Source organism: Scyliorhinus torazame, chromosome 10 (genome assembly GCF_047496885.1).
Source record: "Scyliorhinus torazame isolate Kashiwa2021f chromosome 10, sScyTor2.1, whole genome shotgun sequence".
NCBI lineage: Eukaryota > Metazoa > Chordata > Chondrichthyes > Carcharhiniformes > Scyliorhinidae > Scyliorhinus > Scyliorhinus torazame.
The window spans coordinates 43,026,449-43,300,202 of record NC_092716.1 but is presented as its reverse complement, the minus strand read 5'-3'; the positions used below and the strand labels follow the sequence as shown (position 1 = coordinate 43,300,202).

Below are 273,754 nucleotides of genomic sequence, written 5' to 3'. Positions count from 1 at the left end.
AATGCTGGAGTGATTCCTTGATTGATGGGCGGTCTTGAGGTGGTCGTTCACCTCCCTTTGTGTAGGCTTCTGCTGGCGCCGACGAGTCTGGGTTGGCTTTATGTATCTAAATGTTGCTCATTGTTCCCGGGGATTGCTCATTACTATGCAGATGGCTGGTGTTTTGTTATGCTGATGGTTGCCGGTATCGATCTTGTCTGGCCTTTCCAGAGGTAAATGCACACTCCACCCGCAGCTGCTTGTTTGTGTCCTGTTGGCTGACTTTCCCATCAGCCTTTGCCGTTCACCATTTTAAATCGGGAGTTAGCCATTCTAAATCGGGAGTTAGCCATTTTAACTGGCTACATTCCCTCCTTGTGATCCTAATGTGAAGCGTGAAGGATCACATAACTATGTTGCTTTCTATTCCCTGACCTGGGGGGGGCACTTCCTTCATGGCCTCTGCACTGACCATAGCTATGCAAAAAGATTTTAACTAACAATTCTGAGGGCGCTATGTCAAACAGGGACATGCATTGCAAAACAATAAACTGGGAACCTCTAACTATTCTTAATACACTACACTCACTTAAACATTTCATTATCCTACCTTCCTCAATCATACAACAAAATCATTGCATTTCATACACAGTCTTTCCTGGCTTGGCAGTCAAGCTCAGGATCATACAATTTGCTCATGACAAGTTCATGACAAGGACACAGCACACTTCCCAATAATGAACCAGTGCTGATTTACCATCCAAACGTTTCAGGATGTAAATAGCATTTGGTTGGCAATCTAAAGGATACCTAAACAAAACAAAACTTTTTGAACTAAAAGTGCCAAAATGAGGTGCGTATGGGCTGCGACGGGTAAGAGTTGGATGGAGTCCCCGCGTAGGATGGCTACCAATGCCGTGTCTCTCCTACCCGAGCGTAGTTGACCAGAGGGGTGGTTCCCAGGCAGGGCGGGTCCCAAGCCATTTCTCCACTACCTGAGCAACCGACAAGAACGGGCAAAAATTGTAGTCATCGTGGTGGGGCTGTCGTAGTGGTTCTATCCTTCGAACCAGAAGGGCAGTTACGAACGGGCGTCTGGTTCCTTAACCAGTCCCTGCAGACAAGCTAGTTCCGCTGAACTAGTGTCCGGCAATAGTGAGTCTCTGTAGGCAAGTCCTCAGAGGTTTCGGCCGAATAGGCGTGGGGCAGTGAGAAAAAAAAATTCTCCTGTCGGACATACAACATTTAACAGACTTACAAACAACATGAAACATTCTGCAGGTTCCATCAGAAAGGACAACACTTCTCCCAAGCGGTTCCTTTTAAAACATCATCTGGATACCTCAGTTCTCGGTTGCGAACAGGGTCGCAAAGGGGTTCTCGGTTTGGGAGTCAGACCCAAGGTCGTCCTCTTCTCCCGGGTGCCAAACTCTTGAGTATATGAAGGCTGAAAGGGCTGCATGGTGTGAGGTGGGGTTGCTCTCGTCGTTGCCGACGAGTCTGAATGAGTTGTCTCGGTGCCAATAACTGGTGTCTAGTTGTGTGGGGACAAAATCGGGGTCGTCCGTGTGGTTCGGTGGTGGGGTCTGTTCAGGAAAGTGATCATGAAGGAATTACTTGGATCGGAGTCGGAGTCGCAGGGTGTGGGTCCTGTTGCATGGGATAGTAGGGAGGCGTGCTGTGGCTATCGTCCGAGTCACAGTCGCTGTCTCTGCTGCTGCAGTCTGGGCATTCCGGGGCGGAGTGTATATTTCGGGGGTGGAGTCGAGTCGGGGCTGGGCTGGACGTGGTGGGGGTTGGTAGGGTTACGTTGGCTGTGGGCGGGGTGTGGTGTGCTGCGTCAAGCATGACGTGGTGTGCGTGGTTCGACTGTGTTCCATATGCCTTCAGCTGGTTAACATGAAAACATGCAGTCTTACCATTGGGGTACTTTATTTTATAAACGGAAGGGCTTACTTTGTCTGTAATAGAATATGGACCCGAGTATTTTGGTGACAGGAATGTGCTGGGGTTATATACAGAGAGCATCACTTACTGTCCGATACTGCACTCAGTCGCATGCACTGTCTTGTCGAAACAAGCCTTGCTCTGTTTCTTTCTGGTGCCCAATTTTACTGCGGCTGTCAGCTGAGCCGTTTTAACATTTTCCACTAATTGATGTACTGCTTTCTCGTGTGTGAGGGCCGTCACTTCGGGGCTGGTCAAATCCAAACCTAACAAATATTCTGTGCCTTTCATGGGGCGTCCGGTCATGAGGGTGTGTGGGGTGTAACATGTGGAGGTCGAAATTGTGTTACGTATAAACATCAGCGCAAAAGGGAGGACTGAGTCCCAAGTGGTGTTGTTCTGCTGGACTATTTTTCTGAGGGTGGATTTTAGGGTCCGATTCATGCGCTCCACGATACCACTCGACTGTGGGTGGTATGCTATGTGGAATTTTTGGGTGATGCCAAATATCGTGAGGATGTTCTGCATGACACGTCCCATAAAATGGGAGCCTTGGTCGGATTCAATGCTGCGGGGGAGTCCCCATCTTGTAAAGATGTGGTGGGTCAAAATCTTGGCTGTGGTTTTTGCAGTGTTTGTGCGGGCTGGGAATGCTTCCACCCATTTTGTAAATGTCAATTACCACAAGTACATATAGCCATTCCTACAAGGGGGCAATGGTCCTATAAAATCGATCTGGAGGTTAGTCCAGGGGCCATTAAGGGGTCGGGTGTGGCTGAGTTGGGCCTTTTTGGCATATCTGTCCGGATTATTCTGGGCGCAGATAAGACAATTTTCTATGTAATGGTTTACATCTTCCTTTAAATTCGGCCACCAACAAAGCTGCTTGAGATGGGCTGTAGTGGGATCGATTCCCTGATGTCCATGACCGTCATGGAACAAGCAAATCAATTGATTCCTGTCCTGTTCAGGAACCACATAAAGGGTGTCTTTTAACACCACACCGTCATGTGTGGCCAGTGCATTTCTAAATCTCTCATAGGGAGCTGGATATTTCCCTTTTACAATCTCCCTGAGATTGGTGTCCTGCTTCTGGGCCTCCACTAGATCCTCGATCTTTGTCTGTGAGACCTGAACTGCACTCACTGGTGCGCCTTCGGGGGGTGTCCAAAAGTATCCATATCTGGAACCTGCTTTGGCCAGTGCGTCGGCTTTCACATTTCCAGGGGGGGAGGAACAATGGTGGCTGCGGACTTTGATTCTCCCATAAGTCCTGTTCTGGGCTCTTTCTAAAATATGACGGAGCAATGGGGCTGAGGGGAGGGGTTTTCCGTCTGTGGAAACAAATCCTCTTGCTTTCCACAGGGGTAGAAATTCCGTGAGGTTGTTGCAGACACAGAGGCTGTCTGAGTATATGTCTGCTGGGTTGGGGAAGGAATCTGGGTGCTCCACTATATACGCGATGGCCGCGAGCTCTGCTGCCTGCGTGCCTAAGTGTCCGGGTAGTCTTAACGATATTTCCTCGAGGGCACGTCCCTGTGCGTCCTCGACATATATACCGCAACCTGTTATGCGCTTCCCATCCAAGACTGGAAGATCCATCCACATAGATCTTTATGGGCTCACACGTGTCCGTGTGCGGAGGGCTCTGGGTTGAACTATCTATCTTTCTGGGGGTGTCTTAGTGATAAAGGGGCCTGTGTTGTGGTGTGGAGAGATAATTTCGCATTCATGGGGGGTTCCGGGGTACTGTAAGTTGTCGGCTAAATAGGTGTGTGTCTTTGTCCTTTTAGCAGTGATGTCCCCTCCCTGCAAGAGAAGGGTCCATCTCGCTGCTCTTATTTGACTGACTGTACCGTCCTTGAGTCGTCCGTCCAGTAAAAGTTGGGTGGGGGGTGTGTTCGGTGAGAATTGTGATGGGGTTCAGTCCGGTAATATATGAAAAATACTGGACTGCCCAGAATACTGCGAGCAGGTGCCACTCACAGGCTGAAAATCCCTGCTCCACAGCATCTAAAAGTCTGGAGGTGTAAGCTACGGGCCTTAACTGGTCGTGCCGTTCCTGGAGGAGCAAGGCTGAAAGGGTGCGGTCTGTGGTCGCTACCTCTATGGCGTAAGGGGAAAGCGGGTCTGGAACTTGTAGTGCGGAGGCTGCTATGAGTGACTGTTTTAAAGAGTCTACAGCATCCGTATGCTGCGGAAGCCATTCCCAGAGGGGGCTCCTTTTAGGAGGTCTGAGAGGGGTGCTGCCTTGCTGGCGAAACCGTCAATGTGGTTTCGGCAGTAGCCAACTAGTCTTAAAAACGACCGGAGGGCTGAAACGTCTGGGGAAGGGGCAATTTAGCGATCGAGTCAATCCTTTTATGCTCGATCTCGCGTTTACTGTGCGTGATAATTATTCCCAAATATATCACCTTTTCTTCCAAAATCTGGGCCTTTTTGGGGTTGACTTTACAACCGATTGAGTGTAATAGTTCCAGGAGTTCGGACAGAAGCTCAATGTGCTCTGTCCTTGGTGTCTGTCTGCAGTAGTAGGTCGTCTACATACTGTACCAGACATTCGGGGCGAGAGAATTTCGCTAATCCATTTGCCAGCTGTCGGTGGAAAATGGAGGGGGAGTTGTGGAATCCTTGTGGCAGGCATGTCCACGTGTACTGCTGTGCTTTAAAGGTGAAGGCAAATTTGTACTGGCACGCCTTTGCCAATGGAATGGACCAGAATCCATTACTGACGTCCAAAACCGTAAAGAATCGGGAATTGAGTCCCTGTTTGAGCATGGTCTTGGGACTTGTGGCTACTGTGGGGGCTGCTGCGGGGGTGACTTTGTTGAGTTCCCGGTAATCGATGGTCAGTTGCGATGATCCATCGGGCTTTCTCACTGGCCAAATTGGGGCATTATTAGTTGAGGCTACTGATCTAAGTACGCCCTGCTCTAATAAGCTTTCTATTACCTTGGAGATTTCTCCCTCTGCCTTTTGGGGAAATCCATACTGTTTTTGGGGTCTGGGTCAGGTCCTGTTACTTGCACGGAGCCAGTCATCCGTCCACAGTCGTGCTTGTGGGTCACGAATGCTGCCCTGTTCTTTTGCAGAACTGCCCTAACCTGCTTGTCCGTACTAAGCGTGGTCGGGTTGAACCAAAATTCGCCTACGGCGCTAATTTTGTTCACGTACTCTCCTATGTTGAGCGTTGCGGGGGCTCTTGCGGATTTTGCCATCTTCCAGACACACTGGTTGACTGGATCGAATGAAAGGTGGTGGGAATTGATGAAATCGATTCCCAGAATGTGTTCTGCTGTGTGGGACAGGTCAACTAAAACCACTGGGTGCTTGGTGGTGATGGTGCCAATTTGAATGGGTACAGGGGCTGTGATGTGTCCCTGCTGTGAGTGGCCTGTGAAGCTGCTGAGGGTGATAGTGGCTGTAGTGGGCCACGTGTCCTTTTGGAACAGGGTGGAGGAATTTATTGTGGCGCGGGACCCTCCTGTGTCCCAGAGAAATTCAATGGGCTGTCCCCGAATTTTCGCTGCAACTACCGGTCATCTGGACCTATCCCAAAGGGTGTCGCAGACCCAACTGGGGGAGCCCGTACACCGTCAGTCCGTTCCGGTCAAGTCCGTCTGATCTGAACGGGCACTAACTGTATGAATGGGCTCTGTCTTTTTCTTAATCAGAGTGCCCGTCTGCTGGACTCTCTGTGGCTTTTTAGGGGCATTGCACTCTCTTGCAAAGTGTCCCAACTGTCTGCAGTTGTAACACTCCTGTGACTTGGGTGGGGGGCTGTTCTTTCCCTCAATCACCCATGCAGGGTTCTGGTGTGTTTTTACTGCCTGCATATCTGCGCCGGCCTGCTTTTCCTCGGTATTCTTAACTGCGGGCTTACTTTGTATAGATTGCTCCCAAGCGCGGGACAATCTTTTCACTACCCACTTCTCGCTATGGGCCTCCTCTGAGGGATCATAACTCGTACAGGCTTTCTGTCCTGTTTCTGTGGCATGGGAGATAAGGGTGCGGGTCCATTTGGCCATGTTGTCTGGGGACAAATGGGCACGGTCTACGCCTCCAAAGACTGCTGCAAAGTGAATCCACAGGCGCCAGCAAACGCTGTGGGGCGCTCGGATTTCTTTTGCCTACATTTGTTGAGGCCATCTACGGGGTCACCCCGGTTATACCCGATCGCATCCAGGATCGCGGTATGCATTTCTGCAAGGGTGCCTCCTCCTACATTCTGTGGGGCGGGAAGGGCTGCTGCTACCGACGGGTCTAAACTTAAAACGGTGAGCTTTACATGCTCTCGCTCATCCAGGCCGTACATGGTCGCCTGATGCTTAACTGTGGCAAAGAAATGATGGGGGTCTGAGGTGGGGAGGAAAAGTGTGATCTTATCGCACGCGTCCCGTAATTGGGTCACTGTTAAGGGGGTGGAATATAGAAATTCCGCATCGTCCGATGTGGCTGTGCGGTGGGTGGTTACTGGGTTCATTGGAGCTTGAACTATCTGCTGTGTGGGGGGTTGGGGTGCTTTTCTCTTTTGTGGCTTTCCCTGCGCACATGTTCCCTGAAGCGCTGTTTCATTCAGTTCTTCCCAATCAGGGACGTCTTCCTGATCTAATCTTTCTCCAAAGGTTTCCAGAAAACCTTTTTGAACAGAAAGCAGTGATTGCAGCTCTGCAATCTGCTTCCGGCACTTTGCGTGGTCTAATGTGCTTTGTCTTTGTTCTGTGGTGGCAGCATGGAGTGCTCTTAGCGCTGCCTTGAGGTCACTACACTGTTTTTGTAATGCCTCTACCTGTTTTTCCGTTTCTTCTCGTACCAGGACTGCACGTTGCGTGTCCTGATAGGCCTTTTCGTATTGAGACTGGAAGCTGCTTAAGTGTGGCAGACAAGACTGGTGAGCCCTTTTGGCGTCATCCACCAGTCCATCTTTTGCTGCCAATTTCCTTCTCAAGTCTAAATTCTCCTTTTCCACCTCGCTTACATCGACCTTACTCATCCGATGTATGCCTTCTACTTCTTTCCGGAGCGTCCTAACGACCTCCTCTGTGCTTTGCAATTGTGCCAAGCAAGACACGATTGCCATCGGCTTGCGAGCTTTCCCTAAGCTCTTTTTGTGGATCTCGCTCAGGTTCTCCCATCAAGTATGTCCTATACTCCCGGGACCTGATTCCTCGTTGTCACAGAATTCATTCCAAAGGGGCCATCCTTTCCCTTTGAGATATTTCCTGATCTCTTCCTCCCAAATGGGACAATGTCCCACTCTACTGCTGCTGGTCGCTGCGACCGCAAATTCCTCAGGATTCATTAGGCGCTGCATTGCCTGCATTGCCATCTTTCCTATCCGAATGCTTCTTTTAAATTTGGAACAGGGGAGCTAAGGCGGTGCTGTAAATATGGGTACGGCTTTCGCCTCTTTCCGATATACAAACTTCCGACAGTTTTGATGCAACAAAAATCTATCAGTTTTAAATTATAGCCCTGTTAGTTACGCATGCATACACACACTTCCGAATTATGACTAATGATCAGAACTGCTTGAACACTTGTGGTTTTCTGTTTCCAATTGGATCTTTAATTCAAATTCTGGGTTCTCCCGGAGTGGTTTTCCACTTCTAGATCGGGTCCCGTCAGGATGTCGCCAAATAAATGTTGCTAACTTTTACCTTAGTTTAATTGCTCTGTTTTATCACTTTGCTCTTGAGTCGCCAGGTATCTTGCTGATACCGCCACGTGGTTCAAGTCCGAGTAATGGTCAATAATCCAATACACCGCTTAGTAAGATTTAAATCAAAGCACATTTATTATGCACAGCAATCACTACTCATGTATAAATTCTACGTCTAAGCTACTTCTACGACTAACAGGCCAATACTTAACTCTGAACTGGCCGACCAGGTCAGGGAAACGAATGGCCTTTCGTTCGGGTTCTGAGCCTGCAGGATTCGAAGTTGGTACAGATTGGTAGCTAGGAGCGCCTATCTCGTAGCGAGCATTGATGTAAGACTTACTCGATTTTAGCGATGGCTGGACCGGTCACTGTCAAGGGTTGGTTCGGTTTGCTGAGTGACCTGGTCAAGAAGAACGATTTGAACTTGGACTCTATTCTTATAGTCCCCAGGGGCTTCCCGCCTTTCGGGGCGGACTCTGTACCTGGTTCCAAGTGATTGGACTTTGTCTCATCAGCCTTTGCCGTTCGCCATTTTAAATCGGGAGTTAGCCATTCTAAATCGGGAGTTAGCCATTTTAAAAGCTACAGTGGCATGAGGCAGTAGTGCTAACCACTGTGCCACCCCGCATTAACATTTCTGCAGCTGATCATTTGATGTGCGGTTGAGATGGGTATTGTTACAAAGGTGGAAGGAGGCAGTTTCGGTGCTGCTGTGGGTATGAGATTGGAATCCTGACTCTGGGTCAAATAGGACGTATGGTTCATCTTCAGATCGTGGCACATAGAGGGCGGTTGTTTGTGGCGAGGGTAAAGTCAATGGGCAGAATTTTCCCCTAATTGCACAGAGTGCTGTGAGTCAGGTGCGAAAAGCTGTGTGAAACCCGCAGGCTTCACAGATGTGTTTTCTCACCTCATTAAACAGCACACTGCAATTTTAAAGTGCTGCCGAGGATCTATCAGCCAACTGGGGATTGGGCTAAACATGTCAGGATTCTAAGATCGGTGCAGCTCCGATCTCAGAGTTACAGGCTCCCCTCTTTCCACCACCCACCCTCCCAAACCCCCAATCCACAGCAGGGCCACACCTTCACCACACAAAGATTAGGACACTCACCCATACAATCATTGGGGCAAGCCCCCAACCCACCCCCTCACCAGCATTGAAGCACCCCCAATTCTCCTCTCCCCCCCCCCCCCTCCCCTTCACTGGTACCACCACAATCAAACCTGATGAGTAGATGTAGAAACCTTTATGGAAATCCGGTTCTGGGCTTCAACCTGATCATGTTGCCAGTGGGGAAGGGGAACGGATCTTGCCAGTGCAAATCCCGTTTTGGTCCTCTCACATGATTTAATGGCCATAAGGGGGTTTGCGCTCTCGATGAACGAGCCTGCTAAATCCTGCCCTGTGCCAGGAATTTGTGCTCCTGTTCGCATTGGGCATGAATGGCGACGCACGCGCAAATTTTTGAGAGGCAAGATTACACATCCTGTAGCGTTTCTCCTCACCCCCACCAGTGATGTAATGGGGTTACTGTCCTTCAATGTTCGGTGCCCCACTCGAACAAATTTAAATCTAAGTATCACACCTCTGCACCTGACAATACCGTTACATACCTACGCAAATTATAATGGGTCTCCTACGGCGTGTGCCTGTCGGAGGAGTGCATTGTTCTGGGGGAAGAGTGCGGGGGCGGGGGGGGGGGGGGGGGGGGTGCAATACCAGAGGGGATTGTTGCACTTTTATTTCTTTTATGGGGGTGCCCCGATCTTTAATAAAAAAAAGTTGCTGGTGAGGTGGCCTCTGATTCGCGGGACCCGCCCCTTCTAAAAAGATGTCCCAAGTTGCGAACAATACAATGGAGAAAGCCACCTTTGGGGCTGGTGGCTTCAACACCACTTTCCTCATCCGCTGGAACATACTGCAGAAACATGGAAAAATTCCACCTGGGAGCTTTAGTTCGAAGAGCATCAGGCCCTCCTGATTTTGAACAACATTTTGTATTGTTTGCGATATCCAGGTAATGAAAGTCTCAACATTTTCATTGGATTAAACATGATTTGGGTGACGTTTTTATCATTTAATTCACAAATTGGTTTTTTTAATATAGATTTGAAGTACCCAATTATTTTTTTTCCAATTAAGGAACTATTTCGCGTGGCCAATCCAGCTACCCTGCACATCTTTGGGTTGTTGGGGTGAGACCCATGCAGACATGGAGAGAATGTACAAACTCCACATGGGCAGTGATCCGGGGCCAGGATCAAACCTGGGTTCTTGGTGGCATGAGGCAGCAGTGCTAACCACTGCGCCACCTTTAGTTCACAAATTTATGGTTAATTTAAAAACTTAGGCAAAAATGGATATTACAGAAAGGTCTGAAAATTAACGTTATAGTCAAGCTACAGCTTCACAAATTTTTAACAATATATAGTGAATGTTACAAATATAATTTGGGAGACGCAAAGTTGATTTTGCAAGAGACTAGCAAACAATATCTAATATATTAAAAACATTGTGTATGCTTGCCTACATTTTCATCGTAGGTTCCTGTGTCCATGTTTATAATGCAAACTTCCTATGTAAACTTGTTAAGCTGTAATTGTACACTCTTCAAATAAAGGGGTTGCTGCAAACCACTAGCTAGATTTGTGCATAATTAAAAGCTTTAGGCAGTTTCCATTATAAATGTGGGCTTGGAAGTTTGTACTGCAAATATGAAAGTATGATTTTAAAATGAGGACTGAACTGCTCTTGTAGTGTGCCATGTCCAATCATCATCAACTTTTAAATCCTGCTCATCCTGAAGGCTACACTTGGCACCCCATGCACAGTGCAATTTAGAAATCAACCACAGCAGGAAATTACTCATGGGGGAAAAAAAAACATGACATTATAAATGGTTCAGGATTTAAACATCATCAGCCAAGTAGAAAAGTGTTGAGCTCGGAATGGGTCATTTTAATTGGCAAGTGCCTGGCTCATTGTGCCCCTGACTCATTGCAATTCCATTATTTGCCTTGTGCAAAACAGTCCTAAATTAGACATACAAATGATTCAACCTATGGAAGTGCTCCGGTTAATATCTGGGTAAAATTTGAGCTGGCTACATGTGTATGTAAACATCATATTAGTTAACATTTTTTTTTTTTAAATGCCGTCATTGTGGTTAGCGTAGTAGAATACAGCTGCCACTATATATGGGAAAGAAAAGTCATTTGGAATCCCACTTAACCTGTGCTGATGATGCTCTGTGTTTGAAGGCCAGGGGGTGGGATTCTCCCAGCCCCGCGCCGGAGAATCCCCGCAACCGCGCAATGGAGAATTGGCGCCAGTCACGGGCCACTCTACGCGGCCGGGCAGCTGATTCTCTGGGCCGAGCGGCCGCTCTAAAAAGGCAGAGTCCCGCCGGCGCCGTCCACACCTGGCCACAGCCGGCGGGAACTCTGCGGCCTGTGGGGGTGGGGGGCTCCGACCCCGGGGGCCCACCGATCGGCGGGCCAGCCTCCCGCTCCCCGGACCTATTTTCTTACACGCCGGCTCCTGAACTCCTGCGCCATGTTGCATCGGGGCCGGCACGTTGAGGGAGGCCACCGCGCATGCGCGGGTTGATGCGGCGCACAGTTCACACTGGGATGGGAGGCTGGAGCGGCATGAACCGCTCCAGCGCCGTGCTGGCCCCCTGTAGGGGCCAGAATCAGTACTCCCTGCAGCCTGTTCACGCCGTCGTGAAACGCAATGGCGTCTCCAATGGCGTGGACACTCTGCCGCCGAATGGGAGAATCCCACCCCGGGGATTTGGGGGTACTAGCGGATATATTTTTCCCCCCTAAAGATGGACAGATTTTCTACATGGTAATGTATCTTAAGCGTCCTGTCACCTGATTTAGATTTCCCAACGGAGGTCGGCAGATTTAATGACTGCCCTGGGAATGTAGCTTCTCCCTTTTTGGGAAGCATGTGGTCTCCTGATCTCCTTAATGACCCATTTATGTCTACGTGGTTCAATTATTTTTATATTGAGGACCTTAATTAGCAATACAATGGAGGGTTTCTGAGAACCAAGCATTCTAGTTATCAATATGATCTATCAATGTTGCATTTCTCATTGGTATGATCCAAGTCAATCTGTTCTAGGATCACAAAGCTATGAATCTCTACCTCTTTTCACCTTTTCTTTGCTCTTTAAAATATGAACACAGCATCATTGATCATTACCTCATACTGTATCTTCTCCATGTATCTTGGTCCTTACTAATAATAGCCAAGTTTTAGCTGACACTGGTATTTAAAGTTTGTTCCATCTCCTAATTATTTTGCTTTCTAGGTATTAAGTGGGAGAAGAGACATTGAATAGTGTTTATATGGAGAACAAATGTGCTAACTCTACATGTGTTAACTTTTCATGTTTAGAACCACAAATACATTTTGGCACGTTTGTATGAAAATGTGGGGACAAATGTAACATGAATAATGAGATTACACATTTTAACCAAGAAGTCTTCCATTTTATTTTTTTACATTCAGGTTACTGTATGATAAATGGCTAAAGCTGATTTGCTACCAAAGTATTATAGTACAACGTTAAACCATTATACAGGATGTCTAGAATTTGAGGGTTATTTGAGGCCAGTCTGAAAAGGTTAATTTAAAATTTGCACATAACATTGGAAAGAGGTGATGAACTAAGGCAGCAAATCACTGTGTTTCATGACATGTATCATTGAATGTTATCATATGCTTTAAAATAATCTTCATTTGATACAACACCTAGTCTATCTACAACATTCAAATTATATCTTCAGCATCAAGGGTGGGGGGGGAAGCTGGTATCCTTTTTGAGAGAAAATAAATGCTGCTTTCTGGTCACAAAGATAAACCTCAGGTTAACTAAGATTTGGCATCAAATTTATATCATTCAATTTAACTGTTAGTTTCAGGTAGTGCAATATTTTAGTTTTTAGAGGTAATGGCTTTTGTACAACAGGAATTAAAGCTGCACTCAGTTTCTTTCTCCATGTGTGTAAATCATGTGGAATCAGATTTAGTATCTTGGCTCAGCTGAATCTTTTTCTCCTTGAATATGTGTTTCGCAAGTTTAGACATGTAGGATGATGCATTTAAATCAGGGGAAAGGATAAACATCCGGAAAGAAAATGCTGCTTCCTTACAAATTGAGTTTTGGAACTGAAGAAGAAAATTAGTGATTTTATTTATGATGCTTTGATTCCATATAATTTCAGTGCTAATAAAAAGCAAAAAGGATTTATAGGAACTATGTATGGTGTAGAAATTCTGCTTCGATCCGCTGTCTGAGAAATACAGGCTGTCTCTCGGTGTCTCACTCCAGAAAATATAATGGACGCTCATCTTTCTTCCCTTGGAAGATTTCCTCCACATCCATATTTGCTTCCATTGATTTTATTTTATTCACTACTTGCACTTCACTTTCTCCCACTGGTTTTACTGTGAAGAGCATGTTGCAGACTGTTAGACCTTAGCCCGATGTGAGGTGAAATGGATCACATGATAAGACTTTTTCACTATAGCAGCTGACTTAGAACAAGCATTCCCAGTTGAACAAGGATCAACTGCAATTGCCTAGAAATCTCTAAAACCACAATATGGCTGTTTGTTTCAAAGTGACAAAGGCATCTGTCTGAGTTAACTCGAGGCTATAAAAAGTTCCTGTACTTAATATATTTCAATATAATGTCTTAAGAGGGTCACAGCACAGGCCACCAAAAGCATGAGAATGGACTATGATTGGTACTTTGATTTTCATAGCTTTCATGGCCTAGGGTAAAAATCCCTTCACTGACAGCATGAATGTTATGTAATTAATTCACTGCAGCGACAGTTGGTGAAAATCTACTGAATTACAAATTGAGAATGAGGGAGAAAAACAATTATGAATGGTGCAGCAGAACTATTCAGCACTGTACATTTACTGAAGCAAGGTCCAATTTTGTCCTAGGGTTTTTTGTGTGTTTCAACTGTGTGAAAATGATCTGACATTTCCAATGGAACATCTGGATCGCTTGGGTGCTTCCTCTCCCTGCTCTGTTCACTCTTGGCTCTTGTCCATGAAGGGGATTTTAAATGTGTTCCACATGAGATAATCGGGTACATCAATGGTTGGTTCAATTCTATAAAATAAAATGTTAACAATCAGCTGTGTGATAAATCTTTAGACTTCAAGACATAAAATATAGCTTGATGATTTGCTAATATCAGGATGTTTTATTTACTGATTTGTTTATAGATTTTTTAAAGTTATTTTTGGATGTTTTAGTAAAGTTCAACAGGGCTGAAAACGTGTGCTCAACTACAAGGGACCCATCCTTTTATAAAGTGAATGCACCCAATTCATTTTTTTCAATTAAGGGGCAATTTAGTGTGGCCAATCCACCTAGCCTGCACATCTTTGGATTGTGGGGGTGAAACCCACGCAAAAACATGAAGAATGTACAAACTCGGGCAGCACAGCTGCCTCACGGCGCTGAGGTCCCAGGTTCGATCCCGGCTCTGGGTCACTGTCCGTGTGGAGTTTGCACATTCTCCCCGTGTCTGCATGGGTTTCGTCCCCACAATCCAAAAATGTGCAGAGTAGGTGGATTGGCCATGCTAAATTGTCCCTTAATTGGAAAAAATAATTGGGTAATCTAAATTTTAAAAAAAGAATGTACAAACTCCACACGGCCAGTGCCCCAGAGCCGGGATCGAACCTGGGACCTCGGCACTGTGCGACAACAGTGCTAACCACTGCACCACCGTCCTGCCCCAGGGCCCATCCTTTATGAAGTAAATGTGTAATGTTTGTTTATTTCATGTGATCAGTGTCACCTGCTCAGATTACAGATGATCAGAATGTCAACAATCCGAGGTGGTAAACCCGGATCATCCACCAGACCATGCCCCTGCCTTAAACCATTTTGTACACTATTGATGTTTGCTGATTTATGGGGCAGAATTTTCCCAAGTAATAGGTTATCCCAATTAAGAGGCTGCTGCAGGGCCCAGCGTCCGATTGGGGATAGCGGCCTACTTCTCAGAGCTACCAGCCCAAGAGGGCTAAACCAACAATGCCACCAACAGAAATGGCTGCTACCGAAGCTGCAGAAAGAAGGCAACTTCATATTCAGCTTTTCTTGAGGGCCAGATAAGTTTCTTTTCACTGCGCTGGGGCCAGGTACGCAGACCCCAGTGTTCAGAGAGGTGAATGCTTCAGCCATAGCATCAGAGCCATGGGGCCTGGCATTGCTGTCAGAAGGCCCCTCCATGGGTCACACCGTGGCCATAAAAGGAGGCTTCCCTCTCTCTCTTCACAAACCCCCCGCCCCCCGGGAACCCACTGAAAGAGTCACGGTTTACTCCCAAAGGGGCCCGTCCCAACACTGGTAAAATGCTGCAGGATGTGGCTGTTAACTGATCGATTATTGATTACTTAATTAATTGGCCACATGCTAAGTAGAGGCATGTAGCTGTACTGCTACCATTCCTGCCCTTGAGAATATCCCATGGCGACTGGAAGACAATGGCCGCCATCAGTGTATCAGATCTAGGTTCTCCATTCCTGACACATTCAACTATGAATGGTGGTGGACAATTAAACAGCTAAGTGGAGAAGGTGGCTCTGCAAATATCCCCATCCTCAATTATAGGGGAGCCCAGCACATCAGCACAAAAGACAAGGCTCATCATTTGCAGCCATCTTCAACTAAAATGCTGAATGGATTTTTCATTTTTCGGCCTCCAGCAACATAAATGGCAACCTTCAATACATTTGATTCACTCCACATGATATCAACAAACAGCTGAACGCACTGGATACTGCAACGGCTGTGGGCCCTGACAACATACTGGCAATAGTACTGAACAAGTTTTATGCTCTAGAACTAGCCGTGCCCCTAGCCAAGCTGTTCCAATACAGCTACAGCACTGGCATTAACTCTGCAGTGTAGAAAATTGCCCAGGTACATCCTATACACACAAAGTGGACAAATCGAAGTGGACCAACTGACAGTCAGTCTAATCTTGATCATCAGCAAAGTGATGGAAGGTGTCACTGATAGCGCTATTAAGCAACACTTATTCAGCAATAAATAACCTGCTTGTTGACCCCCAGTTTGGGTACCACCCGGGTTTCACGGCCCCTGACTCATTACAGCTTTGGTTCAAACATGGAAAAAAGAGCGGAACTTCACAGAGGTGAGGGGAGTGTGACTGCTTTCGAAATCAAGGCAGCACAAGGTGGCATAGGTGGCATCAAGGAAACATAGCAAAACTGAAGTAATGAGGAAGTAAGAAAAAAACTCCACTGGTTGGAATCATACCCAGCACAAAGTAAGATGGTTGTGGGTGTTGGAGGTTAAGCATCTCTGTCCCAGGACAGCACAGTGCTGCAGGTCTCCCTCAGGGTAGTGTCCTAGGCCCAACCATCTTCAGCTATTTCAGTAATGACCTTTCCCTCATAATGGCAGTAGGGATGTTCACTAATTGCACAATATTCAGCACAGTTCATGTCTCCTCAGATACTGAAACAGTCTGTGTCCAAATACAACAAGGCCTGGACAATATCCAGTCTTGGGCTCATAAGTGGCAAGTAACATTTGCGCCACACAAAATGTCAGACAATGGCTATCTCCCACAAGAGAACAACTATTTCCCTTTAACATTCAATGGCATTACTATAGCTGAATCGTCCACTATCAAGATCCTGGGGTTACCACTGACCAGGAACTGAACTGGACTAGCCATATAAATACTATGGCTATAGGAGCAGGTCAGAGGCTGGGAATTCTTCAGAGAGTAACTAACCTCCCGACTCCCCAAAGCCAGTCCACCATCCACAAGGCGCAAGCCAGGAGTGTGACGGAATACTCTCCACTTCTTGCCTGGATGAGTGCAGCTCCAACAATACGCAAGAAGTTCAGCACCATCCAGGACAAAGCAGCCCGCTTGATTGCCATCCCATCCACCACAGTCAACATTCACTCCCTCCAGCCCTTGGCACAGTAGCAGCCATGTGTACCATCTACAGATTCACTGCAGAAATTCACCAAGGCTCCCTTAACAGCACCTTCCAAACCCACAAACTCCAACACCTGGAAGTAAAAGAACAGATGTCACGTGGGAAAACCCTTAACTGTAAGCTTTCCTCACAGCCACACAACATTCTGACTTGGAACTATATCCCTAACCCTTCACTGTCGCTGGATCAAAATCCTGGAATTCTGGAACCCCCCTCCCTAACAGCACTGTGGGTGTACCTACACCTCAAGAACTGCAGCTGTGCAAAAGTGAAGGGCAGCACGGTAGCATTGTGGATAGCACAATTGCTTCACAGCTCCAGGGTCCCAGGTTCCATTCCGGCTTGGGTCACTGTCTGTGCGGAGTCTGCACATTCTCCCCGTGTCTGCTTGGATTTATCCGGGGGCTCCGGTTTCCTCCCACAATACAAAGATGTGCATGTTAGGTGGATTGACCGTGATAAATTGCCCTTAGTGTCCAAAATTGCCCTTAGTGTTGGGTGGGGTTACTGGGTTATGGGGATAGGGTGGAGGTGTTGACCTTGGGTAGGTTGCTCTTTCCAAGAGCCGGTGCAGACTCGATGGGCCGAATGGCCTCCTTCTGCACTGTAAATTCTATGATAAAAGGCAGCTCACCACCACCTTAGAAGCCAATTGGTGATTGGCTAATGCTGACCCAGCCAGTGAGGCCCACAGTCCATGAAAGAATAAAACCAGAGGCTTCTCACCTCTCTGCCCATCTCCAGTGAGTGAGTAAAACCCAGCCCATGTTGTCCATTTTCAAAAATGTCCTCATAACATACTTACCATTTACACAGCTGCTAAGCTTTCCTCCAAAAAAAATACATTTAGTTCAAAAATGGATTGGTGCCCGATAAGTTTAACATTTCTTAAACTGAATTTTAGCTAAATTAAGAGAGGAAGGGCTGGCCATGAACAGAATGGGCAATGGCCAATCAGAACAAATAGAATCATTCAAATTCCTCTTTCAGCTACATTTAATCACTTAGAAAAACAAAATGATATCCTTTTCACCTGAAGGCCTCCCTTAGGGGCTTCCTGTCAACAGTTTGTAAATAAGTGATTACTGCATTCAGTTGGGAATGGTTTTCAAAAAATGAAATGGTTGAAATCTTGTTTTAAAATTTTTCTTCCTCTGCTCTTTATTTATTTATTTGCCGTTAGCTTAACCTGGATTTCCATATCAGCACCGTCACCACAATTGCTCATAAAAACTGAGTTATATATTATCTATTTTTATATATACATATATACTGAGGAAACCAGACAGATTTCCCTGGAACAACAGTGAAGGACCCAGAAAACGTGTCCAGCAGATGCATTGTCAACCATTGTCAAATGAAAATTAATTTTTTTTCTTTCATTTCATTTTCATTCCTGTTAGGAAGCCTGAGAAGGATACAGCTGACTGATTAGAACATTCCTACCAGCAGCCACACAAGAGGCTGAACGGAATCTGACAAGCACAAAAACAGGCGAAGATTGTGCTAAGATTAGGGAACGCTGCTAAAATGGATGTCCGGAATATGTTCCAAACAACCTCATCCGAAACAATACTTACAGCAATCTGATGTCCTGCCAACGACTAATTAACTTATGATGAGAGATTTGTCATCCCTCAGTCCTTCAGAAAATACATCAGGGACACCTAAGCATCATTAAGTGTCACTCAAAATGTGAAATTCATTCTTGTGGCCAGGAATCTCAGAAATCGTTAGAGGAAATGACTTTGAGCTGCAGCATCTGTGCCATACATCACCCAAGAGCAAAAACAACCATCAATGGTATCCTTATTCCCAGTCAGGCAATGGGGATATTTCAGAATGGACCTTCAGAACTCAATGGGAAGACATTCTTCATAGCTGTTGACTGTTATCCCAGAAGTTAAACATCTTTATGGTACAACCTCAGAAGTAGTCATTAATTCACTAAAATATTTTGCTTTTGCCACACATGGCATTCCAGATCTGGTCATTTCAGGCAACGGCCCACAGTTTATGAATTAAGGGTTCAAGCATTTTACAAAAGACTGGGTACTTTAAAAAAATATATATATTTTATTAAAGTTTTCAAACACAATTTTTTCCCTTACAAATCAAAAAAATAAAGGTAACATGATAACTGCAATATAACATTGTTTAACTAACATGGTAAACTAACCGAATAACACAAAGTAATACTCCCCCCCCCGCCCCCTCTCCCCCTCCAAAAACCCAAACAATTTACCCCCCCCTCCCCCTGGGTTGCTGCTGCTGGCCATCTATCTTCCCTCTAACGTTCCGCCAGGTAGTCGAGGAACGGTTGCCACTGTCTGGTGAACCCTTGAGCCGATCCTCTCAGCGCAAACTTCATCTGCTCTAGTTTTATGAACCCCGCCATATCATTTATCCAGGCCTCCAGTCCGGGGGGTTTCGCTTCCTTCCACATGAGTAAAATCCTACGCCGGGCTACTAGGGACGCAAAGGTCACGACATCGGCCTCTTTCGCCTCCTGCACTCCCGGCTCATCCGCTACTCCAAATATAGCTAACCCCCAGCCTGGCTTGACCCGGACCTTCACCACCTTCGAGATCACTCCCGTCACTCCCCTCCAATACCCTTCCAGTGCCGGACACAACCAAAACATGTGTGTGGTTCGCCGGGCTTCCCCCGCACCTCCCACACTTGTCCTCCACTCCGAAGAACCTGCTCAACCTTGCCCCCGTTATGTGTGCTCTATGCAGCACCTTAAATTGGATCAGGCTAAGCCTGGCACACGAGGAAGAGGAATTTACCTTGCTTAGGGCATCAGCCCACAAACCCTCCTCAATCTCCTCCCCGAGCTCTTCTTCCCATTTTCCCTTCAGTTCGCCCATCAGCTCCTCCCCCTCTTCTCTCATCTCCCGGCATATCTCTGACACTTTGCCCTCCCCGACCCACACCCCCGAAAGCAACCTGTCCTGGATCCCTTGTGTCGGGAGCAGTGGAAATTCCCTCACCAGTTGTTTCGTGAACGCTCTCACCTGCATATATCTAAAGAAATTTCCCCGGAGAAGCTCATACTTTTCCTCAAGCGCTCCCAAGCTCGCAAACGTCCCGTCTATAAATAAATCTCTCACTCTCCTGATTCCTACCCGGTGTCAGCTCTGGAATCCTCCATCCAGCCTCCCTGGGGCAAACCTATGGCTGTTCCTGATCGGGGACCACACCGAGGCTCCCAGCACACCCCTCTGTCGCCTCCATTGCCCCCAGATACTTAATGTTGCCGCCACCACTGGGTTTGTGGTAGATTTTTTGGGAGAGAGCGGTAGTGGCGCCGTCACCAGCGCTTTTAAACTCGTCCCTTTGCAGGACTTCATCTCCAACCTTTTCCACGCCGCTCCCTCTCCCTCTATCATCTATTTACGAATCATCGCCACGTTGGCGGCCCAGTAGTAGTCGCCCAAATTCGGCAACGCCAGTCCCCCTCTGTCTCTGCTACGTTGTAGGAACCCCCTCCTTACCCTCGGGGCCTTCCCTGCCCACACGAAGCTCGTGATGCTCCGGTCTATTTTTTTAAAGAAGGCTTTAGTGATCAGTATAGGGAGACATTGGAACACAAATAGAAACCTCGGGAGGACCATCATCTTAATTGCCTGCACTCTGCCCGCCAGTGACAGCGGCTGCATGTCCCACCTTTTGAAAACCTCTTCCATTTGTTCCACCAGCCGTGTCAGATTGAGTCTGTGTAAGGTTCCCCAGCTCCTGGCTATCTGAATCCCCAGGTATCGAATGTTTCTTTCCACTCTCCTTAGCGGTAGGCCATCTATCCCTCTACTCTGGTCCCCAGGGTGTATCACAAAAAGCTCACTCTTTCCCATGTTAAGCCTATATCCCGAAAAATCTCCAAACTCCCTCAATATCTGCATGACCTCTGTCATCCCCCCCACTGGGTCCGTCATATACAGCAGTAGGTCATCCGCGTAGAGTGACACTCGGTGTTCCTCTCCCCTCTAATCACCCCTCTCCATTTTCTGGAGTCTCTCAGCGCTATGGCCAGTGGTTCAATTGCCAACGCGAACAGTAATGGGGACAATGGGCATCCCTGTCTTGTTCCCCTGTGTAGTCGAAAATACTCCGACCTTTGCCGACCTGTGACCACACTTGCCGTTGGGGCCCCTTGGAGGAGTTTAACCCAGCTGACAAACCCGTCCCCGAACCCGAACCTCCTCAGCACCTAAAAGACTGGGTACTTGACCACACAATCAGTTCATCCAGGGTCTCACAGGCCAGCGGAGAGGCTGAGAGAAGAGTAAAAATGGTAAAAGCTTTGTCGAAAAACAATGACATCAACAGAACACTGTGCAAAATTTACCAGAACGCCAAACAGGGGCTGGTTTAGCACAGTGGACTAAACAGCTGGCTTGTAATGCAGAACAATGCCAGCAGCGCGAGTTCAATTCCCGTACCAGCATCCCCAAACAGGCGCCGGAATATGGCGACTAGGGGCTTTTCACAGTAACTTCATTGAAGCCTACTATTATTATTATAAACAGGTGAATCAACCTGGATTAGAGACCAGAATAGAGTGGCCACATACTAGAAAATACACAAAGTCTGAGATCTTGTAGAGACTGAGAATGGGATAGTGAGAAGAAACAGAAGTGCACTCATATCTACAAGAAGATGACCATCAACTGAATAGACTAATCACCCATGTGATCAGAAAGACAACCTGAAAGGAGCATCAATAGTTAAGATTCATCTGCTACTCTACTAAGTTCCAGAGAGACATGGAGAACTTCAATCCTATGCAACCTTCAAGGGAGATCTGAACAAGGTGCTGCGTGGGCAATGGCTAACACTGTGCCGTAAGGCATGATGGGAAAAGAGGATATTGACTAACATTAAACAGGCAAACAAGAGAAAACTGCAGCTCTTTGCAGAATGACTTTCATGGGAACCATAGAACAACTACATCACTGATAACACCTTAGTTTTTGGAACGCTCGAATGGCGTCAAGAAGCTGAACATTTTGTTTAACTGAAACTGTATAAAATACAGTATCACTGAGATTTCACCATCGATAACCCAGGGGATCAACCATCGTACAGTCAGACTAGAGTTTCAAGGCTCAGCAGCATGCACCCTTCAAAGCGAACCTGGCCAAGTTTTCTCCAATCGCGTAGCATATCTTATGATTCAAGTAGTGAGTTTTAAAACGTATGTAACTGTTTAAATGAACACATAGCTTTAATAAACTTGTATTAATTCAACAGACAGCGAATATTCAAATCTGACTGCATTCGTCAGCTGAGGCCAGCAGAGGCACCAACAAGGGTCAGGGAGATTGATGAAGCCACCACAACGCTTACCTCAGTGGCCCAGAGACTTTGGGCTGGGGGAAGATGGTGTTTAAAGAGTTAATGTTAATATGTAAAATGTCAAAAACCCCCGTGAGAACCACAGGGAAACAATTGATCTCCCCATGGGACTTCCCAGATAGGGATGGAGGTCAACCAACTGGGTCTCGGATTGAGCAAGGTATAAAAGCAGGCCCAACATAGGGCCTGGCGGGCCTGGCCTGGTGAGACAAGTCCTCCCAGCTTGAGATGCTGCATAATGCAGACTAATGTAAATGTAAATAAATCCATCTTCATTTACAGCAGCTTTCCTCGTTATACTGGCGACGAGGATTCACGGCAGCTCCGGGATCGCCAGTTGATTCGCACAGCTGCCGGAAGTTTGTTTACTGGGAGCGTTACGTCGTATTGCTTAAAATGCCGTTCTTTAAGTGGTGTTCTAGGGTTCCGGCGCACCATACGCACATGTCCTGGTCTTGGTCTAAGCTTAAGAGCTTTTGAGTCTCCTTCTTCAGCACCATGTCAAGAATTCTCGGGGTTGATTGGAGCCTCTCCGGAGCCTTTCCCTTTGGTGGCGAGCTGTGGAGTTCAAGATTTACTGGAGCTGCAGGCAGGGCGAAGGCAGATGCTCTGACCTTCGCCTCGCTAATGGCTCCAAGGCAACTGTTGTTTGGATGGAAGTCTTCAGATACTGCCCAATACCACGGCGTGGTTGAGCGACCTGATGGGAGTTCTTACACTTCAAAAAAATGAAGTATTTTTGGACAGGGTCGACGGAAGTGTTGTGCGATGACAGCCATTCATTTCCCATTTCAGGGAGCTGGCCACCATCATATCAGGGAGATTGGTTTCCTTTTGAGTTTGGGGATGGGTTGAAATATTGTAATTGTTGTTTGAATATGGTTGTGATGGTGTTATATCTGAAAAACTTTTGATAAATCTTTTTTCTAAATACCATTGTTTGGAAAATTGGATGCCTTTGATGCAGGTCTGGAGGATTGGAATCTGTATGCAGAATGCAGGAGGTAATTCTTCCAAGCGAATGGAATATTGAGGGAAGACCGACAAAAGGTTCTCCTCCAGGCCACCTGCAGGGTCCAGGCATTTGGGATCATCAAACGTTTGATGTACCCGGCTACACTGGATTCCAGATAATTCGATGAACTGGTAGCTATGGTTTTGGACCACTACGACCCCAAGCCATCTGTGATTATGCAAAGGTACCAGTTTAACAGGGCGGTACGTTCTCCTGGTGAGTCAGTTATGGACCTTCGAAACTCGCCTGCAGTGCTTGGCTGAGCACTGCGATTTTGGGCCGCCTCTCCGATGTGTTGAGGGACCGGATCATGGTATCAGTAATATGGGCACACAAAGGAAGCTGTTAACAGAGGCGATGTTGGATTTAAGGCAGACCATCAAGCTTTCCCTCTCTCGCGAAGGGTGTTCAGAAACTGCAGGGGTCCGTTGATTATGGTGAGCATAGTTTGGGCCACCCTCCGTTTCGCACTCCATATCGGTCATGGATCGGTGTGGTTCCGGCCAGAATTCCTCCGATAGAGCAGCTCCCGAGGGAAGTCCATGGCAGAGAGATCGGTTTCTGCAGCTCAGTGGTATACATCGCCCGAGGAGGATGGTGAGAGCCAGCTGCCGTGCCACCATTGTGGCAGACGGTCTCATGAGGATCAGTGTCACCTGGTGCAGCGTGGGGCACATTGTTCGCGACGGCCGCCAAGGTTGCCCCGACCAGGATCGTGCAGTGCACGTGAACACCCTGGAAGACGGTGACTGTTTGAAGCAATTGCACAGTCTCGGCTCGGAGGTTCACGCCAAGCCAGATTACTTTGCAGGTTAATCGATACCCAGTGCTGATGGAGATGGACACTAGGGCTGCCATCTCCATTCTAAATCCCCGCACGTTTTAACAGCTTCAAACGGGGATCATGCTGCTGACCTGGTGGGATATCAAGGGATGGTTGGCCACCAATACGGGGAACAGTTGAAAATCGTGGGGGTCCGTGATGACGGTGACGTATGGACAGCAGTCTGTCCGCCTTCCCTTGGTGGTAGTACATGGTCTGGGTCCCAACTTACTCGGTTGGGTCTGGGTCCTTAGATTCGATTAGCAACAGGTCTTCCGAACGGGCTCTGGAAATCTTTCCGATGTGTTCAATAATTATCCAAAGGTGTTCCTGGAGGCTCTGGCCAGCATAAAGGGTACCAGAGCCCACATCTCTGTGGATTCTGCTGCTCAGCCCCAGTACTTCAGGTCAAGACCTGTCCCCGATGCACTGCTGCCAAAAGTGGAAGCCGAGCTACAACAAGATCTGAGCGCTCATACGACCCATACCGTTTGCGGAATGGGCCACGCCAGTGATGAAGCCTGATAAAACTTTCCGGCTTTGTGGGGACTTCAAGCTTGCCGTCAAAAGGACTTTGCAGCTGGACCGCTACCCAATGCCCTGGGTCGAGGATTTATACGCTCCGTTGGCCGGGGACTGATCTTTTACAATTACCTGCAGGTGCAGCTCATCTGGAGTCTAGGAATTTTGCCACTATTAACACGCATTGGGGATTGCTTGAATACGCCTGCCTTTCATTTGGGGTTTCATTGGCCTTCATGATATTTCAGCATGTGATAGAAAACCTCTTACAGGGCCTGCCGAAAAGGCAGTCTATTTGGACAATATCCTTATCACTGGCTCCACGGAGCAGGAACACATGGCAAATCTCCAGGAGGTACTCTGCCCATGTGGGCACCGTGTCCATGTGGGCACCAGACTGAAGCGCAGTAAGTGTGTTTTCTGTGCCAAAGCAGTGGCATACCTCAGTTACCAGTTGGACTCACCCCACAGAACTCTGGTCATTTTTGGGTCTGGTTAATTATTATGATGTATAACCATCCAACCTGGTCTCTCTGTTGGCTCCGCTTTGTGTGTTGTTGCGCAAGGACCAGGGGTGGTGATGGGGCGCTTCTCAGGACAAGACATTCGCAGCCGTAAAGAGGCATCTATCCTCAAAACAACTTCTGTGGCACTATGAGCCGACTAGGCCCCTGATTTTAACATGTAATGCTTCTCCTTACAGCACTGGCATGGTGCTGGCCCATGAGTAGGACGGCGGCACAGAACACCCCATTGCGTTCGCCTGGAGGACCCTGGCAAATGACGTTTTGTGCAGAAGGAAGAGCTGGCTGTGATCTTCGGAATTAAGAAATTCTATCAGTATGTGTATGGATGACCTTATGTTATCGTGATGGACCACAAGCCATTGCTCAGCCTCTTCTGGGAGGACAAGAGCATCCCATCGGCCAGCATTCAGCATTGGGTGCTGGTGCTTACCGCTTATGAATACACTTTTCAACACCGCTCGGGTTCCAAGATTGCTCATATGGACAGTCTGTCTTTGCCCCTGAACGCCCCTCCCCACCTATTGTAGATGAGGTGATTGCGGCGTTGACTTTTATGGCCACCTTACTGTTGCTGGCTGCTCAGGTGCGTGCGTGTACACAGCGTGACCCGGTGTTGGTGAAGCTTAGTCTTGTATTACCCGAAGGCAGTTAAAAAAAAAAGCCCTTGCCACGACTCTTTGGCCCTTTGCTCAAAGGTTCTCCGAGCTGCGTTTGGAGGATGGTGTAATATTGTGGGGTGCTCGAGCAGTCATTCCCCCACAGGGTCAAGAAGCCCTGTTCCAGGGCTTGCCCGCTGGTCTTCTGGGGGCATTGAAAATGAAAATGTTGGCCCAGAGCAACATTTGGAGGCCAGGTATCAATGGGGACATTGAGAGAGTTGTAAAAAGCTGACCGATGTGCCGGAATTTCAGAATCTTCCACCAGCAACTCCTTTCCACCCTTGAGAATGGCCGGGTCATCCATGGATTAGTCTTCATATGGATTTTGTTCATGAGGTCTATGCTCCTAGTAATCGTGGACGCCCACTCCAAGTGGCTGGAAGTGTACAGGATGACTTCCACAACATCCAGGACCATGATCAAGGAGCGCATGTAATCCTACTGCATCCATGGGATCCCAGATGTACTGGTAACGGACACTTCTTTCACCAGTGAAGGGTTATGTGGTGGAGTGGCATTCGACACATCCTGATCGCACTGTATCATCCTTCCTCAAATGGACTAGCAGAGCGGGTAGTAAATGGGGACTGAAGAAGCAGTTGACTGGTTCTATAGATACGCAGTTGGTGCACTTCCTATTACCGTACAGTGCTACATGTGACCACCAGAATCACGTCAGCAGAGATTTGGATGGGTCAACGGCTCAGGACTTGACTGAGTCAGACCTTTCCCAACCTGGGTGCCAAGGTCGAGCAGCATCAAGAGTCGCAGAAGAGACACTGTGGTGCTGTGTCTGTATTGTACATAGCTAGTACAATGTTCAATAAAAGCTAGAGTTTATTAACAGCCTTGCCTCCAGCACATCTGTAAGTCCAGACCCATGACTACCAAGCCGAAGACCCACGGCTATAATAACAGAGCACTCAAAGTGCAAAATGCTGGTTGGTCCTCAGTTGGATCTTGAAACGGACAGGAACACTCTAAGACCGAACTATGGCTTTCGGACATGTCAAGTTTTCTGGGTATGGAAAAAAATCAAGTTCGCCTTGAGGGGATTTGTATTGGGGTTCGCCCGAAGGTGGCAACCATTCATCGACTTCTTCGCGGGAGAGTAAACATCAGCAGGGGGGGGGGGAGAGAGAGAGAGAGAGAGAGAGAGAGAGAGAGAGAGAGAGAGAGAGAGAGAGAGAGAGAGAGAGAGAAGAGTAGGAGGGATAAATAGTGTCTATGGGAGAGGAGCGGGTATGAGCATTATGGTTTGGTTGAAGTGTTAGTTTTCCGTTAATGTTTGCATATTTCTGTAATCTGTAACTGTTTACAATGCCAAAAAATACCTCAATAAAATTGTTTGCTAAAAAAAAAACTGAATGACATCAGACTTTATCTAGAATTGGGGGAAGGGTGTGTGTGTGTGTGTGGGGGGGGGGGGGGGGGGGGGGATATATTATGTGAGATGTTGTTTCTACTAACTTCTGGGCTATTTTCAAATAGGTTATGTTTACAAATAAACTGTTGAAGTCTATGATTTCCCTTCCTCCCCCTCCCAACTACAAGGGAATATTTAACATCGTGAAACCATGAGAAAAGACTACAGCTGTTTCCTCTGAAGGCGAAACATTTCCCATATACCATTTAAGCCTGTGATGCAAAGTGGAATTTTATAGTATTAGTCATTCATAGAAGTAGATACAAATTGCCCCACAGAAAAAGGTTGTCAGACCCAGTTTTGGTGTTCATTTCCTAACTGAGCAGTCATCCTCATTCTCATGCCTTTCTGTTCTCTAGTCCAACTTTCCTTCAACCAGCAATCTTTGCCCTATTCTTAAATGTTGTGCTGATTTGTGTTTCAATCCAAAATAGAGTCTTCAATCCTCTTTTGGAAAAAAACATTTCCTTGCTGTCATAAATTATTTACACATTCAGTTTGTACACCAGTGTTTATTAGACTCTGTAAAGTTGAAGAAAACTGCTTTAACTAAACCCGATACATTTTACCAAATGATCAAAGTAAAATACAAACAATCCAAATGGGACTGTATCAAATTTGTACTGATCTTTAAAATCTTATTGTATAACAATTTGGAAACGACAATCATAAAGTGATGTATTAAATTACTACAAGGAAGGATTAACAATGCGGTGAGCTATTTTTAAGCATTTCTTCCGTTAAATCCTCATTAAATCCCATAATATGTGTAACTCTGAACAGCAACAAATCCCAATGAGATTAAGAGGGTTGTATTCAGAGAAAAGATATATAGTGAGCCAAAAAAGGAGATGTTGGAAATTAAGGAGTGTCTAGGAGGAGCAGAGGCAAGTAAATTAGAGAGGGAACTGCAGAACATGGGGTCTAAAGAGCTGAAGCAAATCCATCAATGTTGGGGACTAAACAAATGGGGGATGCACAAAAGGCCAGAGCTGGAGAAGTATAGAATTCTTGGAGAGATGCACGCCTGGAGAAGATCAGAGATGGGGAGACCGAAAGGGAATGTAGGTCAGCAAGCTGGCTGCTAAAATCAAACAGATGGAGCAGATGCAATCCCACCTGAAGCTCTGAAACACAGCAGAGATACACTCCTGGTACAGCTGCACAACCTCATTCTTCAGCTATGAAGAAAAGCGCAGGTATGTTGTGACCGTGACTATACTCAAGGAGGGAGACAGGTTCGATAGGGGCAAGTACAGAGGAGTTTCCCTGCCGTCTGCCACAGGGAGAAGCCTTGCAAAGATCCTCCTCGACTGCCTCCTCCCAGTGATCAAGGAATCCCTTCCAAAGTAATAATGCAGTTTTAACCCATTGAGGGGCACCAAAGTCACGGGGCGGGATTCTCTGTCCCGCCGGCAGCGGGATCCTCCGTCCCGGCAGCCGTCCAATGGGGTTTCTCATTGTGGGCACCCGCACACCGTTGGGAAATCCGCAGGTGAGTACGCTGCCGGTGAAGCGGAGGATCCCGCCGACGGAGAATCCAGCCCATGGTGTTCACTGTGCGGCAAATTCCCGAAAAGTGCAAGGAACAGCACCAGCTGCTGAACATGACGGGCTGGATTCTCTGATCCCAGCCGCCAAAATCGCATTTGGCGACGGGGCGGAGAATCCCCGATGACGCCGAAACCGGGGGGGGGGGGGGGGGGGGGCGGTGTCGCTTTTGCGATGCTCCACCCCCTGAAAAGCGGTGTACTCGCAGAGAATGCCGCACGCCGTATCCACGGCCTCCGTACGTTGGCTGAGACCCGTCCGCGATGCTCTGTCTCCGACCGGCCGAGTTCCTGACGGCGTGGGACACGTGTGGTCCCACCTGTCAGGAACTCAGAGTGACAGCTGTGGACTCAGTCCAGCACCGCCACAGTCGGGGGAGGGCCAATCCGTGGGCAGGAGTGGCCATATTCGGGGCTGGGGGCACTGTGGTGGGGTGGTCTGGGGCGCGCAAGCCGGCCGAAGGGGGGGGGGGGGGGGACTATTTCACGCGCCGGATCCGCGAGCGGCATCGGCCATGAAGGATGGCACGGCCGTTGCAGGCTGCCGCGTGCGCATGCGCGGCCACAGACTTGGCAAATCTCCACGCCGTATCGGCAGATCGAGCTCTACGCTGCCTCCCTGCTATCCCCAGCAAAACGGGGATTTGGTGGCCGTTTTGCGCCAGATTTCCTGGTGTAAAACGCCACCGTTTTCACGCCGGCATGGGGACTCCAGAAGAGAATCCAGCCCGTCATTTCCAGGCCTCACACAGCCTTTGACTCAACTGTGAAGGTCCTCCTTGAAATTGGCTGCCCTCAGAAATTTGTCACCATTCTTCCCCCCTACTCCATTGTGTTATGCAAGCAACGTAACCACCACAAACCCTGTCTCAGTGAAAATTGGGGTCCAACAGGCTGTGTCATTGCACCAATACTCTTTGCCATTTTCCTTGTTTCAATACTGCACCTGACCTCCAGTAAATTGCCAACAGGGGTGGAGATAATCTACAGAACGGACAAGGATATGTTCAATCTATGCCACAGTAGGGGTGCAACAGAATGCATTTATATTCCGGCATATACCTTGCTGTTCCTTACTTTTCTTTCATTTCAAAGTTCACTTGAACTGGTCTATTTTCGCACTATCGATTCTGTGGAATGTTTTCTTCAAACATTTTAATTTCCAACATCTGTTTTAAAATATACGGATCGCTGGCCATGTTATTTAAATCCTACAAATAAGTTTAATTTTAATCGCATCTATTTATCTCAAATCTTTTCCTTTTGAGTTTTACAAATTTCATACAAATTTAGTTCCACGTTTAATTCAGTCATCAAATATGCAACTATTATGCTTCACACCCATTTCCGGAATGGGAGCAGGGCTCTGAGCAGAGCTCATCTTCTCCTCAGCCTGTGCTCAGTGACACTGACCTGTACATGAATCGTGCAGTGGATCCTCATCATCAGAATCAGCAAAAACTTCTGCAAGTTCCTGGTCGGACATGTCTGTGAGTTCAGTCAGATCCAGGAGGTCAAAGTGTACCTCAAGAGACGAGACGCTGCTGAGAGGCTCTGTGAAAACAAAACACAAAGGAAAATGCTTGGAGGACCTTAGCAGCCAAGCTCACAAGTTACTGGCATCTATAAAATATTATATAAAATGCATATTTAGTGAGTGTAACGTTGCTCACAGTTGATGTCTGTGCAGAGTGCCGTGTGACAACATGTCATAGAAACATGATTTCCAAACAGAATCGGCTTATTTTTTGGAATTATCTTGCCCATTCCACTTTCTGTTTGTGGGTTTATGCTGCTCTTCACTGTGATGGGAGACGAGAGAGGAAATTTACCTTCTTGCAGCAAAGTTGCACTATTGTGGGACAGAGATGTGCTCTTCAGTGGGTAGTCCCAGGTCGGCAGGAGAAATACAGCATCTCAGACTACTGCCCAAAATGGTTCATAGAGGAAGTATGCGTACAGCTGCGTTCCCTTCTGACTGCTCCTCTAATGGTCATTCATGGTGAGGCACCTTTGGGGTGCAGTATACCAAGTGTGTGACGGTGAGCTGGTCCTCTGCTGCATGGTAGTTGTGAGGGTCTGCCCCTGTGCCACTCTTTCCATTTCTCCTCTATCTCATCACCCTACGTCTTGCTGCCAGCCGCTTTCAGACTTTATACACCGCCTTTTGATTGAAGACCGGCATAGTGCAAAAGGTGGAGATGTATTTTCCGGATTTGTTCGCAAAGTTGCAACTCCAGAGGAGGTTGGATAGATCAGTGTATTAGCAGTGCTGGTGGACAAAGTGTTTAATTTGAAAGTAGCAGTATCTGTCATGCTGGGTGAGGTATAATCTACCTGTCAGCTATTGGAAGAGCATAATGGTCTGTAACTTCCTCAGAGCGACAATCTCCAGCCGACTGCCACTCTCGACAGACTTTCCGTCATTGCGATTCTCTCAAAATAATAAATGCCAAAATAATAAGTGTGACCTGAGCATTACCAAGTTATAAAATATATACAGGAAATTGACTGAGTGGGGTTCCCCAATGGTCAGTGTGAGGATCCCTGCCTTTCTAGATATATATTAATGATCCAGACTGGTGTGCGTAATTTCAAAATTTGTGAATGACACTAAACTTCAAAGTATTGTGAATTAGAAGGAGAATGGTGAGAAACCTTAAGAGCACATAGATGGTGAAATGGGAGGACAAGTGGCAGATTAAATCTAATGCAAAGGGCGATATGAAATGAAATGAAAATGAAATGAAATGAAAGTCGCTTATTGTCACAAGTAGGCTTCAATGAAGTTACTGTGAAAAGCCCCTAGTCGCCACATTCCGGCGCCTGTTTGGGGAGGCTGTTACGGGAAATGAACCGTGCTGCTGGCCTGCCTTGGTCTGCTTTTAAAGCCAGTGATTTAGCCCAGTGTGAGAGGCAATATAAAATAACGGGTACAATTCTAATGTGAGTGCAAGAACAGAGGGGCCTGGGGATATTTCCACAAAATATCAAAGCTGTCAGGGCAGGTTGAGAACGCAGTTAATAAAGCAAATGGGATCCTGGGCTCTGTAAGCAGGGATATGGGAACCTGGGCTCTGTAAGCAGGGATATGGGATCCTGGGCTTTGTGAGCAGGGATATGGGATCCTGGGCTTTGTGAGCAGGGATATGGGATCCTGGGCTTTGTAAGCAGGGATATGGGAACCTGGGCTCTGTAAGCAGGGATATGGGAACCTGGGCTCTGTAAGCAGGGATATGGGATCCTGGGCTTTGTAAGCAGGGATATGGGATCCTGGGCTTTGTAAACAGGGATATGGGATCCTGGGCTTTGTAAGCAGGGATATGGGAACCTGGGCTCTGTAAGCAGGGATATGGGATCCTGGGCTTTGTAAGCAGGGATATGGGATCCTGGGCTTTGTAAACAGGGATATGGGATCCTGGGCTTTGTAAGCAGGGATATGGGAACCTGGGCTCTGTAAGCAGGGATATGGGATCCTGGGCTTTGTGAGCAGGGATATGGGATCCTGGGCTTTGTAAGCAGGGATATGGGAACCTGGGCTCTGTAAGCAGGGATATGGGATCCTGGGCTTTGTAAGCAGGGATATGGGATCCTGGGCTTTGTAAACAGGGATATGGGAACCTGGGCTTTGTAAGCAGGGATATGGGAACCTGGGCTCTGTAAGCAGGGATATGGGATCCTGGGCTTTGTGAGCAGGGATATGGGATCCTGGGCTTTGTAAGCAGGGATATGGGAACCTGGGCTTTGTAAGCAGGGATATGGGAACCTGGGCTTTGTAAGCAGGGATATGGGATCCTGGGCTTTGTAAGCAGGAGTATGGGATCCTGGGCTTTGTAAGCAGGGATATGGGATCCTGGGCTTTGTAAGCAGGGATATGGGATCCTGGGCTTTGTGAGCAGGGATATGGGATCCTGGGCTTTGTGAGCAGGGATATGGGATCCTGGGCTTTGGTGAGCAGGGATATGGAATCCTGGGCTTTGTGAGCAGGGATATGGGATCCTGGGCTTTGTAAGCAGGGATATGGGATCCTGGGCTTTGTAAGCAGGGATATGGGATCCTGGGCTTTGCAAGCAGGGATATGGGAACCTGGGCTTTGTAAGCAGGGATATGAAACACCAAAGTAAGGAAGCTAGGATAAACCTGTAGAGAACACTGGGTCGGCCTCAACTAGAGTATTATGTCCAGTCCTGGGAACCACACTTTAGGAAGGATAAAGGTATTGGAGAGAGTGCAGAAAAGGTTCACAAGAATGGTTCCAGGGATAAGGACCTTCAGTTGCATGGAACCGGCGGAGAAACTGGGGATGTTCTTCTTGGAGAGCAGGTTGAGGGGTGATTTGATAAAGGTGTTCAAAATCGTGAGGGGTCTAGACTGATTAAATCGGGAAAAACTGTTCCCATTGGAAGGAACAGGAACCAGAGGATACTGATTTATGGTGATTGGCGAAAGAAGTAATGGTGACAGGAGGAAATCTTTTATTACGGAATGAGTGGTTAGGATCTGGAATGAGTCACCTGAGAGTGTGGTGGAGGCAGGTTCAATCGAGGCATTCAAGAGGAATTTGGGTAATTATCTGAAGAGAAAGAAAATTACCGGGTTACGGGGCAAAGGCAGGGGAGTGAGCCTAAGTAAGTTGCATGTGCAGAGTCAGCATGGGCACGATGGGCCGCGTGGCCTCCTTCTGCACTGTAATTCTACCTATAAGTCATGTGTTGCAGAATAATATAGTAATTCTTCTTCGAGTTCTTGGCCTGAAGGCAGATTTGATGTACACTGCCATGACCTCCACCGTGCGTAGGGCAAGGGGGCAGATCCTAAATCCACCCGTCGGAACGGGGATCAAACTCTGTGCCGTTGGTACCAATCTGATCCACATCCAGCCAATTGAGCTGGCTGGTCCCCCAAGGAGTCGGAGGTGCTGTGGCGACATACAGTACTCGTGTTGTAAAACTGGAGCTACGGCTCGTGATGGTAGAGGCTCCAATTCTCTTTCCATCTCGCAGCTGCCCTGGAACCTCTCCCGCTTTTATTGCCTGCCATAGGCAAGTGTTGGAACCGGTTTGGCCACATGACAAATACACCTTCCTTGACCATCAAGCCCTGGAACCTCTGACTCAGAGACAAGGACGCCACCCACTGCGTGACAAGACATCCTCACAGTAAGTATCCAAAAATTTATATATCTGAACGCCAAAAATTCTAAAGAATTTGGCCTGAATAATTTACTTTTAAAAGCATTAATTAGACCTCAGTTGGAATATTATGTTCAATTCTCGGCACCACACTTTAGGAAAGATTTCAAGGCCTTAAGAGAGGGAGCAGAAGGTATTTACTTGGATAATAAAATAAAAGCAGAATACTGCAGATGCTGGAAATCTCAAGTGAAAATGGAAAATGCTGGGAAACCGCAGGAGGTCTGGCAGCATCTGTGGAGAGAGAAGCCAAAGTCAATGCTTCAAAACCCTATGGCTCTAAATACCTGCTGCATTTTCCCGGCATTTCCGATTTTACTCGAACAAGGTCAGGACTTCAGTCATGTGGATGGACTGGAAAAGCTGGGGTTGTTCTCTTTGGAGCACGGAAGGTCAAGGGGAGGTTAGATAGAGGAGTTCAAAATCGTGAATGCTATCGATAGAGTAAGTAAAGAGGCTGTTTCCAGTGGGAAGAAGGGTTGGTAACCAGAGGACATTGATTTAAGGTGATTAACAAAAAGGGCCAAAGGTGACTTGAGGAAGTTATTTTCACACAATGAGTTGCTGTGATCTGGAAAGCACGGCCTAAAAGGATGGTGGAAGTAGATTCAATGGTAACTTTGAAAAATGATTGAATTGATACTTGAAGGGAAAAGTATTTGCAGGGCTACGGGAAAGGAGCGGAGGAGTAGGACGGGTTGGATCGCTCTATCAGAGTCAGCATGGGCACGTTATGCTGAGTGGCCTCCTTCTCTGATGTACCATTCAATGGTTCCATAATCGAACAAGATATAAACCGTTTGGAGTTTGCACATTCTCCCAGTGTCTACATGGGTCTCACTCCCACAACCCAAAGACATGCTGGGTAGGTGGATTGGCCATGCTAAATTGCCCCTTAATTGGAAAAAAAAGATATAAAAATGTTTCTTTTTATGTTTCCTACAATATGCAACCAATGGGCAGGCAGATCAACTATTCCCAAACATTTGTCAAAATTGCTTCCCAAACATTTGTCAAAATTGCTTTCAATCCAAGGCTGGATTGGATTAATCTGCCTGCCAATTTTCCCTGGTTTCTGGTTTGATAGCACAGCACATAATTTTCCACGTGGTGAATTAGATTATACACCCACTGCTTGAAAAATTGGATGTAAAAGCCTACACTGCACCAACTCATGGTACAATATACAAAAATGTTAATGGATTTATTGGACACTGGAACATTACTGAAAATGTTTATAAACCAGAAGAATTTTGCTAATTTTACAGTTAACTGTATAATCAGATTCAGGATGTTATGGATGCATTTCTGGTAATAGAAAAGCAAGTTATTTATTATTGTAGTTAATACATACGCCTTCTCTCCACCACCTGCAGTAATCCTGATGTGGAAATTGGGATTCCGTCCTCATCTGCAGGGGCAATGAGAGATTCTGAATTAGCGGACTCCTCTTGACCCGTTGCTTTCTTTGGACTCGGTTTGCTTTTATCAAATTCTCCTAGATCAGGAGAATGTGAGAGAAAGAAAAATACATTACTTTAAAATTGCAGAAAGCATTTTCCCGCCACTCCTCCCCTCTTTGTCGTAAAGTGCGTCTTGGTTCTCCAAAACATCATTTAAAATTCCTCATCCATGTCAATAATCCCTGTGTGAAAAGATTACACTGTGTCCATCTATATTAAATATGTAAGGTGCTTACATAATCAATATATTATATGTATAATTGTGCGTGTGTGTTCAGTGAAATCTGAGTGTATTTGTTGTGGAGTGTCTGAAAGTGAGCAAGAACACAGGCATATTTGATTATGTCTGGCACTGTCTGTGAAGAGAATTCCATAAAATATAGTGTGGTTCTTGGTAGCATGGACTGAATTGATAATATGTGTGCACATGTAGAGGGTAAGTGCGTGTATGTGTATATATTAAATATATGCATGTTTCAAGCTGTGTATGTGCTTAAAGATCTGAGCTTGTATGGAGGGGCTAAATTGTATCCATTTTCAAAAAGGAGTGTTTTTAATTTAGGTTTATACTTTAATTGTGCAGGAAGAATATGTCTGTCCATGTTAATATAGAATGTCCATATGGAGAGATTTCACTGTACAAACCATTTGTGTAAAGCAATTGCTGTTTAACTTGCCTCCATGTGGTAGGGGTGGTAACTATTTAATTTCTCAGCTCATACCTCATTAAATATTGACAGTTGCTTTGGCAGAAAGAGCACAATGGTGTGTTGCCAATAAATATCTGTACTACATGGCATGAGGAACAAGACCAAATAGAATCCTCTGACATTTCAGTAATGGTGCGTTTTATAAGACAATTCAAATAAACCACAGTAACGAGTATTCAATTATATTAAAGTCAAAAAGAAAAACCACGCTGAATAGATGATAAATGCAGCAGCAAATAAGGCCAAATAAAACCTCCTTTTCTTCTGTTCAATTTTTAAAAAATTTAAAAACAAAAATCAATCAGACATTATTAACGTACAGCTCCACTACCTTGGGCAGAAATTACCTAGAAAACTGACTAAAAACAATCTCTCCTGTTTTGTCATAATGTCAGAGATGGAACTTCAAATGTGCTTCAGAGTTTAATTAACCTAATATCACAGATGTAGAATTATAATCCTTTAGGAGTGCCTCATCTAAAGTCATGACAGGTATTTAATAGTACTTTACTGTCAGTGTATTCGTAGTGAAAGAAAATAAATTGAATATTCTAAAATTGTGAAATTCTGGACAAACACCCAAGGTTTGACAACATCTGTGAAGAGAAAATACAGGTATAGGTCCTTGTCAGCAAGTGTCTGAAATGCGCAAAAACCCATCGCCATACATGGTTGTCCCACAGTGCATGGGTAGAATTCTGTTTGCTGGATATAGAATGAACTCGCTCTCACAAGACATACCGTACTTATTTGCCTAAAATGTTCGCAAGTTGGAGTATTGCTGTAATCTAATTATGGGAAGATTTTTAACCCCCAGCAATGAGTATTGTCTCTCCAGATCACATTGGCTGATCAATCATCAACAGTGTCCTGGGGAACTGCAATTCACCTAATCCAGCCACCAGATTATCAAAGGTTTACCAGTAAGGGTTGACATGCTTTTTTACTTCCTTCTCTAGATCTGTTATTTTGGAGCATTCTTGACCCCAAATAGAGCCCCCTTAAATCCTGTCCCCAAGAAAGACATGGTTATTTGGTCATCAAATAACTTGGAAGTATGGATTTTTGATCCCTTGCTAGTTGTTATGTGGTATTCCTGCTATCTGCCTGAGTGCATGGTGAGTTGTACAACTCACCATAAAACATGAGGGATTTATCTTCACCCTCAGCATGGATGTGCAATAAATCCCTTTGTACTGGGAAGCTTCAACGGCCTCTCTAAAGCCCATGGTAATCACAATCTCCAATGCTGACAAATGGGTCTACGCCCAAAGTGTTAACTCATAGAAAAAACTACCAAGTTACAACATGGAAACAGGCCATTCAGCCCACACAGCGCGTGACAACATTTATCCTCCATACCAAGTTATTTCTTTTTTTTTTTAAATAATATTTTATTGAAAATTTTTGGTCAACCAACACAGTACATTGTGCATCCTTTACACAACATTGTAACAATACAGATAATAATGACCTTTTTAAATTTAAACAAGAACAACAACAAATAAATAAATATTAAATAACAAAAAATAAAAACTAGCCCTAATTGGCAACTGCCTTGTTTCAGGCCACACCCCCCCCCCATCCCTCCCCCCCTCCCCCCCCACCCCCATCCCTCCCCCCAAGTCCTGGGCCGCCGCTGCTGCCTTCTTTGTTCTCCCCTATCTATCTTTCCGCAAGATATTCGACGAACGGTTGCCACCGCCTAGTAAACCCTTGAGCCGACCCCCTTAGGACGAACTTAATCCGCTCTAACTTTATGAACCCCGCCATATCATTTATCCAGGTCTCCACCCCCGGGGTCTTGGCTTCTTTCCACATTAGCAATATTCTGCGCCGGGATACTAGGGACGCAAAGGCCAAAACATCGGCCTCTTTCGCCTCCTGCACTCCCGGCTCTTGTGCAACCCCAAATATAGCCAACCCCCAGCTTGGTTCGACCCGGACTCCTACTACTTTCGAAAGCACCTTTGTCACCCCCATCCAAAACCCCTGTAGTGCCGGGCATGACCAAAACATATGGGTATGATTCGCTGGGCTTCTCGAGCACCTCGCACACCTATCCTCCACCCCAAAAAATTTACTGAGCCGTGTTCCAGTCATATGTGCCCTGTGTAATACCTTAAACTGAATCAGGCTTAGCCTGGCGCACGAGGACGACGAGTTTACCCTGTTTAGGGCATCTGCCCACATCCCCTCCTCAATCTCCTCCCCTAGCTCTTCTTCCCATTTCCCTTTTAGTTCGTCCATCATAGTCTCCCCTTCGTCTCTCATTTCCCTATATATATCCGACACCTTACCATCCCCCACCCATTTCTTTGAGATGACTCTGTCCTGCACCTCTTGTGTCGGGGGCTGCGGGAATTCCCTCACCTGTTGCCTCGCAAAAGCCCTCAATTGCATGTACCTGAATGCATTCCCTTGGGGCAACCCATATTTCTCGGTCAGCGCTCCCAGACTCGCAAACTTCCCATCCACAAATAGATCTTTCAATTGCGTTATACCTGCTCTTTGCCACATTCCATATCCCCCATCCATTCCCCCCGGGGCAAACCTATGGTTGTTTCTTATCGGGGACCCCCCCAGTGCTCCGGTCTTTCCCCTATGTCGTCTCCACTGTCCCCAAATCTTCAGTGTAGCTACCACCACCGGACTCGTGGTATAGTTCCTTGGTGAGAATGGCAATGGGGCTGTCACCATAGCCTGCAGGCTGGTCCCCCTACAGGGCGCCCTCTCTAATCTCTTCCACGCCGCTCCTTCCTCCTCTCCCATCCACTTACTCACCATTGAAATATTAGCGGCCCAATAATACTCACTTAGGCTCGGTAGTGCCAGCCCCCCCCTATCCCTACTACGCTGTAAGAATCCCTTCCTCACTCTCGGAGTCTTCCCGGCCCAAACAAAACCCATGATACTCTTTTCTATCCTTTTGAAAAAAGCCTTCGTGATCACCACCGGGAGACACTGAAACACAAAAAGGAATCTCGGGAGGACCACCATCTTAACCGCCTGCACCCTCCCTGCCATTGACAATGCTACCATATCCCATCTCTTGAAATCTTCCTCCATCTGTTCCACCAACCGCGTCAAATTTAGCCTGTGCAATGTGCCCCAATTCTTAGCTATCTGGATCCCCAGGTAACGAAAGTCTCTTGTTACCTTCCTCAACGGTAGGTCTTCTATTTCTCTACTCTGCTCCCCTGGATGCACCACAAACAGCTCACTCTTCCCCATGTTCAATTTATACCCTGAAAAATCCCCAAACTCCCCAAGTATCCGCATTATTTCTGGCATCCCTTCCGCTGGATCCGCCACATATAGTAGCAGATCATCCGCATATAAAGATACCCGGTGTTCTTCTCCTCCCCTAAGTATTCCCCTCCATCCCTTGGAACCTCTCAGCGCTATCGCCAGGGGCTCAATCGCCAGTGCAAACAGTAATGGGGACAGAGGACATCCCTGCCTTGTCCCTCTATGGAGCCGAAAATATGCCGATCCCCGTCCATTCGTGACCACACTCGCCACTGGGGCCCTATACAACAGCTGCACCCATCTAACATACCCCTCTCCGAACCCAAATCTCCTCAACACCTCCCACAGATAATCCCACTCCACTCTATCAAATGCTTTCTCGGCATCCATCGCCACTACTATCTCCGTTTCACCCTCTGGTGGGGCCATCATCATTACCCCTAACAACCTCCGTATATTCGTGTTCAACTGTCTCCCCTTCACAAACCCAGTTTGGTCCTCATGAACCACCCCCGGGACACATTCCTCTATTCTCATTGCCATTACCTTGGCCAATACCTTGGCATCTACATTGAGGAGGGAGATTGGTCTGTAGGACCCGCATTGTAGCGGATCCTTTTCCTTCTTTAAAAGAAGCGATATCGTTGCTTCTGACATAGTCGGGGGCAGTTGTCCCCTTTCCTTTGCCTCGTTAAAGGTCCTCGTCAGTAGCGGGGCGAGCAAGTCCAAATATTTTCTTTCTACCGTGATCTGTGCTCCCAATCCCATCCTTTCCTGCTCTTCCACCTTGGGAATTTCCAGCCGATCCAAAAACTCCATCATTCTCTCCCTCCCATCCGGGAGTTGAGCTTCATACAATTTTTTATAAAATGTCTTAAACACTTCATTCACTCTCTCCGCTCCCCGCTCCGTCTCTCCATCTTCGTCTCTCACCCCCCCTATTTCCCTCGCTGCTCCCCTTTTCCTCGATTGGTGTGCCAGCAATCTGCTCGCCTTCTCTCCATATTCATACTGTACACCCTGTGCCTTCCTCCATTGTGCCTCTGCAGTGCCTGTGGTCAGCAAGTCAAATTCCACATGCAGCCTTTGCCTTTCCCTATACAGTCCCTCCTCCGGTGCTTCCGCATACTGTCTGTCCACCCTCAAAAGTTCTTGCAACAACCGCTCCCGTTCCTTACTCTCCTGCTTCCCTTTATGTGTCCTTATTGATATCAGCTCCCCCCTAACCACCGCCTTCAACGCCTCCCAGACCACTCCCACCTGAACCTCCCCATTATCATTGAGTTCCAAGTACTTTTCAATGCATCCCCTCACCCTTAAGCACACCCCCTCATCCGCCATTAGTCCCATGTCCATTCTCCAGGGTGGACGCCCTCTTGTTTCCTCCCCTATCTCCAAGTCTACCCAGTGTGGGGCATGATCCGAAATGGCTATAGCCGTATATTCCGTTCCCCTCACCCTCGGGATCAATGCCCTACCCAACACAAAAAAGTCTATGCGTGAATAGACTTTATGGACATAGGAGAAAAACGAGAACTCCTTACTCCTAGGTCTACTGAATCTCCACGGGTCCACCCCTCCCATCTGCTCCATAAAATCCTTAAGCACCTTGGCTGCTGCCGGCCTCCTACCAGTCCTGGACTTCGACCTATCCAGCCTTGGTTCCAACACCGTGTTAAAGTCTCCCCCCATTATCAGCTTTCCGGTCTCTAGGTCTGGGATGCGTCCTAGCATTCGCCTCATAAAATTGGCATCGTCACAATTCGGGGCATACACGTTTACCAACACCACCATCTCTCCCTGTAATTTGCCACTCACCATCACGTATCTGCCCCCGTTATCCGCCACTATAGTCTTTGCCTCGAACATTACCCGCTTCCCCACTAATATAGCCACCCCCCTGTTTTTCGCATCCAGCCCCGAATGGAACACCTGCCCTACCCATCCTTTGCGCAACCTAACCTGATCTATCAGTTTCAGGTGCGTTTCCTGTAACATGACCACATCTGCTTTAAGTTTCTTAAGGTGTGCGAGTACTCGTGCCCTCTTTATCGGCCCGTTAAGCCCCCTCACGTTCCACGTGATCAGCCGAGTTGGGGGGCTTCCCACCCCCCCCCCCTTGCCGGTTAGCCATCATCTTTTTCCAGCTTCTCGCCCAGTTCCCACGCAGCTGTATTTCTCCCAGACGGTGCCCCCCCGCCCATCCTTTCCCGTACCCACTCCCCCCTTTCCCCAGCAGCAGCAACCCAGTAATTCCCCCTCCCCCCCCCCCCCCGCTAGACCCCCCGCTAGCGTAATTACTCCCCCCATGTTGCTCCCAGAAGTCAGCAAACTCTGGCTGACCTCGGCTTCCCCCCGTGATCACGGCTCGCCCCGTGCGGCGCCCCCTCCTTCCTGCTTCTCTATTCCCGCCATAATTATCATAGCGCGGGAACCAAGCCCGCGCCTCTCCCTCGGCCCCGCCTCCCATGGCCAACGCCCCATCTCCTCTCCCTCCCCACCTCCCCCCATCACCACCTGTGGGAGAAAGAAAAGTTATCATACCGCAGGATTAATCATACAATCCCTCTTCGCGCCCCCCCCCACTCGTCCCACCACTTTGTCCAAACGTTCATTTTCGTAGTCCAATCATTCCAATTTTTCTTCTACAATAAAAGTCCACGCTTCATCCGCCGTCTCAAAGTAGTGGTGCCTCCCTTGATATGTGACCCACAGTCTTGCCGGTTGCAGCATTCCAAACTTTATCTTTTTTTTGTGAAGTACCGCTTCGGCCCGATTAAAGCTCGCCCTCCTTCTCGCCACCTCCGCACTCCAATCTTGATAGACGCGGATCACCGCGTTCTCCCATTTACTACACCGAGTTTTCTTCGCCCATCTAAGGACCATTTCTCTATCCTTAAAACGGAGAAATCTCACCACTATGGCTCTGGGAGCTTCTCCTGCTCTCGATCCTCGCACCATAACTCGGTATGCTCCCTCCACCTCCAACGGACCCGTCGGGGCCTCCACTCCCATTAACGAGTGCAGCATCGTGCTCACATATGCCCCGACGTCCGCCCCCTCCACACCTTCAGGAAGGCCAAGAATCCTCAAGTTGTTCCTCCTTGCGTTATTTTCCAGTGCCTCCAACCTCTCCACAGATCGTTTCTGGTGTGCCTCCTGTACCTCCGACTTCACCACCAGACCCTGTATATCGTTTTCATTCTCTGCTGCTTTCGCCTTCACGACCCGAAGCTCCTGCTCCTGGGTCTTTTGTTCCTCTTTCAGCCCTTCAATCGCCTGTAATATCGGGGCCAACAACTCTTTCTTCATTTACTTTTTTATCTCCTCCACGCAGCGTTTCAAAAACTCTTGTTGTTCAGGGCCCCATATGAAACTGCCACCTTCCGACCCCATCTTGGTTTCTGCTTGCCTTCCTTGCCGTTGTTCCAAAGGATCCGCTGCAATCCGGCCACTTTCCTCTCCTTTTTCCATCCGTGTCCAGGGGGAACACCCTTCTGGTTTACCGCACGGTGTTTTCAGCCGTTAAAATTGCCGTTGGGGCTCCTATCAAGAGCCCAAAAGTCCGTTTCACAGGGAGCTGCCGAAACGTGCGACTCAGCTGGTCATCGCCGCACCCGGAAGTCCATACCAAGTTATTTCTTCTGGAAAATATTTTTATTGAGTTTAACATTTTATATCACAAATTTACAGGGTAAACAAGACCAACACATATCAGCAAAAGAAGAGGTTCCAACTGACAACTGTAACAATAGTTCCCCTCAACAAAAATATTTCTCTTGCAGACTTTACATTGCCAGGCTTGGCCAAAACATATATTTTCAGCGGTTTATGTACATTGTGGTTCAGGCATTAATTTGCCAGCAAACTGGTCTCTTATTGTTTTCTTCCCCTCTGCTGGTCTTCAGGGGTTCTCGAGTGCATTCGTCCCCATCCTCCCCCCCCACCCCCCCAACCTCGTGCCTTTCCTCTCCCTCCAATAAGTAATTCTAATCACATTTATCTTTCTTGTTCCCATATCCCTTCATCCAGCAATCAGATTTAATCTTGAATGTTGACCTGGTTTCCATATCAACTGTTAATGCTGGACTGGAATTTCACAGCCTCACAACTCTACTTAGTGAATTCTCTTGCTCTCGGTTCCAAATCTTTTACATTTAATCTTACATCCTTGGCCCTTCTCTCCAGACCACCCAAATTCCGGAAATAGTACTGGAAGTAGCTCTGAGTGCACTTCCATTTAGAGTATGATGTTTGCTCTTTCACCAAAATTTATCCTCACACATCCAGACACTGAATTCTATCGCATTATTTAACTCCTTCCTCATCTCATCACTATCTCTTTGCAGCTTCCATTGTTCGCACAACGACTGGACTGTTCCTCACAGGGTTGTACACCGTTCCTCACATTATACCAAACCCATATATACTATGAACTAGTTCCCAGTTACCCTTCTGGGTTTTGGGTGTGGCTACCCCCATGTTTAACATCACCTGTATCCACGTTGACATTGTCATTTTAAAAAAATTCATTGTATGGGATGTAGGCATCTCTGGCTGGACCAGCATGTATTGTCCATCCCTAACTGCCCTCCATTTCATAAGGTGTTTGAAAGTCAACCACATTGCTGTGGGTCTGGAGTCACATGTAGGCCAGACCAAGTAAGGGCGGCAGATTTCCTTCCCTAAAGGACATAAGTGCTGAAGGGGTTGGATTACGAGGAGAGGTTGAGTAGACTGGGACTGTACTCGTTGGAATTTAGAAGGATGCGGAGGGATCTTATAGAAACATATTGTGGTAATCACCACTAGTGGTATGTTATATGTACTACGGCACTGCCCATATATTAGAGGTATAATGATAAGGAGCCAGCAGGCGGCGTATAAATGTGTGTGCTCTTCTGTGCTGCAGTCATTCTGGTTCCAGCTACAGGAGGCACAACATCTTGTTCAATAAAGCCTCGAATGTTCCACCATTCTAGTCTTGTGGTAATTGACGGTGCATCAATTTATTGAACAAGATTTTTAAACAATGGATCTCTGCATTAAGCCTGAACGCCTGCAGCTGAGCCCTTAAGCAGCCAACGCCACGTCCACCTTTGACCACTGGCTAGCCTGCTTCGAAGGCTACCTCAAGAGCAGCCGCTGAAGAACCCTCGGATGCGCAGAAGCTCCAAGTCCTCTATTCACGGGTGAGCCCTGACATTTTTCCCCTCATCCGGGATGCGCCCACCTACTTCGAAGCGATGGCGCTCCTGAAGGGACATTACGTTCGACCGGTGAACCGATTGTACACCAGGCACCTCCTGGCCACGAGACAACAACTGTCCAGGGGAGACTCTGGACGATTTCTTGCATACCCTGCAGATCCTAGGTAGGAACTGTGACTGCCAGACAGTTTCGGCAGTCCAGTACACTGAACGTTTAATTAGAGATGCTTACGTCACAGGCATGAAGTCTGCGTACGTCCGCCAGCGGCTACTGGAAGGGGGTACGCTCGATCTTGCGGGGCTAGGCAGCTCTCTAATTCGTTAGAAGTGGCCTCCCGTAACGTTCGGTCCTACGTCCCTGACTGCGCGGCACCCTCGTGGGCATCGTGGGCCCCACCAGCTGCCAGCTCCAGCTCACCGCAAGCCTGCGCCGCGCGGCAGCCGGCCAACTCTGGGGGGCCCCCCCAAGTGTTATTTTTTTGGACAAAACAAACACCCCAGGCAGCGCTGCCCAGTGCGGAGCGCGACCTGCAATGGGTGGGGGAAGAAGGGACACTTTGTTTCTGTTTGCCAGGCCCGGTCGGTCGCCGGTGTTTCCAGGCCCGGCGTTTCTACACCCCCCACGTGCGATCAAGGGGCGCCGCCATTTTCCCCTTCGCAAGCCATGTGCGGCCCGTGGGCGCCATCATCTTCCTCACCACAAGCCATGTGCGGCCCGTGGGCGTCGCCATCTTCGGCACCATTTTGGACTGCGTCTCAGGACCCCTGCTTGTCTGGCCGTTCGCCACCTACTGCTAACTCCGCCACCGCTGACCAGCCCGGGACCTCCCAGCACCTTCCGCAGCTTGCCTCTATCACCCTGGATCAGTCCCTGCCCCGCAACCTTGCGACCACAACGACGCGGTGAAGATCAATGGGCATGAAATGACCTGCCTCTTTTACTCCGGGAGCACAAAGAGCTTCATCTACCCCACTAAAGTAAGGCGCTGCTCCCTCCTGGTACACCCAGTCACCCAGAAAATCTCCCTGGCCTCCGGATCCCATTCCGTTGAAATCCAGGGGTACTGTATCGCGACCCTCACCGTCCAAGGCGTAGAGTTCAGCAACCTCCGGCTCTACGTCCTCCCCCACCGCTGCGCTGCCCTGTTACTCGGCCTCGATTTTCAGTGCCATCCCCAAAGCCGGACTTTTAAATTTAGCGGACCCCTGCCCCCCCTCACCGTCTGCAGCCTCATGACCCTTAAGGTCGATCCACCTTCACTGTTTGCGAACCTCACCCCGGACTGCAAACCCGTCGCCACTAGGAGCAGACGGTACAGTGCCCAGGACAGGAACATCATCAGGTGGGAGGTCCAACGGCTTCTGCGGGAGGGGATCATTGAGGCCAGCAAAAGCCCCTGGAGACCTCAAATATTGGTAGTGAAGACTGGGGAGAAGCACAGGATGGTCACTGACTACAGTCAGACCATCAATCGGCACACGCAGCTCAACGCGTACCCCCTCCCACGCATATCTGACATGGTCAATCAGATTGCACAGTATAGAGTCTTTTCCACAGTGGACTTGAAGTCCGCCTACACCAGCTCCCCATCCACCCGGAGGACCATCAATACACTGCGTTCGAAGCAGATGGCCGCCTTTATCACTTACTTAGGGTTCCTTTCGGCGTCAATAATGGGGTCTCGGTCTTCCAGCGAGAGATGGGCCGAATGGATGACCGGTATGGATTGCGGGCCACCTTCCTGTACCTAGAAAACGTCACTATCTGCAGCCACAATCAGCAGGACCACGGCGCAAGCCTCCAAAAATTCCTCCATACCGGCAAACTCCTTAATCTCACATACAATAAGGAGAAATGCGTGTTCCGCACTAACCGCTTAGCCATTCTTGGCTCTGTCGTGGAAAATGGAGTCCTAGGGCCCGACCCCGACCGCATGCGCCCCTCCTGGAACACCCTCTCCCCCACTGCCCGAAGGCCCTGAAACGATGCCTGGGGTTTTTCTCCTATTATGCCCAGTGGGTCCCTAATTATGCGGACAAGGCCCGCCCACTAATTCAGTCCACAGTTTTTCCCCAGACGGCTGAGGCCTGCCAAGCCTTCAACCACATCAAGGCGGACATCGCCAAGGCCACGATGCATGCGGTCAACGAGTCCCTCCCCTTTCAGGTGGAGAGCGATGCATCGGACGTAGCTCTGGCCGCCACCCTCAACAAGGCGGGCAGGCCCGTGGCCTTCTTTTCCCGCACCCTCCATGCCTCTGAAATTCGGCACTCCTCTGTCGAAAAGGAGGCCCAAGCCATTGTGGAAGCTGTGTGACATTGGAGGCATTACCTGGCCGGCAGGAGATTCACTCTCCTCACTGACCAACGGTCGGTTGCCTTTATGTTTAATAATACACAGCGGGACAAGATCAAAAATGACAAGATCTTGAGGTGGAGGATCGAGCTCTCCACCTATAATTATGAGATCTTGTATCGCCCGGAGCCCCCTGATGCCCTATCCTGCGGTACATGTGCCAGCGCACAAGTGGGACTCCAGGCCCTCCACTATGACCTCTGCCACCCAGGGGTCACCCGGCTCTTCCATTTTATCAAGGCCCGTAACCTGCCCTACTCCATTGAGGAGGTCAGGACCGTCACCAGAGACTGCCAAGTCTGCGCAGAGTGCAAGCCGCACTTCTACCGGCCAGATAGAGCGCACCTGGTGAAGGCCTCCCGCCCCTTCGAACGCCTCAGCATGGACTTCAAAGGGCCCCTCCCTCCACCAAACGCAAGACGTATTTCCTGAACATGATTGATGAGTACTCCCGGTTCCCTTTCGCCATCCCATGCCCCGATATGGCTTCTGCCACAGTAATTAAAGTTCTGCACAGCATCTTCACTCTGTTTGGTTTCCCCACCTATATCCACAACGATTGGGGATCCTCTTTCATGAGCGATGAGCTGCGTCAGTTCCTGCTCAGCAAGGTCATTGCCTCGAGCAGGACGACCAGCTACAACCCCCGGGGAAACGGGCAGGTCGTGAGGGCGAACGGGACGGTCTGGAAGGCCGTCCTGCTGGCCCTGCGGTCTAAAACTCTCCCGGTCACCCGCTGGCAGGAGGTCCTCCCCAACTTGCTCCACTCCATCTGATCGCTCCTCTGCACCGCGACTAATGAGACCCCTCACGAACGTGTGTTTGCCTTCCCCAGGAAGTCCACCTCCGGGGTCTCGCTCCCAACATGGCTGACAGTTCCTGGCCCCGTCCTCCTCCGGAAGTATGTGCGGACCAATAAGACGGACACCTTGGTCAAAAAAGTCCACCTCTTACACGCAAACCCGCAGTACGCCTACGTGGCACACCCCGACAGGCGCCAGGACACAGTCTCCCTCCGGGACCTGGCACCCACAACCCCTGACCTGACACCGCGCCCCCCCCCCCCCCCCACCCGTGCCTCATTCACCCCTGCGCCACTCACCCTCCCTCCAGCGAACCTCACCGCAGCCCCCACCCCAGCAGGATCCGTCCTCCCACTGGTTCCACTCAGGGGTGACAAAGACGAGGACAACACGATCCCGGAGTCACAGGTGACCAAGTCGGCGCCCACATCACCACCAGGACTGAGGCGATCGCAGAGGAGCGTCAAGGTCCCCGACAGATTTAACTTGTAATGTTTTCCACCACCCCCGCCGGACTCTTTTTTAACAGGGGGTGAATGTGGTAGTCACCACTAGTGGCATATTATATGTATTACCCGTATATTAGAGGTTCATTGGTAAATCCCTGCCTGCTGGCTCCACCCAGCAGGTGGCGTATAAATGTGTGCGCTCTTCTGTGCTGCAGTCATTCTGGTTCCAGCTACAGGGGGCACAACATCTTGTTTAATAAAGCATCAATTGTTCCACCATTCTCGTCTTGTGGTAATTGACGGTGCATCACATATAAAATTATGAAAGGAATAGATAGGATAGATGCGGGCAGGTTGTTTCCACTGACGGGTGAAAGCAGAACGAGGGGGCATAGCCTCAAAATAAGGGGAAGTAGATTTAGGACTGAGCTTAGGAGGAATTTCTTCACCCAGAGGGTTGTGAATCTATGGAATTCCCTGCCCAGTGAAGCAGTTGAGGTTCCTTCATTAAATGTTTTTAAGATAAAGATAGATAGTTTTTTGAAGAATAAAGGGATTAAGGGTTATAGTGTTCGGGCTGGAAAGTGGAGCTGAGTCCACAAAAGATCAGCCATGATATCATTGAATGGCGGAGCAGGCTCGAGGGGCCAGATGGCCTACTCCTGCTCCTAGTTCTTATGTTCTTAAGTGGGTTAGATGGGTTTTTACAAAAATTGACACCAGTTGCATGGTCATCATTAAACTTTTAATTCCAGATTCTGCTGTAGTGAGATTTGAATCCAGGACCCCAGGGGAGGGATTCTCCATCCCGCCGTTGTGCCCCCGCGATTCTCCATCTCGCCAGCCAGCCAATGGGGCTTCCCATTGTGGACACCCCACACGGTAAAAACTGACCAAGGGGAAATTGCCCATGTGCCTTTCTCATCATTGAGCCTTCCGTATGCTATGATTGTTAAACAGGCTTCTCGATGGGCAGCTATGCAAATTAGTATTAATTCCATCAACTGGTCCCGACTGCAGTTTCAATTCCAACCTTTTTCTCTTTTTTAAATTTAGAGTATCCAATTCTTTTTTTCCTATTAAGGGGTAATTTAGCACAGTCAATCCACCTACCCTGCACATCTTTTGGGATTTTGGGGTGAGACCCACACAGACATGGGGAGAATGTGCAAATTCCACATGTACAGTGACCCGGAGCCGGGTCCTCAGCGCCGTGAGGCAACAATGCTAACCACTGTGGTGAATGGAACTACTGTTAATTCACCAGTGCACGGTGATATCATGTTACTGCTGTATCGTGTTATGTTATGTGTTTAACCCTGTGGACTCCATCTATGGGCCATTGTACGGCTTCACCCACAGGGGGATATGTTGGGGCATGTACGGGCTCGCCCATGGCTCCATCCCGTACAGGAAGTATAAAGGCAGCTGACCTGTGGGGCCGCATTCATTGTTGGACTGGTCACAGGCAGGCTCAGTTGTAAGCTGATTAAAACCACGGTTTACTTCTCAACGTGTCTCTCAGTGAATTGATGGTCCCATCAATTTAATCAGCTTAAAATACTACTATGGAATCAGCCCTCAAACCTGATAGACTGGAACTCGATCCACAGGCCGCGGAGGCGAGATAAATTTTTCGCACTGGCTTCGATGCTTCAAGGCCTATCTCGCCGCGTCGTCTACGCCATCCGTCACTGATGAACAGAAGCGGAGTCTTCTCCACGCACTGGTGAGCCATCGTATTTCTGTCCAGCTCGACGGCGCCGCGTCCTATACAGAGGCCCTTGCATACTCGAACGTATATATGTACGGCCCGTGAACGAGGTCTACACGAGACACATCTTCACCACTCGCCACCAGCGTCCCGGGGAGTCTCGCTAGATGACTACCTACGCGACCTCAAAGCCCTCGCGCGCAACTGTAACTACCAGGCCGTTACGGCCCCTCAGCATATGGAGCTCGCTATCCGAGACGTTTACGTGGCGGGGGTCCGATCGAACTATGTAACACAGCGCCTGCTCGAAAAAGGGGCCCAGGACCTGGAGGACACGGTAACACTAGCTACCACTCTGGAGGTCGCGTTTCAGATCCTTACTGCGTTCCCTGCCGACCACGCGACCCCCTCGTGGGCCCCCGACCAGAGACTACCCCAGGCTTGTGCCGCGTGGCCGCACGGCCTTTATGGGGGCTGCCCTGTTATTTTTGCGGCCAATCCCAACACCCCCGACAGCACTGCCCGGCCCGCAACGCGAACTGTAGTAACTGCGGGCGAAAAGGACACTTCGCCAAGGTCTGCCTGGCCAGGTCTAAAAACTCGAACTCACCGACCCGATCCACAGATTCACAGGCCCGCAGACCCCGCAAAGTAGCAGCGTGTCTGCCGACTCCGCCTCCGCACAACACGTGCGACTCATGGGGGCCGCCATCTTGGCCATGCTCCCCGACACGGCCGGACACGTGCGATCCATGGGGGGCCGCCACCTTGGACGCCATCGTCCTCACCGCCCACCACGCCTGACCAATGGGGGCCGCCATCTGCTACACTGCCCGAGATGTACGAACGACATGGACAGCAGCCATCGCGGGGCGCCCCAGCACCTCCAATCACGCCGCCGGCTACCCCCAGCTCAGCGCGGTCACCCTGGACCAGTCGCGACCGAAGCACCTCCGGAGCTCCATGATGGCCGTCCGGGTAAATGGGCACGAGACACCTTGCCGTTTCGACTCCGGGAGCACAGAGAGCTTCATTCACCCGGACATGGTAAGACGTTGTTCGCTCCCAATATTCCCGACGCAACAAATATGTCCCTCGCCTCTGTGTCGCACTCGGTGCAAATCCAAGGGTTCACTACTGCAACCCTAACGATCCAGGGCGCTGAGTACGCTAATTTTAAACTATTTGTGCTCCCAGACCTCTGCGCTCCTCTCCTCTTAGGACTCGATTTTCAGTGCAACCTCAGGAGCCTAACTCTTAAATTCGGGGGGGCCCCTGCCCCCGCTCACCATATGCAGCCTCGCGACCCTAAAAATCGACCCTCCCCCCTCTTTGCGAACCTCACCGCCAATTGTAAGCCAATAGCCACCAGAAGCAGGCGGTATAGTATGCAGGACAGGACGTTCATTAGGTCAGAGGTCCAGCGTCTCTTGTGGGAAGGGGTTATAGAAGCCAGCAATAGCCCCTGGAGAGCTCAGGTGGGGGTCGTCAAGACCGGGGAAAAGTTCCGGATGGTGGTTGATTACAGCCAGACCATTAACCGCTTTACGCAACTCGATGCGTACCCCCTTCCCCGGATTGCAGACATGGTAAATCAGATCGCGCACTACCGCGTGTTCTCCATGGTGGATCTGAAGTCGGCATACCACCAGCTCCCAATCCGCCCGGAGGATCGCCACTACATGGCGTTTGAGGCAGATGGCCGCCTTTTCCATTTCCTCCGGGTCCCCTTTGGCATCACAAACGGGGTTTTGGTGTTCCAACGAGCAATGGACTGAATGGTGGACCAGTACGGGCTGCGGGCCACGTTTCCGTACTTGGACAATGTAACCATCTGCGGCCATGATCAGCAGGACCACGACGCCAACCTCCACCGATTTCTCCAAACCGCCCAAAAACTCAACCTCACCTACAACAAGGAGTTTTCCGCACAACCAGGCTAGCCATCCTCAGCTACATCATGGAAAACGGGGTCCTAGGGCCCAACCCTGACCGTATGCACCCCGTCCTCCAATTCCCTCTCCCTCACTGCCCCAAGGCCCTGAAGAGGTGACTTGGATTTTTCTATTACGCCCAGTGGGTCCCCCAGTATGCGGACAAAGCCCGCCCACTATTTTAAGGCCACCATTTTTCCACTGGCAGCCGAGGCTCGCCAGGCCTTCAACTGCATCAAGGCAGACATCGCCAAAGCCGCGATGCGCGCAGTGGACGAGTCCGTCCCCTTCCAGGTGGAGAGCGATGCCTCAGAGGTCCCTCTCGCCGCCACTCTTTACAAAGCAGGCAGACCGGTAGCGTTCTTTTCCTGCACCCTCACCACCTCGGAAATTCAACACTCCTCGGTCGAAAAAGAAGCCCAAGCCATCGTGGAAGCCGTACGGCACTGGAGGCACTACCTCGCTGGTAGGAGGTTTACCCTCATCACCGACCAACGATCGGTTGCCTTTATGTTTGACAATATGCAGCGGGGCAAGATCAAGAATGACAAGATCTTGAGGTGGAGGATCGAACTCTCCACCTATAACTACGATATAGTATATCGTCCTGGGAAGCTCAACGAGCCCCCAGATGCCCTGTCCCGCGGCACGTGCGCCAGCGCGCAAGATGACCGATTACATGCTATCCACGATGACCTCTGCCACCCGGCTCGCCCACTACATCAACCTGCCCTACTCCATCGAGGAGGTCAAAGCTGTAACCAGAGACTGCCAAATCTGCGCGGAGTGTAAACCGCACTTCTATCGACCAGATAAGGCCCACCTGGTAAAGGCGTCCCGGCCCTTTGAACACCTTAGTATCGATTTCAAAGGGCCCCTCCCCTCCAATAATCGCAACACGTACTTCCTGAACATCATAGACGAGTTCTCCCGTTTTCCGTTCGCCATTCCCTACCCCGATATGACCACTCCCACAGTCATCAAAGCCCTGCATAGTGTCCTCACCCTGTTCGGTTCCCCCAGCTATGTCCACAGTGACCGAGGCTCGTTGTTCATGAGCGACGAACCGCGTCAGTACCTGCTCAGTAAGGGCATCGCCTTGAGCAGGACTACCAGCTATAACCCCAGGGGAAACGGGCAGGTGGAGAGGGAGAACGCGACGGTCTGGAAGACCGTCCTACTGACCCTACGGTCCAGGTATCTCCCGGTTTCTCACTGGCAGGAGACCCTCCCCGATGCACTCCACTCTATTAGGTCCCTCCTTTGCACGGCCACAAACCAGACCCCTCATGACCGCTTGTTTGTTTTCCCTAGGGGAGCTACCTCAGCGGCCTCGCTTCCGCCCTGGCTGATGACACCGTGTCCAGTCCTCCTCCGAAAACATGTTCGGAGCCATAAGACCGAGTTAGGAAGCCACTGCGGTTTCCCCACCTGGCTGAACCAGATCAGTAGAGCATCAGGGCATGAAGATGTCTAGAAAAGTATACTTTTCTTTGCAAAGCTGCTAAAGACCCATGGGGAAAGTTTCAGACTCTCTTTCCCTCCTCCCTGCTGGGAGTCAAAATCAGGGTCTTACTCTCTGTTCTCTCCCTTCTCACTAATTGTAATCCCGTTTTCTATCCTCCCTCTAATTCCATACCCTTTACTTAATTTTCTCTTATGCTTCTCCATGTGATGCCTTGTCAAGGGTTTTTCAAAAGATCAGGTACAGTACATCTACCACATTTCTCCCAGTTAACACATGCTACTACCACAAACAAAGAATGGGTGAGGCTTATCATTCCTGACTGTTCATTTTGACAACTGTTCCGTCTACTTCTTTTCTCTTTACACATGGACTACAATGGCTTACCAATATTTACTGGTTTTATCTCGCTGTGATAGTGAACCGTCCATTGTGTTCCGCAATTACGGACACCTTGCGGCATTCTTACCTGGTCTGGCCGACATGTGACTCCAGATCCACAGCAACGTGGTTGACTCTTAACTGCTGCTCTCTGAATAGCCTAGCAACCCACTCAATTCAAAGGGCAGTCAGGGACAGGCAACAAATATTGGCCTAGACAGTGACGTCCCCATCCCATTCAAAACCTTTTTTTTTTTTAAATGTAAAATTGGGGAAGCTGTCCTTTGTAATGACATCCTACACCAAGTAAGGAAATCAAGATTTTCTTAAATTAAATCATGGAACATATAATTTGTCTGAAGTAATATCTTAAAATATTACCCAGTTAATTGCCACATTGTGTCAGCTGTGGCGCAGTTGGTAGCACTCTCACCATTGAATTACAAGGTTCTGCGTTCATGTCCCACACCTGAGCTGGAGCACAAACAAATCAAGTCTGACACTTGAGTGCAGTACCAAGGGAGCACTGCACTGTTGCAGGTGCCACCTTTAAGATCAGATATTAAATCTTCATTTTTGTTTTATAAATTTAGAGTACCCAATTCATTTGATATTTGTCAGCTAGGAGACAAGAAGATATCTTTTGTTTGTTAGACAGATTAATTGTCAATTCCAGCCCCCATCCGATTGCTTTTATTAATTTTTTAAAATTAATTTTACGGGATGTGGGCATCGCTGGTTAGGCCAGCATTTATTGCCCATCCCTGGTTGCCCTACAGAAGGCGATGGCGAGTTGCCTTCTTGAACTGCTGCAGCCCCTGAGGTGTAGGTACACCCACAGTGCTGTTAGGGAGGGAGTTCCAGGATGTTGCCCCAGTGACAGTGAAGGAACGGTGATATATTTCCAAATCTGGGTGGTCGGTGACTTGGAGGGGAACCTCCAACTGGCGGGGTTCCCAGGTATCTGCTGCTCTTGTCTTTCTCGATGCTAGTGGGCGTGGGTTTGGAAGGTGCTGTCTAAGGAACTTTGGTGAGTTACTGCAGTGCATCTGGAGAGCAACCAAGCGGGCTGCTTTGTCCTGGATGGTGTCGAGCTTCTTGAGTGTTGCTGGATCAGCACTTATCCAGGCAAGTGGGAGTATTCCATTACACTCTTTTTTTTTTTTTTTTTAAACCCTCCCCCGAACCTACGCAGCACTTCCCAGAGGTACTCCCACTCTACTCGGTCAAAGGCCTTCTCCGCGTCCATAGCTGCCACTATCTCCGCCTCTCCCTCCACCGATGGCATCATTATCACGTTTAAGAGCCGCCGCACATTGGTGTTTAGTTGCCTGCCCTTTACAAATCCCATCTGGTCCTCGTGAATCACCCCCGGGACACAGTCCTCGATCCTCGTAGCCAGCACTTTTGCCAGCAACTTAGCATCCACGTTGAGGAGCGAGATCGGCCTGTACGATCCACATTGCAGTGGGTCCTTGTCCCGCTTTAGGATCAAAGAAATTGTCGCATCTGACATTGTCGGGGGCAGGGTCTCTTCCTCCCTTGCCTCATTAAAGGTCCTCACTAGTAGCAGGGCCAACAGGTCTGCGTACTTCCTGTAGAACTCCACCGAGAACCCGTCTGGTCCCAGGACCTTCCCTGCCTGCATACTCCCCGACCCTTGCACAGCTCCTCCAACCCAATTGGTGCCCCCAAACCAGCCACCTCTTGCTCCTCCACCCTCGGGAATCTCAATTGGTCTAGGAATCGTCTCATCCCCTCTTCCCCCACTGGGGGCTGGGATCTGTACAGCTCCTCATAGAAGGCCTTGAATGCCTCGTTTATTTTTGTCGCACTCCGCACCGTGGCTCCCCTTCCATCCTTGACTCCCCTTATTTCCCTCGCTGCCATCCTCTTACGGAGCTGGTGTGCCAGCATCCGACTCGCCTTCTCCCCATCTTCGTAGGTCGCCCCCTGCACCTTCCTCCACTGTGCCTCTGCCTTTCCTGTGGTCAACAGATCAAACTCCGTCTGGAGACGTCGCCTTTCCCCCAAGTAATCCCTCCTCAGGGGCCTCCGCATATCTCCTGTCCATTCTTAAAATTTCCCCCACTAACCTCTCCCTTTCCATGCCCTCTATCTTCTCCCTATGAGCCCTAATGGAGATTAGCTCTCCCCTGATCACCGCCTCCCATACCACCCCCACCCGCACCTCCCCGTTGTCGTTGACCTCCAAGTACCTTTCGATGTATCCCCTCACCCTCCCACACACCACCTCATCTGCCAGCAGTCCCACATCCAACCGCCACAGCGGGCGTTGGTCCCTCTCCTCTCCCAACTCCAGTTCCACCCAGTGCGGAGCGTGATCTGAAACGGCTATGGCCGAATACTCCGTTCCCTCCACTTTCAGGATCAGCACCCTGCCCAGAACAAAAAAAATCTATCCAGGAGTAGGCTTTGTGCACGTGGGAGAAAAAAGAAAATTCCCTGGCCTGCGGGAATCCCCACCCATTATCAGGCCTCCTACCTCCAGGTCCGGAATGCTCCCCAACATGCGCTTCATGATTCCGGCATCATCCCAGCTCGGGGCGTATACATTTACCAATACCACCCACGTCCCCTGCAACTTACCATTCACCATCACATATCGCCCTCCGTTGTCCACTACGATATTCTTGGCCTCAAACGACATCCGCTTCCCCACCAATATTGCCACCCCTCCATTCTTTGCGTCCAGCCCTACCCACCTCTTTCTTAACCTGACCTGATCCGCCACCTTCAAATGTGTCTCTTGGAGCATGACCACGTCTGCCTTCAGTCCCTTTAAGTGTACGAACACTCGGGCCCTCTTTACCGGCCCATTCAGGCCCCTCACATTCCACGTTAACAGCCGGATTGGGAGGGCTCCCACACGTTATCAGCCGGATTGGGGGGGGGGGCTCCCACACATTATCAGCCGGATTGGGGGGGCTCCCATCCACCCCCCCCCCCCCCCACGCCGACTAGCCATCTTCCTTTCTAGGCCAGTCCCGTGTCCGCGCCGCCCTCACCCTCCCCCAGCCGGGAGACCCCCGCCCCGACCACCTCTTCTGTGTCCCATTCCCCTTCGGCCAGTGCAGCAGCAACCCTTTTTTCCTCCCTGCCACCCCCCCCCCCCACCCGCCCCCCCCCCTCCCCCCCGCTAGACCCGTGTCTAGCTTTTTTGCTCCCCCCCACATCACTCCCGTAAGTCAGCTGACACCGGCTTCCCCCGCCGTCCCATTGACCTCCCCGTGTGGGAATCTCCCAATCAGTATGCGTTCCTCCATTCCCCCTCCCGCCTTTCTTCCCTAGCGCGGGAAAAACCCTCGCTTTCCTAAGCCTACCCCACCCCCTCTGGCGCAGCTCCTGTCGCGGCCTTGTCTCTTTCCCCCCCCATCGCCATCCCCCCCTCTCCCCCAGTCCATGTAACATTTCCTGCGCGTGATTAACACCCTATATACAACAACCATCAAACATCAAACACCCCCCCACCCTCACAAACCCTCAGTTTGAGTTCAACTTTTCGGTTTGAATAAAAGGTCCACACCTCTTCAGGCGTTTCGAAATAATGGTGCTGATCCTTGTATGTGACCCACAATCGCGCTGGCTGCAGCATTCCGAATCTCACTCCTTTCCGGTGCAACACCGCCTTGGCCCGGTTGAAACCCGCTCTCCTCTTTGCAACCTCCGTGCTCCAGTCCGGGTATATTCGTATCTCTGCATTGTCCCACCTGCTGCTCCGCTCCTTCTTGGCCCATTTCAGGACCCTCTCTCTGTCCGTGAAACGGTGAAACCTCACCACAATCGCCCTTGGCGGCTCGTTAGCCTTGGGCCTCCTCGCCAGCACCCGGTGTGCCCCATCCAGCTCCAGAGGCCTCGAAGGGGCCTCCGCGCCCACCATCGCCTCGAGCATCGTGCTCACATATGCCCCAGCATCGGCCCCCTCGACTCCTTCAGGGAGACCCAGGATCCGCAGGTTCTTTCTCCTCGACCTGTTCTCCAGGTCTTCGAATCTTCCCGCCCACCTCTTGTGCAGCGCCTCGTGCTCCTCCACTCTCACCGCCAGGCCCAAGATCTCGTCCTCATTCTCACTGACTTTTTTCTGCACCTCCTGGATCTTGACCTCGTGGGCCTTCTGGGTCATCCCTAGTCCTTCAATCGCCGACAGCTTAGGCGCCAGCATCTCCTTGCGCAGCTCCTCGAAGCAGCGCTTGATGAACTCCTGCAGCTCCGGCCCGCACTCCGCTTTGTCCCCGGCCGCCGCCATTTTGCTTTTCTTCCCTCGCTTCTCCCGCTGCTCCAATGCCGCTTTTTTGGCCGTTTCACTTCTGGTCTGGTCCATAAAAGGTGAAGGGGGACCTCACTCTTCCCTTCCCCATGGGTCGTCTTCAAAAGAATTCCCGTTGGGGCTCCTCTAAAGAGCCCGAAAGTCCGTGAGCGGGAGCTGCCGAATCGTGCGGCTTAGCTCCGCATAGTCGCAACCGGAAGTCATTCCATTACACTCTTAACTTGCATCTTGTAGATGGTGGGTCAGGAGGTGAGCTACCTGCCGTAGGATTCCCAGTCTTTGATTTGCTCTGGGATCCACAGTATTAATGTGGCTAGTCCAGTTCAGTTTCTGATCAATGGTAACCCCAGGATGTTGATTGTGGGGATTCAGCAATGGTAATGCCACTGAATGTCAAGGGGCAATGATTAGATCCTCTCTGTAGGAGATGGTCATTACCTGGCACTTGTGTGGCATGAACATAACACTTCTCAGCCCAAGCCTGGATATTGTCCAGGTCTTGCTGTATATGGACATGGACTGCTTCATTATCTGAGGAGTCGCAAATGGTGCTGAACATTGTGCAGTCATCCACAAACATCCCCATTTCTGACCTTATGATGGAAGGGAGGTCATTGATAAAGCAGCTGAAGATGATTTTACCTAGGACACTACCCTGAGGAACTCCTGCTATGGTATGCTGGAGCTGAGATGATTGACCTCCTAACTACCACAACCATCTTCCTTTGTGGCAGGTTTGACTCCAGCCAGCAGAGAGTTTTCCTCCTGATTCCCATTGACTCCAGTTTTGCTAGGGCTCCTTGATGCCATACTTGGTTGCAGATGGATATAGATAGGTCGAGTCAAAAACTGGCAGATGGAGTATAATATGGGAAAATGTGAAGTTGTTCACTTTGGCAGGAAGAATAAAAAAGCATTACTTAAAATGGAGAAGGACTGCAGAATTCCACGGTGTGGATGGATCTAGGTGTCCTAGTGCACGAGTCACAAAAGGTTAGTCTACAGGTATAGCAAACAATTAAGAAGGTTAATGGAATACTATCCTTTATTACAAGAAGAATTGAACATAAAAGTAAGGATATGCTTCAGTTATATAGGGCATTGGTGAGACCACACCTTGAATACCCTGTGCAGTTTGGGTCTCCTCATTTAAGGAAGGATGTGAATGCGTGGGAGGCGGTTCGGAGAGGATTTACGAGATCAATATCTGGAATGAGCGGGTTGTCTTGTGAGGAAAGGTTGGACAGACTGGACTTGCATCCAATGGAGTTTAGAAGCGTGAGGGGTGACTGTATTGAAGTAAATAAATCTTAAGGTGGATGGTGGAAAGGATGTTTCCTCATGGGTAAGCCCAGAACTAGGGGGCATGGTTTAAAAATTAAGGGTCACCCTTTTCGGACAGAGATAGGGAGATTTTTTTCCTCAGACTTGTTGGACTTTGAAAGCGGTGGAGATGTGGTTCACTGAAAATTTTAAGGTGGAGGTAGATAATTCCAGTTAGGCAAGGGGTGGGGCGGGGACTAGTTGGAAATGTGGAACTGGAGACACAAACAGATCGGCCATGATATCATTGAATGGTGGAGCAGGCTCGAGGGGCTGAATGGTCTAATCTTTTCCTCTTTTGTATGTTCATAATTTAACCCTAGATATTTCCACACATATCTTCACATCCAGCCCTTGGATGCGGTAACTCCAGAGAGAAAAAGGTCCCGTGGATTGCAACACACTATTTGACCGGGCCTGTTGCTTCAGATGCAGCCAACACACTTACTTCATGCTGCCGACTTATTTAAATGTTTGTAGCAAGTGCTACCTTGCCAGAGCAGGGAGAACAAAATAGCAAGGGGACTGGTGCCAGTTCAAACTAGCCTGACCTACTTAAAGCTAGCCTACAATTCTTAAAGGGGGTGGTGCACTCTGGCTGGAGCAGGTGCCAGTACATTTAAAAGCTAGTTTATTAGAATAGAAAACATTACTGCTAGATAAGGATTTGTTTAATTGAACTGTGGTGTAGTGAATAAGGCAGACTTGAGATTTCCAGGAAGAGGCTTTTGGCTGTAAACGATTGAAAGATAAAAGATGTAGTGCTGCTTCGCCATTTAGAGAGCAGGCAGATAGGAAGGTGAGAAGACACAGATAAGAGCAAAGATTATGTGCAGAATAACCTGGGCTTTAGTCCGGAATGGAAATTACTGAAGGGGAAATATTATGTAAGGTTAGATAGTAAAGGGAGCCGGTCAAGAGAAAGAAGGCAGACTCAAGCCTGCTGAAGAGAGAAGAATGGTACAAAAGGAAACATCTTGTGCTTTGAAACTAAATCGGTGCAGCCAGAACTCGAGTGCTTACATGTCTTGGACGTTGATCTGTTGAACCTGCTTTGTCTGTAAATTGCTTCATTTCCTGAAGTAAGAAATGAAGGTATTAAACCTCTCCGAATTCTTTTGGCACTTAAATAAAAAGAAAATATCCAGGCAGCACGGTAGCGCAGTGGTTAGCCACTGCTGCCTCACTGCGCCGATGACCTGGGTTCGGTCCCGGCCCGTCTTGAGTTTGCACATTCTCCCAGTGTCTGCGAGGGTCTCACCCCCCAACAATATGCCTGGTAGGCGAATTGGCCACGCTAAATTGCCCCTTCATTGTAAAGAAAAGAAAACATCCATCTTTTTACCAACATGGCCAGGAGGCCCTCCAGACAATCCATTCAAAGGCACTAGACCATATTGTTGTGACGGCAAACGCCAGGAGTCTAGCCGTCAGGACCTGGATGCAGTGCCACAGAAGTTCAATGAGTGGCCAAGGTCAGTGAAATGGGTTTACAAATGCCACATCCAACTAACCGCACCACTAGCCTCACACATTGCTCAATGTACCAAGCCACTATCACTCCCCCTTCCAGCAGGTTGCCCTGCTATGTTGCCACTGCTCATTCTTCCTGTCGTGCTGTGGCAAACTACTGCACCCATGGCTGCAAGCAAGTGGCTTGTTCAGAAATGTTGATGTCAGGACAAAGTTCTTCATCATGTTGCCAGGCCAGTTCCTGTAGACTTCAGCAACTTTAAATGACTCTGGAACCACAAAACACTTCTCTATTCACAGCAAAAGCAAGTAGAAATAAATCAGCAATGAACTAGCAAAGGGGCTGGTTTAGCACTGGGCTAAAGAGCTGGCTTTTAAAGCAGACCAAGGCAGGCCAGCAGCATGGTTCAATTCCCGTAACAGCCTCCCTAAACAGGCGCCGGAATGTGGCGACTAGGGGCTTTTCACAGTAACTTCATTTGAAGCTTACTTGTGACAATAAGCAATTTTCATTTCATTTCTTTTGAATGTGTGTTGAGTTGTGCAAAGTTACGAGAGAGTGTTGGCTGGATGGCTGGATTCTAAAATGGCAGTGGTGGCATCAAATTGGTTACAATTTGCACATTTCCAACAGACATTCCCTGTCCTCTCACCAAAACGCCTTTTGTTGCTGCTAGCACCAGACGTGTGTGCGTATTATGAATGCAAAACACTCATGGCATTGAAAAAACAGGTGTTCAGTCACCACACATTGTGGTCAATAACTCCCAAGAGCTGTAGTTCAAGTCTCAGCACAATAAACATCTGCCTTTAGCGTGTTTAAAGGACCTGCACAGAACAGCTTGTGATTTACCAGCCATTTCAATGTTCCAGGTGTCCAAGTCCAACATCTTGTACCAGGCATGCTCATCTCCAACTGCTTAATCCCTTAAGTGAGAGATTTTAGCAAAAAGGCATTACTTGTGAACAAAAGTAAATCACTGCGGGTGCTGATAATCGGAAACAAGAACAGAAATGCTAGAAAAACTCAACAAGTTTGGCAGTCTCTGTGGAGAGAGAAGCAGAGTTAATGTTTTTGAGTCCATGCGACTCTTCTTCAGAACTGAAGAGAGGTAGAAATGTGGTGGGTTTGGTGCTGAAGAGATGGGTGGACCAGGTGGCACAAAACAGAAGGTTAGGGAGATTGACAGAGATGCCATGGACACCAAGACAATGCGAATGGGAATGGGAGCGTTAAAGATTGAGGCATTTGTTAATAGTGAGTATAAAGGTCAGATAGCAGACTGTGTTAATAGCAGAACAAGAGTTAGCACTCGCTGAAAGAAAAACTGAGGAACAAGTTATAGACTGGCACCTGTGGTAGGGAGAAAAAGGAAGTTGGGCAACATTGCAGCAAGTCGGGGACAGACATTTGGGCAGGAGACCAAGATGGTGAATTGAAATGGCAAGCAACAGGGAGGTCAGGGCTGTGATTGGGGACAGAGCAGTCCCAGCCTAAATTTTGTCTCCCCAATGTAGAGGAGATAGCATTGTGAGCAGTGAAGGCAGTAGACTAAATTGAAAGAAGTGCCTCTTGTGAATCTGGCTTTTATCCAGGATACTCACTGAAAGCTTGGGGTGGGCTGCAGGCCTCCATCTGTACAACTGTGTTGCCTTTTTGCCTGAAACCTAGGGTTGGATTTGGATATAAATACTGCACGTGTACCCAGTGTCAATGTCTTATCAATAACACAATGGCAATCACTTTGTCAAATGACCATTAGGGTATTGGTCCACCTAATTGAGAGATTGCTCTTCCAATTTGTTCCTAATTTTATTTGATTTAGTTTAATTGGTTGTTCATTTTGCTCCTAAAGAGTATAAATGGGGGCATTTCTGTTCTCAGAAACAAACACCAAAAATATAAATGGGGGACAGGTCCTGTAAAATCATAGGATGCTCTGGTTCTCAGACTTCCAAGATGCTTGAGTTTCTTTGAGGTTTCGTAGTTGCCTGAAGAATTTGTTGCTTAATCTTTGGATGCACTTCAGTCCCACGCTCCTGATCTTCGGGTACCCGGCAGAGAGGGAGGAGAGCCTCTTTGTGAACCTGAGCCTGGCCAAATTGACCATCAAAAGGTCAAGCAGTGGGCAATCAAAGGGTTCATCCATCCTGACTGTCTGCCTCTCTTTCATGACCACATTTGAAGCTGGGTGTCCCTGGAGAGGGAGTGGGCACCATGGGGGCTGGAGTGTTTTATCAACCCCTGTTAACACATTTTGATTTCTGATTCTGTTTTTTTGTTGCAGTTCCTCTTTAAGGAGCTGCCTCTTTAAATTGACTGATTTGATCTTTAGTTAATTTGTCCCTTTTATTTGTTAATTTGATGCCCAAAAGGGTATAAATGGGGACAGCTGGAACACTAAAGGGGAGGAGGAAGAACTGGGAGAGTTTATTATTGTGTTGGCGTGGAAATTAGTGTAGTTTAAGGCACAGGCTTTCTTCAGATGCGTTCTTCCTTTGTGTAAAATCATTGGAGCTAAGAGGCAGGACTTATTCATTTGTGCTGTGTTGAAATTCTTTGCCTACTCTTCAATTAAACATTCAAGGATCAGAGTAGTCCATTCAGCTTGCTAAAGCTAGTTCCTCTCTTATTCTTCTACCTCAGTCAACTGCATTCTAAACACCCAAGTTATGTTTTTTAAACAATTCAAATATGTCTTCCTGTTTTAACTAGCTGGATTGACTTTGAATTTTGGGCAAAAAGGCAGGTACAGATGGAGGTCCCCAGTCCATCCCAACCTGAATAAAAGCCAGTCTCAGGTACTCCCAATTGCTACTCCCAATGCAGAATGCTTGACTGTTTTGTGGAACACATTTTCCCTGTCTGCAAGCATAACCCTGACCTTACTATCACTTGCTGTTTCAATTCACCATCTTGCTCTTATGTACATTTCTGTCCTTGGCCACTGGCCCCCCTGTAACTTGTTCCTATGTTGGTGCTATCAGAGTGCACTGACCCTTGCTCTGCTATTAACACATGTTGCCATCTATCCTTTATGCCACTGTTAACACTCCCTTTGTCTTGTGTCCATAACATCTTTGTCAAATTCTTTCTGAGCTCCCACTTATCCCTGACCTATTTAACTCCAGCCCCTCTCTTCAGTATAAACCCTATCATGTTTCTACCTCCTTCAGCTCAGAGGAAGAGTCCTATTGGACTCAAAACGCTAACTGTTTCTCTCTTTGCAGATGCTGCCTGACCTGCAGAATTTTTCTGTTTTTATTTGATTTCCAGCATCTGCAGTATTTTGCTTTTGTTTGTGTTTAATTCACTGATGACTTTGAAGTGATTTGCTAAGTTTAGCTTGTACGTGTTCAATGAATATAGCTGATACCTTGTAATATTTTATGTACTTTGAAAAAGCCAACTTATTTAAAATGAAATGTTCATAAATTATACAAAGCAGAATTCCAGTGACCATTAGATATGAAGCTAGCAATAATCTTGCAAAGGGCCTATTTGAGTGAATGTATGTTGATTTCTTTGCTATGATCAATGACCATAACAAAACTTTGCCTGTTAGGCCTGTAATCTTTCACAACCTCCTGTCCCAACACTTCATAACAATTCACCTGTTGGGTGAATTGGACATTCTGAATTCTCCCTCCCTGTACCCGAACAGGTGCTGGAATGTGGCGACTGGGGGATTTTCACAGTAACTTCATTGCAGTGTAATGTAAGCCTACTTGTGACAATAAAGATTATTATTACTCTATCAGCAACAAAGATTTAATGAGCTGAAGTTTAGAGGATGGGTGGCTGATGTGATTTTGTTTCTTTGTTCTAGGGGCATGAATAGTGTTTGCAGTGTCAGCATTTATTGCTCACCCCTAACTGTGCTTGACTGGGTGCGGTGGTGAACTGCCTTGAACCACTGCAACCCACCTTCTGTAGGTAAACCCAAAGTACTGTTACGAAGGAGTTTCAGATATTTGACCCAGTGACCGTGAAGGAATACTGACATACTTCCAATTTAGGATGGTGTGTGACTTGGAGCAGAACTTGCAGGTGGTGGTATTCCCAGTTTGTCTCTGCCTTTGGCCTTCGAGGTGCTGGGAGGGCATGAATTTGGAAGGTGCTGTCAAACAAACCTCGCAGACTGTAACCCGTAGATGGTGCACGCTGCTGCCACTGTGCACCAGTGGTGGAGGAAGTGAATATTTAAGATTATGGATAGGGTGCCAATGAAGGGGACTGCTTCTTGAATGTTGTTGGAACTGCACTCTTCCAGGCAAGCAGAGTATTCCATCACACTCCTGACTTGTGCCTTGTAGATGACTACAGGCATTTGGGAGTCAGAAGGTGTTTCTCTTCTGGGAGAGTCTTGAAACAGAGGGCATAATCCCAGAATAAGGGGTTGCCCATTCAAGACAGGAGATGAATTTCTTCTTTGAGGGTAGTGAATTTGTGGAATTGTTTGCCACAGAGAGCTGTACAGGCTGGGTCGTTAAATGTGATCTGTGATCAAGGATAAATTAGAAAGATCTTTTAATCAGTAAGGAAATTGAGGATTATGGGAATAAGGCGGGAAAGTGGAGTTGTAAATTATCATATAATAATCTTTATTACTGTCACAAATAGGCTTACATTAACAGTGCAATGAAGTTAGAAGATCCCCTAGTCGCCACACTCCAGCACCTGTTCGAGTACACGGAGGGAGAATTTAGTCTTTCGGGACATGTACTCCGCACAGACAGTGACCCAGGCCAGGAATCGAACCTGCGACCCTGGCGCTGTGAAGCAACAGTGCTAACCACTGTGCTACTGTGCCACCCTAAATCAGTTAAGATCTCATGGAATGGCAGATCAGACTCGATGGGCCCATAGGCCTACTACACCTTATGATCTTACTCACCACAGGGTTGCTAGCCTCTGACCTACTCTTGTAACCACAGTGTTTATATGGCTAGACCAGTTACGTTTCTGATCAATGGCAATTCCCAGGATGTTGATAGTGGGGGATTTAGTGATGCTGTTGACTGTCAAGGGAGATCGTTTGAATCTTAATTTTAGAAAATGGTCATTGCCTGACACTTGTGTGACGTGAATGTAACTTGCCATTTAAGCCCAGACTGAATGTGTCCAGATCCTGTTGATATGGGCCTGGACTGCTTCAGTATCTGAGGAAATGCTGAATATTGTGCAATCAACAGTGAGCAACCCCACATCTGACATTATGAAGGTGAAGGTAGTTGTGTATAGGACACTATCCTAGTCAAAAGATGTGCAGATTAGGTGGATTGGCCATGCTAAATTGCCCCTTAGTGTGCAAGATGTACAAGTAAGGTGGGGTTATGGGGATAGGGTAAGGATGTGGGGATAGGGTAGTGTTGTGGGCCTAGGTAGGGTCGGTGTAGACCTGAGGGGCCGAATGCGCTCCTGCACAGTAGGAATTCTATTCTTACCTGAGGGACTACTGCAGTGATATCCTGGAATGATGAAAGTATGGGTGAGGCTTTCAATGCCAGAGGTAGGGGTGGAGACGAGTGATACAGAGTTAAAACGTCTTTGTAATGGAAAAGGCATCGGGAAACTCAGCTCAAGAGTCAAACTGGAATTGCCTCTAGTCTAATTCAACCTGATACAATTGCAAAAGAGGGGGAGTGGAGTTGATGTATGGAGTGTATGGAATTTGTGCAGTCGGCTGAATCCAATGGTTTCAATCTTCCTAATGTGTGGCTAGAGGAAACCACAATTTCTTGAAGACTGCCTGCCTGGCCACAACTCTAGCAGGCGTGGACAGTGCATTGGTTCACAGGTGTGCACATGCATGAACTCGGGGCATAGGGGGAAGTAAAACTGTTATATGGAAAAAGGGCATTTTCTCCCTGCATTCACTTATACAAGCAGAGATCAATGCTTGCATACCGCTATGGAGAATTCCATCTATTTGTGGCACTTTAGGCTGGATTCTCTGATTTGGAGACTATGTCCTGACGCCAGCGTGGGAACAATGGGGTTTTACGACCCAAATAACGGCGCAAAACGACCACCGATTCCCCCATCTGGTGGGGGGCTAGCAAGCACGCAGCTTACAGCACCCGGCTCTAGCTGCCGATACGGCTGGAGAATTGCCGGATCCGTGACCGTGCATGCGCACGGCGGTGGCCTGCAGCAGCCGCGCTGTGCAACATGGCGGCAGCCGCGCGCAGACCCGGCCTGCTGAATAGTGCCCCCCTTTGGCCTGGTTCGCCAGCCCTGGACCACCCCCCACCAGTGCCCCCAGCCCCTACCAAAGCCCCCCTGCCCGCGGATCGGCTCTCCCCCGACTGTGGCGGCGCTCGACTCAGTCCGCAGCCGCCACGCCGAATTCCCGACAAAAAATAGCATGAGAGACCCACGCCGTCGGGAACTCGGCCCGTCGAGGACAGAGCATCGTGGAGTGGGCCTCAGGTAACATCCGGCGTGCACCTAGAGTACACGTTTTCGAGGGGGTGGCGCATCGCAAAAGCAGCGCCGCCCCCGATTTCGGCACCAATGTGGATTCTCCAGCCGATCGCCGAATGCGATTTCGGTGTCGGAGACAGGTGAATCCCGCCCCTTGTCTCTTGCATAGCTAGATCCATATGTTATTCTTTTGTAATAGAATGTGTAGCTACCGATTTGTAATACTTTGTTAAAAGCTCTGTATAAATCAACTTGTAATATTCCCATGTCTCTCCTAATCTACCCCCTCCCCTGACACACACACACACACACACGAACTGGTGGCCCCAGCGTACAGTTCCACAGACACTAGTCAGGCAGCCAAGAAGGTGAGTAAGCAACAGATTACATTGCTTGTGATAAAGTTTGGCAGGTTGTGGGGAGGGCGGGTGCAGCTATAGTTAAATCCACTCTTCTAATTCTGCCTCCAACTTCCACATATGGATCTTCCAGCAAGAGGGGGGGGTTGTGGTGATATGCATCACTGTAAATACACAAGGGGTTAATGCAAATACACTAAGGCTAAGTAAACACTAGAGGGAGCACCAGAGACATCATTACATGCAGACATACAGCTAATGAACACACAGAATAGGACACGACCAATGGGCAGTCAAGACACCCAGAGGTGACACTACCACAAGGGGGCATTTACACAACCCATATATAAGGACAGGGCACACATGCTCTTTCTCTTTCCACAGGCGACACTCAGAGAGAAGGACAGGGGCAGATCAGAAGCATCACACCCACCACGTGGCTTAGAGCAGACTGGTTAGTTAGACTGAGTTACTATAGCAAGATTAGCAGGAGAGTCGAACTCAAGTAGGAGAATTGTTAACTATTCAATAAATGTGTTTAACCTATCTCCAAGTCTGAACCTTCCTTTGTCAGAGCATACATCAAGGAAGCAGCTTATGCTACATGAAGCATAACACAACATGGTTCCAGGAGTGCCTGTTGAATCTATATAGTTAAACTCAACATATCCATGACAACCAGCAACAGGACCCAGGCAAGATGATCGAGATTCCGGTTCCACAGCAGCTCAGGTACCACGGCAATCTCAGTGCAAACTGGCGTGCATTCAGGCAGAGATTTGAGATTTACCTGGTAGCGTCCGACCTAGATGGCATGGCGGATGCAGAGAAAATAAAGCTTCTGCTCACCATTGCGGGTGCAAGTGCAGCAGAAATCTTCAAGACCTTCAAGTACTCCAAAGGGAAAGACAAGAGAGACTTCCAGACCGTCTTGGATAAGTTTGAAAAATACTGCGAGGAAAACACAAAAGAGATCGGTAAAAGAGGCGGCAATACTCACCACGCGGCAAAGGTAGGCCTGCAACAGCAGCAAACAGCGATTTTGATTGGCGGCCATCTTGCGAAAGGAGCCGCACATGTGCAGTTCCCCAAAAGACGCGAATCGGCAAAACGGTGTTCTGTGCATGCGCAGTTGCGGAAAAGGCACAATGTAAAGGAAAAGCAATCTGTGCATGTGCAATCCATTTCTACGCTCTACGTCACAAGCGTCATGATGTCAGAGGCCCCGGACCACGCCCACTTAAAGGGGAAATGCCCGAAATTAAGGAAAAAAAATTTTAAGCCGTAAAACACAATTCTTTCACCTGGAACAACAGCACAATGCCTGAATTTTGACCAGTAGCTGAAAGTAACCTCCGCATAACCCTGCAACAAGCAGTTAGCACCGCCCAAAGAAATGATTTGGTCCTTGAAGACTACGACTTAGGCGTTGATTTCTTCTTTGGACATCGCAAGCACAATGACAGCTCCGACACAAAAAGTGATGATATGGTCCTTGAAGGCTACGATTCGGAATATGATTTCATCATTGGACGTGGCGACCTCAGTACCAAATCCGAACCGCAATGAGATTAGTTGTACAGTGAAGAATCCGACACAGACATGGACGAGTTGTTCGGATTTGAGGATGTACAGGATTTTGCTGCGGCCTGACGCCAAGTGAGAGAGCGGTACAAGCCCACAGAGAGCGGCCTGAAGCCAAGACACAGAGAGAGGTCCAAGCCCACAGAGAGCGGCCTGAAGCCAAGACACAGAGAGAGGTCCAAGCCCACAGAGAGCGGCCTGACGCCAAACCTGATGCACCACGAAGAGTGGTCCACGCACCACGAAGAGTCCCCGACTCCACACAGACAGCGGTCCACGCACCACGAAGAGTCCCCGACTCCGCGCAGAAAGCGATGACAGACTCCACAGCGAGACCACTGCACACCTCCACACAGAGAACACAGAAAGACTCCACAGTGAGACCACTGCACGACTCCGTTGAGAGCGCACAGATCGAGTCCACAGCGAGACCACTGCATGACTCCACACAGGGAACGATGCCAGATGCCACAGAGAGAGCGGTACAAGCCTCCACAGCGAGCTCGTTGACAGACTCCATGATGGAAGCAACGCAAGGCTCCAGTGCACAGTCCTTGCATGAACAAGACCATGAAGGTCTAGCAACCTATGAAAACAACAACAAAGACAACAGCAAGAAGCATACCAAAGGTGACGAATGTGATATAAAATAGTTACTTTAGAGATATTAGTTACTGTAATGTAGAGATAGGCCAGTCACATTCTGGTGAGTTCACAGACAAAGGATTTCAGACCGCATGGCAAAGCAAGGAGGAGGTGTGTCCACCAAAGGAGGAGAAAAGGATGCTGGGTAATAGGGGCCAGAGGAAGGGATTGGAAGTGAGCCAATCAGAATGTATGACCAGGTCAGGAGGGATATAGGATGACCTATGGGAATCATGTATGTGAAACTTGATACCATTTGAATTGATTTGCAGAGATCCCTTTGTCTCTTTGTTCATTCGCTTTCCGGGGTGTAGGAGACTGGATGTGTCTTATACCTCTGAGATGAATCAGGCTTGCAAGCCAAATAAAATAACTAATGCCGTACCTGCAAATCCATCTCGACTTTTATTGAGGCCAGACTGACGGGTAAAGAAATTTGGGATTTGTCAAAGGCACCAACGTCAACAACAAGCACAACAAAAACAACAACATTGGAACAACGACTGGTACGACATGGTACAACTCTGCAAATGCAGGACAATGTAACAGCACAGCTCCTAACACTGGCAAGAGTACAGCCATACCATGGCATGACAGCAAATCTCACCGATCCAAGTTTGCTCCACTACAAACAAGCAAACCAGCTTTCAAGGCAGATGACATACTGCATCAATATCACAATCACAAGAAACAGCCCAGGTCGGACAACACAGATGCCATACTGCATTGCTACCACAAGCGCAGAAAAAAAGAGTCCTAATCAGACAACAAAGTGATTTGACCATTTGCTCACATCCTGATGACTTCTTGGTTCTTTACGCACAGGGACACTGATGGCGTTTGCAAGGACATGACAATATCAACATCAACACTTCAATAACAAAACAAGAAAGCCACTTGACCATATAAATTCATGAACTTTGGACTCATACATATCATTTGGTATTGTATAATCATCACTGTCATCATAACTTGTACATGTCATCACTTATCTACCTATTTTGTTCAATTTTCTTTAACACAGTACAGAAAATATGGAACATGAAAAAAGGGGGCCTGTGGTGATATGCATCACTGTAAATACACAAGGGGTTAATGCAAATACATTAAGATTAAGTAAACACTAGAGGGAGCACCACAGACATCATTACCTGCATACAGCTAATGAACACACAGAATAGGACACGACCAGTGGGCAGTCAAGGCACCCAGAGGTGACACTACCACAAGGGGGCATTTACACAACCCATATAAAAGGACAGGGCACACATACTCTTTCTCTTTCCACAGGCGACACTCAAGAGAGAAGGACAGGGCCAGATCAGAAGCATCACACCCACCACGTGGCTTAGAGCAGACTGGTTAGTTAGACTGAGTTACTATAGCAAGATTAGCAGGAGAGTCAAACACAAGTAGGAGAATTGTTAACTATTCAATAAATGTGTTAAACCTATCTCCAAGTCTGAACCTTCCTCATCAAGGAAGCAGCTTATGCTACATGAAGAAGCATAACACAACAGGGGTCACAGGACAGTCATTGGAAATACAACCCAGAACTAATCTCCCTCCTGCCTATAATGTATTGTAATATTACTGATGTCTAGCATTCCGCTAATCATTTACTGGCTCAGTGAGTTTTGTCAGTGAGTATCTGAACCGCACAGAAAATGAATCCTAGAATTGGACTGGGTTTAATTAGTTGGGTATAGCTTGAATGGTTCCAAACTGCCTCAGTAGCCGTGGGTTAAAGGAGGAGAAAATCAGCCAACATTCCTCTTGGGTCTTGCCATGTACCTGTCTGGAAATGCGGTGAGGATGGGATTTGGTCCCGCTACGGTGGCCCATGTCTCTACCCTTAATCAAAGTTCAGAAAAATAAGGGCAGAGTACTCGAGGCTGATAGTGGCGTTTATGGAACCATAACCCGAGCAAGGAATCAGGAAAGAGAATATTGATCGAGATAACACGTCCCTTCTCCCCGCCCCCACACACCCCGCCCCTACCATGGTTTCCTGATTAACTTGTTCAGTCCATATATTGTAGTCAACATGGTAGTTACAAAAAAAAACGCGCTGAATTAAACATTTTTAAGAAGTGAACGCCGCAAAGAGTAGGATTAAAGTTGCAGATGCTGTAATGCCGTGTAAGGTATAATATTCCCTCAGTAGTGTGTTATTTGTAAATTGTCAGTGATGCACTCACTGAATTATAAAGAGTAGTTTTTGGGATTAAATCTTGGCAATTATTGTTTGAAATTGTAAAAAAAAACATTATATATGGATAATATTTAAATATTTAAACAAGCCATTGAACATTAAATACACAGCTCAATGTTAGGCTATCATTAGGAATAAGTTTATGTTAGTAGTAGTTTTGTAATAAGTGAACATTGAAAGATGCAATGTAACTGGTTAGATGAACAATACTCTCGTTTTGGCCGCTCGCGAAACCGATAAGATAAATTGTTTCTGTGTTAAAAATATTCTTGACTTTAGTCCCAATCAGTGCAAAAATCGCAATTTCAATCACGGTGATGTGCAACATGTTCACCCACCTCTGCAGGTTACAAAGAATTTCCAGTAAAGGGTTAACTCTTTTTGTGTGTGTGTGTGTGTGCAAGATGTTTCTTACCCTGAGCCACTGCCCCTCCTTGTTTCTCCATCCAGACAGTCTGACTCGATCCCACCTTCTTGCAAGACACCATTGAGGGGAAAAGAGAAAAAGGCGAGCCCGTAAGAACACAGCTGTAGTGCCAACGATCAACAGCACCCGGAGCTCAAAGGCAGCATCTCATTTCAAAATCTGAGCATTGCGCCAGCACACACACACGAAACAATGCAATGCAAGCATATCAGATTGCAAATTGGGAGATTACAGTGCAAAGTAAGCATTGCATTGCAAATGAGGACGAGAGACTGCAGACAGTCTCTGGCTGTCAGCCCAGAGAAACTGACTGGGGTGTACCATTCAACACGCCAGCTAGCTCACTCAGTGAATCACATAATTCCTCACCGGTATTGGCAACAAAAACTGAATGAATTTAGTGACACATCGCGGTGTCGTACAGAAATGGGGGAAATGCTTGCAGATTTTCAACATTAAAAAAGAAACGGATCTCAATAATTCATATGGACTACACCATCTTTTGTTGCAACGTCCCACGGGGATTTTTCTTTTTTGCCCTCTTCAGCTTTTTCTGACTTTCTCTTCTCCCTCTCTTCTCCCGTTAAAGATATTAAGGTGTGATCAGCGGAGCGTATGATCAGAGGTCATCCCATATCGCAATTAGAGCTGAAAGTCATGCACACTGTTTTCAATTGCCAGTGAAACATTTTATTTAAAATGCTCAATTTATTTCAGGGCTAGTGCTATATTATAAAGTAGTGCCCTGGAGGAATGAGCATCACCATTCTACAAATAGCACTTTGGATAGATTGTATGTGAACTCTGAACTATCCAGTGAGCAGGTATAGTTATAATTGATTGTATAAGGTCTATTGAGGAGGAGGTTTGGAAACCTGTTAGAACATGAAGTGTCTTGGAACATGTAATGTCAATCTCTACCCCCATTTCATCCTTTTCTCCTACAAAAGAATTACTGTAAAGACTGTTTTATATTGCTGCACTTGTATTAAATGCAAATATCGCTAGAGGACCATAGGCTGCTCTCCCCTTTGGGAACTCTGCGCAAAGGGTGGGGGTGGGAGGGCCTCCGTTCCCAGGGGGGCCGCCGATGGGGGGCCAGAATCGGTCGTCCCCGTGCCCGTTTCGCGCCATCGTGAAACGCAACAAGTTCACGACGGCACAAACACTTGGGGTCCATTTTGGAGAATTGCCCCCCACATGTAGGCCAGACCAGGTAAGGATGGCAGATTTCCTTCCCTAAAGGAGACTTAATAGAGGCATACAAAATGATCAGGGGGTTGGATAAGGTGGACAGTGAGAGCCTTCTCCCGCGGATGGATATGGCTGGCACGAGGGGACATAACTTTAAACTGAGGGGTAATAGATATAGGACAGAGGTCAGAGGTAGGTTCTTTACGCAAAGAGTAGTGAGGCCGTGGAATGCCCTACCTGCTACAGTGGTGAACTCGCCAACATTGAGGGCATTTAAAAGTTTATTGGATAAACATATGGATGATAATGGCATAGTGTAGGTTAGATGGCTTTTGTTTCGGTGCAACATCGTGGGCCGAAGAGCCTGTACTGCGCTGTATTGTTCTATGTTCTATGTTCTATTTAGCTCATATTGGATGTTGTGTAACCTTTCATTCCTTGACTGTTCAAAAATCTATCTATCTTTACCTTAAAAACATTTAACGAGGTAGCCTCAGCTGCTTCACTGGGCAGGGAATTCCACAGATTCACCACCCTATGGGTGAAGAAGTTACTCCTCAACTCAGTCCCAAATCTGCTCCCCCTTATTTTGAGGCTATGCCCCCTAATTCTAATATCACCCGCCAGTGGAAACAACCTCCCTGCTTCTATCCTATCTATTCCCTTCATAATTTTAGATGTTTCTATAGGATCCCCCTCATTCTTCTAAATTCCAATGAGTATAGTCCCAGTTTACTTAGTCTCTCCTCATAAGCCAATCATCTCAACTCCAGAATCAACCTCATGAATCTCCTCTGCACACCCTCCAGTGGCAGTACATCCTTTCTCAAGTAAGGAGACCAAAATTGTACACAGTCCAGGTGCAACATAACCTCCCTGCTTTTAAACTTCATCCCTCTAGCAATGCAAGATAGAATTCAATTTGCCTTCTTAATTACTTGCTCACCTGCAAACCAACTTTTTACGATTCATGCACAAGGACACCCAGGTCCCTCTGCACAGCAGCAGGCTACAATGTTTTACCATTTAAATGTTATTCCTACCAAAATGGATGATCTCACATTTATCAACATTGAACTCCATCTGCCAGACCCTTGCCCACTCAGTAAACTATCTACATCCCTCTGCAGACTTTCAGTCTCCTCTGCACACTTGGCTCTACCACTGATCCTAGTCTCACTAACAAACTTTGACACATTACACTTGGTCCCCAACTCCTGATCATCTATGTAAATTGTAAACAATTAGTACATACATAGAACATACAGTGAGAAAGAGGCCAGTTGGCCCATTGAGTCTGCACCAACCCACTTAAGCCCTCACTTCCACCCTATTCCCATAACCCAATAAGCCCTCCTAACTTTTCTGGTCCCTAAGGGCAATTTATCATGGCCAATCTACCTAACCTGCAGGTCTTTGGACTGTGGGAGGAAACGGAGCACTCGGAGGAAACCCACGCAGATACGGGGAGAATGTGCACCCTCCGCACAGACAGTGACCCAGTGGGGAATTGAACCTGGGACCCTGGCGCTGTGAAGCCACAGTGCCTAGCCACGTGTCCTGCCCACGGACAGCAATACTGATCCTTGAAGCACACCACTAGTCACTGATAGCCAAACAGAAAAACACCCATTTATCCCCGCTCTTTGCTTTCCAGCAGTTAACCAATCCTCTACCAATGCTAATATATTACCCGTAACACCATGTGCCTTGATCTTATGCAGCAGCCTTTTGTGCGGCACCTTGTCGAATGCTTCTGGAAATCCAGGTACACCACTTCCATTGGTTCCCGTTGTCCACCGCGCTCCTAATGTCCTCAAAGAATTCCACTAAATTAATCAAACATGACCTGCCTTTCATGAACCCATGCTGCGTCTGCCCAATGGGACAATTTCTATCAGATGTCTCACTATATCCTCCTAAACGATAGATTCAAGCATTTCCCCCACTACAGAAGTTAAGCCAACCAGTGTTCCAAGTCACCCTTCTGTAGTTTTAATATTTAATCCTCATATCAGCAGGGTTCTTAACACTCATCGACGCACATTTGAGATAAATGAAGAAAAAAACAATATGATCACAGGTAGTAATTATTTCAGTCTTTTTCGTAGCAGGCCTATAGTTTCTTTGATGAATTAATGCTTTGGCTGGAGTAGAGGGTCCTCAGTAAACTGCAAGGCTCTTTCTAGTTGAATTGCCATGAAGTTTGCTCTCAGGTGAACTTGAAGATGGAATAATGCTTTGTCAAAGCATTGACGAAGAGTCATCCAGACTCAACGTTAGCTCTGTTCTTTCTCCACAGAAGCTGTCAGACCCACTGAGATTTTCCAGCATTTTCTGTTTTTGTTTCATAGTCCAGCATCTGCAGTAATTTGCTTTCATATTATTGAAGTTGGAATAGATTGGGGGGTGGGGGGACAGTCTCCCACTTTCAATGTTTACCGTTGCTACACGGTTGTTTTGCAATTAGTTTGATGGCTTTTCATACGGTGCTTCTGATCTGCGCAGCTATTTTTTTTTTAAAACAGGTAACAAATATGGCTGCCTTAATCATGTGACCAATTATGAACTCAAAGTCCTTCGTCCATAAAGGTAGCAGGTTGTTTTCACATCACTGGCCTTTTCCACAATTTTGCGACAGCCACAGCCGTAATTGAATGACCCCATTTAAGTTAAATTACCCTTTTGTAGACCTTTCAGATAAGGCATTGAGTTTTGTTGTTTTTATGGCCAAGGGTGAAGTAGAAAGAGTGAGTCAGCTGGTGTGTGATAGTCTTGTTCTGTTGATAGTTAATTCTTAACAAAGGAACTTGTGAATTTCACAGCTGGCAGTAATTGTCCATATTTTAATGAGGTAAACACTTGAATTTCAGATCTTTCTGTCTTCCAAAATCTATGGTATGTTTGTTGCCAACCATCTGCAAAGCTGTTGTGTCCGTTTTAAAAATATAGTTGTAAAACTTGTAAATCGTCATGTCTATATTGGGCATTGCAGTGAATTGTGGGTATCGAGTGAATTGCAGGATTTTAGCCAAGCCCCAGTGAAAGTGCAGCAATATATTTACAGATCAGACTGTGTAATTTGAAGATGTTGGTGTTCCCATACGCTGCTGCTCTCGGCCTACTTGCAGATAAAAATTGGAAGAGTTGTTGAAAAAGCATGGAGAGTTGCTGCAGTGAATCTTGCACTCTGCAACCTCTGCACTGTTGGTGGAGGAAGTAATGTTTATCTGGCAGGTGGAGTGCTGATCAAGCGAACTGCTTCCTCCTGGATGATGTTGGACTTCTTGAGCATTGATGAAGCAGAATTCATCCAGGCAAGTGGACAGTATTCAATCACAATTCTGACTTGTGCTTTGTGGATGGTGGAATGACTTTGGGGGAGTCATGAGGTGAATGACTCACTGCAGAATACACAGCCTCTGATGTGCTCTCTTAGCATAGTGGGCGGGATTCTCTCATTCCGGGACCGGGCCGGTGAATCCCCGCAACCGGCGCGCGTTGCGCCACGCCGCCGGGACGCGATTCTCCGTAGACCGGAGAATTGGCGCAATTGGCACCGGCGGGGTTGGCGCGGCACTGGTCGGAGGCCGCTATACGGGGCCTCCCCGCCGATTCTCGGCCCAGGATGGGCCGAGCGGCCATCGTAAAAAAACCGTGTCTCGCCGGCGCCGTTCACACCTGCTCTCAGCTGGTGGGACCTTGGCGTTGAATGGTCCGGGTGGCAGCCTGGGGGGGGGGGGGGGGGAGGGTGATCCAACCCTGGGGGGAGCCTCCGATGTGGCCTGGCCCGCGATCAAGGCCCACCGATTAGCAGGCCGGCCTCTTTGGCTGGGGGCCTCCTATTTTCCGCGCGGCCCCTGTAGCCCTGTGCCATGTTGTGTCGGGGCTGGCGTGTTGAAGGGAGCCACTGCCCTTGCGCGGATCCCGCGGCGTCCAGTTCACGCCAGGATGAGCAGCTGTCGTGGCGTGGATCGCTCCAGTGCCATGCTGGCCCCCTGTAGGGGCCAGAATTGTTGATCCTGAGGCCGTGTTGACGCCGTTGTGAAACGCAACAGCGTTTCCAACAGCGTCAACACTTAACCTCAGGATCACAGAATCCCCCCCCAGTATTTATGTGGCTAGTTCAATTAAGTTTCTGGTCAATGATGATCCCCATGATATTGATGGTGAGAGATTCAGCAATGATAAATCTGTGGCAAGTCAAGGTTAGGTGGCTGGACTCTCTTGTTGGAGATATTCATTGTTTGAAACCTATATGCTGCAAATGTTACTTGCCATTTATTAGCCCGAGGCCAAAGGCCAGCTCCTTCTGCTGCAGGCAGATTGTCTAGCCATGAATGGATCTTAACACTGTCACATCAACCACAAACATTCTCACTTCCGACTTTTTGATGGGGCAAAAGTCATTGATGATATCAGCTGAATATATTTTTTTAAATATAAATTTAGAGTACCCAATTTTTTTCTCCCAATTATGGGGCAATTTGGTATGGGCAATACACATTTTTGGGTTGTGGGGGTGAGACCCACGCTGACACGGGGAGAATAAGCAAGCTCCACACCGACAGTGACCCAGGGCCAGGATCAAACCCGGGACCTCAGTGCTGTGAAGCAGCAGTGCTAACCACTGCCCCACCGTGCCGCCCCTGGCTGAACATAGTTGAGCTAAGGGCACAGTACGGAGGAACTCCTTCAGCGATGTTCTGAGGCTGTGATAATTGGTCTCCAACAACCAAAACTATCTTCCTTCCTTCCGTTATAACTCCAGCCATTGGAAAGCTTTCCCTCAATTTTACTGGAGCTCCTTCATGTCACACTCGGTCAACTGCTGCCTTGATGTCAAGGGCAGTCAATTCCATATCACCTCTGGAATTCAGCTCTTATTTCTATGGTTGGACCAAGGTCAGTCTGAAACGGAGTTGTAGGGAACACAAACTGAACATCAGTGAGTACATTATTGGTAAGTAAGTGTTGCTTGACACCATGTTCAAAGATACCTTCCATCACTTTGCTGTTAATTGAGGGCAGACTGATGGGACAGTAAATTGCCATATTGGATTTATACTGCTTTTTGTGGACAGAACATATCTGGGCAATTTTACACTTTTTTGGATGGATGCCAGTCTTGTAGTTCTATTGGAACAACTTTGTTAAAGATGCAGCAAAGTCGTGGAGCACATGTCAACACGTCAGGTGTAATGTTGTTGGGGTTTAGTGCCATATCCAGTGTGCTCAAATTTCTTGGTGTCAGCTGAAATTAATCAAATTGGCTGAAAACAGGCTTCTGTGAGAGTGAGGCGCTCAAGAATGAAGCCGAGATGGATCACCCACTCAGCACTTTTGTTGAAGGTGGTTGCAAATATTCAGTCTTGTCTTTTGCAGTGACGTGCTGGGCTCTGTTGTATCTTTAGACTAAAAATGTACAAAAGAAATAGAATTGCAGAAGCATGTGGGTTTTATGCAAGATTAACAAGATGTTTATTGAATAAGTCTTCACTGTACAAGGTGTGGCACTAGACTCCCCAAAAGCCCGCAAAATAGTTGATGACATCACGCATGTCATGTGACTCTGATCTTAAAGAGTCATTGCACACAGTTACAATAACCCACATTTATTACAGGCTCCACTGTCATTGAGTATGGACATGTGCATGGAACCTCTTCCCATTAGTTGTTTTAATTGTCCACCATTCATGATTGGATGTAGCAGGACTACACAGCTTTTCTAATTGTGGGATTTCTTAGCTTCACCAGAGTGGTAATGTATTTGTAGGGAATGACTGCTGCTGCTCCTTGCATGATCTTCCACACTCCTATTGAACCAGGACTGGTCACCTGGTTGATGTTAATGGTAGACTACGGGATATGCCAGACCATAAGTTACAGATAGTGGAAAAATACAATTCAACCGCTCATAGTTAACAGTGCCTCATGGATGCCTAGTTTTAGCTGTTAAATCTATCTATCCCGTTTAACACAGGGATAGTGTTACACAGCATGATGGACTGTATTCTCAATGTGGGGATGGAGCTTTGTCTTCTCTGCTAAAGAAAGTAGGTTATTTCTATCTACTGTATCTAGACCCCTCATACTTTATACACTTGAATTAAATATCCCCTCAACCTCCTCTTTTACAAAGAGAACAATTGCAACTTTCTTCATTGCTAACATTTTCCTTAAAGTTACAAAAGCCAATACACAGAGCAAGATCTGAATCTATCTCCTTACTTGCTCCAAAAATCAATTCAAATTCAAACTGAATCCAATTCATGGTCCCTACAAGAGAGACAAACTAAAAGTAAAGAAATCTTTATTGTCACAAGTAGGTTTACATTAACACTGCAATGAAGTTACTAGTTGCAATGAAAAGCCCCGAGTCACCACATTCCGGCGCCTGTTCAGGTACACAGAGTGAGAATTCAGAATGTCCAAATTACCTAACAGCACGTCTTTCGGGGCGTGTGGGAGGAATCTGGAGCACCCGGGGGAAACCCACACAGACACGGGGAGAATGTCTGTGTGGAGTCTGCACAGTGACCCAAGCCGGGAATCGAACTTGGGACGCTGGAGCTGTGAAGCAACAGTGCTACCCACTGTGCTACCGTGATGCCCAGTTCCAGGCTGACATGAGAAGGCATTGACCCTGATATTGGGCTTAATCTGATGCTTGATCTTAGCTGGCAACATTCTCATAATACTTCTCTGTACCTTCTCCAGTGCAATCATATCCTCCTTGTTTTGCGGTGGATACAATATATTGTAGCCTAACTAAATAGTTTTTGTATGGCTCCGGCATAATCTACCTGCTCCTATATTCTATACCTTAGTTAATAAAGAGAAGGGCCCCTTACATTTTCTGAACCACCTTATCTTCCTGTCCTGCTACCTTCAAGGATCTATGATAATGTTCTCCAAGATCCCTCTGTTCTCTGCACTTCTCAGTATCCTATCATGTATTGTGTATTCCTTTTGTCTTTTTTGTCCTCCCTCAATGCATTACATCATAGCTCTCCGGATTGAATTCTATTTGCCATTTTTCTGCGTACCTATCCAGCCCATTGATACCTTCTTGCAGTCTACAGCTTTTTTTTAATCACTATCATCCATATCATCAATTTTTGTATCATCTGCATACTTTTTATAAAATATTTTTATTCAAAGTATTTAACAAAAAAACACAGAATATCAGAAGAACACATCGACCCAATAAACACCCACAATCCTCCAACTCCCCTGACACCAACACCCCACCATGTCCCGCATTCCTTATTTTAACCCCCTAACAACCCCCTGCCCCTCCCGCGAAAAGACCCCCCCTTCACCTTGCTGATCCCTCAATTCTCCTAGAAAAATCGGTGAACCGTTTCCACCTACAGGCGAGCGCCTACCGACCCCGCAGAGCGAACTTAACCTTCTCCAATCTCAGGAATTCTGCCAGGTCGCTCACCCACACCCCTGCCTTCAGTGGCTCCGGATCCCGCCAACCCAACAAAATCCATCTCCGGGTTATCAGTGAAGCAAAGACCAATACATGGGTCTCTCTCCCCCCCGCCCCCACCCCCACCCCCTGGACTCCCGGTTCTTCTAACACACCAAATATCGTCACCTCCAGACTCGGAATCACCCCCACACCCAGCACCTCAGACATCACATCTGAGAACCCCTGCCAGAACCCCCTCGGTCTTGGACACACCCAGAATATGTGCATGTGATTCGCGTGCTCCCCTGCGCACCGCCTTCTCCTATCCACCCCTGCAAAGAACCTGGTCATCCTCGCCACCGTCATGTGCACCCTACACACCACTTTAAACTGGATGAGGCTTAACCTCACACACAAGGATGCATCCACCCTCCGCAAGGCCTCCGCCCACGTCCTGGCCACCACCTCCCCTCCCAGCTCCTCCTCCCATTTGCGCTTAATATCCACCACCATAGTGCCCTCCCTCTCCATCAGTTCCTTATAAATATCTGATATCTTCCCTTCCCCAATTTCATCCTCCGATAACAGCTTGTCTTGCAACACCGGAGGTGGCAGCTCCGGGAAGCACAGCACCTCTCTCCTCACGAAAACCTGAACCTTCAGATACCTAAATCCATTCCCCTTGGGCAACTCATACAATTCCTCCAACTCCTCCAGCCCCGCAAATTTGCCCCCTATAAACAAGTCTCTGAAATACTCATACCCGACTTGCCGCCTCCCCCGCACCCTCGCGTCCAGCCTCTCCGGCACAAACCTATGGTTGTCGCAGATCGGCACCCACAACGTATCCTCCCAGCCTAAAATGCTGCCTTCCCTGCTCCCAAACCTTTAACACAACCACTGAGCTCATGGAGTACCTGGCTGGCGAGAACGGCAAAGGCACCAACAACAATGCCCTCAAACCTATTATCCTACACAACACTGCCTCCATCCGTCCCCAGACCAATCTCACCTCCACAGCCAATTTCCTCACCTTCATAATATTTGGCCAATAATAATTTATTAAACTCAGCAATGCCAGCAACCCCCCTCCTCCCTGCACCGGTCCCATCCCTCGCCCCCGTTCCAGAAAGATCCTCCGCACCCATGGGGCCTTCCATGCCCACAAAACCCTGATATCAGCCCATTGACTTTCCTAAAAAAGACGTAGGTACAAAGACAGGGAGGTCCTGAAACACAAACAGAAACTTTTTTTTAAAATTTAGAGTACCCATTTATTTATTTATTTTCCAATTAAGGGGCAATTTTAGCGTGGCCAATCCACCTAACCTGCACATTTTTGGGTTGTGGGGACGAAACCCACGCAGACATGGGGAGAATGTACAAACTCCACACGGACAGTGACCCAGGGCCGGGATTCGAACCCGGGTCCTCAGCGCCGCAGTCCCAGTGCTATCCACTGAGCCACATGCCGCTCCTACAAACAGAAACTTAGGCACCACCGTCCATTTCACTGTCTGCACCCGCCCAGCCAGCGATAGCAGCAAAACATCCCACCTCTTAAAATCCACCTTCATCCCCTCCACCAATCGAGCCAAGTTCAATCCATGCAGTTGGGCCTGGTCCGCAGCACTTGAAAGCCTAGGTAAATGAAGCTCGTCCCCACCACCCTATGCGGGAACTCCCCTAATCTCCTTTCCTGTCCTCTATCATTGATCGGGAACACCTCACTCTTTGCCATATTCAATGTATAGCCCAAAACTGGCCAAATTCCAATATCTCCATAATCATCCAAATGCTGCCTATTGGGTCTGAAATATATAATAACAAGTCATCCGCATATGGCGAAACCCTAAGCTCGGCACTCCCCACCGACCCCCACCCCAATCAATCCCTCAATGCCCTAAGCGCCATTGCCAACGACACTATCGCCAGGGCGAAAAGCATCAGGGAGAGTGGGCAACTCTGCTTCGTCCCACACAGTTCATCCGCACACTCACCTCCGGCGCCATGCACAGTTTTGTCCTTCATTGCGTGAGAGATGGAGTTTAAGACCAGGCAGGTTATGCTGCAACTGTATAAGGTGAGGCCACACCTGGAGTATTGTGTTCGGTTTTGGTCTCCTTACTTGAGAACGGACGTACTGGCACTGGAGGGTGTGCAGAGGAGATTCACTAGGTTAATCCCAGAGCTGAAGGGGTTGGATTACGAGGAGAGGTTGAGTAGACTGGGATTGTACTCGTTGGAGTTTAGAAGGATGAGGGGGGATCTTATAGAATCATATAAGATTATGAAGAGAATAGATAGGATAGATGCGGGCAGGTTGTTTCCACTGGCGGGTGAAAGCAGAACTAGGGAGCATAGCCTCAAAATAAGGGGAAGTAGATTAAGGACTGAGTTTAGGAGGAACTTCTTCACCCAAAGGGTTGTGAATCTATGGAATTCCTTGCCCAGTGAAGCAGTTGAGGCTCCTTCATTAAATGTTTTTAAGATAAAGATAGATAATTTTTTGAAGAATAAAGGGATTAAGGGTTATGGTGTTCGGGCTGGAAAGTGGAGCTGAGTCCACAAAAGATCAGACATGATCTCACTGAATGGTGGAGCAGGCTCGAGGGGCCAGATGGCCTACTCCTGCTCCTAGTTCTTATGTATCGCCGATATCATTATTGAATGTCGATGCCAAGCTATTGACGAAGGTGCTTGCATCACGGATTGAGGATTGTGTGCCGAAGGTGATAGGGTAGGACCAGGCGGGTTTGGTGAAGGGAAAGTAGGTGTCAGCGAATGTGCAGACGTTACCTAACGTGATTATGAAACCCTCGGGGGGGGGGCAGGAGTTGGAGGTAGTGGTGGTGATGGGCACGGAGAAGGCTTTTGATTGGGTGGAGTGAGCATATTTGTTTGAGGTGCTGGGGTGCTTTGGGTTCGGGTGGGGTTTTGTGGATTGCGGCCAGCTGCTGTGCATGGCGCCGGAGGTGAGTGTGCGGATGAACTGTGTGGGATACTTTGGGCTACAGCGTGGGACGAAGCAGGGTTGCCCACTCTCCCTGATGCTTTTCGCCCTGGCGATAGTGTCGTTGGCAATGGCGCTTAGGGCATTGAGGGATTGATTGGGGTGGGGGTCGGTGAGCAGTGTGGGCATAAACATTTACCAGGACCACCGGCATCCCCTCCAGCTTCCCACTGAGCATCACTTACCTAACCCCCCCCGGATCGGCTACAATGCTCCCTAACTCAAATGCCACTCTCTTATTAACCAACATCGCCAACCCCCCCTTGTCTTCATATCCAGTCCCGAGCGAAAACACCTGCCCCACCCATCCCTTCCTCAGCCTTGGCCGATCCCACAACTTCAGGTGTGCCTCCTGTAAAAACACCACATCCTCCTTCAGACTCCTCAGATGCCTGAACACATGCGACCATTTAACCGGCCCATTCAGCCCTCTGACATTCCACGTGACCAGCCTGATCAGGGTGCTCTCCCCGGCACTCTCCCCTGCCGATCAGCCATACCCCTGTTTGAGACAGCCCCCAGCCTTCACCACACACTCCTCCGGGCCTGCCCTCGGACCTGTCCACTGCCATCTCTCCCTTCCCAACTGCGCCACACCCATGTCAGCAATCCACCCCCCTCCCCTCCCTCCCCCCTTAAACAAAAAGCTTGGAGGGCAGCAGGGTGGCGCAGTGGGTTAGCCCTGCAGCCTCACGGCGCCGAGGTCCCAGGTTCGATCCCGGCTCTGGGTCACTGTCCGTGTTGCACATTCTCCCCGTGTTTGCGTGGGTTTCGCCCCCACAACCCAAAGATGTGCAGGCTAGGGGGATTGGCCATGCTAAATTGCTCCTTAATTGGAAAAAATGAATTGGGTACTCTGAATTTATTTTTAAAAAAGCTAACATCATTCTCCCCACCACGCCTTCCTCCTGATAACCCCCAACTTCACTCCCATTAACTAGCCCACCCAGCTAGCATGGTGGCCCCCATCCAAGCCATGTGACTCCCTCTCACCCCTCCAGCCCACACACCCCATCATACCACCCCACCACCGAAAAACAAAGAAAAACAAAAGGCACACTCACCATCGCCACTCCCCTGTCGAAACCCACCTAAACTACCCACCCACCCATACACTATACAATGAACACAAAGCTCCTCTCCCATGTCTTCAGACTCCTCCCAGCCCATGGTTCCTCATAAAGTCCATTGTCTCCTCTGGCGAGTCAAAATAAAACTTCTGTTTCTGATGTGTCACCCACAAGCGGGCAGGGTATAAAACCCCAACCTTCACACCCTTCTTAAAGAGGGCAGCCTGTATCCATTTGAACCCAGCCCTCCGCTTTGCCAACTCCGCACCCAGGTCCTGGTAGACCCAAAGCGCACTCCCTTCCCAGGCGCATTTTCTGGTCTGCCTCGCCCATTTCAAGATCTTTTCTTTGTCCAAGAATCGATGCAGCCAGACCACGATCACCTTTGGCAGCTCCCTCGCCTGCAACCTCCTCCTCAGCACCCTGTGCACCTGATCCACGTCGAGTGACCGGTTGAATGCCCCCTCACCCATCAACGCCGCCAGCACCCTCGCCACATACTTGGCGGCCTCCACTCCCTCGGTGCCCTCAGGCATCCCGATAATCTTCAGGTTGTCTCCTGGAGCAGTTCTCCAGGTCCTTTAACGTCTCTCTCAGCCTCTTCTGGCTGTTCAAAACCATCCCCAACTCCGTCTCCAACGAGGCCACCCACTCCTCATGCTCCTCCACCGCCTCCTCCACCATCTGAATCGCCAGGCCCCAAGCCTCCGGCCTCTGCTCCACTCTCTCAATCACAGCTCTGTGCAGCTCCACTATGTTAGCCAGATCTTCCAAAGCCTCTTTCCTCTGCTGCTGGAATTTTCTGCTCCTTCGACCACTGGGCGGGCAGCGTGCCCCCTTACCCTCCACCATCTTCACCTGTGGCGCAGCACAAAAACCTTCCTGCTCCAACTGCCTTCTCGTCCTCTGATCCATACACCAGACTCACCAGAGTACTACCTTCTCTGGGTTTCACACACCTTTTGCCCTAAAAAAAAACCCATAGGGGTGGGGAAGGACCAACAAAATCCAACTTGAGGGGGCGCCACCAAATGTGCGACCACTCACTCCATGGCCACATAATTCTTAATCATGCTCCCTAATTTAAGTCTACATCATTGCTGTACAATGAAAAGCATGGGACGTAGTACTGTGCACTGTGGAACCCCACAGGAAATAGTCTGGCTTGTTGACTGGAAGGTGTGGTTCTGATTGATTGTCAGAGTCCCTTCAACATTTAATTTAGCAAATGTGATTACATGAATTCATGGTTAGAAAAATCTGTCTCTTGAAGCACCAATCCATACTGACTTCAGTGCTATATTTAATGCTATTCTTTGTGGCATGCATCACTTGCTGGTAATTTATTTTTGTTCTCCCTACAGTGCTTCTAGGTTTGAACCTTTGGACAAAAGCATATTTCCCACCTAACTATTTCCAAACACGAGGTGGTATTTTCACCATAGTTGCATAGATGAATCATTATAGCAGCACCTTAGCACAGACTAAGCTGTTACCAATAGTAACAACACCTTCCAGAATGTGGCAGACTGCAAATCTGTCGGAGTCAAGGACGCTATTTGTGAAGAATTTGCCCAGTGTGGTTACCGTTGTCAGACTTTGTGTGAAGATTTAAATGCTTCAGAAATGAAAATGTCTGTGCGAAAGTGGCGAAGAGTTATTTTTGCTATCAGCTAGTCACAAGCGAAGGATGTGACTTAGCCCTAAGGCTAATGATTTTCCAAATTGCCCAATAGCCAGAGTTCAATTTCAAGCGAGTCTGAGGGAGTTAAAAACAAAAGGACAAAATCATTTACCAGAACAGGAAAGTGAACACTTAAAATAAAAATGTATCCAAAGTTAGGGGGTGTAGTAATTATATTTAAGCAACATTGTGCACCCAGTGCCATGAAGCAGGAAGACATCTAATTGTTGCAATGATTTTCCACCACCTGTTTGACAAATTCCTGTGTGAAGGGCAAAGAATAAAAGTGACAGGAACAGTCTCTCACGCCTGCAGAGGTGTAACAGCAGCCTTACTGTTGCGGTGATGGCTGATTATATCTCTATGGTAACAATAGATTGGGGAAGCATTTGGAAATACTCAAAAGACGAAGCTGCAATCAGCAGTATTGTGCTTATTTATTTTTAAAATTCTGCTATATTACCATTGGGAAGACTTTGCTTTTTTTTGGTTTATAAAAGTAAGAGCAATATTACATGGCAAGCAATATTTATTATTATTTACTTACAACCTGCTTAATAGTCATAATTAGTGAATCCTGGGCGACACGGTGGTGCAGTGGTTAGCACTGCTGCCCCCGGGTTCGATCCTGGCCCCGGGTCACTGTCCGTGTGGAGTTTGCACATTCTCCCATGTCTGCGTGGGTCTCGTCCCACAACCCAAAGATGTGCAGGGTAGGTGGATTGGCCACGCTAAATGAATGAAATGAATGAATGAATTGCCCCTTAATTCGGGAAAACAATGACTGGGGAAACCCTCATTAATCCATGTGCCAAATCATCCAATGTAATTTTTTTCAGAACCAGCAGCAACAGTTCTTGGTGATAATTCAACTAGCATTGAGATTGATCATCTCAAATATCACATATTATAATTGGTATGCAAGATATAGTTGTTCCTCTTGAGATCAGGATCCACATCATTTACCAACCATTAATTTTCAATGTGTACCCTGAATTTGTTGTGTTGACTGCCAAATCCAAATTCCTGATTTGCACCTCGTCTACGCCAACTCTGCGCTACGTGCACTGATCTGTTAAATTGAAACCTGTGATGTGAAGGATACCCACAGTTTATGCTTAAGAATATAGTACCTTGGGGGCAGCACGGTGGCACAGTGGTTTACATTCCTGCCTCAGGGCGTCGAGGCCCCGGGGTCGATCCCGGCCTCGGGTCACTGTCCTTGTGGAGTTTGCACATTCTCCCTATGTCTGCGTGGGTCTCACTCCCACAACCCAAAAAGATGTGCAGAGTAGATGGTTTGCCCACGCTAAATTGCCCCTTGATTGGAAAAAAAAATAATTGAGTACTCTAAATTTATATTTAAAAAAATATAGTACTCCGCATGTCCAACCTATCTGTGGCACGTTATAGGAAGATATTGTGTGTGTTTCTTTGGCTGTGTCATTGATTTATTTGTTTTGTATTTTGTAATCTGGAGGTTTATTTTAATCCAGAACCAATAAATAACTCTGGGTTAACTAATTAGACAGGGGGCGCGATTTGGAGAATCGCCTGGCACGCCATTTTTCCCCGCGACGCCGGGTTCTGCGTGGCGCAGGCCGGAGAATCGCCCGGCACACCCAAAATGGCGATTCTCCGCTACACACGCTATTCTCCGGCCCGGATGGGCCGAGTGGCCAACCCAAAACGCCGGCTTCCCGCCGGTGCCATCCACACCTGGTCGCTGCCGGTGGGAACAGTGCGGGAACACTGGGGGGGGTCGGCCTGTGGGGGGGCGAGGGGGGTTCTTTCACCGGGGTTGCACTCAAAAGGGGTCTGGCCTGCGATTGGTGCCCACCGATCGGCGGGCCGGTCTCTCTGAAGGAGGACCTCATTTCCCCCGCACCCCGCAAGATCCATCCGACATCTTCTTGCGGGGCGGCCTCGGGGAGGACGGCAACCACGCATGCACGGGATGGCGCTGGCTTGTGCCGGCCATCCCACGCATGCGCGAGTGACGGCAGTTAGGCAGCAGATGACGCGGCGCCGCTTTTATGCGGCGCCAATGCCCGGCGCGCGCTGACAACGCTGCTTTAGCGATACGCCCCCCGAGTTTCTCGCGGCCCCGATCCTAGCCCATTTTTGGGCCCTGAATCGGTCGAGATGGGGGCCGTTTCGCGCCATCGTGAACCTCGACGGCGTTCACGACGGCGTGGGCACTTAGTCGCGGGAGTGGAGAATCACGCCCAGGGTATGCAAATTGCACCCTAATTAAAGTTTAAAATGTTTGCAGATACTATGAATCAGAAGGTAGCTTTCTGCTGCAGATTAAGATGTTATAGATGTGCATGTGTATGTACATGTATAGACAATTGTATTTCCTGAATAAATGTTCTGCATAAATATAAAATGTACAAAAGTCCTATTGATACAGCTAAAACTTTTAATGGTTTAGACATCAATGTAATGCATTGAGAATAACTCAGCCATTAGCATTGGACACACAGACTCTTTTGTAACTAAAATATCCACATCACTTGTGTTTAGCATTGGAGTCAAACCTGACTCAATGGTATCGCTCTTGTCTTTGAGAAAGAAGGTTCCAGGCCCCCAGAACTTAAGTGCAAAATCTTGTTGGCACGTCAGTGCAATAGTAAAGGTGTGGTGCTTTTCAAATGCAATGATAACCCTCTAATGTGTGCCCCTCAGGTGGGACTAATTGGATAGCTCTTTCAAAGAACCAACACAGACTTAATGGGCCAAACAGCCTCCTTTTGCACTGTATGATAATTATTTTATTAAAAAAAATATTATTTGGGCTATTCTGAGGATATTTATAAAGAATCATGGAATCACTACAGTGCAGAAGGAGGCCATTCGGCCCATCACATCTGCAACGACCCTCTGAAAGAGCACCCTATGTAGGCCCCCCCCCCTATCCCGTAACCCAGTAACCCCACCTAACCTTTTGGACACTAAGGGGCAATTTAGCATGGCCAATTCACCTAACCTGCACACCTCTGGACTGTATCAAGCTCTATAAATGCGTTCCCCTTGTAGGAAATGTTAAATTAAAAGCAGTTAAAATCAAAACTGAAGTTACATTGAATGAAGTCTATGAGATTTACATGTTCCATGCAAATATTAAAATAAATGGGTTAACTATCTTGGCTCAAGAGTTGATTGTGATCACATCAGGGCAGAATAGCCCAAATAATTTTATTTTACTTACAGAGTAATATCAGATTATTTACATGGTGGCATCATTTTTTGCAGCTGTAAAAAATATTATCACTCAGACCCATCACAGACTAGATTTGGAATCAGAAAGGCTCGTGTTGATCCTCCTGTTCTGAATTGAACCTTCTTTCAAGCAGTTGTCCCTTTTTCAATCTGAGTGATGGACAGACACATTTAATAGCACACACATTATAATACATATGAGCTCTTTGTTACATCACAAAAATATTTCAGATTCTTAAATTAACTCAGGAATGCTTGAAAAGATTCTATAAATTATAACAGGATTTAGTACTGGCTTTAATTAGAAATCTGGTTTAAGAGAAACCTTTGTTGCCTACACATGGGATACATATTCCAGCTGCTCCAGAATCGGAATTGCATGCTGACAATTTAAGCTGTCTGCTGGCACTGGCAGCTGATACCCCAGGCCTGCTCAGAAAAGAAAGGAGACATTGCACAGCTTCCTCTTCCCACAGTGTACATCCTTAAAGAGGTGGAGTTTTGTCATTTCTCCAGCTCCCTAATCTTGGCTAGATCATCAGAAGACAGAGTAAAGTAGGTATTTAAACATTCCTGCTGAGAAAATCAGAGGGCAGATCACCTCACGTCGCTCTGGATAGTCACTGATGGGTACAGTCATCTGGGTATCCATCCAATAGAGAAATAATGCATGACCCAGGGAAATCTAAGTATGAAATGGAAACAATCAAAAGGCTACATTCTGCACTATCAGTCATACGAATGCTGTTCTTCACAGTTTTAAAGACATTTAGGTTTTTTGCAGAAGAGATTAATACCAGTAATATGCTGTTTTATGCTTACAGGACTTATTTTACAATCTGGCCCAAGGGTACACTTCTGTGATTGGCATGAGTAGATAAATCCAGTATCGTCTGTTCGATAGTGGGCAGCACGGTAGCACAGTGGGTAGCACTGCTGCTTCACAGCTCCAGGGTCCCAGGTTCGATTTCCGGCTTGGATCACTGTCTGTGTGGAGTGTGCACGTTCTCCCTATGTCTGCATGGGTTTCCTCTGGGTGCTCCGGTTTCCTCCCACAAGTCCCGAAAGATGTGCTGTTAGGTAATTTGGACATTCTGAGTTCTCCCTCAGTGTACCCGAACAGGCGCCGGAATGTGGCGACAAAGGCTTTTCACAGTAACTTAATTGCCGTATTAATGTAAGCCTACTTGTGACAATCAAATGTTAACATTTTTACAGTTAACACATAAGACCATAAGACAAAGGAGCAGAATTAGGCCACTTGGCCCATCGAGTCTGCTCCGCCATTCAATCATGGCTGATATTTTCTCATCCTCATTCTCCTGCCTTCTCCCCATAACCCCTGATCCCCTTATAACATATAACATTACAAAACAAAATAAACCCAACACCAACACGTAAACCCACCCCCACCAACCTTCAGCCCCCCCAAGACGTTGATGGTAACCAGCTCCCCGAGATGTAGTATGAGCAAACCCCATCTTTTATGGAAGCCCTCACTCACTCCTCTTAAAGCGAATTTCACCTTTTCTAAGTACAACGAGCTCCATTAAATCCCTCACCCGCACCGAGGCACAGGGTGGAGAAGCTGACCTCCACCCCATCACAACCATTCTGCAAGGGACCTATGAGGCGAAGGCTAAAACATCTGCCCCCACTCCCGTCTGCAACTCCGGCAAGTCCAACACCCCAAATATGGCCCCCAAGGGACTGGGCCCCAAGTCCACATGCAAGATTGCCGACATGGTGCTGAAGATCGACTTCCAAAGTTTCTCCAACTTCGGGCAGGACCCGAACATATGTACGTGATTGGCTAGGCCACTCCCACACCGCTTACAAATGTCCTCCATCCCCTCAGACAGCCGGCTCATCCTCGACTTTGTCAGGTAAACTCTGTGTAGCACCATTAGTTGTATCAACCTCAGCCTTGCACACCAGGTCGAGGCATTCACCCTCCGCAGTACTTCACACCAGAATCCATCCTCCAGTGTCATCCCCAACTCCTCCTCCTTTTTAGCCTTCACCCCCTCCCTTATCCTCCTCCAAAGTCCTCCCAGTGCAAACCGCTTTTCCAAAAACAAGTCCTTCATCTCCATCATCCCTCGTTCCTCCCATCCTGAGTGTAACACCTGACTCACCCAGCCCTTCCGAAACCTGGTCCTTCACCCTCAGGTGGGTCTGTTGCAGCAGCACCACATCGGCTTTCAAGCTCTTCAACTGCGAGAAAACTCTCGCTTACTTTACCAGTCCACCAGCCCCCGCATGTTCCACGTCACCACCTGGACCTGGGGTCTCTCACCCCCCTCCTCCTATCAGTCATAGCCACTACTCCTGGCCCTGTCCAGCAGGTGAGACCCAACCCTGCCCCTAGTCACCGTCAACCCCCTTCCCCTCCCCCTTACCAGAAACCCCCAGCCACTTCATCTTGAAACCAGTATTGTCCCCAACCCCACAACTCCCAGGCCCATTGTATCCTGTCCATATTTTCCAATGACCACAACCCCTCCCCCCACCTCGCTCCCATTTAGAAACATAGAATTTACAGTGCAGAAGTAGGCAGGCATTCAGCCCATTAAGTCTGCACTGGCCATTGGAAAGAGCTCCCTACTTAAGCCCGCATCTCCAACCATATCCCCATAACCCAGTAACCCCACCGTACCATTTTGAACACTAAAGGCAATTTAGCATGGCCAATCCACCTAACTTTCATATCTTTGGACTTGCTAGCCAACTCATGTTTGCCAGCGAGGTAGCCCCCGCCAGAGCCCCCTCCTCACATAGAAAAAACAGCATCCATCAAGGTGAACTGTCGCTGTGCTGCGATGAGGTCTCTTCCAATCCCTTCAACGCCTCTCCTTGATCCCACACCTCCATCAATGTCTTTGCCAGAGCCTCCTTCATCGGGGCAAGAGTCTCATCCAACCACTCCTTCAGCGATATCATCATCTCTTTGCGATGCTTATCAAAGTGCTTAGAAAACACCCGCTCAAACCTCCCCGCCATCACTTCGGCCAGCTTATCCACCGTAATGGACGCGCTCCCACTCGACAAGCCTACACCCACCATCTTCCCTCATGATCGACTCCCCTCTGAACTCGCTGGCAGACTTTCGCTCGCCCCCTTTTTAACCTGATTCTTTTTCTGGATTTTCGACATCCTTTGGCTGCCTTAGACTTTCCTACAATAAATCATATCAAAATCTCTCAAAATAAACTGGGTGCAAAGGGCCCAAAACCAAAAACTGTAGCAGGAGCCACCCAATGTGCGACCTCTACCTACATGTTGCCACCAGATGTTCCCAGTATCGTCCATTCTATTAATGGTGAAGAGTGGGGGAAGACGTTTTATTACAATTTCTGAGTCTTCCAGCTTGCACTATACACCACCTCTTCTGACTCAAGTTCACTATAAAAAAATGTTGTTTAATATAAAAGGTAAAATGGATGCAGAAATAGTCAGGCCAGAGGTGGGCACTTGTGAAAACATTCAGAGGGAGAATCAATCTGTGAGTACTTGTGATGCTAGCATAAAACCCAACCATAAATTTGGAAGGGGCATTAATTGTTTTATTGGATTATACCCCAGAGCTGAGTATAATCAATTGATAGATCTACCATAATGAGTAGAGAACTTACTTTTGTTTTAATTTCTTTACCGAGCAAGTGATGGAACTTGTTACCACATGGAATAGTTGGCAAGAGTAGAGTAGATATGTTTAAGGGTAAGCTAGATAAATAGATTAGGTAAAAGGAAATAGAAGCGTTTGTCAGTCTGTGGAATTCTCATTCCCAGAGAGCAGTGGAGACAGGCAAGACCATTACATTTTTCTAAAGCTAAATTCGCTAAGATTCTTGATTGACAAAGGAGTTGAGGGTTTCATAGAATTTACAGTGCAGAAGAAGGCCATTCGGCCCATCGAGTCTGCACCGGCTCTCGGAAAGAGCACGCTACTCAAGGTCCACACCTCCACCCTATCCCCATAACCCAGTAACCCCACCCAACACTAAGGGCAATTTTTGGACACTAAGGGCAATTTATCATGGCCAATCCACCTAACCTGCACATCTTTGGACTGTGGGAGGAAACCAGAGCACCCGGAGGAAACCCACGCAGACACGGCGAGGATGTGCAGACTCCGCACAGACAGTGACCCAAGCCGGAATCAAACCTGGGACCCTGGAGCTGTGAAGCAATTGTGCTAACCACTATGCCACCGTGCTGGGTTATAGGAGTAGAGTTGAAATAGAGTTGAATCCACAAACAGATCAGCCATGATCTCACCAAATAGCAGAAGAAGCTTGAGGGGCTGAATGACCTACTCATGTTCTTAATTGTTATTTATTTTCTTGTGATATGCTGATGCACTTTTGGTAATAGCAAAGAAGGCATCTGTCATCTCCATTCATTAGCCTATTCTAAGGCCTGTTCAAGGCGAACAGCGGCTAGGAAGACGGGGGGAGGGGGTGAGGGGGGGTGGAAGACAAGGGAAGACACACATAAGAGAAGGAGGCAGAAGGGGAAGGGGAGGGAAGGGAAGCACAAAACAAAGCATGGGGATAAAGGGACGGGCCATGCATCAAACTAAAAGCCCCAGCAGAAAGAAGCGGAGCGCAATACAGGGTGCCCAGGGCAGACAGCAACACTAAGAGGAGAACTAAACTACAAATGAAGGGAAGGGAGTGAAGGGGGACCTCATGTACAGAACGGTGTAAATAAGACCCAAACTTGTTTGTAAAACCAGATACACAAGAGCTGTTTGCTACTCTGTAAAAACTGCTAAACAACAATAAAAATATATATTTTTAAAGTATAACTGAATTGCCGACTGAAACAAGATACAGCCCTTTCTAGCAGATTGAAAGGCTTCTATGGGGCAAACATTAAGGGCTGTAGTGACTTTGAGGGACACCACTGCGACCCCCTCCCGTCAGATCCAGGGAGAACCTTGTGCAAATTGCCATTGTGTAAATTATAGATGGTTGTGATGCATTTTGGATGAGAGGCTTTGAGACCATGATAAATAAAATAAATAACCTATATTGTCTCAAGTAGGTTTACATTAACACTGCAATGAAGTTACTGTGAAAAGCCCCTAGTCGCCACATTCCAGCATCTGTTCGGGTACACAGGTTTGGGGACGGTTTAATGGTCACACTCTGCCCGAAAAGTAGCTCGCCAAGGTGCAGCGTGGCTGATAAAAGCCGGGAGACCCCGCTCCCGGGATCTAACGGCGGCATTGCGATGTGAATCCTATCACTTTTTAGCAAATCTGCATTTTAAAGCGAGGCAGCCAGATTCCAGAGTTACCCGAGGCGTGGGATCAATCTCTTTCGCCTCGGAGACCTCGGGCGAGTGCCATTCAGTACTGGTCTCCACAAATTGGGATCAGATGGGACGGCGCTCGGGGTCTCCCAGGCGATCGGAGGCCCCCATGTGCAGCCCTTTTGGGCAGGTTGGCATCCTGGCACTGCTAGTGCCACATGGGCACCCAGGCACCGGCACCCTGGTACCCAGGTAATGCCATGTGGGTGCCAGCCTGTCACTGCCAAGGTGTCCCAAGTGGCACTGCCAGGGTGCCAAACTGGCATTTTTTTGCACAGATGTGATCGGGCCGGAGGTGCCCTGGTTGGCGGGTACGGGGGGGGGGGGGGGGGGTAGGGTGCAGCTGGGCATCCTCCCATAGAGCATTGGGGTTGGGGGATGTCAGGTTGGGGAGGGTCAGAGGTTGTACTATACTGAGGAGTTCCAGCGAGCGGAGCTTCGCCCTATACAAAACGGGGCTCCGTCGAAGCCCCTTATCAAACGTGAGTCGTGTTCCATAGCCTGGTGTTTGTTTCTCAGCGAACAGGTGGCTAAATGCGCTTGCTTTGGGATTTTGTTACCATTTAGTTGAATCACGCCCTCTATTTTTCAATCTCCTCTGACTAATTGGCTCCATATACACTACCTAGAATGCAAGAGGCACTGAGGTGATTTCACCCAAATGAAGGACAAGCGAGCCACATGGGATCGATCAATGGTTTTTCCACTGCCTTTTTCTCAGTGTGGATGTGGCTGCTTTCTTCCTTTGACACCTCTTAAATATTGTAGAAACCAAGTGGTCATTCTAGCTGCAGTTAACCCATAATTTAAAAAAAAATTTAGAGTACCCAATTCATTTTTTCCAATTAAGGGGCAATTTAGCGTGGCCAAATCCACCTACCCTGCACATCTTTGGGTTGTGGGGGTGAAACCCACGCAGACACGGGGGAGAATGTGCAAACTCCACACGGACAGCCACCCAGAACCAGCGGATCGAACCTGGGACCTCGGTGCTGTGAGGCAGCAGTGCTAACCACTGCGCCACTGTGCTGCCCTCAGTTAACCCACAAATGTCAGATCCATGGTGCTGCAGCTCCCACAAATGTTGGGCTACAATGTCGCCCTAGTTCACTTTTTTGTAAATGCTGGGATTTTCAGTGGAAACATCCACTGAAACTATGATTTTCCTTTAAAATGTACGTTACATTAAACAATAAATATCATAGATCGGAGGCACCTTCTCCCTTTAGCATTCAGAATAGTTTGGTAATCTTTCTCTTCCTCTGCCTGAAAGGAAATAAGTCCCTATTAAATAAATTATTCTGATCTAACCAGTTACCAGAAGGTTAGTTATAAATTGATATTGCTGCAATGTCTCTTTTGCAATTGTGCAAATATTACTGACTGGATGTAAATCCTGTATATTTGCTCTAATGCTTTAAGGCAGCATTTAACTACTGAAATGCTGTGCCTCTTCCACTGTCGGCCTCCAGTTCCAGAGAGCAACTGGACATTACCATGGTAACTGTCCTTATTTATGAATAGAGTTTGTTTAAACTCGGCTCTGTGGACCGCTGAGTGCGGCGAGCGCCCCGGCCCATTGACGTCAGGCACCGGCCCCTCCCCCCGGCCTCGGCCCCTCCCCCCGGGGGCCGCTGGGTGCCGCGCGCGCCCCGTGACAAAGACGTCAGGCTCAGGCCCCTCCCTCCAGCTCAGGCCCCTCCCTCCAGCTCAGGCCCCTCCCTCTGGGCGGGGGCGGGGCCGCTGAGTGGCCCGCGCGCAGCCTCGCGGGACTGTCGTCGCCCTGCCTCGGGCGCGGTTTCCATGGTGCTGTGGGTAAACAGACGCTTCCAGTCGATCGGCCCGGAGCAGCAGCCCTGCCGCCAAGATGGTGAGTGTCAGTGTGGAGCCGCGTCAAACAAAAACGCTCAGAGTTAGGCGGAGGAGCTGGAGTCGGCCCAGAGCTCAGAAACCGGCCTGGACAACACATCCTGCTCCCCGCCCCCCCCATCAACTTTCCCCCGACATCCACTTCCCTTCCCCCGACCCCCCCATACATAGAAAAACTGACTAAACAAATTAAGAAGGAATGAACTTGTATTTTATCACATCTTTCTGGGATCCCAAAAGATTTTGACCTATGCACCAACATGTCGCTATATTTTGGATGTTACACGATTCCCACAAACAGCAAAGGGATAAATGACTTGATAATCCGTTTAGTGATGTTTGTTGAATTATACCAGGCAACCGCATTCCCCAGCACTACACTCATTTATCAGCTAGGTTATGACTTCAAGCCTCAAAGTTGAACTTGAACTTTCAACCTTCTGGTGCAAAGGCAAAGACTGCCACCAATGGAGTCAAGATGACACTTGCTATTGCATTTTGGTAGCAATCCTCCCTGTAAAGTGAAAATCTCAGGGGGGAATGGCGGCAAGGTGGCTAGCACTGCTGCCTCACAGCGCCATGGACCCGGGTTCAATTCCAGCCTTGGGTGACTGTGGTGTTTGCACTTTCTCCCTGTGTCTGCGCGGGTTTCCTCTGAATGCTCCGGTTTCCTCCCACAGTCCAAAGATATGTAGGTTAGGTGGATTAGCCCCGCCAATTGCCCCTTAGTCTCATGGCGCCGAGGACTTGGGTTCGATCCCGGCCCCAGGTCACTGTCCGTGTGCAGTTTGCACATTCTCCCTGTGTCTGCGTGGGTCTCACCCCCACAACCCAAAAAGATGTGCAGGGGAGATGGCCATGCTAAATTGCCTCTTAATTGGAAAAAAATAGCTGGGTACTCAAAATTAAAAAATAACTAAATAAATTGTCCCCTAGTGTCTAAAGGGTTAGGTGGGTTTGCGGAGGAGTGGACCTAGGTAGAGTGCTCTTTCGGAGGATCAGTGCAGAATGGCCTGCACTGCAGTGATTCTATGAATTAGTACATTTTTTAAAAAGGTGTACAATTCTTAAATGTTACAATAAATGACATGCCTATGAATGTTAGAAGTTTAAATGTGTATTGAGATGTGTAAAATGTTCAAACGCTGGAATTTACACGATTTTAATGAGGAAAAGATTTGAACGCCATAATATTTTCTGTGCCTTAATTCCTCTTAGACTTTGTTTATTTGTATCTCTAATAAAAATAATGGGCCCGATCCTCTGGCCATGCTGCGCCGCTGCGCCAGAAAAACAGCTCCCGGCAGCCAGTGAAAGCTGGGAGATCCCGCTCCAGGGACCTACCCGGCTTGCAATGCCTCATGAGATTCGACGCAATCTCACAAATCATTGCAAGGGGAATCAAAGAAAAGTACAGTACAGGAACAGGCCCTTCGCCCCTCCAAGCCTGCGCCGACCATGCTGCCCATCTAAACTAAAATCTACACTTCTGGGGTCCATATCCCTCTATTCCCACCCTATTCATGTATTTGTCAAGATGCCCTTAAACGTCACTATCGTCCCTGCGTCCACCACCTCCTCCAGCAGCGAGTTCCAGGCACCCACTACCCTCTGTGTAAAAAAACTTACCTCGTACATCTCCTCTAAACCTTGCCCCTCGCACATTACACCTATGCCCCCTAGAAATTGACCCCTCTACCCTGGGAAAAAGTCCCTGACTATCCACTCTGTCTATGCCCCTCAGAATTTCGTAGACCTCTATCAGGTCACCCCTCAACCTCCTTTGTTCCAGTGAGAACAAACCAAGTTTATTCAACCTCGCCTCAGAGCTAATGCCCTCCATACCAGGCAACATCTTGGTAAATCTCTTCTGCACCCTCTCTAAAGGCTCCACATCCTTCTGGTAGTGTGGCGACCAGAATTGAATACTATACTCCAAGTGTGGCCTAACTAAGGTTCTATACAGCTGCAACATGACTTGCCAATTTTTATACTCAATGCCCCGGCTAATGAAGGCAAGCATGCCTTATGCCTTCTTGACTACCTTCTCCACCTGTGTTGCCCAAAATGGCCGGGATCAGTTTTTGGCAAATTTGCATATTAGGGTGAGGCCATAAGCCATACTCTAATGTGCAGATTTTGCCTGGGGAACCTCGGGCAAGCGCTGTTTCGCACTGGCCCCTACAAACGGGGACCAGATGAAAGGGCACTCGTGAGGGTCTCCAAGGGGATCAGCGGTCCCAAGCTGCATTCCCTTTGGGCAGGATGGTGCCCTGGCACTGGTGTCACCTGAGCACCCTGGCAGTGCCAGCTGGGCACACTGGCAATGCCACCTGGGTGCCAGCCTGGCAATGCCAAGGTGCCTGGGTGGCACTGCCAGCAGCATTGACAGGGTGCCAGGTTGGCACCACCAGGGGTGTTTTGGGGGGCCGTGGGGGACAGCCCATGTTGCGTCCTGGCTGAGGGAAGGTTGTTTTTTTTTTTTTTAGTGCCTCGGAGATTGGGCCGCCATTTAAAAATCGTGTCCCGATCTCTTGTTACAATGGGGAGTTGCGGCGAGCATAGCTCTCCATTGTAAAAAACGGGGCTATGTGCAGCCTCAGCTGCCCGTTCCCTGTTTAGGTCCTTCATTCAAAACGAGTCGCGTTGAATAGCCATGTGTTTCTCGACACTGTGACTGCCAGGAAACACATGGCTAAACGTGCTCGCTCGGGAACTTTGGTCCCTTTTGGGAAGACCGGGCCCAATATCTTGAAGCTGCCTTTTTATCTGTAATTTTCATGCATACATACAAACATACGAATTAGGAGTAGGTTATTCAGATCATTGAGCCTGCTCCGCCATTCAATAAGATATGGCTGATCTGTTTGTGGCCTCTTCATGCCTTAGTGAGATTTAAAAACATTTCTTTAAGATGTTGAGATCTTGTTACTGTAACTCTGGGGGAATGATAGGTCATTCTGGTGCCTGTTTGTTGGGGTTTAAAAAAAAGGCTGTCGTCGAAGTTCGTAGACGAGAGTCGCTCATGGCCGCCACCGGAAGTCTTTGTCACTGTAACTCCATTCCACCTGTATCTTAATCTTTAGGTAGAGATACAGAGGCATAAGTGAGCCGATTGTATGCATCATGGTACCACATAGAATAGAGTACCAACAATGCAGAAGGAGGCCACTCGGCCCATTGAATCTTCACTGACCCTCTGTAAGAGCACCCTACCTAGGCCCACTCGCCCGCTCCATCCCCGTAACTACACCCAACATCTTTGGACACCTAAGGGACAATTTAGCTTGACCAATCCACCAAACATTTTTTTAAATACCCAATTATTTTTTTCCAATTAAGGGGCAATTTAGCATGGTCAATTCACCTACCCTGCACATCTTTTGGCTTGTGGGGGTGAGACCCATGCAGACAATCCACCTAACCTACACATCTTTTGGACTGTGGGAGGAAACCGGAGCACAAGGGGGAAACCCATGCAGACAGTCACCCAAGACAGGATTGAACCCGGTCCCTGTTGCTGTGAGGTAGCAGTGCTAACCACTGCTGCCCGAAAAATCTACACATGTCTAGAAGCATTCATGTTTAGAATGTGATAGTTCTGCTACAGTACACATTGTAAGTAAAGTCCCCACAGTCTCTGATGACCATAGGCTGTGTTCCCCTTTGAGCAGGAGAGTTGACTGGTGGTGATTTAACCTGAAGATCACCACACTTTGGGCGAGGGAAAGATATAGGAGCAGAATTAGGCCATTTGGCCCATCGAGTTTGCTCTGCCATTCTACCATGGCTGATATGTTCCTCATCTGTTACCTTCAGACTAGAGCTGGATTGCAAAATTAGCCTGAGCATATCCTCCCCAGAACACATGACCTAGGAGCAGGAGTAGGCAATTTAGCCTCCCGAGCCTAAACACCTTGAATGTGATCATGGCTGATCTCATCCTGGCCTCAACTCTCTTGTCTTGCCTGTTCTCCAACCCATTGCCAATCATGAATAACCTCTGAACAGTACAGGAATTGAACCCACACTTTTGGCCTCACTCTGCATCACAACTGAGCTAAACTGACCCTATTGATTGATTGATCAAAAATCAGGGTCAGCTTGCAAATGGGATGTACCTTAAGCAGATTGAAAACTATGAACTTTGTGGAGTAAGGGAATTTGCGGCTCCATTTGTTGTAAAAAATATTTACCCACTATTATTTTGTAAAATTATTGGCAGCATTAACCAACCTGTTGCCAAAAGTATGAAAAGAAGCAAAACTGCTCAATCTAAATAGTAAGAGTGGTGATCTCAGAAAACAGTATATTCTTGGTCTTAGAGTAAACATTACCAATCCTACTGAGAGTTTTTATTTGCTTTAATTATGTATAGCAAAAAAAACATGATACTAACAAAAGTTTTCATTTAACAGGCGCCCAAAAAGAAGAAAGGGAAAGGAAGCAAGAAGGCAAAAACACCAACTGTGATCGATGGCCTTTCTACAGATGCAATGTCCAAGGAACAGGTAAAGTTCTTCTATTCCATGAAAATGAAGATTATGCATGATCTATATCTGTGGTGCATTTAGTCAGCATGTTGCAAAAGGTTGGTGGTTTGAGCTCATCTAGGGATGGGTCCTTTGAATTTATTTTAAGTTAATTTTCTAAAGAGCCAGAGGGGGGGATGAGACATTGTTTTACAATTCAGTAGTAACTTCCAAAAGGGAATTGGATAAATACTTGAGGAAAAAACTGCAGTGTGGTGAGAAAAGAGCATTAATGGGATAGTTTGTTTTCATCTTTGAGCCAAATAGCTTCCTGTTCTCTATGATTCTATATCTGTAGAGTGCTTCATGGTTCGCAGGTTTCAGCTGAAAAACTAATTATTCTTTTGTACACAGTTGGAGGAACACATTGTTCGGCTGCGTGAAGAACTTGACAGAGAACGAGAAGAGCGGAACTACTTTCAGCTTGAACGTGACAAAATCCACACTTTCTGGGAGATTACAAAGCGGCAGCTGGAGGAGAGAAAGTCAGAATTAAGAAACAAAGACCGAGAAATGGAGGATGCAGAGGAACGACACCAGGTGGAAATTAAGGTAATAGGCCTAATTTGGCAATATTACTGCAGATAGGTTCTTAAACCTGTTCCGCTACTCAGTTAGATAATAGTTGTGAAGTAAACATGCAGGGCATTCAGTTGGCTTCATGACAGGTTTGCGTCGTTGGCCAGTGTGGGGAATGAACCCACGACCTTGGCGTTATTAGCACCTTGCTCTAACCGTGCGAGCTAACTGACCAGAGTTAGATCATAGTTGACCCTGCATAACCTGCTGGTGTTCCACAACCTTCATCATCTTTACCCAACAAAAATCTATCCTAGTATGGTTATAAAACGGAAATAGGCTATTTGTGCTGGCTTTCTGCAAGAGTAACTCAGCTTGCCCCACTCCCCGCTCTTGTGTCATGCCCTGCAATTTCTTTCTCTTCAGGTGCTTACTCAATTTTACTTTGAAAGCTCTGATTGTCACTGCTTCTCTCACCCTCTCAGGTAATACACTCTGGATCCTAATCACTCCTGCGTAAAAAGATTTTTCTTCATGTCACTGTTGGTTTGCTGTCTTCAGATTTTCTTCTGTCAGTGGGAAGTTTCCCCCTATCTACTTGTCCAAACGCCTCATGATTTTGAACATCTCTAAAAAAACTTCTTTCAACTTCTCTTCTCGAAGGTAAACAATCCCAGCTTCTCCAATCTGTCCATTTTACTGAAACTCCTCAAAACTGAAACTATTGTAAATCTTTGCACTCATTCTAAAGTCTTCACATCTTTTCTGAAATGTGGTGACCAAAATTGGACACAGAACTCCAGTTGAAGCTAAACCAGTGCTTTATAAAGGTTCATTGTAACCTCCTTGCTCAATCTCAATCTTTAGTTATGAAAATCCAATTGACCAAAGATCCACAGCCTAGAGCAAGATCTAGATTTCCACCAAAGATGATGCAAAAAAAGTTTCCTGATTTCACATCTACTTAGCTTGGCTCTCTTAGAACTATAGAAAAGTTATGGTGCAGAAAGAAGCTATTCAGCCCATCGTGGCTGTGCCAGCCAAAAAAAAGACTCATTTTAATCCCACTTCATGCCCCTGGTCTGTAACCTTGCAGGTTACAGCACTTTAGATGCAGATCCAGGTACCTTTTGTTTTGGTACCGTGGTACCTTTTAAATGAATTGATCAGTTCAGCCTCAGCCACCATCTTAGATAGTGAATTCCAGATGCCCACCATCCCTGGGTGTAAACGTTTTTCCTCATGTCCCCTCTAATTCTTCTACCAATCACTTTAAATCTTGCTGCCTGGTAATTGACCCCTCTCAGCTAGTGGAAACAAGCCTTTTCGTCTCGCCCCATCTAGGCCCTTCATAATCCCGAACACTTCTTGTTCTGAATTCCTCCATTAGTTGCTTTTGTCATTTATAATTTTAAACATCACAATTTAATCATCGGTCAGCCCTCTAAATTCAAGGAAGTGCAAACTAATTGTATGCATCCTGTTTAAATCCTGCTGTAATTCTAGTGAATCTGTAGAGCACCTCTTCCAAAAAGCCAATATATCTTTCCTAAGAGTTGGTGCCCAACACTCGAACCAGAATTCCAACTCTCTTAAGATAAAGGCTACTTTTTGTTTTATAAAGGCTTCTGTTAAATTAATCAGTTGAATTACTTTTTGTAGTCCATGCACATGTGTTATGTGATTGGTGTACATGGGCATTTAAATTCCTTTCGCTCCTCCACTGTTCCTATCGTCTCACCATTGAAAATGGTTTGAATTTGATTTTCTCAGATTGAAAATGAATAGTCTAATTGAAAATAGATAATCTCTCACTTTCGCTCTTTGAACTCCATCTGCTATAGGTTTACCCACTCACTAATTCGGCCAATGTCGTTTTGCAACATCCTGTTCCATCTACACATCTTATTGTGCCTTCTAACTTAAGAGTTGTCTGAAAATTTGGACATAAGCTCTCTCTTCCATTATCCAAGTCATTAATCTTTATAAAGCTTGTATTCTTTCTAAGGGCCGGTGCGGACTCGATGGGCCGAAAGACCTCTTCCTGCACTGTAAATTCTACGATTCTATGAAAAGCGGATGCACAGTACAAATCCCTGGTCATCAACATTTGCCACATCCTGTCAAACATCTATTTTTAAGCCATGTCACAAGGTTGCAAACTAGATTAACCAGACACGACCTATCCATTACAAATCCATGTTGAATTTCTTTGATCAGTGGACTTGTTCAGTTGTTCTGTCACTGATGATAGATTTGAGTAACTTTGCACAATTGATGTTAAATGGGCAGGTCTGTTATTACCAAGAATCTCATTCGCTGCCTTCCTTCTTAAGTAATGGAATGGGTTGTACAATATTCCAATCCAATGGTGCATTTCTTGAATCTCAAGACCATTGCAAAGTGACAGCTAATACATCTGAAATTCTTCGCCTATTGTTTTTAATGGGGTGCAAACCAACCTCACCTGGAAATTTGTAGACGTTTAGTCTCATTATTTTCTCCATTACCATTTTGTTTACTTGCGGGACTGTCATATGAGGAGAGATTGACTAGGTTGGGATTGTTCTCGCTGGAGTTCAGAAGAATGAGGGGGGGAACTCATAGAGACTTATAAAATGTTAACGGGACTAGACAGGGTAGATGCAGGGAAGATGTGACCAATGATGGGTATGTCCAGAACCAGGGGTCACAGTCTGAGGATTCAGGGTAAACCATTTCGGACAGAGATAAGGAGGCATTTCTTCACACAAAGAGTGGTGAGCCTGTGGAATTCATTACCACAGGAAGTAGTTGATGCTAAAACTTTGAATATATTCAAGAGGCGGCTGGATATAGCACTTGGGGAGAATGGGATCAAAGGCTATGGGGAGAAAGCAGGATTAGGCGATTGAGTTGGATGATCAGCCATGATCGTGATGAATGGTGGGGCAGGCTCAAAGGGCCAAAAGGCCTCCTCCTGCTCCTATCTTCTATGTATCTATGTATTCAATCCACTAAATTCCTCCTTTTGACTTAGTATTTTGGTACTCTTGTACTGTCAATATTTTGCCTTCTTCCTCCACTGTGAAAATGATACTGTACCCATTTAACAAGTCTGCTATCTCCTTATTATCTGCAATAGTCTCACTTCCTTCTGTTTCTTTTTTAAAAATATTTTTCTATTCTCCTTTTTTACATTTTCTCCCAAATTTACACTCAACAATAAAAAATAATCAGTAACGAATGTAATGTCAATCCCCATATCAATAACAACGATCCCATCCTCCCACCAAACCCCCAGACATTAGCCCGCATGTTAACATAAACAAATGACAAAGAGGAATCAGGAATCACCCTTAGTCATCATTAATACATACAGTCCCCCCCCTCCCAACCGCCTCCCCCCTAATGTTCGATGTGATCCAATTCTCGAAAGTGCACAATGAATAATGCCCATGAATTGTAGAATCCGTCCATCCTTCCCCTCAGTTCAAATTTGACCTTTTCAAGAGTCAAGAATTCCAGCAGGTCCCCCCGCCACACCAGGGCAGAGAGGTTGATCTCCACCCTAACAGGATCCGCCTTCGGGCGATCAACGAGGCGAAGGCTACAACAGCTGCCTCCATGCCCGTTTCCAACACCGGCTGGTCCGACACCCCGAATATGATCACTCGAGGGCCCGGGTCCAGTTTCACGTGCACCACTTTAGAGATTACCCTAAACACCTCCTTCCAGTAATCCTCCAGCTTTGGACAGGACCAAAACATATGCACGTGGTTTGCTGGGCCCCCTCCGCAACGTTCACATACATCTTCTACCCCCTCAAAGAGCCGGCTCATCCTCGCCATTGTAAGGTGCGTTCTATACACCACCTTCAGCTGTATCAGCCCCAACCTCGCACACGAGATGGAGGCGTTCACCTTCCGGAGCACCTCACACCAGAACCCCTCCTCCATACCCTCTCCCAACTCTTCCTCCCACTTTGCCTTGATCCTTTCTAGCGGCGCCTTCTCCTCCTCCAAAATAACTCCGTAAACCGCCGATACTACCCCCTTCTCCAGTCCCCCTGTCGTCAGCACCTTCTCCAGCAATGTGGAAGTCGGCTCTACTGGGAAGCTCTGTATCTCCCTTTCTGGCAAAGTCTCGAACCTGCATGTATCTAAATATTTCCCCTGCTCCAGCCCATACTTCGCTCCCAGCTCCTTCAATCCTGCAAAACGACCCCCAAGAAACAAATCTTTTAGTGTCCTAATTCCTTTCGCCTCCAATCTCCGAAAATTTCCATCCCGCTTCCCTGGCTCAAATCTATGGTTCCCCTGAATCGGCATTTCACTTGACCCTGGCCCCAACCCGAAGTGCTGTCGAAACTGCCGCCAAATTTTCAACAAAGCTATTACTATCGGACTCCCTGAGTATCTCCCCGGGGCTGTCGGGAGCGGTGCTGTCGCTAGCGTCCTCAATCCCCACCCCCTACCCAAACTCTCCTCCATTCTGACCCATTGGGAATCAACCCCTCTGACCCAGCTCCGTACCTTCTCCACATTCGCCGGTCAGAATAATACATCAGGGGCGGGATTCTCCGACCCCCCGCTGGGTCGGAGAATCGCCGGGGGCTGGCGTGAATTCCGCCCCCGCCGGTTGCCGAATTCTCCGGCACTGCATATTCCCGCTGGTCGGCGAAACCCCCCCCCCCCCCCCGGCAATTCTCCGGTCCGCGATGGGCCGAAGTCCCGCTGCTGGAATGCCAGTCCCGCCGGCGAGAATCAAACCACCTCTCTTACCGGCTGGACCAGGCGGCGCGGGCGGGGTCCTGGGGGGGGGGGGGGGGGGGGGCGGGTGCGGGTGATCTGGCCCCGGGGGGGGTGCCCCACGGTGGCCTGGCCCGCGATCGGGGCCCACCGATCTGTGGGCGGGCCTGTGCCGTGAGGGCACTCTTTTCCCTCCGCCTCGGCCACAGCCTTCACCATGGCTGACGCGGAAGAGACAACCCCCCCTGCGCATGCGCGGGGATGACGTCAGCAGCCGCTAACGCTCCTGTGCATGTGCGGACTTCCGCCGGCCGGCGAAGTCCTTTTGGCCCCTACTGGCATGGCGCCAAAGGCCTTTCCCGCCGGCCGGCGGCACGCCAAGCACTCCGGCGCAGACCTAGCCTCTCAAGGTGAGGGTTTGGCCCCGAAATCCGCACCTTTGGGGCGGCCAGATGCCGGAGTGGCTCCCGCCACTCCATCCCGCCGGGAGCCCCCCCCCCGCCAGGTAGGGGAGAATCCCGGCCCAGGTTCGGAAGACCCAAACCCCATGCCTGCCTTCCTCTCTGTAGCACCTTTTAAATTTTGGCCACCTTCCCTCCCCATGTGAACGAGACCGCCTTCTGTTTCTAATAGGTTCATATTCCAATTCACCACTTTTTAAAAATTTGGTTAAAAAAACATTCATGTCCTTTGCAAATTGTCTTAGTTTTGTGCTAGTTTTGTATCATTATAAAAATACTTCTTTGAATTACTCCCACAGTTTTTTAATGGCTAAACCTAAAGATAGACCAGCCCAGTTTAGTACGGTAAATTTATTTCTTCTTTATTTGTGGTTTGTCATACTTGAACTGAAAACCTTTTGCTTGTGATTCTTCTTTCTCCTTCTTGAACCAAGCGTCAAATTCAATCATATCATGGCCACTATTTGCAAGATGCTTTCTTCACACCACCACATTGTTCACTACTTCTGGTTTCATTACTGTTCACTAAATCCAGCATGGTCTTCTTTCCTCTTTGCTCTAAGATAGATTATTACAGAAAACTGTCCCAAACACATTCTAGAAATTAAGTGCTTACTTAATTTTTATTTTAAAAAAAAGTTTTTTTCCAATTAAGGGGCCATTTAGCATGGCCAATCCACCTACCCTGTACATCTTTGGGTTGTGGGGGCGCGACCCATGCAGACACGGGGAGAATGTGCAAACTCCACACGGACAGTGACCTGGGGCCAGGATCGAATCCAGGTCCTCAGCGCCGTGAGGCAGCAGTGCTAACCACTGCACCACTGTGTCGCCCTAATTCAATGCTTACTTCAGATGCTGAGGGCGGGATTCTCCGAAATGGAGACAGTGTCCGCGCCATTGTGAACGCCGTCACATTTCATGACGGTGCGAAACTGGCGTGGGCACTACCGAATCTGGCCCCTACAGGGTGCCAGCACGGTGCTGGAGCGGTTCACGCCGCTCCAGCTTCCTTTCCCGGCGCCAACTGGGCGCCGTGCCAACCCGTGCATGTGCAGTGGCGCCGCACCAACTCGTGCATGTGCAGTGGCGCCGCGCCAACTCGTGCATGTGCAGTGGCGCCGCACCAACCCGTGCATGTGCAGTGGCACCGTGCCAACCTGTGCATGCGCAGTGGCGCCGCGCCAACCTGTGCATGAGCAGTGGCGCCGTGCCAACCCGCGCATGCACAGGGGACTTCCTCAACGCGCCGTCCCCAACCCAATATAGCGCGGGGGTTCAGGGGCCGGTCGCGTAACAAAATAGGGCCGGGACTGGAGAGGCCGGTCCGCCAATCGCTGGGCCCCGATCGCGGGCCAGACCCCATCGGAGGCCCCCCCCGGTGAAGGAGCCCCACTCCCCCCAACCCCCCCCCACAGGCTGCCCCTCGACCCTGCATGCAGAGTTCCCGCCGGCTGCGGGCTGGTGTGGACAGTGGAGGTGGGACTCTGCCGTTTCCGCGCGGACAGTCGGCCCATCAAGGCCGGAGAATCGGTGGCCTGGCTGCGGACAGCGGCCCGGCCCGGCACTGCGTCAAACGCGCCAACGCAAATGGCGCCGCATCTCCGCTCCTCGGAGAATCACTGCCGGCATCGCGGCGTGGTTGCGGCAATTCTCCGGCCAGGCGCGGGTCTCGGAGAATCCCACCCTATTTCTCCCACATCAGGGAAATTATCTCTTATTCCAAAAACACATTCAATATTCCGGGTTATAGGACTTGTCAGGCGAGACAGGGAAGAGAGTAAAAGAGGAGACAATGGGCTCGATCCAACTAAATGGGAACAAAGTCCCATAGCGAGTGCATTTAGCCATGTGTTTCCTGACGCTTGCAGTGCCAAGAAACACATGGCTAAATAACACGAGCCATATTGTATAAGGTGCCTCAGTGGGGAATGCATGGCCGAGACCGCAAATAGCCCCATTTTGTTTACTGAGGAGCTCTACTTGCCGAAACTGCACAGTGTAACGAGAGGACGGGACGCCATTTTTAAATGCCTTTTTTGAAGCAGTGCCAGGGCACCACCCTGCCCAAAGGGCATGCAGCTTGGGGCCTCCGATCACCAGGGAGACCCCAGATGCTCCACCCCAGGCAACATCCCGGTGAATCACCTCTGCACCCTCTCCAGTGAAATCACATCCTTCCTATAGTGAGGTGACCAGAACTGCACACAGTACTCCAGCTGTGGCCTAACCAAGGTTTTGTACAGCTCCGACATAACCTCCGTGCTCTTATAATCTATGCCATGACTGATAAAGACAAATGTCTCGTATGCCTTCTTAACTACCCTATTAACCTGCCCTGCTGCCTTCAAGGATCTGTGGACAAGCACCCAAAGACCCCTCTGCAAGGATCTGTGGATAAGCACCCAAAGACCCCTCTGCAAGGATCTGTGGACAAGCACCCGAAGACCCCTCTGTTCCTCTGAGCTCCCTCATGTCCTGTCATTCAATGAGTACTCCCTTGTCTTGTTACTCCTTCCAAAGTGCATCACCTCCATTTATCCAGGTTAAATTCCATCTGCCACTGACCTCCCAATCTGATCAACCTGTCTATATCTTCCTGCAAACTGAGATCTTCTTCCTCACTGTTAACCACCCTGCCAATCTTTGGAACCCCTGAAAGGACGATGGAAACAGAGGTAAATAGATTTTCGGTAAACAAGGAGGAAATGAGTTATCAGGGGTAGGCTGGATGCAGATTTGATGTTACTATCAGATCAACCATGATCTTATTATATGGTGGAGCAGGCTCGAGGGGCCAAATGGCCTACTCCTGCTCCTTGTTTGTATGTTCGCAAGACACTAAAGAGTCACCCTATCTGCAGTTTGCATTGGTATATCTTTCTTTGAAAATTGCAAATATTTTTACAAGTTCTGGATCAATTTTGATGAGTATCTTTCCACATATCCCAATGTGCATTCTTGAGAATAAATAACTCACTAGTTGGGTAGTGGTGGCCTGAGTTGTGAATCGTTTACGAGAAAATTTTCATAACAAGGTACAAGCTTTTGACATGAAGTGGTTCATAATGCATGGGTGAATTTTTAGAGACGGATCTAATAGACTAAAAGCAAATAGTTTCTTAGAAATATCAATTTTTCCTTTATTTTGCATTTTGTCCCAAGATGTTGGACACTGTCAGAACTACCTATTTATAACCCATCAGAGATGGGGCAAAAATACACTGCTGATCAAGTAGGTTCATCAGGAAGAAAATATTTTCACCAAATAGGAGTTTTTTCAAAATTGGAAATTACGATAGTTTGTATTTTCTTCTTTCCACAGGTCTACAAGCAGAAAGTGAAACATTTGTTGTATGAACATCAGAATAACCTTGCTGAATTGAAGGCAGAAAATACAGTAGCCATGAAACTGGACCAAAAAGAGCATCGTGACCAGGAGAATGATATTCATAATGATATCAGAAACCTGAAGGTGCAACTGAAGGAACAAGAGCTTTCCAATGAAAACATAGTGAAAACCTTGAAACTGGTACGTTTATGTAGGGGCAAAGATGAAGTCAGGTTAACAGAAGGTGCTTGTCTTTACAATTGGGCGAACACACTAACGTAGGAAAGCGATAGCCCATTGGAATGGCAAAAACTTCAATGTGCACTATCCTTGAAAATGGCACGGTAATCTCCAGTGGCCGAAGCTGCTTCGAGCCCGCTTCAAAATAGTTCCTGCAGGCCTCAGCGTAGTCAAACAGCATCAGATTCAGGGAGGCCTCACCCCCAGTTTTACTGCACAAGCTGCCATAAAGCATGTACGATTGAAGGGCTCGGTGAAACTGACAAGCCAGGGGATGGTAAGGATCCAACGTAAGTGGATGGGATTTGGGTGATCTGGAGGGTGGGGTCCGGGGATGCTGAATATCGTGGCAAAAGTTAGAAGAGGTTTCATTTCTTGTAACTTTATCTGAGTAACTAATAGCATAACCCTGGCAGAGCCACCCATAGTTGCGATTTAAATTGCTTTGTTAGATGGTTCCCAGCATAGCGCAATTGTGTCCCGGGAGGGATTCCCCAGCACATCTTTGGGGTATTCCCCAAATCTGATGCTGGGGAGCCAGGAAGTTATGGGCCATTACCAACATCGATTTCAGAAAGATATGGGGCGAAATTCTCCCCAAACGGCGCGATGTCCGCCGACTGGCGCCCAAAACGGCGCCAATCAGACGGGCATCGCACCGCCCCAAAGGTGCGGAATGCTCCGCATCTTTGGGAGCCGAGCCCCGACATTGAGGGGCTAGGCCTGCGCCGGAGGGATTTCCGCTGGCGCGGAAATGACATTCGGGGCGGCGCATGCGCGGGAGTGTCAGCGGCCGCTGACAGTTTCCCGCGCATGCGCAGTGGGGAGAGTCTCTTCCGCCTCCGCCATGGTGGAGACCGTGGCGAAGGCGGAAGGGAAAGAGTGCCCCCACGGGCACAGGCCCGCCCGCGGATCGGTGGGCCCCAATCGCGGGCCAGGCCACCGTGGGGGCACTCCCCGGGGTCAGATCGCCCCGCGCCCCCCCCAGGACCCCGGAGCCCGCCCGCGCCGCCTTGTCCCGCTGGTAAATACCTACTTTAATTTACGCCGGCGGGACAGGCAATTTCTCGGCGGGACTTCGGCCCATCCGGGCCGGAGGATTGAGCGGGCCCGCCAACCGGCGCGGCCTGATTCCCACCCCCGCCCAATCTCCGGTACCGGAGACTTCGGCAACCAGCGGGGGCGGGATTCACGGCGGCCAACGGCCATTCTCCGACCCGCTGGGGGGTCGGAGAATGACGCCCCTGGTCCCGCACATCAGCCTAATTTCTTTTTTGGCATGTGTGTATTGCTGGTAAGGCTAGCATTTAATGCCCATCTCTAATTACCCTTGAAATGGTGGGAAAAAAATTTGTGCCAAAAGACAGATGGCAGACTATTGGGCTGGAGTGGGGGAGGTATCAGAGTGTGATTCACTTGCCTTTCGAGTTCCATAAGTGACAATTTTGGGGTCACTGTACTTTTGATTTTTCAAAATGATTTTGACAAAATATTGTCATGGTGTGTAAGATTAAAATTTTGCTATGTATTGTGGAACTAAATTCTGAAAGTTATTTTGCTGAGCAAAGTATTTGAGAACCAGGAACCCAGTTTAAGTTCAAGGGTGTGAAAAGAAAAGAAATAGGAAATATTTGTTTTGCAGAAAAAATATTTGATTCATTAGGAAGTTGATAGAAAAATGGAATGCATTACCAACGGGATGGTGGAACAGAAGACACAGCAGGTTTAAAGATGGACTGGATTAATCTCTGCTCGCAGTTAAGATTCAGAGCTATTAGTTCTAGCATCACAGTTAGGAAAGTAATGGAAGGTTTGGACAAGTAGCTATAATGGACCAATAATCGCCTGCCCAAAACGTTTCTGTTACACTGTTTATTTTGATGGTGGGTGGTGGGGGATCTTCCTCCCATATTTTAATTCTGTGCTAAGTACCATTCCTTCAGTAAGCTACAGGAGTTCATATGCTTTCTATTTTAATAATACTCCAGTATACTGTCCCACAAGTTTATTGGATGTCGAAAGATCAAGTGAAGATAGTTGCATTAAATAGATTAACTGAAATCTATTTACACTGATGCAATTCGTAGATAAAATGAGAATATTGAAAATTCAGGAAATCCGAATTAGAAGGAGAAAATGCTGGAACCCCCCACAAGAAGTCCATTAGTAAGTGTAGACCCTTTACCCGAATCCATAGCAAGACTATCGATGTGTGTAGGCCCATCATCAAGGTTCCCATGAGTTTTTAATTAAGACCTCTTTTTTTCATATTCACTAACAGAAAAATGATGAAGAGATTACAAGATTGTGGAATGACTTTGAGAGACAAACACAAGGTTAGTCTGGCTTTTGTCAGCAGGAAGATTTTGAAATTAAAACTGCTCTAATCAAAGCTTTCAATCATGACTCTCACTAAACCCAAAGACTTATTTGAAAAACTGAGGCATGTGTTTTAAATTGCCAGTGGAAGAGGAGGACTTTTGTTAGTATAATTGAAAGCTGCCAAGGCAAAAGACTAGAATATGTAAGGAATATCCAAAAATAGATTGATGAGCACATTTTGGCGTATTCAATACTAATTGGGCCAGATGATAAACAGTTTAGGACTTAATTGGGTGTAGCGTACATCATGCTTGCTGCACAAAGTTTCAGCTGTAGTGTAGCCCAGAACATTAGCTTTCATTTATTTTTTGTGAATTTGTGAGGAGCAGGAGTGATTCTTTGGGCTCCACAAAAACTAGTGACATTGCAGCTAGGTCATTCCCATCTGAGAAGAGATCCACCTTAAACCAACATGAATCCTACTATTCAGACTTCCTTTGAATAGAATCCATAAAAAGGAGAAAAGCATGAAATTTGATAAACCTTTCTGTGCTTTCTAGCCTTTTCTAATTAATGTTTTTAGAATTTTTAGGACCACACTGCTGTTGGAAACATGACATGGCAAGACTTCACTCTGCCAACATGTCAGATAATCAGACCCTGTCCCAAATTTCAAGAATGGGGTCATTGAGATGGGTGGAGTGCGATTGTGGAGGTGCCTTCCTCGAGGAGGAGACAGAAAATTAGAGCGACAACTTTCTCCCTCTGATAGAGGGAGCTTGGGGCGTCTCATTTTTCACTCATCTCTTCAGCCTCTTTATCAATGTTTCCCATAAGAAAACCAATGCTAACTTTCTAAGAAAATGAATTCCTAACATGTTCAGAAGGATCTGCCCAAGTTTCCAAGTTTAATTCTTTCCTACCTACCTCTCACCAACCCCCGAACAAAGCATCCAGGGAATTTCACGTTCTATTGTCTGAAGTCATGTAGCAATTTTTAAAACTGAATTATTCAATTTCAAAAGTGAAAACTAGGGGTTATTTCCTTTTGCTCTATGTGGAGTTTGCACATTTCCCACCGTGTTTGCGTAGGTTTCAACCCCCCCCCACACATACACAACCTGAAGATGCGTAGGGTAGGTGGATTGGCCACGCTAAACTGCCCCTTAATTGGGGAAAAAGAATAATTGGGTATTCTAAAAACAAAAAAATGTTTTAATACCTTTTGCTCTGAATAATGCAGTGTGTGCTTGACTGATTAGTTTCATTTTCTGTGAGAAAATCTTCTAATTGGACCTTCACCATCCTCAGATATCGAAGCCAAGTATCAAAAGAAGATGGATGTGCTGCGAGATGAAATGGAATTGAAAAGAAAAACAGAAATTCATGAAATTGAAGAAAGAAAGAATGGTCAGATCAACGCATTAATGAAAAACCATGAAAAAGCGTTCAGCGATATTAAAAATTACTACAATGACATTACTCTTAACAACCTTGCACTCATTAACTCATTGAAGGTTAGGGTATTCCATGTTATTAAACGGATATGCTTTAGATGTTGGTGTATAGGTGCAAGTAAAATCACATGTTTCACAACTGCTGAGTGAAATAATCGCTGAGTTTCTACAAGGGGACTTAACACTATGGTGGGTTACTATACTGTTGTGTCAGCTCTGCAATTTGAGTTTAACTCAAACTCAGTTGGTTCTTCATTGTGGTAGTTTTCAGCATCTGCAAGAAATAGATTTAGACAGTTTGGGCTCACTTTGTAGGGATCTGGGGCGGGATTCTCCACCGTCGGGATTCTCCATTTAGCCGGCGCCCGGGGGGTTCCCGACGGCGTGGGGCTGCCCCACAATAGGAAACCCCATTGAGCAGCCGGCGTAACGGAGAATCCCGCCGGCAGGTCGAGGCTGAAAAGTGATGTGGCGGGGCAGAGAATCCGGCCCCTGATTTCTGGGGCTTGCGGTTGCTCGCCATTGTCAGAGAATTTTCAATCTTGCACAGGGAGGGGGTAAAATATACGAATCAAAATTATTCTCTGTGTGGCTGCTTCCAGACTTTTCTATCCTGCATTCCTTTCATGCCACCCTTAGACCCCGTAGAAGCTTTGGCCGTTGAGACCATTTAGCTATACTATAACTTGAGCTGGACATGTTTGAATCTTTTATTTTCCAGCACTGACATTTAAAAATATATATATTTATTTGATTGAAAGATTTTCATTTTAAAGCAAACATATCACCCGCATAATCCAAATCCAACTATACTGTTACTTCTACCACAATAACAGAAATAGATAAATATTATACATCTTCAACATAGACACTATGCGATTAAACTATACACTTGTGGTAAGCATCTTGCCAGAGTGATTAATATTTACAGTTTTTGACAGGTATGGTAGATTTATGGTTAAGTAAAGAAAGAGAGGGCGACATTTGGTGCACTGGGCCTGCGGCGCTGAGGACCCGGGTTCGAATCCCGGCCCTGGGTCACTGTCCGAGTGGAGTTTGCACATTCTCCCCATTGTCTACGTGGGTTTCACCCCCACAACCCAAAGGTGTGCAGGTTAGGTGAATTGGCCAAGCTAAATTGCCCCTTAATTGGAAAAAAATAATAATTCGGTACTCTAAATTTATTTTTTTTAAAGTAAAGAAAGAGAGAAAAAGAAAAAAAACAGGAAAAAAACCCAGATGCCACCTGAACAGTATGGCCAATTCCCTTGCCCTTGTGTTGAAGCACACCTGATATGTCTGACCAACCCAGCTTTTCATAACGCTCAGTCAGACCTTCTCTCTTGGGTGTGTCTCCTGAAGAAAGTCTATGTCGACCCTCAGGTTTTTTAGATGGGTGAAGACTCTGGATATTTTCACTAATCAGTTGAGTCCCCTCATGTTCCAGGGGACCACCCTTCTGCCTTCGTCCCCCTCCTGCAGGGTCAGCCATACTTACCTCGTGGATGTGCCCTTGCACGCCCGGTTTCCCTTTGTTCATGGCCCATCCATGGTGGCCGCCATCTCCTTCCCCTTTCTAACCAACTGAAATGCGACCCGCTGTGACCAGCTTTCTACGCTTTTTCCTCCCACAACCCCCCTGAGCCCCTCTGCTCCTGCACACCACCTGATGGGGGTTTCCACCCCACCCCCCCCATCTCCTGTGGGGTCGGCCATACTTACTTAGAGGATTGGATAGGGTGGACAGTGAGAGCCTTTTTCCTCAGATGGTGATATCTAGCACGAGGGGACATAGCTTTAAGTTGAGGGGAGATAGATATAAGACAGATGTCAGAGGTAGGTTCTTTACTCAGAGAGTAGTAAGGGCGTGGAGTGCCCTGCCTGCAACAGTAGTGGACTCGCCAACACTAAGGACATTCAAATGGTCATTGGATAGACATATGGACGATAAGGGAATAGTGTAGCTGGGCTTATGAGTGGTTTCACAGGTCGGCGCAACATTGAGGGCTGACGGGCCTGTACTGCGCTGTTATGTTCTATGTTCTACTTTGTGGATGCACCCTTGCATACCTGGTTTTCCTTTCATCATGGCCCACCCATGATGGCCACTGTCTCCTTCCTCTTTCCAACTAACTTCACGGGCTACCCGTTGTAACCAGCTTTCTATCCTTTTCCCTCCCCTAAACACCCCCCTGAACTGCTCCTGCAATTTCCCCTTCCTTTTCCCCGCTTCCCCTTTGCACCCCCCCCCCTCCCCCGATTCCTTTCCCTTGCCTCTCGCTCCTTGCCCACTCAACCTTCTGCTCTACTTCTGCCAGGCGTTCCCTCCCTCTCGGGAGATATGCCAACCCCGCCACCTCCTTTTACACCTGTGCACAGCTTCTTGCTAGTGTGGTGGTTCCCCCCTGGAAAAAGGATCCTTTTGTTCCCTACCTGTCTGGTTCCTCCCCAGCCTCCACTTTCTTGTATCGTGTAGGTCCATATTGTCTCTTGTCGCCCCACACTATTTCTTTCTGAGTCCGTTCTAATGTATGAACTCGTTTGCTTCCATCGGCGTGTTAAAATTGCGTTCTCTGTCATTATATGTGACTCATGGTCTTGCTGGGTACAACATGCCAAATCGTACCTTGTTTTGGAACAGTGCGGTTTTGGCCTCGTTAAACTCTGCCTGGTGCTTGACCAGGTCAGCTCCAATGTCCTGATAAATGCGGATGGGTGTGTCCTTCCCATTTACGTGATTGCATGCTCCTCACCCATTTCAGAACGTGTTCCTTGTTCTGGAATTGTGGAGTTTCGCTATTATTGACTGAGGTTTATGTCTGAGCGACCTGTGGGCCCTGTCTGCCTCTGGGGGCTCGGTAAAGCCATCCTCCCTAACCAGATTTCCAAGCATCCTCAATACAAATTCTGTTGGGTTCTTACCCTGTGTCCTCCCGTAGCCCAATGATTCACAGGTTCATTCGACGGGATCTGTTTTCTTGGTTGTCTACCTTCCCCTTTAGCGCCTTCTGGGTCATCGCCAACCGTGCAAACTTGGCTTCAAGCGAGGCGATTTGCTTGTCCTGGTCAGAGGCTGCTTTTTCCAGATCCTGTACCATCGCCTCTAGGGCCTCCAGTCTCTGCTCCGCTCTGTCCACTGCTCCCTTTAGGGGGGTCAGCGGTTTATCGCCTCTGTTTTTTTTTAAAGAGTACCCAATTCATTTTTTCCAATTAAGGGGCAATGTAGCGTGGCCAATCCACCTAGCTTGCACATTTTTGGGTTGTGGGGGCGAAACCCACGCAAACACTGGGAGAATGTGCAAGCTCCACACGGACAGTGACCCAGAGCCGGGATCGAACCTGGGACCTCGGCGCCGTGAGGTCACAGTGCTAACCCACTGCACCACCGTGCTGCCCTATCGCCTCTGTTTTTGAAGCTCTGTGGAGATAAACTCCATCAACTTCTCCGTCGCGATTGGTTTGGCGTTGGTGGTGTTGATAGGTCCGCCATGTTCAGATCCGGTTCGCCTGGCAGGTCTCCCTGTTCTGGAGTTGGAGTTTTCCTGCTGGTTCGTCGGATCTCAATCGGTTGGGTATTAAGTGGGGGATTCAGTTGGGGAACGTTTCCATACTCTTGGTACCTGTTTGATGGGTTGAAAAGATCTAACGCGAAGTTACCAGGAGAGTGCCACCTTGCATGTGACCGCTCCGCTCGCGGCCACACCCGGAAGTCCAGCACTGACATTCTTACATTCTGACATTATTCTTACATGTTTATTATGGAAACAAGATAGCTGATATCTTTTGCGTGTGTGAAGATGTTGGTTTTGCGAATCCTTACTGCCAACAATATTAACAATAATCTTTGTGTTGGTGCTGAGTAAAATAATTCAGTGGTTACTGAACTTTTTACAGTGCACAAAATGTTCGCACCTTGTATTCCTTCACATAATAGATATTAATAAGTACATGAAGATGTATAATACAGTTCTTCTTGTGGTTGATTTACTCCATATTTACTCTTGAACTTTGTGGACAGAGTTTCTAATGGCTAGCTATGATTTTCAGATTTTGCTCTCTTTCTCAGGAACAAGTGGAAGACATGAAGTTAAAAGAAGAACGAGTGGAAAAAGAAATGAGTGAGGTTCAGTTTCATAATAAGCGTCTGACAGAACCACTGGAGAAGGCACGGGAAGAGGTGGCAAAACTTACTAAACATTTGGCCAACTATGAACAGGATAAAGGTTTTCTTTCAGTAAGTATCTTACTGAAGTAGGTATCTTAGCAGTTAAATCATGCGTACACCAGCTGGAATTTACTTTCCTTTATTGGTTTCAGCCCTGTTTTGGTTATGTGAACAATAGATTTATTGATTTATGTTGGTTGTAACTTTCATTTGTATGTATGCTGACATAAGCCGTGTTACGATAAGGTGAAGTGGAGTAGAATGGCTCCCCTCTTTTCCCACTCCTTACCAATATGCTTACCAATTTGGGAAGTGTTTAACTGAGTGCTGTGACTGTAAAGTTTCCTCGCAAGTTGATAAAAGAAAAAAAAAGATTATTTATTGTATTTGACACCCAATCTAAGTAAAAATAATATCAATATGTTCTGAGGCATGCTCTCACATGTAGTCAAGGGTTCATACATACTTGTGCAGGTTACAAAGTGGGAGAACAGGTAAAGTGGTTTTAAAAGCCTGTGGCGCACCATTTTGTAGATTGATGGCTTGGTGGTTTCATTTTATTTTTGTTTTAAAAAAAATAAATTTAGAGTTCCCAATTATTTTTTTCCAATTAAGGGGCAATTTAGCATGGCCAATTCACCCTACCCTGCACATCTTTTTTGGGTTGTGAGGTTGAGACCCACGCAGACATGAAGAGAATGTGCAAACTCCGCATGGACAGTGACCCAGGTCCGGGACCGAACCCGGGTCCTCGGCGCCATGAGGCAGCAGTGCTGACCACTGCACTACCATGCTGCCCCTTTCATCGGTGGTCTCAGAGTGGGCTTGGTGTTCTCTTGATTCAGCATCAATATAATTTAACAATGTTGACAGACTATTTATCTTCTAGAGACAGCAGCTGCTGGCTTGATTCATAAAACATTGTCTGTGACATGTGTGGATGGCCATATAACAGGCAAGGCTTGAGCTTTCAGGATGGATAAAGCAAGAGAATGTACCCACCCATGGGTCAAGCTCCTTCAGTGTCTCTCCTTCTGTTCAATGGCCTGGGGAAAAGAAGTTTCTTACACAAAAAGAGGGGCTGTTAGTCGGTTCATTACATGATCCCTATTCACAATGGACCAGTTACCCAAAAATGGTCAGAGCAAGTTAATTCCAAGTCCATGGTTTAGGCACGATTAGATTGTGACTGAGTGAGTTCCTTTCTCAGCCACAGTCCTATTGTCCAAAGTAATTTTGTCTAATGATTTGCTCTCCTAGTTGAATGCATGGATGATTGTCTGGTTTGGTGAGTGGGTCAGGAGATGACCATTCATACTCCTTTTCTTTTCGTAACAATATTTTAGCTGCAGGATAATTTTAGTAACCACTGTATAATTAATTTATACATGTAGTATTACTAGTAGCTGCTGTATCAATTATAGCAACCATCGTAATAGTTTAACAACTGCAGTATCATTAATAACAATGGCTTTATAACAGCAGTAAATCATAAAGTTTCTCCAACTGCTCTGACAAAACTAGAGATTTTTTTGTAAAATGCCTGGAGAAAGTCCATGGGCGGGATTCTCCGACCCCACGCCGGGTCGGAGAATTGCCGGGGGCAGGCGTGAATCTCGCCCCCGCCGGCTGCCAAATTCTCCGGCGCCGGGGATTTGGCGGGGGCAGGAATCGCGCCGGTCGGCGGCCGCTGGCAGCGGCCACCCCGGCGATTCTCCGGCCCGCGATGGGCCGAGTGGCCGCCTATTTTTTGCAGTCCTGCCGGTGTAAATTAGAGTAGGTCCTTACCAGCGGGACCTGGCGGCGCAGGCGGCCTCCGGGGCAGGGGGGGGGCACGGGGACATCTGGCCCTGGGAGGTGCCCCCACAGTGGCCTGGCCCGCGATTGGGGCCCACTGATCCGCGGGCGGGCCTGTGCCGTGGGGGGCACTCTATTCCGCGTCGGCCGCTGTGGTCCTCCGCGATGGCCAACGCGGAGAAGATTCCCCCCTGAGCATGCGCTGGGATGACGCCAGCACACACTGGCACTTCCGCGCATGCGCCAACTCGCGCCGGCTGCGGAGGTCCTTCGGCGCCGGTTGGCGTGGTGCCAAGACCCTTCCCCGCCGATCGCGTTGCGCAAACCACTCCGGGACCGGCCTAGCACCTTTGGGGCGCGCGACGCCTGAGTGGTTCACGCCACACCTCGGCGCTGGGACCCCCCGCCCCGCCGGGGAGGGGAGAATCCCGCCCATGTCTGTTTAAACCAAAAACATGTACAAATTTTTAATTTTCAACTAATTATGGGATTTGGTTGTCGACAATGTTAGCAAGGCTGACGTTTATTGCATATCCTTGTTTGGCCCGAGAAGGTGGTGATAGGCTATCTTCTTGAAACACTGCAGTGTACATGATGAAGGCACTCCTACAAAGGGATTTTTACCTCACAATGAAGGAATTGTGATACCTCTCCAGTAATAAGTGAGGAGATTATAGACATCATTGCCACTTACTGAGCGCATCTGTTCAGTTCCCTTTCCCAGTAAGTCAATATATTCCCCCAATACTCCTGTTTTAACCACAAAGCTGTATCTTTAGTTCCACTCTTATTACCCCTGTGGCCTCACCGAGGTCAACTTGTTCATTAGCCCCCCTCTGGCTTGCTTGATCCTAGATCTACTAAATTGTTGCCCACCCAATTTCTCTTCTTGATTCGTTGCTAGCTGACATTGTAAATGCTTTCCCATTCGCAGGAACGGTCGATCCCCATCTCAAAATTTGCCATCATCATCCTCCTCAAAAAAACCTTCCCTTGGCCCCATTGTAGAACTTATTATCCAAAACCAATTCCTGTCTTCTGTACGGCCCTTAAGCATATTGTTGTCTACCATATCTGTGTCCATTATTCCTACAACACCATATTTGATCCCCTCAAATCAGCATTCCTTCCTGCTACAACACCAAATCTAATCAGTCATCTGATTTGTACTTTTGACCATGGTTCACTGCCCCTCATTCTTCTTGGTCTGTCTGCAACCTTTGACATGGTTAAATACACCATCACTCTTGTCTATCCACCATTGTGCAGCTAAGCATATCTGGTTCCATTGTTTTCTTTTTGGTCAGAGCCCCATCCCTTCCAGTCCTGCACTACTTTCTCTGGAGTCATCCAAGTATTTAAACTTGATTCCCGCCAATGCCTCATGTGCGTACTGCCCCTCAGTGGCAGTATCTGAAGCCAAGACATTTTTTAAATGTATTTTATTACAAATGTATATAAAAAGTTACAACACATAAACAATTCTGGAAACAGGCTTCCCAACAAACAACTATACAGTTTGTACAAATATTTCTCCTTTTTCACCAACTCCCCCCCCGCCCAGCAACGAACAACTCAAACAAGGTCATGAACACCCCCCACCTTACCTCAAAGCTCTCCTCCGAACCCCTTAACTCGCATTTTATCTTTTCCAGCTGAAGGAAATCATACAGGTCAACCAGCCACGCCGCTAACCCCAGTGGCGTTGCTGACCGCCACTCCAATAAGATTTGTCGCCGGGCAGTCAGAGAGGCGAAGGCCACAACATCGGCCTTCCTCCCCTCCATGAGCTCCGGCTTCTCTGAAACCACAAATATCGACACCAAAGGATCCGGCTCCACCTCCTCCCCCACTATCCTTGCTACGGCCGCGAACAATTACAGCCAGAATCTTTCCAACTTTTTGCAGCCCCAGAACCTCTCACACTCATCTGCCACCCCCTGGAAGAACCCACTCATTCTTGCTCAAGTCATATGTATCCTATGTACGATCCTGTGTATGATCTTGAACTGTATCAGCTATCTGAAGCCAAGACTTAGGTTGCACGTGTACTGACACGGATCATTACATCATCACCACCCCTCTTGACCCCTCCCCTCTTCTGTGCTGTTACTGTCTCAGGCTGAACCACACTGTTCATAATCTCGATGTCCTAATAGACCTTATTGCGTGGTTCGGTTGTTAGCCTCTCACCTCCCAAGTAAGAAGATAGTGGGTTCCAGTACCACTCTTATGCTTGAACACAAAAGTTAAGGCTGATATTTCATTGCAGTACTGAGGGGGCACTGCACTGTCAGAGGAGCTGTCGTTCAGCTGAGATGACAGACTTTGGCCCTGTCTGATCAGGTTGATGCACGATCAATTGCACAAAGACTAAAGTTGGGTACAATTGTGGCTTTATTACAGTCAGATACGTGGCCTCCTGCTGCAGCTGACGAAATGGCAGGGAACTGGAGGTCATGCATATTTATACAGTTCTCCGTGGGCGGAGCCAGCCGGCAGGAGCTACCGGCGAACCTGTAGTGCAGGTCCTACTTTACATCTCCTATTACAGTGGTTCACCACATTCACCCCCTGTTACAAATGAGTCCGGAAGGGTTGACGTGATACTATATACAATTAGTGCAATTCTGTACAGTGGTAGGGAAAGAAAAGTCCATGTTGATAGTCCGGAGTCCGTCAAAGGTTCAGCCGGTCCGGTGCTTTGGTGCTTCGTTGGGAGCGGCGTAACGGTGGCGGCGAAGTCGGTGCTGGTGATGGTGGAGGTGGCACCGATGGCGGTGGTGGCGGTGCTGATGCTGGCCAGTCATCGGGGAACTCCGGAAGCGTGCAGAAGTCCTCTTCGTCCTCTTGTGCGGGAAAGGGGGGGGGGGGGGGGGGTCTGGTGGGGTCAATATTGGCGGCGGGGAACTCAACGTAGGCATATTGAGGGTTGCCGTGGAGTAGGTGAAACCTGTCCACCAAGGGGTCCGCCTTGTGGAGTCGGGCGTGCCTATGGCGAAGGACCGGTCCTAGAGCTGCGAGCCAAGTCGGGAGCAACACCCCGGATGTGGACTTCCTGGGGAAGGTAAAAACACGTTCATGGGGTGTGTTATTAGTGGCGGTGCACAATAGTGACCAGATGGAGTGTAGAGCGTCAGGAAGGACGTCCGGCCAACGAGAGGCTGGGAGGTCCCTGGACCGTAGGGCCAGCTGGACGGCCCTCCAAACCGTCCCATTCTCCCGTTCTACTTGCCCGTTTCCCCGGGGGTTGTAGCTGGTCGTCCTGCTGGAGGCTATACCCCTACTGAGCAGGAACTGACGCAGCTCATCGCTCATGAATGAGGATCCCCTGTCACTGTGGATGTAGGCGGGGAAACTGAACAGAGCGAAGATGGTGCTGAGGGCCTTGATGACGGTGGCAGACGTCATATCGTGGCATGGGATGGCTAAGGGTAATCTGGAGTACTCATCGACCACACGGTTGGTGGAGGGGAGGGGCCCTTTGAAATCCACGCTGAGGCATTCAAAGGGGTGGGAAGCCTTCACCAGGTGCGCACGGTCCGGCTGGTAGAAGTGTGGCTTGCACTCCGCACAGAACTGGCAGTCCCTGGTGACTGTCCTTACTTCCTCGACAGAATAGGGCAGATTGCGAGCTTTGACCAGGTGGTACAATCGAGTGACCCCCGGGTGACAAAGGCTGTCGTGTAGGGCCCGGAGTTGGTCCAATTGTGCGCTGGCACATGTACCTCGGGAGAGGGCGTCTGGGGGCTCGTTGAGTTTACCGGGGCGATACAAGATCTCGTAATTATAGGTGGAGAGCTCGATTCTCCACCGCAAGATTTTATCATTTTTGATCTTGCCCCGCTGTCTGTTATTGAACACGAAGGCTACCGTTGGTCCGTAAGGAGAGTGGATCTCTTACCGGCCAGATAATGCCTCCAATGCCGCACAGCTTCAACGATAGCTTGGGCCTCCTTTTCGACGGATGTGTGTCGAATTCCCGAGGCATGAAGGGTGCGGGAAAAGAAAGCCACGGGTCTGCCTGCCTGGTTTAGTGGCGGCAAGGGCGACGTCTGAAGCGTCGCTTACTACTTAGAAAGGCAGTGACTCACCCACTGCGCGCATCCCGGCCTTGGCGATGTCTGCTCTGATGCAGGCGAAAGCATGTTGTGCCTCAGCCACAAGGGGGAATTGGGTGGACTGAATGAGTGGGCGGGCCTTGTCAGCATAGTTTGGGACCCACTGAGCGGAGTAGGAAAAGAACCCCAGGCAGTGTTTGAGGGCCTTGGGGCAGTGGGGGAGGGGACGTTCCATGAGGGGGCGCATGCGGTCGGGGGTCGGGCCCAAGAACTCCGTTTTGGAATATGTAGCCGAGAATGGCTAACCGGGTCATGCTGAACACACAATTCCCTTTGTTGTAGGTCAGGTTGAGAAGAGTGGCAGTGCGGAGGAATTTATCGAGGTTGGCATCGTTGTCCTGCTGCTCATGGCCGCAGATGGTGACATTATCTAAGTACGGAAAGGTGGCCCGCAAACCTTACTGGTCAACCATTCGGTCCATCTCTCTTTGGAAGACCGAGACCCCATTTGTGACACCAAAAGGGACCCTAAGGAAGTGGTAGAGGCGACCGTCCGCCTCGAAGGCAGTGTATGGCCGGTCCGACTTCCGGATGGGGAGCTGGTGGTAGGCGGATTTCAGGTCAATTGTTGAGAAGACCCGGTACTGCGCAATCTGATTGACCATACCAGATATGCGTGGGAGGGGGTAGGCGTCGAGCTGCATGTACCGATTGATGGTCTGGCTGTCGTCCACGACCATCCTGTTTCTCTTACCAGTTTGAACCACTACCACTTGGGCTCTCCAGTGGCTGTTGCTGGCCTCGATAATACCCTCCTTAAGCAGTCGCTGGACTTCGGACCTGATGAAGGTCTTGTCCCGGCGAACCTGTAGTGCAGGTCCTACCTTACATCTCCTATTACAGTGGTTCACCACACAGGTGAAGTTAAAAGATCCCATGGCAAAATTTTGAAGAAAAGCAGGAATAATCCATGTCCTGGACATTATTTATCCATCAATAAACATCACAAAAACAGATTAACTGCTCATTATCAAATAGCTATTTGTGGGAACTTGCTGCAGATAAATTGGCTGCTGCATTTCCTGCATTGCAACTGTGGCTAAATTTCATTGACTGTAAAGTGTTTTGAGACATTGTGGTCATGAAAGGCACCACGTAAATTAAAGTATTTTCAATTTTTTTGGAGCTGTATTTCCAACTTTGGGAGCTGTATTTCCAACTTTGTATCCTCTGCAGCGCAGACCTCAAACTCCCTTCAACTGTAATAATCCCAGTCTCGGCACAGTGCTAAAACCACTAATTCATGTTTCTGTTGCTACCATCCTTGACTAATCCAATGGTTTTCTCATTGGCCTCCAATCTTCCATTCTCTGCTCCCTATATCCATACGTACATTAAATCCTCCTCACCCTTTACCCTGTGCTCGAAAATCTGTATTAGACCCAGTCTACTAAATTTAAAATAGTCATTCTTGTATTCAAGTTCACCTCACAATCTTTTGCTCTTCCTATCCCTTTAAGTTCCTTATGTGCAACATCCCTAAACTCTCACCTTTCGTGCGTTCCATAAGACGTGGGAGCAGAAGTAGGCCACTTGGTCCATCGACTCTACTCCACCATTCAATGAGATCATGACTAGTCTGATAATCCTCAACTCCTCTTTCCTGCTTTATCCCCATAATCCTTGGTTCCCTTATTGATTAAAAATCTGTCTATCTCAACCTTGAACATACCTAATGGCCCTGCCTCCACGACTCTGCAGTAAAGAATTCCACAGATTTACTACGCTCTGAGAGAAGAAATTCCTCCTCATCCCTGTTTTAAATGGACAATCCCTTACCCTGAGATTATGTCCTCTGGTCATAGGCTTGCCCACAAGAGGAAACATCCTCTCAGCATCTGCCCTGTCAAGCCCCCTGAGAATCCTATATGTCTCAATAAGGTCACATTCTGGAGAGACTGGCCCCGGTGTGCTGCACGTGGGGGAGGAGTGGGGATCGCAACAAGAAACAGCCTGAAAGTCAGAATACGGAGAGGAGAAGACAAAAAAAAATTTTTTTTATTCAACTTTTTTTTCTCTCATGAAAATTTTAAAAACTTTTTTTAAAAAATAACTTTCTAAAAAAAAAAAAAATTCCTTTTTAAAAAAAAAAAATCGTTTATAAAAGGAGAAAAAACCCTTGGGGTTTTTTTTCTTTGGGGGGAAAAAAGAATTTCTTTTTTGCACCAAAACCCAGGAAAAAAAGAGAAAGGCACATAACAGAAATATGCCTGCAAATAATAATAAATCGGGGGGACGGCGAGACGCAAGAAGGAGCAGCAGCGAAGGCGAAGGAAAAAGGCAGGAGCTGCGGCCGCGCAGGCAGACGACCCCACGAGGCGAGACGGAGGTTCAGGCGAACCAGGAAGCGAAAAAGCTGGCGAGCCGAGCAGCGGAGCAGGACCAGGACACGCCCCCCCCCCCCCCGCACAGGAGGAGGAATGGAGATGCATGCTGAAAACGGAAATAAACACCGTAAAGGAGGAGATTAAAACGGAGATAAACGCCATGAGGGTGGCACTCAGGACGGAGCTCCACACAATGATGAAGGAGATGCTGGCGGAGACAACGGACAAAATGCAGCGAATTATCGATGGCCTGGAAAGGAAGGTGGAGGCACAGGAGAAAGCGATTCAGGATTTTGGAGAGGGCCGCCTCGGATCAGAGCATCAGGATGGTAACTCAGGAAACCGAGGTGAAAAGGCTGGTAACGACCATGGGGAGGGGGGCCACCGTGCTAGCGAGGAGGGCCAACACCGGGAGGGCAGGAAGAAAGGAGGGCCGCGGCGCACCTCTCAGGGGAGAGGGAGCGCCTGGCACAAAGAGGGGGAGGGAACATGGCAGAAGGGGGGAAGAACACAGGAGGGGGGGGGGGAGACGGAGGGCCAGAGACTAAGGAGGGGGAGAGGAGTCGGGGGGGGGGGGGGGGTGTGGGTGTGGGGGGAGCGCAGAACAAAAGAGAAGCAAAGAGAAGGGTGAGGAAGATAAGCAGCACGAACAGAAGACCTCGGCGGGCATGGAGCAGGGCGAGGAACCAAGATGGCGCCACAAACAGCCACTCAGGAGGTCTTCAGGTCGAAGGGAGACCCTGGAGTGCAGGGGAGCAGCCACGTGGCATACACATAGCTGGCGGCCATGTTGGGTGCCCCCTGGGCAAAAGGAAACCCCGGAACCCTGGGGCCCGACCTCATGGTGAGAGTGGCGACCGTGGCCATTTTGGATGGCCCCCTAACAAAGGGAAACCCTGGAGGGCAGGGGCGCGTCCACCAGGTAAGTATGGTTAATCCCACAGGGCTCCGGGGGGTCGAAAATCCCCCACCAGGATTATTACCTGGAACGTAAGGGGACTTAACGGCCCGGTGAAAAGATCCAGAGTCTTCACCCACCTAAGAAGCTAAAAGCAGACATAATGGGCGGGATTCTCCACTCCCACGCCGAAGTGGCCGCGCCGTCGTGAACGCCGTCGAGGTTCACGACGGCGCGGAACGGCCCCGGTCCCGACCGATTCAGGCCCTGACAACGGGCCAGTATCGGGGCCGCGTCATCTATACGCGCCAGGCCTTGTCGCCCGCGTAAAAGTGGCGCCACATAGATGACGCGGCCGGCGCCGCATAACGGACGTCATCCGCGCATGCGTGGTTGCCGTCCTCTCTATGTCCGCCCCGCAAGAAGATGGGGGACGGATCTTGCGGGGCCGCGGAAGGAAGGAGGTCCTCCTTCAGAGAGGATGGCCCGACGATTGGTGGGCACCGATCGCGGGCCACCCCACATTCCAGATGAAGCCCGGTGCAGGATCCCCCCTCGCCCCCCCACAGGCTGCCCTCCCAGCGTTCACGCACCACCCATGACTGCAGCGACCAGGTGTGGACGGCGCCGGGGGGAACCCGCCGTTTTGGCCTGGCCGCTCGGCCCATCCGGTCCTCAGAATAGCGGGGGTGCCGGAGAATCGCCATTTTGGGTGTCTCCGGCGATTCTCCGGCCTGTGGCCCGCGAAACTCAACCGGGCCGTTCCCGCCGCTTGGGAGAATCGCGGGAGGGCGTCGGACCGGCGTCCCCGGAAATCTTGGCGGCCCAGGCGATTCTCCCAACCAGCGTGGGAGTGGAGAATCGCGCCCAAGCTACCTACAAGAGACACATCTGAGGGAGAAGGACCGACTGTTGGTAAGAAAGGGCTGGATGGGACAGATGTACCACTCATGCTACGGGACGAGGGCTAGGGGGGGTAGCAATATTAATTAGCAAGAGGACGAGGTTTACGGAAACCAAGACAGTTATGGACCCAGGGGGACGGTACGTCATGGTCAGCAGTGTCCTGGAAGGGGCACCGGTCGTACTGGTAAATGTGTATGCTCCCAACTGGGACGACACAGAATTCATAAAGAAGACCATGGCAGAAATCCCCGACCTTGACACACACCGATTGATAATGGGGGGCGACTTCAACTGTGTACAGGACCCATTGACCGACCGATCAAACCCCAGAGCAGGGAAAAAGACTGGCATGGCTAGGGAACTAGGAGCATTTATGGAGCAGATGGGGACAGTGGACCTAGTGAGGTTCCTGCACCCGGGAGAGAAGACATTTTCATACTTCTCACAAGTACACAAGGTATACACCCGTATCGACTTCTTTGCAGTGGGGAAATAGGTGCTTCCAGGGATCACAGGAACGGAGTACTCCGCGATCGTTATCTCTGACCACGCTCCATACTATATGGATGTGAGGTTGGAGACGGGCCGGGCCCAGGACCCCACGTGGAGGCTGGACACGGACCTCCTGGCTGACACGGCCTTCTGTCAAGAAACATCACGGGCCATAGGCGACTACGTTAGTATCAACCAAAACGGGGCGGTCTCACCCTCCACGTTCTAGGAGGCACTGAAGGCTGTGATTAGAGGAGAGATCATAGCCTACAAGGCAAGCAGAGATGGGGAAGAGAGGGTGGCCAAGCAACAACTGGTGGACTCCATCTTGGAAGTCGACAGAAAATACTCCGAGGCCCTGACTGTAGAGCTGCTGACGGAGAGAAAAAAAGCTGCAAATGGACTTTAACCTGCTATCCACTAGGAAAGCAGTGTACCAACTCCGCCAGACACGGGGGATCTTCTACGAACACAAAGACAAGACTGGCGCCTATTGGCTCACCAGCTGAGAAAGCAGGCAGCCACAAGGGAAATAGCGCAGGTAAAGGATAGCAGAGGCAGACTGGTAACAGAACCAAAGGAGGTCAATCGGGCGTTTGAGACCTTCTACCGGGGACTGTACACCTCCGAGCCCCCCAACGGGGCGCGGTGATGAAACAGTTCCTAGACGGACTGGAACTACCAGTTGTGCGGGAAGACAGAAGGGGGGAGCTGGAAGCACCAATAGATCTGGGAGAAATCATGGAGAGCATCAGCTCCATGCAGGCGGGGAAGACACCGGGACCCGACGGGTTCCCGGCGGACTTCCACAAAAACTTTTCACCAATCCTGGCCCCACACTTAAGGGACATGTTCGCGGACTCACTGGCAAGGTGCACCCTGCCCCCCACACTAGCGCAGGCCACAATTTCACTGATACCCAAAAAAGATAAAGACCTGACGGAATGCGGATCATACAGACCCATTTCACTGCTGAACGTGGATATGAAAATACTCGCAACGGTCCTGGCCAAAAGGCTGGAGGGCTGTGTACCAGAGGTGGTTGCAGAGGATCAAATGGGGTTTGTCAAGCGTAAGCAGCTCACAGCGAACATCAGGCAGCTGCTGAATGTAATAATGACCCTCCCCCAGGAGAGAACACCAGAAGTGATCGTCTCCCTGGATGCAGAAAAGGCCTTTGACAGAGTCGAATGGAAATACCTCCTCAAGGAACGGTTTGGGCTAGGAGCGGGTTTCACCGCCTGGGTGAGGCTCCTGTACCACGCTCCCAAAGCGAGCGTCCGAATTAACACCACCAGCTCTGAATACTTCAGCTGCAGAGAGGAACAAGACAGGGCTGCCCCCTGTCCCCAATCTTGTTTGCGCTAGCGATCGGACCCCTGGCGATAGCCCTGCGGGACGCGAAAAGCTGGAAGGGAGTCAGGAGAGGAGACAGAGAACACAGAGTCTCACTCTATGCAGATGGCCTGCTCCTCTGTGTCTCGAAGCCACAGGAGGGACTGAAGGCAATACTGCAAATACTGAAAGAGTTTGGAACCTTCTCGGGCTACAAACCTAACCTGGGCAAAAGCGAGGCATTCCCAGGGAGAGAGCTGGAGGGGCTCCCGTTCAAAACAGCCCAGAACAGATTCCGCTACCTGGGATCCAGATAGTCAGAGACTGGACACAGATCCACAAGTGGAACCTGACCAGCCTGGTGGAGGAAGTAAGAAGAGACCTTCAAAAGTGCGGCCCACTCCCACTCTCCCTGGCGGGGAGAGTGCAGACGATCAAGATGAACGTACTGCCAAGGTTCCTCTTCCTGTTTAGATCCATTCCGATCTTCATCCCCAATGCCTTTTTCCAAAACGTAGACAGTCTAATCATGGCGTTTGTGTGTGTTGGGGGGGGGGGGGAATTCCCAAACAGACACTGCAACAAAGGAAAATCAAAGGGGGCTTGGCCTTACCAGACCTACAATACTACCACTGGGCAGCAAAGGCAGAAAGAGTGAGGGGATAGGTACAAGAACCTGACACAGATTGGGTACAAATGGAGGAGGTATCCTGTAAAGGAACGACCCTCCGGGCCCTGGCCACAACAGCACTCCCATCCTCCTCAACAAGATACACAACGAGCCCAGTGGTAGCGGCCACGCTGAGAACGTGAACCCAGCTGAGACAACACTTTGGGATAGCCAAAATGTCCCCCATGGCTCCCATATGCAGCAATCACAGATTCCCCCCCGCCATGCTGGATACCACCTTCAAAAGATGGAGGCGGGACGGGGCGGCACATTGACGGTCGGGGACTTCTACGTAGGTCACAGACTGGCGACACTAGACGAACTAACGAGGAAGTGGAGGCTAGCAAAAGGAAATGAGACACCTCCAAATAAAACACTTCTTCCGCAAAGAGACAGTAGGGTACCCTGGGGCCCCAGAAACCACACTACTGGAGGTCCTGATAGTCACAAGCAACGAGAAGGGGGGGGGGCTATGTGGGAAAATATATGGACAGTTACTGGACAGAGCCCGGACTCCACTGGATGAGACCAGACAAAAATGGGAGGACGAACTGGGGACAGAGGTAGGATGGGGACTCTGGAGCGAAGCACTGAGCAGGGTGAACTCCATCTCCTCCTGCGCAAGGCTACGCCTAATGCAGCTCAAAGTGGTGCACAGAGCGCACCTGACCCGAACCCGAATGAGCAGGTTCTTCCCGGAGGTGGAGGACAAATGTGAGCAGTGCCAGAAGGGCCTGGCCAACCACACCCACATGTTTTGGGCTTGCCCCAAGCTTGCTGGGTTCTGGACAGCCTTCTCCGAGGCAATGTCCAAAGGTATAGGGGTGATGATGGCCATGCCCAATAGTGGCAATCTTCGGGGTATCGGAGCAGCCAGAGTTAAAAATTGGGAAGTGGGCCAACACCCTCGATTTCACTTCCCTAATCGCACACCGGAGAATCCTGCTCGGCTGGCGATCAGCAGCACCACCCACAGCTGCAAACTTGCTCACTGACCTTTCGGAATTTCTCCACCTGGAGAAGATTAAGTACGCCACCCGAAGGTCAGAGGAAGGCTTCCTGGATACTTGGGGGCAGTTTGTCGGTCTGTTCCAAAACCTGTTCGAGGCCAGCAACGAGGAGTAACCTGATAAGAATTTAGAAAAAAACCCACCAAGATAGGTGAGGTACCAAAAGCAACCCGGGGGGGGGGGGGGGGGGGGGGGGGCGGAAGGAAGGAAGGTGGGGAAACCATGACCCCCCTTTTCTTTTCATTCTGTCCGGAAAAGAAAAAAGCACAGTCGAAGCCGGGGGACGGTGTGGGTGGGGTGGGGGTTGGAGGAACCATAGACCGATCCAGAGGGCAACGAAATGCACATAGGGTCAGTTAAACGAAGGACAAACTAAACTAAACCTCTCTGTATAATAAAGGAAATTAGCGTGGGCGAGAAAGATGTGATGTGTATATCTACAACTGTGTATAAATATGGGAAATGCCAATAAAAAGATTTTTTTTTAAAATAAGGTCACATTCTTCTAGACTACAATGAGTACAGGCCCAATCTACTCAACCTCTTCTCATAAAAAAATCCCTCCGTACCCAGGATCAACTTCGTGAACCTGCTTTGACTGCCACTAATGGCAGTATATCTTTCCTTAGACCAAAACTGTTCACAGTATTCTACGTGTGGTCTAACTATAGTTTTAGCAGGACGTCCCTACTTTTATACTCCATTCCTTTTGAAATAAAGGCCAGCATTCCATTTGCCTTCAAAATTACCTGCTGAACGTGTATGTCAGTCTTTTGAGATTTAGCACAAAGACCCCCAAATCCCTCTATGCTGCAGTTATCTGCAGTCTTTAGACATTTAAATAATATTCAGCTCTTTTATTCTTTCTGCCAAAGTGCATAACTTCACATTTCCGGCATTAAATTCCATCTGCCAAGTTTTTTCCCACTCGCCTCACCTGCCTATATCCCTCTGTAGACTATTTGAGCGCAATCCAATGGCCACGCTGCTCTGGAAAAGCAGCTCACCATGGCGCAGCGTGGGCAGGATCACTTTTTGGCAAATCGGCACATTCGAGCGTGACAGCCAGTCTCACTCTAATGTGTAGATTCCCGAAGGACTTGAGGCTTTGCGTTTCATCCCCTTTGCCTCAGAGATCTCGGGCGTGTGCTGTTCCTCACAAATGGGGACCAGACGGAACAGTACTCGTGGGGGTCTCCCAGGGCATCGTAGGCCCCATCTGCATACCCTTTGAACAGGGTGCTGCCCTGCCCTGCCGGTCGTTTTAGTGTTGTTGTAGCTTTATTTATCGATACAAAGGGAGTATATTCAATCACACACCTCTTGACTTGTTCCTTGTAGATAGTGGAGAGATTTTAAGGCATTGGAAGGTAAGTCACTCGCAGCAGAACACCGAGCCTCTCACCTGCTGTTGTGTAGTAGCCACAACACGTACATGGCTCACCCAGTTTAATTTCTGTTCAATGGATGAACCCCCAGGATGTTGATGGAGAGGACTTGACGATGATAATGCCACTGAAGTCAGGGGGAGGTGGTTATAAGTTGTTTCTCACTATTGACTATCATTTTCTGCCACTGGGTACATAGGTGAGGTGGTATTGTTTTTTGAATATGACATCGGGGGCGTCATTCTCCGACCCCCCCGCCGGGTCGGAGAATGGCCGTAGGCCGCCGTGAATCCCGCCCCCGCCGAAGTCTCCGGTACCGGAGATTGGGCAGGGGCGGGAATCGGGCAGCGCCGGTTGGCAGTACTTCCCGCTGGATTCTCCGGCCCGGATGGGCCGAAGTCCCGCCCAGAAATTGCCTGTCCCGCCGGCGTAAATCAAACCTGGTATTTACCGGCGGGACCAGGCGGCGTGGGCGGGCTCCGGGGTCCTGCTGGGGGGGGGCGCGGGGCGATCTGACCCCGGGGGGTGCCCCCACGGTGGCCTGGTACGCGATCGGGGCCCACCGATCCGCGGGCGTGCCTGTGCCGTGGGGGCACTTTTTTCCGCCTCCGCTACGGCCTCCACCATGGCGGAGGCGGAAGTGATTCTCCCCACTGCGCATGCGCGGGAAACTGACAGCGGCCGCTCCCGCGCATGCGCCGGGAAACTGTCAGCGGCCGCTGACGCTCCCGCGCATGCGCCGCATTTCCGCGCCAGCTGGCGGGGCAACAAACGCCATTTCCGCCAGCTGGCGGGGCGGAAATCCCTCCGGCGTCGGCCTAGCCCCTCAATGTTGGGGCTAGGCCGCCAAAGATGCGGAGCATTCCACACCTTTGGGCCGGCGCGATGCCCGTCTGATTGGCGCCAGTCGGCGGACATCGCGCCGTTGGGGGAGAATTTCGCCCGATGATTCTCAAATCTGTAAAAAGAAAAGTTAGTTATACTATTTATATGCTATAGAATAGATATCAGTTTTAATATTAAATGTTCTTGTTGCATTTTTATTTGCTTTAGGGGAGAAAAATATACCTGATAGCCACTAGAGAAGGATCAGTAGTTAGAGGCCTGACAAACTTCCAGAGGGAACACAACCCCATCTTGTGGAGGAAAAGCCATGTACACTCCAGTCAGCGAAAAATGAAAATATATTAAAGTGCCTTCCTTACTTTGTATGATGCACAAGTTCTTGTTAAATTTAAAGTACCAAATTCTTTTTTTTTTCCAATTAAGGGGCAATTTAGCGTGGCCAATCCACCTACCCTGCACATCTTTGGGTTTTGGGGGGGGGGAGGGGGGTGGGCGGGGAAGAGACCCACGCAGTCATGGGGAGAATGTACTAAATTATCTGTTTGAGCTGCACGCAGAAAAATACTTTTCACTGTACCTCTGTACACGTGACATTAAACAATTCCAATCCAATGTGCAAACTCCACACAGAGAGTGACCCGGGATCGAACCTGTGTCCTCAGGGCCGTGAGGCACCACCCACAGTGCCACCGTACCGCCCTGAATGATGCACGAATTAATGGGAAAAGTGGGAGGCAACAGGCTTTTGGAAAATAATGCAACATTAACAGTTGAAGCCATTATGGTGACATGCCATTTGATTTTCCTTTTCACAGCGAGCTAGAGCAAAGCTTAAACTTATGGACAAAGAAATGAAGCAGTTCAGGTGGGAGCACGAAGTACTTGAGCAACGTTTTTGCAAGGTAGGTTACAGTAAAACATATTTACTAAATTGCAGCAGATGGACACAGTTGTGACCTGCACGGAAGGAGGTGCTTCGCAAAAATACGCAAGTTATTCTGGTTGGTTAAAGATGTGTTCTAATGCTGTGGTGGGAAATTACAAAGGCAGTTCTTGTGACACAAGTCATGAACTGAAATCAGGCTGTAGGGACAGAAGTAAGCCATTCAGTCTTGAGCTTGCTCTACCATGGCTGATCTGTACCTCAAATGCAATTTACCCACTTTTGCTCCATTCCCATTGACACCTTTACCTAAAGAATCAATCTCAGTCTTGAAAGGTCAGTTTGTTCAAGGGTCCATAGCCTTTCGGGAGAGAATTCCAGATTTCTAGCTAAAACAGCTTAAAAATAGAGAGATTAAAATATTGGTGCTGATTAGGAATTTTAGGTAGGGGCCATACTATGAGAGAAACAAGGCCTAGACTAATAATAGTGGTGTAGAGCTCAGATCCCACCATAATAGTTGTGGAATTTAAGTTCAGTTAATTCAATTCAAAAGCTAGTATCAACAATGGTGACTGTAACTACTGGATTACCATCTGGTTTGCTCGAGTCCTTTTCAGAGAAGGAAGTCTGTAGAGCTTGCCTTGTCTGCCCTAATTGTTTCTCCAGACCCACAGCAATCTGACTGACTGACTCTTTACTGCTCTCTGAAAGGACCTAACAAGGCATTCAGCTGCACCCAACCACTATGACAACTGCTATAATAGGAAAATTGGTTGCGCCACCTGACATTGATCCAGGTGTTGGATTTGGATACAACACCCAGCCCAGTCAATGCTGAAAGGTCCTCCTAACATCTGGGGACGTGCCAAAATTAGGGTTGGCCCACATATTAATAAACAGCCACCTGACATTGTTTGAAAGATATCATTCTGATTATGACAATGTCCTGGACTCCTCCATCATCATCCCTGAGTATGTCCCACTGGTGGCATAGTGGTATAAAGTCAGAAGAGAGCTGCCATGGGAGTTCTCATTGTTGGCTCTGGATGCCATTGTGGCCTCAGATCAAACATGGACAAGGAAAGGTCCTACTAATGAAGGCAGCAAGAGCACAGAATATCCATACCAAGAAAGCCTTGGTAGCACCACCAGTAGACCACGTCGGAGGAGAGCTCCAAGGATGCCACCGTTATAGTCACGCCATAGCTGTCATCCCCACCCTCCACCAGTGCAGATACATACACCTCGGTGGGACATGTTAGTGGACAGGCATCGGAGGCACAATCTGGTGAGCACCACACTGCTGCTGATGTACATCAGGTGGAAGCAGGAACCCAAGGCGAGACAGCAGTCAGAGGTCTGCTGGATCCCAGGACCCAGCCTGACGCTGAGCCTGTGGAACAGAGTTACCCGGAGCTGTTAGAAACGATAGGGAGCAGAGGGGGATCTCAGCGTCACTCGAACAGAACCATGGCCGCTTGGAGCTGTCCCAGAGGCAACAGGCGCAGATGTCGCTGGCAGTACGTGGCACCAAGGCCAACACTGCTAGGGTGGTGACCGTAGTGGGTAGCCTGGTGCACGACGTCAGAACCATGAGTGAAGGTGTTCAAGGCTTCGCGCAGTCGGTGATGGCCGTGGCTGAGGGTCTCGGCAGAATGTCTGCCTCGCTGGGGGGCGTCACCCAGTACCAGGCCGACCTTGATAAGGTTCTGTGGGATATGTCCTGCTCTCAGATGAAAATGGCTGAGGCGATGCGGAGCTTGGCCCAGTCACTGGTGGGCATGGCTGAAGCATTGCAGAGCATGTCCCAGTCATTGAGGAGCATCACCGATCGAGTTGACATCATGGTGCGGACCCTGGAGAGCCAGATGATGCAGGGCAGCCGGGGCTCCAACCAGCTGTCCCTCCGTCCCAACGTGAACCCCAGGGCCATCTGGGCACCAGCCGGGAGGAGGGGGCGCTCGGTGCCAACCCGGGCCTGTCCCTTGGAGTGGCGACAGTGGCCACCGACTCTCCCAAGTTCCACCCCTCTGATGAGGCTGCATCTCAGTCAGGATACGGGACAGGGTGGCACGGCTGTACATGAGCCACCATCGGGAGAGTGGGGACTTGTATTGCACATTAAACACTCTTTTACACAGTAACTTCATTGCAGAGTTATTGCAAGCCTACCAGTGACACTAATAATGATTATTATTATTATTGCGCACAACCAGTATGATGCCTCTGTCACTTTCTTCCACAATGCGGGACGACCTCTGAACCCTGGCCCATCTCTCCTGACATGTCCCTTGTGACACTCACCCACCCTGCAGCCGTGTACATGTCCCTGGAGCAGTGTCCCATCCCTGGGTGTTCGGATGTTGGCTATTGCGTGTGTGGTGTTGCCTCCTGCAATGTTCAGGCACAGTGTCCAGGTGTGATTGGGATGCGAGGCAATGACTCACATGCTACATGGCCCACCGACCCACGGGAATCAACTTGGGATGTGTGAAGTGCTCACTTAACAACGATTGCCAATTCCCTATTAGCAATAGCCTTCAGCCGCAAGACCAGAGGCCTCGGCAGTCGGTGGGGGTTACAATTGGTTATTGGGGCAGACAGGCAGGGACACGGGTTGCCCCAGGAACGGATGCACACAATCTAGGGGTTGGCATGGTGGTGCCTCAGCGCCTCCCCACCACCCTCCAATGGCGGCCCACCCCATGGAGGGTCCCCACACCCTGCTGAGCACTGGTGATCATTAGTTTCTCACCACGCTACGGCGAGATTCCGATTTTGCCTATGGGAGTAGGCTGGTTGCATCGCAAACTGTTTGGCACCTGGCGCGGTGCTTGTTTTTGGCCCCGCCCGCTATTCACTGGTCTCATTTTGCTTGAGTGAGAGTGTAACGAGGCCGGAGAATTCATTGCTCTAAGTGTTGATGCTAGGACCGAATTGCGTGCGGTTCACGTTCCTATTGGGGGTGCTATTTGTCGAGCAATTCAGGACATGCTAATAGGCCAACACTCTGCTGCCGCGAATCAATTCCTGGCTCAGTGGGCATTTTAATCGATGGGGCCGGAGTTTCCACAAAAGAGCCTGTCAGCTGAAGTTGTTTTCTTTTGTAAGCGCTCCACCTACCACACGTGAACTGCAGCCACCAAGATGGCTCAGAGAAGACCTGCCTCGGGAGTCCGAGGTAGACCCATAGCTCCATGCCAGTGAGGAATAGAGGGAACACCCTCTATCCCTGTGTGCGCTGCAAACTCAAGCCTGCACACCTGAACATTGCCTGGGAGATGGTGGCAGAGGCAGTCAATGCTGCCAGTCTGATCAGGAGGAGACAGCTGGTGATCCGGAGGGGTGGGGGGTCACTGGTGAATCCTCTGCCCTGAGAGGGTCAGAGAACCAGGAAGGGTTGCAAAGGCTATACTGCAGGTATCGTCTGGTGGGAGTGAGTTTTGCTGGTCTCCTGCTTCCTTTGCAATGGAGCAGCGCTGCTGAGGAGCGCCAAGACCTATTGTGCTCCTGATTAAGCTTGACCCTTGATGATACAGCTGGGGTATGAGGGTGTCCAGAGGAGTGACCTGGGTGGGCTCCCAGATGTCCAGAGGCCTTCTGAGTATTTAAAGGCCACAAGCAGCACTCAGCTGTGTGAGCAGCCAGGAGCCTGTAAGTAGCACCAAAGGGGTGCATTTAAACGACAGACTGTAGCAATGGCAATCTGAGCCAGGCCACCCTGATCCTGAGTCCACAGACTTGGCACCAAGTCACTCCGGAGCACAAACCTCATTATTGCCATCAGCGTGGGGCCCGGAGCATAGCGCCCAAACCGGTGGCTGGCGTAGACCTCGATCCGGACGCCTGATGCTCCACCCATTCACATTTGCAGCGTCGCGAGGTGGAGAATTTCGCCCAGTATTTCAAAACTGGGCTTCCATAACCATTGACCATAAATTTAACTGTAACTGCTACACATGTATATACTGTGGCTACAGGACAGAAGCTGAGTATTCTGTGCCAAGCAATCTTTGAAAATAGATCACCATTCCTTCATCATTGCTGGGTAAAAATCCAAGAATTCCCTAAGTAATTGCATTATGGAAAAGCCTTCACCATTTGAACTTCAGTGGTTCAAGAATGTGGCTCACTACCACCATCTTAAGGGCATTGAAAAATGGGCAATGAATACTCCGGCCTTGCCAGCAACATTCACATCTGTGAATGAATTTTTAAAAAAGAGAATGTCGGTATCAGGAAATCCAAGATAAAGTGAAGAAAGAGATAGCAAGGCAAATGCAAAGGATAACTTTAATAAAGAGCATGGAATTAGGACAGATAAAGTAAGTTGAAGAATAACAGACAAAAGAGGAAGAAAAATTGACTCGTCAATTATATGTGATAAATGATAACCAACTTATTAGCTTTCCCAAAAATATGAACAAGTCATATGGCCAATTATAGGGGTTAGAGTAGTTAACACATATCCATCCCTATGATTTTTATAAACCACATAGTTAACAGCTGACTAGGTGTAATACATATAACACTCAGTATGATATTTTTACAGGAAATAATTCAATTTGTATTCCGAATAGTGAAGAAAGTATTTTGTCTTTATAATAATTTCAAATAATGCCATATCAACGTAAATTACTTTTAATGGAATTGACATGGATGATTTTTTTTTATCTCTGCCTAACTTTACGTATTTGCCTAACTTTACGCATTTCTAATGTCTTGTGTTTTTTAATTGAGGTTCAAGAAGAGCGAGATGATCTGTATAACAAATTTGACAAAGCCATTCAGGAGGTTCAGCAGAAGACTGGCTTGAAAAATATTATCCTTGAGCAGAAACTTTGTGCACTATCTGACTGCCTGGAGAAAAAAGAAGCGCAACTGAATGAGGTCCTCGCTGCTTCCAACCTTGACCCAACTGCACTTAGTATGATCACTCGCAAACTGGAGGTTTGTGTTCCCTATCTCTCCATGTCATGGTGTGTTGACTCCTTATAATTTGGAGGTTGGGTACAATTAGAAAACGCTAAAGTGTATCCTTACAGGAGCTATAAAATACAAAATTATAAGGCTCTATATGTCTACATATAAGTTAAGAGGATAGATAAAATAATTTGTGAGATGACAACATATTACAATCGTACTATTTTGGTGTATATTTATTACCCTTATTAAAAAAAACTATTTTCAAAAAAGGCAGAGCGCTGACATTCTAAATCTCAAACATTGTACTGGCGGACTGGAGTATTGGTGACATAGTCAAAGAAAAGTCAGCGTCCATCACTTGCATTGATGGGCTAAGAATACAAATCCGAGGCGGAGCAATGTGAATCCCCCCTGAAACAAGCATAAAGAAGGCTGAGCAACTGCAGTGCCCACCCATCTTTGCCAGCACAGGTTCCAAACCAAATTCAGGCACTGAATATGCACCATGTTGTTTTTCTGACTGTGAGAATAGGAAATCCGTCTGCTCTGTTTGGTGGGAGGAAGTGATGCCAATGGGAAATGGGGATACCCAAACAAGTGTCATGGTCAAAATGTTTTGGTGAACGCTGGAGGACCACACTTACTTCTCCCAAGCACACAAAAATAAAAACTCAAAATCTCCCGGGCTGTTTTTTGAGTAGTCTCCAGTGGGCCCTTTAAGGAATGCCTATTAGACTGCTCAACATCTGTTACAACTGGCAGCAGCTGCTTGCAACTACTCCTACCATGAGATCTGCTGTCATTGTATATCATGATCGTCTGTCTTGTGCCATCCTCACACATCTTGTATGAAATATGTAAATTACTTTTCTTTCAATGTCAAATATATTTTCGGTCTTACATGTGTATCTCTTTTTCAGGATGTCCTGGACTCCAAGAACAATGTTATAAAGGACTTGCAGTACGAACTGGCTCGGGTTTGTAAGGTATGGGTGAAATGTGAATCGATGAGTTCTACTGCTTCGTTATATCTGCTCCACCCCGATTTGGAAATATATTGCCATTCCTTCACTGTTGCTGGGTCAAAATCCTGGAACTCCTTTCCTAACAACACTGTTGGTGCAGACTCGATGGGCCGAATTGCCTCCTTTTGTACTGTAGGGAACAATGAAATTCTGTGAAAATATGAGTATCCTCCACTCCACATCCCCATAACCCTTGACGCCCTTACTGATTAAAAATCTGTCTATCTCAGCCTTGAACATACTTAACCACCCAGCCTCTAAAGCCCTCAGTGGTAAAGAATTCCATAATTTCCCTATCCTCTGAGAGACAAAATTCCTCCTCATCTGTGTTAAATGGGTGAGCCCTTATTCTGAGATTATGCCCTCTGGTCCTAGACTCTCGCACAGGGGGAACAACCTCTCAACATCTACCTTATCAAGCCCTCTTATGTCTCCATAGGGTTGCCTCTTGTTCTTATAAACTCCAGTGAGTGCAGGCCAAACCTACTCAACCTCTCTTCATAAGAAAATCCTTCCATATATGGGATCAACCAAGTGAACCATCTTTGGACTGTATATCTTTCCTTGGCTAAGGGGACCGAAATTATACGTTTTATCTTAAAGAGCCAGTGCAGACTCAATGATCTAATTGACCGCATTCTGTTCTATGCACAAATGTGGTCAACAGTGTGCTGCACTGTTCTGTATAACAAATCTGGTATTGTGACTGGGGTTTTCCTTCCTTTCTCCTTTTGACCCAATATCCCCCCCCCACAAACCCAACACCCACACATGGCACTCTTGGCCCGATTGTGTGTGCCCGTATGCAGAAAATGGCAGCATAGCATCTTAGCAGTGCTAGGCTGGCACTGCCAGGGTGCCTGGGAGGCACCAGCAATGCCAGGGCACCAACCTGCCCAAGGGGCATGCAGCTGGAGGCCTCCAATTCCCTGGGAGACCCCCATGTGTGCCGTTCCGTCTGGTCCCCTATTCCCGAGGTACCTGAGGCTTTGGCATTCATCCCTTTCGCCTCGGAGACCTCAGGCGAGCATCATTAAGCACTGGTCCCCTATTGTGGGAACCAGTGCTGAATGATGCTTGCCTGAGGTCTCCGAGGCAAAAGGGACGAATGCCAAAGCCTCAGGTACCTCGGGAATCTGCGCAGTAGAGTGAGACTAGTTGTCTCGCTCTAATATACAGATTTGCCAGAAAGTTGGATCCCGTGAGGCGTTGCGAGTCAGCTAGATTCCGGGAGCGGGGTCTCCAGGCTTTTATTGGCCACATTGCGCTGCAGTAAGTTGCTTTTCTGGCACAGTGTGGTCATTAGATTGCGCCCTAAGTATTTATTTTTAACAGAACTCTAGGATTTACAAGTGGAAGCTCAGTATTCCTCTAACTGGTAGGAAAACAATTGCTATGCATATGCTACAAAACTATCATAGGGATTAATTATTCCCAGTTACAAAAGCCAGTTAACAATAATGACCAGTACCTCTGTTGTCTAATTTGTTGATAGCTAAAGCCTAAAGTAAAGGGGTGGTACTTCTTATAAATTTAAAAATCCGTCTGCATGGGTCTCACCCCCACAACCCAAAAGATGTGCAGGGTAGGTGGATTTGCCACGCTAAATTGCCCCTTAATTGGAAAAAAAAATGAATTGGGTACTTTAAATTTATTTTAAAATAATTAGAAATCCTTGATAAATTCAAGAATTACACATTTTTTTGGCAGATCATATTTACAAACAAATGACTTAGCTGGCAATAATCTCACCTAGGTGTCATCAAGGGTCTGAGTTTTATACACTAGGCTAATGTGCAATAGCTACACAACCAAGTGCGTGCTATACTGGTGGAAGTGCCAGTTTTTGGATCATGATAAAATCTGTGACACATTCTGTTAATTCAGGTAAATGTTAAAAGTCCACAGTAGGATTTGAAGAAGAGCAGGTGCCATGGCCAACATTCCTCTTTCAACAAGCATTACCCAAAACAAATTAATGGTCATTCATCTCGCTCCTATTTGTGGGAGTCTGCTATTATCAAAATAACAGTTGCTGCATTTCAAAGCCATTCATCATATTAGCATGATTTTACACATTAATTAGAAATCTGAGACAGCACCATATGAATACGAGTCTGTCTGTTTACCACCTTTTCATAAAGTAAATATATGGTTGCAAAAGAAAAGATACTTTTAATGTAAAGCTATTATAAGCAGATGTTTTCTGTTCGGATTATAGAATAAGATTTGCTTTTTAATTAGGCTCACAACGATTTGCTGCGAACATATGAGGCAAAACTCACTGCATTTGGAATTCCAGTGGATGAGCTCGGATTCAAACCACTGGAGACTGCCTTTTGTGGACAGAAGATTGGACAGGGCACAGCTGGGCTAGTTGCTGCATCGACATAGGTCTAGGCTGTAAATTACACTTCCTAATGATATGTAGAACACTTGGTTACCAATAAAGTAGATTGGAAATGTTTCTAATAATGATGTGATACAAAGTTCTCTGAAAACATGTTCAGGAGATTATTTTTTAATACTAAAAATGAATGAAGTTTGTAAATATTCCATGGCTTTGAGATTTTGCAATGTTTTTAAACTAAGAATAAATATTTAAAATATACATTTCAGGAAAAATCACTTGCTTCATCAGAGGATGGGATTAGATTCCGGTGTACCTCAATAAATATTATTTTAATTTTTAAAAACACGACTTTTTGCTGTTAACATGTAGATTATGCTGGTGACTGAACACCAGCGGTCACAAAATTGTGTTTGTAGATATGCTATCATCTCCCTCTGCTTCACTCTATGTAACCAACATTTAAAAATGTCCTAATATTCTTTGCATACTAATCAAACTAAGAAGAATACAGTGTGAGGATTAAACTCACCTTCAGTTACAGGTTTCTTGAATACGCAGTCGTTAGCACTGCTGTCTCACAATGCCAGGGACCCGGTTCAATTCCAGCTGTGAGTGACTGTGTGCAGTTTGCACATTCTCCCCATGTCTGTGTGGGTTTCCTCCGGGTGCTCCAGTTTCTTCCCACAGTCCAAAGATGTGCAGGCTAGGTGGACTGGCCATGCTAAATTGTCCCTTGGTGTCCAGGGTTGTGCAGGTTACAGGGTTAGGGCAGGTTGGCTGGGGGAATGGACCTGGGTAGAGTGTCCTTTCAGAGAGTCGGTGCAGACTCGATGGACCAAATAGCCACATCCTGCACTGTAGGGATTCTGAACTTATTTAAACTTGCAAATTACAACTAATACCAGTGTAGGACAATACAAGTTTACAGCACAACAGAATGTATTTGGGCTAGCACTTTTGCCAGCACTTTGTTGGGGACAGGGTTAAGGGAAATGCCGATTCGGGGGAACCAGAGATTTTGAGCCAGGGAAGTGGGATGGAAATTTTCGGAGATGGGAGGAGAAAGGAATTAAGACACTAAAAGATTTGTTTCTTGGGGGTCGTTTTGCAGGATTGAAGGAGCTGGGAGTGAAGTATGGGATGGAGCAGGTGGAAATATTTAATAAACATTTTATTGAGGTATTTCTGGCATTGTAGCAGCAACAAAATCAACAATGTACATAAGAAAACCTCCCTCTCCCACAGGTCCTACCATTGCTTACCCCCCAAAACTACGCTAACCTAACCCCCCCCCCTAACCCCCCCTTCTGCTGACGATTAATTCTCTGTGAGGAAGTCGACGAATGGTTGCCACCTCCGGGCGAAACCTAACAGAAACCCTCTCATGGTGAACTTAATTTTCTCCAGGCAGAGGAAGCCAGCCATGTCCGAAAGCCAGGTCTCCGCTTTCGGGGGCTTTGAGTCCCTCCATGCTAGTAATTTGCTCCTCTGGGCTACCAGGGAAGCAAAGGCCAGAACGTCCGCCTCTTTCTCCTCCTGGATTCCCGATCCTGCGATACCCCAAAAAATCGCCACCTCTGGACTCATTGCCACCCTCGTATTTAATACTGTGGACAATGCGTTTGCAAACCCCTGCCAAAACCCTCTCAGTTTTGGATATGCCCAGAACATGTGGACATGATTCTCTGCCCCCCCCCCGCACTTCGTACATCTGTCCTCCACCCCAAAGAATCTGCTCATCTGGGCCACTGTCATGTGAGCCCGGTGAACAACCTTAAATTGGATCAGGCTGAGCCTGGCACACGTAGTCGCCCACAGGCCCTCCTCTATCTCTCTCCCCCCCCACCCCCCAGCTCCTCCTCCCACTTTTGCTTCAGCTCCTCGGTCTGCAACTCCTCCGAACCCATAAGCTCTCTATATATGTCTGAGACGCTCCCCTCCCCTATCCATCCTCTAGAAACCACCCTATCCTGAATTCCCCTCAGCGGCAGGAGTGGGAAGGTTGGTACCTGCTTCCGCAAAAAGTCCCGTACCTGTAAATATCAGAATTCATTTCCCCGCCAATGCAAACTTCTCCAGTGCCCTCAAACTCTGGAAACTTCCTTCTATGAACAAGTCCCCCAATCCCCGCTCTCCGCCAAATTCGGAACTCCCGTCCATCCTCCCTGGGGCAAACCGGTGGTTATCGCAAATGGGGGACCACACCGACGCCCCCTCTGCTCCCACATGTCTCCTCCACTGACCCCAAACTCAGGACGCCACCACCATTGGACTGGTGGAGTACCGCGCCAGCGGGAATGGCAGAGGCGCCGTTACCAACGCCCCCAGACTTGTACCCTTACAAGAAGCCACCTCCATGCGCACCCACGCCGGCTCACCCCCCACCAGCCACTTCCTCACCATGGCTATGTTAGCTGCCCAGTAGTAATTGCTGAAATTCGGCAGCACCAGCCCTCCATCCCCCGACTCCGCTCGAGCATTGCCCGCTTCACACGTGGGGACTTGCCCCCCCCCCCCCCTCCCCACACACACACACAAAGCCCACAATAATCTTATTGATCCGCTTTAAAAAGAACCGCGGGATGAAGATGGGGAAGCATTGGAAGACGAAAAGGAATCTCAGGAGGACCGTCATTTTTACCGGGTGACTCAAAATAGTGATGCTGGTCCTCATGCTTAACCCAAAGACGCGCCGGATACAGCAAACCGAACTTCACCTGCTTCTTAAAGAAAATAGCCTTGACTTGGTTGAAGCCAGCCTCTTCCTCGTCACCTCCACGCTCAGGTCCTGGTACATCCGCAGGATGCTGTTATCCCACTTGCAACTCCGCATACGCTTGGCCCACCGCAGAATACATTCCTTATCCAGGAACCTGTGGAATCTCACCACCATTGCCCTCGGAGGGTCCCCCGCCCGCGGCTCCGAGCAAGCGCCCGGTACGCCCTGTCCACCTCCAACGGTCGGGGGAATGCCCACTCCCCCAGCAGCTTTTCGAACATACCCGCAACGTATGCCCCAGCATCTGCTCCCTCCGGGAGCCCGACAATTCTTAGGTTCTGCCGGCGGGACCGGTTCTCAAGGTCCTCCACCTTCTCCAGGAGCCTTTTATGCTGCTCTCGAAGCATCCCCACCTCCAGCTCCACCGCTGTTTGATGCTCCTCTTGTTCAAGCAGCGCCTTCTCCACCTTCTGAATCGCCCGGTCCTGGGCGTCCAGTCTGCTCCCTAGCTGATCAATTGATCCTTTGATCGGGTCCAAGCATTCTCGCTTCTGCCTGGCAAAGCCATCCTGAATGGCCTGCATCACTGGGTCCATTGGTAGCTGCGCTGCCACCCCAGGGGTCCGTCCCTCGGCCATACTGTCTCCCGTTGCAGTTTCAACACAGCTCGTTACTGACTTCTTGTTTCTGCCCTTTCGTACACTTCTGGTCCTTTTCTCCATACACCGATACGTGGAAACAGTGCCCAATTGCCTCAGCCTTCAAATTTGCCATTTAAAACCGGAAACTAGTCCAGGGGAAAGGTCCAAAAGTCCGACCAGAGCGGGAGCCACCAAATAAAGAACAAAGAAAAATTACAGCATAGGAACAGGCCCTTCGGCCCTCCAAGCCTGCGCCGATCCAGATCCTCTATCTAAAACTGTCGCCTATTTTCTAAGGATCTGTATCCCTCTGCTCCCTGCCCATTCATGTATCTGTCTAGATACATCTTAAACGACGCTATCGTGCCTGCCTCTACCACCTCTGCCGGCAAAGCATTCCAGGCACCCACCACCCTCTGCATAAAGAACTTTCCACGTATATCTCCCTGAAACTTTTCCCCTCTCACCTTGAACTCGTGACCCCTAGTAATTGAGTCCCCCACTCTGGGAAAAAGCTTCTTGCTATCCACCCTGTCTATACCTCTCATGATTTTGTAGACCTCAATGAGGTCCCCCCTCAGCCTCCGTCTTTCTAATGAAAATAATCCTAATCTACTCAACCTCTCTTCATAGCTAGCGCCCTCCATACCAGGCAACATCCTGGTGAACCTCCTCTGCACCCTCCAAAGCATCCACATCCTTTTGGTAATGTGGCGACCAGAACTGTACGCAGTATTCCAAATGTGGCTGAACCAAAGTCTTATACAACTGTAACATGACCTGCCAACTCTTGTACTCAATACCCCTTCCGATGAAGGAAAGCATGCCGTATACCTTCTTGACCACTCTTATCGACCTGCGCAGGGTACAATGGACCTGAACACCCAGATCTCTCTGTCCATCAATTTTCCCCAGGGCTTTTTCATTTACCGTATAGTTCGCTCTTGAATTGGATCTTCCAAAATGCATCACCTCGCATTTGCCCGGATTGAACACCATCTGCCATTTAGTCCGCCCAACTCTCCAAGCTCTCTATATTCTGCTGTATTCTCTGACAGTCCCTTTCACTATCTGCTACTCCACCAGTCTTAGTGTCATCTGCAAACTTGCTAATCAGACCACCTATACCTTCCTCCAGATCATTTATGTATCTCACAAACAACAGTGGTCCCAGCACGGATCCCTGTGGAACACCACTGGTCACAGTTCTCCATTTTGAGAAACTCCCTTCCACTACTACTCTCTGTCTCCTGTTGCCCAGCCAGTTATTTATCCATCTAACTAGTACACCATGGACCCCATGAGACTCCACTTTCTCCATCAGCCTACCATGGGTAACCTTATCAAATGCCTTACTGAAGTCCATGTATATGACATCTACAGCCCTTCCATCATCAATCAACTTTGTCACTTCCTCAAAGAATTCTATTAGTTGGTAAGACATGATCTTCCCTGCACAAAACCATGTTGCCTATCACTGATAAGCCCATTTTCTTCCAAATGGGAATAGATCCTATCCCTCAGTATCTTTTCCAGCAGCTTCCCTACCACTGACGTTTGGCTCACCGGCCTATAATGACCTGGATTATCCCTGCTACCCTTCTTAAACAAGGGGACAACATTAGCAATTCTCCAGTCCTCCGGTACCTCATCCGTGTTCAAGGATGCAGTAAAGATATCTGTTAAGGCCCCAGCTATTTCCTCTCTCACTTCCCTCAGTGACCTGGGATAGATCCCATCCGGACCCGAGGACTTGTCCACCTTAATGCCTTTTAGAATACCCAACACATCCTCCCTCCTTATGCCGACTTGACCTAGAGTAATCAAAAATCTATCCCTAACCTCAACATCCGTCATGTCCCTCTCCTCGGTGAATACCGATGCAAAGTACTCGTTAAGAATCTCACCCATTTTTTCTGACTCCACACATAACCTTCCTCCTTTGTCCTTGAGTGGGCCAACCCTTTCTCTAGTTACCCTCTTGCTCCTTATATATGAATAAAAGGCTTTGGGATTTTCCTTAACCCTGTTTGCTAAAGATATTTCATGACCCCTTTTAGCACTCTTGATTCCTCATTTCAGATTGGTCCTACATTCCCGATATTCTTCCAAAGCTTCGTCTGTCTTCAGTCGCCGAGACTTTATGTATGCTTCCTTTTTCCTCTTAGCTACTCTCACAATTTCACCTGTCCTCCATGGTTCCCTAATCTTGCCATTTCTATCCCTCATTTTCCCAGGGACATGTCTGTCCTGCACTCTAATCAACCTCTCTTTAAAAGCCTCTCACATATCAAATGTGGATTTACCTTCAAACAGCTGCTCCCAATCCACATTCCCCAGCTCCTGCCAAATTTTGGTATAGTTGGCCTTCCCCCAATTTAGCACTTACTCCTCCATAGCCATCACCAGAAGTTCACGGGGAAATATTTAGATACATGCAGGTTCGAGTCTTTGCCAGAAAAGAAAAACAGAGCTTCCCGGTAGAGCCAGCCTCCACATTGCTGGAGGAGGTGCTGACGACAGGGGGAGTGGAGAAGGGGTTAGTAACGGCAGTTTACGGGGCTATTTTGGAAGAGGAGGAAGCACCGCTGGAAGGGATCAAGACAACGTGGAGGAAGAGTTGGGAGAGGGTATGGAGGAGGGGTTCTGGTGTGAGGTGCTCTGGAGGGTGAACGCCTCCACCTTGTGTGCGAGGTTGGGGCTTGTCATGATATTCAGGTAAACATCATGGTACATACATACATACATACATACTGACGGACAGATCAACAGACCAATCAACACACACAACACCACAGACAAGAGCATACACACTATAAAACGGGGAACACGACACTTCCCGGGCATTCCAGCAGGAGACAACTCAGGGCACAGACATTCACCATGTGCTGAGTGCTTCTCCTAGTTAGTGGTAGGGTTAGGTCCACAGATACAAGGGTAATGAACGAACCACAGTAACCAGTTAATCAATGTATATGTAGTTAGTAATAAAACTGAGTTGTACCATTCGCCACCGTGTTGGTTCATCTATGTAGCAGAGCACCCAACACGACATAGTACCAGGATTGGAACCCGGTAACTGTGAGACCTATCTACGCATCCTAACAAATCTGCCATCCTGCGCCATGGACACCATCAGCCCGCCGCAGCCGCTCCAAATCGCTGGAAACCTCGGCGTCAACTGGAAGCTGTTCAAACAGCGCTTCCAGCTCTTCCTGGAAGCCACTGAACGGGAAGGCGCTTCAGACACCAGGAAAATCGCCCTCCTCCTCTCCACGGCAGGGCAACACACCATCCATGTCTACAACTCCCTGGTAATCGCTGAAGGTGAGGACAAGACCAAGTACAAGACGGTCCTTCTCAAACTCGACCAACACTTCAGCGTCGAGGTAAATGAGAGTTTCGAGAGGTATCTCTTCCAGCAGCGCCTGCAGGGTAAGGATGAGCCCTTTCAATCTTTCATTACACACCTCCGTATCCTCGCGCAGTCCTGCGGTTACGACGCCACCTCCGATTCAATGATCCGGGACAAGATTGCTTTTGGGGTCACCTCGGGCACCCTACGCCAGCAGCTCCTCAAAATAAAAGGCCTCACTCTAGCCTCCGCCATCGAAGCTTGCGTCCTTCACGAAAAAGCGACCAGCCGCTACTCCCAATTTAAAGCGGCCGAATCGGCACGGCAGGGGTCCTACGCGGCCGAATGGGCAAGGCAGGGGTCCTACGCGGCCGAATGGGCAAGGCAGGGGTCCTACGAGGCCGAGCGGCTCCAGGCGATCGGATGCCTCCCGGCCCGCGACCCGGATGAGGGCGGCCATTTTGCGTGCTTTTCGCGCCCTCCCACGTTTGTGTGCGCCAAAAAAGACATCGACGCAGAGGGACGCGATGCGCAGGTGTGCTCAATGCAAGACCGAACTGCGCATGCGCGGTGGCGTAACGAACGCCATGGCTTCACGACGTGCGGCAACTGGTGTCGCGCATTTAAAGCGGCAATGTCCGGCAAAGAACAGACAATGCCTACGCTGTGGCAAGATGGGCCACTACACTGCCTGCTGTCGAGCACCTCAACCGGCCAACGCTCCCAATTCCGACAACTTCGCAGGGACGTGCGGACCATTCAGCCTCCGGACTATGAGTCATTCCCAGATGATTTCCAAAACAGTGACACAGACGACCGGGACACCTTCCGTGTTGCGGTCATCGATAGGAACCAGGTGTCTCCAAGCAGGACCCACCAGCCGATGCCAGTGAACAGTATCAATCCGGGTGATGAAAGGTGTGCCACCCTGATGGTCAACCGATCACCGATAACATTCCGTTTGGACACTCCGCCAACCTGATAGTGTGGTCAGCCTTCTACGCATTGAAGGTCAGACCACCAATTCGGCCATCCCTTTGCAAGATGGTCGACTACAACGGCAACGTTATCCCGGCCATGGGATCCTGCCAGCTCCAGGTGACACACAACACACACACGGCCACACTGTCCTTCAAAATTGTCGGATCATCAAAGGACTCCCTGCTAGGTGCTCAGGCATGCAAGGTTCTTCACCTCGTGCAGCGGGTCCACGTTCTGTCTCCTGAAGGCACATCAGACTTCCCGGAAGCGGACTTCAGGGCACAGCTCCACTCGCTCCTCGCCCACAACCAGGAGGCATTCGAGGGCATGGGCACACTGCCCTATACCTACAGAATACGACTCAAACCGGACGCCACCCCGATCATTCACGCACCTCGCAGGGTCCCAGCGCCACTCAAAGACCGCCTCAAGCAGCAGCTGCAGGATCTCCAGGACCACGGAGCCCACGCATGGGTCAGCTCCATGGTGTGTGTTAAGAAGCCCTCGGGCGAGCTCCGGATCTGCATTGACCCAAAGGACCTGAACAACAACATAATGAGGGAACACTACTCCAAACCCAAACGGGAGGAGATCATGAGCGAAATGGCCCGGGCTAAAATCTTCACAAAGCTGGATGCCTCGAAGGGTTTCTGGCAGATCCAACTGGACCAGTCCAGCCGAAAGCTGTGCACCTTCAACACTCCCTTTGGCAGGTTCTGCTATAACAGAATGCCGTTTGGCATCATCTCGGCGTCCGAGGTCTTTCACAGGATCATGGAACAGATGATGGAGGGCACTGAAGGGGTGCGCGTCTACGTCGACGACGACATCATCTGGTCCACCACACCACAGGAGCACATCAGTCGCCTCCAGCGCGTCTTTGCGCGGATACTGGAAAACAGCCTGCGCCTCAACCGAACCAAATGTTCTTTCGGCCAGACCGAGTTAAAGTTTCTGGGGGACCACATATCCCGGTCAGGAGTGCGTCCGGATGCAGACAAGGTGAGCGCCATTACAGCCATGCCGCAGACGGCAGACAAGAAGGCAGTGCTACGCTTCCTAGGCATGGTCAACTTCCTGGGGAAGTTCATTCCCAACCTTGCCTCCCACACGACGGCTCTTCGCCACCTAGTCAAGAAGTCCACGGAGTTTCAGTGGCTGCCCGCACACCAGAAGGAATGGGAGGAGCTCAAAATTAAACTCACCACAGCCCCGGTATTGGCCTTTTTCGACACCTCTCGTGACACGAAAATTTCGACCGATGCCAGCCAGTCCTGCATTGGGGCGGTACTCCTGCAACGGGATGACACTGCGTCATGGGCCCCGGTCACCTATGCCTCGCGGGCCATGGCCCCCACAGAACAGCGCTACGCACAAATCGAGAAGGAGTGCCTGGGCTTGCTAACCGGAATAGACAAGTTCCATGACTACGTATATGGTCTCCCCGAGTTTAGAAACCGACCATCGCCCCCTGGTCAGCGTCATACATAAGGACCTGAACGAGGTGACCCCTCGCCTCCAGCGCATCCTACTCAAGCTCAGGAGGTACGACTTCCAACTGGTCTACACCCCGGGAAAGGACCTTATCATTGCGGATGCCCTATCTAGAGCAGTGAGCACACCGCCCAACTCGGAGGGGTTCGTCTGTCAGGTCGAAGCGCAGAGGGCCTTCACATCGGCAAATCTGCCAGCTGATGATTCAAGTCTGGCCCGTATTCGCCGGGAGACTGCGGCTGACCCCCTTCTACAACGTGCGATGCGCCACATGACGGGTGGGTGGCTCAAAGGACAGTGCCCGCAGTTCTACAATGTCCGGAACGACTTGGCCGTCATTGATGGTGTCCTCCTAAAGCTAGACCGGATTGTGATTCCACACAGCATGCACAAGCTGGTCCTCGACCAACTACACGAAGGCCATCTGGGGGTCAAGAAGTGCAGACGGAGGGCCCGAGAGGCGGTATACTGGCCGGACATCAGTGATGACATTGCCAACATGGTGCTCAACTGCCCCACCTGCCAAAGGTTTCAGATGGCACAACCTCCTGAGACGCTTCAGCCCCATGAGCTGGTGACGTCCCCTGGGCAAAGGTGGGTGTGGACCTTTTCCATGCGCTCGGCAGGGACTACGTAATCATCATAGATTATTTTTTGAACTATCCGGAGGTCATACGCCTGCATGATTTGACATCGCCCGCAGTCATAAGGGCCTGCAAAGACACCTTCGCTCGCCACGGCATCCCGATTACTGTCATGTCGGACAATGGGCCCTGTTTTGCCAGCCAGGAATGGTCTTTGTTTGCTGCTTAGTATGGCTTCACACACGTGACGTCCAGCCCCCTGCATCCCCAGTCCAATGGAAGGGCGGAGAAGGGCGTTCACATCGTCAAGCGGCTCCTCTGCAAGGCAGCTGCTGCCGGATTGGATTTCTGCTTAGCCCTGCTGGCCTATCGCTCGGCCCCACTAGCCACTGGTCTCTCACCAGCACAGCTGCTGATGGGTCGTGCCTTCAGGACCACTGTGCCATCCATTCTGGTCCCCACAACCAACTATGCTCCGGTACTGCACAGGATGCGACGCAGCGTGTTCGGCAGAAGGTGGCACATGACACTCGGGCAACTGATCTTCCCGCCCTGGCGCCTGGGGACGACGTCCGCATCCACCTACCAGAGGGTGGCTGGTCGGCACCTGCCGAAGTTCTCCGACGCGTGGCCCCCCTGCTTGTTCCTGGTTCGCATGCCTGATAGCTCCATTCGCAGGCGCAATCGCCGGGCTCTTCGACTACTTCCACGCTCGCTACGGGAACTCACACCGGTGCCACGCCCTCCTGTTGTTCTGGATGTCAACTTCGTAGAGCTTCCTGCCACCATGCCCATCCCGTTGTCGCCCGTGGCCAGGCCCATTCCTCAGCCGGTGGGTCCCGACCCACCCTTGAGGCGGTCAACCCGAATTTGTCACCCACCTACTAGGCTGGACTTATGAACCTGTTTGGACATTGAACTCACTGACGTTTTATACCACTGTGTTAATATGTTTCTCTTTGTTCTTGTCGTTACAGTAGTTTGTTTTGCCGTTTAATATTTCCACGTGTTTTGTTTATGGTACAACCTTGTTGCCATGTTGCACCTGACATCGTTCCATGTATATACTTTAGCTTCATGTATATGCTGTACATATTGCGCACACACACACACATTCAGCTGCACTCAGTACATATCTCTATTTATCACCACATAGGCACATGTTCTTGTAAAAAAAGGGGGATATCATGATATTCAGGTAAACATCATGGTACATACATACATACTGACGGACAGATTAACGGACCAATCAACACACACAACACCACAGCCAATCACAGACAAGAGCATACACACTATAAAACGGGGAACACAACACTTCCTGGGCATTCCAGCAGGAGACAGCTCAGGGCACAGAGCTCACAGCAAGCGACTCAGACATTCACCATGTGCTGAGTGCTTCTCCTAGTTAGTGGTAGGGTTAGGTCCACAGATACAAGGGTAATGAACGAACCACAGTAACCAGTTAACCAATGTATATATAGTTAGTAATAAAACTGAGTTGTACCATTTGCCACCGTGTTGGTTCATCTATGTAGCAGAGCACCCAACACGACAGGGCTGATACAGGTGAAGGTGATATATAAAGCACACCTCACAAGGGCGATGATGAGCCGCCTCTTTAAGGGGGTAGAAGATGTGTGTGAACGTCGCAGGGGGGCCCCGCAAACCCAATTTAATATGTTTTGGTCCTGTACAAAGCTGGAGGATTACTAGAAGGAGGTTTTCAGGTAATCCCTAAAGTGCTGCACGTGAAACTGGACCCGGGCCCTCGGGTGGCCATATTCGGGATGTCTGATCAGCTGGGGTTGGAAACGGGCGCGGAGGCAAATGTTGTAGTCTTCGCCTCGTTGATTGCCCGAAGGCGGATCCTGTTGGGATGGAGAGCAACTGTTTCAAGGTTTTTAGCAGTGTCTTTCCTATTACCCACCCTGTGTTGTACAATAAGTCAAGTTCTTAAGTGATCAATCTTTATGTGATCTAATTAGTGACTGTTGCCAGGCTTCCTGCTTCAGCACAGTAGCACAGTGGTTAGCACAGTTGCTTCACAGCGCCAAGATCCCAGGTTCAATTCCCGGCTTGGGTCACTGTCTGTGCGGAGTCTGCACGTTCTCCCCGTGTCTGCGTGGGTTTCTTCCGGGTGCTCCGGTTTCCTCCCACAGTCCAAAGATGTGCAGGTTAGGTGGATTAGCCATGCTAAATTGCCCTTAGTGTCCAAAACAGGTTAGGTGGGATTATTGGGTTACGGGGATAGGGTGGAGGTGTGGGAATTAAGTGAGGTGCTCTTTCCAAGAGCCAGTGCAGACTCGATGGGCCAAATGGCTTCCTTCTGCATTGTAAATTCTATGTTCTATGTGCAGAGCTCATAGTTCAACCTGATCCTCGTCACAATCCATTGTTTGGAGAAACTACTGGATAATGATCAAGTGCAGAAACCCGGGCTTATTTTCTTCTCCATTGCCCAAAAGACGAAACTTCTGTCCATTTTAATACTATATGTTTATTTGCACACACACAATAACACAATTACCACACATACAAGAAAGGAAATGATATTTTTTTCATTACTCAATACATTTATGTTTTCGCAAAGATTGACATCTTTTTACGCGAGTACATTTTGACAAACTACTGATATTCTGATAAAACAGACTGAGGTTAACATCAACAAAGAGAAGGGCTGAGTTAATTGAATTCTTGTGTCACAAACTGGAAAAGGAACAGATTGTGTTCATTGGTTTAAGAATGCAAAATGCAGTGTTACACAAGTTACGTTTCTTCTTCAATGAGTGATGTTTGCAAAGAATTTTGCTCAAGTGGAAAAATGCTATGAATTCAATAATGGGCGGTGCAGAATAAATAGCTGGAATCCACATGAATGTTGTATCAGATAATTACACAAACAGAAGTTAAAAGGCCCACTGGGGGTCACTTTAAGTCACTATCAGAAATGCATGGGATTGGGTGGAATGGCATTTATATATCCCATCAAATGCTATTCTCTCCATTGTATCTAAATCAACATTGCGCCTGATATTGTCAGTTACCTGACAGGAGGGTTCGGTGGAAATTGCCCTTACTGTCTCTGTGTCCATGCAGTTTACTACTGCTACTACATTCAAGCTAGGAACATTAGGAACAAGAATAGGAACAAGAACACCTTTCAGCTCTTGGTCTGTAGCCCTGTAGGGAACAACACCTCAAGCACAAATCTGGTGTTCTTGATTAATAAAGGGATTTCTTGATTAATAAGGCTATCAGGGGTTATTGGGAGAAGGCATGAGAATAGGGATGAGGAACATATCAGCAATGCTCTATTGGCGGAGCAGACTCACTGGGCCGAATGGCTTAATTCTGCTCTTGTATCTTATGGTCTTATGGACCATTCAGCTCTTCAAACCTGCCTAGCTATTCAATTAAATCATTGTTGATCTGCACTCCAGATCTCTGCCCGTATCTAACAAAAATTCATCTATCCCACTCTTAAACTCCAATGATCTAGTATGCACAGCCTTGGGGGGCTGCGGGGGAGGCAAAGAGAATTCAACCACCTTGTGTGAAAGAAAGACTTCCTAATTGGCCCTGCTCTAATTTTAAGATTATGCTGCCTTCTTTTTCATTCACTACTGGAGAGGGTTGCTTCTCAATCTATCCTGGGAAAATCCTTTCAAATTTGAAAGACCTGGGGCGGGATTCTCCCCTACCCGGCGGGGCGGGGGGTTCCGGCGTAATGGAGTGGCGGGAACCACTCCGTTGTCGGGCCGCACCTTTAGGGGCCAAGCCCTCACCTTGAGGGGCTAGGCCCGCGCCGGTGTGGTTCCCGCTCCCTCGGCTGGCGGGAAAGGTTTCGCCAGGCGATGCATAGGCGGGAGCGTCAGCGGCCGCTCATGGCATCCCCGCGCATACGCAGGGGAGGGGGTCTCTTCTGCCTCCTCCATAGTGAAAACCATGGCGAAAGCGGAAGAAAAAGAGTGCCCCCATGGCACAGGTCCGCCCGTGGATCGGTGGGCCCCAATCGCGGGCCAGGCCACCGTGGGGGCATCCCCCAGGGCCAGATCACCCCGGGCCCCCCCCAGGACCCCGGAGCCTGCCCGCGCCGCCTTGTCCCGCCGTTCAAAAGGAGGTTTAATCCACGCTGGCGGGCGAGGGTTGACAGCGGCGGGACTTCGGCCCATCGTGGGCCGAAGAATCACCGGGGGTGGGCCCACCGACCAGCACGATTCCCGCCGACCGGCACAGCGCGATTCCCGCCCCCGCCGAATCTCTGGTGGCGGAGAATTCGGGACACGGTGGGGGCGGGATTCACGCCAGCCCCCGGCAATTCTCTGTCCCGGTGGGGGGTCGGAGAATCCCACCCCTTGATCAGACCATCCTTCAGGATAAAGGGAATACAAAGCCGCTTATGTAACCTGTCCTCAAAGTTTAAGCCCCAATATCATTGGGTGAATCTATGCAACACCCTCTCCAAGGCCAGTATATCCTTCCTGGACTGCAGTACCCAAAACTGAATGCAGTATTGCAGGTGGGGTTTAACTAACATTCCATACAAATGAAGCATAACTTCTTCCTTATTTTCTCTAAACTGGGCATGGGCGGGGTGGGGGTGGCGGGGGGGGGGGGGGGGGGGAACAACAACATTCTATCGGCCTTTTGAATCCATCAATAATTTCTATCTCAAGTTGCTACAATCTAAACAGTGTAACAAAATAAAACATTGCACAGCCCACTGGTCTTCGAATTTTACTCAAATCTAAACACTTATTATGGTGATATTTCATTATACAGGAACGAAAATTGAGCCTGTAATCCATGTTAGTGCTGGTTAGGATACTCAGGATCCCCGATAGGTACTGTACGAGAAGGGAGTCAGGAGAAGAGCAATGTGGTACTTCTGACTTGCATCCAAGATGTTGAAAACAACCTGCGAGAACACAATAAGACGGGATCAGCTGTAGATTCCTGCCAGGAAAATTCCTTGCTTTTAGCAAACTACGAGTAATTTTGACTTTGTGCAATAATGTAAAATGGAAATGTAAGTATAAGGAGAGATGTAAAATGGGCTGGTGATTCACCGCCACCCGTTTTAATATACGTTATCACACAAAGTCAAATTATCCCAATAAAATCGTTTAAATATATACCTCAAAACAAGACACTTAATAAGAAACATCAATTACCAAAGGTCATTCCAAAGTTACGAGAAGGGTATTTGCTGAAAGTAGCAGTGCAAATTAAATACTTGTATCCCCATTACAAGGTACTCCTGATGGTTCTGTTAGTCACACAATAGAATCTTATCACGTTGGGACTTCTGGTGAGGACGTTGGTCTGAGCAATCGAATGTCAGGTGGCTCTCTTCACGCCGATCCGTAAAACAATCATTTTTCAGCAAAAACTTACCAAAAAACCCAACGATTCGCTCCCCAAATGTCAACAGGACGGGGAAAGAAAGAGAGAGGAAAATGGTGGGAGGGAACTGGATGGCATCCCTCTCCGAGGCGCTGAAGGAGCACTGGCAGGAGATTAAAATGGACAAACAGGGCGCAGTGAAAGACACGGTGGCTGAAACTCTGTGTGCAGATACAGCTGCCCTGAGCAGGGCCGAAAAGAAACTGGAGGCCCAAGAAGCCACCATCAAGGACCTAGAAAAAGGGGCAGCACTGGTGGGACTGCCGTTCAAACAAGCACGACACAAATTCCGCTACCTGTGGATTCAAATAGCCCATGACTGGATGGGGATCCACAAATGGAACCTGACCAGTCTGACAGAGGAAGTTAAAAAGGACCTGCAGAGGTGGAACATACTCCACTCTCCCTGGTGGGGAGAGTGCAGATGATCAAAATGAACGTGCTGCCCAGGTACCTCTTCCTACTAAGATCCATCCCGATCTATATCCCCAATGCTTTTTGTAACTCATTGGACAAATTAATCATGGCGTTTATATGCGGGGGGCGGGGTGGGGGAGAATACTAGGATCCCAAAGAAGGTCCCGCAGAAAACCAAATCCAGGAGAGGGCTAGCCCTTGAGGTTCATAAGGGCTCGAGGGCTTGAGGTTCATAAGGAGGAGGTGTTAGCAATTCTGGAAAGTGTGAAAATAGATAAGTCCCCTGGGCCGGATGGGATTTATCCTAGGATTCTCTGGGAAGCTAGGGAGTAGATTGCTGAGCCTTTGGCTTTGATCTTTAAGTCATCTTTGTCTCCAGGAATAGTGCCAGAAGATTGGAGGATAGCAAATGTTGTCCCCTTGTTCAAGAAGGGGTGTAGAGACAACCCCGGTAACTATAGACCAGTGAGCCTTACTTCTATTGTGGGCAAAATCTTGGAAAGGTTTATAAGAGATAGGATGTATAATCATCTGGAAAGGAATAATTTGATTAGAGATAGTCAACACGGTTTTGTGAAGGGTAGGTCGTGCCTCACAAACCTTATTGAGTTCTTTGAGAAGGTGACCAAACAAGTGAATGAGGGTAAAGCAGTTGATGTTGTGTATATGGATTTCAGTAAAGTGTTTGATAAGGTTCCCCACGGTAGGCTACTGCAGAAAATACGGAGGCATGGGATTCAGGGTGATTTAGCAGTTTGGATCAGAAATTGGCCAGCTGGAAAAAGACAAAGGGTGGTGGTTGATGAGAAATGTTCTGACTGGAGTCCAGTTACTAGTGGTGTACCACAAGGATCTGTTTTGGGTCCACTGCTGTTTCTCATTTTTATAAATGACCTGGAGTAGAGCGTAGAAGGATGGGTGAGTAAATTTGCAGATGACACGAAAGTCGGTGGAGTTGTGAACAGTGCGCCAGGATGTTACAAGTTACAGAGGGACATAGATAAGCTGCAGCGCTGGGCTGAGAGGTGGCAAATGGAGTTTAATGCAGAAAAGTGTGAGGTGACTCATTTTGGAAGGAATAACAGGAAGACAGAATACTGGGTAAATGGTAGGATTCTTGGCAGTGTGGATGAGCAGAGAGATCTTGGTGTCCATGTACATAGATCCCTGAAAGTTGCCACCCAGGTTGAGAGGGTTGTTAAGAAGGCGTACGGTGTGTTAGCTTTTATTGGTAGAGGGATTGAGTTTCGGAGCCATGAGGTTATGTTGCAGCTGTAAAAAACTCTGGTGCGGCCGCATTTGGAGTATTGCGTGCAATACTGGTCGCCGCATTATAGGAAGGATGTGGAAGCATTGGAAAGGGTGCAGAGGAGATTTACCAGAATGTTGGCTGGTATGGAGGGAAGATCTTATGAGGAAAGGCTGAGGGATTAGAGGCTGTTTTCATTAGAGAGAAGGTTAAGAGGTGACTTAATTGAGGCATACAAGATGATCAGAGGATTGGATAGGGTGGACAATGAGAGCCTTTTTCCTCGGATGGTGATGTCTAGCACGAGGGGACATAGCTTTACATTGAGGGGAGATAGATATAGGACAGATGTCAGAGGTAGGTTCTTTACTCAGAGTGTAGTAAGGGCGTGGAATGCCCTGCCTGCAACAGTAGTGGACTCGGCAACACTAAGGGCATTCAAATGGTCATTGGATAGACATATGGACGATAAGGGAATAGTGTAGATGGGCTTTAGAGTGGTTTCACAGGTCGGCGCAACATTGAGGACCAATGGGTCTGTACTGCGCTGTCATGTTCTATGTTCAAGAAACACTCCTGCAGCCCAGTGGTTGTAGCTACCCTCCAGACCTGGAATCAATTACGGCAGCATTTCGGACTGACTGAAATGTCCGCCAAAGCCCCGATCTGCAATGGTCATAGGTTCATGCCTGCACTCTCCGACGCCACCTTTAAAAGGTGGAGACAGGACGGGGGGGGGGGCATTGACAGTCAGAGGGCTATACACCAACAGCGGAGTCACAACACTGTAAGAACTGACAGAGAATTCCAGCTAGAAAAGGGCAACAAACTCAGGTGCCTGCAGCTGAAAAACTTTCAAAGGAAGGAGACAAGGACATACCCGCGACCACCACGACAGACACTACTAAAGGAACACTGGACGTAGACATTCTAGGCAGAGGGAACTATAGTGACATGTATGAAAGACTGATAGAGAGGGCCGACACTGAACTGGACATGGCGAGGAGGAAATGGGAGGAAGATTTGGGGTTCGAAATAGGTTGGGACTCTGGAGCGAAGCACTGCACAGTGTCCACTCCACCACTACGTGCGCAAAGCTCAACCTAACGCAACTAAAAGTGGTACATAGAGCCCACTTAACAAGATCACGAATGAGTAGGTTCTTCCCGGAAGTGGAAGACAGATGTGAATGGTGCCAAGGAGGTCCGGCCAACCACGCCCACATGTTCTGGTCTTGCCCCAGACTTGCTGGGTACTGGACAGCCTTCTTCGAGGCAATGTCCAAAGTGGTTGGGATGAGGGTGGAGCCATGCCCGAAAGTTGCGGTCTTCAGGTTATCAGACCAGCCAGATCTCTTCAAGGGGAGGAGGGCAGATGCCCTTGCCTTAGCCTCCCTGATCGCCCGCTGCGGAATCCTGCTCGGCTGGCGGTCAGCAGCACCACCCAAAGCTGCAGACTGGCTCTCCAAGCTATTGGAATTTCTCCAAATGGAGAAAATCAAATTTGCCATCCGTGGGTTAGATGGCTTACTCAAAACATGGGAACCATTCACCCAACTGTTCGGGGACCTGTTTGTGGCCAACACATAAATAAATAAGTAGCCAGAAGCCAAGAATAAATAGCCAGGACAAGATAGAAGAGAGGAAAGTGAGGGAGGATCCCGGGGCGGTGGGGGGGGGGGGGGGGGGGGGGGGAGCAAGATGTGGTTGCTGAAGTGTGGGGTACTCTGAGACACAGACGAACCAACACGGTTGCGAATGGTACAACGCAGTTTTATTTCATTTAACTATTGACATAGTAAACTCTGGTACTCAGCACATGGTGACTGTCTGAGTGGCTGGCAATGAGGTCTGTGCCCTGAGCCGTCTCCTGCTGGACTGTTCAGGAAGTGTCGTGTTCCTTGTTTTGTACTGTGTATGCTCTTGTCTGTGATTGGCTGTCGTCTTGTGTGTGCTAATTGGTCCGTTGATCTGTCCATCATTATGTATGTATGTATGTGCTGTGATGTTCACTTGAATATCATGACAGTAGCCAAACCCAACAGGAAAGAAAGGGAGGTAACAGTGAAGAAGGGGGGGGGGGGGGGGGGAGAACAATAGAGGGGAGCCAGAAGCGGGAAAGATAAGAGAACACAAACAGGGGGAGAGAGCACAGGGGAAGACAACAGCTGCAACAACCACAGCACGGCAAGGGAAAGTAATAAAGAACGGGAAGATGAAACGAACAATTGCCGACGCCGAGGTAACTGCACGGAAAAATGTAAATAGCATTAGGAGCACCACCCAGGTGTCCCCTCCACCCGAGTCTGTTGTTTTGTAAAAAGAAAAAAAAATAGAAGGGGAGGTGGGGGGGAAGAGACCCCCTTTCCTGTTACGCGTTTCCTAGTTCCTTTCTGTTTTGTTTTTCTATGTATAAACCTGTATTTATATCACGTACAAAACCAAATAAAAACATTTTTTTAAAAAGAATCTTATCACGTTAATGATTATTTAATTAACCTTGATTGAAAAAGCAATAGTCATCACCTTCTAATGTAAATGTTATATATTTGAAATAAATTCCACTTTTCCCCTACATTGCATGATTTCTGTTGCACACAGAAAGTTAAAATCTTGGACATAGTTGTTACCTCTATGTATGGGTAGAAACTGGTCATCTTTAACGATTGCCAATATTCATCTGTTGCAAACTTCATCTTGTATATCCCAGGAACAAAGGTTTCTGAAGTAAGCAGGCCTGGGCACCTGCCATCGGAGTTTGTGGCCCTGCAGACAGAGAATTGCAGAGTTTTGAGTTCTTATATTTTGGACCAGGCCAAAAGGGTGACTCCTTGAAATATTATTTTGTCTCAGTTACTTTTCTTCCCTCCCCCCACTTTAAGCAAACATCGCTAAATGGTATTGTATATTTTACACAGTAGCGATTTAAGAGCAAAAATATGGAGCAAACTGTTGTTCCTGTTTGTCAATAGTATTTGCACCGTGGTAATAGTTGCAGTGACAAGAAACCGATTCTTTGATAATGCTTCCTGCTATAAAAAAATATATATTTTTGACAAAACTGCCAACCACTTCAACTTCAACATAGGAAAACATCAAAAAGGTGCTGCACAAAAGGTGTACAAAAAACATGACATGTCAAGCCAGAGGAGATATTACCTGGTGACTGAGGGGGAACTGGGGGGGCGGGAGGGGGGGGGGGCGGGAGGTCACCTAGCAGGTGTTGTTGAGCTAGAAGGGGGTGACATTGGCAAGCCAGAGGAGGTTATATGGATGGGCAAGGCAATGAAGTGAGGAAAGCATAATGAGAATCAAATTTAAAGGAATTGGGTACCTAACTACAAAATCCTTCAGTGAGAACGGGGTGAGGAGGCTTTAATTTTCACAGTGACTTCATTGCAGTGTTCATGTAAGCGTACTTGTGAGAATAATAAAGATTATTGTAGATTATTATTATTATAAACAAAGCTAGGATGTTTATGGAGAAGAGGCTGAGAGCGGCCACTAACTTGGGACCAGTTGAATCTGGAAGCGACAAAGGCATAGATTAGAGTTTCAGCAGCAGATAGGCTATTTGGCTCAAAGTGGAAGTAATTAGTCTTCTTGATAGACAGGCTATGGATTGGAAGCTCCGTCTGCAGTCCAAAACTGTGGCATGTTGAGGTGGCAAACATTTATTCAAACTGAGGCTGTGGTTGGGGACGAACATAGATGATCAATGTCCAGAAATATTTGCGTGCAAGCCAGGATTGATGAGCTGACAGTCTGAATTAAATTCAGAATGCGTAAGTTTACAGGCCTATGCAAATTAGCATAATTGCCAGGTAAATTATCGGTTTTGTGAATTAGTTTGATGACTCATTTTTTTTAAAGAAGTTAGAATCTCACTGCTGCTGCCATTATTGTCATACTTTGGGCTCTCAGCTTTTGATCGTGGATCCTGTACAACAGGCAACATTCCCAGAGTAAACCTGCTAGATATGGCAAGGCCACCAAGAAGTTTCAGCCCATCCAACTTGTTTACAATTGAGTTATTGCCTGAGCATCCCAGAGGAAACTCACAGACACAGGGCGAACGTGCAAATTCCACACAGTCATCCAAGGCCGCAATTGGAAGCCAGGTCCCTGGCGCTGTGAGACAGCAGTGCTAACCACTGTGACACCCCTAAAAGGGGAATCCAGCTCACAAAGCCTTTAGAGAAAATGCCCAAACAGTAAAGGAGCACTTTCCCTTTTAGCAAGTGGAATAGTGACTGGTAATTATAGGTCTACCACACCCACCTGGGAAAAGCAGGAACAAATAGTTAGCCCACCAAAACCACATAGATAACTGATTTTATTCTCATGTGCTCCTTTAAGTGAACCTTCCTTTTAACCACTAGTGGTTAAATTTGACTTTACCCTCTTGCAATCTCTCTCCATGCCTTGTCCTCCACTCTGTAAACACTGACAGCGACATGAGCAGCAGGGACACCCTGTGCTGTGTTCAGTATGTGGGTAGTTAGAGGGCTCGGTGTCATCCTGCAGTCTGGAGAGTCACCCTATTAGAGAAGTAGTTCAATTAGTTAACATCTGATTTTTTAAAATTACTTTATCAGAGTTACAAAGCCAGAGCTCAGAGTGTGGACAGGGGCGAACCCCTAATCCAGCTCTTTGCCTGCCCCACAAACCAATTCAAATTGAATCCAATTGATGGTCCCCACAAGAGAGACATACCGGATCCAGGCATCACACCTGACCTCACGCTCATTTTAGCCAAAAGGCCAAGAAGTTCAATTAGTTAACATCTGAGATTCTCCGACCCCCCGCCGGGTCGGAGAATCAGCAGGGGCTGGCGTGAATCCCGCCCCCGCCGTGTCCCGAAGTCTCCGCCACCAGAGATTCGGCGGGCCCACCCCCGCCGATTCTCCGGCCCGCGATGGGCAGAAGTCCCGCTGCTGGGATGCCTGTCCTGCCAGCGTGGACTAAACCAGCTTTTGAACGGCAGGACAAGGCGGTGCGGGCGGGGCGATCTGGCCCCGGGGGGTGCCCCACAGTGGACTGGCCTGCGATCGGGGCCCACCAATCGGCGGGCAGGGCTGCGCCGTGGGGGCACTCTTTTTCTTCCGCCTTCACCATGGTCTTCACTATGGCGGAGGCGGAGGAAACCCCCTCCCCCGTGCACGCGTGGGGATGACGTCAGCAGCCGCTGACGCTCCCACGCATGCGCGGACCCGCGTCGCCCGGCAAAGACCTTTTGGCCCCGGCTAGCCTTGGCGCCAAAGGCCTTTCAAGGTGAGGGCCTGGCCCCTAAAGGTGCGGAGACTTCCGGGGCGGCCCGACGCCGGAGTGGTTCCCGCCACTCCATCACGCCGGGACCCCCCCGCCCCGCCAGGTAGGGGAGAATCCCGCCCGGATTTTATGTATTTATTTTTCAAAAAATATACTTTATTCATAAAATCTATACAAAACATTACAGAACATTTCGAATTGTCTTAACTGTACATTTCCATCAGAGTTACACATTCCCTTGACTTTCTTCCATTCAATTTTGATAACATTACACACATATCGCTCTTTACGTTACAATTCCTTCCTAAACATTTACATTGTCATGTTTCTTTTATACATTGGAGTGTTAATGACCCAGACCGAGGGGGGTTTACACTGTTACCCGCCCCTCGGTGTACATTTGCAGGTAAGACCTTATACAGCGGTCTTTCCCCATTGCGCCTTGGCGGCAGCTGCCCCAAGCTTGAGTGCGTCCCTCAGCACGTAGTCCTGGACCTTGGAATGTGCCAGTCTGCAACACTCGGTCGAGGACAGCTCTTTGCACTGGAAGATCAGCAAGTTTCGGGCAGACCAAAAAGCATCTTTCACCGAGTTGATGACCTTCCAGCAGCAGTTGATGTTTGTCTCGGTGTGTGTCACAGGAAACAGTCCGTAGAGCACAGAGTCCTGTGTCACAGAGCTGCTCGGGATGAACCTTGACAAATACCACTGCATCTCTCTCCAGACCTTCTTTGCAAAGGCACATTCCACGAGGAGGTGGGTGACCGTCTCACTTCCCCCACAGACACTCCGAGGGCAGCGTGCAATGGCGCTGAGCCTTCGGGTGTACATGAAGAATCTGACGGGGAGAGCCCTTCTCACCACCAGCCAAGCTAGGTCTTGGTGCTTGTTTGTAAGTTCTGGTGATGATGCGTTCTGCCAGATGACTCGGACAGTCTGCTCAGGGAACCATCCAACGTCCTCCACAGTCTGCTTTTCCCGGAGGGCCTCGAGGACATTACGTGCTGAATCCCTCCCAGGATACTTCATTAATCAAACTGCATATCATCTTTTACATTTAGAAACTTTACTAAACAGCCGGCTCTTGCATCTTTATGACACTTTATCCTTTGTGTGGTTTTAGACGGAGAAGTAACTGAAGAATTGCTGAACTGCTGTTTGACATTTGATTTTAGAAATGTGTTTTGCTGATAAATCCACCCATAGTTTCACATTTAGAAGTTTCTCCCCAGTGAGAAACAAGCAACCTGCCTGCTGAATTACCCTATAATGCGGAAGTGCTGCAGCCAGACGTGTGTGATTGGTCCACTCTCCTAAACTCAGTTGCTGAAGCGGTTTCTCGTGGAAACCTGTACGGGATATTCCTGGCTGAGTTAGATAAACAGGAACGGCAAGTTTCCGAATCTGAGTTTTTCTTCTCCTAAGTCAACAGTGCATTCTGCCAGACGTATTTTTAAAGAAGTTGAACGTGGACTTTTTTTTTTTAAATTTAAAATTGCTTCTTGGGATTACGGGCATAGCCAGCAAAACTGGTATTTAACGCTGATCCCTGGTTGTCCAGAAGGTGGTGCAAGCCTTCTGCAGTCTATTGCTAGGAGCACTGCGACAATTGTGTTTGGTGGGCAGGGAGTTTGACCTAGCCACCATGAAGGGAATGATGATACACCCCCAGGTTAAGGTGGAGTGTGACTTGGAGGGAAATTTTGAGTTTGTTGTGTTTCCATGTGCTTACTGTTCGTGCCCTTCGAGTTGGGGGTCACAACCTGCTGCCCAAAGCCCTTGTACAGGCTTGACCAACATGGACTGCTGTAGGCAGTTACTGTCCTGTAGCTGGTGAAATTCTTTCATGTGTAGAAGGAGTCTGGGTTGTTTCTGGAATGCGGGGAGACCTGGTGTACTCCTATAACATGAAAGTTGTGTATATTTTATTGTGAGGATGTATCAAGAGTTCTGTTTTATATGCTGTGTAACCGCAGCAACCTCTCTAATCCCTTCTTCACAACTGAGCCCTTGCCCATGAGGCCTCCAAGTTTTCTCCAATTTTCCTGTCAGTGCACCCATCAATAAAATGTACAACCTTTTCTCTCTCTAAAGATATCCAATTATTTTTTTCCAATTAAGGGGCAATTTACCCTGGCCAATTCACCGACCCTGCACATCTTTGGGTTGTGGGAGTGTGACCCACGCAGGCACGGGGAGCTTGTACAAACTCCACACGGACAGTGACCCAGGGGCCGGGATCGAACTCGGGTCCTCGACCCGGGGCTGGGATCGAACTCGGGTCCTCAGCGCTATGAAGCAACAGTGCTGACCACTGCGCCATCATGCTGCCTAATAAAATGTACAACTCGCTTGCGTATATAGGGAGAACATTTTCGAAGTTTGCAGATGATATAAAACTTGCAAATGTAGTAAACAATGAGCAGGTTTTCATAGAATCATAGAATTTATAGTGCAGGAGACCATTTGGTCCCTTGAGTCTGCACCGGTTCTTGGAAAGAGCACTCTACATAAGCCCACGTCTCCACTCTATCCCCATAACCCCAGCTAACCTTTTTTTTGGACATTAAGGGCAATTTATCATGGCCAATCCACCTAACCTGCATATCTTTGGACTGTGGGAGGAAACCGGCGCACCGGAGGAAACCCACACGGACACAGGGAGAGCGTGCAGACTCCGCACAGACAGTGACCCAAGCCGGGAATCGAACCTGGGACCCTAGAGCTGTGAAGCAACTGTGCTAAACGACTGTGCCACCTTTCTGCCCAGTTACAGACTTTTAAAGGATATAGACAAACTAATGAAATGAGCAGACATTATTCAGAATGGATAAGAGTGAAGTTATGCACTTTTGGCAGAAATAAGTTTGGGAGATGTCATGATATGCAGACATGCAGATAATGATATACAGACAGGCAGCTAATGAACACAGAGAACAGGACATGACCAATGAGCAGGCAGGACACTCAGGGGTGGTATCTCACTATAAAAGGCACAAGGCACTCACACTCCGCCTCTTCCCACTGATGAACATCTACAGAGTGAGTCAGGGTGTATGTACAGTATCACACCTCCAGCACGTGGCTAAGAGCTAGTCTGGTTCAGTCAGACAGAGTAACCACACTTAGGTTAGCAGAGAGTCGAACTCATAGAGAACTGTGCTAACTGTGCTACAATAAATCAGATTGAACTAACTTCAAGCTGCATCCAGTTGCAGCCTGTGTTATCCCAGAGTACATAACACGACATGCTACCAGGAGACTGCTTAATCTAGGTGGTTTACCTCAGTCCGTTCCGTGACGACCAGCGAATGTATCCCGGTACCATGGAGAAGATTTTGACTCCTCACCAGCTCAGGACCTCCGGCAATCTCAGTGCCAACTGGCGGACATTCAAGCAAATGTTTCTGCTGTACATCCAAGCTTCAGACCTCGTGGGTGCATCTGATGCAAGGAAGATCGCGCTTCTCCTCTCAACAGCAGGTGATCAAGCCATCGAACTCTTCAACTCTTTTCACTTCACCGAAGGCCAGGATAAGACAAAGTTTCAGACCATCCTGGACACGTTTGACAGTCACTGTGAAGTGGACACCAATGAAATCTTCAAGCGCTACATATTCAAACAGCGTCTACAAGGTAAAGATGAATCTTTCAACTCCTTCTTAACTAACCTCCGCCTGCTAGCGCTGCCTTACTTTGGTGATATTGCTGACTCCATGATCAGAGACCAAATCGTTTTTGGAGTTCACTCTGATCCTCTGAGAGGGCAGCCACTGAAAATCAAGCATATGACCCTGCCAGACGCGATTGAAACATGCACAGTGCATGAGCACGCCACAAATCGCTATGCCCAGTACAAATCGTCTGAAAATGAGAAACTTGCCTCCCACGAGGCAGAGAGTGTGCAGGCCATCTCCCGGATGCAGGGCCTCAGCATTGATGAAAGCGGCCATTTTGCGTGCTTTTCCTGGGGCCCCACGCATGCGCGATGCGAACGGGATAACGAAGCGGCCGACACCCGCACTGCGCATGTGCGACGACGCGCGGAGCATCAGGACGCCGACGTCATGACGTGCTCGAACTGCGGCAATGCCCACTTAAAGAAACACTGCCCTGCAAGAGGCAGGCGATGTTTAAACTGCGGGAAGCCTGGACACTATGCAGCCTTGTGCAGGTCTGCACCACCAGTCAGGGGCCAGCGCTCCCAATTCCGATGATGGTGCATTCAGAGTGTGCAACGTCGATTACAGGATTCTGATCCTGGCAGCACAACGGATCCAGAGGAAGAATGCCTGGACTCCGCCTACTGTGTGGGCATCATTACCAAATATGAATATGCCACATCCAACTCATCACAAATTCAATCCATCCTCGCTGTGGATTCTGCGGACGAACAGCGTGTGGTGATGAAGGTCAACCACTGCTCCATCCAGTTTAAGCTGGACACAGGTGCTTCTGCCAAACTCCTCTCACAGGCAGATTTCAAACGCATCAAGAAGCCCCCCAAGGTCCTTCCAGCAGCCTGCAGGCTCCTGGACTACAATGGAAATGCCATCACGGCACTGGGATCCTGTCATCTACTCATCTCCAACCGGAGCACCCATGCACGGTTACATTTTGAAATTGTCAAGCCAGACAGGGCATCCCTACTTGGCACACATGCCTGCAAGCAGCTGAACCTCGTGCAGTGGGTTTACACAACGACATCCACCAATGTGGATCTTCAGGCCGGCATTGACGACAGCCTCGCTCAGTATCTGGATGTGTTCGACGGGCTGGGCACGTTGCCATATCGATACAAGATTCTGCTACGACCTGATGCCAAGCCAGTGGTCCACGCACCACGCCAGGTCCCGGCTCCGCTGAGGGAGCGCCTGAAGGCACAGCTCAAGGATCTTCAGCAACAGGGCATCATTTCCAAGGTAACCAAACTGACTGACTGGGTCAGCTCGATGGTATGTGTTAGAAAGCCTTCAGGAGGACTTCCGGTAGCACCCTCGAGGAAGCAGGGCGGATCGCTCCCGCCCGCGATGGGCAAACGGACCTTTTCCAACAGACTTTTTCGGAACCTGGCAACCTGAATTGGTGGAGGAGACGATAGGGAAGAGGCTTTCCCCCCCCCCCGGGATATGGACAGCTGGACCAGAAGTGGTTGAGTGGAGTGGCAAGGATCGAAGCGGGAGCAGCGGAGACCCCAGACCGGGCGGCGAAGCATGGCGGACGGCAGGGACCAGGGAGCGGAGGCTCACTGGCCAAGAGAGCAACAGATGGAGGTCTTCAGGAATTGCTTCACCGAACTGAAGAGGGACACGCTGGACCCGATGAGAGCGGTAATGGACCGAATGGTCGAGACACAGGCGGTCCAAGCGAAGGCACTCTGGGAGGTCGATGTGAAGCTCTCCAGCCAGGCGGACACGGTAACGGAGCTGGAGCACGAGGTGGAGGAGCTGAACTCCCGCCAGAGGAGGATGCAGGAGCAGCTTGAAGAGCTGGGGAACAGAGCCAGGAGGCAGAATTTGAGGATCGTTGGCCTCCCCGAGGGCTGCGAGGGATCGGATGCGGGTGCATACGTGATGGGTATGCTCGAGGCGCTAATGGGACCGGAGGCCTTCCCCCAACCCCTGGAGTTGGATGGGGCGCATAGAGCCCCCGCAAGGAAGCCCAGGACGGGCGACCGACCGAGGGCCTTGGTGGTCCGCTTTCACCGGCTGGCTAACCAGGAACGTGTGCTGCGATGGGCCAAGGCGGAGAGGAGCAGCAGATGGGAGAACTGCGAGGTGCGCATCTACCAGGACTTGGGAACGGAGCTGGCCAAGAGGCGTGCAGGATTCATCAAGGTAAAGGCAGCCCTCTACAAAAAGGAGGTTCGGTTCGGAATGTTGTATCCTGCGAAGCTTTGGGTTACGTTTGAGGAACTCCATCACTACTTCAAGACACCAGAACAGGTTTGGACTTTCATCAAAGATAAGAAGCTGGACTTGAACTAATGGGCACTTATTTTTTCAGTGCTGTACAGTGGCGGCGGTCTGTTAACCTGAACCTGCTCTGACTAGGAGTGGACTTTTATTAAAAGAAGAAGCTGGACTTGAACTGAAGGACTCTGGGCTCTCAGAGCTTTTGTGTGGCGGCGGTTTGTTAAATTATCCTGTACTGTAATGTTTTATCTAAGACTGTTTTCAGCTGGGACAGAGAGCGGGGGCTGGAGGGCGCATTGCGTAGGGTGTTTTTGGGAGCTTGCAACGAGGGGGGGGGGGGGCCTGCAAAGGGGCCCTGCACTTGGTATCTTTTGGCGGGAGATCGGGGCCTCTGATAGGGGGGGGGGCTATGGGCTGATTAAGGGACTTGAAAGTGCACGATGCGTAGCTAGTGTGGGTCAGGGGGCACCAGGGAGAGTAGGAGGAGGGGCGGGCTAGGGCCAAGCGGAGGGTTGACCTGGTAGGTCAGGCCTCGGGGGTCATGGGGTGGGTGAGCCACGTTAGTTTAGTTGAACACGTGTGGCATGGGCAAACAGAGCTGACAGGGGAAGTGCCTTATTAACATGTTTATTCTTTCCCACTGTTCGTTTTCACTATGCTCTTTGCATAGGGCCTTTTTTCTCTCTATAAATGTTACAAATTTGTTTTAAATAAAAAATCTAAAAAAATAAATAAAAAGAAAGCCTTCGGGAGACCTGCGCATCTGCATTGATCCCAAGGATCTCAATAAGAATATAATGCATGAACACTACCCCATCCCGAAGCGGGAGGAACTCACCAGTGAGATGGCACACACACATTTTTTCACCAAGTTAGATGCGTCACATGGATTTTGGCAAATCCAGCTGGATGAGTCCAGCAGAAGGCTCTGCACCTTCAACACACCGTTTGGCAGATACTGCTATAATCGCATGCCGTTTGGCATTGTCTCAGCATCGGACATCTTCCATCGCATCATGGAGCAGATGATGGAGGGCATTGAAGGCGTATTTGTGTGTACGTTGACGACATCATCGTATGGTTCACGACCCCTGAAGAGCATGTTTCCCGTCTCCAGCAGGTATTCCGCCGTGTCCATGCCAATGGCCTGAAGCTGAATAGGTCCAAATGTTGCTTTGGCATGTCGACACTCAAGTTCCTAGGTGACCAGATCTCTCAGCAGGGCGTGTGCCCCGACACAGACAAGGTCAATGCCATTGAAGCCATGAAGGCCCCTGAAGACAAGAAGGCGGAGTTGCGTTTGCTGGGCATTGTCAATTTTCTGGGCAAGTTCATCGCAAACCTGGCCTCACACACCACGGCCCTACGAAACCTGGTGCAAAGTCCACTGCCTTTGAGTGGAAGGCAGCACATCAGGCAGTGTGGTTGGAGCTGAAAGCCAAACTCAACACTGCACCCATCTCGGCATTTTTCGACCCAGACAGGGAGACGAAGATCTCGACAGAAGCGAGCCAGGATGGCATCGGTGCGGTGCTGCTTCAACGCGATGACACTTCATCCTGGGCACCGGTAGCCTACGCATCGAGGGCCATGACGGCCACCGAAACAAGGTATGCGTAAATGGAGAAGGAATGCCTGGGTCTTCTCACTGGCATTCTCAATTTCACGACTATGTCTACGGCCTGCCGACATTCACTGTCGAAATGGACCATAGGCCTCTGGTCCACATTATCCACAAGGACCTGAACGACATGACGCCTCGGTTGCAGCGCATCCTCCTCAAACTCAGAAGGTACGACTTTGACCTGGTCTACACGCCGTGCAAGGAGCTCATCATCGCCGATGCATTGTCCCGCTCCATCACATTTCCTAGTGAACCGCTGGAAATCATCCGGCAGATTGAATCACAGGTGCAGCTGTGTGCTAGCACCCTCCCGGAGTCTGATGAGAAAGTGGTTCGAACTGGGAGGTCCGAGTGGGGATGGTCTGGGAGGCGCTGAAGGCAGTGGTTAGGGGAGAGCTGATCTCCATTAGGGCCCACAAGGAGAGGAGAGAGCAGAGGGAGAGGAAGATGCTGGTGGGGGAGATAGTGAGGGTAGACAGGAAGTACGCAGAGGTGCCGGAGGAGGGACTGTTGAGGGCGAGGCGTGGCCTCCAGGCCGAATTCGACCTGTTGACCACCAGGAAGACGGAGGCACAGTGGAGGAATATGGGGAAAAGGCAAGTCGGATGCTGGCGCATCAGCTTCGGAAGCGGGACGCAGCTAGGGAGATCGGGGGAGTTAAGGATAGGGGAGGGAGTGGGGTTGGTATCAATGGGGTCTTCAGGGACTTTTATGAGGAACTGTATCGGTCCGAGCCCCCACTGGAGGAGGGAGGGATGGGCCGCTTTCTGGACCAACTGAGGTTCCTGAAGGTGGAGGAGGGACTGGTGGCTGGATTAGGGGCCCCGATTGGGCTGGAGGAGCTGGCCAAAGGGATAGGGAGCATGCAGGCGGGGAAGGCACTGGGGCCGGACGGTTTCCCGGTCGAATTTAACAAAATATATGTGGACCTGATGGGCCTGTTGCTGGTTAGGACCTTCAATGAGGCAAGGGGGGGCGGGGGGGGCCTTGCCCCCGACGATGTCCCGGGCACTGATCTCCTTGATCCTGAAGTGGGAAAGGATCCCCTGCAGTGTGGGTCTTACAGGCCGATTTTGTTGTTAAATGTAGATGCAAAGTGTGGTATTATCAGGTATTGCAGTACCCGAGAGGCTGAAGTTCCATTGGTTAAACCTGGGGGTTTACCATTGGCTGTATAGTATGTAGCTCCGCCCTGATAGGTAGGGTATAAGAATCAGTGCTGTCCCAGCAGCCCTCATTCTGTACCTGAGCTGCTGGGGTACAGTTCTAGTCTATTAAAGCCTTCAGTTGTGCTACAACCTCGTTTTAGTAGTTATTGATCGTGCATCAATTTAATAGACTAGACTAAAGCAGAAAGGATGGATCTCCGAATCAAGCCGGAGTGTCTGCAACTCAGTCTCTACGCGGCGAACTCAGCGGCGATTTTCAAGCACTGGCTGGCGTGTTTCAAAGGCTACCTTGAGACGGCTGGAGTCACACCCTCGGGGGAGCAGAAACTGCATCTCCTGCACTCAAGGGTAAGCCCTGGGATCTACACCCACATCGAGGAGGCGGAATACTTTGATGCAGCAATCAAACTTTTAAAAGGACATTATATCCGCCCAGTAAATCAGGTCTACGCACGTCACCTGCTTGCAACGAGACGACAAAGCCCCGGGGAATCGTTGGAGAAGTTCTACTTGTGTTACTGGTGCTGGGCAGAAGCTGTGGCTGCCCGCAAGTTTTGGCGAGCGACCACACGGAACTCCTAGTCTGGGATGCCTTCGTAGCAGGTATGAGCTCCTCAGAGATCCACCAGCGCCTTTTAGAGAAAGAAACCCTGGGACTCGGGGAGGCATGGGCCCTGGCAGGGTCTATGGACGTTGCCTCCAGGAATGCACAATCCTACGTGCCCGACCGCGCGATGGCCCTCTGGGCAGCGTGGAATCCCGCAGCGGCAGCCCCACAGACCTTCCCCGTGTCCCTGCAGGCCTGCGCTGTAAGGCGGACCGCCAACTCTAATGGGCCCCGCTGTTTCTTCTGTGGGCAGGAAAAGCACCCCCGCCAATGCTGCCCGGCCCGCACGTCCACCTGCAAAGGGTGCGGCAAGAAGGGCCATTTTGTGGGGGTCTGCCAGGCACGAGCGGTGGACGCGGTCTCCAGCGGCGACTCCGGACTGCCACAGCGAACCTCTCCTCGGGCCCCAGGCGGCCATCAGTCACCACCGCCCCCGTATCCTAGGGCCACGTGCGGCACACGGGCGCCACCACCATGTTCCCCGAACACCACGCTGGACGGATGGGCGCCGCCATTTTGTCCATCACCGACCACCATGTGCGACCCATGGGAGACGCCTTCTTGGATGGGGCCCCAGGACCCCAGCCCAGCCGACTACACACTGCCCGATCAAAATTCACAACTACTGCGTCTGGCCTCGGTGACCCTGGACCAAACTCGACATCGAACACTCTCAACAGCAACGACGACGGCCTTCATCAACGGCCATGAGACGTCCTGCCTGATCGACTCTGGGAGCACGGAGAGCTTTATACACCCCGACACGGTAAGGCGCTGTTCACTTTTTACCCACCCTGTAAATCAAAGAATCTCCCTGGCCTCCGGTTCCCACTCAGTGGAGATAAAGGGGTTCTGTCTAGCAAACCTCACAGTCCAAGGAAGGAAATTCAACAATTTTCGCCTTTATGTCCTTCCGCACCTCTGCGCGGCTACACTCCTGGGGTTGGACTTCCAATGTAACCTGCAAAGTCTGACCTTCCAATTCGGCGGCCCTATACCTCCCCTTACTGTCTGCGGCCTTGCGACCCTTAATGTCGACCCGCCTTCCCTGTTTGCGAACCTCACCCCGGATTGCAAACCCGTCGCCACCAGGAGCAGACGGTACTGTGCCCAGGACCGGACGTTCATTAGGTCGGAGGTCCAAAGGCTACTGAGGGAAGGGGTCATTGAAGCTAGCAACAGTCCCTGGAGAGGTCAAGTAGTGGTGGTAAAGACCGGGGAGAAACATAGGATGGTCATTGACTACAGTCAGACCATCAACAGGTTTACACAGCTGGACACGTACCCTCTCCCTCCCCATATCCGACCTGGTAAACAGGATCGCGCATTATAAGGTCTTCTCCACGGTGGATCTCAAGTCCGCCTACCACCAGCTACCCGTCCGCACTAGTAACCGCAAATACACTGCCTTCGAAGCAGATGGGTGGCTCTATCATTTTTTAACGGTTCCCTTCGGTGTCACTAACGGGGTCTCGGTCTTCCAACGCGAGATGGACCGAATGGTTGACCGGTACGGCTTACGCGCAATGTTTACGTATCTCGATAACGTCACCATCTGCGGCCATGACCAGCAGGACCACGACATCAATCGCCGAACATTTCTCCAGACCGCTAAAATCCTTAACCTAACATACAGTGAGGATAAATGCGTGTTTAGCACCGACCGTCTGGCCATTCTCGACTACGCAGTGCGAAATGGGGTTATAGGCCCCGACCCTGAACGCATGCGCCCCCTTATGGAGTTCCCCGTCCCTCACTGCCCCAAGGCCCTGAAGTGCTGCCTCGGTTTTTTAGCTACTACGCCCAGTGGGTCCCTAACTACGCAGACAAGGCCCATCCCCAGATCCAGTCCATAACCTTCCCCCTGTCGTTGGTTTCTCGCCAGGCCTTCAGCCGCATCAAAGCAGATATTGCAAAGGCCACGATGCACGCCATCGACGAGTCCCTCCCCTTCCAGGTCGAGAGCGATGCATCCGACGTAGCTCTGGCGGCCACCCTCAACCAAACGGGCAGGCCCGTGGCCTTCTTCTCCCGTACCCTCCATGCTTCCCAAATCCGCCACTCCTCAGTTGAAAAGGAGGCTCAAGCCATAGTAGAAGCTGTGCGACACTGGAGGCATTACCTGGCCGGCAGGAGATTCACTTTCCTCACTGACCAACGGTCGGTGGCGTTCATGTTGAATAATGCACAGCGGGGCAAGATAAAAAACAACAAGATCTTGCGGTGGAGGATAGAACTCTCCACCTACAACTACGAGATCTTGTATCGTCCCGGGAAGCTAAACGAGCCTCCTGACGCCCTGTCCCATGGCACATGTGCCACCGCACAAGTGGACCGCCTCCGAGCCCTCCACGAGGACCTCTGCCACCCGGAGGTCACTCGGTTTTTCCATTTTGTCAAGACCCGCAACCTGCCCTACTCCATCGAGGTGGTCAGGACAGCCACCGGGGATTGCCCAATCTGCACGGAGTGCAAACCGCACTTCTACCGGCCAGAGAGGGCGCACCTGATAAAGGCTTCCCGTCCCTTTGAACGCCTCAGCATGGACTTCTAAGGCCCCCTCCCCTCCACCGACCGCAACACGTATTTCCTGAACGTGGTTGACGAGTACTCCCTGTTCCCATTCGCCATCCCCTGCCCCGACATGACCGCAACCACCATCATCAAGGCCCTTCATAGCATCTTTGCACTGTTCGGGTTCCCCGCTTACATACACAGTGATAGGGGGTCCTCCTTTATGAGCGACGAACTGTGTCAATTCCTGCTCAGCAAGGGCATCGCCTCGAGCAGGACGACCAGTTACAACCCCCGGGGAAACGGGCAGGTAGAGAGGGAGAACGGAACGGTCTGGAAGACCGTTCTACTGGCCCTACGGTCCAGGAACCTCCCAGTCTCCCGCTGGCAAGAAGTCCTCCAGGAGGCCTTCCACTCCATCCGGTCACTGCTCTGTACGACCACCAATCAGACACCTCACGAACGTCTCCTTGTCTTCCCCAGGAAGTCCTCCCCCAGGACCTCGCTCCCGACCTGGCTAGCGACACCCGGACACATCCAGCTCCGAAAACACGTGCGGATGCACAAGTCGGACCCGTTGGTCGAGAGCATCCATCTGCTGCACGCTAACCCCCAGTACGCCTACGTGGCGTTCCCTGACGGCCAACAAGATACGGTCTCTCTACGGGACCTGTCGCCCGCCGGAACACCACGCGCACCCCCCCCCCCCCACAGCACCTCACAGGAGGGTCAGTCCTCCCGCCACCCCTGCCTGGGCCCTCCCACCCAACGGCGCCCCCTACATGCGCCCCCCTCCCAAGTCAACCACTTTCCCCACCAGCGCCGTCTAGGGGTGGCGAAGCTGCCATGAAGGCCGAAGCCACGCTCCCGGAATCGCAGACGCCTGGACCCCCACCGGAATCATCACCTAGGCTCAGACGATCACAGAGGACGACCAGGGCACCCGACCGACTGATTGCTTCATTTTAACCGATCTGCCATGACTGTAAATATCCTCTAAACACTGTAAGGAGGTATCACGGTACCTCCATATCTGATCATACCATGTTGAATACAGTTGTAGCCGCTGGCCACCACCCCCGCCGGACTCCTTTTTAACAGGGGGTGAATGTGGTATTATCAGGTATTGCAGTACCCGAGAGGCTGAAGTTCCATTGGTTAAACCTGGGGGTTTACCATTGGCTGTATAGTATGTAGCTCCGCCCTTATAGGCAGGGTATAAGAATCAGTGCCATCCCAGCAGCCCTCATTCTGTACCTGAGCTGCTGGGGAACAGTTCTAGTCTATTAAAGCCTTCAATTGTGCTGCAACCTCGTTTTAGTCATTATTGATCGTGCATCACAAAAGTTTTGGCTCAGGTCTTAGCCACGAGAATTGAAGATTGGATGCCGCAGGTGATCCACGAAGACCAGATGGGGTTCGTGAAGGGGAGGCAGTTGAACGCGAATGTGCGGAGGCTCCTGAACGTTGTTATGATGCCGGCGAGGGAGGGGGAGGCGGAGATAGTGGTGGCGATGGACGCTGAGAAGGCCTTCGATAGGGTAGAGTCGGGGTACTTGTGGGAGGTGCTGAAGAGGTTTGGGGAGGGGTTCGTCAGGTGGGTTAGGCTATTGTACGAGGTCCCGATGGAGAGTGTGGCCATGAACAAGAGGAGGTCTGAGTACTTTGGGTTGCATCGAGGGACGAGGCAGGGGTATCCCCTGTCTCCCCTGCTCTTTGCACTGCCGATTGAACCCCTGGCTATGGCACTGAGGGAGTCGAGGAACTGGAGGGGGTTGGTGCGGGGTGGGGAGGAGCATAGGGTGTTGCTCTATGCGGACGACTTGCTGCTATATGTGGCGGACCCGGTGGGGGGAATGCCGGAGGTAATGAGGATCCTGAGGGAATTCGGGGATTTCTCAGGGTACAAGCTCAACATAGGGAAGAGCGAGTTGTTCGTGGTTCACCCAGGGGACCAGGAGAGGGGGATTGGCGAGCTCCCACTAAAAAGGACGGAGAGGAGCTTCAGGTATTTGGGGGTCCAGGTGGCCAGGAGCTGGGGGGCCCTGCATAGACTTAATTTAACGAGGCTGGTGGAGCAAATGGAGGAGGAGTTTAAGAGGCGGGAAAGGTTGCCACTGTCCCTGGCGGGTAGGGTGCAGTCAGTCAAGATGACTGTATTTAGAATACTGTGAGCAATTTTGGGCCCCACACCTCAGGAAGGACATACTGGCACTGGAGCGGGTCCAGCGGAGATTCACACGGATGATCCCAGGAATGGTAGGCCTAACACACGATGAACGTCTGAGGATCCTGGGATTATATTCATTGGAGTTTAGGAGGTTGAGGGGAGATCTAATAGAAACTTACAAGATAATGAATGGCTTAGATAGGGTGGATGTAGGGAAGTTGTTTCCATTAGCAGGGGAGACTAGGACCCGGGGGCACAGCCTTAGAATAAAAGGGAGTCACTTTAGAACAGAGATGAGGAGAAATTTCTTCAGCCAGAGAGTGGTGGGTCTGTGGAATTCATTGCCACAGAGGGCGGTGGAGGCCGGGACGTTGAGTGTCTTTAAGACAGAAGTTGATAAATTCTTGATTTCTCGAGGAATTAAGGGCTATGGAGAGAGAGCAGGTAAATGGAGTTGAAATCAGCCATGATTGAATGGCGGAGTGGACTCGATGGGCCGAATGGCCTTACTTCCGCTCCTATGTCTTATGGTCTTATGGTCTTATGACGGTGCTCCCAAGGATTTTGTTCCTATTCCAGTGCGTCCCCATTATTATCCCGAAGGCCTTCTTTAGGCGGGTCAACAGAAGCATAACTGGGTTTGTGTGGGCGCGAGGGAGTCCGAAGGTGAGAAGGGTGTTCCTGGAGCGGAGTAGGGATGGGGGGGGGCGGGGGGGGCTGGCGCTGCCCAACCTCTGTGGCTACTACTGGGCCGCCGATGCGACGATGGTGCGCAAGTGGGTGATGGAGAGGGAGGGGACGGCATGGAAGAGGCTGGAGATGGTGTCTTGTGAGGGTACGAGTCTGGAGGCGCTGGTAACGGCGCCGCTGCCGCTCCCTCCGATGAGGTATGCCACGAGCCCAGTGGTGGTGGCTACCCTCAAAATTTGGGGGCAATGGAGCCGGCACAGGGGGGAAGTGGGGGCCTCGAAGTGGACCCCGATACGGGGGAATCACCGGTTTGTCCCAGGGAGAATAGATGGAGGGTTTTTGGGGTGGCACAGGGCAGGGATAAGAAGGTTGGGGGACCTGTTTGTGGATGGGTGAGCTGGAGGAGAAGTACGGGCTCCCCCCGGGAAACACCTTTAGGTATCGACAGGTAAGGGCGTTTGCCAGGCGGCAAGTGGTGGAATTCCCGCTGCTGCCGCCACGCAGGGTACAGGACAGGGTGCTCGTACCAGGTGATGCAGGAGGAGGAGGAGGTCTCGGTGGAGGAGCTGAAAGGTAAGTGGGAGGAGGAGTTGGGGGAGGAGATCGAGAAGGGGACGTGGGCAGATGCCCTGGGGAGGGTGAACTCTTCCTCTTCGTGCGCGAGGCTCATCCTCATACAGTTTAAGGTGCTGCACAGGGCATACATGACCGGGACAAGGATGAGCTGGTTTTTTGGGGGTGAGGACAGGTGTGTTAGGTGCTCAGGGAGCCCAGCAAACCACACCCATATGTTCTGGGCATGCCCAGCGCTGGAGGAATTTTGGAAGGGCGTAGCGAGGACGGTGTCGAGGGTTGTAGGATCCAGGGTCAGATCGGGCTGGGGGCTCGCAATATTTGGGGTTGCAGAGGAGCCGGGAGTGCAGGAGGCGAAAGAGGCCGGTATTCTGGCCTTTGCGTCCCTGGTAGCCCGGCGAAGGATTCTTCTTCAGTGGAAGGATGCGAGGCCCCTAAGTGTGGAATCCTGGATCAACGATATGGAGGGGTTTATTAAATTGGAGAGGGTGAAATTTGTCTTAAGGGGATCAGTGCAAGGGTTTTTTAGGCAGTGGCAACCGTTCTTAGACTTCTTGGCAGAACGGTAGACAATGGTCAGCAGCAGCAGCAACCCGGGGGGAGGGGGGGTTCTAGTTTATGTTTGTTTGTCTATACTGGGGGTGTGTATGTATTTGCTATGTGTTTCGGCGGGTGTTAATTTATTATTTATGTATAGGGGGAGGGGGACTGGGTTTTTTGTATTTAATTCTATTGGGTTCCTTTTACATTTTGCTGTTGATATTTTGTGAAAACTTTAATAAAAATTATATTGAAAAAAAAAGAATTTTGTTCGTATCCGCGAGGAGACAGCCAAAGACCCCCTCTTGCAGCGTGTTATGCACCACCTCGCCAATGGCTGGCAGAAAGGGCAGTGCCCTCAATTTTACAATGTAAAGTTCGACCTGATGGTGATTGATGGTATCCTCCTCAAGCTGGACCGGATTGTCATTCCACTCAGTCTCCAGAGCTCGGTGCTCCGCCAAATCCCTGAGGGACACCTGGGCGTCGAGAAGTGCAGACGCAGAGCCAGGCAGGCTGCCTACTGGCCCGGTATTAGCCAGGACATCTCGAACATGGTCCTCAACTGTGCGACCTGTCAACGCTTCCAGCCAGCGCAGAGCAAGGAGAGGCTCAGCAGCATGAAATCGAGACCTCCTCGTGGTCCAAGGTTGCCATCGACCTCTTTCGTGCGAATGGTCGTGACTACGTGTTGATCATTGACTATTTCTCCAATTACCCTGAAGTCGTGAAGCTCTCAGACCCCACATCTCGGACTGTCATCAAGGCCTGTAAGGAGACGTTCTCCAGGCATGGTATCCCACTCGCTGTCATGAGTGACAATGGCCCGTGCTTCAACAGCCACGAGTGGTCTATGTTTGCCAAGTCATTCCATTTCAAACATGTCACTTCCAGCCCACACTATCCGCAGTCCAACGGGAAGGTTGAAAAAGGGGTTCACATTGTGAAACAATCTGCAAGGCCGCGGATTCTGCTTCTGACATCTACCTCGCGCTGCTTGCGTACAGGGCGACCCCACTGTCCACTGGCATGTCGCTGGCTCAACTCCTGATGAACAGGGACCTGCAGACGACACTTCCTGCCACACACTTGCCCAACCTGGATCACCTCCCGGTGCTGCAGAAGGTGCAGCAGCTCCGGAACCAGCAAAAGCAGGGCTATGATGCTCATGCCACCGATTTGCCCGTGTTATCCCCGGCAGACACTGTTAGGATTAAGATACCGGATGGTGGCTGGGCTGCTCCAGCTGTCGTTGTTCGACAGGCTGCCCCCCGCTCGTATGTTGTACGTATGGCTGATGGTTCTGTTGTGCGACGAAGCAGATGGGCACTGCGCAAAGTTGCCTGCCCGCAGCCACATTCTTCTCCATTTCCGTCCGTTGTGTTGCCACCTCCTGATACCTCGAGCTACGAGGCCACCAGTCAGGCTTCACTCCTGCCTGTCAAGGTGCCGTCGTCCCCACCACCCCCTCTCCGGTGGTCGACAAGGATCAGATGCAAGCCCAGAGACTGGACTTATGAACATTTGTTTTGTTTGCTATGTTCTGTTTTCTCACATTAGACAGCTGTCTTCACATGTAAATACGTTCACATATGTCACCGTTTGTAAATATGTTAATATATGTCACCACATGTAAGTACGTTCCCATATGCCAACAAAACATAAAAAAAGGGGAGGTGTCATGATATGCAGACATGCAGATAATGATATACAGACAGGCACAGACAGGCAGCTAATGAACACAAAGAACAGGACATGACCAATGAGCAGGCAGGACACTCAGGGGTGGTATCTCACTATAAAAGGCACGAGGCACTCACACTCCGCCTCTTCCCACTGATGAACATCTACAGAGTGAGTCAGGGTGTATTTACAGTATCACACCTCCAGCACGTGGCTAAGAGCTAGTCTGGTTCAGTCAGACAGAGTAACCACACTTAGGTTAGCAGAGAGTTGAACTCATAGAGAACTGTGCTAACTGTGTTACTGGTTCAATAAATCAGATTGAACTAACTTCAAGGTCTGGAGTATCTTTTGGTTAAAGCTGCATCCAGTTGCAGCCTGTGTTATCCTGAGTACATAACACAACAGGAGGCAGTATAATCTAAATGGGTCTATTTTAAGGGGTGATAGAGCAGAGAGGGCTGGAAATGCATATTCAAAAATTCTTGAAGATGGTAGGGGAAGCAGATAAATGTTAAGAAAGTGTTTGGAATACTTAACTTTATAAATGGGAGATTTAATACAAAAGGAAGGATATTATGGTAAATCTCTGCTTAGGCCTCAGCGAGTCTATTGTGAACACTTCAGGGCATCACAATTTTAGAAAGGATATTAAAGCCTAAAAGATGGATGACATACTTCAGTTATAACAGACAAAGCTAAAGAGACTTTTAACAGAGGTATTCAAAATTGAACAATTTGGGGAAACTCTCTCTTCTGGCAAACAACTCACTGAGAAGTAGGTCAATAACCAGAGGTTAAAGATTTAAATCAATGAAAAATCTAGAGAAGAAATGCTGCAAATAATTCACATAAGAAACTACTTCTCCCAAAGGGTGTGAATCTGTGGTATTCGCTACCATAGGGTGCAGTGGATGCTGGGACAGTGAGTAAATTTAAGGAAGAGTTGGACAGATTTTTGATTGGTAATGGGTTGAAGGGTTATGGAGAATGGGCAGGGCGGTGGAGTTAAGGCAAGGCTGAGATCAGCCATGGTCGAATGGCAGAGCAGACTTGATGGGCCGAATGGTCTAGTTCTGCTTCTATATCTTATGAACTTATAAAAGAGGATTGTTAAGTTCTGGTACATACTACCTGAAAGAGTGGTACAAAAAGAAACAATAGGAAATTGTTTTGTATCTTCACACACATTTGTATCCTTTTGGGGATAATGGTCACGTGTTGGGCTAATTAACAGGCTGACCATCAACCTGTTGACATAGTAACTTTTAAAAGGCAATTGGAGAGGGTTATGCAGAAAAAGGGAGCTGTGGAACAAAAATAGACAGCTCTTTCAAAGAGCTAGTACTGGCACGATTGGCAGAACGGTCTGATTCTGTACGATTCTAACGCGTTATAAATAAAAACAAGAAAGTTCAGAATCTCAGCAAAGTGTTTGATGCTGTCTGCACATCCTCCCTTGCATTAATTCTTTGATTGCCCTCTAACCTCTGAAACACTGCTTCACTTCAGTGATCCTCTTCATCACTGCTGTGCAGTATCTTTTCCCTGCCTTTATTATAACAGCATTTATATTGCATCTTCAAAAGGCACATCACAGGAGCGTTATCAAACAGAATTTGATACTAGTCACATAAGGAGATATTAGGGCAGGTGATCAAAAGCTTGGCCAAAGACCGGAATGTCTTAAAGGAGGAGAGGGATATGCTGAGACAGAGGTTCAGGGAGAAAATACCAGAGCTTAGGACCTAAGCAGTTGAAGACATGCAGCAAACAGTGGAGTGATGAAAATCAGGAATCACCAAGAGTCCAGAACTGGGGAAGAACCATGGAGGGATTTGAAACCAAAATTCTGGTTTTGCAGACTGGGAATCAATAGAGGTCAGCACGGATCCCAGCCCTGGGTCACTGTCCGTGTGGAGTTTGCACATTCTCCCCATGTCTGCGTGGGTCTCACCCCCACAACCCAAAAGATGTACAGGGTAGGTTGATTGGCCACACTAAATTGCCCCTTAATTGTAAAAAAAATGAATTGGGCACTTCAAATTTATTATAACAAATACAGGTCGTCAAATAGAGGAGTGATGGATGAACAGGATTGGTGCAGGTTAGGGTCTGGGTAGCAGAGTTTTGGATCAGATCTAGTTTATGAAGGTGGATAGATGAAACAAAAGCACAGGATAAAATTGTACAGACTGTATGTTGTTGATCGTTTTGCTGCATTTATTATTGTTCTTGTTTATACATGTTTGGAACAAAATACATAAAATAAAAACTGACAGCGAGTCGCACAAGGATATAATAGGTAAGATGACCAAAGGTTTTGCTCCAAAAGGTAGATTGAGGGAATGTCTTAAAGGAGAAAAGTGAGGTAATGAGAGGTGGGGGGAGTTTCCAAAGCTTGGGGCCTAAATAACTGATGGCATGACCATGAGAGTGATTACAATGGGGAGGCTCAAGAGACCAGAATTAGTAGAGCGCAGATATAGGTGTGAGGCTAGGGAAGACGACAGAGATAGGAAGGTGCCAGGCCATGAAGAGACAACACAAATTGCATTTAAATAACATGTTAAACATCGAAAAACATCTTGTGGTACTTCACAAGAGGGGTAAAAAGACAAAAAATGCTGGAGCCAAAGAAGGAGAAATTGGGGCACATGACTCAATGTTTTGTGAAAGGGTTAAGTTTTAAAAGGGGGATGTCATGATAGAGAGATATTAGGGGTCCCTAATACCAGCCTCCCCGAACAGGTGCCGGAATGTGGCGACTAGGGGCTTTTCACAGTAACTTCATTTGAAGCCTACTTGTGACAATAAGCGATTTTCATTTCATTTTCAATTCATTTCATTTCAGAAAAGGGGTCCAAGATGTAGCAGCCAATGTCGGGTTTACACAGGCTGAGGGAAAAGACGGCTTGCAGCAGAGTCCGAGGGATACACCTACAGCCTGAATTACCTTGCCCCATTCAGACTTAACCTCGCCAGTGGGAATAATCCGGAACAAAGGACAAAGAACAAAGAAACATACAGCACAGGAACAGGCCCTTCAGCCCTCCAAGCCTGCGCCGACCATGCTGCCCATCTAAACTAAAATCTTCTACACTTCCAGGGTCCGTATCCCTCTATTCCCATCCTATTCATGTATTTGTCAAGATGCCCCTTAAACGTCACCATCGTCCCTGCTTCCACCACCTCCTCCGGCAGTGAGTTCCAGGCACCCACCACCCTCTGTGTAAAAAAACTTGCCTCGTACATCTCCTCTAAACCTTGCCCCTCGCACCTTAAAGCTATGCCCCCTAGTAATTGACCCCTCTACCCTGGGAAAAAGCCCGGTTCAGACAGGATGATCCACTCAAGATCCATTGGCATTTGGGACAACCTTGTTTGACTAGCCATTAGCCCATCACAGAGTCTGATGACCTATTTGTTCATAAATGGGAGGTTAGTTGGATATAAATGACAGAGCTCTGTTCTTTTGTACAAACGGAATGGAAATCAAACAGCCAAGATAATGATAATGGATTCAAGTCTGACCACCACAGGAGGGAACCTTTGTTTGAGGGGCTTAGAGAGAAAGCGAGAGAGAGAGAGAGGAAATCCTGTTTTAAACAGCTACAGACAGAAGGCTATGGAATTTGACCAGAGAAATCATGAAAGTTACTACCGAGGCAGACTTTGGAAAAGGATTCTGAACAAATATCTCTAACAGAAGAAAAATTGCTTCGTAAATGCAAGCATTGCTTTGGCCTGTCTGTATAAGTGGCATGAGGGATGTTCAATGGGAACTAGTGTGTTAAGGTTAAGAAACTGCATGTTACTGGGCAGCAAGGTGGCACAGTCGTTAGCACAGTTGCTTCACAGCTCTAGGGTCCCAGGTTCGATTCCCCGCTGGGTCACTGTCTGTGCGGAGTCTGCATGTTCTCCCCGTGTCTGCGTGGGTTTCCTCCAGGTGCTCCGGTTTCCTTCCACAGTCCAAAGACGTGCAGGTTAGAGTTGGCCAGGCTAAATTGCCCTTAGTGTCCAAAAAGGTTAGGAGGGATTATTGGGCTACAGGGATAGGGTGGAAGTGAAGGCTTAAGTGGGTCGGTGCAGACTCAATGGGCCGAATGGCCTCCTTTTGCACTGTATGTTCTATGTTCTATGTTCGGATTTACCAGGACTTGGCGGTGGAGTTGGCAAAAAGACGAGCGGCGTTCAGCCGAGTGAAGGCGGCACTGTACAACAAGGGGGTGCGATTTGGTATAGTGTACCCGGCGAAGCTGAGGGTGACGTATAACGCCAAAGATTTTTATTTCGAAACAGTGGAGGCGGCTGAGGCGTTCGTGAAAGCAGAAGGCTTGGGAGCGACATGAGGAGCGGAGCTGGAAGAGAGACTATGGACTGTTATTGGGGAGCGGGAAAATGTATAAATGCTATAATTTTCTTTTCATTGACGAGTATTGTAATTTACTTCACTTCAAATTGTTACAGAGTTCAAGTTATTGTTTGGGTTGATTGGCATTTTTTGTTGTGACAGTTATATCTTATTTTAGTGAATTGTATGGTTTGGATTGTTGTTTTTTTTTCTCTGGGACTGGGTGGGAGGGGACAGTACACCTTGGGGGGGGACGGGGGACCACCCGCGCTAGCTAACTAAAGTCGGCTAGTGAACAGAGGTGAGGTGAGAGGAGGGCTGCGGACATTGGAGCCTGGTTAGCAGGTTTCGATGGGCCTACGAGGCGAGCAGGGGGGGGGGGGGGCGGGGGTGAAGGGATCGGTACTGGGAGACGTTTCTTCGAGTGGAAGTGTAGGGGGGGATTCTGGGAGGGGGAGAAAAGGTTCGATGTTAATAATGGATAGGGGCGGGTCAGGCTCATGGGGCAGGGCCCGGTGGTATGATGATGGTGGATAAGAACGGTGGGGGAGGGGGTGAGAGACCCCCAGTTAGGATAGTCACGTGGAACGTGAGGGGGTTAGGAGGTCCAGTCAAGAGGTCAAGGGTGCTTGCGCATCTTAAAAGTGTGAAGGCCGATGTGGCAATGCTGCAGGAGACTCACTTGAGGGTGAAGGACCTGGTGAGACTTAAAAAGGGCTGGCTTAGTCAGGTGTTTCACTCTGGATTTGATGGAAGGGCTCGAGGGGTAGCGGTAATGGTCAGCAAAAGAGTACGGTTACAGATGGAGAATGTGTTTGCAGATCAGGGGAGTAGATATGTGATTGTGACAGGGGCGCTGGAGGGGAGGTTAGTGGTGCTGGTAAGTGTATAATGGTCCCAATTGGGACGATGTGGGATTCACGAAGAAGGTGTTTGGGGCCATCCCCGACTTGGACACATACAAACTGATAGTGGGGGGCGGTGGGGGACTGGAACTTGGTCCAGGAGCCAAGGTTGGACAGATCACGGCCGCGCTCGCTGGTCCCATCAGGGGGACGAAGGCATTGGCTGGGCTAATGGTGGAAATGGGAGGGGTGGACCCTTGCAGGTTTCTGCACCCGAGGGAACGGGAGTACTCGTTTTTTTCAGCAGTCCATGAGGTAAACTCACGGATCGACTTTTCCGTGGTGGGGAAGGCTTTGCTGGCTGGGGTTAAGGGGTCGGAGTACTCGGCAATTGCAGTATCAGATCATGCTCCACATTGGGTGGATATGGTACTGGAGAAGGGGATAGCACAGAGGCCGGGGTAGAAACTGGATGTGGGACTGTTGGGGGACCAAGGGTTCTGTGACAAAATTGTAAAAGTAATTGAGGAATATGTAGGTTTCAACTGTATGGGTGAGGTGTCGAAGGCTGTTGTCTGGGAGGCTCTAAAGGTGGTGGTGAGGGGTGAGGTGATCTCGTTTAAGGCCAGGGTGGACGAAGAGGAGAGGTTGGAGTGGCAGAGGGTAATAGATGAGATGTTGGAGGTAGATAGGAGTTATGCAGAAGATGGGGACCCAGCGACGTTGGAAAAGAGGAAGGAACTACAGGCGAACTTTGACCGACTATCTACCAGGAAGGCGGTGCGCCAACGGAAGCGAGCAAGGGGGCAGTTTACGAACATGGAGATAAGGGTTTGTTAACGGGTCAGCTTCGGAGGGAGGCGGCGGTAAGGGAAATTGTTCAGGTGAGGGACAGGGCAGGGAAGTTGGTGGTGGCTCCGGATCTGATTAACACGGTTTTTGAGGAATTTTATGAGAGGTTGTACAGGTCAGAGCCACCTGGGGGAGACCGGGAGATGCAGGAATTTCTAGATGGCCTGGAGTACCCGAGGCTAGGGGAGGGGGACAGAGCTACATTAGAGGGAGCAATAGTGGAGTAGGAGATAAAGGATGCGATTGGGAGGATGCAGTCGGGGAAGGTGGCAGGGCCTGACGGGTTTCCGGTGGAATATTATAAAAAATTCAACGATAAGCTGGCACCCCTGATGGTGGGGATGTTTGAGGAGATGATAGGGAAGGGGCACAAACTTTGGGGCAGGCATCGATTTCCCTGTTGCTTAAAAAAGATAAGGATCCGATGGAGTGTGGGTTGTATAGGCCCATATCACTTTTAAACGTGGAAGCAAAAGTATTGGCGATGGTGCTGGTGGGTAGGCTGGAGGAGTGCCTCCCGAAGGTGATAGGTGAAGATCAGACGGGGTTCGTGACAGGGAGGCAGTTCTTTTCAAACGTTAGAAGGGTATTGAACGTAGTTATGGCACCGGCAGAGGGGAAGGAAACAGAGGTGGTTGTGCATTGGACACTGAGAAAGCGTTTGACCGGGTAGAATGGGGGTTCTTGATGGCAGTTCTGGAGTGGTTTGGGATTGGATCAAGATTTGCGAACTGGGTAAAGCTACTATATAAGGAGCCGAGGGCGAGTGTCCGCACAAACAACATCAGCTCGAGATACTTTTCTCTCCACCGAGGGACAAGGCAGGGATGTCCGATGTCAGTGATCTTCAAAGTCGCGGGCGCGACCCGCGGGTGGGTCGTGGGCATGTATCGGGCGGGTCGCGGAGCTGGCCGTCGTGGCTCCCGATTGCGCAAATTCGCATACAACAACCGTAGCAATTGGCTTTTAACTATGCCGGCTGCGAGCGGCCTTTTTACAATACAAAACAAATGCGTCCGCACTGCACACGCGTGCCCGCTCATCAGTGCGCTGCGCATGTGCACCGATGAGCAGTCGGGCACGCACAGTGCAGCCGCATTTTTTTTATATGGTAAAAAGGCCGATCGCAGCTGGCATAGTTTAAAAAAAAAAAATTTAGAGTACCCAATTCATTTTTTTCTAATTAAGGGGCAATTTAGCGTGGTCAATCCACCTACCCTGCACATCTTTGGGTTGTGGGGGAGAAACCCACGCTAACACGGGGAGAATGTGCAAACTCCACACAGACAGTGACCCAGAGCCGGGATCGAACCTGGGACCTCGGCGCCATGAGGCATCAGGGCTAACCCACTGCGCCACCGTTCTGCCCCAGCAGCCGGCCTACTTAAAAGCCGGCTGCTGCTCGCTCTGCCCGGTTCGGAAGTGCTCGCATCTTCTGAACGAAGCTAAGGCCAAGTTTTCCCCCAGCGACTAGCACCATCGGACCCACCCACAGAGATCCAGCGCCATGGCCTCCACCTCGGAACTCGCCTGTATCTACAGCGAATTCATCCTGCGCGACGATGAGGCCACTGTCACCGAAGACAAACTCAATGCCCTGATTAAAACAGCTGGTGTGACCATTGAGCAGTCACAGGGGGAGTCACAGATGGTGACCAATTATAATGGGTAATTGGCAATAAATGGACAGACAGACATACGAGGTCTTAAACAAGATAATAACAGGAATTATGCTTGTGTCCACAGAAATCCAGAACCACAGAAGCCTCAGGAAGACTACGGAAAAAAGAAAAGACCATGAAGGCAAACATCATGGTCTACATTTGGATCTTCACGGGATCCCTACAGTTGCGCGCGGACGCGACCCCCTGACCCCTACCCCACAGGCCGTGAATGTTTCCCATCCCTGCCATTCACTGTACTCAGAGATAGCAACCGATACTTCAACCTGGTGTGACAAGTTCATTACTTGGTATTCCCTGTCCTACATTGTAGAAGCACTATTAGTAATTGCAATACTCTGCAGTGTCGTTCAGACACTAAGACTTAGGAAATGACGGAGGAAAGCCTCCCGCACTCCGGTATACACATTCAGATCCCCTATTTTCGGACGTCAACAAACCCCCCACTCCCTTTAAGTGAATTAAAGTGCATCGACCGTTTTTTTTGTGTTTGTTTGTTCTAATAACTAATAAAAATGTAAAACTCTGTGCTTGACTGCCAAGCCACAGAAACATGTGTTGCTGCTACTGTATAGTTTAAAATGTTGTACATGCTTTTCATTGATTAAGGATAGTTTAGTTAAGGATAGTTAAAGGTTCCCGTGTTTTTATTTTGTAATGCATGCCTGAATGTCATAGCGCCCCGTAGAATTTTATAATGATGTGTGTATATAAAACAATTCAGGTAAAAGTTCCAATCCATAGGACAGAGTAGTGTAGAGCCTGTCCTTGCTAATGGGTGCCCGACTCAGGAGGAGAACAAAGAAGATGCAGTAATATGATCCTTCGCGTTGAGAATCACAAGGAGGAAGTGTAGCCATCTGGGATGGCCACTTCTAGAATACAAAATGGACGCTCGCAAAGAATGTAGGGAACTGTGGACAATGTTAGGTAAACAAGCAGGCACAGAGCCTGTATGCATATTGGAGAGACAGCTCCCAAACGGAATTGAAACTATAGGTCGATTAGCATATTGATGGCCCATCTCCGGGAAACAAAGGAATGACACTCAGGTAACCGATACTATTGCAGAAATCACGGCGCCAGTTCCCCAACTGAAAAGCACAAACAAAGCAAGGCCAAAGGTCACCTAAGACACTCCCAGCCATCAGGGCACCCACCCCTTTATTGGTCAAGATCGATAACAGTGATCGAGGAGCGGCCGAATTAATTGGGGCCAAGTTTAAGGCCTAAAAGCGCGCAAAGCCCCTTCGGGTATAAGAAGAAACCCCCAAGAGAGAATTGCTCTGTTGGACTTGGCTCTCAAAGCGGAGAGACCTATCCACCAGCTGCATCAGAAGCAAGTAAGTCCAAGGTCAACGCTCGCTACCAGACAGACGACATTAGCTGTTCTCCTGTACCATTTCGAAACCAACAACCTCAGATCCGAACAACGCCCATTGTTCCTCTGACTGAGTGGGCACCCGAAGCTAAGTATAGGCATTAGCGTTAGAGTTTAGTTTGTAGTACTTTGTGCATGAGTAGATATTACTGTGTGTGTAAATAAATAGTATTGACTTTGAACTAACTAACTGGTGTATTGGCTCTTTGATCAATATTCGGGTTTGAACCTTGTGGCGGTATCGAAAGATACCTGGCGACCTTAAGACATAAACATAATTAGGATTAAGGAAGGCGACCATATTGACCGCCATATTTATAACCAGAGAAACAGAGCAACAATATGGGGAGGGAAAGTGGCAAGAGTTACAAAGGTGCTGCTACAGAGGGGAAGTCAGGCAGGGGTGGTGGGTCTTCCGAATCTGATATATTACTACTGGGCGGCGAATGTGGAGAAGGTGTGGAGCTGGGTCAGAGGGGTTGATTCCCAGTGGGTCACAATGGAGGAGCATTTGTGCAGGGGGTCGGGTTTGAAGGCACTAGCAACAGCGCCGCTCCCGATGGCCCCAGGGAAATACTCAGGGAGTCCGGTATAATAGCTTCATTGAGAATTTGGAGGCCGTTTTGCCAACACTTCGGTTTGTGGGCAGGGTCAAGGAAAATGCCGATTCGGGGGAACCACAGATTTGAGCCAGGGAAGTGGGATGGAAATTTTCGGAAATAGGAGGAGAAGGGGAGTAAGACACTAAAAGATTTATTTGTTGGGGGCCGGTTTGCAGGATTGAAGGAGCTGGAAGAGATGCATGGGCTGGAGCAAGGGGAAGTGTTTAGATACATGTAGGTTCGGGATTTTGCCAGAAAGGAGATACAGAACTTCCCGGTGGTGCCGGCCTCCACATTGCTGCAGGAGGTGCTGACGACAGGGGAACTGGAGAAGGGGGTAGTGCCGGCGGCTTACGGAGCTATTTTGGAAGAGGAGAAGGCACCACTGGAAGGGATCAAAGCAAAATGGGAGGAAGAGTTGGGAGAGGGTATGGAGGAGGGGTTCTGGTTCTGGTGTGAGGTGCTCCGGAGAGTGAACGCCTCCACCTCGTGCGCAAGGTTGGGGCTGATACAGCTGAAGGTAGTATATAGAGCACACCTCACAAGGGCGAGGATGAGCCGATTCTTTGAAGGGGTAGAAGATGTGTTTGAATGTTGCGGCGGCGGGGGATATGTTTTGGTCCTGTCCAAAGTTGGAGGATTACTGGAAGGAGGTTTTAGGGTAATCTCTAAAGTGCTGCACGTGTAACTGGACCCGGGCCTTTGGGAGGCCATATTCAGGCTGTCAGACCAGTCGGGGTTGGAAATGGGCACGGAGGCAGATGTTGTAGCCTTCGCCTCGTTGATCGCCCGAAGGCGGATCCTGATGGGATGGAGAACAACCTCGCCACCCTGTGCCCTGGCATGGCGGGAGGACCTGTTGGAATTCTTTCCTGGTTCCTTTTTGTCATTTGTTTATGTTAACATGTGGGCTAGTGTTTGGGGTTTTGTGGGAGGATGGGATCGTTGTTATTGATATGGGGATTGACATTATATTCGTTACTGATTATTGTTTATTGATGGTGGGTGAAATTGTGAAAAAGGAGGAGAAAAAAAATATTTTTACAAAAAATAAATAAATAATCAAGCCCGATGTCTGATATTACCACTCCTGGAACAAATTGATCATTCTGCACTGCATTACAACTTAAAAAAGTTATGGCACCTGGTCCAGTCTCTTAGCCACTGTTGAGAGCTGACCAGGTCTCTGTAACGGTGTTTAAAGGAGGAGGTGGGTGGAGAGACAGAGGTTCAATGACAAAATGAGGGGCTATGTTCTAAACTTTAACCTGTCTTTAGGAATGTGACAGAATTTAACCCAAACCATTTACCTGATTTTTCAGATACCGACAAGAGAATTAACTATCAAAATATTAACTTGTCATTTCTCTTTTTGGATGTTGACAGATGATTCATTTCCATTAGTTTCTGCTGTGGTTGTTACTGCACGAGTGTCAGGAGGCCAGAATTTAATCGATTAAACTTAGGCCACTCTTTAAGGTACATGTGTGAGGTAAATTTATCAGGGAACACTTTGCTGAGGAAAGTTGCCTTGGGACAAGGCATCTTTATTTCCATTTACTTGAGCTAATCAAGCCACAAAATCCTTTTTCTTAATTTAAGTTTCATGAATACTGAAGTGCAAATAAAAATATATTCCTTGATTTAAAAATGTTGATTATCAAAGATTGTGTCTGCCTTTGATAAATGCAAAATGGAGTGGCTTGAGGTTTTGGGTTAAAACTCACTTTTCTCGCCAGTTTCTGCCATGTTTCCAAGCCAGTGATGAGAGGTGGTTACAACCTGCTGCCCCGAGCAAAAAGGAGGGAGCAGATTTGTGTCTGCAACATGGTTTATAGGGTGAGGTGAAGGGTGTTGAAGATATTGGGTGGAATTTTACCATAGTGTGTAGCTCTTCAGCTGCACAGACCAGTTTTCCCTCCAGCTCGGAGCCTCGAGAGAAAAAATGAGTTGGTGTGGTTGACACCATCGCTCTGATGGAGCGGGGGCTGATAGAGCTGACACCTGGCTCCACAGAGGTCAAGGCGCTATCTGTAAAGGGACACGGATCAGCACTGAAGTGAAACTCATGCCTCCCCCCCACCCAAGAAAACTATCGGGGGCTTTCCTCCCCACCCACCACTGTGGAACTATCACCAGTGTTTCAGCCCCCCCCCCCCCCCCCCAAGTTCCCCTTGTGCCTGCAAGTGCCCACACCCCTTCCTCACCACACATAACTGGAACACCCCACCCCCAAATGGGGCTCCCACAAGGGTCCACCCCCTGGTACACGTTGGCACTGCCAGATTGGCACTGCCAGGGCATGACCCAATGCCCTCGGGGGGGGGGGGGGGGCTATACTCAGAGGAATCCCCTCGACAGAATCTTTTTTAAAAAGCTATTGTAAACCTTGCCCACATTGCATCAGGTGAGTGAGGTTTGCATATTCAGTGAGGGGGGGGGGCGGGGTGGAAATGGTATTTAAATTAAACCAAATCCATTAGAGTGAGATCCTTGTCCTTTGTGGTCAGTGTGGTGAACCACTGTAATAGGAGATGTAAGGTAGGACCTGCACTACAGGTTCGCCGGTAGCTCCTGCCGGCTGGCTCCGCCCACGGAGAACTGTATAAATATGTCTGACCTCCAGTGCCCTGCCATTTCGCCAGCTGCAGCAGGAGGCCACACATCTGACTGTAATAAAGCCACAGTTGTACCCAATTTTAGTCTTTGTACAATTGATCGTGCATCAATTTATTACAGTCAGATTTTCCACAGAATGGATATCCGAATTAAGCCCGATCGCCTGCAGCTGGATCCGCACTCGCCCGATGCCAGGAAAGACTTTACTCACTGGCTAGCATGTTTCGAGGCCTACATCAACGCGGCAGACCCCGCGCCAACGGAGGCTCAGAAGATAAACGTCCTGTACTCCAGACTGAGCTCCAGCGTGTTCCCATTGATCCAAGACGCCACGAATTACACAAAAGCAATGGAACTCCTCAAAGAACACTACGCGCAGAAGACGAACACGCTCTTCGCCAGGCATGTACTTGCCACCCGCTCACAACTACCTGGTGAGTCCATCGAAGACTTCTGGCGGGCCCTAATTCCACTCGTCCGGGACTGTAACTGTCAAGCCGTCACGGCCGCCGAACACTCGAATCTCCTCATGCGCGATGCCTTCGTGATGAGGATTGCGTCGGACCGCATCCGAGAACGATTGCTGGAAGGGGCCACGCTCGAACTGGCGGAGACGAAAACCTTGGCGCTCTCCATGACGGTTGCATCCCGTAACGTACAATCGTACCTCTCCCGCCGCGCTGCCCACCCTTCTACCCCTCCCAGATACCGCCGATGACCTCCTCAGCCGGGGCCCTGCCTTCACAATACGCCTGCGCCGCACGCCAATCCGCGCACCCCGGGGGTCCCCGCTGCTACTTCTGTGGTCAGCAGAAGCACCCCCGCCAACACTGCCCGGCCCGCACTGCCGTGTGTAAAGCCTGCAGTAAAAAGGGCCACTTCGTGGCTGTGTGCCAGGCCCGCCCAATCACTGTGATCGCGCCCGCTATCGCCCTCTCCCCCACGCCAGACGCACAATGGGAGCCGCCATATTCTCCTCCCGGGTCCATGTGCGACCAATGGGCGCCGCCATCTTGTCCCGACCCCGCAATGTGCGCACCATGGGCGCCGCCTTCTTGTCCCGACCCCGCAATGAGCGCACCATGGGCGCCGCCATCTTGTCCCCCACAGGGTCCCCTGTTGCTAACTTTCCGGTTGGTTGAATTGCTCTGTTTTATTACCTTTGCTCTCGAGTCGCCAGGTATCTTTACGATACCGCCACGAGGTTCAAGTCCGAGTAATGATCAATAACCCAGTACACCGATTAGTAAGATTCAAATCAAAGCACATTTATTGTACACAGTATATCGCTACCAATGCACAAATTCTACGTCTAAGCTACTTCTACAACTAACAGGCCTATACTTAACTTCGGACTGGCTCACCAGGTCAGGGGAACAAATGGCCTTTCATTCGGGTTCTGAGTCTGCGGGATTCGAAGTTGGTACGGATTGGTAGCTAGGAGCGCCTATCTCATAGTGAGCATTGAATTAAGACTTACTTTGTTCGGTGGTCACTGCACCGGTCACGGTCAATGTTGGTTCGTGTTGCTGGGTGACCCGGGCAGGACGAAGAGGTGAAGAGGGCTGAAGCGAGCGATTTGAACTTGGGGCTTAACCCTTATAGTCCCCAGGGGCTTCCCGCCTTTTGGGGCGGACCCTGTACCTGGTCCCAAGTGATTGGACTTTGTCCCAATCGTTTGGTTCGATTTCTCCAATACTGGAGCGGTTCCCTGATCGATGGGCGGTCTTGAGGTGCACGTTCACCTCCTTTGTGTTGGCTCCAGCTGGCGCCGAGGAGTCTGGCTTTGCTTTGTGTGTCCGAAATGTTACTTATTGTTCCCGGGGATTGCTCATCAGTATGCAGATGGCTGCTACACTGTTATGCTGATGGTCGCTGGTATCGATGTTGTCTGGCCTTTGCAGAGGTAAATACACAGCAAACCTGCAGCTGCTGGTTTCGGTCTCTGTTGGCTGACTTTCCCATCAGCCTTTGCCGTTCGCCATTTTAAATCGGGAGCTGGCCAATTTAGGTGGCTACACCCCGGACATCCCGACATCGGAACCGCACACGCTCACCACCCAAAGCATCCGATGGCTACCGCAGCTCGCTTTGATGACGCTGGACCAAACTCGCCCGCACAACCTGGCCACCGCGTCGATGACGGTTAAAATCAACGGCCACGCGACCTCGTGCCTGCTGGACTCAGGGAGCACCGAAAGTTTCGTTCACCCAGATACGGTAAGGTGCTGCTCCGCCGCGGTCCACCCTGCCAATCAAAGGATCTCCCTAGCCTCCGGATCCCACTCCGTCCCGATCCGAGGTTTTTGTACAGTCACCCTCACGATCCAGGGCGTAGAATTTAATAACTTCCGCCTCTATGTCCTTCCTAATCTCTGCGCTGCACTCCTGCTGGGCCTGGACTTCCAGTGCAATCTCCAGAGCCTCACCCTCAAATTCGGCGGGCCCTTACCCCTCCTTACTGTTTGCGGCCTCGCGACCCTCAAGGTCGATCCCCGCTCACTTTTGCCAACTAACTGTGGATTGCAAGCCCGTTGCCACTAGGAGCAGACGGTACAGCACCCAGGACAAGACCTTCACCAGGTCCGAAGACCAGCGGCTGCTGAAGGAGGGTATTATCGAGGCCAGCAACAGCCCCTGGAGAGCCCAAGTGGTAGTGGTTAAAACTGGGGAGAAACACAGGGTGGTCGTGGACTACAGGCAGACCATCAATCGGTACACGCAGCTCGATGCGTACCCACTCCCACGCATATCTGGTATGGTCAATCAGATTGCACAGTACCGGGTCTTCTCAACAATTGACCTGAAATCCACCTACCACCATCTCCTCATCCGGAAGTTGGACCGGCCATACACTGCCTTCGAGGTGGACGGTCGCCTCTACCACTTCCTTAGGGTCCCATTCGGTGTCACAAATGGGGTCTCGGTCTTCCAAAGAGAGATGGACCGAATGGTCGACCAGTACAGTTTGCGGGCCACCTTTCCGTACTTAGATAATGTCACCATCTGCGGCCATGACCAGCAGGACCACGATGCCAACCTCGATAAATTCCTCCGCACTGTCACTCTTCTCAACCTGACCTACAACAAAGAGAAGTGTGTGTTCAGCACAACCCGGTTCGCCATTCTCGGCTATGTAGTCCAAAACGGACTTCTCGGGCCCGACCCCGAGCGCATGCGTCCCCTCATGGAACTTCCCCTCCCCCCACTGCCCCAAGGCCCTCAAACGCTGCCTGGGGTTCTTTTCCTACTACGCTCAGTGGGACCCAAACTATGCGGACAAGGCCCACCCACTCATTCAGTCCACCCAATTCCCCCTTGCGGCCGAGGCACAACATGCTTTCGCCCGCATCAGAGCAGACATCGCCAAGGCTGGAATGCGCACAGTGGACGAGTCACTGCCTTTCCAAGTAGAAAGCGACGCTTCAGATGTCGCCCTTGCCGCCACTCTAAACCAGGCAGGCAGACCCGTGGCATTCTTTTCCTGCACCCTTCATGTCTCTGAAATTCGACACTCATCCGTCGAGAAGGAGACCCAAGCTATCGTTGAAGTTGTCCGGCATTGGAGGCATTACCTGGCCGGTAAGATATTCACTCTCCTTACGGACCAACGGTCGGTAGCCTTCATGTTCAATAACACACAGCGGGGCAAGATCAAAAATGATAAAATCTTGCGGTGGAGAATCGAGCTCTCCACCAATAATTATGAGAACTTGTATCGCCCCGGTAAATTCAACGAGTCCCCAGACGCCCTCTCCCGAGGTACATGTGCCAGCGCACAAGTGGACCAACTCCGGGCCCTACACGACAGCCTTTGTCACCCGGGGATCACTCGATTGTACCATCTGGTCAAAGCTCACAATCTGCCCTCTCCGTCGAGGAAATAAGGACAGTCACCAGGGACTGACAGGTCTGTGTGGAGTGCAAGCCGCACTTCTACTGACCAGACCGTGCGCGCCTGGTGAAGGCTTCCCGCCCCTTTGAACGCCTCAGCGTGGATTTCAAAGGGCCCCTCTCCTCCACTGACTGTAACACGTACATTCTCAGTGTGGTCGATGAGTACTCCAGATTCCCCATCGCCCTCCCATGCCCCAATATGATGTCTGCCACCGTCATCAAGGCCCTCAGCACCATCTTTGCTCTGTTCGGTTTCCCCGCCTACATCCACAGTGACAGGGGATCCTCATTCATGAGCGATGAGCTGCGTCAGTTCCTGCTCAGCAGGGGTTTAGCCTCCAGCAGGATGACCAGCTACAACCCCCGGGGAAACGGGCAAGTAGAACGGGAGAATGGGACGGTTTGGAGGGCCGTCCAGCTGGCCCTACAGTCCAGGAACCTCCCAGCCTCTCGCTGGCGGAATGTCCTTCCTGACGCTCGACACTCCATCCGGTCACTATTGTGCACCGCCACTAATAACACACCCCATGGACGTGTTTTTACCTTCCCCAGGAAGTCCACATCCGGGGTGTCACTCCTGACTTGGCTCGCTGCTCCAGGACCGGTGCTTCTCCGTAGGCACGTCCGACTCCACAAGGCGGACCCGTTGGTGGATAGGGTTCACCTGCTCCACGCCAACCCTCAATATGCCTATGTTGAGTTCCACGACGGCCGCCAAGATACTGTCTCACTCAGGGACCTGGCACCGTCAGGTTCCACCCCAACACACACCCCCACCAATGCACCCCCCCCCCCCCCATCTCCCACCGCGCCGCCAATATTTACCCCACCAGACCACCCCCCCTCCCCTTTTCCGCAGAAGAGGACAAAGAGGACCTCGGCATGCTCCCGGAGTTCCCCGATGACTGGCCAGCATCAGCACTGCCACCATCGCTGCCACCTCCACCACCGCCAGCACAGACTTCACGCCACCGTTACGCCGCTCCCAACGGAACACCAAAGCACCAGACCGGCTGAACCTTTGACGGACTCCGAACCGTCAACATGGACATTTCTTTCCCTACCACTGTACATAATTGCACTAATTGTATACAGTTTCACGTCACCCCCGCCGGACTCATTTTTAACAGGGGGTGAATGTGGTGAACCACTGTAATAGGAGATGTAAGGTAGGACCTGCACTACAGGTTCGCCGATAGCTCCTGCCGGCTGGCTCCGCCCATGGAGAACTGTATAAATATCTATGACCTCCAGTGCCCTGCCATTTCGCCAGCTGCAGCAGGAGGCCACACATCTGACTGTAATAAAACCACAGTTGTACCCAACTTTAGTCTTTGTGCAATTGATCGTGCATCAGGGCGTGAACCTCGTGACGTCACCTTCAAGGGGCAGGGAAATCAGCAAACACGATCACTCCGGAGGGAGTCACGTTTCCCGCCTGATTCTCTGTATTTTCCGCTGTGTTTCTGCCTCATGGCAAAGGCAGGCTGGAAATCACCCCCATTGAGTGGCATTTCTTACTATCATAATCCTAAAAAAATGATTATACTAATCACTAGAAAAGAGTTAGCAGAACGTTTAGTCCAATAAAGAAGATTTGACCAAAGGTTACTTTCCAAACATTTAAGATGTGACAACATTTTCAACCAGGTATGTAACCATTTACTGTAGGTGTAGCAAACGCGTGTTTTCAGAAATCCATACCACGGCAAGTCATTAAACCTTTCCAAAGATCCAACTACAGAATTCCTATCACTACCACCACCTTTTGTACCTTTGTAGATCTCAGCATCCCACCTTTCTTATGTAGAGATGATCCTGAATGTGCTGAAGGCGCTGGGTAATCATTTAACCAAATGTCCCTCTGAGATATGTGCTGTGCTCTCAAGCAGCAGATTGGACTTGAAAGAGAGTAATTTCAGCGTTTTAGGATTTTACTTTTGTTATGGCCTTGAGACTGTTCCTGTTCAAATCCAAAATGTTTGCCTTTTTCACAATGGCAGCTTTTGTCAATACCCATGTCCTTGCCCAATCCTTCACATTAGCAACATACTGTATCTGGCATTTTCAGTGAGCAGATAAACCTAGTTAATATTTATTTTTCACAAAGTGGACAGTGAAAGATCATTACCAATAGGATGAGGTTTTGTGACAGTGGGTGGGTGTTGGTGAGGGTAGGGTGAGTCCGGGTTGCTCGGTGAACCTATGCCAGCAGTGAGCACACTGCAGATTCAGCTGTATGCAGGGGTCAAATAGAGAAACATTCATGAGTATTAAGTCCTCCGGTTAAGAAAAGGTTCAATTTGGAGGACATTTTGTGGGCAGTTATATTCAATAGGAGGAAATGTGGATTGTACAAAAGGCAAACAGCACTAAGCAGAACTGTTACTTTTATTCTGATAATTGTGTAGCAAACATATGAAATATGTTCCACAGATGTGGACAAGATGTTGAAATAATGCAATAATTTGGCAGGCAAGTGAAAGATCAGGGGCTGGATTTTCCATTTGGGTGACTATATTCTCGTTTGCACTGGCGCTGTCAGCAATTTGCTCTCCCCAGCCATACAAATGTATGCATGGTGGGGATGACAAGGGATTCCATCGTGAATCCCGTTATTGGGCCACCATTTTGAGCAGGCGGCCTGAGACCCCCCCCCCCCCACCCCACCCCCACAGAACACCTACGTATGCATGAGGGTGACCCCACCCCCAACAGCCCCCACCAGACCCTCCCACCAGTGACCCCCACCAGAGGACCCACATAGAGATCCCGACAACAGAGGCCTCCCTTATCAGAAAACCCCTTATTTAAAATAATAAATTTAGAGTACCCAATTCTTTTTTTTCCAATTAAGGGGCAATTTATCGTGGCCAATCCGCCTAACCAGCACATCTTTGGGTTGTGGAGTGAGACCCAAGCAGATACGGGGAGAATGTGCAAACTCCACAATAACAGTGACCCAGGGCTGGGATCGAACCCGGACCCTCAGCGCCGTGAGACAGCAGTGCTAACCACTGTGCCACCATGCGCCCGAGGAAACCCCTTATATTAAAGACCTCCCCATAATCAGAGACCCCACCAGAGACCCCTGCTTGTCAGTGAGATTTCCAATGGCAGCCACCCCACACCACCAGGAAACCCACGAGCAGGAGTGCGCTGCCAGCAGGAAAAGTGGATCACAATGACCGGAGAATGTCTTTCCTTAAAATGAGGCGACCAAAACTGCTCACAGTGCTCCAGATGTGGTCTCACTAGCACCTTGTACAGTTGCAGCAAGACTTCCCGACTCTTATACTCCAACCCCCTTGAAATAAGGGCCAATATTCCATTAGCCTTCCTGCTTACCTGCTGCACCTGTGTGCTAGCTTTCTGTATTTCATGCACAAATACCTCCCCCCCACCCCCAAGTCCCTTTGTGTTGCAGCTTTCTGCAGTTTTTCTTCATTTAAATACTTTGTTCTTTTGCTCTCCCTTCCAAAATGAACGTCACATTTTCCCACATTTTATTCCATTTGCCAAACTTTTGCCCACTTACTTAACCTATCAGTATCTCTTTGTAAACTGTTAGTATCCCTCTCGCAACTTGTCTTTCCACCTATTATTGTGTTGTTTGCAAATTTGGCTACAGTATATTTGCTTCCATCCTCCAAGTTATTAATCTATATTTGCGGTCCCAGCACTGATCCCTGTGGTTACAGGTCTTCAACCTGAAAAAGAACCCCTAATCCCCACTCTCTGTTTCCTGCCCATTAGCTCATTATCTATCCATGACAATATACTACCTCCAACACCATGGGCTCTTATCTTATGACTTAACCTTTTGTGAGATCCCTTGTCGAACACCTTCTGGGAGTCCAAATACAACACATCTACTGGTTCCCCTCTATTCACTTTGGTTGAGACCTCCTTGAAAAACTCTAATAAATTAGTCAGGCGTGATTTCCCTTTCATGAAGCCATGTTGACTCTGCATCATTGAATTATAATTTTTCAAATGTGCTATTGGTTGCTCTTTAAAGTCGCCAATATGATGTTATGTCCCAACAGCGTCGCCAATACTGTGGGTATTTCTATTTATCTCGGTGAACCACAAGTCTTTCCCTTATATTGGTCAAATGACCACATAACCAGTTAGTCAGTTCAAAAGATGGTTTATTTACACACACAAGGATTACTTCGACATGCAAACACAATATCTACTACGAGTTAAACTACACCTACCAGCTACAAAAACCTATACTTAACTTCAGGGTGACCAGTACTGTGCAGATGGATAAGGCCTTTATCTTGATCTCACATGTCTGGTTAGAAGAAGTGGCTCTGTCTCTGCTGGGCTCATCCGCCAGGTGGCGATCGTTGGTCTTGAACTTGGGTTGCTGGTCGTTGTGCTGCGATTGGTGTGCGCACAGGCCGATCCCAAAAGAGGCTGGCACAAGCCGAGTCCAAAAGAGGCAGAACACATGGCTGTGTCCCCTTTTATCCCTCTGGGATTTTGTGCTCTTTGGGGCGGTTCTTGATCTTGGACCCAATAGCTCGACAGGGCTCTGATCACTGCCTTCGATTTCGGCCAACAAAGGGCGGGTGCCTTGGTGGCTGGGCGGGTCCTTAGCAGTCATTGACCTTGGCAGTTGGGCTCTCTGAGTAAAGGGAGTGGCGCCGATCAGTCTGTGGTTTCTTGATTGGAGTCCTATTGTTCTGGGGAACGGGCCATTAAAATGCAAATGAGCGGGGGTTTCAATCAGGTCTAGCTACCTGCGTTTCAAATACACAGAAGCTCTGTATCTGTCTAAGTCCTGGGTTGGCCATAATTCCCATGGTCCTTTGCAGGTGGCCATCACAGATGGCTACATATTACTTCTTTAATAATTAATTCCAACACTTTTCCAACCACCCTCTGGGTGAAGATGTTTCTCCTCATCTCGTCCTAAATGGCATACCCTCTATCTTGAGACTGTGACCCCTTGTTCAAGACTTTCCAGCCAAAGCAAACAATATCCCTACATCTAGTCTGTACAGTTCTGTCAGAATTCTATGTTTCAATTAGATCCCCTCACATTCTCCTAAATTCCAATGAATGACACCCAGTCGATCCAATCTCTCCTCATTCATCAATCCTGCCGTCCCAGGATTCAGTCTGATGAACCTTTGCTGCACTTCCTCCATCGACACTCCCATTTAAATAAGGGGTCCAAAAGTGCACACAATACTTCAAGTGTGGTCTCACCCCTGCCAGAACCCCCTTAGTCTCTGACATGGCCAGAACATGTGGATGTGCTTCGCGCCACTCCCCATGCACAGCCCACACCTATCCTCCACCCCTGATCATTCTCGCCACCATCATTTCGGCGATGTCGATTTCGGCGGCGTGAGAGCAGCTGGTTAGTCAGTTTCAGCGGGAGCATTGCGGAAGGAGGGTGCTGGGAGGTAAGTCAACCTTTAAAAGCACTTCTCTTTGCAGGGGCAGGCCAGTCGATTTCGGCGGCGAGAGAGCAGCTGGTTAGTCAATTTCAGCGGGAGCATTGCGGAAGGAGGTTGCTGGGAGGTAAGTCAACCTTTAAAAGCACTTCTCTTTGCAGGGGCAGGCCAGTCGATTTCGGCGGCGAGAGAGCAGCTGGTTAGTCAGTTTCAGCGGGAGCATTGCGGAAGGAGGTTGCTGGGAGGTAAGTCAACCTTTAAAAGCGCTTCTCCTTGCAGGGGCAGGCCAGTCGATTTCGGCGGCGTGAGAGCAGCTGGTTAGTCAGTTTCAGCGGGAGCATTGCGGAAGGAGGTTGCTGGGAGGTAAGTCAACCTTTAAAAGCACTTCTCTTTGCAGGGGCAGGCCAGTCGATTTTGGCGGCGTGAGAGCAGCTGGTTAGTCAGTTTCAGCGGGAGCATTGCGGAAGGAGGTTGCTGGGAGGTAAGTCAACCTTTAAAAGCACTTCTCTTTGCAGGGGCAGGCCAGTCGATTTCGGCGGCGAGAGAGCAGCTGGTTAGTCAGTTTCAGCGGGAGCATTGCGGAAGGAGGTTGCTGGGAGGTAAGTCAACCTTTAAAAGCACTTCTCTTTGCAGGGGCAGGCCAGTCGATTTCGGCGGCGTGAGAGCAGCTGGTTAGTCAGTTTCAGCGGGAGCATTGCGGAAGGAGGTTGCTGGGAGGTAAGTCAACCTTTAAAAGCACTTCTCTTTGCAGGGGCAGGCCAGTCGATTTCGGCGGGAGTGGAGCTGGCTGGTTGGTCAATTTCAGCAGGAGCTGAGAATTTTTCTTTTTTTTTTTTTGAATTAGTTTTTTAGGCGGGAACAGGAAGTCGACCCGCGGACCTCTGGGAAGACCCTCCCAATAAATTCTGGTGGAGAGGAAACCCGAGACACTACACGTGTAGTGTCTCCCACCCGCCCTCCTCCTCTAACCTAATAATAAAACCCATTGGTCTGAGGTAAGTACCATATTTTTATTATATTATTATTATTTTTGATAAAAATTTAATTTAGTTGTTAGCCAGATCTTGGTAGAAAGTTAGAGGAATGGCAGGGAAGGGAGTGCAATGTTCCTCCTGCAGGATGTTTGAGGTGAGGGATGCAGTTAGTGTCCCTGCTGATTTTACCTGCAGGAAGTGCTGCCATCTCCAGCTCCTCCAAGACCGAGTTAGGGAACTGGAGCTGGAGTTGGAAGAACTTCGGATCATTCGGGAGGCAGAAGGGGTCATAGATAGCAGCTTCAGGGAATTAGTTACACCAAAGATTGGAGATAGGTGGGTAACTGTAAGAGGGACTGGGAAAAAACAGTCAGTGCAGGGATCCCCTGCGGTCGTTCCCCTGAGAAACAAGTATACCGCTTTGGATACTTGTGGGGGGGACGACTTACCAGGGGTAAGCCATGGGGTACGGGCCTCTGGCACGGAGTCTGTCCCTGTTGCTCAGAAGGGAAGGGGGGAGAGGAGCAGAGCATTAGTAATTGGGGACTCTATAGTCAGGGGCACAGATAGGAGATTTTGTGGGAGCGTGAGAGACTCACGTTTGGTATGTTGCCTCCCAGGTGCAAGGGTACGTGATGTCTCGGATCGTGTTTTCCGGGTCCTTAGGGGGGAGGGGGAGCAGCCCCAAGTCGTGGTCCACATTGGCACCAACGACATAGGTAGGAAAGGGGACAAGGATGTCAGGCAGGCTTTCAGGGAGCTAGGATGGAAGCTCAGAACTAGAACAAACAGAGTTGTTATCTCTGGGTTGTTGCCCGTGCCACGTGATAGTGAGATGAGGAATAGGGAGAGAGAGCATTTAAACACGTGGCTACAGGGATGGTGCAGGCGGGAGGGTTTCAGCTTTTTGGATAACTGGGGCTCTTTCTGGGGAAGGTGGGACCTCTACAGACAGGATGGTCTACATCTGAACCTGAGGGGCACAAATATCCTGGGGGGGAGATTTGTTAGTGCTCTTTGGGGGGGTTTAAACTAATGCAGCAGGGGCATGGGAACCTGGATTGTAGTTTTAGGGTAAGGGGGAATGAGAGTATAGAGGTCAGGAGCACAGATTTGACGTCGCAGGAGGGGGCCAGCGTTCAGGTAGGTGGTTTGAAGTGTGTCTACTTCAATGCCAGGAGTATACGAAACAAGGTAGGGGAACTGGCAGCGTGGGTTGGTACCTGGGACTTCGATGTTGTGGCCATTTCGGAGACATGGATAGAGCAGGGACAGGAATGGATGTTGCAGGTTCCGGGGTTTAGGTGTTTTAGTAAGCTCAGAGAAGGAGGCAAAAGAGGGGGAGGTGTGGCGCTGCTAGTCAAGAGCAGTATTACGGTGGCGGAGAGGATGCTAGATGGGGACTCTTCTTCCGAGGTAGTATTGGCTGAAGTTAGAAACAGGAAAGGAGAGGTCACCCTGTTGGGAGTTTTTTATAGGCCTCCTAATAGTTCTAGGGATGTAGAGGAAAGGATGGCGAAGATGATTCTGGATATGAGCGAAAGTAACAGGGTAGTTATTATGGGAGACTTTAACTTTCCAAATATTGACTGGAAAAGATATAGTTCGAGTACAATAGATGGGTCGTTTTTTGTACACTGTGTGCAGGAGGGTTTCCTGAAACAATATGTTGACAGGCCAACAAGAGGCGAGGCCACGTTGGATTTGGTTTTGGGTAATGAACCAGGCCAGGTGTTGGATTTGGAGGTAGGAGAGCACTTTGGGGACAGTGACCACAATTCGGTGACGTTTACGTTAATGATGGAAAGGGATAAGTATACACCGCAGGGCAAGAGTTATAGCTGGGGGAAGGGCAATTATGATGCCATTAGACGTGACTTGGGGGGGATAAGGTGGAGAAGTAGGCTGCAAGTGTTGGGCACACTGGATAAGTGGGGCTTGTTCAAGGATCAGCTACTGCGTGTTCTTGATAAGTATGTACCGGTCAGACAGGGAGGAAGGCGTCGAGCGAGGGAACCGTGGTTTACCAAGGAAGTGGAATCTCTTGTTAAGAGGAAGAAGAAGGCCTATGTGAAGATGAAGTGTGAAGTTTCGGTTGGGGCGATGGATAGTTACAAGGTAGCGAGGAAGGATCTAAAGAGAGAGCTAAGACGAGCAAGGAGGGGACATGAGAAGTATTTGGCAGGAAGGATCAAGGAAAACCCAAAAGCTTTCTATAGGTATGTCAGGAATAAGCGAATGACTAGGGAAAGAGTAGGACCAGTCAAGGACAGGGATGGGAAATTGTGTGTGGAGTCTGAAGAGATAGGCGAGATACTAAATGAATATTTTTCGTCAGTGTTCACTCAAGAAAAAGATAATGTTGTGGAGGAGAATGCTGAGCCCCAGGCTAATAGAATAGATGGCATTGAGGTACGTAGGGAAGAGGTGTTGGCAATTCTGGACAGGCTGAAAATAGATAAGTCCCCGGGACCTGATGGGATTTATCCTAGGATTCTATGGGAGGCCAGGGAAGAGATTGCTGGACCTTTGGCTTTGATTTTTATGTCATCATTGGCTACAGGAATAGTGCCAGAGGACTGGAGGACAGCAAATGTGGTCCCTTTGTTCAAAAAGGGGAGCAGAGACAACCCCGGCAACTATAGACCGGTGAGCCTCACGTCTGTAGTGGGGAAAGTCTTGGAGGGGATTATAAGGGACAAGATTTATAATCATCTAGATAGGAATAATATGATCAGGGATAGTCAGCATGGCTTTGTGAAGGGTAGGTCATGCCTCACAAACCTTATTGAGTTCTTTGAGAAGGTGACTGAACAGGTAGACGAGGGTAGAGCAGTTGATGTGGTGTATATGGATTTCAGCAAAGCGTTTGATAAGGTTCCCCACGGTAGGCTATTGCAAAAAATACGGAGGCTGGGGATTGAGGGTGATTTAGAGATGTGGATCAGAAATTGGCTAGCTGAAAGAAGACAGAGGGTGGTGGTTGATGGGAAATGTTCAGAATGGAGTACAGTCACAAGTGGAGTACCACAAGGATCTGTTCTGGGGCTGTTGCTGTTTGTCATTTTTATCAATGACCTAGAGGAAGGCGCAGAAGGGTGGGTGAGTAAATTTGCAGACGATACTAAAGTCGGTGGTGTTGTCGATAGTGTGGAAGGATGTAGCAGGTTACAGAGGGATATAGATAAGCTGCAGAGCTGGGCTGAGAGGTGGCAAATGGAGTTTAATGTAGAGAAGTGTGAGGTGATTCACTTTGGAAGGAATAACAGGAATGCGGAATATTTGGCTAATGGTAAAGTTCTTGAAAGTGTGGATGAGCAGAGGGATCTAGGTGTCCATGTACATAGATCCCTGAAAGTTGCCACCCAGGTTGATAGGGTTGTGAAGAAGGCCTATGGAGTGTTGGCCTTTATTGGTAGCGGGATTGAGTTCCGGAGTCGGGAGGTCATGTTGCAGCTGTACAGAACTCTGGTCCGGCCGCATTTGGAGTATTGCGTACAGTTCTGGTCACCGCATTATAGGAAGGACGTGGAGGCTTTGGAGCGGGTGCAGAGGAGATTTACCAGGATGTTGCCTGGTATGGAGGGAAAATCTTATGAGGAAAGGCTGACGGACTTGAGGTTGTTTTCGTTGGAGAGAAGAAGGTTAAGAGGAGACTTAATAGAGGCATACAAAATGATCAGGGGGTTGGATAGGGTGGACAGTGAGAGCCTTCTCCCGCGGATGGATATGGCTGGCACGAGGGGACATAACTTTAAACTGAGGGGTAATAGATATAGGACAGAGGTCAGAGGTAGGTTCTTTACGCAAAGAGTAGTGAGGCCGTGGAATGCCCTACCTGCTACAGTAGTGAACTCGCCAACATTGAGGGCATTTAAAAGTTTATTGGATAAACATATGGATGATAATGGCATAGTGTAGGTTAGATGGCTTTTGTTTCGGTGCAACATCGTGGGCCGAAGGGCCTGTACTGCGCTGTATTGTTCTATGTTCTATGTTCTATGTTCTATCATGTGGGCCCCGTATCACTGCAGTAAGGCTTCTGTACTCAAAACCTCCTGCAGTGAAGGACAACATACCATTTGCTTTCCTAACTGCTTGCTGCACCTGCTTTCCCAACTGCTTGCTGCACCTGCATGCTTGTTTTCAATGACTTGTGCACAAGGACATCCTGGTCCCTTTGTATGCCAACATTTCCCAATCTATCACCATTTAAGTAATACTCTGCCAGTCTGTTTCTCCTTCTGAAGTGGATAACTTCACATTTATCCATGTTATACTGCATCTGCTATGCATTTGCCCATTCACTCAACTGGTCTAATTTACCTTGAAGCCTCTTAACATCTTCTTCACCATTTCCCTTCCCACTAACTTTTGTGTCTTCTTCAAACTTGGAAATATTACATTTGGTTCTCTCATTCAAATCATTGATGTATATTGTACTGATCCCGGTGGGACCTCACTAATCACTGCCTGCTATTTTGAAAAAGACCCAATTATTCCTACTCTTTCCTGTCAGCCAATTAATTCCCAATCCATGCTAGTATATCACCCTCAATCCCATGAGCTTTAGATTTGCACCCCAATCTCTTTGCTGGGACTTTATCAAAAGCTATCTGAAAATCTAAATACACCACATCCACTGGTTCACCCTTATCTATTCTATTAGTTACATCATCAAAAAGCCCCAGTAGGTTTGTCAAACATGGTTTCCCTTTCATTAATTGATTTTCAAAGTGTCCTATCATCACATCTTTTATTTTACATCTTTTACATCCCCGCTCAGGTTCCCATTCCCCTGCCACTCTAGTTTAGACTCATCCCCCCCAACAGCAGTGGAAAATATCTCTGAGGATATTGGTCTCGGTCCTGCTGGGGTGCAACCCGTCCAGCTTGCATAGGTCCCACCTTCCCAAGAATCGGTCCAATGCTTCAGGAATCCAAAGCCCTCCCTCCTAGGCCATCTGGTCAGTCACACATTCGTCTGGTCTAGTCTCCTATTCCTGGCACTGCGAGTTAAATCTGAAATTACTACCTTTGAGGTTCTGCCTTTTAATTTATCTCCCAGCTCCCTATGTTTGGCTTTCATGACCTCATCCCTCTCCTTGCCTGCATCACTGGTACAGACATGGACCACAACCTGTTCGGAATGCCCTGCAGCCACTCAGTGACTGCTCCCAGTGAGCCAGAGAAGACACAGCCAGGAGTGAGGCACAGCGAAGAGTGAGTTTGGGAATTTGAAGCTAGGTGGGAATTCGAAGCTGGGTGGGGAGGAGGTGCTTTTTATCCCTGCTAAGTAGTTTTTCTTTTCATTGTCTATTTATTTATTTATTTTCTTTTGTTTTTTGGAATTGTAGTTGTATAAGTTTACCTAAGGTTTAAGACATGGCAGGAGATCCCAGACCCGTGTCATGCTCCTCGTGTGCAATGTGGGAGCTCAGGGACACCGACTCTGGCTCCTTCACGTGCAAGAGGTGTGTCCAGCTGCAGCTCCTGTTAGACCGCTTGACGGCTCTGGAGCTGCGGATGGACTCACTTTGGAACATTCTCAATGCTGAGGACTTTGTGGATAGCATGTTTAGTGAGTTGGTCACCCCGCAGGTGAAAATTACTGAGGGAGATAGAAAATGGGTGACCAAAAGACAGAGCAAGAGTAGGAAGGTAGTGCAGGTGTCTCCTGCGGTCATCTCCCTGTAAAACAGGTATACCGCTTTGGATACTGTTGAGGGAGTTGGCTCACCAGAGGAAGGTAGCAGCAGCCAGGTTCATGGCACCGTGGCTGTCTCTGCTGCGCAGGAGGGCAGGATGAAGAATGGCAGGGCAATAGTGATAGGGGACTCGATCGTAAGGGGTATAGACAGGCGGTTCTGCAGACGCAATCGAGACTCCAGGATGGTATGTTGCCTCCCTGATGCAAGGGTCAAGGATGTCTCGGAGCGGCTGCAAGACATTCTGGGGAGGGACGGGGGGGGGGGGGGGTGAACAGCCAGCTGTCATGGTGCATATAGGCACAAAATGGGATGAGGTCCTACAGGCTGAATTCAGGGAGTTAGAAGTTAAACTAAAAAGTAGGACCTCAAAAAGGTAGTAATCTCAGGATTGCTACCAGTGCCACGAGCCAGTCAGAGTAGGAATGTCAGGATAGAAGGGATGAATGCGTGGCTCAAGAGATGGTGCAAGAGGGAGGGATTCAAACTCCTGGGGCATTGGAACCAGTTCTGGGGGAGGTGGGACCAGCACAAACCAGATGGTCTGCACCTGGGCAGGACTGGAACCAATGTCCTAAGGGGGTGTTTGCTAATGCTGTTGGGGAGGGTTTAAACTAATGTGGCAGGGGGATGGGAACTGATGCAGGAAGTCGGAGGGAAGTAAAAAGGGTCCAGAAACAAAAAGCAGTAAGGGGGAAAGTGTAAGGCAGAGAAGCCATAGTCAAAAATCAAAAAGGGCCAGAGTACAGGGTACAGTGACTGAGGAGAGTGTGAAAAGGGAGGTGGCAAATGCAGGATTGAGGATGTTGAACCTAAATGTGCGCAGTGTACAGAACAAGGTAAACAAGCTTGTTGCGCACATTGAAATTGGCCGGTACGATGTTGTGGGCATCACAGAGACGTGGCTGCAAGGGGATCAGGGCTGGGATCTAAATATACAAGGATATATGTCCTGTCGAAAGGACAGGCAGATGGGCAAAGGGGGCGGGGTTACATTGCTAGTAAGGAATGAAGTTAAATCGATAGCAAGGTGTGATAGAGGATCAGAAGGCATAGAATCGCTGTGGGTAGAGTTGAGGAATCGCAAAGGTAAAAAGACCCTGCTGGGAGTTATGTACAGGCCTCCTAGCAGTAGTCAGGATGTGGGGCAGAAAATAAATCAGGAGATAGATAAGGCATGTGAAAAAGGCAATATTACAATAATCATGGGGGATTTCAATATGCAGGTGGACTGGGAAAATCAGGGGCAAAATTCTCCCCCAACGGCGGGATGCCCGCCGACTGGCGCCAAAGCCGGCGCCAATCAGACGGGCATCGCGCCGGCCCAAAGGTGCGGAAGTCTCCGCATCTTTGGCGGCCTAGCCCCAACATTGAGGGGCTAGGCCGACACCGGAGGGATTTCCGCCCCGCCAGCTGGCGGAAATGGCGTTTGTTGCCCCGCCAGCTGGCGCGGAAATGCGGCGCATGCGCGGGAGCGTCAGCGGCCGCAGGCAGTTTCCCAGCGCATGCGCGGGAGCGTCAGCGGCTGCTGTCAGTTTCCCGCGCATGCGCAGTGGGGAGAGTCTCTTCCGCCTCTGCCATGGTGGAGGCCGTGGCGGAGGCGGAAGGGAAAGAGTGCCCCCACGGCACAGGCCCGCCCGCGAATCGGTGGGCCCCGATCGCGGGCCAGGCCACCGTGGGGGCACCCCCCGGGGTCAGATCGCCCCGCGCCCCCCCCCCCAGGACTCCGGAGCCCACCCACGCCGCCTGGTCCCGCCGGTAAATACCAGGTTTGATTTACGCCGGCGGGACAGGCAATTCCTGGGCGGGACTTCGGCCCATCCGGGCCGGAGAATCCAGCGGGGGGTCCCGCCAACCAGCGCGGCCGGATTCCCGCCCCCGCCCAATCTCCGGGAGCGGAGACTTCGGCGGGGGCGGGGGCGGGATTCACGGCGGCCAACGGCCATTCTCCGACCCGGCGGGGGGTCGGAGAATGACGCCCCAGGTTGGTAGTGGATCCCAAGAAAAGGAATTTGTGGAATGTCTAAGAGATGTTTTTTTCGAGCAGCTTGCGACAGAGCCTACAGGGAACAGGCAATTCTGGATTTGATGATGTGTAATGAGGCAGACTTGATTAGAGAACTTAAGGTGAAGGAACCCTTAGGGAGCAGTGACCACAATATGATAGAATTTATTATCCTACAGTTTGAGAGGGAGAAGCTGAAGTCAGATGTAACAGTATTACAATTAAATAAGATGGTATCCTAATTAAATAACGGTATTACAATTAAATAAGATGTAACGGTATTACAATTAAATAAGGATAACTACAAAGACGAGGGAGGAGCTGGCCAGAGTTGATTGGAAAAGGAGCCTAGCAGGGAAGACAGTGGAATGGCAATGGCAGGGTTATTAGGGAGGCACACAGAAATTCATCCCAAGGAGGAGGGAACATGCTAAGGGGAGGACCAGGCATCCATGGCTGACGAGGGATGTCAAGGACAGCATAAATGCTAAAGAAAAAGCATACAAAGTGGCAAGCATTAGTGGGAAGCTAGAGAATTGGGAAGCCTTTAAAAGCGAGCAGAGGACAACTAAACAAGCAGTAATGGGGGAGAAGATGAAGTATGAGTGCAAGCTAGCTAGTAATATAAAGGAAGATAGGAAGAGTTTTTTTAATATATAAAAGATAAGATAGAGGCAAAAATAGACATTGGACCACTGGAAAATGTGGCTGGTGAAGTAATAATAGGAAACAAAGAAATGGCAGACAAACTGAATAGTTACTTTGCATCAGTCTTCACGGTGGAAGACACCAGTGGGATGCCAGAGCTCCAGGAGAACCAGAGGGCAGAGGTGAGTGCAGTGACCATTACTAAGGAGAAGGTTCTGGGGAAACTGAAAGGTCTGAAGGTGAATAAGTCACCTGGACTGGATGGACTACACCCCAGGGTCCTAAAAGAGATCGCTGAGGAAATTGTGGAGGCATTAGTGATGATCTTTCAGGAATCATTGGAGGCAGCAAGGGTCCCAGAAGACTGGAAAGTGGCTGATGTAAGACCGCTGTTTAAGAAGGGAGGGAGGCAGAAGGCGGGAATTATAGGCCGGTTAGCCTGACTTCGGTCATTGGTAAGATTTTAGAGTCTTATTAAAGATGAGATCGCAAAGTACTTGGAAGTGCATGGTAAAATGGGACTGAGTGAGCACGGCTTTGTCAAAGGGAGGTCGTGTCTGACAAACCTGTTAGAGTTCTTCGAGGAGGTAACAAGAAAGTTAGACAAAGCAGAACCAGTGGACGTGATTTATTTAGATTTCCAAAAGGCCTTTAACAAGGTGCCGCATAGGTGACTGTTAAATAAGTTAAAAGCCCATGGTGTTAAGGGTAAGATCCTGACACGGATAGAGGATTGGCTGACTAGCAGAAGGCAGAGAGTGGGGATAAAGGGGTCTTTTTCAGGATGGCAGCCGGTGACTAGTGGTGTGCCTCAGGGGTCTGTGCTGGGACCACAACTTTTCACAATATACATAAATGATCTGTAAGAAGGAACTGAAGGCACTGTTGCTAAGTTTGCAGATGATATAAAAATCTGTAGAGGGACAGGTAGTATTGAGGAAGCAAGGGGGCTGCCGAAGGACTTGGACAAGCTAAGAGAGTGGAAAATGAAATACAATGTGGAAAAGTGTGAGGTTATGCACTTTGGAAGGAGGAATTTAGGCACAGACTATTTTCTAAATGGGGAAATGCTTAGGAAATCAGAAGCACAAAGGGACTTGGGAGTCCTTGTTCACAATTCTCTTAAGGTTAACGTGCAGGTTCAGCCGGCAGTTAAGAGGCCAAATGCAATGTTAGCATTCTTGTCAAGAGGGCTAGAATACAAGACCAGGGATGTACTTCTGAGGCTGTACAAGGCTCTGGTCAGACCCCATTTGGAGTATTGTGAGCAGTTTTGGACCCCGTATCTAAGGAAGGATGTGCTGGTCTTGGAAAGAGGCCAGAGGAGGTTCACAAGAATGATCCTTGGAATGAACAGCTTGTCGTATGAGGAACGGTTGAGGACTCTGGGTCTGTACTCGTTGGAGTTTAGAAGGATGAGGGGGGTCTTATTGAAACTTACAGGATACTGCGAGGCCTGGATAGAGTGGACGTGGAGAGGATGTTTCCATTTGTAGGAAAAACTAGAACCAGAGGACACCATCTCAGACTAAAGGGACGATCCTTTAAAGCAGAGATGAGGAGGAATTTCTTCAGCCAGAGGGTGGTGAATCTGTGGAACTCTTTACCGCAGAAGGCTGTGGAGGCTTTATGGGTGTCTTAAAGACAGAGTTAGATAGGTTCTTGATTAATAAGGGGATTAGGGGTTATGGGGAGAAGGCAGGTGAATGGGGATGAGAAAATATCATCCATGATTGAATGGCGGAGCAGGTTCGATGGGCTGAGTGGCCTAATTCTGCTCTTATGTCTTATGAACCTCCTGGACCCTGGCACCAGGGAGGCAACATACCATCCTGGAGTCATGCCTATGACTGCACGAACATCCATCTGTCTCCCTTATTGCTCTCCGACTCTTTTTCTCTCCCCTTGTGCAGCTGAGCCATTTGTGGTGCCCCAGATCGGTTTCTTGCTGCATTCCCCGGAGAAACTGCCTCCCCCAACAGTATCCAAAATGGAAAGCCTGTTAGAGAGGGAGATTGACCCAGCCTAGTACTTTTGTTCTGTCTGGCTGTAGCCCATTCCCTTTCTGCCTGTGCACTCTCTACCTGTGGTGCGACCACCTCAATGTATGTGCTATCGATAAAGATCTTGGACTGGATTCTCCGCTCCCCGACGCCAAAATCGTGTTTGGCGACGGGGCGGAGAATCCGTTTTGGCACCAAAATCGGGAGCGGCGCCTGTTTCTGAATTCTTCGCCCCCTGAAAAGTGGCAAACTCCGTGCCGATTATCCACCACCTCAGGCCATTGCCTGAGGCCCGCCCCGCAATGCTCCATTCCCGAAGGCCGAATTCCCATCGCCGTGGGTTACGTGTGCTCACACCATTCGTGAACTCGGCGCGGCGGCTGCGGACTCAGTCCGGGGCCGCCACAGTCGGGCGAGGGCTGATCGGCGGGCAGCGGGAGCTTCATTCGGGGCTGGGGACAATGTGGGTGGGCAGTCCGGGGCACGCGAGCGTTCGGAGGGGGGGGGGGCACTACTTTGGCGGTCCAGGTCCGCGGGTTGAGTCCGCCATGGAGCATGGCGCGGCCACTGCAGGCTGCCGCCATGCGCATGCGCGGCCTCTGACCTGGAAGTGCTGGGGGCCTTTTCGGCAGCTAGAGCTGCGAGCTCTACGCAGTCTCCCTGCTAGCCCCCAGGCTTTTGATGCATGGGGGACTTAGTTTGCAAAACAGAGAATCCTGCCCCTCACCTTGCGGATGCTGCACAGTGACTCCAGTCACTGCTCCAAATCTGGTTGTCGAATAGCTGCTGCTGGAGACACTTCCTGCACATATGGTTACCCTGGCAGTGTCCCCGACTTCACACATTGCATAAGCAGAATATTCCACATAGCTGAGCTGCCCTGTCATTACGCACTATTAAATTACTCCCTTTCCTTTGACTTCCTCTAGCTTAGAGTATATTAAGGACAGTAGAAATACTCACCCGCTCCTATTTACCAAGGCTGCCACTCTTCATTCTGAGGAGAGGTAGAAAAAGAAAGCATCACCTGGCTCCCTCCTCACCGAACTCTTTTAGTCACCAAACTCCAACATTAGCCCAGTCGACTGCACGCCAAAGCCACACTCCAGTGCAGATAAAGCTGCACGTTAAATATTCAACTGAATCTAGCCTCTGGAAACCTGTTAAAGCCAGTTATCAAATTAACTAGTTACGGCTGTAAGCTGAGCCGGACTTCTTCCAACACAAAAAGGAATTTTTTGTTAATTGCTCCATTAAAGAAAGACTAGACTTCAGGTAGGCATTAACCCTTAATTTAAATCTTAAATTCCCTCAGTACCAAACCCCAAATTTAGCACTCTGCTGTAGTCCAAAGCCACACTCCAGTGCAGAAAACAAAAGTGTTAATTAATTGAATTCTAGTGTCACCAGTGTGGTGATCCACTGTAATAGGAGATGTAAGGTAGGACCTGCACTACAGGTTCGCCGGTAGCTCCTGCCAGCTGGCTCCGCCCAGGGAGAACTATATAAATATGCATGACCTCCAGTGCCCTGGCATTTCGCCAGCTGCAGCAGGAGGCCACGCATCTGACTGTAATAAAGCCCAGTTTTACCCAACTTTAGTCTTTGCAATGTATTACAGTCAAATTTTCCACAGAATGGATATCCGAATTAAGCCCGATCGCCTGCAACTGGATCCTCACTCGCCTGACACCAGGAAAGACTTTACTCACTGGCTAGCATGTTTCGAGGCTTACATCAACGCGGCGGACCCCGCACCAACGGAGGCTCAGAAGATAAACGTCCTGTACTCCAGACTGAGCTCCAGCGTGTTCCCGTTGATCCAAGACGCCACGACTTACACAAAAGCAATGGAACTCCTCAAAGAAGGCCGCCAAATACGCAAATCTCCTCGTGCGCGATGCCTTCGTGACGGGGATTGCGTCGGACCACATCCGAGAACGATTGCTGGAAGGGGCCACGCTCGAACTGGCGGAGGCGAAAACCTTGGCGCTCTCCATGACGGTCGCATCCTGTAACGTACAATCATACCTCTCCCGCCGAGCTGCCCACCCTTCTACCCCTTCCTACCCCTCCTGGACCCCGCCGACGAACTCCTCAGCCGGGGCCCTGCCTTCGCAATACGCCTGCGCCGCACGCCGATCCGTGCACCCTGGGGGTCCCCGCTGCTGCTTCTGCGGTCAGCAGAAGCAACCCCGCCAACACTGCCCGGCCCGCACTGCCGTTTGTAAAGCCTGCAGTAAAAAGGGCCACTTCATGGCGGTGTGCCATGCCCGAACAGTCGCTGTGATCGCGCCCGCTATCGCCCCCTCCCCCACGCCAGACGCACAATGGGAGTCGCCATCTTGTCCTCCCGGGTCCATGTTCAACCAATGGGTGCCGCCATCTTGTCCCCCTTCGGCCACGTGCGCCCCATGGGCGCCGCCATCTTGTCCCAACCCCGCAATGTGTGCACCATGGGCGCCGCCATCTTGCTCCCCACAGGGTCCCCGGACATTGCGACATCGGAACCGCACACGCTCACCACCCGAAGCATCCGATGGCTACCCACAGCTCGCTTCGATGGCGCTGGACAAATCCCGCCCGCACAACCTGGCCACCGCGACGACAAAGTTTAAAATCAACGGCCACGCGACCTCGTGCCTGCTGGACTCCGGGAGCACCGAAAGCTTTGTTCACCCAGATACAGTAAGGTGCTGCTCCCTCGCGGTCCACCCTGCCAATCAAAGGATCTCCCTAGCCTCCGGATCCCACTCTGTCCCGATCCAAGGCTTCTGTACAGTCAGCCTCACGGTCCAGGGCGTAGAATTTAGTAACTTCCGCCTTATGTCCTTCCTAATCTCTGCGCCGCACTCCTGTTATGGAGATGCCGGCGTTGGACTGGGGTGAGCACAGTACAAAGTCTTACAACACCAGGTTAAAGTCCAACAGGTTTGTTTCGATGTCACTAGCTTTCAGAGCGCTGCTCCTTCCTCAGGTGAATGAAGAGGTCTGTTCCAGAAACACATATATAGACAAATTCAAAGATGCCAAACAATGCTTGGAATGCGAGCATTTGCAGGTGATTAAATCTTTACAGATCCAGAGATGGGGTAACCTCAGGTTAAAGAGGTGTGAATTGTATCAAGCCAGGACAGTTGGTAGGATTTCGCAGGCCAGATGGTGGGGGATGAATGTAATGCGACATGAATCCCAGGTCCCGGTTGAGGCCGCACTCATGTGTGCGGAACCTGGCTATAAGTTTCTGCTCGGCGATTCTGCGTTGTCGCGCGTCCTGAAGGCACTTTGCTTTACCGCAAACCCACGGATAACCTCACGATGCTCCACTTCTCCAGCTTCCACCCTAAATACATTAAAGAAGCCATCCCCTATGGGCAAGCTCTCCGTATACACAGGATCTGCTCAGATGAGGAGGAGCGTAACAGGCATCTACAGACGTTGAAAGATGCCCTCGTACGAACGGGATATGGCACTCGACTCATCGATCGACAATCCCAACGCGCCACAGCGAAAAACCGCACCGACCTCCTCAGAAGACAAACCTGGGACACAACCGACAGAATACCCTTCGTCGTCCAGTACTTCCCCGGAGCGGAGAAACTACGTCATCTTCTTCACAGCCTTCAACACGTCATTGATGACGATGAACATCTTGCCAAGGTCATCCCCACACCCCCACTACTTGCCTTCAAACAACCGTGCAACCTCAAACAAACCATTGTTTGCAGCAAACTACCCAGCCTTCAGAACAGTGACCACAACACCACACAACCCTGCCATGGCAAACTCTGCAAGACGTGCCAGATCATCGACATGGATACCACTATTACACGTGAGAACACCACCCACCAGGTACGCGGTACATACTCGTGCGACTCGGCCAACGTTGTCTACCTCATACGCTGCAGGAAAGGATGTCCCGAAGCGTGGTACATTGGCGAGACCATGCAGTCGCTGCGACAACGAATGAACGGACATCGCACGACAATCACCAGGCAGGAATGTTCCCTTCCAGTCGGGGAACACTTCAGCAATCAAGGGCATTCAGCCTCTGATCTCCGGGTAAGCGTTCTCCAAGGCGGCCTTCAGGACGCGCGACAACGCAGAATCGCCGAGCAGAAACTTATAGCCAGGTTCCGCACACATGAGTGCGGCCTCAACCGGGACCTGGGATTCATGTCTCATTACATTCAACCCCCACCATCTGGCCTGCGAAATCCTACCAACTGTCCTGGCTTGATACAATTCACACCTCTTTAACCTGGGGTTACCCCATCTCTGGATCTGTAAAGATTTAATCACCTGCAAATGCTCGCATTCCAAGCATTGTCTGGCATCTTTGAATTTGTCTATATATGTGTTTCTGGAACAGACCTCTTCATTCACCTGAGGAAGGAGCAGCGCTCTGAAAGCTAGTGACATCGAAACAAACCTGTTGGACTTTAACCTGGTGTTGTAAGACTTCGTACTGTGCGCACTCCTGTTTGGCCTGGACTTCCAGTGCAACCTCCAGAGCCTCACCCTCAAAATTCGGCGGGCCCTTACCCCTCCTTACCGTTTGCGGCCTCGCGACCCTCAAGATCGATCCCCCTCCCTTTTTGCCAATCTAACTGCGGATTGCAAGGCCGTTGCCACTAGGAGCAGACGGTACAGCACTCAGGACAAGACCTTCATCAGGTCCGAAGTCCAGCGGCTGCTTGAGGGTATTATCGAGGCCAGCAACAGCCACTGGAGAGCCCAAGTGGTAGTGGTTAAAACTGGGGAGAAACACAGGATGGTCGTGGACTACAGGCAGACCATCAATCGGTAAACACAGCTCAACGCGTACCCCCTCCCACGCATATCTGATATGGTCAATCAGATTGCGCAGTACCGGGTCTTCTCAACAATTGACCTGAAATCCACCTACCACCAACTCCCCATCCGGAAGTCGGACCGGCCGTACACTGCCTTCGAGGCGGACGGTCGCCTCTACCACTTCCTTAGGGTCCCTTTCGGTGTCACAAATGGGGTCTCGGTCTTCCAAAGAGAGATGGACCGAATGGTCGACCAGTGCGGTTTGCGGGCCACCTTTCCGTACTTAGATAATGTCACCATCTGCGGCCATGACCAGCAGGACCACGATGCAAACCTCGATAAATTCCTCCGCACTGCCACTCTTCTCAACCTGACCTACAACAAAGAGAAGTGTGTGTTCAGCACGTCCCAGTTAGCCATTCTCGGCTATGTAGTCCAAAACGGACTTCTCAGGCCCGACCCCGAGCGCATGCGCCCCCTCATGGAACTTCCCCTCCCCCACTGCCCCAAGGCCCTCAAACGCTGCCTGGCGCTCTTTTTCTACTACGCTCAGTGGGTCCCAAACTATGCGGACAAGGCCCGCCCCCTCATCCAGTCCACCCAATTCCCCCTCGCGGCCGAGGCACAACGCGCTTTCGCCCGCATCAGAGCAGACATCGCCAAGGCCGGGATGCGCGCAGTGGATGAGTCACTGCCTTTCCAAGTAGAAAGCGACGCGTCAGACATCGCCCTTGCCGCCACTCTAAACCAGGCAGGCAGACCCGTGACATTCTTTTCCCGCACCCTTCATGCCTCTGGAATTCAACACTCATCCGTCGAAAAGGAGGCCCAAGTTATCGTTGAAGCTGTGCGGCATTGGAGGCATTACCTGGCCGGTAAGAGATTCACTCTCCTTACGCACCAACAGTCGGTAGCCTCCACCTTCAATAACACATAGCGGGGCAAGATCAAAAATGATAAAATCTTGTGGTGGAGAATCAAAGCTCTCCACCTATAATTACGAGATCTTGTATCGCCCCGGTAAACTCAACGAGCCCCCAGACGCCCGCTCCCGAGGTACTTGTGCCAGCGCACAAGTGGACAAACTCCAGCCATTGTCACCCAGGGGTCACTCGATTGTATCATCTGGTCAAAGCTCACAATCTGCCCTCTCCGTCGAGGAAATAAGGACAGTCACCAGGGACTGCCAGGTTTGTGCGGAGTGCAAGCCGCACTTCTACCGGCCGGACCGTGAGTGCCTGGTGAAGGCTTCCCGCCCCTTTGAACGCCTCAGTGTGGATTTCAAAGGGCCCCTCCCCTCCACCGACCGTAACACGTACATTCTCAGTGTGGTCAACGAGTACTCCAGATTCCCCTTCGCCATCCCATGCCCTGAAATGACGTCTGCCACCACCGCCAGCACCGACTTCGCCGCCACGTTACGCCGCTCCCAACAAAGCACCGGACCGGCTGATCCTTTGACGAACTCCGGACGGTCAACATGGACTTTTCTTTTCCTACCACTGTACATAATTGCACTAATTGTATATAGTTTCACGTCACCCCCGCCGGACTCATTTTTAACAGGGGGTGAATGTGGTGATCCACTGTAATAGGAGATGTAAGGTAGGACCTGCACTATCTTCGCCCTGTTCGGTTTCGCCGCCTACATCCACAGTGACAGGGGATCCTCATTCATGAGCGATGAGCTGCGTCAGTTCCTGCTCAGCAGGTGTATAGCCTCCAGCAGGACGACCAACTACACCCCCTGGGGAAACGGGCAAGTAGAACGGGAGAATGGGACGGTTTGGAGGGCCGCCCAGCTGGCCCTACGGTCCAGGAACCTCCCAGCCTCTCGCTGGCAGGAGGTCCTCCCTGACTCTCTACACTCCATCCGGTCACTATTGTGCACCGCCACTAATAATACACCCCATGAACATGTTTTTACCTTCCCCAGGAAGTCCACATCCCGACTTGGCTCGCTGCTCCAGGACCGGTCATCTCCGTAGGCACGTCCGGCTCCACAAGGCGGACCCCTTGTGGACAGGGTTCACCTGCTCCACGCCAACCCTCAATATGCCTATGTTGAGTTCCCCGACGGTCGCCAAGATACTGTCTCACTCAGGGACCTGGCGCCATCAGGTTCCACCCCAACACCCCCCCCCCACCAATGTGCCCCCCCCCACCTCCCACCGCGCCGCCAATATTGACTCCACCAGACCACCCCCCCTCCCCTTTTCCGCACAAGAGGACGAAGAGGACTTCTGCACACTCCCGGAGTTACCCGATGATTGGTCAGCATCAGCACCGCCATTGGTGCCACCTCCACCACCGCCAGCACCGACTTCGCCGCCACCATTACGCCACTCCCATCTAATCTTTATTAGTGTCACAAATAGGCTTATATTAACACTGCAATGAAGTTACTGTGAAAAGCCCCTAGTCGCCACATTCTGGCACCTGTTCGGGTACACAAGAGGGAGAATTCAGAATGTCCCATTCACCTAACAAGCATGTCTTTCGGGAATTGTGGGAGGAAACCGGAGCACACGGAGGAAACCCACGCAGACACGGGGAGAACGTGCAGACTCCACACAGACAGTGACCCAAGCCGGAAATCAAACCTGGGACCCTGGCACTATGAAGCAACAGTGCTAACCACTGTGCTACCGTGCTAAATAAAAATATTGCACTAAGTAGTGGGGGCAAGGAATTAAATTTGGGAAGATGTGGTAAAACAATGAGTAGAGACAAGACACAAGAGAAAAGTGTCAATGTGGGAAATGATAAACAGACCGTAACGGGAAGGGTTAGAGATTACAGAGAGTACAATTCCAAGAGTAAATCATCATCAGTAAGGTTAGCGGGTACAAATATAACAAAAGGAGACAAGACATGTCACCAGAATGCTTATAATATTCAAATCGAAACAGATGAACTGATAGCGCAAATAGAAATAAATGCTGCTGGAATGGCAGATTAGGAGCTGAATATTGAAGGTTAGGTGACATTTAGGAAGGACAGGAAGTTAGGAAAAGGTGGTGGGTGGCTCGTTAGATAATGATGGTATTAGCACATTAGAGAGGGGTGACCCAAATTCGGGAAAACAGGATGTAAAAACGGTTTGGGTAGAGATGAGAAAGGCAAGGAGTCACTAACCGTAACCATACTGTAAGACGGGGAATAAAGGAAGAAATACTGGGACATTATCAGAAAGGTTGCCTCCTTCATTCAGGGGTGCAAATGCCCCTTTAAACAGTGGTAGGTTTTATATCTTATTTTCAAAAGATTAAAACAAAGATACTCACTGACTTTATTTGGAGGCTTACATTCCAAGGAATGTTCTGCTCAAATTCTGCCTTCAGAAACCTCCTCCAAGATGACAGTGTAATCAGGATTGGCTGCAGGTTTCGACCTAAGTTTCCAGTTCTTATCAAGTACCAGTGGTAATTGATGAATGGGGTTTAGTAATTCTAGCAAGATACTTATACGCCACTTCACTCCCAATCTGTCACAGTTGATAAGGGTCCTTGTCTATACTTTTTACATAGAATGGAAATCTAATTGTAAAATGTTTCCCAATAATCTTAACACTGCCCAGAGGAAGAATTCAACAATTTGTCATTCAAAAACATTTCAGTGGCTCCTAAAGCGTAACCAAACTCAAAATAAATTGCTTCTTTATTTCTTGATTGATAGTTCTCTGTATTGCCTGGTCTGAAGTGGGATCATTAGAAATTAGGTGCTATCGAAATAAACATTATATTGATTTTGGATTTGTATCGACAACACTGCAGCTTTCAATTGACTCACGGTATTCAATACTTGGTTCATAAAAGGTGCTATGCAGGGCAGTGTTGCAAGTCATGCAGAGGAATCATGCACATGCTGATGCCATATAGACAGACACATAAATCTACCATATATTTCAGGCTGCTTGAAATGCTGAACTCTGCTCCTTAACACAGAGGAAGCAAATGGTTGCGTAAAATGAGCACTGCAGTATCAGTGCAGCATTTCCATTAACAGTTTTGAAATGTGTTTGGAATGCCCTTTTATCTTTGATGGTTTCTCCCATACACTGAACGGCTCATGGTTTAGGAGACTACCACAGCAACTTGCATAGAACAATAGAATACCTACAGTGCAGAAGGAGGCCATTCAGCCCATCGAGTCTTCACCAACCCTCTGAAAGAGCACTCTATCTTGGCCCACACCAGCCCCCACTCCCGTAAACCCAAACCTAACCTACACATCCCTGGACCTATGGGCCAATTTATAATAACCAATCCACCTTACCTGCACATCTTTGGACTATGGAAGAAAATCGGAGCACCCAACGAAACCCATGCAGACACAGGGAGAACATGCAAACTTCTCGATAAATACGTGACTAGGATGGGTCTAGAGGGATACGGCACTAGGAAGTGCTGAGGATTTTGGCCAAGGGTGGTATCATGACCGGCACAGGCCTGGAGGGCCGAAGGGCCTGTTCCTGTACTGTATTGTTCTTTGTTCTCACAGAGTCACCCAAGGCCGGAATTGAAACCGGGTCCCTGGTGCTGTGAAGCAGCAGTGCTAACCACAAGGTGCTTTGGCGATACATGGAAAGAAATGTTTGCTGTACCAAAGGAGGAGTTATTAGGCGAGGCGCAAAGTCTTGATCATAGGCATGGATTTTAAAGAGTTTGAAGAAAGAAGAAGGCAGTGGAGAGGCAGAGGGGTTTAGGGAGGGACATTCTAGAAAATGGGACCTATATTTCTGAATACAGTTCAATGAGTGGTGTGTGTGTGTGTGTGTGTGGGGGGGGGGGGGGGGGGGGGTGAAGTGAAGCAGTTGCATGATTAAGTGCAGCACTGCAGAAAGTCACAAAGATAGAGTGGCAATTCCATGTAGGAATTTAAACATAAGGGTTTTAGTTTGTGGTATTTAGGGATCAAGGACCAACTTAGTTCAGCATGGAGCAGGATGATCGATGAATAGGCCTTAGTACAGGGTAGGATATGGAGCAGGGCAGGATATAGGTGCAAAGACCATGGTGCAGGGTAGGGTATAGGTGCATAGACCTTGGTGCAGGGTAGGGTATAGGTGGAGAGACCTTGGTACAGGGTAGGGTATAGGTGGAGAGACCTTGGTGCAGGGTAGGATATAGGTTAATAGTTTTTGGTGGAGGGTAGGATATAGATGGAGGTACATTGGTGCAGGAGGGGATATAGGTGAATGGACCTTGGTACAGGGTAGGGTATAGGTGGAGAGACCTTGGTAAGGGTAGTATATAGATGGAGAGGCCTTGGTGCAGGGTAGGATAGAGGTGGAGAGGCCTTGGTACAGGGTAGTATATAGATGGAGAGGCCTTGGTGCAGGGTAGGATATAGGTGGAGAGGCCTTGGTACAGGGTAGGATATAGGTGGAGAGGCCTTGGTGCAGGAGGGGATATAGGTGAGTGGACCTTGGTACAGGGTGTGTTATAGGTGGAGAGGCCTTGGTGCAGGGGTAGGATATAGGTGAGTGGACCTTGGTACAGGGTGTGTTATAGGTGGAGAGGCCTTGGTGCAGGGTAGGATATAGGTGGAGAGGCCTTGGTACAGGGTAGGGTATAGGTTAATAGGTCTTGGTGTAGGGTAGGATATAGATGGAGATACCTTGGTGCAGGAGGGGATTTAGGTGAATGGACCTTGGTACAGGGTAGGGTATAGGTGGAGAGGCCTTGGTAGAGGGTGTGTTATAGGTGGAGAGGCCTTGGTGCAGGGTAGGATATAGGTGGAGAGGCCTTAGTGCAGGGGAGGGTATTAGTGTATTTTTTTTCCTGACAGATAGGGGCAGGGAATCCTGTGGCAAGTAACTCACCTCCTGAATCCTCAAAGCTTGTCCACCATTTATAAGGCACAAGTCAGGAGTGTAATGGAATATTCTCCATTTGTCTGGATGAATACACCTCCAACAACACTCAAGAGACTTGACACCATCCAGGACAAAGCAGCCCATTCGATTGGCACCCCATCCTCCAACTTAAGCATCCACTCCCTCCACCACCACTAACAGCCGTGTATACCATATACAAGATGCACTGCAGCAACTCACCAAGGTTCCTTTGACGTTCCATACCTGCGACCTCTGCCACCCAGGAGGCCAGAGGGCAGCAGACACATGGGAAAACCACCAACCAGAAGTTCCTCTCCAAGTCATTCACCATCCTGACTTGGAAATATATTGCCATTCTTTCACCTCGGGGACTGCAGCAGTTCAAGAAGGTGGCTCACCACCAACCTTCTCAAGGGCAGTGAGGGATGGGCAACAAATGAAATAATTAAAAAAATTAATGCTTAGGGAATCGCAAACTAGACCACCTGAAAAGAAAACCATCAATTTGTAAGGACCTTTGGAAAAAAGGATCATTGACACTCTGGAAAAGGAAAGAAATGTTGATATGTCTCCTACGCAAAGCAGGACATTTTCTTTGTGTCTTTTTTAAGCGCAGCTTCATACAACTAGCTCACCAAATGCTAATGGAGATCTGTGAAATTCAGGATGCTGTCCTTTCTACTTCATGTATAATGGAAAATGTTACCAAATCCACTGCTACTTCAGAGTTTAAAAGGGAACCCATAGGAAACATTAAAACTTGGAAAAATAGAAATGCTCCTTCAATGAGCCCAGTCAGGCTGGAGCCCTTTACTAATCTACACCAGCAAACCCCCTTAGGTGTCCTAATGCACAAATATCAATGTATCTCCTTGCACACTCGGTTAAAATATAGGGAGCCAGTGATATTTCCTTTAAAGAGACAATGCTGCCATTTGCTGTAATTCCATTCCAAATGCCATTAACTTTTACTGGTCAGTTCACATCATTAAAATGCTATTAGCCTGCAGAGTACTTTAAATTGCATTAAGTAATGTGATTTACTGACATCAAGTGCTGTGATTTACTGACATCGTGGCCAGGGCGGGTGGAGAGAATTTTAGAAAACATTTACTCATATTCAAATAAAACACCCAACTACACCCATCAGTTCTGCACAATCTGCACATACATTTCAGCGTGGTTGCTTCAGGACAAAGTCCTTACAATGGTTCACTTATTCTCCCAAAGAATGGCTAAGGATGCGATTCTAACACCCCATTGCACCCAGCGCACCCCCTTCTATTCCTGGAGAATAGCAAGAGAGACCCTGGGCGCGATTCTCCACTCCCACGCCGTTTGGGAGAATCGCCTGGGCCGCCGAAATTTCCGGGGATGCCGGTCCGACGCCCTCCCGCGATTCTCCCAAGCGGCGGGAACGGGCCTGTCGAGTTTCGCGGGCCGCAGGCCGGAGAATCGCCGGAGATACCCAAAATGGCGATTCTCCGACATCCCCGCGATTCTGAGGCCCGGATGGGCCGAGCGGCCAGGCCATAACGGCGGGTTTCCCCCGGCGCCGTCCACACCTGGTCGCTGCAGTCGTGGGCGATGCGTGAATGCTGGGGGGGCGGCCTGTGGGGGGGCGAGGGGGGATCCTGAACCGAGCTTCACCTTGAATGAGGGGTGGCCCGCGATCGGTGCCCACCGATCGTCGGGCCGTCCTCTCTGAAGGAGGACCTCCTTCCTTCCGCGGCCCCGCAAGATCCGTCCCCCATCTTCTTGCGGGGCGGATTTGGACAGGACGGCAACCCGCGCATGCGCAGATGATGCCCGTTATGCAGCGCCGGCCGCGTCATCTATTCGGCGCCGCTTTTACGCGGGCGACAAGGCCTGGCGCGTGTAGATGACGCGGCCCCGATACTGGCCCATTGTCAGGGTCGGAATCGGTCGGGACCGGGGCCATTCCGCGCCATCGTGAACCTCGACGGCATTCACGACGGCACGGCCACTTCGGCGTGGGGGTGGAGAATCGCGTCCCCTAAACGGGGTTCGCACCGGGTGCAGAATGGAGCGTGATGCTCCTGGCCCGCAGCAACTTACACAATCTGGTTCATGCCCTCGCTGGGCGTAAACCAGGCTCACATATTTAAATGAGTCTTCAAACTTCGGGCGTGATTCTCGAGCGAGAGCACAACGCTGCCGGAGAATCCCGGGATAGCCCTCCAGGGGGCCTCCCGACATTCTCCGCACCTGGCCAGATTCACCCAAGTCCTGCGAGATGTCGGAGGCAGACCTCCGCCCAAAAGGGCCAGGACCAAATGACGCTCGCGGAAGTAGGTGGTAAATCTACTTAAGACCTACCTGCCTGGGGCCCACTGGCCCCCATTGATTCTCCAGCCTCCCCAGGGAGGCTGCAGCTGGGCGCCATTCAGCATTGGTCCACGCGAACGTAGACCAGGTGGAACGGCACCTGGAGCGGGGGGTGGGGGGTGGTGGTGGGGGGGGGGTCTCCCAGGCCATCGGAGACCTTGGGTGGTTATGGTCAGTGCAGGATGGACCCCTGGCCCTCCCCCGGAACATGGGCACCTTGGCACTGCCCAGCTGGCACCTTGGTACTGCACCCCTGGCCAAAGTGCCGGGCAGCACTGCCAAGCTGGCAGGAGCATTGCTTGGGTGACAGGGTGGCAGTGCAAGGGTGCCCGAGTGCCAGGTTGGCACTGCCAAGGGTGAGGGGCCGAGGGGGGCATGCCCATGAAATCAGGGTGGAAGGGAGGTTTGAAGTGTGGGGGAGTGCAAGTCAGGTAAGAAGGCCCTCCAGGAAGTTGGGGAGTGACGGGTGGTGGTCCTGGAAGGGAGGGGATGCTGTAAGCGGGCTTGGGGGGTTGGGGCCTGAAGTGGGGGGCCCCCAGGGACCCCATAGCGGGGTGTCCTCACTTGGGGGTGTGGGGTAGTGCCCATGAGTATGGGGAGGTGACCTTGGCCATGCATGAGGGGTGTGGGGGACCCACAAGCTCACTTAGAGATCAGGGCATTCTTTCAAAATGGCGACCTGATCTCTGAGTTCAGCTACCCAGTGCTAAAGAAGATTCTAAGGTCGTGATTCTCCAGAAACATTTCGAAGTGTGGTAGCGAGCTTCCCGGCGTTTGGCCCGCAACGTAATTCTACGTTAATTAGTCCACTTAACGAGGCCTCACGGGCATCTCACTGCAAATGAAGGCTTGGCAGCTGATTCTCCGGGACCGCGCTCACTGCTAACAAGGTCGAGCAGGAGTTAAACTGCACTTGCTCAGCCAACCTCAGCCAGCTCGCAACAATGGCACCGAGGAGACCAGCCACAAGATTCAGAGATGCTTACCAGCCGAGGCTGCCAGACGCCGTGGAGGCCAGGAGGGTTGTCCTGTTCCCCGAGGATCCAGGAGGGTCAGCCGTAGGGCAGCCAGTGCTGCCTGGGTGAGGTGGCGGCAGCTGCCAGCTTGGGGTGACCAGGAGGACTGGCCTCCAGTGTCGTAAGAAGGTCAACGATCTACACCGGGCAGCACGAGTGAGTAGACACCAACCCCCCCACCGCACCCCCCCCCCCCCCCAACACACACAAGGGAATATCCACTCCTCACGCGACTGTGATGCCCAACCCTTCCTCCACCCCCTCCCCCTTCAACCCCCCCCCCCAACCCTCCCTTCACACCCACTCTCCCACCACTGTGAACCACGCGTGTGGCTAACGATGTCCTCTCTGTGCCTCCTCAGGGAATGCTCGCCCATAATCATCGGGAGAGGGCCCAGAGTGGCGGATGGATGCTGGACTTAAGAATCCTCACCCCTTTCGAGGAGCGGGCCCTGGAGGTGACTGGTGTGGCCAAGAGCAGATCGGGCACCAACAGACGCCGCAGTGTTGAGGAACCACCGGACTCCACCCGGAGGACCTGTCAAATTTGAGTTGTTATTGCCTTACTGACTGACCCATCCCTCTGTGAGAAACACCGCTCACTTGATAATAATTTACACTAAGCCAAATTCTGAAGAAGTATTTTATTCAATCGATCTTGCAAGAACGGGTGCCGCTTGTCAACAGTAGCAGACACACAGAATTAACACAGCATGGTTTTTTATATACAATCTCTGAGAAACACGCCCCACTCTCTGCCCCGATGGCAGTTTCCTTATCAGTGATTCCTTATTTGGACTTATGTTCACTTTGGCTTCCCCCTTGCTTCGCCTAGCAGTGGTTTCTGTTAGCTCCTGGTACAGCCTTGAACCGTCAATTAAAAATGATGTAGGATGAGGTCCCCCCGTCTGCACCTGCATCCTGTTATTGTAAATCCTGTTCATTCCCGAAGGTCAGTCACGTTCACAGTTACAACAACTTGGGCACGGCAGCTTACACAAAACTCCACTTGACATCTTATTTCCCATCAAGCACTATTGTTGACATCTTCTTTGTGAACCAGAGTTATTCATGTAAAAACAACATAAATTACTCATTTCTCCCACTGATCACATGCCCATTCTCCCGCAGGCCCAGCAGCCGATGGCGCCGGCCCATCCCAGGCGGCCCCCTCTCCTGAGCACACAATCTGGTGAGCACACTCTGTTGATGAAGCACATCAGGTGAAGGCAGGAACCCCCAGACAAGACAGCAGTCGGAGGGCTGCTGGATCCCAGGACCCAGCTGGGTCCCAGGCTAATGCTGAACTTCTGGAACAGAGTTACAAGGAGCTGATGGAAATGTTAGGGTGCGGCCGGGACATTCAGGTGGAGATGTCAATGTCAGTCCAGCAGATCCATAGCCGATTGGAGGAGTCCAGAGGGTACGGGTGCAGGAGATATTGCCGGCAATGCGTGGCACTGAGGCCAACAGTGCTAGGGTGGCGACCGCAGTGGAGAGCCTGGTGCTCGTCGTTGGCACCATGAGTGAAGGTGTCCAGCCAAACTTGCTTCATTATTATTGGGCGGCGAATGTGGACAAGGTGCGGCGGTGGTGGGAAGGAGAAGGGTGAGAGTGCGTTAGGATGGAGGAGGAATCTTGTAAGGGGTCTAGTTTGAGGGCTATGGTGATGGCAGCATTGCCAATGGCTCCGAGTAGGTATTCAGGGAGCCCAGTGGTGCAGTCAACGGTGAAGATATGGAATCAGCTGAGGAGGCATTTCAGGGTGGAAGGGATGTCGGTGCTAACGCCGCTGTGCGAGAATCATGGGTTTGAGCCAGGAGGGATGGATAGCGTATACAGGAGGTGGAGGGAAATGGGGCTGGTCAAAGTGAGGGATTTGTATTTGGAGGAAGGGTTTGCCAGTCTGGAGGAGCTAAGGGGGAGGGCAGTGAGTTCAGGTATCTACAGGTTAGGGACTTTGCACAAAATGTCTGGAAGGGGTTCCCTAGGTTGCCGGGATACATCCTGCTGGGGCGAATGTTGCTTCCAGATGTGGAAGGGGAGGGAAGAATTGGGGATATATATAAGTGGTTGGGGGAGCAGGGAGGCGAGCGGGTGGTGAAGATCAAGGAGAAATGGGAAGCGGAGTTGGGAATGGAGATCAATTGGGGAGTATGGAGTGAGGCACTGCGAAGGGTAAACGGGACCTCCTCTTGTGCAAGAATGAGCCTGATACAGTTTAAGGTGGTGCACAGGGTGCATATGACCCGGGCGAGAATGAGTGGGTTCTTTCAGGGAGTAGCAGATGAGTGTGAGAGGTGTGGGCGGGGGCCAGCGAATCATGCGCACATGTTTTGGGGTTGTGAAAAATTGGGAAGATTCTGGGCGGGAGCGTTTGCGGTCTTAGCCAGGATAGTGGAGGAGGAGGTGGACCCGGACCCTTTGGTGGCGATATTTGGGGTTTCAGAGAAGCCGGAGCTCATAGAGAGGAGGAAGGCCGATGTCATGGCCTTCGCCTCTCTGATTGCATGGCGACAAATTTTGCTGGAGTGGCGGTCGGCATCGCCACCGGGGGTAGCGGCATGGTTGGGTGACCTGTACGACTTCCAGCGGTTAGAGAAGATAAAGTATTAGTTAAGGGGCTCAGCAGGGGAGTTCAAGAAAAGGTGGGGGATGTTTGTGACCGTGTTTGAGGAGCTGTTCGTCGCAAGGGGGGTGGGTGGGTGATGGGGAGGGGGGGGGTGAAAAAGGAGGAAAATCAGTACAAACTGTATAGTTTGTAGTTGGGAATAATGTTTCCCGGGGTGTTTATTTGCTGTAACCTACTTTGATACAAGTTTGAATAAAATGTGTTTTAAAAAGAAAAATGAGTGAAGGTGTCCAAGGCGTCGCACAGTCAGTGACGGCCATGGCTGAAGGTCTCGGCAGAATGTCTGTCTCGCTGGGGGATGTGACCCAGTACCAGGCTGACCTTGATGAGGTTCTACGGGACATGTCCCGCTCTGAGATGGGAATGGCCGCGGCGCTGCGGAGCTTGTCCCAGTCTCTGAGGAGTATCGCTGAGGGCATTGATATGATGGTGCAGACCATAGGGACCGCCAGGGCTGGCAGAGCCAGATGATAGAGGGGCAGCTGGAAAAGGCTGTCCCTCCGTTGCGAGGTGAACCCCAGGGCCCTGTAGGCACCGACCGGGAGGAAGGAGCACTGAGTGCTAACCCCATGGCGCAGCAACGGTGGCCACCAGCTTCACCAAGTGTCACCCGTCTGATGAGGCTGTGTCTTGCAGTAAGCACACGGGACAGGGCGGCACAGCTGTGCATGTGCCGCTGACAAGTGCGTCGGGGCCCTCTGGCCTCAGAGCCACCAGAGGATGCCCGCCAGAGGCAAAGAAGGCCACGGGATGAGGTAAGTAACTGGCTGCCTCCACCTCAGATGTGCATCCTGGGGAAAATATCTAGACGTATGATGTACCGTCAATTACCACGAGACGAGAATGGTGAAACAATCGAGGCATTATTGCACAAGATGTTGTGCCTCCCGCAGCTGGAACCAGAATGGAAGCAGCGCAGGAGAGCATACACTTTTATACGCCACCTGCTGGACGGAGCCAGCAGGCAGGGATTTACCGTCGTACCTGTAATATACGGCCATTGCCGTAATACATACAATATATCACTAGTGGTGTTTATCACATTCACCCCCTGTTAGAAAAAAAAGTCCGGCGGGGGTGACAAAAACATTACAAATTAAGTCTGTCGGGGGCTTTGACCCTTCACTGTGATCACCTCAGTCCTGGTGGTGATGTGGGCACCGACGTGGTCACTTGCGTCTCCGGGAGCGTGTTGTCCTCGTCATCGTCACCCCAGAGTGGATCCAGTGGGAGGACGGATCCCGCTGGGATGGGGACTGCGGTGAGGTTCGCTGGAGGGAGGGTGAGTGGCACAGGGGTGAATGAGGCAACCGGGGGGGGGGGTTGAATGACTTCCTCTTGTGGCTGTGTTGCTAACTTTTGGTTGATTCAATTGGCTCTGTTTTATAACCTTTGCTCTCGAGTCGCCAGGTATCTTTCTGATACCACCACGAGGTTCAAGTTCAAGTAATGATCAATGACTCAATACACCGATTAGTAAGATTCAAATCAAAGCACATTTATTATACACAGTAATCGCTACTCATGCATAAATTCTCCTTCTAAGCTACTTCTACAACTAACAGGCCTATACTTAGCTTCGACTGGCCCACCAGGTCAGGGGAACAAATGGCCTGTCGTTCGGGTTCTGAGTCTGCGGGATTCAAAGTTGGTACGGACTGGGAGCTAGGAGCGCTTATCTCGTAGCGAGCGTTGACTTGAGACTTGCGGAAGCTGAACCGGTCACTGTCAAGGGTTGGTTCGCGTTGCTGAGTGACCCGGTCAAGAAGGATGATTTGAACTTGGGGGCTTAACTTTATAGTCCCCAGAGGCTTCCCGCCTTTCGGGCGGACCCCGTACCTGGTTCCAAGTGATTGGACTCAGTTCCAATCGCTTGGTTCGATTTCTCCAATACTGGAGCAGTTCCCTGATCGATGGGCGGTCTTGAGGTGTCCGTTAACCTCTTTTGTGTTGGCTCCTGCTGGCGCTGAGGAGTCTGGCTTGGCCTTGTTTATCCAAATGTTTCGATCGTTCCCGGGGATCGCTCATTAGTATGTAGATGGCTGCTACATTATTATGCAGATGGCTGCTTGTATCGATGCTGTCTGGGCTTTTGCAGAGTTTAATACACAATAAACTAGCACCTGCTAGTTTCTGCCTGTGTTGGCTGAATTTCCCTTCAGCCTTTGCTGTTCTCCATTTTAAGTCGGGAATTGGCCAACTCAGGTGGCTACAGCTGTTAGCCTTTTCCCTCTGGGTTGCTGACATACTGCACGATCTGGTGAAGCCACCTGGGCTGGAGAGAGTGACATGAGTGTGCTGGACTGCTAGTACTGTGGTGGGACCCTTGAACCTGCCAGCTGGTGAATCACATAGTTTCATATTATTGAAAATATGATAGTATACTTGTATGTGTAGTATAAAGGGTTGTGTAGTATAAAGGGTTAGCAGATAGGAATGTATGACATAGAAGTTGATGTAATCACTGACATTAGACTCGCAAGTGAGAGGCTTGAATATCATGCCTAGGAGCAACGTGCCCCCACTGGGTGCAATTTTCCCACTGCGCTGTGCTTGGCACTGAGTCTGTTGCACCGGGTGCCTCACGGGAGAGACCCGCAACGGGCGCCGAGCCGGATTCGCCATGCCTGGTGTGATCTGGATCACACCCTCACTCGATGAGATACAAATAATCATATTTAATTGAGGTGGGGGCAGGGAAGGGCAGTGCCCGGGTACATTTTGACATTGAGAAGGAGTGAGGCCAGAGGGGGGGCCATACCCGTGAAAGGGGGGGTGAATGAAGGATGGTGGGATATGAAGGACAATGCCATAAGTATGGATGGCACCCATCTCATGTTTGGGCGGGGGGGGGGGGGGGGGGGGGGCTCGCTCTAACTTTTAGTGATGGGTGGGAGATTGCTCTTCGAGGGTTGAGGGTTGGTGGCGTTGCCCATGTCTGCAGGGGCCGCATTGTCTGTCGGTGGTGGGTGAAGTGGCACCCCGATCTGAGGAGCAGATCTTGCCAGTGAGTTTAGTTTCCCACTGCAGAAAGATTTAGGGATTTACCGGGGAGAAATTCCCCAAGCTCAAAACTAATGTGGGTGGTTACCGGTCTGGATTTCACCAAATAAACCAGTGCGAATCACCCCACCAAACTCACCCAAAATGACACTTGAGGCGCAATTTACCCAAATGGAGATAGAGTCCCTTAGTGCGCAAGATTAGCTGGATGCTTCCCAGCACTCAGAATATCAAGAAACACGCCTCTATCTAACAGTCCCCTGGAAAAACAGGCTGCCCCCACCCCTCCACACATAATGCCAGCTTGGCACCTTTTGCACTGCCAGGGTGCCAGGCTGGTGGTGCCTGGGTGGCATGAGCAGTGCCAGGGTAGCACCCAGCCCAAAGGGCATGCACCTGGGGGCCTCCAATCCCCTGGGAGACCCCACGAGGGCTGTTCCGTCTGGTCCCCACTTGTCCCCACGGCGCTCGTACAAGGTCTCCAAAGCGAGGGGGGTGGGGGGTTAGATCCCACGGCCAGGGTAGATCTCGGGAATGCAAATTAGAGTGAGACTGGCTGTTTCACGCAATATGCAGATTTGCCAGAAAGTGATCCCACTCAGTGGGCGGGATTCATATCGTGACATCTTGCGAGATCGCGTTAGATCTCGCAAGGTGTGGCGAGTCGTGTAGTGGGATCCCCCAGCATCTACCAGTCACGTGTTGCACCGCGCTGCTTTTCAGGTGCAATGCGACTGGTAGATCTCGACCTTGGTCAGTTTTTGGGAGAATCGTGTCCCCTGTAAACTGTTTAGAATTGTACGAATAAACAAATGTTAGGCAGATAACGGAGTGTGACGGTAGTCTGTCTGTTAAGAAAGCTCCACGCCAAGAGCAGGGCGGCACTGTTAGCACAAGGGCGACACAATAGCACAGTGGTTAGCACTGTTGCTTCACAGTGCCAGGGACCCAGGTTCGATTCCCGGCTTGGGTCACTGTCTGTACGCAGTCTGCACGCTCTCCTCTGCGTGGGTTTCCTCTGGGCTCTCCGGTTTCCTCCAACAAGTCCCGAAAGATGTGCTGTTGGGTGAATTAGACGTTCTGAATTCTCCCTCTGTGTACCCGAACAGGCGCCGCGACTGGAGGCTTTTCACAGTAGCTTACTTCATTGCAGTGTTATTGTAAGCCTACTTGCGACAATAATAAAGATTATTATTATTAAGAAACCAGAGACAGGAATCATCCCTGAACAACTGTGACTTCCGGGTACTGTAACAAACCTCTACATAGAAGTGTTTTGAAGTCCTACCCTACCCTGCCCTATTCTGGCTATGCACCAGGAACAATCCTACTGAATTTGTGTACAGTAGTACTGTAACAGAACTAGGAACAAAAACAGGAGTAGCTCCATTATCTCAATTATCAGGGATCATTGAGCAACCTTTGTACTGTTTGAGAACAGGAGGAGAAGTTGATAAGCTGTTGAAGAAGCATTTGCGATCCTTTGTCGTTATAAATAGAAGCATAGAATGCAAAAGTAAGGAAGTTATGCTGAACCTTTATAAATCACTGGATAGGTCTCTGTTGGAACAGTTCTGGGCACCACCCTTTCAGAAACATGTCAGGGCCTTAGTCAGTGCGGGGCATTTTACCCAGAATGATGCCAGGGATGAGGAACTTCAGTTATTTGGCAAAAAATGAGATTTGTTCCACTTCCGGCAGAGAAGGTCAACAGGAGATTTATGATGAAGGATGTTGATAGAATAAATAAGTAACATCTATTTGTACTGACAGGTGAGGCTGGCAAAAGAACGAGAGGAGCGATGAGAATTTTCATTACACAGCAAGTTTTTATGCTCTGAAGTGCCTGGCTTGAAAGGGTGGAGCAAGCAGATTTACTGGTAGTTTTCAAAAGGGAATTGGCTATATACTTTGTTTTAAATAAATTTAGAGTGCCCAATTATTTTTTTCCAGTTAATTTAGCGTGGCCAATCCACCTACCCTGCACATCTTTTGCATTGTGGGAGTGAGACCCACGCAGACTCGGGGAGAATGTGCAAACTCCACATGGACAGTGACTCAGGGCCGGGGTCGAACCCAGATCCTCAGCACCGTAGGCAGCAGTGCTAACCACTGTGCTGCCCAATGAAAGTATATTCTTAAATGTGGAGATCAAAATTGCACACAGTACTCCAGGTGTGATCATCCAAATCCAGTACAATTGTAACAAGACTTCTTTATTTCTGTGCTCCAATAAAAGCCAACAGGCCATTTGCCTTCCTAATTACTTGCTACACCTGCATGCAAACTTTCTGCATTTCTTGTACATGCTATGGGTGCAGGAGATGATGCCAACAATACATGGTACCAAGACCGACACTGCGAGGATGCCGACTGCAGTGGAAAGATTGGAGCACGATGCCCGAATCTTGAGTGGTGATGCCCAAGTCATGGCTCAGTCTGTGGCGATCATGGCTGAGGATCCCGACATGTCCCAGTCGATGAGGGACATGTCCCAGATGCAGGTGGACATTGTCGAAGCACTCCAGTGCATGGCCCAGACACCGAGTACCTTCACTGAGGGCGTCAACACCATAGTGCTGACAATGGGGAGCAGCCAGGACTGGCTCCGAGGCCTCTGGAGCTCAGTCCAGCTGCCCTTCCATCCCATGGAGACGGGCGTCTTCAGAGAGAAGGAAGCACTGGAGGCGAACCCAGGGCCTCCCACCAAGGACAACACAGAGGTCACCAGTTTTTCGGAATGCCCCCCTCCTGATATCTCAAGGACGGCGGGCAGAACAGAGTGGCACTGCGATACCCATGGCACTGGTAAGTCGGCCAGGGCCCTCTGTCTTCAGGCCCTCCAGATGACGTCCACCAAGGGCATCAAAGGCCACGGGCCATGGAAAGCAGCAGGCTGACTCCATCTCTGATGTGCATTCTTGGGACACGCCTAGACATAGCATTAGACCATGAAAGATCAAGATGAGTGAGGAGCATTGAGGGCATGAGAGGGGTGGGGTCACTTTCTGAAGCCAGGGGGAATGAAAATGCAAATGTTCAGTAATAGAACATGTTATACCTGATAAATGTGAAGCCTCTGTTAGGTTGAACTTCACAGTGGGCCTGCCTGCATCCCCCCACCCCCTGTTGTCCTTTGCTCCCCCGCTCCATGGGCACAGTGGTCCACGATCAAACGTCCCTGATGCAGACCCCGTTCAGAGGAGGGAATTAAGAGCAGAAAGGCAAGAGTCGGACTTTGGTGAGGAGCACCAGAGCTTTCCTCACAGCGAGTGGTCATCACTCTCCTGCCTTGTACACTGACCCGCTGACAGTGCTGCTACAGGCCAAACACCCTGCAGTGATGTTACACAGACCCATGGGGGGGGGGGGGGGGGTGCGGGTGGGAAGAGGGTGATGGGGAGGGGGTGGGGTGAGGGGGAGGGCGGGCAGGGAGTGGGGGGAGGATGGTAATAGAAATGAAGGGGGGAATGAGGGAAATAGGAATGCAGGAGGGGGAAGTAGGGAAATGGGGGAGGTGGATTGAGTGGGAGGGGGATTGGGGTGGAGGGAGGGAAATTGGGGGGGGGAGGTGGTTGAGCTGACCCTGTGAGAATCTGGTGAGGATGAAGGCCTCCCTGGTTCTCAAGGCATGTTGGACCCTTGTCGCTTCCTGTCCTCCATTCTCCGGCTCTTTGTGTGACTTTCAGCATATAACTAAGAACAGGTTCTGTCCTGGAAGTGTTTGGTAGAGCAGACAGGCTGCAGCTGGGGTTGTCCCTGTTATGGATCTCCACAATATTTAAATATAGGTTGAAGGCCTCATAGATACAAAGCCCCTCACCCCCCCCCCCCACCCCATCCTAGAATGCTTCAACCCCCCCCCCCCCTCCCCCCCTCCCCCCACTCCCCACCCAGTGCCCCTGAGCTGTATGCCGGAAAATGGAAATGACTATGTACCTCTTTACTTCCCCTTGATAGCCATTGCAGCAGCTTCACACTTTTGAAAGGATGTACTAAACGCCATCAAACAACTTACCGCTTGGGAGTCAGTTAATTCCTGGGAGGCAGCTACATTCGACGTCAATCTCACAAATAAGATTAAAATGAATGCAAATGAGGGTTAATGATATGTTCGCTATTTTGGGGTAAGATTTGTAACTCACCATCAGGAGCGGGCTGGGTAAAGTGCAAACTAGATCACGTCCGGTCCGAATCTCGATTTTTGGCTTTTTCCGCTTATTTACCCAGTGTGCCCAGATGCGCGCTGGGTACAACTCCGGTGGTTAAATCACACCCGTGGTCTAAATCAGGAATTAAGAACAACACAGTTGGTGCCAAGTCTCGTTGTTCTTTGGTGTTAGATCAGGTCTTAACTCCATATTTACATTACAGCCAAGAGGGGTAGATTTTCATGTGTCTGATTGCATCTAGGGAGATGTGTGTGGTGATTTGCATGTGCACATCAATGTATATAGTTATCTATCCTATATATAGTTATCGGTATGACCTCCGACCAGCAGGTGGTGGTAGAGATCCACCATGTGACTGGAGAGATTCAGCAGTTGGTAGTAAGTCGTATTAGAGGACAGTCGCACTAGAGGTAGCTCCAGGAGAATTCACTGAATTCATTTATTAGTTACCATTTGTATTATAGTTCATTAGTTATCTTTCCACATGTTTGTTAATAAATCATCTTACTAGTTACAGAACTAGATGTTTTGTGTACCTCATTAACACGGTCATAACACAGAACACAACATGATACCAAGAGTTAAGAATAATTAAAGATAACAACGGAGAAGACAAGATGAAACAGGCTGAAGAAAGAAAAAAGAAAATTCTTCCACCTACCTGGCAAACCTAGGGTAACTGGAACTCAATGGAAAGACTGTGAAGTTAGAGATGGAAGGTTTGAAGGCACCCCCACCACTTCAAGCCACCGGTAATGTAGATGCAAATTGGCGAATTTTCAAGCAGCAAATCAGACTCTTTTTTCCAGCCCTTGGCCTGCAGGCACAGCCTGATGATAGTTGTATTGCATTGCTGCTCATGGTAGCAGGTTCTCAAGCAATAGAAATATACAACACCTTCGCCTTCAACAGTGAAGAGGAAAGCAAGAGCTTCGATGAAATAATAAGTACTTTGATCATCGTTGCTCTTCGAAGAAAAATTAAACGTTGAACATTGTATATTTCGTGGACGTAACCAAAAAACAGGCAAATCTATTTTTTTTAATAAATGTTTTTCATTGGATTTTTGAACAGCAGGCAAATCTATTGATAGTTTTTTTTTATAAATATTTTATTGAAAATTTTTGGTCAACCAAACCAGTACATTGTGCATCCTTTACACAATATTATAACAACACAAATAACAATGACCTATTTTATAAACAAAAAATGAATAAATAATAAATAACAAGAATGAAAACTAACCCTAATTGGCAACTGCCTTATCACAAGTAACACTCTCCAAAAATATAATTTAACAGTCCAATATATAATTATCTGTCGCAACGACCTATACATATTATACAGTATATATTAACAACCCTGAGAGTCCTTCTGGTTCCTCCTCCCCGCCCCCCCCCCCCCCCCTCCCCTCCGATCCTGGGCTGCTGCTGCTGCCTTCTTTTTTCCATTCCATCTATCTTTCTGCGAGGTATTCGACGAACGGTTGCCACCGCCTGGTGAACCCTTGAGCCGACCCCCTTAGAACAAACTTAATCCGCTCTAGCTTTATAAACCCTGCCATGTCATTTATCCAGGTCTTCACCCCCGGGGGCTTGGCTTCTTTCCACATTAACAATATCCTGCGCCGGGCTACTAGGGACGCAAAGGCCAAAACATCGGCCTCTCTCGCCTCCTGCACTCCCGGCTCTTGTGCAACCCCAAATATAGCCAACCCCCAGCTTGGTTCGACCCGGACCCCCACTACTTTTGAAAGCACCTTTGTCACCCCCATCCAAAACACCTGTAGTGCCGGGCATGACCAAAACATATGGGTATGATTCGCTGGGCTTCTCGAGCACCTCGCACACCTATCCTCCACCCCAAAAAATTTACTGAGCCGTGCTCCAGTCATATGCGCCCTGTGTAATACCTTAAACTGAATCAGGCTTAGCCTGGCACACGAGGACGACGAGTTTACCCTGCTTAGGGCATCTGCCCACAGCCCCTCCTCGATCTCCTCCCCCAGCTCTTCTTCCCATTTCCCTTTTAGTTCATCTACCATAGTCTCCCCCTCGTCCCTCATTTCCCTATATATATCTGACACCTTACCGTCCCCCACCCACGTCTTTGAGATCACTCTGTCCTGCACTTCTTGTGTCGGGAGCTGCGGGAATTCCCTCACCTGTTGCCTCGCAAAAGCCCTCAGTTGCATATACCTGAATGCATTCCCTTGGGGCAACCCATATTTCTCGGTCAGCGCTCCCAGACTCGCGAACTTCCCATCCACAAACAGATCTTTCAGTTGCGTTATTCCTGCTCTTTGCCACATTCCATATCCCCCATCCATTCCCCCCGGGGCAAACCTATGGTTGTTTCTTATCGGGGGGCCCCCCCAAGGCTCCAGTCTTTCCCCTATGCCGTCTCCACTGTCCCCAAATCTTCAGTGTAGCCACCACCACCGGGCTTGTGGTGTAGTTCCTCGGTGAGAACGGCAATGGGGCTGTCACCATAGCCTGTAGGCTAGTCCCCCTTCAGGACGCCCTCTCTAATCTCTTCCACGCCGCTCCCTCCTCCTCTCCCATCCACTTACTCACCATTGAAATATTAGCGGCCCAATAATACTCACTTAGGCTCGGTAGTGCCAGCCCCCCCCTATCCCTGCTACGCTGTAAGAATCCCTTCCTCACTCTCGGGGTCTTCCCGGCCCACACAAAACCCATGATGCTCTTTTCAATCCTTTTTAAAAAAGCCTTCGTGATCACCACCGGGAGGCACTGAAACACAAAGAGGAATCTCGGGAGGACCACCATCTTAACCGCCTGCACCCTCCCTGTCAGTGACAGGGATACTATATCCCATCTCTTGAAATCCTCCTCCATTTGTTCCACCAACCGCGTTAAATTTAACCTGTGCAGTGTGCCCCAATTCTTAGCTATCTGGATCCCCAGGTAACGAAAGTCCCTTGTTACCTTTCTCAATGGTAGGTCCTCTATTTCTCTACTCTGCTCCCCTGGATGCACCACAAACAACTCACTTTTCCCCATGTTCAATTTATACCCTGAAAACTCCCCAAACTCCCCAAGTATCCGCATTATTTCTGGCATCCCCTCCGCCGGGTCTGCCACGTATAGTAGCAAATCGTCCGCATACAAAGATACCCGGTGTTCTTCTCCTCCTCTAAGTACTCCCCTCCACTTCTTGGAACCCCTCAACGCTATCGCCAGGGGCTCAATCGCCAGTGCAAACAATAATGGGGACAGAGGACATCCCTGCCTTGTCCCTCTATGGAGCCGAAAATATGCAGATCCCCGTCCATTCGTGACCACGCTCACCATCAGCTGCACCCATCTAACATACCCCTCTCCAAAACCAAATCTCCTCAACACCTCCCACAAATAATCCCACTCCACTCTATCAAATGCTTTCTCGCCATCCATCGCCACTACTATCTCCGTTTCTCCCTCTGATGGGGCCATCATCATTACCCCTAACAGCCTCCGTATATTCGTGTTCAGCTGTCTCCCCTTCACAAACCCAGTTTGGTCCTCGTGGACCACCCCCGGGACACATTCCTCTATTCTCATTGCCATTACCTTGGCCAGGATCTTGGCATCTACATTTAGGAGGGAAATAGGTCTATAGGACCCGCATTGTAGCGGGTCCTTTTCCTTCTTTAAGAGAAGCGATATCGTTGCTTCAGACATAGTCGAGGGCAGTTGTCCCCTTTCCTTTGCCTCATTAAAGGTCTTCGTCAATACCGGGGCGAGCAAGTCCACATATTTTCTATAGAATTCGACTGGGAATCCATCCGGTCCCGGGGCCTTTCCCGCCTGCATGCTCCTAATTCCTTTCACCACTTCTTCTACCTCGATCTGTGCTCCCAGTCCCACCCTTTCCTGCTCTTCCACCTTGGGAAATTCCAGCCGATCCAAGAAGCCCATCATTCTCTCCCTCCCATCCTGGGGTTGAGCTTCATATAATTTTTTATAAAATGTCTTGAACACTCCATTCACTCTCTCCGCTCCCCGCTCCATCTCTCCTTCCTCATCCCTCACTCCCCCTATTTCCCTCGCTGCTCCCTTTTTCCTCAATTGGTGTGCCAGCAACCTGCTCGCCTTCTCCCCATATTCGTACTGTACACCCTGTGCCTTCCTCCATTGTGCCTCTGCAGTGCCCGTAGTCAGCAAGTCAAATTCTACATGTAGCCTTTGCCTTTCCCTGTACAGTCCCTCCTCCGGTGCTTCCGCATATTGTCTGTCCACCCTCAAAAGTTCTTGCAGCAACCGCTCCCGTTCCTTACTCTCCTGCTTCCCTTTATGTGCCCTTATTGATATCAGCTCCCCTCTAACCACCGCCTTCAGCGCCTCCCAGACCACTCCCACCTGGACCTCCCCATTATCATTGAGTTCCAAGTACTTTTCAATGCACCCCCTCACCCTTAGACACCCCCCCCTCATCTGCCATTAGTCCCATGTCCATTCTCTAGGGTGGGCGCCCTCCTGTTTCCTCCCCTATCTCCAAGTCCACCCAGTGTGGAGCATGATCCGAAATGGCTATAGCCGTATACTCCGTTCCCCTCACCTTCGGGATCAACGCCCTTCCCAGCACAAAAAAGTCTATTCGCGAGTAGACTTTATGGACATAGGAGAAAAACGAGAACTCCTTACTCCTAGGTCTGCTAAATCTCCACGGGTCTACACCTCCCATCTGCTCCATAAAATCTTTAAGTACCTTGGCTGCTGCCGGCCTCCTTCCAGTCCTGGACTTCGACCTATCCAGCCCTGGTTCCAACACCGTGTTAAAATCTCCCCCCATTATCAGCTTTCCCATCTCTAGGTCCGGAATGCGTCCTAGCATCCGCCTCATAAAATTGGCATCATCCCAGTTTGGGGCATATACGTTTACCAAAACCACCGTCTCCCCCTGTAGTTTGCCACTCACCATCACGTATCTGCCCCCGTTATCCGCCACTATAGTCTTTGCCTCGAACATTACCCGCTTCCCCACTAATATAGCCACCCCCCTGTTTTTCGCATCTAGCCCTGAATGGAACACCTGCCCCACCCATCCTTTGCGTAGCCTAACCTGGTCTATCAGTTTCAGGTGCGTTTCCTGTAACATAACCACATCTGCCTTAAGTTTCTTAAGGTGTGCGAGTACCCGTGTCCTCTTTATCGGCCCGTTCAGCCCTCTCACGTTCCACGTGATCCGCCGGGTTGGGGGGCTTCCTACCCCCCCCCACCCTTGTCGATTAGCCATCCCCTTTTTCCAGCTCCTCACCCGGTTCCCACGCAGCTGTATCTCCCCCAGGCGGTGCCCCCCCGCCCATCCCCTCCCATAACAGCTCCCCCCTCTCCCCAGCAGCAGCAACCCAGTAATTCCCCCCTCCCAACCCCCCCGCTAGATCCCCCGCTAGCATAATTACTCCCCCCATGTTGCTCCCAGAAGTCAGCAAACTCTGGCCGACCTCGGCTTCCCCCCGTGACCTCGGCTCGCACCGTGCGACGCCCCCTCCTTCCTGCTTCTCTATTCCCGCCATGATTATCATAGCGCGGGAACCAAGCCCGCGCTTCTCCCTTGGCCCCGCCCCCAATGGCCAACGCCCCATCTCCTCCACCTCCCCTCCTCCCCCCATCACCACCTGTGGAAGAGAGAAAAGTTACCACATCGCAGGATTAGTACATAAAACTCCTCTTTCCCCCCTTTTTAACCCCCCTCTTCGCCCCCCACATTCGCCCCACCACTTTGTTCAAACGTTCTTTTTAATAACCCGCTCATTCCAGTTTTTCTTCCACAATAAAAGTCCACGCTTCATCCGCCGTCTCAAAGTAGTGGTGCCTCCCTCGATATGTGACCCACAGTCTTGCCGGTTGCAGCATTCCAAATTTTATCTTCTTTTTATGAAGCACCGCCTTGGCCCGATTAAAGCTCGCCCTCCTCCTCGCCACCTCCGCACTCCAGTCTTGATAAACGCGGATCACCGCGTTCTCCCATTTACTGCTCCGAGTTTTCTTCGCCCATCTAAGGACCATTTCTCTATCCTTAAAACGGAGGAATCTCACCACTATGGCTCTGGGAATTTCTCCTGCTCTCGGTCCTCGCGCCATCACTCGGTATGCTCCCTCCACCTCCAATGGACCCGCCGGGGCCTCCGCTCCCATTAACAAGTGCAGCATCGTGCTCACATATGCCCAGACGTCCGCTCCCTCCGCACCTTCAGGAAGACCAAGAATCCTCAGGTTGTTCCTCCTTGCGTTGTTCTCCAGTGCCTCCAACCTTTCCACACATCGTTTCTGATGTGCCTCATGTGTCTCCGTCTTCACCACCAGACCCTGTATGTCGTCCTCATTCTCGGCTGCCTTTGCCTTCACGACCCAAAGCTCCCGCTCCTGGGTCTTTTGTTCCTCCTTTAGCCCTTCGATCGCCTGTAGTATCGGGGCCAACAGCTCTTTCTTCATTTCCTTTTTGAGCTCTTCCACACAGCATTTCAAGAACTCTTGTTGTTCAGGGCCCCATGTTAAACTGCCACCTTCCGACGCCATCTTGGTTTTTGCTTGCCTTCCTTGCCGCTGTTCTAAAGGATCCACTGCAATCCGGCCACTTTCTCCTCCTTTTTTCATCCGTATCCAGGGGGGATTCCCTTCTGGTTTACCGCACAGTGTTTTTAGCCGTCAAAATTGCCATTGGGGCTCCTATCAAGAGCCCAAAAGTCCGTTTCACCGGGAGCTGCCGAAACGTGCGACTCAGCTGGTCATCGCCGCACCCGGAAACCCTATTGATAGTTTTTTAACCGACTTGTGACTGAAGGCGCAGTTGTGCAATTTTAGTATTTTAAAGTTGTCGATGATCTGCGATCAGCTAGTGTACGGGATTGCAAATGACAAGGTGCGTGAGAGGTTGCTGAGGGAAGGAGAGCTAATTGGAAAATGTTATCAAGATTTGTCATGCAAGTGAGCTAGCTGCACAGCAGATTAGTACGCTCAACCTGAAACATTTTGGTGCCAATCTGGAAGAAGATGCCAGCGCCATAAGCACTGTGACTCAGTCAGAAAAGAAACGTGGTTTCAGTGCGGGTGGCCATTTTGAGCGGCCAACTGGATCCGCAATTTGATGCCAGCAATGCGGCAATCGACATCTGCCATGGCGATGTCCCGCACTTGGAAAGGTGTGTTACAAATCACTTGGTTGGGCAATATCTCTCACATCCAACAGTTGACCAAACAGGACCAGTTAGCTTAGATAATGAGATATGCATCAACGACCTGGCTGCCCTGGACATGATTAGAACATAGAACATAGAACAATACAGCGCAGTACAGGCCCTTCGGCCCACGATGTTGCACCGAAACAAAAGCCATCTAACCTACACTATACCATTATCATCCATATGTTTATCCAATTGTGACATGAATAGTCTGACCAGCCAAAATGGCAAATTTTTCCTCACCATTTGCACCCATAGTGATGCGGATGCGAATACCATAGAAGATAGATGCACTATTCTGTTGCTCGTTAATTGCACGTTAATCAGATGAAAGCTCGACATGGGAGCGAGGGCCAATATGATCACTTTGTCAGTGTTAAAAGGGTTAAAAATTAAAACAAAAATGGTTTGACGATCAGTACTACTGAAGGACTATAATGGTCATGAGATCACAATGTCAGGAGCATGAGAGCTCGCTGTAACGTGTATAATTATATTTTCCATAGTGGAGACAGAGCGCGAATCGCTCATAGGAGGGGAAGCGTGTGAAGCGCTTGGGCTCATTACGCGGGTTTACAGTACAGAAAGCATGGTACCCCGCAAACATGCAGCCGTAAAATCCATCATCAAGGACTTTCCGGAGATATTCAAGGCTTTGGCACTCTGCCTTTTACGTACCACATCCAATTGAAGGAGAATGCGAAGCCAGTCGTACACGCCCCAAAACATTTACCAGCTCCACTGAAGGCCGAGTTGGACAGAATGATGGCTCTAGGAGTCATCAAATGTATAGAGGAACCTACAGACTGGGTTAACTCTATGGTGTGTGTAAAAAAGAGGAATAAATGACCTGGGATATGCATGGACCCCAAAGACATGAACCTTAATATCAAGAGAGAGAGCACTCCCTGATTCCGAAGAGGGAGGAAATAACATGCAAGATGGCTGGAGCGACATGTTTCAGCAAGTTGGATGCGTCACAAGGCTTCTGACAGCTCAAGCTAGACAAAGCGAATACAAAGCTGCGCATGTTTAACGCGCCCTTTGGGTGCAACTGCTTCCCGAGGATGCCGTTTGGCATAATTTTGATGTCTGAAATGGAGCACAAGGGTTACCAGACATCCGTGTCTATGTGGATGACATAATAATCTGGGGGTCCACATGCGACGAGCATGACAGAAGGCGTCTCAGAGTTCTACAATGGATGAAGAAAAATAGCCTCAAGCTTAATAAAGCAAAATGTCAAATTGGGGTTAACAGCATCTTCTTGGGGGACAGGCTCTCTGCACAAGGTGTGCAGCCAGATAATGAGAAGATAAAGGCTATTTTGACAATGCCAATTCCACAGATAAAAGAGGCATCCTACGGATACTAGCGATGATCAACTATGTCTCTGAGGATCCGGTGCATGATGCCGAAGCTCCAACGCTACAATTTCGATCTAATCTACACACCAGGCAAGCATCTCATTGTCGCTGACATGCTTTCCCGAGCCACGGTCATTAAGGAGATACACCTGGTTGATGAGGATGAGCAAGCCAATGTTAATCTCCTCACTGCATCTCGTCCAGTCTCTGAGAAGTCATGCCTAATAAGGGAAGAAACAGCCAAGGACATAGTCCTACAAAAAGTAGTAAAGTATCTCCATGAGGGATGTCCTAAAGGTTCCTGTTCGGGCAATTACAATGTGAGGGCAGAGTTGAGTGAGGCGACAGCACAGGATTGTGATGCCACTTTTTGTGAGGCCACTCATTCTCAAGAAGCTCCATGAAGGGCACCTGGGCATTGAAAAGTGCAAGCACAGGGCCAGGCATACAGTTTATTGGCCAGGCAAGCACAGGGCCAGGGATACAGTTTATTGGCAAGGCCAGCACAGGGCCAGGGATACAGTTTATTGGCAAGGCCAGCACAGGGCCAGGGATACAGTTTATTGGCCAGGCAAGCACAGGGCCAGGGATACAGTTTATTGGCCAGGCAAGCACAGGGCCAGGGATACAGTTTATTGGCCAGGCATCACTCAAGACATTGTAATCATTGTTGATAACTGTGACACTTGTCAGACGTTACAGTGCAAACAGAGCAAAGAGCCAATGCACATGGGTGAAATCATCACAACTCCTTGGCAGAAGGTGGGCATGGATCTTTTTCACTTTAATGGAAAAGAATACCTTTTGGTCATCGACTACTTCTCTAATTATCCGGAGATTGCACAACTAGCGAACTCGACTGCTCGGTGTGTTATCCAACATGCTAAAGAGATTTTTGTCTGGCATGGGATACCAAATACTGTTATGTCTGACAATGGTCCCTGCTTCAAAAACTGAGTGGACTGCATTTGCACGTCGTTATGACTTCAAGCACATTACTTCAAATTCTTTATATCCCCAGACAAACGGGAAGGCAGAAATGACCGTGTACATTGATAAACAGCTGCTTAAACAAAGCCACTGACAGCCAGGAAAACATCTATCTGCCGCTTTTGAGCTATCGGTCTGCACCACTTGTCAATGGGCTGTCATTAGCACAGCTGCTGATGAATAGGCAGCTACAAACGACCCTGCCTTCCATTGTAACTCCCTCTGTGGATGGACAACTGGAGCAGAAACTGTTTCTTCAAAAGGGGAGGCAGAAAGAGTTCTACGATAGACCCATAAGGAAGCTCCAGCCAGTGCATCCAGGTGACACGGTTAGACTGGAGGATGCCACTGGATGGTCAAGGCTTGCAAAAGTACTACAACAGACAGGTCCACATTTGTTTCTCATCATCACTGAGGATGGCTCAGTCTTGCAGAGAGGCCGAAGAGCGCTGTTGAAAGTTCAACGTCCTTTCGTTTTGAGTCCAACAAAAGAGTTGGTATGGAATCCCAAAACATTTGACGAGGATACAAACCACCCATCAGGGACAGCAATCAGAGAAGCATCTGCAGCAATAAATACAGAACAAGCAGGAACACCAACAACAAATGAAGGTGGAACACGATCACCTATTCAGCCATTGCTCAGGAGATCAACCAGGTTACGTCGTAAACCTGACAGACTGAACTTGTAGTAAATTGTGTACAGTGCATTTTTAAAGTTATCATGCATATCATGTTAACACTTCCAAAGGAAGGAGGATGTGGTGATATACATGTGTATATAGGTATCGGTATGACATCTGACCAGCAGGTGGTGATAGAGATTCACCATGTGACTGGAGAGAATGGAGAGAGAGCGGGTAAATGGAGTTGAAATCAGCCATGATTGAATGGTGGAGTGGACTCGATGGGCCGAATGGCCTTACTTCCGCTCCTGTGTCTTATGGTCTTATGGAGAGATTCAGCAGTTGGTAGTAAGTCGTACTAGAGGACAGTCGCACTAGAAGTAGCTCCAGGAGAATTCACTGAATTCATTTATTAGTTACCGCCTGTATTATAGTTTGTTAGTTATCCTTCCACGTGTTTTTTGATAAATCATCTTACTAGTTAAAGAACTAGATGTTCTGTGTACCTCATTACCACGGCCATAACAGAGAACACAACAAAGTGGTGTTGAAGCCCTACTGCCAGTTTGATGGAACTGATTGGGAAAAGAGAAATAATAGAGCAGAAGGATTATTTTACTGTGCATCGGCCTTTGTGCATTCTACATGCTACTACTTCTGTTGTCATATGTGTTGTTGCCAGTTAGAAATGTAGGGTCCCTGGGCAGCATGGTGCAGTGATTAGCACTGCTGCCTCACGGCGCCGAGGTCCCATTGTATTGATGTAAAATGTGCAGCGTAATTGCCCTACAATAAACCATTTGAGCACGTTCTTCTGTAACAAGATTGTGGCAACTTGAGATTTGGGGAAAGGAAACTCAGTTGGAATAATGGAAGTTTCTGTGATGCAGAGAGCACAGACAGATTGCATCCTGAAGTAAGCTTGAACTCTTTTGTTTTTAATTACTATGTTTTTCTCCTTGAAGCATTGTGGTTTCCTGCATTGTACTTCTAACGGCATCAATTGCTCTCTGGACTTTGCCTAAGTAAGCATTCGGTGTGCCTTGACCATGAGTGTTGGCATCCTATTCAGCAGGATGTACTTGACTCTGGAATAGAACATAGAACATACAGTGCAGAAGGAGGCCATTCAGCCCATCGAGTCTGCACCGACCCACTTAAGCCCTCACTTCCACCCTATCCCCGTAACCCAATAACCCCTCCTAACCTTTTTGGTCACTAAGGGCAATTTATCATGGCCAATCCACCTAACCTGCACGTCTTTGGACCATGGGAGGAAGGCAGTGATACAGGTCGATCGTGTACATTTGCATGAGGGGGACCTAGAAAACCTAAAGTAATTGTACTCCCAAAACATAATCTTCGTTCTGGATTCTGGGGAGCCCCTGGGACTGTGTGGGTAAGTCAGGGGGTGGATTTGTAATTTTTATAATCTTTAATTAGTGTCTCAAGTAGGTTTACATTAACATTGCAATGAAGTCACTGTGAAAATCCCCTAGTCGCCACACTCCGCCAGTTCGGGGATAGAGGGAGAATTCAGAATGTCCAATTCACCTAACAGCACGTTTTTTGGGATTTGTGGGAGGAAACCGGGGCACTCGGAGGAAACCCACGCAGACACGGAGAGAACGTGTAGACTCCGCACAGATCCAAGCCAGGAATCTAACCCTGGTCCCTGGCGCTGTGAAGCAACAGTGCTACCCACTGTGCTACCATGCCGCCCAATTCACCAAATTACCAATTTAAAGTATTATTTTTAAAATAAATTTAGGTACCCAATTCATTTTTTCCAATTAATGGCCAATTTAGCGTCGCCAATCCACCTAACCTGCACATCTTTTGGGTTGTGGGGGCGAAACCCACACAAACACGGTGAGAATTTGCAAACTCCACACGGACAGTGACTCAGAGCCGGGATCGAACCTGGGACCTCGGCGCCGTGAAGCAACAGTGCTAACCACTGTGCTACCGTGCCGCCCACTTCACCAAATTACCAATTTGAAGTATTATTAAAGACCCAGGAGATTATTAGTTGGTCATCACATTTCTTCTTCTCTCCTGTAATTGGGGTACAGTTTTACTGTTGGCATTAGACCAATGATACAGCTCCCAATTGACTTTCCTTCCGGACTGTGGCTAAACAGTGAATATAATAGGGGAGACACTGAGGGTGTTGTGACCATGTTCAGTCCTCTCCTTAACTCATGCCTGCAAGTGAATGTCTTTAGTTGTGATTGCTCATGATCGGAGAACTTTTAGCTAAACCCTGGCACCACATGCAGGCCGCTGGGGAGGGGTGGGAGAGAGCGCTGGTTCAAGTCATCTGATGCAGCATAATCAGGAATCATTCCATCGACATCCATGGCACATATAATGCATTACCATTAAGCCATTGTGAGAGTCCCACGCAGCCTGCTTCTAAAGTGCTTGTTCCTTTAAAATAATTCCATCCTTTGTTCTTTCTGGGCTGATTAATCCAACCTCATGATTACCCATGAGAACCATAACTGTTGGGATCTGAAAGTCCTGATTGCAATCCTCTTGCTGCTGTAATTTGAGGACCTCCACCCATTTTAAATTATAGGACACCTCAGAGTACTGCAGAATTGGCCATTTTTCTGAGTGCTGTTAACTGAAAAGTTAATCAATTCTGTTTACAATACATGCTGACCACACCGGTAATTGCTAGTCTCTGTAAAGCTTTTAACAGCAGAACACTGCAGGTGAAGTAAAAAGATAGTTGGAAGCAATACAGTGAAAGGTTCAGGCAGAATTTACCAGCCACACCTGTATTGAGTAACGTGGATAGTGGTTTTCACAATTGGGGGGGGGGGGGGGGGGGGGGGGGGGGGGGCGGTGGCCTGGGGCACACGGGACATTCTTCAAATCAGCTTCAATAGTCATGTTGCAGCTGAATAGCATTTAAGAAGAATTTTGCTTTTTAATAGTAAAATGTACAGAGAAAAATGTTGCTAACAAGAATATTCTTTTCTGATCCATTTATATTTCTAATTCTGGTAAAGCAGAAATAATTTGTGCTATAATCTAAGGTTCCTTGTTTAAAATGAGAAGAACATGCTCTCTAAGGCTACTAAAGCACTTCCTCGTTCAACATTATCTCTAGTTTGCTGGAGAATTGGAAAGACAACAACATCTTTGCAGTTGCAATATACCAAAGGTTACCTGACTCACCCTTTTAGTCCTGAGCCTCACTCACTGCTCCCACTCACTATTCCTGGTCTAGGTGTGCGAATACCTGTCTCCAGGTGTTTCTGCCTTTCATGGCTCTATTTCTCAATCACCCTGTTCAAACCACTGACTGTCTCTAATGTTGCTGTGTTTTATCGAATGTGTTTCTGGATATCAAGGCATTGTGAGAAAGTACCAGCCTGTCACACAATTAATACTGCAGACTGGATTACATCTCCTGGCTGTTACTGTCACAAATACTGTGCCGAGCATCACTATTATCTTTCTGGCTGATGTAATATATTGACATATTCTTATCAAATTCACTACTGACATTTTGTTATGTGACTGTGACCATGTAAACAATTCCTTGTCCTCATTCTCTATCTGCAGTCTTCAACACATTTGACCCCACTATCCTCCTCCAATGCCCCTCTTTCATTGTCCAGCTGGGTGAAACGGCTCTCAATGGCGTCCATTCTTATCAATCAAATCATAGTCTGGGAATTTCCTACAATAGGCTTCTCTCCCACTCCTGGACCATTATCTATGCAGTCCCTCAAGGATCTCCGGCACTCTTATTTCCCATCCACATGCTCCCCCTATGGCGATACCTTCTGAGGAGGCATCATCAGATTCCATGTGTATGCTGATGTCAATGAGCTCCATCTCACCAGAACCCACAAACACCGCCACCCCCACCACCCCACCGTCCATCCCACACTACCCAGATGTGTCTGGAGCCCAGCAATGCATCAGAGGCAGTAGTTAAGTCAGGAGGTCGGAGAGCAATCATAGACTGATGATGCACATGCGTCATACACATGCACTGTGCCAGAGCGGCACAGTGGCACAGTGGTTAGCACTTCTGCCTCATAGCACCAGGAACCCAGGTTCAATTCCGGCCTTGGGTGACTGTCTGTGTGGAGTCTGCACTTTCTCCCTGTGTCTGCGTGGGTTTTCTCCCACAGTCCAAAGATGTGCGGGTTAGGTGGATTGGTCATGCTAAATTGTCTTTTTGTGTCACAAAGATGTGCAGGTTAGATTACTGGGTTTTGAGGATAGGGTGGGGGAGCAGGCTTAGGAATACTTAATTAATATGGACATAGATGAGCGTACGCTACAGTCTACCATGGAATTCACACACCTCTTATTTAAGGATGGGCCAACACAAAAGTACTGTCCATATTGGACAAAAGGGAAGATCAAAACTCAATTTGTGTCAGATGGACGTGAATAACCAGCCTCAACCTCCCATTGTATAACAATAGCCTCCCCCATCCAAACAAAGGTGAGTTGGCATCAAAAATATTAACCCACAACATAAGGGCTGGAATCATCATGAACACCACACTTTAGGTGGGAACGACCACTGACTTGTGAAAAGCCACATGATGAAACAGCCATGGTTTCTTTGTTCCAAAGTACATCAAAGAGCAGCTTTCTGATCAGGTCCATCAGAGCCATCAGGACCATCAGTAATCAGCCAGTCTGAGAGGTAGATTCTAAAATTAGCTGGAAGTCATCTAGCAGCCAAAGTACTTAAACCCGTTCTAGTTTCAAAGTTCACCTGAGAACCAACCTCCTAGATATCTGACCACAAGGAACCTCACAATCTGATGCAAACTCTTTGCTTTATAAGAACCCCAGTTCAATTTCAAATAATTGAATCTGTTCAAGCAACCACAGGCCTGTCATGTGTGAGACCAGCAATGGTATATCAAAGACTGAATTAATTGTAATCTGTAAAATAGCACTATCTTTATCTGTATCCAATCTTTGTGTGTGTGAGTGAGAGACCGTTTGTGCTACATTGTGTTGGTTCAGGAGAAGTATATGAGAATAAATAATGTTTTTTATTTTTAAATTCATGAAAGCTTGCTGTTGAATTATTTAATTCTTACACTTAAAAGGTAAGCGAAGACACACATTTTCCACACAAAATATGCTGATTATGGACAATACATACGTTCTGTCCATGACACATTTGCAGAAACACCTTTGGCAAGAGTCACTGAATTAAGATCTAATAGGGGTGAGAACCCTGGTTGGTATTTTGGCTGACTTTAGTACTGTGATGTGGAACCCAATTGTAGTATCTCTATCGCTCAGTACACAAAACAGTGCCCAGAAATTGAACTTGAAACCTTCCTGATATATCTAAATTGTCTTGATATATCTAAATTGTATCTCCACTTACCCATCATGGCATTGAGAGAGATTTGTGTTGATATTCCTTTGTTTTTTTAAGTTCTCTTGTAGCTACTACTTTCCAATGTAACGGGAGCCATTGAACTTCCAACACATAATAAAACTGCCAGCATTAATCACAGAGTAAACAGCAGCAGATCAGAGTCTACCAACTGACCTTGGCTCTGGGCAGGCTTTGGCTAGTGGTCAAATCTTTATTCTTGAGCTGACAATGGATCTACTGCAATTTATCATTTGGATATGAAACGTATTTTCAATTAAACGTCACCAGTCATGTCCTTCTGGTTAAAGAGTTTGGCTGAGTCGACTCTTTGATGTTTCATTGCAGCCTATTTTAATGCTACAATTCCGTCTAAACACGACACTGCAACTGGACTCACCTCAATTGCTCTGTGGGTGAAGGTATTGTTAAAGACACTGCAATTAGTCCAAGCATTCCCTGGCAAGACATGGAAAAGCCACTCCTAATTTCTGTCTGTTTACTTTTGCTTATGTTTCTCAACTTTGAGGTCAGGCTGAACACTGATGCACCTTCCAGCTGAATAAATGTTTGATATTGGTTAATCTTAGGCACAAGTCCTGGTCATGTGCTGTGTCTCACTGCTTTCTGAAGAGCAGGCACGGATTGGCCAGAAAATGGAAGGTGGTACTTAATTAAAACATGGTGACAATACCTCACTGTGTAGATTCCAGAACATTGTTTTCTTTACGTCTGCAGTTTAAATGTTGACAAGCCAGTGTCTCATTATACCATTAGTTACCCTCATATCATAAAGTTATACTTGGGGCACTTTAAATTGGTCAGTTTTGCTAGTATAGATTTGCAGGTCTAAGTATAGACCAGCGTGAATCAGCATTGCTATGGCAATGTATTGAGAAAGATTATTTTCTGCTGGAACAGCATTAGATGGAATGTGATAAGGGGAGGGTGCTAAAAATGTCACTTTTTATCACTCCAAGGTACCCTCGTGAAAGGACAGCAGTCGAACATGCTATGTCTCAAAGGGATAAAACATACTGTATCATCTATTATGAGGCCAATTTTCATATTGACACCACACTGTTAGTGCTCACAAATGTTGGACTGAAAGAGCTTATCACTATATTGACAACTTATCTCTAAGCCCATTTCAATTTTCTGAAGGACCTCAACCAAGCTGGCTAGAGTTCTTGAAGAAACTGTCTGAATGTGTGAATTGGGTTCATATGGTGCAGTTCGGGCCCCAATGCCATTTTGTCTCTGATCACCTGTGTTTGCAGATATTGTTTGCTCCTTTCCTACTAAGTATAGGTGAAAGAAGTGTTGGAAAACCAAAAGCACATTTTTACTGAATTCTCTTGTACAGTCAGCTGGAAGCTGAATGACTTTCATATTGTGTATCTCCACCCCTATGGGTCCTGCATAAGTGTTGTTGCTTTAAACTAATGCTCCCTTTAACTCCCAGAATTTCAACACCTCCCCTTTAGTTTATGTCAGACAAAATGATCCTTCCCTCTCACTGACCAGGGGCGTGATTCTCCGACCCCCCACCAGGTCGGAGAATCGCCAGGAGCTGGCGTGAATCCCGCCGCCACCGTGTCCCGAATTCTCTGCCATTCGGTGGGGGCGGGAATCGCGGCGTGCCTTTCGGTGGGAATCGCGCCGTCGGCGGGCCCACCCCCGGCGATTCTCCGCCCCGCGATGGGCCGAAGTCCCGCCGCTGTCAATCCTCGCCAGCTGGCGTGGATTGAACCGCCTACCTTACCGGCGGGGGGCAGACGGCGCGGGCGGGCTCCGGGGTCCTGGGGGAGCGCGGGGCGATCTGGCCCCGGGGGGGGGGGTGCCCCCACGGTGGCCTGCCACCCGATCGGGGCCCACCGATCGGCGGGCGGGCCTGTGCCGTGAGGGCACTATTTTTCTTCCGCCTTCGCCATGGTCTCCAATATGGCGGAGGCGGAAGAGACCCCCTCCCCTGTGCATGCGTGGGGATGCCGTGAGCGTCCGCTGACGCTCCCGCGCATGCATCGCCCAGCGAAGTCCATTCAGTGCCAGCTGGCGAGGCGCCAAAGGCATTTCCCGGCAGGCGGCGGGGCGGAAATCACTCCGGCGCGGGCCTAGCCCCTCATGGTGAGGGCTTGGCCCCTAAAGGTGCGGAGAGTTCCACACCTTTGGGGCGGCCCGACGCCGGAGTGGTTCCCGCCACTCCATTACGCTGGAACCCCCCCGCCCCGTCGGGTAGGGGAGAATCCCGGCCCACATCTCCATTGTCTCGCAGGACCTCCATCTGATGAGGCCAGGTCACCCGGAGTCTTTACCCTGCCACCCAAGAGACCACCTCAGAGGAGAGCTCTGAGGAGACCACCATCAAGGCGTCACATCTTTCACCTGCACCTTCCATTAGCGCAGAGACACACACCTCAGTGGGTGACATCAGTGGGCAGGCTTCTGGGATACAATCTGGTGAGCACCACAGAGTTGTCGCAGCACATCACATGGAGACAGGAACATCCGAGGGATTCCGCATTCGGAGGTCTGCTGGATCCCAGGATTTGGCTGGATCCCTTCCAGATGCCAAGTCTCTGGTCTGATGCAGATGATAGGACAAAGCTGTGAGATTCAGGAGGGGGTGTCAGGGACACTACAGCACCTACAAGGCCTATTGGAGGAGTCTTAAAAGGCTGCAACTGCAGGAGATGGTGCCAACAATGCATGGCGCCAAGGCCAACACTGCTAGGGTGGCGACCACAGTGGAAAACCTGGAAAACGGCATTGGCGTTTTGAGTGGTGATGTCCAAGGCATGGCTCAGTCTGAGACTGCCGTGGATGAGGGCCTTGACATCATGTCCCAATCACTGAGGAACGTGTCCCAGACACAGGTGGACATGGCGGAGCATAGCCCAGTCACTGAGGAGCATCGCTGAGAGCGTCAACCCCATGGTGCAGACAATGAGGAGCCTCCAGGACTGGCAACGCCAGATGACTCAGAGCTCACTCCAGCTGCCCCACCATCCTATGGAGTTTCCCAGGGCCCTACAGGAGGAGGAAGCACTGGAAGCCGACCCGGGGCCTGCCACCTCCTGACACCAGCGCATTTCAAATGCAGTGGGCAGAACATGGTGGGACGGTGATGCCAGACCCCCAGTTCCAATCCCTCCAGAGGATGCCCGCCAAGGGAATCAAAGGCTACAGGATGCGGAAAGGAGCTGACTGCCTCCACCTCTGATGTGCATCCTGGGGACACACCTAGAGGTAGCAGTAGATTGAGAAGAATGAGGAGCACTGAGTGGGCACTGGTGAGGTCACTGTCCATAGCTAAGGGGAATGGAAATCTATCAGTGTAAAATGTTCATTAAAAGATGTAATACCTGATACATGCAAAGCCTCTGACGCATTAATCTTCACCGCAGGCCTGCCAGCACTCCCACCCTTTGCCCCCGCCTACCCTTCTTATTTGAAATAGTCCTTATCTGTGAAGCTAGAGGCTGGTCACAGTCAAAAGGAGTGAAATTGAATTTCAGGATAGAAGTAGCAGCAGGACTTCATCCTGGAAGTCTCACCCCCCCCCCCCCCCCCCCCCCCCCCCGAGGGGCCCCCATCCCCACCACGTGCACTGGGGCAGTAGTTTGGTGCCCTTGAGCTGGATGCCGGGAAGTGGAGATGGTTACTCAGCTCCTCACTTTCCCTTGGTAGCCATTGTGCCAGCTTACATATTTGAAGAGGAGTACTAAACGTAACCCGTGTGACGTCTCACTGGGGAATCGGGGAATTCCCAGAGGCTGCTGCATTCGACTTCAATCTTATTAACTAGATTGAAATGAATGCAAATGAGGGTTTAATGATAGTCTCGTCATTTTCTGGCGTGATCCGGGACTTGCCATCGAGAGCAGGTCGGGTGAATCACAAAATGGTTCGTGCCTGGCACGAATTTTGATTTGTGGCCTTTCCCACTATTCACCTGGTGCACCCAGAACCCCGCAATGCACATCGCGGTTGCTGAATCGCACCCAGAGTGTCAGAACGTCTGGTCAGAAACCATGATGTGTTTCTGGACAGAAACACATTGGTTTTCAGTCAGAAGCTTACACATTCCCCATTCTTTTGTAACGTTTTGCCCCAAAATAATAAGGGTAGTAAAAGACAAACCGACTTAGCAAACATTGTTCTAATGCAGTGTTTTTCTAACTTTTTCTTCCTGGGACCCATTTTACCAACTACATTCGCGGCCCACGCCGGCCGACTTCACAACCAACGCCGGCCAACCTTCGGGAGCCACGCTAGCTGACCTTTGCGACACACCATTTTCACTTTCCTTTAATGCAACATGTGAGCCTGCTTGATCCTCATGATTTCATTTGCTTTGTTATTCAATGTTATATTTTTGCCAAGGACTTCAGCTGATGATTTAAGCTGGATCCTTTGGAAACAAAATCAAGAGATTTGTCCTCGTACTTGTCTTCAAATATCTTTGAAGCTTTGAGGGTTTTAAACTCTCATTTGCCAGAAGTTCCCTGCCTCTAACACACATGTGCTTTTCATTGGCACAATTAACAAAGCCATACCTCAGACCAGAACAAGGCCTTTATACTGCTTTGTTCATGATTTCAGTTTTTCCTTTGTTGGCTGTTCACCAGTGGCCCTGGAGATCTGTACAGAGCTAACACTAGCACTGCTTTGTCCTGCCGTGGACTCTCCTGTGCAGCTCTCTCCAGCAGATTCAGTTGAGTTCCTGGCCAGGAGGCACACTGCATGCTACTGACCCTCTCTTCCTTATAACAAAAGGATCCATCTTCAGTTCTTCACAGTTCTGTTGTCTTGCTTGCTCTCATCTAGAAAATGGAGGAATCTATCCTCCATGATTTTGCACCAAAAGCACGGAAATATGTGTGACGTCCGTGTACACGTTGGGCACGTGACCTGCTCGCTGCTGATGTTTCTGGCTGGAAGACTGCATCGTTCCATTTAAAACTGGTTGAGCCCGGCATTCTCAATTTAATAGCTGGTCGCAGCCATTGGGTGCTTATTCCGCGATCGGAAACGCTGCAACCAATCACTCCACAACCCTCCCAACACCTGCCCGCAACCCTCAAGATGCCCACGTGTCGCATCCCGCACTTTGAAAAACCCTGTTCTAATGCATTAGCTTGACTTTCGCTATCTCTTTTAAATCTTCACATTGATGTAGCATCCTGGACAGATGTTTATGAATGCAGAGCTGTTTGAGTCCAAATGCAGTGCAAATTAGAGGAAGGAGCAGAATGTCTTTTACATCATTACCTACCATTTAAAATAATGAAATTCAGTATCTGCCTTTTTATAAGGCAAGCTTTGTGTACTAAGAACATTTTATCATAGGTGTGAATGATATACATCATGGACAAACATTGAGGAAAATTGATCTTGTCATATATTTCCATTCTGCTGTGTCCAAAATGTACCTGTTTATGAATGTTATCAGAGCCTAAAACCAAGGCACTCCTGGGTTTATTCCTAAAATTGCTACTCCTTTTAAAAGATACGATGATACAGATGTTAATATATTCTTGTAAATTTGGTCCACTATTTGATTATCTTTCTGCATAGTTCTTGTTGAAAGTACTAACAATACTGGACAAGCTGACATGGCCGAAGGAACAGGAGCTTGTGCTGTAAAGTATATCCCTCATTAAACCATTCAGCTGACAGGTTAAAATGCATCTGCAATAAAACATGCACCACTCAATTGACTAGTTGACTATAAAAAACACCAGGTACCTCTGGTCTAATCTCTGGTTTCAGGAGATTAATATGAATCAGCTGATTGTGATGAAGACAGACGAATAGTTAAAGATTAACGTGTATTCCACATTACTGGTTATGGACATTTTTAAATGAACAGATGTAAGAGGATAGATTGCCTTAATTATTTTGCTGTCAAAACAAGTTAATTGTTATGTATGCACTTATAGTTGCTGCTCTGAAGAGTATCAAATGTCCTCTTTACAGCATGATCCATTGTAATAGTGACCAGTAAGTGAATCAGAATCACAGTAAAACTCAATAATTGGTAGGCATTTTAAAACAAAAGTGCTGCCTGATAGTGTGTTATGTCTTGCAACACTATCATGGAATTCTTTGAGGAATGCATTTAAACTTTTAGTCCTTTTAGTTGACGATATCACAACGCCAATCCTTTATATAATTTATTCTCTATTTTTGAGAATTTAACTGCCAGTTCTCTTTTGATTTCATTGTCAGGGACAGTTGCTTTCTCAAATACATAAGATAAACCTTCATGTGGCTGCCATTTGAATTCTTTCTCCCATTCCCACTTTGACCTCTGTGACCTCGGCCAATGAAGCTCAAGGAACAGCACCTTATTTTTCGATTAGGCGCTATACAACCTTCATGACTCAACAATTTCACATCATAAGCTGTGCCCCCATGACTTTTGGATGTCAGCTCTTCTTGAGATGTTGCAGGGGCCGGTTTAGCACAGTGGGCTAAACAGCTGGCTTGTAAAGCAGAACAAGGCCAGCAGCGCGGGTTCAATTCCCGTACCAGCCTCCCCGAACAGGTGCCAGAATGTGGCGACTAGGGGCTTTTCACAGTAACTTCATTTGAAGCCTACTTGTGACAATAAGCGATTTTCATTTTCCGTTTACATGACAGAATCACTGAAAATTGTGACAGTAGGAATTAGGGTTTCTGGATGGGAACTAAATGCCATATGCATGGCCTTCAAATAAAACGTGCTCAGTTAGATGATCTCAAGTAAGACAACAAGTGCCCTCAAAGAAACTAACCAGAGTTGTAGACAAATAAATCAAACTGTTGATTATGTTGCAACTTTAAGATTTGCTGAATGCACATCAGGCTGTGTCTTGGGGTCCTTCCTTTCTGGGCACTCTTTGACCAATAGGGGCTGCCCCTGCCAGCAGTTGTCACTCCCATGGCAAACCCCACCAGCTGTCCTCAGCAATCCCTCACTGGGCCCTGCCTGCCTGACTGGCCACAGCACTCCACACTTGATCCCCCCCCCGCCCCCAATTAAGGGACGATTCAGCATGGCCATTCCACCTATCCTGCATATCTTTGGGTTGTGGGGGTGAGACCACGCAGTCACAGGGAGAATGTGCAAACTCCACACGGACAGAGACCCGGAGCCGGGATCGAACCCGAGTCGTCAGGGCCGTGACTCCACACTTGATTGACTGCCACTGGCAAAATGTGATCCCACGTCTAGCTGCCTGACAAAGTAGGGTTGTCCCCCCTCCGCCTCACCACACCTCCTTTTGTACCAATGGCAGGACTTCAGCTGCCTCTGAAAAATTCTATCTGTTAGCCATTAACTCTGGTTTTCTCTCTACACAGATGCTGCCTGATCCGCTGAGTAATTCCAGCATTTTCTGTTTTTATATCATAAAATGACACGAGTTTTACAATCAGCAAATCTTAATGTTGCAACAGAATCAACATTTTGATTTCCTTGTCAACAACTCTGGCTCATTTCTTTCCACCTGAGGCCAAGATATGGAGGGTAGGGGGAGCAGAGTGGCGCAGAGGTTAGCACTGCTGCCTCATGGCGCCAAGGACCCAGGTTCGATCCTGGCTCTGGGTCAATGTCCATGTGGAGTTTGCACATTCTCCCTATGTATGCGTGGGTTTCGCCTCCACAACACAAAGATATGCAGGGAAGGTAGATTGGCCATGCTAAATTGCCCCTGAATTGGAAAAAATGAATTGGGTACTATAAAATTTTTTTTTTTTTTAAAGATATGGAGGGTACATTCTATTGTCCCACCTGAGATCATCCAACTGCACCTGCTTCTATGTAGAGGCCATGAAATGAAAATCACTTATTGTCACAAGTAGGCTTCAATGAAGTTACTGTGAAAAGTCCCTAGTCGCCAAATTCTGGCACCTGTTCGGGGAGGCTGCTACGGGAATTGAACCGTGCTACTGGCCTGCTTGGTAAGCCAGCGATTTAGCCCAGTGTGCTAAACCAGCCCCTATACCAGCCCCATACAACGACATGTAGTTTCCAGAAACCTTAGTCCCTCGTGTTACAACTGTGACGAACCTGTTAATCGCAGAAAATGGTTCCTATTCCAGGAATTTGAACATTCTGGAATAATTTGTGTTTTAAAAGACACACAGTTTCTTGCAAGAACTCTGATTGTTTTTCTTAGAAGAGACAGCCATTTACAACAAAAGGTATTTAAGGAGTTTTAAAGAAGCTGGAAACCTCTTGACCCTGGTGGAATGTATACGGGGGGTGGGGGTTGGGGTGGGGGTTGGGGGGGGGGGGGTGGGGGTTGGGGGGGGGGGGGGGGGGGGGGGCGTCACATGGTATTTTCTGATTCTGAAAAAGAAAAATGACTGGAAAACCGTGTTTAAAATTTGTTTTTGACTTTTCTTTGAGAAGAAGAAGGAGAAACTGCTGGTGGAAAGAAGACCGCAGACTTTCCACAGTCAGAAGTGAATATAAACCGCTCCTAGATTGCTCTACACATTGGAATAGAGTTTTGCGAGCCCGCCCGAAAAGCAGTGAGTCATTGATCAGAGCACAACCCTATAATTTAAATGTCTTTCAAGGTGTGTGTGCGTGTGGGGTGTGTGTGTAGCTTAGGGTATCTCAAGAGAATAATTAGCATTCATAATGTATGTCAATAACCTTTTCCTTTCTATTCAAGAGACTGAACAAAGTACAGCACAGCACAAGAACAGGCCTATTGGCCCTCCAAGCCTGCGCAGACCATGCTGCCCGTCAAACCTAAAACCTTCTACATTTCCGGGGTCCGTATCCCTCTATTCCCACCCTATTCATGTATTTGTCAAGACGCCCCTTATATGTCACTATCGTACCTGCTTCCACCACCTCTTCTGGCAGCGACCCTCTGTGTAAAAATACTTCCCTCGCACATCTCCTCTAAATGATGCCCCTCGCATCTTAAACCTATGTCCCCTAGTAATTGATCCTTCCACCCTGGGAAAAAACTTCTGTCTATCCACTCTGTCCATGCCCATCATAATTTTGGCGACTTCTATCAGGTCGCCCCTCAACCTCCGTCGCTCGAGAACAAACCGAGTTTATCCAACCTCTCCTCTTAGCTAATGCCCTCCTTACTAGGCAACATCCTGGTAAATCTCTTCTGTACTCTCTCCAAAGCATCCACATCCTTCTGGTAGTATGGCGACCAGAATTGAACACTATATTCCAAGTGTGGCCTAACTAAGTGTGGTAGTCTGTGTTAGGAGGATTACGGTACCTAGTAATGCCGGAATACCATTGGTGGAGAATGTACTTGTTCCATTGGAAAAGCTTGCATGTTAGCTCCGTCTTGCAAGGCGGGGTACAAGAGCCCGTGCTGCCCCAGCAGCTTTCTTCTGTACCTGCGCTGCTGGGGGAAACATCTAGCGTATTAAAGCCTTCAATTGTCTCCAATCTCGTTTCTGAGGTTATTGATTGTGCATCACTAAGGTTCTATACCGCTGCAGCATGACTTGCCAATTTTTATACTCAATGTCCCAGCCGAGGAAGGCAATCATGTTGTATGTCTTCTTGACTATCTTCTCCACCTGCGTTGCCACTTTCAGTGACCTGTGGACCTGTACACCCAGATCCCTCTGCCTGTCAATACTCTTAAGGGTTCTGCCATTTACTGTATATTTCCCACCTGTATTAGACCTTCCAAAATGCATTACCTCACATTTGTCCGGATTAAGCTCCATCTGCCATCTCTCCACCCAAGTCTCTAACTGATCTATATCCTGCTGTATCCTCTGATAGTCCTCATCACTTTCCATAATTCCTCCAACCTTTGTGTTGTCTGCAAACTTACCAATCAGGCCAGTAACATTTCCCTCTAAATCATTTATATATACTACAAACAGCAACGATCCCAGCACTGATCCCTGTGGAACACCACTAGTCACAGCCCTACATTCAGAAAAGCACCCTTCCACTGCTACCCTCTTTCTTCTATGATCGAGTCAGTTCTGTATCCATCTTGCCAGCTCACCTCTGACTTCACTTTCTGTACCAGTCTGCCATGAGGGACTTTGTCAAAGACCTTACTGAAGTCCATGGAGACAACATCCACTGCCCTACCTTCATCAATCATCTTTGTTTCTTCCTCGAAAACTCGATCAAGTTAGTGAGATACGACCTCCCTTTCACAAAACCAGGCTGCCTCTCGCTATTACATCCATTTGCTGCTAAATGGGAGTAAATCCCATCTTGAAGAATCGTCTCCAACAATTTCCCTACCACTGACATAAGGCTCACCGGCCTGTAATTTCCTGGATTATCCTTGCTACCCTCTTAAACAAAGGAACAACATTAGCTATTCTCCACTCCTTTGGGACCTCACCTATAGTCGGTGAGGATACAAAGATTTCTGTCAAGGCCCCCGCAATTTCCTCCCTTGCCTCCCTCAGTATTCAGGGGTAGATCCCATCAGGCCATGGAGACTTATCTACCTTAATGTTTATCAAGAGGCCCAACACCTCCATTTTAATCTCAATTTGACCCAGGCTATCTGCACACCCTTCCCCAGACACGTCATCCACCAAGTCCTTCTCTTTGATGAATAATGATGCAAAGTACTCATTCAGTACCTCACCCATTTCCTTTAGTTCTATGCATAGATTCCCTTCCCTGTCCTTGAGTGGGCCAAACCTTTCCCTGGCTACCCTCTTGCAGAATCTGCCTTCGGCTGATCAGCGAAGCGAAGGTTAAGACATTTGCCTCGAATATGGCTTCTAGGGGACCTGTTTCGAGTCTCATGTGCACCACCTTTGAGATTACCCGAAAGACCTCCCTCCAATACCCCTCCAGTTTTGGGCAGGACCAAAACATATGAACGTGATTTGTGGAGGCCCCACAGCATTCACAAACATCCTCCACCCCCTCAAAAAGTCGGTTCATCCTCGCGCTTCTGAGTTGTGCCCTATACACCACCTTCAACTGTATCAGCCCCAACCTCACGCATGAAGTTGATGCATTCACCCTATGTAGCACCTCACACCACAACCCCTCCTCCATGCCCTCCCCCAACTCTTCCTCCACTTTGCCTTAATCCAATCCAGTGATACCTTATCTTCTCCCAGAATAACTCGAATAATCCTCCAACACCACCCCTTTCTCCAAACCCCACGCTGTCAATATCTCTTCCAACAGTGTGGGGCCGGTGCAATCAGAAAGCTCTGTACCTCTTTACAGGTAAAATTTCGAACATGTATATACCTAAACATCTCCCCCTGTCCCAACCCACATCCTCCCAGCTCCTCCAACTTCGCAAACCAGCCTCCCAGAAACAAATCTTTTAATACCCTAACTCCCATCTCCGAAAATTCCCTTCCCACCTCCCTGGTTCAAATCTATGATTCCCTCGAATCAGCATTTCCCTTGACCCCACCCACAACCTAAATTGCTGCCGCAACTGCCTCCAGATCTTGTGCATCGCCACTACCACTTGACTCACTGAGTATTTCTCCGGGGCCATGGGGAGCAACACTGTTGTCAAAGTCAAACCCGACCCCCTGCAGAGACCCTGCTCCAGTCTAACCCACTGTGAGTCCTCCCTCTAACCCAGCCCCGCACCTTATCAGCATTCGACGTCCAGTAATAATACAATAAATTTGGGAGACCCAACCCCCCTGTCGTCCTCTCTGCAACAGCTCCTTCTTAATCCTAGCCACCTTACCCCCCGCAAATAAATGAGATAATATCTTTTCTACTTCCTTAAAAACTGGTTTTGATAAAAAGATCAGCAGGCACTGAAAAATGAACAAAGACCGCGACAATATATTACTCTTAATTGCCTGCACCCGACCTGTCAGCGATAGAGGAAGACAATCTCATCTTGCCAAATCCGCTTTCACCCTCCCCACCAAGCTAATGATGTTATATCTATGGAGCTTTCCCAATCTTGTGCCACCTGCACCCCCAGGTATCTAAAATGAGTTACCTCCTTACGGAATGGCAGCCCTCCCACCTCCGGCCGGGACACCACAAAATATTTGCCTTTTTCCAAATTTAGTTTAGACCTCGAGAAAGACCCAACCACTCGAATCAGCTCCAATATACCACCCATCGACGCACTTGGTTCCGACACAGCAAGTCGCCTGCGTACAAAGATACCCTATGCTCCATCTCCCCCCCGCACTAGCCCCCTCCACACCCCCGAACTCCTTGAGCGGGACTCTCCAAGCCCGTGCCGGGTCAGAGGAACGGCGGGGAGGCGCGCGAATCCCGCCACGCCTCTCTGACGCCGGACCACCGATTCTCCGGCGACCGAAGAATCAGTGGCAATTGTGGTGGTGCGGTCGCTGTCGCGCCGGTTGGGGCCGTCCGCGCTCCACGGGCCGAGTCCCGCCGGCATCGTTCGTGTACGGTCCTACCCGGCGGGACCGCGGTGATCTGGCTGAGGGGCCGTCCTGGTGGGGGGCGGGGGGAGCCGACTCCGGGGGAGCGGGGGGGGGGGGGGGGGGAGCCGACTCCAGGGGGGGGGGGGGTGTGCCACGGTGGCCAGGCAGCGATCGGGGCCGACGATCAGTGGGCACGCTAATTCCTGGGAGGGCCTATGTTCCTCCGCACTAGGCCCCTGTAGAGCTCTGCCATGTTGTCCAGGGGCCGCGCGAAGGTGGCCGTGACGCGCATGCATGGATCCACGCCGGCCGAGTAGGGCCAGCTTTTGGCACCGGAGCAGCGCACAGCGCACTCCAGCGACATTCTAGCCCCCGAGGAAGGGGAGAATGACTAGGCCTGGAGGTCCATTCACGCCGGCGTCGCTCGGGCCGGTTTTGTCTCCGGCATCAACACTTGGCCGGGATTTCGGAGAATCCCGGCCCTTATCTTTCAACCTTACAGAAACATGCCGGTACTGAATTCCTATCAACTGACATTTGAAAGCCTCCCACATGCCAGATGTTTATTTACCTTTTACTACTGTCTTGATAAGTTTATCTCATTTATTCTGGGTAACAATAGAGAGGGTAAACAGTTGACCATTTTGGTGAGCGAATTAAACTTTGAAACTAATGGTGTGACCTGTGCAGTAGTTGAGCTAATCAACCTGCACATCCCCCCCCCCCCCCCCCCAATCCCAGTCGTAACACAATTTTCAGTCACTCTTTCAAAGAATAAAGAACAAAGAAAAGTACAGCACAGGAACAGGCCCTTCGGCCCTCCAAGCCTGCGCCGACCATGCTGCCCGACTAAACTAAAATTTTCCACACTTCAGGGTCCGTATCCCTCTATTCCCATCCTATTCATGTATTTGTCAAGTTGCCCCTTAAACATCACTATCATCCCTGCTTCCACCACCTCCTCCAGCAGCGAGTTCCAGGCACCCACTACCCTCTGTGTAAAAAACTTGTCTCGTACATCTACTCTAAAACCTTGCCCCTCACACCTTAAACCTCTGCCCCCTAGTAATTGACCCCTCTACCCTTGGAAAAAGTCTCTGACTATCCACTCTGTCTATGCCCCTCTAATTTTGTAGACCTCTATCAGGTCGTTCCAGTGAGAACAAATTGAGTTTATTCAACCTCTCCTTATAGCTAATGCCCTCCATACCAAGTTAACATTTCTTTTTTTAAAAAATAAATTTAGTGTATCCAATTCATTTTTTTTTCCAATTAAAGGGCAGTTTAGTGTGGCCAATCCACCTACCCTGCACATCTTTGGGTTGTGGGGGCGAAACCCACGCAAACACGGGGAAAATGTGCAAACTCCACACGGACAGTGACCCAGAGCCGGGATCGAACCTGGGACCTCGGCGCCGTGAGGCTGCAGGGCTAACCCACTGCGCCACTGTGCTAAGTTAACATTTCTAATGTAAATCCTACTTAAACTTTTGTAATGGGATTTTATTTGTATAAATTGCCTGTTATAATGCAATCGTAGGCTTCCAGCCAACCTAACACACCCTTCCAGTAAATCTGCCATCTTTCCATCAGAGCATCTAACACACCCTTGAAGGTCTCTGGAATGGATGCTTCCAGTATCCTTTCTGGAAGAGACTTCCAGGTATTGATTACTCACTGTGAGCAGGAGTGATTCTGACAACAGTCCTGACATTGTCCTTCACCAGTTTGTACCGTCCCTCCAGCCGTGGTCACATTTGATTGTCCTGTTGAGTGAAGAAAGGCTTCACACCTTTGTCAGGATCATCCAAAGGGTCATTTGTGGATTACTCCGTACACACCACAGACCCTAATCAAACATCATAAAGCATCATTTATAGTCAATGACTGTTGGCCTTCACATCACACGTACAGGACAATTGGGAAGAAAGCATTAACCAATAACTCTTGCTAAATGCTTTGGAGGTTGTGCAAAGTTTTAGCATTGTGCTCTCAAATCAGATAATGCAATTTAGCTGAGATAGAGTAGGTTGACTATGTAGTTAAACTGCTCAGCAGGTAGAAAGCAATAAACTTCCTCTCCCTCAGCTCCATCTTGTTACCCTTGAAGGCTTCCATAAAACTGGTGCGATTGTGGCCCGTATTTAACGGTACTTAATGCTGAAAATGAGCCGCCAGGAGCTTCACCCCAGTACTGGCGGTCCTGCCAGCTGATTTGCCAGCCTTGTGCCCGGCAGCTTCCTGCTAACCAGGGGGAACAGCTTTTAAACGCTCCCTCCCAAGTCACTCCCGGTCAGCACACAAGCTTGGCACCATGCAGACCTGCTCCACGCTTTGGGAATGCTGACCTGGCCAGGCTTCTGAATGCTGTGGAGGTGAGACGGGACACCCTGTTCCCCTGAGGAGGTCGCCAATGCAACCTGGGAGGTGATAACAGTGGCCGTAGTTCGGGCAGTGTTATCAGGAGGACCGCTGTACAGTGCAGGAAGAAGACCAACGACCTCCAGCGGGCCAGAACGATTAGTTAACACCGGCCCCCCATGGGCAGCGTGGTGGCACAGTGGTTAGCATTGCTGCCTACGGCGCTGAGGACCCGGGTTCGAATCCCGGCCCTGGGTCACTGTCCGTGTGGAGTTTGCATATTCTCCTCGTGTCTGTGTGGGTTTCACCCCACAACCCAAAAGATGTGCAGGGTAGGTGGATTGGCCACGCTAAATTGCCCCATAATTGGAAAAAATAATTGGGTACTCTAAATTTTAAAAAAACACCGGCCCCCTGGCATCAGTTCCACCTGTCACCCCTCTAAACTCTGCCCCCCTCCCACAACAGGTCAGCGGCTGGCACCTCGCTCCCTCCCCACATCCGATCACTGCGCTTGTGTCCCAGTACACCCTGGCACCGACCAATACAACCCCTCCATTTCCAGGATCAGTGCCCACACATGCCACCTGCCACAGACCCCCACTGATGCACCAAACCCACGGCTCACAATGCTGTAGGAGAACGGTATTCAGCACCATTTCAGGGTTCGATATGTGAACGTGGACCCTGGTCCCCTAGAAACCATATTTCGGGTGTCGGACTGGCCGGAGCTGCAGGCGGGTGTGGGGACACATGTTAGCCTTTGCCTCGCTGATTGATCGCGGGCAGGTCTGGTTGGGGTGGAGGTCAGCTTTTCCACTCTGTGCCTTGGCATGGCGGAGGACCTGCTGGAGATTTTGACCCTGGAAAGGGTGACGTTTTCTTAAAGGGGGGGGGAGGGGTTAGTGATGGGTTCTAAAATTGTTGGAGCGGATGGTAGCACAGTGGTTAGCACTGTTGCTTCACAGCACCAGGAACATGGGTTCAATTCCTGGCTTGGGTCACTGTCTGTGTGGAATCTGCACCTTCTTCCCGTGTCCACGTGGGTTTCCTCCGGATGCTCCGGTTTCCTCCCACAGTCCAAAGATGTGCAAGTTAGGTGGATTGGCCATGATAAATTGTACTTAGTCTCCTAAAAGGTTGGGTGGGGTTACTGGGTTACAGGGATAGGTTGGAACTGTGGGCTTGGGTGGGGTGCTCTTTCCAAAGGCCAGTGCAGACTCGATGGGCCAAATGGCCTCTTTCGGCACTGTAAATACTATGATTTCTATGATCATGCACTTTTGGAGATGGTTACCGTTGAATGTTGAGAGGAGGTGGTTTTGCGAGGGTTTTGTGGGTTGTTGTGAATTGTAAAACTGTTAACAATATGTTGACTAACTTTTTTTAAAAAGTTTGAATAACTAGAAGCCTCTGTTGTTTCTCTAGATTCTGATTACCATAGAAGAATCACCCATAGAATTCCTACAGTGCAGAGGAGGCCATTCGGCCCATCGGGTCTGCACCAACACTCTGAAAGAGCACCCGACCTAGGCCCACTCCCTCCCCCTATCCCTCTAACCTGCACATCTTTGGACACTAAGGAGCAATTTAGCATGACCTTTCCACCTAACTTGCACATCCTTTGGACCATGGGAGGAAACCGGAGAACCCGGAGGAAACCCACGCAGATACAGGGAGAATGTGCAGACTCCGCACAGACAGTGACTGAAGGCTAAAATTGAACCCGGGTCCCTGGCGCTGTGAAGCAGCAGCGCTAACCACTGTGCCACCCGCTCTAAAGAATTGAATCCTATCTCTCCTGCTGCAAGTCCATGCGCCATAAACCAGTTTGGATTTAGCCTCAGATTAAATAGTTGGTATCTACATCTGGCTGTAAAACCACCCCGCAAATCCAAAGATGAGCGTTGATATAAATTGAGGTGGTAAACGTTGACCAACCAGCTTTGTGGCAACCCCATGTAACATGGGAAAAGTCAAAAGAAATAGATAGAGAAGAGCAAGGTTAAATAGTTGACATATTGCAGGAGAGAATTGGACTCACTTACAGGATGTGTGTTTGAAAGTCAGCCTCCCACAATTAAGAAGTGTGTTTTGTTGATTCACAGCTGGGCTGTTACATGGAGCGCAGAGTTACAGGGAAAATATTTGTCTGCTATGTAATTAAATTGATGGTTTCCTGAAGTCACAGATAACTCTGTGTCTAAAAGCCCGGCATCAAAGTGGCAAAGCTTTGCCATCACAGTAAGTGTTCATTTCTTCCATTTCTTCTCAGTATCGAAGTTAACACTTTATTTTACTGAAACCCAGTGTTTCGACGGTGAAAGTCATCTGCAGAATCATGCTCTGCTCATGTGGTCTGGACACAAACAGAAGAGGCATCACATCTTTTGTGGTCACGGTCATAAATGTCCCTTTATTTAAAAATCCCTTTCACTATTAAAGCTTTATGCATTGCTTCTTCTTGGCTTTTCTTTACCAACCTCTTGCACGGTACTAAATTTATTTTCACTTTCTAAAATATAATGGGCGCAACCTTCCTGGGCGCCTGGAAGTGAGTTTGGAACTGAACATCCACTGCTACCATTGTTGGCATTTCCCATTGGCGGGCAGCAAATGCATTTAAATGTACCTGGCACCTTGTATTATGCTGCTCACTGTACTGGAATGATTTTAAATCACGGGCTGGTCACGGAAAGGGGTCAATGGTTCCCGATCAAGACGACAACAGTTGTAAAATGACATAAGTGATAATGGGCAGAATTTTCTCATTTTTCGACGATGGCCGGGGGCTTGCCCCCACGTTTGTCACCCGCGCAAATGGCGGCGTAATCACAAAAGCCCACTGGAGGCCAAAACTGAGACTCTCGCCGGAGGGATCTCAGATGCGATTTTTCCCAGCCTCCATCGTTGATGTAATGAGGTTCCAGCCCAGGAAGGTCAGAAACCTCATTTAAAGATCATTAGTGGGCTTCCCCACTGTATCATGGCCCCAACATTACTGGTGAGGTTTACATCGGCTTTTTTAAAAGGTAAACCAGGCGAAGTGCAGTCCCCAGAGACAAGCTCAGGCATTACACTGTGGGCCCTGACACTGCCCCCTGGCACTTCCCCTTGGTACTGCCCCTGGCCCTGGCAGTTCCAGGGGTAGTGTCAGAGGGAAATGCCAGTGGGGGATTCTTCTGAGGAGCTCATTGGGGGGTGGTCCCCATGTGTGTGGGGGGTGGTTCCCGTGTACATGTGGGGTTCCCCATGTGTAAGTGGGGGTTCCTCATTTATTTTTAACCAGATATTGGGGTACTCTTTAAAAATGGTGCCCTGATCTCTGGAAAACCGACATTGCCAGTGGGGTGAGCTCTAACAGAGACCGCC

General features: G+C 49.1%; 3 protein-coding genes across 9 annotated transcripts; 1 reads left to right on the top strand and 2 right to left on the bottom strand.

Moving 5' to 3' along the window:
• Nucleotides 1-12,078: 12,078 nt before the first annotated feature.
• Nucleotides 12,079-72,642, bottom strand: dbndd1 (dysbindin domain containing 1). Of its 2 annotated transcripts, none has more exons than XM_072518033.1 (4): nt 72,171-72,642; nt 35,056-35,112; nt 29,923-30,063; nt 12,079-13,741 (listed from the first exon to the last, which is right to left on the bottom strand). In XM_072518033.1, the coding sequence occupies exons 1-4, from the start codon at nt 72,241-72,243 to the stop codon at nt 13,566-13,568; spliced, it is 447 nt and encodes a 148-aa protein (XP_072374134.1). In that variant the 5' UTR covers nt 72,244-72,642; the 3' UTR covers nt 12,079-13,565. The 2 variants fall into 2 exon arrangements, with proteins under 2 accessions (XP_072374134.1, XP_072374133.1); XM_072518032.1 differs by having other exon boundaries at nt 35,056-35,199; nt 72,171-72,634.
• Nucleotides 72,643-96,832: 24,190 nt separating this feature from the next.
• Nucleotides 96,833-144,062, top strand: gas8 (growth arrest-specific 8). Its single transcript, XM_072518031.1, has 11 exons — nt 96,833-96,983; nt 101,401-101,493; nt 101,869-102,066; nt 110,550-110,756; nt 113,077-113,131; nt 114,429-114,634; nt 118,641-118,808; nt 135,345-135,431; nt 140,156-140,365; nt 141,262-141,327; nt 143,611-144,062. The coding sequence occupies exons 1-11, from the start codon at nt 96,981-96,983 to the stop codon at nt 143,758-143,760; spliced, it is 1,443 nt and encodes a 480-aa protein (XP_072374132.1). The 5' UTR covers nt 96,833-96,980; the 3' UTR covers nt 143,761-144,062.
• Nucleotides 144,063-155,977: 11,915 nt separating this feature from the next.
• uraha (urate (5-hydroxyiso-) hydrolase a) lies at nt 155,978-269,821 on the bottom strand. Of its 6 annotated transcripts, XM_072518028.1 has the most exons (5): nt 255,680-255,803; nt 240,095-240,232; nt 164,969-165,108; nt 163,198-163,333; nt 155,978-158,414 (listed from the first exon to the last, which is right to left on the bottom strand). In XM_072518028.1, the coding sequence occupies exons 2-5, from the start codon at nt 240,095-240,097 to the stop codon at nt 158,325-158,327; spliced, it is 369 nt and encodes a 122-aa protein (XP_072374129.1). In that variant the 5' UTR covers nt 240,098-240,232; nt 255,680-255,803; the 3' UTR covers nt 155,978-158,324. The 6 variants fall into 6 exon arrangements, with proteins under 6 accessions (XP_072374129.1, XP_072374127.1, XP_072374131.1 ...); XM_072518026.1 differs by lacking the exons at nt 240,095-240,232; nt 255,680-255,803 and adding an exon at nt 269,700-269,821; XM_072518030.1 differs by lacking the exons at nt 240,095-240,232; nt 255,680-255,803 and adding an exon at nt 256,071-256,118.
• Nucleotides 269,822-273,754: the final 3,933 nt, after the last annotated feature.

Coding starts and splice junctions, on each gene's coding strand:
- dbndd1 (XM_072518032.1), bottom strand. CDS start 72,243: ATGGTGTCTTGCAAGAAGGTGGGATCGAGTCAGACTGTCTGGATGGAG. Junction 35,200..72,170: donor AGGAGGGGCAGTGGCTCAGG/GTAAGAAACATC, acceptor CTCCTGATCTAG/GAGAATTTGATAAAAGCAAA. Junction 30,064..35,055: donor GCAGGTGGTGGAGAGAAGGC/GTATGTATTAAC, acceptor TTGTTTTCACAG/AGCCTCTCAGCAGCGTCTCG.
- gas8 (XM_072518031.1), top strand. Junction 101,494..101,868: donor ATGCAATGTCCAAGGAACAG/GTAAAGTTCTTC, acceptor TTTTGTACACAG/TTGGAGGAACACATTGTTCG. Junction 110,757..113,076: donor TAGTGAAAACCTTGAAACTG/GTACGTTTATGT, acceptor ATTCACTAACAG/AAAAATGATGAAGAGATTAC.
- uraha (XM_072518025.1), bottom strand. CDS start 201,403: ATGATTACCCAGCGCCTTCAGCACATTCAGGATCATCTCTACATAAGA. Junction 163,334..164,968: donor TGGAGAGAGATTGCAAGAGG/GTAAAGTCAAAT, acceptor CTCTGTCTGCAG/GGCCACAAACTCCGATGGCA. Junction 158,415..163,197: donor GTTTCTACCCATACATAGAG/GTAACAACTATG, acceptor GTGTTCTCGCAG/GTTGTTTTCAACATCTTGGA.